We start from the raw sequence: 288,358 nt of genomic DNA on the forward strand, positions 1-288,358 counted from the left end.
CTGAATTCTCAATAAGAACCCTCTGTAGACCTCTGGAATCCTCTCCCTGTGTATCTTTTACCTCTCCAGCATTCTAATCTGCAGGATCCAGCTGCCTATGCTGCAGTGGACTCCCAGCTCTATCCCCTCAAGCAGGGAGTTTGCCAGGCTGTATCTAGGCTTCCCTTCCCCAGAACATAGAATTGAAACTCTTTCTAGGCAGTAAGATAGGGAAATTATAGAATTTACATTGTTTGTTGGCCATATTTCAGCAATCACTGTCTTTCATTGTTTGATGTCTTAAGTACTGTTGTTAAATATATATTTAGTTTTATTGGACAAGAGGATAAATCCAGTCTTCTTACTCCATCTTGGCTGGAAGCAGATGTTCACTTTGCACAGTTTTTGAGAAAGTTTTCTCTTTCCTACTGTATTAGTCAGTGTTCTCCAGAGAAATAGACCCAATAGGGTGAGTGAGTGAGTGTCTGAGTGTGTGTGCACACACGTGTGTGTGGGGGTTTGAGAGAGAGAGATTTTAAGAAATTGGCTCATGTCTCTCATTACTGTAAAGGCTGGGAGGTCCAAAATCTGCACAGTAGGATGACAGGATGGAGACGCAGGGAAAAGTTGATGTTTCAGTTCAAGTCCAAAGGAAGACTGCAAGCAGAATTCCCTCTTCCTCAAGAGAGTCAGTCTTTTTTCTAAGGGCTTCACTCGATTAGATGATGCTCACTCACGTGGGTTAATCTGCTTTAGTCAAAGTTTATTGACTTAAATATTAATCTCATCAAGGTACCTTCACACCAACATCTAGGCTAGTGTTTGACCAAATATCTGGGTACTGCATCCTAGCCAAGTTGACACATAAAATTAACCATTACACCTACTAATGAGACTATTTATTCTATATAAATTTCTTGTGTAAACTTCTATTTTCTCATGCTTAAATCTTAGCATTACTGGATAAAGAGTTAAAAGGCCTGTAAGCCTGGATCCAGCTTCATAGTAAGGTCAATATCTCTAGTTCTAGTCCTGCCCAATCCTATCTTTCTTCATCTTAATTTGTCCATTTTGTCACAAACTCAGAAAGCTTTGAGAATTAGCCCATCTCAATTATTGCATGCTATGTCCAAATATACAGAGTATTTATATGTGAATGATACAGTGGTCTTGGAGATTATCTATTCTTCTCTTATGACCCCAGCAGTTTAATATACCTCTTTTGGTGTGAGTAGAAAATTGATGGAGCAAGATCCTGGAGGCCATGACTAAATTAAAACACATTTAAAACATGCCTTAGGAATTGGAGTATCAGAATTAAATAAACTCAGAAATCCAAAGTAATAGGGGTTCTAAAGAACTCAGTGGAAGAAGTTATTGGTGTGGTGACTAAGAGTGCATGTCTCTGATTTGGTTATGAATGGGAGTAGGAAGCAGGTGATAAAGTATCACATTTTATTGGTTTATTGACCAACTGAAGAACCAGAATTGTTAAGAGCCTTGAAATCATGTCCTATATGGATGAGTAATAGAACTGAAGATCCTTATTATGTAGAAGAGAGGATGTAGAAAAGGGTTCATAATAGTTATCTTATCACAGTTGATAACAAAAAACTGTCCTGTGGAAGGAGTTGAAGTTCTCTTTTATATACTCTCATAAATAAGAAATAGGATAGTACCAACAATCTGTGAAAGTTACATGGCTGTCTTGGGCTTGAGATAAAGAAAGACTTTTCAACTATTAGGATTATACAACGATGGAGAATGCTGTCCTTTGAGGTAGAAAGTCCCCTTTTATTAGAAGTGCCTGAGTAGAGGCTAGATAACCTGTGTCAGCAGTATCAGAGTCTTTAATGCAAGAATTCTGTTGTATATTGAGATCTGGAAATTGGAAGGTAAACTGTGTGGGCTTGTGAGCAGTACGTGCATGAGCTGGGATAGAAAACACCCTGGAAGAGGCATATCTTATTCAAAGACTATGCCAGATAAATCATATTCCTTAGTTTAAAATAATTTTTAAGTACAAACTACTATAAATAAAAATGTTAACAGTCATGATTGGGTGAATTATGAATGTTTTTTTTTTTCCTTCTGTTTTTCTGTGTTGTAGCTTTTTGCCATTCTCATTCTGCATTTTTTGCCTTAGTTTTTATTGAAATATGACATAAGTATTGCAAAGTACATACAACTTAGACGTACAGTTCAAGATACATAGATCATTACATAAATTTCAGACTCTTTCCTAATGCCCATCCCCAGACATGCCCTTTCTATCAGATATAGTTTATCTTCTCTTTTGGACTTTGTTTAAAGGTAGTCATACAATATGTATTCATTTTTATCTGTATTTAATTTATTCAAAATTATGTCTACGTGGTTTATCCCTATTGTTGTGGGAGGAAGTAGTTCTTTTTAATTGTTTTATAGTACTCCACTATAAGAATCTATGATTTATCCATCCTGTTGTTGATGGGTTATGTCCAGTTTATAGCTATTATGAATAATATTGTTATGGACATACCTACACATGTATTTTGATGTACATTTGTACATATTTATGTTGTGTCTATCTATTATAGAGTAGGTCTTTCTTAACTCTGATAGCTCTTGCAAATCAGTTTTACGAAGTGGTTATGTCAGGATATCAAGATGGCAGAGTAGGAGGATGCTGAGCTTACCTCCCTACACAAACACATCAAAAATACATCTACATGTGGAGCAACTCTCACTGAAAACAGACAGGAGACTGGCAGAGTTTTATACAACCAAGTCTGTAAAGAAAGATCCACATGGAATAAGGGAAGAGAAGTGATCAGGTTGGGATCTGTGCCCCTAGGAGGGGACATATAAGAGGAGGGGGATTACACAAACCACATATTGGGCACCCCAGCCCTGAAGTGTGACACTGGAAGATGAGTCCCCTCAGCTGGTTTAAAAACCAGTGGGACTAACCAGAGGGCTGTGAGAAACCTAGACTCTGCTTGTGCTGAGCAGGCACACACTTGCTTACTACTCCTGGGAACAAGGCAGAGAAAGAAGATTGAAATTGCCCAGGACTCTGGCCAGTTTCCAGTGACCACTCCAGTGAATGCCTGGGCCCATGCCAAGCACCTGCTCTGGCACCTCTAGCTCCAGTGCAGCCCCACACTAAGGCAAAGACTATGATTGCTGAAGAGGGTGCATGATTGACAGGGAGAGCCAACTAGGACCCAGCACTGCATCTGAAGAGGGAGAGGGCAGCCATTACTGGCTTTCATAGAGGCAGCAGATGGGGATCAGGCTGGAGCTCTCTCTGGTATGCCAGGACTGTCCCAGTGTGTACACTGACATGAGCCAAGTGCCCACTCTGGCTCCTCTGGCTCCAGCACAACTCCCTCCTAGGGTGAAGGCTGTCATTGCCAAGGAGAGTGTGCAACTGTGGGGGACAGAGCTGGTTAGGACCTGACACTGCAACTGAATGGAGCAAGGGCAATCATTACCAGTGCTGGCAGAGGCAGTGGATTGGGAACTGTTTTGAGCTCCGAATTGTTTTCTGGGACCACACCAGTGCACATCCCAGCCCTCACTGGGAACCTGCTCTGGCCCCTCTTGCTCCAGTACTGCTCCCCTCTGGGGTGAAGGTATCATTGCTAGGAGTGGAGAGACCACACACTTAGAGGGAATGGAAAGAGCTTGGAACCAATCATCAGGGCTTCTGCTCTAGCACCTTGGCACCTACTCCTGGCGTCAATAGGGTGGTGACAGCCACTGAGCATGGAAGAAGCCCTGGCTCATTCCTGCTTCTGGCTCTGGCTCTGGCCCCTCCATCTCCAGCCTCACTTCCCACCAAGGTAATAGCGGCTACCTGGCAGAAGAAATGACCCATGCACACTTCAGATCAAGCTTTCCCACCAAAGTCACTGGACACACACAGACTCCATAGGGATGCTCCCACACAAGGTCATGCCTTTATGATTGGAATAGGTAACTATTTCACCCAAATTCATAGAGAGAGAGAAAGTTAAGCAAAATGAGGACACAGAGGAATTTGTTCCCAATGAAAGAACAAGAAAAGACCCCTTGAAACAAAGATAAACAATTTAATAGATAAAGAGGTCAAAGCATTAGTAATAATAATGCTAACTGTACTAGAGAAAAGAATAGATGAACACAGTGAGAATTTTAACAAGGAACTAGAAAATATTAAAAAGAATGGAAGTCAGAGCTGAGGAATACAATAACAGAAATTTTAAAAAACACACTAGAAGGAATTAACAGTGGATGAAGTGATACAGAAGAAAGCATAAGTGATCTGGAAGAAGAATGCATAAGTGATCTGGAAGATAGAATAATGGATATCACTCATGCAGAACAGCAAAAAGAAAAACAACAAAAAAATGAGACAGCTTAAGGGAATTCTGGGAAAACATCAAGCATACTAACATTCTCATTATAGGGGTCCTAGAAGGAGAAGAGAGAGAGGGGTCAAAAACGTATATGATGAAATTATGGCTGAAAATTTCCTGAACCTGAAGAAGGAAACAGATATTCAGGTATAGGAATCACAGAGAGTCCCAAACAAGATGAACCCATAGAGACCAACACCAAGATGTATCATAATTAAAATGGTAAAAGTTAAAGAGAGAATTCTAAAGCAAGAGAAAAACAAAGAGTTACATACAAGAGAGCCCCCATAAGGCTATAAGCTGATTTTTCTGTAGAAATTTTGCAGGCCAGAGGGAGTGGCATGATATATTTAAAATGTTGAAAGGGAAAACCTACAACCTCAGATACTCAGTATGATTATCATTCAGAATTGAAGGAGAGATAAAGAACTTCTCAGACAAGCAAAATCTAAGAGTTCATCAATACTAAACCAACCCTAAAAATGTTAAAATATCTTCTCTGGGTGGAAGAGAAAAGACTACAACAAGAAGAATTTATAGAAAAGGAAAAATCCCACTAGTAAAGGTAAATACATAGTAAAGGCTAGTATGAAGATTTAAAAGACAAACATTGTAAAATCAAGTATAACTAAAATAAACAGTGAAGAAATATACATGAAGATGTAAAATATGATATCAAAAACACAACATGTGGGGGAGGGGAGTAAAGTAAAAGTAGATCTTTTAGAATGTGTTTGAACTTAAATAACTTTCAGTTTAAAACGGGTAGATATAGTCAGGGGTCAACATATATATGTACCTCATGGTAATCACAAATCAAAAACCTACAATAGATACACAAAAACTAGAAAGAAAGGAACATAAGGATAGCACTAAAGAAAATCATCAAACCATAAGGGAAGAAACTAAAAGAAGAAAAACTAGGATTACAAAAAGGTAACAAAATGGTAATAACTACATTCCTATCAATAATCACTTTAAATGTCAATGGACCAAATGCCCCCAAAAGAAGACACAAGGATGATTTGGATAAAACACAAGACCCACTTATAAGCTGTTTATAAGAGACTCATGTCAGTGCTAAAGGCATACAGACTCAAAGTAAAGGGGATGAAAAAAGACATTTCATGCAAATGGAATCAACAAGAAAGCTGTGGTAGCAATACTCCTATCAGAGGAAATAATCTTTAAAACAAAGTCTATAACAAAAAAAAGAATGGAATTATATAATGATGAAGGGATCAATACAAGAAGAAGATATAACATTCATTAATATATGTACTCAATATAGGAGCACCTAAATATATAAAGCAAATATTAACAGATAAAGAGATAAATTGACCATAATACAATTACAGTAGGAGACTTTAACACCCCATTTACATCAATAGACAGAGAATCCAGACAGAAAATCAATAAGGAAACAGTAGTCTTAAGTGAAACCTTAGAACAGTTGGACTTAATAAGTAGCTACAGGACATTCCATCCAAAAACAGCAGAATATACCTTCTTTTCAAGTGTACATGGAACATTCTCCAGGATAGATCATATGCTAGGCCACAAAACAGGTCTCAACAAATTTAAGAGGATAGAAATTATATCAAGCATTTTTTCTGACCACAACAGTATGAAACTACAAATCAATTACAGGAAGAAAAATGAGAAAAACACAAACATGTGGAGACTAAACAACAAGCTATTAAAAAAAGCAATGGGTCATAGGTCAATGAAGAAATAAAGAGGAAATCAGAAAATACCTCGAGACAAATGAAATGAAAAACAGAACTTTCTGTTCTATGGGATGCAGCAAAAGCAGTTCTAAGAAGGAATTTAATGGCAGTACAGGCTTACTTCAAGAAACAAGAAAAATCTCAAATAAGCAACCTAACCTAACATCAATGTTATTGGAAAATGCAAAACAAAGCCCAAAGTCAGCAGAAGGAAGGAAATAATAAAAATCAGAGAGGAAATAATTAGAAACCAAAAAAATAAAAGAGAGAGAAAAAAATATAGAAAAGATAACTGAAAGCAAGAGCTAATTTTTTGAAAAGATAAGCAAAATTCATAAACATTTAATTAGGCTCATCAAGAAAAAAAGAACACAAATAAAATAAGAAATGAAAGGGGAGAAATTATAACCAATTTGACAGATATTAAAAATCATAAGAGAATACTACAAACAGTTATATGCCAACAAATTGGACAACCTAGAAGAAATGGATAAATTTCTGGAAACATAATCTTCCAAGACTGAATCAGGAAGAAATAGATAGTCTGAACACACTGATCACTAGTAGTGAAACTGAATTAGGAATGCCAGTAAACAAAAGCCCAGCCCTGGACAGCTTCACAGGGAAATTCTACCAAGTATATAAAGATGAGCTAATACCCATTCTTCTCAAGCTATTCCAAAAAAATTGAAGAAGGAACACTTCCCAATTCATTCTGTGAGGCTCCCACTACCCTGATACTGAACTAGAAAAAGACACTACAAAAAAGGAGAAAATTATAGACCAATATCTCTGATGAATATAGCTGCAAAAATCCTCAACAAAATATTAGCAAACCAAATTCAACAACATATAAAAAGGATCATACAGCACAATCAAGTGGAATTTATTCCAGGGATGTAAGGGTGGTTCAGTATCCACAAATCAACTAATGTGATGCACCACATTAACAAAAGTAAATATAAAAATCATATGATCATCTCAATACACGCAGAAAAAGCATTTGACAAAATTCGATATCCATTCATGATAAAAACTCTCATCAAAGTGGATATAGAGGTAACATATCTCAACATAATAGAGGCTATATATCACAAACCCAGAGCTAACATCATACTCAATGGTGAAAAGTTGAAAACTTTTCCTCTAAAATCAGGAACAAGACAAGATGCCCACTCTTCCCACTTTTGTTTAAAATAGTATTGGAAATCCTAGCCACAGCAATCAGACAAGAAAAAGAAATTTTTATCAATCCACATTGGAAAGGAAGAGGTAAAACTGTCACTCTTTGCAGATGACATGATATTCTATATAGAAAACCCTAAAGTCCTCACCAAAAAAAAAAAAAAAAAAAAACTATTAGAACTAATAAATGAACTCAACAAAGTTGCAGGACACAAGATTAATATACAGAAATCTGTTGCTTTTCTATACACTAATAATGAACTAGTGGAAGAAGAAAGCAAGAAAACAATCCCATTTAAAATAGCATCAAAGAATAAAACACCTAGGAATAAATTTAACCAAGGAGGTGAAAGACCTATACTCTGAAAACTATAAAACACTGATGAAGGAAACTGAAGATTATTCATTTAAATGGAAAGATATCCCATGTTCATAGATTGGAAGAATTAATATTGTTAAAATGTCCATACTACCAAAAGCACTCTACAGATTTAATGCAATCCCTATGAAAATACTCATGACATTTTCCACAGAACTACAACAAACAATCCTAAACCACAAAAGACCCATAAAAGCCAAAGCAAACTTGAGAAAAAAGAACACAGCTGGAGGTATCACGCTCCCTGACTTCAGACGTGTGCTAGTAAGCAAAACAGCACAAAAATAGACACATAGCTCAATGGAACAGAATAGAGAGCTATGTGAAATAAACCTACGCCTTTATGGTCAATTAATCTGTGGCAAAGGAGGCAAGAATATACAATGGAGAAAATATATTCTTTTCAATAAGTGGTGCTGGGAAAACTGGACAGCTACATATAAAAGAATGCAATTAGAACATTTTCTCACATCATATACAAAAATAAACTCAAAATGGATTAAAGACATAAATGTAAGACTGGAAACCATAAGCTCCTAGAAGAAAACATAGGCAGAACACTCTTTGACATAAATCATAGCAATATTTTTTTGGACCTATCTCCTAAGGCAAAGGAAACAAAAGCAAAAATAAACACATGAAACCCAATTAAATTTAAAAGCTTTTGCACAGCAAAGGAAACCATCAACAAAATTAAGACAGTCTACTGAATGAGAGAAAGTATTTGCAAATGATATGACCGATACAGGGTTAATATCCAAAATAAACAGCTCATACAACTCAATATCAAACAACAATAAAAGCAACAACAAACAGCCCAATTAAAAAATGGAAAAAAAAAATGGACAGAAGACCTGAATAGACATTTTACAAAGAAGACATACAGATGACCAACAGGCACATGAAAAGATACTCAACATCGCTAGTCATCAGAGAAATGCAAATCAACACCACAATAATCACTTTACACCTGTCAGAATGGCTATCATCAAAAAGACCACAAATGTTGGAGAAGATATGATGAAAAGGGAACCCTAGTACACTGCTGGTGGGAATGTAATTTTTGCAACCACCATGGAAAACAGTATGGAGGTTCCTCATGGAACTTAATACAACTACCATATGATTCAGCAATCCCACTCCTGGGCATATATCCAGAGAAAACCATAATTCTAAAATATACATGCACCCCAATGTTCATTGCAGCACTATTTACAATAGCCAAGATGTGGATGCAACCTAAATGTCCATCAACAGAGGAATGGATAAAGAAGATGTGGTATATATACGTACAATGAAATACTACTCAACAATAAAAAAAGAATGAAATTTTGCCTTTTACAACAACATGGATGGACCTGGAGGGTATTATCTTTAGTGAAGTAAGTCAGATAAAGACAAATACTATATGTTATCACTTATGTGGAATCTAAAAAATAAAACAAATGAATATAACAAAACAGAAACAGACTCACATATAAAGAAAACAAACTCGTGGTTACCAGTGGGGAGAGGGAAGAGGAGAGGGGCAAGATAGAGGTAGAGGATTAAGAGGTACAGACCACTATGTATAAAATAAATAAACTACGAGGATATATTATATAACACAGGGAATATAGCCAATATTTTATAATAACTTTAAAACAAGTATAATCTATAACAATATTGAGTCACTATGTTATATACCTGAAACATATATTATAGTAAGTCAACTAAACTTTAATTTAGAAAAAAATTGGTTATATTAATTTATATTCTTACAAGAAATTAAGAGTTTCAGTTGCTCTACATTTTTTGCCAAACTGGTAGTTTAGGTTTTTGCTTGTTTGTTTCCATTTTAGCCATTTTTCTGTGTATTTAGTGGTATCTCATTGAGGTTCTAATTTACAGTTTTCTGATGACTAATGATGACCATTATTCATGCGTTTTGGGCTATTTGGATATCCGCATTTTTGAGGTATCTGTTCTTATCTTTTGATTATATTAAGTTCACTTCTTTTTCTTATTTATCTATATACGTTCTTTATATATTCTGAATAATAGCCTTTGTCTTATTTATGTATTTCAAATATTTTCTCCCTGACCATGGCTTCCCTTTTGGCTCTCTTAATATGTCTTAAGAATAAACAAAATAATTTTCTTGAGGTACAAGTTACTTGCAATTAAATTCATCCATTTTAAGAGTTAGTTTGAAAATCTTTAGTAAATTTATTCAGTTAGATAACGATCACTGACTGCCACAATTTAGTTTTAGATTTGTTTGATTTCCAGAGCCCAGAGTTTTGGGGGACAACTTAGAATATTCTATACTTTATTTTTGTAGAGAGGATTCACTCCACAACAATTCATTGTAGCCAGAAGTACCATAGTTCAACAGTCTTATAATAAACATAAAATCTTAATTGTAATGAAATATAGATTATCAATCCACTCTTTCATGGTTAGACCTTTTTGTGTCTTAAGGGGATTTTTCTCTTATCTTCACACTGACAACCTGGTGGGGCTTTTGGAGGTAAAACTCACAAAACTGGGGTGAGGCCTTCCTTTAGGCTGAGTGCAGGGAGCTTATTCTCAAGCTAGTCCACACTCAGTCTCCAACAGTTAGTCAATCACCTTTTTAAGTGTTTTTACTAGTTACTGGTTCCAGCAGAGTCTTCTATTCCCAGTAAGCTGTGATTCTCTGTATTCTCCTTGCCCCATTTTCAGAGCAGCTATTTGCCCTTTAATTTCAATTATTTGACAGATTCAAGAAGAGTTGTTGATTTTCAGTTTGATCAGCTTTTTTCTTATTATCCGGTTGGGAGTGATGAATTCCAAGCTCTTCACATGTTGGACTAGAAACTGGAAGTCTTTATGTTTACTTTTGATATTGATTTCTAGTTTAATTCTATGGTCAGAGAATATACCATGTGTTATTCCAACCCTGTGAAAGTTGTTGACAATTGCTTTGTGGCACAGCATATGGTCTGCTTTGGTCAGCCTTCCAAATGTCACTGAAAAGAACATGTAATCTGCAGTTGCTGAAAACAGTATTCTATTAATGTCAAGGTCTGCTTGTCCCATCACTTATTGAGATAGGTATATGAAATATCCCACAATGATTATGGATTCATCTCTTTCTCCTTTTACTTATTTCAGTTTTACAAAGGCTTTGTTACAAAATATCCCCAAATTGAGTATTTTTGTAAATATCTCCCTTGAAATGAGCCCATTATCTCTCTCAGTAACCCTAGTAATTTTTGCCTTCATGTTTGATTTGATATTAATGTATACCAAGTTTATTTGGCTTAGTGTTTGCATATAACTTTTTACATACTTTTAATTTCAACACTTCTGTGTTCTTACCTTTAAGGTGTTTCCCTTCAATATAAAAAAATCATTGTTGTTTTTATTTATTCCTTTTGTTTATTTTTTATATCTGAGCTTGCAATCCTTGTCTTTCATGTAGAAAATTTCAGTCACTGTTATGTAATGTAACTACTAATATATTTGCCATTTAAATCTATTATATTTCTATGTTTTCATATTTGTCTTTTGTGCTTTGTTTCTCTTTTCTTTCTTGCCTTCTGGCTTAATCAACTTTTTTTTTTTACTATTCCATTTTCCCTTCAATTGGCTTGATAGTAATATGTTTTCTTTTTATAATTTCAGGCAGTTACCCTAGAAAGAATTTTTCTTACTATGACAAATGACAAAAATATTAAGAAACTGTACTGATGCTACAATTGTAACTCAGTAGCCATTTGCATGTGGATCAGGAATAGAAAGAATTAAAGTTCAGTAACAGTGGATTTATTAGAGCAAGGAATTGAGAGTGATACTTACAATTTTTAAATTACTGTTATAATGTTTACACACTAAGTATTCTCATCTCCCAAATGGAGATGAAATCTTCCCTACATACCTTCAAAACTTTCAGTCTTCTAGATCATTGTCAGTTACCAATCTTGCTAGGCAGTATTAAGGCTTATTAAAGTTTATGTAGTTCAAGTGGATCAATCAAATGTTAGGGAGATGTGGTATTTTATGCAATAGATTTACTACTCAACATTATGGGGCCATGTAAAACTGGAAGTGGGACTAACGGTTCTATTCTTTCCTCCCTTCATTTTAATAAGGATAGTTGAAGATTAAAAAAAAAAAACTTTTAAGAATTTTTCATCAAGGAGTAAATTCAAACAGGTTGAGTGGCTAATGGAAGGCTTGTTACTTTGAGAACAAAGACTAATACATATAGTTACCAACAATAACTGTCAGACAAGTAGTCTTTCCGCCATTTTACACAGGATTTGGTTGAAAAAAATTTAAATAATTTGTTTATGATCACACAACATGCCAGATGGAATTCAAAAGTTCAAATCTAAATCTGCCTGAAAAAGCCACTTTTTTCTACACCAATGGTTTTCAATATTTTGTGTGCTTCAGAACAACTGGGTACCCATTCCAAACAGATTCCCAGGTGGCCTCTTGGAATATGAATTTTTATGAACACACCGTGTAAATGTGACATGGCCAGGATTCATATTTAAGATCAATAGTCCATTAGCTCTAAAAACTGCCTAATCAAGAAAATCAGAAACCATATATCTTTATAATAAATTAGTATTCCTTTGTTATTTTTATCTGGCTATAAACCAGATATTCCTCAGCTACTGCAGTCCTAGAATTCTTACATGAGAGGCTATGTGATGAGGTATTCCAGAAGCATTTTATAAATGCAAAGGAGATTTGTTAAATTTTGTTGTTTTATTTTTTTGTTAGTTCCTGATCATTCTTTTTTTTAAATTTAATTTTTATTTTATATTATAGTTGACTTAAAATGTTGTATTAGTTTCAGGTATACAGCAAAGTGATTCAGTTATACATATACATATATCCATTCTTTTTCAGATTCTTTTCCCATATACGTAATTACAGATTACTGAGTAGAGTTCCCTGTGCTATACAGTAAATCCTTGATGATTATTTATTTCATATATAGTAGTGTGTATATGTTAATCCCAAACTCCTAGTTTATCCCTCCCCCCTCCCTCTTTGGTAACCATAAGCTTGTTTTTGAAGTCTCTCAGTCTATTTCTGTTTTATAAATAAGTTCATTTGTATCACTTTTTTAGATTCCACATCTAAATAATATCATATGATATTTGTCTTTCTTTGTCTGACTTACTTTACCTAGTATGATAAGCTGTAGGTCCAACCATGTTGCTGCAAATGGCATTATTTCATTCTTTTTTTATGGCTAAGTAAATGAATATTGGAGTGCATGTCTCTTTTTGAATTATGGTTTTCTCTGGATATATGCCCAAGAGTGGGATTGCTGGATCATATGGTAGTTCTATTTTTAGTTTTTTAAGAAAGCTCCACACTGTTCTCCGTAATGGTTGTACCAATTTACATTCCCAGCAACAGTGTAGGAAGGTTCCTTTTTCTCCACACCCCCTCCAGCATTTATTGTTTGTAGACATTTGATGATGGCTGTTCTGACTGGTGTGAGGTGATACCTCATTGCAGTTTTGATTTCTCTATGAGCGATGTTGAGCATTTCTTCATGTGCTTTTTGGCCATCTGTATGTCTTCTTCAGAGAAATGTCTGTTTAGATCTTCTGCCCATTATTTGACTGGGTTGTTTGTTTTTCAATATTGAGCTGCATGAGCTTTTTGTATATTTTGGAGATTAATCCTTTGTCAGTCACTTCAGTTGCAAATATTTTCTCCAATTCTGTGGGTTGTCTTTTCATTTTGTTTATGGTTTCCTCTGCTATGCAAAAGCTTTTGAGTTTAATTAGGTCCCATTTGTTTATTTTTGTCTTTATTTTCATTACTCTAGGTGGTGGATCCAAAAAGATCCTGCTGCAATTTATGTCAGAGTGTTTTGCCTATGTTTTCCTCTAAGAGTTTTTTAATATCTGGTCTTACATGTAGGTATTTAATCCATTTTGATTTTATTTTTGTGTATGGTGTTAGAGAAGGTTGTAGTTTCATTCTTTTACATGTAGCTGTCCAGTTTTCCCAGCACCACTTATTGAAGAGACTGTCTTTTTTTCATTGTATATTCTTGCCATCTTTTGTCGTAAGTTAATTCACCATAGATGTGTGGGATTATTTCTGGGATTTCTATCCTGTTCCATTGATCTGTTTTTGTGCCAGTACCATATTGTTTTGATTATTGTAGCTTTCTGGTATAGTCTGAAGTCAGTGAGCCTGATTCCTCCAGCTCCATTTTTCTTTCTCAGGATTACTTTGGCTATTAGAGGGCTTTTGTGTTTCCATACAAATTAAAATTTTTTTGTTCTAGTTCTTTGAAAAATGCCATTGGTAACTTAATAGGACTTACATTGAATCTGTAGATTGCCTTGGGTAGTATAATCATTTTGACAATATTGATTTTCCAATCCAAGAACATGGTGTATCTTTCCATCTGTTTGTGCCATCTTCAATTTCTTTCATAATCATCTCATAGTTTTCAGAGTACACGTCTTTTGCCTCCTTAGGTAGGTTTATTCCTTGGCATTTTATTCTTTTTAATGTGATGGTAAATGGGATTGTTTCCTTAATTTCTTTCTTACTTTTCATTGTTAGTTATAGAAATGCAAGAGATTTCTGTATATTAATTTTTTATCCTGCAACTTTACCAGATTCATTGATGAGCTCTAGTAGTTTTCTGGTAGCATCTTCAGGATTTTCTGTGTGTAGTATCATGCCATCTGCAGTGATTGTTTCACTTCTTTTCCAATCTGGATTCATTTTATTTCTTTTTCTTCTCTGATTGCTGTGGCTAGGACTCCCAAAACTATGCTGAATAAAAACAAACAAACAAAAAACAGGTGAGAGTGGACATTCTTGTCTTATTTCCAATCTTAGAGGAAATATTTTCAGGTTTCCACCATTGAGAATGATGTTAGCTGTGGGTTTGTCATATATGGCCTTTATTATGTTGAGGTAAGTTCCCTCTATGCCCACTTTCTGGAGAGTTTTTATCATAAATGGGTGTTGAATTTTGTCAAAAGTTTTTCTGCATCTATTGAAATGATCATATGGTTTTCATTCTTCAGTTTGTTAATGTGGTGTATCACACCGTTTGATTTGCATATACTGAAGAATCCTTGCATTCCTGGGATAAATCCCACTTGATCATGGTGTATGATCCTTTTAATGTGTTGTTGGATTCTGTTTGCTAGTATTTTGTTGAGGATTTTTGCATCTATGTTCATCACTGATATTGGCCTGTAATTTTCTTTTTTGTGCTATCTTTGGTCTGGTTTTGGTATTAGGGTGATGTTGGCCTCATAGAATGAATTTGAGAGTGTTCCTTCCTCTGCAAATTTTTGGAATAGTTTTAGAAGGCCAGGTGTTGACTCTTCTCTAAATGTTTGACAGAATTCGCCTGTGAAGCCTCCTCATCCTGGACTTTTGTTTAAGTTTTTAAATCACAGTTTCAATTTCAGTACTTGTGTTTGATCTGTTTATATTTTTTATTTCTTCCTGGTTCAGTCTTGGGAGGTTGTACCTTTCTAAGAATTTGTCCATTTCTTCTAGTTTGTCCCTTGTATTGGCATATAGTGGCTTGTAGTAGTTTCTTATGATCCTTTGTAATTCTGTGGTGTCAGTTGTAAATTCTCCTTTTTTGTTTCTAATGTTATTGATTTGAGCCCTCTCCCTTTTTTTCTTGATGAGTCTGCCTAAAGGTTTATCAATTTTATGTTTTCAAAGAACCAGCTTTTAGTTTTATTGATCTTTACTATTGTTTTCTTTGTTCCTATTTCATTAATTTCTGCTCAGATCATTATGATTTCTTTCCTTCTATTAACATTAGGTTTTGTTCTTCTTTCTCTAGTTGCTTTAGGTGTAAGGTTAGGTGGTTTGAGATTTTTCTTGTTTCCTGAGGTAAGATTGTATTGCTATAAACTTCTCTCTTAGAACTGCTTTTGTTGCATTCCATAGGTTTTGGATCACTGTGTTTTTGTTGTCCTTTATCTCTAGGTATTTTTCGATTTCCTCTTTGATTTCTTCAGTGATCCATTGGTTGTTTAATAACATATTGTTTAGCCCCCACGTTTGTGTTTTTTACAGTTTTTTTTCTTGTAGTTGATTTCTAATCTGACAGTGTTGTGGTCAGAAAAGATGCTTGATTGATCACAATTTTCTTAAATGTACTGAGGCTCACTTTGTGATCAATCCTGGAGAATGTTCCATGTGCACTTGAGAAGAATTTGTATTCTGCTGCTTTTGGAAGGAATGCTCTATAAATATCAGTTAAGTCCATCTGGTCTAATGTGTCATTTAAGGCCTGTGTTTCCTTATTGATTTTATGTCTGGATGATCTGTTCATTGATGAAAGTAGGGTGTTAGAAGTCCCTCACTGGGCTTCCCTGGTGGTGCAGTGGTTGAGAGTCTGCCTGCCAATGCAGGGCATGCGGGTTTGTGCCCCAGGCTGGGAGGATACCCCATGCCGTGGAGCGGCTGGGCCCATGAGCCATGGCCACTGAGCCTGCGTGTCCGGAGCCTGTGCTCCGCAATGGGAGAGGCCACAGCAGTGAGAGGCCCACGTAATGCAAAGAAAAAAAAAATCCCTCACTATTATTTTGTGTCAATTTCTCCTTTTATGGCTGTTAGCATTTGCCTTATATATTGAGATGTTCCTATGTTGGGTGCATATATATTTACAATCGTTATATCTTCCTCTTGGATTGATCCCTTGATCATTATGTAGTGTCCTTCTTTGTCTCTTGTAACAGTCTTTATTTAAAAAATCTATTTTGTCTGATATGAGTATTGCTACTCTAGCTTTCTTTTGATTTCCATTTGCATGGAATAGCTTTTACTATCCCCTCACTTTCAGTCTGTATGTGTCCCTAGATCTAAAGTGGGTGGGTCTCTTGTAGTAAGCATGTATACGGGTCTTGTTTTTGTATCTATTCAGCCAGTCTATGTCTTTTGGTTGGAACATTTAATCCATTTACATTTAAGGTAATTACCAATATGTATGTTCTTATTGCCATCTTGTTGTTTTGGATTTGTTTTTTAGGGTTTTTAAAATTTCCTTCCTCTTTTGTTCTCTTCTCTTATGATTTGATGACTATCTTTAGTGTTGTGTTTGGATTGCTTTTTCTTTTTTGTGTGTGTATCTATTGTAGATTTTTGGTTTGCAGTTACCATGAGGTTTTGATATAGCAGTGTGTGTGTGTGTATATACATACACACACACATATATATATATATATAAAATTGTTCTAAGTTGCTGTTCTCTTAATTTCAAATGCATTTCCAATATCCCAATATCCTGCATTTGTACTCTCCTCTTCTCACAATTGCTGGTTTTGATATCATACCTGTGTGTGGATGATTTCTTACCTGAGAGGTTATGTGTGTGGATGATTCTTACCTGACAGGCTACATGATAAGGTATTCCAGGAGCATTTTATAAATGCAGAGGAGTTTTGCTAAATTTTGAATCTCATAAAAAAAATTAACCATGGAATATAATTCATCATCCATATTAAGACACTGTTGAGAGTAAAAAGGAACACTATTAATAATATGTCAAGACAATGGGTATTAACTGGAACCATCCCAAGCAAACCAAGACATCTGAGGGAAAAGTCAAACTTTTCTTACCATGTTGTTTCATTATTATATATTTTATTATATACTCAATACCATGTTTGTAGTCCAAAACAATCAGTAGGTTTACCATTCATTGCATTTTCTTATATTGAAGAATATTATTTAAAATAATATTTGTGTGTACATTCAATCTGAAATTGGGATGTAGCAATAAAGTACTGAAAGAGAAAACCAGCTAACGCACGGAAGATCTGCATTCAAATCCCAGAATGCCACTTCATAGCTATGACCTCAAATTATTTCCCTCTTATTTGAGCCTCAGTTTCATCATCTGTAAAATAAAAAGGAGAGTATCCACGTTAAAGTTATTAGTGGATCAAATAAAGTAACCTTTGATCAAGGAAAGTGTCCCATAACAGCTGGAAAATATTATTATACACATGGACAATAAATATGAAGGAAAACATTACAAGACATATTATCTGAAGGTAGCTGCAGTGATACTACAGGATGCTTACAGATTGTTTTTGATGTAAATATTGCTACTTCCCTCACTGAATTTCTGTGCAGCACGGTGTTCTGGATCCTTCAGCAGCCACAGGCATGACAGTGACCACTGTTTATAGAAGAATAGCCACTACAGTTGTCGTTATTGTTAAATTATACTTCAAAAAGAAAAAAAATCCCATTAACTTCAGCATCTGCAGAATTGGGTATGACTTTCAAGAGCATGGTCCTACTGTACTCTCAGTGTATATCAGATATCCTGTTAAGTCTTCTGGCCCCCTCCTTGGAGCCAAGAACAGCAGTTCAGCACCAATACAGTCTAGCAGCCTGAATTTGTGGAGGAAGCATGTGACTTACTATCAGGACTCTCAAGTATTAGGACTGGCTCAGCCACTAATTAGCCACATGACCTAGGGCAAGATGGTCCTGTAAAATGAGGGAATAGATCAGAGGATCATTAAGGACCCTATAAGCTCTGACATTCTATGATTCTAAGGCATACTTGGTATTTTACAAGTCTAGATGACTGCCTTCCTTTTGTGGTTTTTTTTTTTTTTTTTTAATTTTATTTATTTATTTATTTATTTATTTTAGGATAAAAGATTTAGGTCTTTAACCCATTTTGAGTTTATTTTTGTGTGTGGTGTTACAGATTGCTCTAATTTCATACCTTTACATGTAGCTGTACAGTTTTCCCAGCACCACTTATTGAAGAGGCTGTCTTTTCTCCACTGTATATCCTTCCCTCCTTTATCAAAGATAAGGTGACCATATGTGTGTGTGTTTATCTCTGGGCTTTCTATCCTGTTCCATTGATCTATATTTCTGTTTTTGTGCCAGTACCATACTGTCTTGATTACTGTAGCCTTGTAGTAGAGTCTGAAGTCAGGGAGCCTAATTCCTCCAGCTCCATTTTTCGTTCTCAAGATTGCTTTGGCTATTCGGGGTCTTTTGTGTTTCCATACAAATTGTGAAATTTTTTGTTCTAGTTCTGTAAAAAATGCCAGTGGTAATTTGATAGGGATAGCATTGAATCTGTAGATTGCTTTGGGTAGTATAGTCATTTTCACAATGTTGATTCTTCCAATCCAAGAACATGGTATATTTCTCCACCTATTTGTATCATCTTTAATTTCTTTCATCAGTGTCTTATAGTTTTCTGCATACAAGTCTCTTGTCTCCTTAGGTAGGTTTATTCCTAGATATTTTATTCTTTTTGTTGCAATGGTAAATGGGAGTGTTTTCTTAATTTCCCTCTCAGATTTTTCATCATTAGTGTATAAGAATGCCAGAGATTTCTGTGCATTAATTTTGTATTCTGCAACTTTACCAAATTCATTGATTAGCTCTTGTAGTTTTCTGGTAGCATCCTTAGGATTCTCTATGTATAGTATCATGTCATCTGCAAACAGTGACAGCTTTACTTCTTCTTTTCCTATTTGGATTCCTTTTATTTCTTTTTCTTCTCTGATTGCTGTGGCTAGAACTTCCAAAACTAGGTTGAATAAGAGTGGTGAGAGTGGGCAACATTGTCTTGTTCCTGATCTTAGTGGAAATGGTTTCAGTTTTTCACCATTGAGCATGATGCTAGCTGTGGGTTTGTTATATATGACCTTTATTATGTTGAGGAAAGTTCCCTGTATGCCTACTTTCTGCAGGGTTTTTATCATAAATGAGTGTTGAATTTTGTCAAAAGCTTTCTCTGCATCTATTGAGATAATCATATGGTTTTTCTCCTTCACTTTGTTGATATGGTGTATCACGATTGATTTGCGTATATTGAAGAATCCTTGCATTCCTGGAATAAACCCCACTTGATCATGGTGTATGATCCTTTTAATGTGCTGTTGGATTCTGTTTGCTAATATTTTGTTGAGGATTTTTGCATCTATGTTCATCAGTGATATTGGCCTGTAGTTTTCTTTCTTTGTGACGTTTTTGTCTGGTTTTGGTATTAGGGTGATGTTGGCCTCATAGAATGAGTTTGGGAGTGTTCCTCCCTCTGCTATCTTTTGGAAGAGTTTGAGAAGGATAGGTTTTAGCTCTTCCCTAAATGTTTGATAGAATTCGCCTGTGAAGCCATCTGGTCCTGGGCTTTTGTTTGTTGGAAGATTTTGAATCACAGTTTCAATTTCAGTGCTTGTGATTGGTCTCTTCATATTTTCTTTTTCTTCCTGGTTCAGTCTCGGCAGGTTGTGCATTTCTAAGAATTTGTCCATTTCTTCCAGGTTGTCCATTTTATTGGCATACAGTTACTTGTAGTAATCTCTAATAATCTTTTGTATTTCTGCAGTGTCAGTTGTTACATCTCCTTTTTCATTTCTAATTCTATTGATTTGAGTCTTCTCCCTTTTTTTTTGATGAGTCTGGCTAAATGGCTTATCAATTTTCTTTATCTTCTCAAAGAACCAGCTTTTAGTTTTATTGATCTTTGCTATTGTTTCCTTCACTTCTTTTTCATTTATTTCTGATCTGATCTTTATGATTTCTTTCCTTCTGCTAAATTTGGAGTTTTTTTGTTCTTCTTTCTTTAATTGCTTTAAGTGCAAAGTTAGGTTGTTTATTCGAGATGTTTCCTGTTTCTTAAGGTATGATTGTATTGCTATAAACTTGCCTCTTAGAACTGCTTTTGCTGTATCCCATAGGTTTTGGCTCGTCGTGTCTCCATTGTCATTTGTTTCTAAGTACGTTTTGATTTCCTCTTTGATTTCTTCAGTGATCACTTCGTTATTAAGTAGTGTATTGTTTAGCCTCCATGTGTTTGTATTTTTTACAGATCTTTTCCTGTAATTGGTATCTAGTCTCACAGCGTTGTGGTCGGAAAAGATACTTGATACAATTTCAATTTTCTTAAATTTGCCAAGGCTAGATTTGTGACCCAATATATGATCAATCCTGGAGAATGTTCCATGAGCACTTGAGAAAAATGTGTATTCTGTTGTGTTTGGATGGAATGTCCTATAAATATCAATTAAGTCCATCTTGTGTAATGTATCATTTAAAGCTTGTGTTTCCTTATTTATTTTCATTTTGGATGATCTGTCCATTGGTGAAAGTGGGGTGTTAAAGTCCCCTACTATAATTGTGTTACTGTCAATTTCCCCTTTTAAGGCTATTAGTATTTGCCTTATGTATTGATGTGCTCCTATGTTGGGTGCATAAATATTTACAATTGTTATATTTTCTTCATGGATCGATCCCTTGATCATTATGTAGTGTCCTTCTTTGTCTCTTGTAATAGTCTTTATTTTAAAGTCTATTTTGTCTGATATGAGAATTGCTACTCCAGCTTTCTTCTGATTTCCATTTGCATGGAATATCTTTTTCCATCCCTTTATTTTCAGTCTGTATGTGTCCCTAGGTTTGAAGTGGGTCTCTTGTAGACAGCATATATATGGGTCTTGTTTTTGTATCCATTCAGCCAGTCTGTGTCTTTTGGTGGGAGCATTTAATCCATTTACATTTCAGGTAATTATCGATATGTATGTTCCTATTACCATTTACTTAATTGTTTCGGGTTGTTCTTGTAGGTCTTTTCCTTCTCTTGTGTTTCTTGCCTAGAGAAATTCCTTTAAGATTTGTTGTAGAGCTCGTTTGGTGGTGCTGAACTCTCTCAGCTTTTGCTTGTCTGTAAAGGTTTTAATTTCTCCATCAAATGTGAATGAGATCCTTGCTGGGTTGAGTAATCTTGGTTGTAGGTTTTTTTCCTTCATCACTTTAAATATGTCCTGCCACTCCCTTCTGGCTTGTAGAGTTTCTGCTGAAATATCAGATGTTAACCTTATGGGGATTCCCTTGTGTGTTATTTGTTGCTTTTCCCTTGCTGCTTTTAATATGTTTTCTTTGTATTTAATTTTTGACAGTTTGATTATTATGTGTCTTGGCGTGTTTCTCTTTAGGTTTATCCTGTATGGGACTCTCTGTGCTTCCTGGACTTGATTGACTATTTCCTTTCCCATATTAGGGAAGTTTTCAACTATAATCTCTTCAAATATTTTCTTAGTCCTTTTCTTTTTCTCTTCTTCTTCTGGGACCCCTATAATTCGAATGTTGGTGCGTTTAATGTTGTCCCAGAGGTCTCTGAGACTGTCCTCAGTTCTTTTCATTCTTTTTTCTTTCTTCTGCTCTGCAGTAGTTATTTCCACTATTTTATCTTCCAGGTCACTTATCCGTCCTTCTGCCTCAGTTATTCTGCTATTGATCCCATCTAGAGTATTTTTCATTTCATTTATTGTGTTGCTCATCATTGCTTGCTTCCTCTTTATTTCTTCTAGGTCCTTGTTAACTGTTTCTTGCAATTTGTCTATTCTAGTTCCAAGATTTTGAATCATCTTTACTATCATTATTCTGAATTCTTTTTCAGGTAGACTTCCTATTTCCTCTTCATTTGTTAGGTCTGGTGTGTTTTTATCTTGCTCCTTCATCTGTTGTGTGTTTTTCTGTCTTCTCATTTCGCTTATCTTACTGTTTGGGGTTTCCTTTTTGCACGCTGCAGGTTTGTAGTTCCCGTTGTTTTTGGTGTCTGTCCCCAGTGGCTAAGGTTGGTTCAGTGGGTTGAGTAGGTTCCCTCGTTGGGGGGACTAATGCCTCTGTTCTGGTGGATGAGGCTGGATCTTGTCTTTCTGGTGGGCAGGTCCATGTCTGGTGGTGTGTTTGGGGATGTTGGTAGCCTTATTATGATTTTAGGCAGCCTCTCTGCTAATGGATGGGGCTGTAGACCTGTCTTGCTCTTTGTTGGGGATAGGGTGTCCAGCACTGTTCGTTGCTGGTCCTTGAGTGAAGCTGGGTCTTGGTGTTGAGATGGAGATCTCTAGGAGATTTTCACCATCTGATATTACCTGGAGCTGGGAGGTCTCTTGTGGACTAGTGTCTTGAGGTTGTTTCTCCCACCTCACAGACACAGCCCTGGTGCCTGGCTGGGGCGCCAAGAGCCTTTAATCCACACCGCTCAAAATAAAAGGGAGAGGGCTTCCCTGGTGGCGCAGTGGTTGAGAATCCGCCTGCCGATGCAGGGGACACGGGTTCGTGCCCCGGTCCGGGAAGATCCCACATGTCGCGGAGCGGCTGGGCCCGTGAGCCATGGCCGCTGAGCCTGTGTGTCCGGAGCCTGTGCTCCGCAACGGGAGAGGCCACAACAGTGAGAGGCCCGCGTACCACAAAAACCAAAAAAAAAAAAGGGAGAAAAAATAGAAAAGGAAGGAAGGAAGGAGGGAGGGAGGGAAGGAAGGAAGAAAGGAAGGAAGAAATGAAGGAAGGAAGAAAGCAAGAAAGGAAGGAAGGAAGGTGGAGAGGAAGAAAGGGAGGAAGGAAGAGAGGAAGGGAGGAAGGAAAGGAGGAAAGAAGGGGGAAGGAAGGGAGAAAGGGAAGGAGGGAATAAAGGAAGAAAGAAAGGGAGAAGACAAAGTAGGATAAAGTATAGTTATTAAAATAAAAAATAATTATTAAGAAGAAAAATTTCTATTAAAAAACCCCAGAAAAACAGGTTGGTCTAACCCTAGGACAAATGGTGAAAGCAAAGCTATACAGACAAAATCTCACACAGCAGCACACACATACACACTCACAGAAAGAAAAAAAGGGGAAAATAATAGTATATCTTGCTCCCAAAGTCCACCTCCTCAACTTGGGATGATTCGTTGTCTATTCAGGTTTTCCACAGATGCAGGGCACTTCAAGTTGATTGTGGAGCTTTAATCCGCCGCTTCTGAGGCTGCTGGGAGAGACCTCCCCCTCTCCTCTCTGTTCGCACAGCTCCTGGGGTTCAGCTTTGGACTTGGTCCCGCCTCTCCATGTAGGTCGTCCGAGGGCATCTGCCCTTTGCTCAGACAGGACGATGTTAAAGGAGCAGTTGATTCGGGGGGTCCAGCTCACTCAGTCTGGGGGGAGGGAGTGGCACAGGTGCGGGGCGAGTCTGCGGCAGCAGAGGCCGATGTGACACTGCACAGGCCCAAGGCGCGCCGCGCGCTCTCCAGGGGAAGCTGTCCCTGGATCCCGGGACCCCGGCAGTGGCGGACTGCATGGGCTCCCGGGAGGGCCGGTGTGGAGAGTGACCTGTGCTCACACACAGGTCTCTTGGTGGTGGCAGCAGCAACCTTAGCATCCCACACCCGTCTCTACTGTCTGTGCCAATAGCCGTGGCTCGCGCCCGTTTCTGGAGCTCCTCTACACAGTGCTCTTAATCCCCTCACCTCACGCCCGAGGAAGCAAAGAGGCAAGAAAAAGTCTCTTGTCTCTTTGGCAGCTCCGCACCCATTTCTGGGGCTCCTTTAAGCGGCGCGCTTAATCCCCTCTCCTCGCGCCCAGGAAGCAATGAGGGAAGAAAAGGTCTCTTGCCTCTTCGGCAGCTCCAGACTTCAACCGGACTCCCTCCTGGCCAGCCGTGGTGCACTACACCTTCAGGCTCTTTTCACTCTGCCAACTCCAGACCTTTCCCTGGGATCTGACTGAAGCCCGAGCCTCAGCTCCCGGCCCCGCCCTCCCCAGTGGATGAGCAGACAAGCCTCTTGGGCTGGTGAGTGCCGGTAGGCACAGATCCTCTGCGGGAATCTCTCCACTTTGCCCTCTGCACCCTGTGGCTGAGCTGTCCTCTGAGGCTCCGGAGCTTCCCCCTCCGCCACCCGCAGTCTCTGCCCGCGAAGGGGCTTCTAGTGTGTGGGAGTCTTTCCTCCTTCACGGCTCCCTCCCACTGGTGTAGGTCCCGTCCCTATTCTTTGTCTCTGTTTATTCTTTTTTCTTTTGCCCTACCCAGGTACGTGGGGAGTTTCTTGCCTTTTGGGAGGTCTGAGGTCTTCTGCCAGCGTTCGGTGGGTGTTCTATAGGAGAAGTTCCACGTGTAGATGTATTTCTGATGTCTCTGTGAGGAGGAAGGAGATCTCCGCATCTTACTCTTCCACCATCTTTAAGCCGTCTCTGCCTTCCTTTTGGATATTTTCCCATCCTTTCTCACAACAGAAGAAAAAGTTTAAGCACAATGAATCAGAAATAGATGTTTGAAATAGAGATTTCAAGTAGCTTTAGGACACAGTTAAAGTAATATACACAGATAAAACAGTTATTCAATTAAGAAACATTTATTCTTTCCCACATGAAAGTGAAATTACAGTTGTAAACATACACTAAAAAATATTTGTTTTACAAGGTAATTTGCTATATGACCATGACCTTGAGGTGTTAGACAAGATAATTATTAAAGGCCCTTTAAGTTCTGAATTGTACAATTCTAAGACATTCTTGGCACTTTACATAGTCTAGATGACTGCCTTCATTTGGGGTATTTTCCTCCAGTTTCCAGTCTATTCTCATTAGAGAAGAAAACATTTAGCATACAATTATAGAAATAATAATTTTAAATAGAGATTTAAAGTAAATTCAAGATATATTTACACTGAAATATACAGGTAAAATAGTTGCTGAGTCAGGAAACACTTATTCACTGTATGAATTTCATTAATTTATGGAAAATAATATGAACTGAGTAACATTTTTCTTACAAGGTCACTGAATTCTTTTAATTTTGTAGCTAGAGACATGTACAACACTTATAGAATTTACACAGTACTAATTTCAGAATAGGTTTTTGACCTCTAAGAATAAGTTCTCAGTGACAAGCTTTAGATGTGCAGCTTTAGCTCAGTGGGTGTCAATTCTGTCATAAGAAGCAACTATACACAAACAGTAAGCCCCCAGCATGAGAAAGTGAAATAAGAAACTTTTAAGGCAGAAAAAAAATCTCTCCAAAGTATAAATGATTAGGGTCTGAAGAGCATGTTTACAAATGACCAAAGTTATTCAACTGAGCAAATGACTTAATTTGCACAGTAACTTTTCTTACTGCCTCCTGATTTCTAATTCTGGGGACTATTTATGCTGCATCTACTGTGCAAGACATTGAGAACAGTAAGAATCATCAGACATGGTCCCAGAGGTATACTGGTAAATGTTTAATAACCAGCTCTTGAGGGGAAAATAAGCCCTAACTTATAGCGTTTACCAATTTCTATTGTGTAAAACACTCCCACTATGGCAGATTTCAAGCTATCAACAATTTGAGTAACTGGCTCACAAAATTCCTGAAACTAATAGTTGTCTCTCATAAACCAGTATAAGCCAGCTTGAAACCACCACTGTTTGGACCCCACCCTCAAGTAGCTCATAATCTATTCATAGGTATGTATTTTAGAGAACAGAAAAGAATAGGGAAGATAGAGAAAAAAATGTAAATAAATAATATATATTTTTATAATCAATTTTAAAAGTTAAAAGGAAAACTAAAATCTGTGGAATTTTCCTACTCTTGTTTACATTTATTTTAGGAAATTAAAGTGTAGTATATTTGAGAGAAGGTAAAGGATGAGTGGAATAAGGACAAAAGAAGACATCCTAGTATACATGCAAACAGTAATCATCTTTATGTTGGAAGAAAATACCTGCTAAGGTAAGGGCAAATATAATGTAACTTTTAAAATTCTATCTTCTTTAAACCTGTTCAATTCAGTTCACAGTCCTAAAGATTTGGCCTCTCCTCTTTGGCTGCAGCTTTGATGAGTTTAGCTAGCTTATTTTGCATAATACTGAAGAGCATACTGCTTCACATCACTCACACTATCATCAGCCCAAATAAAAGGCAAAACTAAATGTTGCAGTCTGAAAATTGAACTTCCCTTGCATAGTCACCCTGTTGTATCAGATCTTGGGCAAGTGCCGGCTGGGATGATCAGGAAATTCTTCTGGTAGCAAAACGTGGAGTCTGCAGGTTGGGCATGTCCCCTGTTGCATCAACCAAGGTCTAATGCACTAAGGAGCAAAAAGATTCATGTCAGTCTCTCAGATTTAGCCTAGCAGAGGCAGCTGTTAGCCCACACATCAGTGTTGCCAACCAACATATCTTCCAGTGGATCTCAGAGCCTTATTTGGTGGATTGCCATGAAAACTGCTGCAATCATGGAACTTTGTGGTTTGCTGAGCAATATAGTTGGTAACAGGAGAACACCTTTCAGCCAGTTTATTCTATTAAGATCCTTCCCCCAAACCCCAATCTTCAGGAAGACTAGTTCTTCCTAATAAGGAGGTTGAGGAAACCTATTACATTTTTTCTCTAGTTTATTATATATTATTCTAATTTATAATCTAGAGTCATACCTAAACATACAAATGTCATAAATACCTTGTATCAAGTGCTTATGGTGTTTTGAAGTTAAAATCCCTAGATAATGGATATACTTTTCAGATTGCTCTTTCTTTGGTCATAATGGTAGTACTCTTTGGCTATGAACTATCTATTAAGTTATTTGCTTGAATACTGACTCTCCAAAAACAAATCATTTTTACATGAATGAATAATGGAGACCCAAGTCAGATGAGAGAGGATTAAGAATAGGCAATAGATACGAGGCCCATTAACTCTAGAGAGTAACCTGAATGCATTATCTGCTTTCTATTCAATGAGCAATGGCAAAGAATAAAATAAGTTTTGTGAAACATTTATTTTCTAAATGGATCTTTAGGACTTTTAAAACTTCAAATGGGAAAACCAGATGGCTAAGTATCTATCCTGGAGGTCTTTTGGGATTATCCATTCTGTGTATATCTCTTCTTATCAAAGCAGATACAAAACATAATTCTGTACCAGGTATCACATGTCTTTGAAATGATGTTTTACAGATACGGCTTGAATGAGCTGGCTATTGTTCACTTCCCTGAGAAGCCTTTCTTGTGTAAGATTATCTTTTCCTGTGTCAGATTACACCTCTGCATCAGAAGACTTGGATCATAAATTGTATATCAATAGCACTTGCACATCAACAACACCCGAAGTTAATCTATATAAATGCCAAGAATTAACAAAAGATATGCCAGCCTCACATTTTTATAACATCAAAACTCAGGCCTCAGCATCTTCAAAAGCAAATACAGGAGCCTGGACAGACTGTTAAGTCCTAAGCCGTATAACATCAGTTGGCTATCATTAGGTGTGGACAAAGGACACTATTTATAACAAGCCAAGGTGAAGTGGCACTGTTGCTAAACTGCCAACTGCCAAGTCAATCAACATTCCTTCCAGTTCTGTTCAAAGGAACTGCCACTCTGTCCCATTAAATCTCATCATTGTCCCCTTCTCCTGCTAGGTGTATTGAGATCTGAGAAAACACAATGCAATCCATGGCTAGGTATGGGAAAACATATAAATGCTTCTGTACGGTACCCAAAAGCCCAGAGTTATATCCAGTGAAATCCATGACACAGCAGTGGATGATACATGTATACAATTTCAAGGAATGCAGTATGAATTTCACTTAATTGATTAATGGCAAAATATTAAAAAGATAAGTTCACCTGAGAGTGGAATTTGTGCGCACAGGGCAAAACTGAGAGGTTTTCTGGAGAGAGATTCTCATGACAGATCACACAAGGTTCCTCTTCCTCTTCCTCATCATCCTAGGGAGAATACACATAAGGTTAAATTCAGCTCATTTCTCTCCTCTAACTTTAAATGTATTCAGAATCAAGTCTCAGTCTCACCAAATTATTGGCTCCTTCCCATGTGGCAGGACCTTGTGAACTGAGGGGCCTCCGGGCTGGTTTTGAGGGCTGGGCAGCATTAGCCTGAGGTGGAGGAGTATGGCTGGGTGAAGCACTATTACCATTTGGCACTGATTTTCCTTGACTCTGAAAATTAGAATATTATGCTTATTATTTTTTTTAGAATTGAACTAAAACAGGAAGAACTGATAAATACCATAGAATAGGCTACTGTGAGAATTAGCAAAAGGGTAAAGGTTAATCAGGTTCATGAGAAATCTTGAAATAAATGTTGGCAATATTACTTATATACTAAGAACCAGGTAAAACCAAAAATAACTCTAGATGCTCTTTCAATTAAAACAAGTCTTTGCAGAAAATTAGAAAAAATGTCTCCTTTTAGAGCCATTCAAAATAACCTAGAGTAAATTTCAAGAGGGTCAGTTTTATTCTAGAATGATCAGGTGGTGTTTCCCATGCCATTTGTCAAGCTGAATTGTTTGTTGTTAATAGATGATTTAATATGACTATAGACTTATTTCCTGATCATGTAATGGAGATAATATGGCTAACTACTACAGATAAGGGCCAGGAGATAAAGGTGTCTTTTCTTTTTTTTTTTTTTTACCTGAGATCTCTTGGGGTCAATAAATTGGGAAATCTTGTGAACAATTTCATCAAATGTCAGTCTAGATAAGGACTTCCCATGAGTATCCTTCAATTTCCGTAAGAAATCTGTAAGCTCCTTTCTGGAAGAGATCAAGGAAAGAGCACTGGTGATTTTCCTACTGCCTTGAGGATGTGCCCTCCAAAGGAGATATGAAATCCTATCATAGGATTGATAATGTAGCATACAGATGTGACCCTTTAGATTTCTGATCTAAAAAAGTGATCACAGGTCCATCTGCATTTATTTTAAACCAAAATGAAAACTCCTAATGTATTGATTAATGATACTTAATGTGTTTGTGAGTGATAAAGTTTAGTATTTATTTTCTTTCCAAAAAGAGATTTTAACTGTTTTTAAAAGCTCACTGTGTGAAAATTAAGTTTGTTATCTATTTATGTTATCTATCTATTTATGTACTGAGCTCATTATATCATATCTCTTAATGCTCTCTTACTCAAGACTAAAATATTCTCTATGACATAAATCACAGCAAGATCCTTCTTGACCCCCCTCCTAGAGAAATGGAAATAAAAACAAAAATAAACAAATGGGACCTAATGAAACTTAAAAGCTTTTACACAGCAAAGGAAACCATAAACAAGATGAAAAGACAATCCTCAGAATGGGAGAAAATATTTGCAAATGAAGCAACTGACAAAGGATTAATCTCCAAAATATACAAGCAGCTCATGCAGCTCAATATCAAAAAAACAAACAACCCAATCCAAAAATGAGTGGAAGACCTAAATGGGCATTTCTCCAAAGAAGACATTCAGATTGCCAACAAACACATGAAAAGATGCTCAACATCACTAATCATTAGAGAAATGCAAATCAAAACCACAATGAGGGGCTTCCCTGGTGGTGCAGTGGTTAAGAATCCGCCTGCCAATGCAAGGGACACAGGTTTGAGCCCTGTGGGAAAGATCCCACATGCCACAGAGCAACTAAGCCTGTGTACCACAACTACTGAACCTGTACTCTAGAGCCCACGAGCCACAACTACTGAGCCTGAGCACCACAACTACTGAAGCCCATGCTTCAGTAGCCTACTAAAGCCTACTGAAGCCTAGAGCCCGTGCTCTGCAATAAGAAAAGTCAGTGCAATGAGAAGCCCATGCACCGCAATGAAGAGTAGACCCTGCTCGCCACAACCAAAGAAAGTCCACGCACAGCAACGAAGACCCAATGCAGCCAAAAATAAATACATTAAAAAAAACACAAAAACACAATGAGGTAATACCTCACTCCAGTCAGAATGGCCATCATCAAAAAATCTAGAAACAACAAATGCTGGAGAGGGTGTGGAGAAAAGGGAACCCTCCTGCACTGCTGGTGGAAATGTAAATTGATATAGCCACTATGGAGAACAGCATGGAGGTTCCTTAAAAAACTAAAAATAGAACTACCATATGACCCAGCAAACCCACTACTGGGTATATACCTGAGAAAACCGTAATTCAAAAAGATACATGTAGCACAATGTTCACTGCAGCACTATTTACAATAGCCAAGACATGGAAGTAACCTAAATGTCCATCAACAGATGAATGGATAAAGAAGATGTGGCACATATATACAATGGAATATTACTCAGTCATAAAAAGGAACAAAATTGAGTTATTTGTAACGAGGTGGATGGACCTGGAGTTGTCATACAGAGTGAAGTAAGTTAGAAAGAGAAAAACAAAATACCGGATGCTAATGCATCTGTATGGAATTTAGAAAAACGGTACTGATGAACCTAGTGGCAGGGCAGGAACAAAGACACAGACGTAGAGAACAGACTTGAGGACACAGCGGGGGAAGGGGAAGCTGGAATGTAGTGAGAGAGTGGCATTAACATATACACACTACCAATGTAAAAGAGATAGTTAGTGGGAAGCAGCTGCATAGCACAGGGAGATCAGCTCAATGCTCTGTGATGACCTAGAAGGGTGGGATAGGGAGGGTGGGAGGGAGGCTCAAGAGGGAGGGGATATGGAGATGTGTGTGTGTGTGTGTGTGTGTGTGTGTGTGTGTGTGTGTGTGTGTGTGTGTGTGTGTGTGTGTGTGTGTGTGTGTGTGTGTGTATATATCTGATTCACTGTTGTACAGCAGCAACTAACAACATTGTAAAGCAATTATACTCTAATAAAGATGTAAAAAAAAAAAGACTAAAATATTCCTTTTTAACTATGTTACTATCAGTCGCTTTCTATCATTGTTAATGCTTCTACTTTTGTAAAATATGGAAACAGAAAACAAAGATTTAACAGAAAATGAAAGCAAAGACTGAAAGACACATTAATTATGTCATAAAGAAACCTAGGAATATTTTAACTGATATGTTCTTTTTCCATTCCCATAGCCATTGACCCAAAGCCTGCATATACATTTTTGGTAGGATAGGGTAGGATGATAAAAGTATTTTTCTTTCTCAAATGAAATGTCATGTCATCAGCCTTATAAAACTACCTTTGATTTACTATTTATTTTCTATATATATTTATAAAAACTATATTACAGTTCTATTTTCATTTTCTATTCACTATTATATTTATAAAACCATAATCTAATCCTGAAACATAATGGTACATACATTAAATAAAAGCATTCATCTTCAAATGAAAATGCTAGTGAAAACCAGAATTATTTCATTTGATACAAGATTAAAGATAAAAGACACTTCATTTCTGGAGGGGTAGAATTAAATAGCTTTCTGCTGAAGTCAGAACTGTGAAAAGCACACTAAAATAATGATTTCTTGCATTTAACTATGTCCCCTTTCTTTGTCCCCTAACAAAGAAACTATAAGAACCCTCAATAAAATTAAGGAAACAGGAAAGTAAAACCGATTATGTTTGGTCTTATATGGCATACAATTAACTTAAAATTCACTTTGGAAATAGGTTATTAAGATAATTATTGGAGCTAGTGGCATAAAATTGGGTAGGTTTACAACTGGTTGTACTTTCAGTAAATGAGCAAACCTAAATTTAAAAGTTTACTCTCTCGTGACTTTAAACTAATAATTTTAGTGAAGGGGTTTAGCATTTATACTGAAAACTGTCCCTTCTTAATAAATTTCATTTTCCCTATCAAGGCCATGGTTAGGAAATACCTGTACTTTGTGTGTGTGGGGGGTGGGGGTGTTATATTTCTCTGAAATGTTTCATTGGCATAATTATAGCTGTGGAAACTATAGAGTATGATCTGTACTCAACACTAAAAGAGACTTAAGGTACCTGGTCTGTTGTGGAAAGGCAGTTTTCAGCCTGTCTGTAATTTTCTCCCAATTCATGATGGGGGGATCACTTCCCAGACCTGCACTGGGAGGCACAGCTTCTCCCACAGGTGCTGGCACCGTCCAGGCTATGCTAGTCATCTGTAAGAAGCACAGAGTTACAACCCATCAGCTTCAATTATTAGGAAGCAAAGTTCCATGCCAACATTACATTTCCATATCTCAGAAAATGGGCAGAATGAAGAGGAATACTGACATACATGTTCCTTTTTTAGAATTTTTTTTCCTTACAGCACCATATTTCTAACTGTTTGTATATGCTTACCTTTATTTTTTAAATGGCTCATGCTAGTCTCAGTAATTGCAAACATATACAGAAATACATACAGAGTGTGCATTTCTGAAAGCAACCTAAAGTTTGTTAATAGGGGAATAAGTCAATAAATTGTAGCATATCTAATCAAGTCCTTAAAAACAGATTCGTATGTCTGAGCATGCGAGATGTCCACAGTATGTGTCTCATTTTTTAAAAAAAGTCTACAGCACAGCATTTATGGTAGAACTCATTTAGTATTAAAACATTTTAAAAATGTGTATGCACAGAAAAAGGTCTGTAAGATACAGAATAATCTGTAAACAGTGATTATTTTCTAGGATTCAACAGCAGGGTAATTTTGCTTTCTACTTTATATAGTTATTATATACTTTGTATATGCTTTATGTTTTTCTATATTATTTGCTTTTTTATAATTAACATATACTACTTTTATAATTAGAAAAATAATGAAGTTTAATTTTCAAACAACTAAATAAACATGAGAATACTACTAGAATATCTGCCCAGTGTCATAAATGTTACAAAGGTGGTATGGAAGTAGTAGCGACAACTTTGAGACATGAAACCATCAAAGTTTTCCTCATATTTTATGATGGTTCCTTCTTAGAACCATCGTTTCTAATTAATTAATATCAATAAGTGAATATTTTTGAAGTGCTTATCTGATTACTAGGATAATTATAAACATGCATCCTTTACCTAAGACTACAGATTATTTTCAAATATAAGGTTATTACTTATGAAAAATTACTAACAGCCACTGAAATTACTCACACAAAGCCTAGTAAGTCAGAGAAAGAGCAGAATATCACCAGAAATCTGGGTTTGCCTCAGTGTCAAGTTTTTTCAGAGGAATCAGGAAGTAATCTTATTAGAAGGTTGAGGTACTTTAACGTTTTCAATAAAATTTTATAGTTCCTTATAGAATGGTACAGGAGCAAACCACATGAGCAACACTGTAATATCATGGTGATAAAAAAGATGTGGTACTTAGTAAACATGTTAAGGCCTAGATACATATTTATTCATAGAGAGGCAGCCTCTACACAAATGAGTAAGTCCATTTGACTACATGTTTCAAAGGGAGGCTGTCAGAAATACATAGGTACAAAATTAACCCCAACTGACTAGAAGGTAGTTATGGGAAAGTCAAGATTAGAGAAATTTTTCATTAATTATATTAAACATCAATCATCTGAGAGAAGATTTTTCTTGTAATAAAGTTTACCTTGACCAAGATTACAACTAATAATCCTAATCATTTTAAATTTCTCTGTTGCTTCTTCAGGTTTGGATAAAGCTTATATGGCTCTTTGTAGCTAGAAAGATTTAGAACTTTATAGTATAATACATTGCAAGGTGATATTTATATTACCTGTTTATAAACAATGCCCTACTATACACACATATACGTGTGTGTGTATATAAAATTTTTCTTTAGCTTTGTGGTATAATGTTGTGACTTTGGTAGGTTGAAAAGCAAAGAAGCCAACAATCATGCTAAATATAAATTATCTGTTAAAAGTATCAACTACCCTGCATTAGTGCCTGTTATAGAAGCAAAACTATAAGAATTCTCTACTATAATGTTATATTTATCTTTGTATCTAAAAACTAAGTTATAATCACTTAATGAAATAGTTAAATAATATATATAATGCATTTAACACAGTGCCTCACATGGAACTATTCATTCAGTCATCATCATGATCATCATGATCATCACTACCACCATCACCTTCATCATTATTTATCAAGTATATGAACAAAGAGAAGACATTCATTCTGGAAGTCCACTGTAAGTGACAACAAGCTAGTTAATGTATATTGTACCAAGAAGGGATCTGTACCAGTGGGGGTCTAGGTTGACCAGTTGCAGAGATGACTCCAGAACAAACGGCAGGCATTTGAGGAACAGTGAGTACAGGTCTAAAGAAAGATTCTTTCACAATGGGCCTTCCCAAGAACTGTTGTATCTAAGATAGAAAAGATAGAAAATAAAAACAAGACCCCCACGTATTTATATATTTATATAGTCAATAATCTAAACTCATAGAGCAATGTTTTTTTCGGGGGGGGGAACTGATTTGAAATCTAGATACAAAGCATATTAGAAACAATGTTGTCATAACATTAGTTAAATATATGAATATTTGAAAAAGCAAAGGGCAGTAAAATATACTAAAGAGCACGGAGACAGAAGAAAACTGGGTTCTAGTCCTACTTTCTCTCCACCTAGCTGGGTAATCTTGGATACCAAGTTATTAATCTATAAAATAAGAGGGTTGGGTTAGGTGATCTTTAAAGTTCTCTGACAAATGGAATAATATAGGACTATGGAAAGGAGCTCCTCAATGAGTACTGTCCATGCTGATAAACAATACTGACACTCAGAAATCCTGCTAAAGAACCAAAGTTGGCCATAGAAAATATTACTTTTGCTATTATGTATTGAAGGGACCTTGTACCACCTGGTGGAGTTCTGACCTTATGTTTAGTTCCAAGGACAGTGGAAAGCTGAAGTGAGGTGGGCCAGGGGAATAAATCCTCCTACAGTGACTTGTAGACATGCCTGTGAATGTTACTGAACTTCCCAGGGGGTTGTAGGAAGCTAGCCCTTCTTAGCATCTACCAATGGGATGGATACCTTATTGGCTGGACTACAAAAGAGGACAGGTTTATGGAGCATCTACTATGTGCCAGGTCTAGCACTGGCATAAAGCAGGAATTCATCTATTTGTTGAATTTAAAAAATGAGCATAAGATAGCTCTTAAGTAACGATACTGAAACCAGCAGGGTGAAAGTTAATGGGGAACTTTATAATGGAGAGATAAGGATGACATGTGATTCTTAACATCATTAATGAGAGACACTGTGTGTCTTCTAATGTGTGTATACATCATCACCTATAAAGTACTCTTGCCAAAAATACTGAACCTGATTCTAACTAACCCTCTAGATCTAATGATCAGGTTATAGGAAATAGAAGAATATGTATAATGATATCACAAGGATGTAATCAATCAGTTACATCAATAATGTAGGAAGTTAGTTTTTTAACAGATAAATGATATGAATAAAAGGGAGGGAGTTAGGTAGCTGTTATATTTTAAAGAAAAATAATAAGCCAAATGAAAAGCATAAACCTTGTTTGGATTGTTTTTTTAAAAATTAGGGTTTTTAAAGTAATGGTAATTATAACCGCACTGGAAGTACTGTCAATCTAGTTAAGAAAAAGACATTTCTGAGACAATTGGGGAAATATAAATTTCAATATTAGACATTAAAAATTATAATTTTCTCAGGTACAAAATGGTGGTGTGATTATAGCCAATAAGAGTAAGAGTCCTGAGGCATAAATCTGAGGGTAGGGAACAAGACTAAGGACTGAGTTTTATGATCACAAAGTCCAGTAGCAGCTTCATACTAAGGAAGTCACTGAGTTCACCGTGTGGCTGACAGGGTCTTGGTGCTCCAGCCTCTGTCAGGCCTGAGCCTCTGAGGTGGGAGAGCTGAGTTCAGGACATTGGACCACCAGAGACCTCACGGCCCCATGTAATATCAATTGATGAGAGCTCTGCCAGAGATCTACATATCAACGCCAAGACCCAGCTCCACCCAACCGCCAGCAAGCTCCAGTGCTGGACGCCCTATGCCAAACAACTAACAAGACAGGAACACAACCCCACCCATTAGTAGAGACGCTGCCTAAAATCATACTAAGTTCACAGACACCCCAAAACACACCACCGGAGGTGGCCCTGACCACCAGAAAAACAAGATCCAGCCCCACCCACCAGAACACAGGCACCAGTCCCCTCCACCGGGAAGCCTACAAAAGCCACTGAATCAACCTCACCCACTGGGGCAGACACCAAAAACAAGAGGAACTACGAACCTGAAGCCTGCGAAAAGGAGACCCCAAATGCAGTAAGTTAAACAAAATGAGAAGACAGAGAAATATGCAGCAGATGAAGAAGCAGGGTAAAAACCCACTAGACCAAATAAGTGAAGAGGAAATAGGCAGTCTACCTGAAAACAAATTCAAAGTAATGATAGTAAAGATGATCCAAAATCTTGGAAATAGAATGGAGAAAATACAAGCAGCATTTAACAAGGACCTAGAAGAACTAAAGAGCAAACAAACAATGATGATCAGCACAATAAATGAAATTAAAAACTCTCTAGAAGGAATCAATAGCAGAATAACTGAGGCAGAAGAATGGATAAGTGACCTGGAAAATAAAATAGTGGAAATAACTACTGCAGAACAGAATAAAGAAAAAAGAATGAAAAGAATTGAGGACAGTCTCAGAGACCTCAGGGACAACATTAAATGCACAACTTTCGAATTATAGGGGTCCCAGAAGAAGAAGAGAAAAAGAAAGGTCTGAGAGAATATGTGAAGAGATTATAGTTGAAAACTTCCTCAACATAGGAAAGGAAATAGTCAATCAAGTCCAGGAAGTGCAGAGAGTCCCATATAGGATAAATCCAAGGAGAAACTCACCAAGGCACATGTTAATCAAACTATCAAAAATAAAATACAAAGAAAAAATATTAAAAGCAACAAGGGAAAAGCAACAAATAACATACAAGGGAATCCCCATAAGGGTAACAGCTGATCTTTCAGCAGAAAATCTGCAGGAAGGGAGTGTCAGGACATATTTAAGTGATGAACGGAAAAAACCTACAACCAAGATTACTCTACCCAGCAAGGATCTCATTCAGATTTGATGGACAAAGTAAAACCTTTACAGACAAGCAAAAGTTAAGAGAATTTAAAAAAAAATTAAGAGAATTCAGCACTACCAAACCAGCTTTACAACAAATGCTAAAGGAACTTCTCTAGGCAGGAAACACAAGAGAAGGAAAAGACCTACAAAAACAAACCCCAAACAATTAAGAAAATGGTAATAGGAACATACATATCGATAATTACCTTAAATGTAAATGGATTAAATGCTCCAACCAAAAGACACAGACTGGCTGAACAGATACAAAAACAAGACCCGTATATAGGCTGTCTACAAGAGACCCACTTCAGACCTAGGGACACATACAGACTGAAACTGAGGGGATGGAAAAAGATATTACATGCAAATGGAAATCAAAAGAAAGCTGGAATAGCAATTCTCATATCAGACAAAATAGACTTTAAAATAAAGACTATTATAAGAGACAAAGAAGGACACTACATAATGATCAAGGGATCAATCCAAGAAGAAGATATAACAGTTGTAAATATTTATGCACCCAACATAGGAGCACCTCAATACATAAGGCAAATGCTAACAGCCGTAAAAGGGGAAATCAACAGTAACACAATCATAGTAGGGGAATTTAACACCCCACTTTCACCAATGGACAGATCATCCAAAATGAAAATAAATAAGGAAACACAAGGTTTAAATGACACATTAGACAAGAAGGACTTAATTGATATTTATAAGACATTCCATCCAAAAACAACAGAATACACTTTCTTCTCAAGTGCTCATAGAACATTCTCCAGGATAGATCATATCTTAGGTCACAAATCAAGCCTTGGTAAATTTTAACTTTTATTTTTTATTTATTTATTTTTGCGGTACGCGGGCTTCTCACTGCTGTGGCCTCTCCTGTGGTGGAGCACAGGCTCCGGATGCACAGGCTCAGCAGCCATGGCTCACGGGCCCAGCCGCTCTGCGGCATGTGGGATCCTCCCGGACCGGGGCACAAACCCGCGTCCCCTGCATCGGCAGGTGGACTCTCAACCACTGTGCCACCAGGAAAGCCCGAAGCCTTGGTAAATTTTAGAAAACTGAAATCATATCAAGTATCTTTTCCGACCACAACACTATGAAACTAGATATCAATTACAGGAAAAAAAAAAAACTGTAAAAAATACAAACTCATGGAGGTTAACCAATACACTACTGAATAACCAAGAGATCACTGAAGAAATCAAAAAGGAAATCAAAAAATACCTAGAAACAAATGACAATGAAAACACGATGACCCAAAACCTATGGGATGAAGCAAGAGCAGTTCTAAGGGGGAAGTTTATAGCAATATAATCCTACCTCAAGAAACAAGAAAAATCTCAAGAATAAGAGTCCTCATCTTTTTGGAACGCATACTAAAGTATACATGGATGAGATGTAGGTTTTACTTTAAAATGTTCCAGTGGGGAGGAAGAAGGGGATGACATGGCACAAGACTGACAAAATGTTGATAATGATGTTGAAGTTGGCTCTTGGGTTCACAGAGGTTCATCATTCTGTTTTTATGTATGTTTCAAAATTTTCATAATATAGGTCCTTAAATAATGAATGATGGGTACTGAGTTAGTAGTCCTGCTCTTTTTGAGGACAACAATTACCTAACACTACTTTTAGGATTAGACAGCCAGGCTACAAAAATCAAAACATAATGAAACACATAAAAATACTGGATTAAACTGGGAACAATACCCATTATTCCAGACTTCTCAGGTTAGACTACTATATATATTTAAAACCTGGTAACCATCTTTACAATACTAGAATCTCAAAAAGACAGACTTTAGTGATCAGATCATCTAGTACAATTTCCTGATTTGTAGATAGGAAAACCGAAGTCTGGGATAGCTGAGTTTCCCAAAACCAACACAGTTCTTCACAGAGTTAGGACCTGAACCCAGACCTCTAATGTATTTCCATTGTATAATACCACCTCAATTTATTGCAAAAAGAATGGTCACATTTCTAGCATCTGTGCTCTCAAACTGTTCTACTAATTCTCAGTGGTCACTGATGCTTGTACTTTAACACAAACTGTCAGCTTTGATCAAGCACAGCAGTGACTCTGGTTAGGAAGCACAAAAGATACACATGTACCTCTCAAGTGTTAGCAAGGGATGCTTATAAATTCCATTGAGCCTAACTGCCAGTGGGTTTTTTCCCTTGACTAAACCTGGGTAGCCACATCAGCCATAAGCAAGTCTCTGAAGGGATGAGGATGTAGAGGTCAAGGTTTGATTATGTTTGTCAGTTATAGTGTCACTAGTATCAGATAGATTATGCCAGTCTGGTTCCAGAAAACTCCAAAGAACATCTCTGTTTCTAGCATCTGAGTCTCTAGAGCCATTTTATATTTAGAGTCATGGGAGAGTTTAACTACAACCTATAGGCAGTAGTTTGAACACAGGCAGAGGCAACAGGGTTCTAGAAATCCTACCAAGAATATGTGTTACTTCCCATAGAACTACAGGGAATCTAGGATTTCTGTCATCTACGTAACACATTCCTTATCAGGAGAGTTGGGTATGATGGTGTTCAAAGCCTAGAATAATAATATCCATAATATAATGCTCCTATAAAACCTGAATTAACCAAAAATATAAAAAGGCAATACTATCATTCTAAACTAAGCCCATGGTGCATATCATAATGCTTTCAGCTCTGAATTCTGCTTTTGAAACATAGTGTAACTCCACACAATTCACATAATTTTTAAGTTCTCTCATATACTCAACTATCTGTAGAAAAAACATTTTCAAAGTTCTACTATAAGCAGAAATGCTAATGTCAAAAGTGATCTACCCCTAAATATATCACACCTTTCTTCTTTTCTTACCCTCAGATCTGTTATCATAATAAAGGTTATTATCTAGTGGTTCTGTTCTAAAAGGTCTTTTGGAAAGCTGTATGAGTTTATTGGGTTAAGGTGCTATGTTTCCAAGAAGGCTAACATAAATAGTATAGCATAGAGATTAGTTTGTCTGATGAAGACCCATTTATCCCTTACAGTAAGCAGGGAAGGATCATAAATGAAAGCTGTCCTTACTGTTAAAGGTAGAACAGAAGATAAAAGTTAAGGAAAACAGAGTTTAAAGTGGAAGTGGGGGGGTGAAGTCCAGCATGCTAGGGTATTATGCTGAGATGTTTTAGTCATCTAGCAGTAACTTGAGGGCATTGGGAATTCTAGGCATTCATCAGTTTTCTCTCATAATGTAAGTGTGATCGACAGGATGAATGAGCATATATTACCTCTTTAGATATCAAACGCATTACTAAAATCCAGTGATACAACCTACCTCTTGCCTCAGCTGAGTCAGCCAACTAGTCATATCATCTGTAGATGATACAGCAGGAATGGACATAATTACAAATGATACGCACTACATGTGCCCTTTCCACTTTGAACACACAAACATAATGCATATTCAGTGTTTTAAAGCTGTTACCATTTTATCAAGATGAAGATGGTGATTTTTCAAAATGTTATACAGTTGACCCTTAAACAACACAGGTCTGAATTGTGTGAGTCCATTTATACACCAATTTTTTTCAATAAATACAATCCCTGTATTTTCATTTTACAGATCTTTAAATTAACTAAATGTGGAGAAAGTTTGCATTTGATTAGAAATCACAATATGTGGAATCAAAAACCTAGGGTTTGAGTCCTGATTCTATCCAAACTGTTTCAGCTTCCTGTTCTTGGATAGTCATTTATCAATTCCGTTGTTTGTGAGGCAGAGAGAGCAGTACCCAGATTTCTGACTGCATGGGGTGGGGGTGGGGGTTGGCACTCCCAACCCCTGCGTTGTTCAAGAGTCAACTGTATTTCTTACCAGTATCTCAGGACTGGGTGGTGGTGGAGGAAGCTGGATTGGAGGCAAGGTACTCAAGGCAAACCCTTGCTTCACCTTGTTAATTTGTTCATTATACTGTGTCTAGTAGGAGAAACAATATTTTACAGCAAAATCAACTTCAAAGAAATAGCATATGGAAGTACTTGATGTAGTTTTGAATAGTACAACATAGATGAGTGATTTCCAATTTATTATGCCAGAAATAATATAAAAATAATATTTGACATAAAAATAACTCTATATACCACTATCCATAAATGTAAATAGCTGAATTTTAGAAGTATCTATTGATTGACAAGATACAGAGACACATAATTCACAGAGCTCTGTGATAACTCCTCAGTGTTTCCATAATTTTTAGCCCCCAAATGGGAACCACTGATATAAAGTAAACAGAGTCTAAAGATCAAGAAGATGTAAATAATCTACTTGCTGATAAATATGGGGGAAAAAGCATTCATAACAAAGAGTTGAACTACTTGCAAATGTTCATTTTAAAAACTGGAGGGGAAGTTTTAGGGAAAACTTTTGAATGTCCACATTTTTTTTAATCTTAAAAGTTATACCTGTAGCTGTCTCCAGTTCCACATATACCTTTGTTTTTTCTTCTTAGATTTTGCCAAAGGTAAGACTCCTATTCTTGGAGCTTAAAAACATACTTTCAACATTTTTGGCATTGTCCCCATTTTGCTTTATATGTTATTTTGTAAACAAACCACAAGAGCTGGAAGAGAAAGCCTTCAAACATTTAGAAACTTCCAGATATAGGACACGTTCTTAGACGAAAACAATGATAGAGAACAAGGGGCATCTCTTTTGAGGCCAGAACTTTGAATAAATGCAATAAATATGCTAAGCATCATTAAACACTGAGTATGAACGAGTCTGGGAAAGAAACAGGGAAGACCACCAGGGACAAAGCTAGACAAATATCCAGTGGGTTACCTCTTTAGATTATTGTTAGCACAGTCCTAATTCTATTACATGAATAATTAAGAATTTATTATTTTGCATTAGGGAGTAACTACATAAAAAGTTAAGATTGAAAACTAATACAGATCTGCTTGATCTTCCTTTTAATTCTGTAAACATATGATTACTCAGATCAAGTTAAGACATTTATTTCTGACTGGAGCAGAGTTAGCTTTGGAATTCTAGGAAAATTAAGTGTGAGGCACAATTTTTGAGTTTACTATTTACTAGACTAAGGACCTAGAAGACCACATGTAAGAGCCTAGGATGTTATCTACAACCAACTACAATGGAAGTAATCAGTCTCAAACCTGAAAAAGGCATAAATTTTAATAACTGCAATGAAAAAACATATTCTTCCTTAAATTTCTCTAGTAATTGTTTTTAATGTTAGATGTTTTCTTTAAGTATATACCACCTACACCATTTAGTCAATTTACTCTAAATACTTCATGACTTACCCTGAGGAATGCAATCTTGTTTCTAACATCTGTCACAATGGCATTCCAACTGTCTACTGCAGCCTTTAATTGAAGTGATTTTAGGTTGCTTGTATAGAAATGGAGACACAAGAGAAAGTTCTTTCTTTTTATATGCCACTTAGATTTCCAAAAATTTCTATTATGTTCTCTAGCATGTATATAGATAAAGTAAAACAACAACAAAATTACCTCTATCATCAATTACCTCAAATGGGCAGAAAGTTGTATGAAAGGGCTTGTTATCAAATTTTTTTTAAAAGCCTAGCAAACAAAGACATTCCTTTGTATAGGAATCCTCCATTGAAGAAGGGAGGAAAAGGAGGCCACACAGGGAAACTGACCTAGCCATCCAATGCAGGAGCATTCTCAAAGATGTTGACATCCTGAAAGCAGGTTTTGGACTATCTACACATTAACCCTGACATCACAGGGCCACGGTTGGCCTATCAGGCTCTTTTGCAAATTAGAAAAAGATATTCCCTATAGAAAGGAAAGTTAGAAAGAAATACCTCTTCTGTGAGGATGAATTAGATTGTTGTCTCTATGATATGCTAAATTGCACAAACACAGCAGCTCTGCCCACCATGACCATCAAAGGACTTAAGTAAAACAGCTTTGAGGTGTTTAGGGTCTGGCATCTCAAGAAGAGAGATTTCACATGGCCTTTTAAAAGGCTCTATCTGTTAAAACATCCCCACCCCAGTATCACCTGGCACAAATGAGCATAACAAGTTATCACTGAGATCATCTCATACAAAGAAGCTTGATAATATTCTAATTTATAGAGCATCCTTTCTCCCTCTAGCAAGCAAAGATAGACTGATGACTTACAACAGTGCTTCCCTGACATGAATGCAAATCAGTGTCTCCTGGGAATCTTGTTAAACATCAGAGATTCTGATTCTTTAGAATTGAAGAATAATGATGATCATATTAAAATAATAATCATTAAAAGTAGTGATGCTTTGGTCCCAGAGATTTTAATCTAATTAATTCCTTAAGTTCAAAGGTGTACCCCATAAAATTATAAACTGAAGAATCCCATGCAGCCTGCCTAAAATTTGAAAACCACTCATTTGTAGCACAGCAGGAAACTGCCTTTAACACGGTTTTAGGTGTTAATACTGATTTTTCCCTCAATGTATTTTTCCAAAGGTATTTAAAATCAAGCTTTAAGAGAGAAAAGAATTAGAAAAAAGTTTTCCAATTAGAATCCACCTTGTTTTGTAAATATCTGGTCTTCATGCATGTCTCTGACTGAGACTTTTGATCTGTTTCATTGTGGAGGAAGGGAAAAATCTTCCATCAGCTATTACTGCACTTAGTAGACTACTCAGTGCTACAGCAAGAGCAACAAAGTAAAAGCTCAAAGTGACTAAATGACATTTGAGGTTTAAAAAAACAATGGCTTCTTCACTCTAAAGACTCTGATGTCATATATGTAAAACATATCACAGATTCCATAATGTTCAACCTTGGAGCCACCTGTGAGTACCTCAGAGACCAAGACACATTAAGGAAGAGGGAGAGGTTACCTTGCTGCCATGTGAGTCGCCCTGGCAAGCTGACTGAGGCATTCCTTTTCAGTCTGCTCTAAATGAAGCAAACCAAAATCTCTACGACACTGTAAGAAATATACCTACAGATTTTTGAGAGAAAGAGGAAGAAGTTAAAGATGTCCTTGTAAATGAACACATTCTTTCCTCAAACATTTCAAGTAAATTTAAAGTTATTTTTTTTCAATCTCTTCCAACAACACCTGAGCTTCTTTCCTGCCCATAACACATTTTAAAACTCTTTGATCAATTCTGAAATTCTAATATTTTTATTTGAAAGTTACGGTGTTGGGAAACATTTCAGAACATTAGTTTTTAAACTTGCATATGCACTGGAATCATCTCAGAAACTTAAAAAAATGATGTCTTGGTTTCAGAGATTCTAATTTATCTAACGGGTTTTTTTTCTAACGGGTTTTTTTTTTTTAATTTCTGAATATCTTTTTCTTTTTTTGTCATTGATTTTTTAAAATAAACATTTATTTATTTACTTTTGGCTGCGTTGGGTCTTCATTGCTATGCGCAGGCTTTCTCTAGTTGCTGCGAGTGGGGGCTACCTTCGTTGCAGTGCGCAGGCTTCTCATTGTGGTGGCTTTTCTTGTTGTGGAGCACAGGTTCTAGGAGTATGGGCTTCAGTAGTTGTGGCATGTGAGCTCAGTAGTTATGGCTCACGGGCTCTAGAGTGCAGGCTCAGTAGTTGTAACACATGGGCTTAGCTGCTCCGGGGCATGCACGATCTTCCTGGACCAGGGCTTGAACCCGTATCCCCTGCATTGGCAGATGGATTCTTAAACACTGCACCACCAGGGAAGCCCCGAAAAGGCGTTTTTAAAAGCTCTCAGATAACTCTATTATGCAGCAAGTGTGTTTAAGAACACTTAAAAGAAGTCCTGCTATTTGATTTTTTTTTTAATTGATGAAGGAGTAAGAAAACAATCAGACCCTACAGGACTATGCTGTCCAAATGGGCCTTGGAGGTCATCTAGGCCAATGTCTCTCCAACAGTGGGAATCCCTTCCAACTATTATTGATGCATGGTCATTTGGCCTCTTTTTTTTCCTATTGATCACTCAATATTCACTGAAAATAGCTCATTATACTCTTAGACAGCATTGTTTCTAAAATTAATAATGGAAGTAGAAAGGAACTTTCTGATTAAAAGCAGTAAAAAAACAAAGTCTACAAACTTGAACTCTTAAAGTAATCTGAGCTTTATTTTTTTTCTGGTTAAATTTAATACTCCAATACTTTACTGTCCCAGGATTTTTGGTGCAGATATCACCCCTTGATTGTCGAGCTCTGGATTCCAGAGTACTCTGCTAAAAAATAGACCTTACCATGACAAAGGTGAGAAGGTCTGTAATGCTTTTAACATCAATGAGTGCTCCAAAATTTGAATTTTATTGTACATGAAGTTTGGTTATCTATAAGTAAAAATTACATACATACATACAATCACATTTCTTTTGAGAGATCCTAGCTGCGGTGTTCTAAAATAACTTAGAAGAAACTGGATGCCTTTCTGGGGAAAGAGGTAAGTTGGTTTCCAACACTGGAATGTATGGTGTGTATGTGTTTTTGGAAGATCTATGTAGTTAAATAGCAAAGAAAGGAGATATTACGGCAGCAGTGAAATGTTATTCTTAGAAGTTTGGCTTAGTCACCTGGATTAATGAGAATTTTCTAAGATGTCTATATTTGCTATACATACTGAAGCAAAACAATTTCTTGGAGTCATTTGGGGGAAAACAACATAAGATCACCAATCTTCGAGTAAAAATATACAAAATGCCAACAAATCAAAAAAGCACAAGAGTTTGAGCTGTGTTTTTCTGGCTGGTCCTCAGATGTCTTAATTCTGTTTATTCAAAAAACAATCTTTTAAAAATTCTTTAGTATACTAGTACACAAGTAAAACTTCACTCCTCAATCCCATCTCTCTCCCTCTTTCTTTTTTTTTTACCTCAGCTGTTAAAGCTCTGCTAGTTTCTGCATTCAGTTTGTTTAAGTATGTTTTAATTGTGCTTTCCAGATTATGCTTCTCCATTTCCCACTGAGATCTGAAATATATGATAAAGAGTCAGTAACACTGCAGCAAGGACAGACTTTTCAACCTTATTCAGGAGGCAGACAGATACAAGCTATTCAATGAATAGGAAATGATTTCCTGGAAAGTATACAGCATATAAAAGCAATAGAAGACATTACTTAACTCTTACTGTTACCCTTTACTATCATGAATGTGGAAGGTTTAAAGTTGTCATTTAAACCTTGGTTCTGAAATCAAGTTGTCTGAAGATGAATCTGACCTCCACAACTTATTAAATGTGCAACCATGGGCAAGTTACTTCTCTATACCTCAGTTTCCTCACATATAAAAATGGAGAAAATTATATTACTTACCTCAAAAAGAGTTGTGAAAATTCATTCAGATAATATACATAAAGCACTTTGTGTTTGGCACATACTAAGTACTAAATAAATGTTAGCTATTATTATTAATAAATTTTACATAAAATAAAGTTTCTACAAGCCTTCTTGTGTCCTAACTATAGCAACCACAAAAGTTTTTATTATAAAGCTAAGTCACCGTATTAAAATATTTTACTGTTTATCTCAGTGCTCACATTCAGTACCTTAGAATGAAAACAATTCCCATGGCTTGAGAAGGAGAAGGAGATGATGATAAGGATATTATTTATGAAGGACATTATGGAAAATGGCTACCTCTGAGGTTTCTCTTTTTCCTATTCCATTTCAGCTTCCTACACTTGAGCCCCAGAATGCTAGAGCACACAAACCAAATTATGTTTCTAATGAAAGCAACTAATTGGACATAACATTTTTGTAATAAGGACTTTCACAAAGGCTTTCCTCAATGTTTTATTATTAGAAACAGCTGGATGCTTGAGTACCTGACAAACATTGATGAGAAGCATGATAAGACAATATGTTATTAATATCAATAAGGCCAGATTATTTTGAGGGGAAAAATTATAAAATATTCAAGGAGTCAACAAAAAGGAATTATGATGCCACTGAATACTGTGCAAAACTTGCCTACGAGAGAAAAAAATAGATAAATTGGACTTCATCAAAATCAACTGTGTTTCTAAGGACATGATCAAGAAAGTGAAAAGACAACCCACAGAATGGAAGAAAATATTCGAAAATCATGTATCTGACAAGGAACTGTATCCAGAATATACAAAAAACTCTTAAAGCTTTTAACTAAAAGAGAAACAACCCAATATTAAAAATAGTCAAAGGAAGTAAATGGACATTTCTCCAAGTAGATACTCAAATAGCCAATAAGCACATGAAAAGATACTCAACATAATTAATTATTAGGAAAATGCAAATCAAAACCAGAAAGACATACCACTTTACAAACACTACAATGGGTGAAATAAAGACAGATAAAGTAATAAGTCTTGGTGAGAATGTGGAGAATTGGAACACTCATCCATTCCTGCTGGGATTATAAAATGGTGCAGTCACTTGGAAAACAGTTTGGCAGTTCCTCCAAAAGTTAAACAGAGTTTACTGCATGTCTCAGCAATTCTACTCTTAGGTATATACCCAAGAGAATTGAAAACATATGTCCACACAAAAATTTGTAGACAAATGTTCATACCAGTCTTATTTATAACAGCCAAAAATGGACACAAACCAAATGTCCATCAACTGATGAAAAGGTAAGCAAAGTGTGGTATATCCATACAATGGAATATTATTTGTCCATAAAAAGGAATGAGTACTGATACACGCTAAAACACGATGAACCCTGAAAACATTACGTTAAGTGAAAGAAGTTAATCAAAAGAGGCCACATATTATTATATGATTCCTTTTATATGAAATGTCCAGAATAAGTAAATCCACAGAGACAAAAAACAGACTAGTGGTTCCCAGAAGCTGGGGGACAAGAGAATGGGGAGTGACTTCTAATGGACCCAGGGTTTCTTTTTAGGGTGAGAAAAATGTTCTGGAATTAGATAGTGATGATGGTTGGAAACCTCTATACATATACTACAAACCAAGGAATAGTATGCTTTAACAGGGTGAATTTTATTCTATATGAATTAGATCTCAAAACAGCATTATAAAAAATATGTGAATCAGAACAAAACTTGCCCAGTTTCATAAAGCAGTCACACCTAGTAGTACTGATTACAGTAAAGAAAAAAGAATTCATAAGCCCTAGTTCCTGACAGTAGTTTGTCGTGGCACCACAACTTTGCTGATTTAATCACTCTCAGCAGTTTTCCAGGGCCAGAGGCAAGGTGAACATTCCTGCCTATTTGCCTAGGACACTTACAGCTTTTATCTGTTGTCCCAGTGTAATTATTAATACTGCTCAGTATCATGCTGAAAAGTGCCCTAGTTTGGATGACAAATTATATGGCTACCTTAGCCAGAATATGCTGAATGGAATCCACAGTTTCAGAGAGGGTGCACTCAACCAAAGCAACAGCTGTTACCTTTTCATAGAAAGTTGCTCTTTAAGGTTCTTGATTTCATTATCTTTAGCATGGCTCTGACGCTGTAATCTAAGAAAAGAAGAAAGAACACCATAAAATGTTAGAAATTATTTATCATTAACAGTCAGAACAACCCTACTTGTAGCTGAGGAGGGACTAAGTATGTCCATTTGGGGCCATAAATCTTGAGCCTGAAAATAACTGGACTCCCCTACTTTATTCTTCTAAGATTTATCTTTCTTATGTCTGATGCCCGATTTACTGACTTTACAAAGAAAGAACTAAGTTCTAACCCTGAAAATTAGAAAGCCAAACTGAAGAGTTATATTGTATCCCCAGCTCAATGACTCAGAAAAATGACTTTAGCTCTTTGTTCTTTAGTTCACTCACTAGAAAACAGAGATGGCATCTTGTGATGTTCTAGGCCTATAGTGGGATTGAGAACTTCAAATTCCTTAAAGAGATAGTATATCAAGTCATGCAAACTATTAAGGACTTAAGTTCTGAAAGAAATCAGATCTTAAATACAGAAGCAATGAGGCTGTGTACAAATAAGAATTTTAATTAAAACTATAAATTATGGGGCTTCCCTGGTGGCGCAGTGGTTGAGAATCTATCTGCCTGCCAATGCAGGGGACATGGGTTCGAGCCCTGGTCTGGGAAGATCCCACATGCCGCGGAGCAACTAGGCCCGTGAGCCACAACTACTGAGTCTGCGCGTCTGGAGCCTGTGCTCCGCAACAAGAGAGGCTGCAACAGTGAGAGGCCCGCGCACCACGATGAAGAGTGGCCCCCACTCGCCGCAACTAGAGAAAGCCCTCGCACAGAAACGAAGACTCAACACACCCCAAAATAAATTTATTTTAAAAACCCCAAAAAACTATAAATGATAACAGGGGAGTCACTCACATGACCTAATCAACAGAAGATTGGGTAAAAATTTTGTACACATCAGAAAACATAACCCATGATTAGCTTAATAACTGACATGCAAAAAACTATTAAAGGAAATGCAAAGTAATACTTTTGGGGTTGACATATATTCACATACCATTTTTGATGTTCTTCCCTTGTGCTGCATTTTTCTTTACCACCTGTTAAGCTGTTTCAATATGAAGAGATTTATAGCAAGAGCACATTTCTCTTTAAGTCTCTGATATGTTCAGACACTTGGGATACATACGAGTTTTGGTTTATATAAACTATGGAATGATAAAGCCTTAAAACACTGACATTACATGTTGGCTGGATTGCTCACTACTAGATTTCAGAGACCACCTGCTTACGTTTAAGCTTCTTGGAAGCTGTAGAGACTTACAATGAATGTTGTATTCAACTGATAAATACAATGAAAAGAAAACAGGTCTCTTTAGATACAAAAGAGATCATGTTCTTGAGTAAAGAATAAGAAATACAAGCTTTGTTACTGTATACTCTACAGGAGTATGCAGAGAGAATTGAAAAGTAAGTTGTAAGATTTCTAAGACTGACATCTTTCTTTCCCATGTACACTTCCATTACTTCATTATTTTACCCAGCTCTAGTTTCGAGTGGGCGATAAGAACTGACAAAGCTGATGGGGAATTCAGAAGACCTAGATTCTTAAGTAACAGAGGATAAGGTAGGCATAGTTCCTATCATCCTGCTCATATATGAACCAGCTATATATGTTCAGGTAGTCATAACTAGTTAGTCCTATTTTTCTCATGAAACCATGACAGGGTGGGATTAGATTTTGTTCTCTAAAATATCTGAAGTTCTCAAGCTTACTCTGGCTGGCTATGATGTTTACTATATAAATTTTACGGACAGCAGTTTCTTAACATTTATTAAGTATTGTAATTTGTGCAAAATATGTCATTTTTGTATGTCTTCTTCTTCTTCTTTTTTTTTTTTTTTTTTTTGCGGTATGCGAGCCTCTCACTGTTGTGGCCTCTCCCGTTATGGAGCACAGGCTCCGGACATGCAGGCTCAGTGGCCATGGCTCACGGGCCCAGCCGCTCCACGGCATGTGGGATCTTCCCGGACCCGGGCACGAACCCGTGTCCCCTGCATCGGCAGGCGGACTCTCAACCACTGCGCCACCAGGGAAGCCCTGTATGCCTTCTTTATTAACACTGCAATTATCATCAACATATTGACCAAACATTTACTGTAGTATTGGCATTGAATTAGGCCAAAGAAAAAAGATGTTTTTGCTTCCAAATAAACAAGATGTTCTAAAATGAAAGAAATCAACATTTTACAATGAAAGAATATTTATATGTTTATCACATGCTCTTGGGACATGACCAGGTGAATTAAACAAAAAAAGGCTCAAAAGCTTATATGAGAATACATGCAACATTCATGCTTTCCTCTCTGGTCTGAATGCCTTCTGTCTTTTCTCCCATCTCACCCTATGTGCTACCTAGCTTAGGTACAACACTACATCTTCAATGAAGTTCTTCCTTATCTCAACATCAAAAGTACTCTTTTTACCCCACAATATCCCTATTAAATACAGCTCCATTTGACAGTTATTTATATGCACTTTTTCAAAAAGTTAAGCTTTTTCAGATAAACATAGATTCACATGCAGGTGTAAGAAATGATACAGACAGATCCCATGTACACTTTATCCACATTCCCCCAATGCAACATCTTGCAAAAGAACAGTATAATAACCCAGGATGTTGTCAGTGATACAGTTAAAGATAGTGAACAATTTTATCACCACAAGGACCCCTTATTTTGCCCTTTTATAGCCACAGCCACTTCCCTCCCTCTTCCATCTCCTCCTTAAAACCTTGGGACCACTAATCTAATCTATTTTTCATTTTTATCACTTTGTCATTTTTGAACTATTTGAAATTTTGTCATTTCAAGAATGTTACAGAAATGGAATAATATAGTATATAAGCTTTGGGGATTGTTTTTTTCACTCAGCACAATTCTCTGATGTTGACACGGTCTGTAGTGATATCACCATTTCATCCCTGAGGGTGGTAGCTTGTGTCTTCTCTTTTGTTGTCAGGTTTGCTAGAGGTTTGTCAGTTGCATGGATATTTTCAAAGAAACAGCTCTTTGTTTCATGGATTTTCTCTACTGCTTTTTCTGTTTCCAATCTTTATTATTTCCATCCTTCTGCTTGTTTTGGGTCATTCTGCTTTTCTTCTTCTGGGTTCTTGAGGTGGGAGCTTGTATTGTATTATACATTTGAGACTTCTCCCCTTTTCTAATGTGCACATTTAGTGCTATAAATCTCAGAACTGCTTTAACTGTGTCCCACAAACTTTGACATATTGTATTTTCATGTTAATTTAATTCAACGTATTTTTATTTCCCTTGAGACCTCTTCTTTGACTCATGAATTAATTAGAAGTATACTGTGTAGTTTCCATGTGTTTGCAGATTTTCCTGTTATATTTCTGTTAGTGATTTCTAGTTTGTTTCCACTGTGATCTGAGACATGCTTTTCATGATTTCAATGCTTTTAAATTTGTTGAGGTTTGTTTTATGGCCCAGAATATTGTTTATCTTGGTATATTTCCTGTGGGTATTTGAAAGCATATGTATTCTGTTATTGTCTGGTGAAGTGTTCTATAAATATCAATCAGATCCTGTTGCTTGATGGTGTTGTAGAGGTCTTCTATTTCTTCTTTCAGTTCTGCCTGATTTTGCTTCATATATTTTGAGGCTCTGTTGTTTGGTATGTACACCTTTAGGTTCTTATGTCTTTCCGGTGGACTGATCCTTTTATCATTATGTAATGTCCCTCTTTGTCTCCAGTTTTCTTTGCTCTGAAGTCCATTTTATCTGATATTGATATAGTCACTCCTTTTTTTGATTAATGTTTACATGGTATATATTTTACCATCCTTTTATTTTCAACCTACTTATGTTGTTGAAACTGAAATGTATTTCCTGTAAACAGCATATTGTTGGATCACATTTTGTTTTGTTTTTAAAATCTATTCTTCCAGTCTCTTTTAATTGATATATTTAGACCATTTATACTTAAGGTAATTATTGATATGTTAGGGCTTAAGTCTGCCATTTTATTATTTGTTTTCTGTTTGTTTCCTCTGTTTCTCTTTTCTTACTTTTTTGTAGGTTACCTGAACATTTTTTAGGATTCCATCTTAGTTTATTTATAGTGTTTTTGAGTATATCTCTTTATGCAGCTTTCTTAGTGGTTGCACTTGGTATTACAATATGAATACATAGTCTACTGGTATTGATCTTTTCTTACTTCAAGTGAAGTGTAGAAGGGCTGACTCACACTGCTTTGCTGCTGTACAGTACAGAGAGGCAGGAACTCCCTGTTGGGTGTCTCTGGCACTAGCTGGGGAAAGCAGGGGAAATGGAGTACCACCTGGCCCCAGGGTGGAGATTCAGCTCCCCATGAGAGTAGGAATAAAACCTAGTATTGACTAGTCCCACCTTGGATCACTTTGTTAAGTCTTGTTGATGCTAGGTAGAGGTAAAGGCTTAGCTCGCAGCTGGACCATATTGATGCTATCCTGGCAGAGAAACTGGAGCACGCCTTGCTTCCACTTGGTGAGGAATGGAAGATTAGCTGCCTGCTCAGTATTGCTATCCCAGCAAGGGAATCTGATTTCTGCCATCTTTTGTCAGAGTGCAGTACCTGTGTCCAAGGGGTGGTGTGGGTCTAGTGGTGTTTGGCTGGAGCAGGTGGGTAGTGCCAAAAAGGTTTCATGTTATTATATCTTCCTTTCCCTGATCCTCTGGCTAAAGGGAACAGACTTTTCTTGGCACTTTAGTGCCCCCCTACCCTGTGCTTACTGACAGTTGCATGTTGGAGGTTTCTGCAGTGCCCTGTCTAGGATACATGGGAGGCAATTTTAAAAAAATCACTGTCACATCATTCTTTCAAGTTCCAAGGTTTCTAGACAGTCTGCTTCCTTCTACCTTTCAGAGTCTTCCTATGTTTGCTGTGTTCTATCCAGGGTGTTTAAGTTGTAAGAAGGAAGACTTGCAAGTAACAGAGCTACTACATTTTGGTGGAACTGGAGGTCCCTCTGTTATATGTAATTTTAATCCTCTCATATTAATCTATACTTTCCACTAGCTCACAGTTAATGTCTGATATGTCTTGGTATCCTTTACATGTGCCTTACATAATTCTTCGCATACTGTGGGAACTTGATAAACATTTGGTGAATGTTCAGCACTGAATGTTCCTTGTGTGAAGACATATGCATTCCCTAAAGTGGTCTGTTTGTAGTCTCAAGCATACAAGGGAGTCTGGGTAAGGTATCAAAGTTGAAGAGGGATATCTCAGATAGCAAAGGAGAGAGGCAGGTCATCTGCATGGATGGCATTACTTTTCTGATCTCTGATACTATGTAACATATTTATTGGTTGGTCATTGTCTTTCAGGCTAAAAGACAAAATTTTGAATCCTGAAGTGTAGGTTCTTAAGTGATTTCAGTCAGCTTAATTTGTCCAAGCGATTTTAGGTCCACAAACCTGAAAGTGTTTGCAACTGATACCATGTTGCCAGAGCTATGGCATCCTGTTCTTCCTACAAACCCGTTCAGGTTGGATGAAATGTTATGTGGGAGAAAATTTAAGACCAAAATCTCTGCCTAATATTTCTCCAATTTAACTATTGACGTCTTGGACTCCTTACACCAAGATATTCCCTAGAATCTGTCTATTTTCCCTATTAGCAGTCTAGGAACTGCAGTGGATTTCAAATTAGAATCACGGATGACTGGTATTTTGTGGTATTACTGTTTATTAAAATAATGTGTCACAAATTATATTACTATTTCACTTCAAAATGGTTTGAGGCAGTGGTTAGTATAAACAGAATGGAGCAGGATACTCATTTTTCCCTATTAAATCAGAATTTTTAGTCTCAGGCATTTTTAATACTTGAGGTTGTAAGAGAAATGAGATTGATGGGGTGAAAGGATTCTCCAGGAATTTGATTTGTTTCCAATCTCTTGTGCTTAGAACACAAATACTCTCAGAAACCAACATTAAAAGGTATGAAAGTGAGTCAGTGATGTCTTTGAGGAATGTACTTACCATATGCTATAAAGAAACAGCCAATCATTAGTCACATTTTTACAAATTAGAGTCATGACCTGAAAGCTAATTATCATTCTCATGTAATTCTATTATCTTCACACTTATTCAGCCGATACATGAAAAGCTCGATATTTAGAGTGAGCAGTTGCTTATTTCTCAATCCAGCTGGCTAGGCAAAATATAGTGGGTTTTTAAGCAATTGCAGTCCTGTGGTTGGCAGTTCCTAATGTGCAGTCACAATGCCACCTAGTGGCTACATAGGGATTATCTTTTAAAGGATACTGTTCATTATAGAGCAAACCCAGAATTTTCTTCTATCAAGGGATTTGCACTTACTTGGACACCTTATTGATTCCAAAAGCCACTTGTTGGTTAAGAGATGAGATGATTTTATCTTTCTTTTTAATCTGAATTTGGTTTTCTTGCCACCGAAAAGTCACTGTTTTCAATTGTCTTTTGAAGTGCTGATCAATGAAAAATATTATTTCAGTTAATTCTGTTCAAGCCACCAGAAATTTAAAGAAAAAACTGGACTCTTTAAAAATATATACCATTAAATTGAACATTTGAAGTACCTCTAACTTGCCTCAGATATAATGGCAAAAATACTTACTTCACACTGAGAGTGCAATTTACAAAGCTGCCGTTGTCGAGCAAGCTTTTGCTTCTCAGTTTCTCCATATTCTGTAGTTACCTTGCTGGTTGAGCCCTATTGAGCAAATGTAATATTCATGCTTTATTTCCCTCTTTAAAAAAGCACTAATATTATAGAAATCTAAAGGAAAAACACTACATTATTATTATTTAAAGGGGATTTAAGTTGCTGTCTAACTCATACTCATGCATTATAGGTTTCAATGCAAATACCACTTCTCTGATTAGTTTAAATAAACCTACCTCTCTCCAATTATAGCATTCACTAAACAATACCACAGTTACTTGTCTACTGCTGCTACTACTGAATAATGTTATCTGTATGCTTACCATTTTAAAGCATTTTTTGTAATGCTTTTATTGTCATAAGAACCATATGAGGTAGGCACTCACTACTACTTTAGAGATGATCAAACTGAGTAACAGGCCCAAGGTCACACAGTAAGTGAAGGAACCAGAATTCTAAACTCAGGCAATCTTAACTGCTAAACTACTTAATTATTACCTTAGTAATTATCACCTTAGGTTAATGTTCAACTTCTCCACTGGATTATAAATAAACACTGTGATCACAGGGACCATGTCTTAGCATAGCTCTTGACACAAAGTAAGTGCTAAGTGTTTTTTGAATAAATGAATGAATAAACATTTTTCAAAAGCTGTGTGACATTTTCGTTCTATTTTTTGAGTTCTTATAGCTGTTGGATGAAAACCAAAGGCCCCACATTTAAACTTTAGTGTGACATCCAAAGCTTAGAATATGTCATTTCAGTTAAAATATATGTATATAATTTAATTAGAAAGGAAACAAAAAGTCATGACAATTATACTAATGTACTATCAGCCAGGGAATTGTTTGTACTAACTGTATCCTTAGATATCAACATTACTATATATTATATATTATTATACTTAAACCATGGAACAGGTTATCATATATTACCTCAGTACAGAATTCTCATGGGTAGGTTAAGCAAGTGATTTAAAAAAAAAAAGCTTTCTATATGTTTTGTCTCATTAAGTGCTCTGCTGAGCACTTGTATCATGTTCATATGCACCTTCCTATATAAGTATGTCATTCCCAGCACTGACTACCACCAGGAAAGGAACTAAAAAATTGTTTTTTAAAATATTTTTTATAGATATTTCATGGTAACAAAAAGGTTTAACTTTTTGAAAAATGAAAGTAGATTTGTTTTATAAAACTATTCTCATGAAATTTAATCCAATGGGATTATGCCAGGGTATTTTTTTCTTCCTTGTGGTATTTGAAAACCCTTTATAAGGAATGCATTTGTAATCAACTCTGCCCAATACTTAAAACTAGGAAATGGTCTGAGGACTAAAGTGAAAAGTTTCCAGTTCCAAGGGTTCTTTTTTATGTCAGCCATCCCTCTGTCCCTCCTTTCCTGTTTCTTCTTTTTCCTCAGAAACACAACATAAATCACTAGGTTAACATGCTGTTCAAAGAGTCATGGGGAAAAAATGGTTAACAATTGTTCTGGAAGAAGGAAGGCAGGGCTGTATCCTCTCAAATCAGGCTTACCTGCTCTATCATGTCCAGAATATGCAGTTCATCCAGGCTATAGAACTTGTCTTCAGTTGCTGAATCTTCTTGAACATCACTTGCATCATCTTTCATAAATCCACTGATTGAGTATAGATTTGCTTGTTCCTTCTTCAACTGCTCTTCCTTACCTATCATATTTGGGCTATAGTGGTGACATAATCAATGTGATCTTTTATAACTGTATAGTGCTTTTCATCTAAGCCATTATTTCCCAAATTAATATTGTACTGGTCTCATGAGATGCTCAGATCTGAAGGGCTCATAGTCAAAGAAAGTTTGGACAGTGCTCATACTGTGTATTCCTTTTGAAGATTCACAATGAATTTTAGCATATTTCAGATAGCACTCAACTGAGGTACCTATTCTGTTCATAGTAGTGTTTTTAAGAACTATCAGAACATGGAGTTCACTTTTCAAATTATAACTATTAACATCAGTTACTCTGAGAAACAATACTTTGGGAAATATTGACAAGCATGTCTACATCTGTTATATTATTTAATCACATCATTCTTGACAAGTAGGTTGGTTTAATCAACTTCAGTGCTTAGGTCCCATGTACATTTAAATAAAGGGCTGCAAACAGCAATATAAAGTAGATTAAAATGGAGGTTTCTTTGTAACAGGACTTTTAAAAAAACTGTAGTGATAATGAATTTCAGTAACTAGGAACCACTGAGAAAACAATGAAAATATTACATGTACAATGGCAATTAACTCATTTTTATACCTATGTCTAAAATTTAAATGCATGCCACTATCCTTTCAGTTGGCCCACTACTTAGTAGCTATGAATTTCCTTCCTAATCTCATTGAACAATAACAAGAAATAGTACATTTACTTATAGAATGATATGTATTACTTAATTTTATAAGTGAAAGAAAATTATTTTTATTTTATTATTAGAAAGAAAATAGATAACTCTAGGATGCATTAGTACTTATTTTAGGCCACTGAGACCTAGAAAAAAAAATGATATCGAACACTTGTAGAATAACTTGTAAAACACTATAAAACAGTCATTAGGTATCACTGAAATATTCTAGACTGACTCAAATATTTTGGAAAGTTCAATGAAATAAACTGCTTGTGTAGACCACAGTTCCAAAACCCAATCAGTTTTCCATATTGCTTACAAAGCTGTTAAAAAATTACATTTTTCTGACACCCCAACACTGTAAAAATATGAATTTGTATTTTTGAAAAGCTCCAAAGGATTATTCCTAAATTTTTAAAGTATGATAATAGCATTGTGATAATATAGGAAAATATTCATCTCTTATTAAAGAGATGCAAACTGAATCATGTAGAAGTAAAATTATATGATGTTTGGGACTGAAAACATTCAAACAAGAACAAAATGTTAAGGGAAGAATGAAGCAAATATGGAAAAACAGTGATAAATGTTGAATCAGGATGATAGGTATACATACTAATGTAGATATATTATTCTCTTTACTTTTGTGTGTATTTGAAAATTCTCATTTAAAAACAAAGCTCGCTGCATGATTTGATGATCATCCAGGTTTGGGTCTACGCTGTAAGTCAAAATGAGCAAAATGACTGATAATATTGTTTCATTTTTAGTAAGTTATTTTTATGGTATCTAGACATAGCATGAAAACACACACACACACACACACACACACACAAACTATCGGAGACGGCAGACAGCAGAAGCAAGAAGAACAACAATCCTACAGCCTGTGGATCAAAAACCACATTCACAGAAAGACAGACAAGGTGAAAAGGCAGAGGGCTATATACCAGATGAAGGAACAAGATAGAACACCAGAAAAGCAACTAAATGAAGCGGAGATAGGTAACTTTCCAGAAAAAGAATTAAAAATAATGATAGTGAAGATGATCCAAGACCTCAGAAAAAGAATGGAAGCAAACATCAAGAAGATGCAAGAAATATTTAATAAAGACATAGAAGAATTAAAGAACAAACAAACAGAGATGAACAATACAATAACTGAAATGAAAAATACACTAGAAGGAATCAACAGCAGAATAACTGGGGCAGAAGAATGGATAAGTGACCTGGAAGACAGAATGGTGGAATTCACTGCTGTGGAAAAGAGTAAAGAAAAAAGAGAATGAAAAGAAAGGAAGACAGCTTGAGAGACCTCTGGGACAACATTAAATGCAACGACATTCGTATTATAGAGGTCCCAGATGCAACAGAGAGAGAGAAAGGACCCGAGAAAATATTTGAAGAGATTATAGTCAAAAACTTCCCTAACATGGAAAAGGAAATAGCACCAAGTGCAGGAAGCGCATAGAGTCCCATACAGGATAAACCCAAGGAGAAACACCCCAAGACACATAGTACTCAAATTGGCAAAAATTAAAGACAAAGAAAAATTATTGAAAGTAGCAAGGGAAAAACGACAAATAACATACAAGGGAACTCCCATAAGGTTAACAGCTGATTTCTCAACAGAAACTCTCCAAGCCAGAAGGCAGCAGCATGATACATTTAAAGTGATGAAAGGGAAGAACCTACACGAAGATTACTCTAGCCAGCAAGGATCTCATTCAGATTTAACAGAGAAATCAAAAGCTTCACAGACAAGCAAAAGCTAAGAGAATTCAGCGTCACCAAACCAGCTCTACAACAAATGCTAAAGGAATTTCTCTAAGTGGGAAACACAAGAGAAGAAAAGGACCTATACAAAAAAACCCAAAACAATTAAGAAAATGGTAATAGGAACACACATATCGATAATTACCTTAAATGTAAATGGATTAAATGCTCCAACCAAAAGACACAGGCTCACTGAATGGATACAAAAACAAGACCCATATATAGGCTGTCTACAAGAGACCCACTTCAGACCTAGGGACACATACAGACTGAAAGTGAGGGGATGGAAAAAGATATTCCATGCAAACGGAAACCAAAAGAAAGGTGGAGTAGCAATAATCATATCAGATAAAATAGACTTTAAAACAAAGAATGTAATAAGAGACAAGGAAGGACACTACATAATGATCAAGGGATCAATCCAAGAAGAAGATATAACAATTATAAGTATACATGCATCCAACATAGGAGCACCTCAATACATAAAGCAACTGCTAACAGGTATAAAAGAAGAAATGGACAGTAACACAATAATAATGGGTGACTTTAACACCTCACTTACACCAATGGACAAACAGATCATCCAAACAGAAAATTAATAGGGAAACACAAGCTTTCAATGACACAATAGACCAGATAGATTTAATTGATATTTATAGGACATTCCACCCAAAAACAGCAGATTACACTTTCTTCTCAAGTGTCCATGGAACATTCTCCAGGATTGATCACATGTTGGGTCCCAAATCAAGCCACAGTAAATTTTAAAAAATTGAAATCATATGAAGCATCTTTAATGACCACAACACTATGAGATTAGAAATCAGTTACAGGGAAAAAAAATGTAAAAAACACAAACACATGGAGGTTAAACAATACATAATTAAATAACCAAGAGATCACTGAAGAAATCAAAGAGGAAATCAAAATATACCTACAGAAAATGACAATGAAAACACGATGATCCAAAACCTATAGGATGTAGCAAAAGCAGTTCTAAGAGGGAAGTTTATAGCTATACAAGCCTACCTCAAGAAATAAGAAAAATCTCAAATAAACAACCTAACCTTACACCTAAAGGAAATAGAGAAAGAAGAACAAACAAAACCCAAAGTTAGCAGAAGGAAAGAAATCATAAAGATGAGAGCAGAAACAAATGAAATAGAAACAAAGAAAACAATAGCAAAGATCAAGAAAACGAAAGGCTGGTTCTTTGAGAAGATAAACAAAATTGACAAACCATTAGCCAGACTGCTCAAGAAAAGGAGGGAGAGGACTCAAATCAATAAAATTAGAAATGAAAAAGGAGAAGTTACAACAGACACCGCAGAAATACAAAGCATCCTAAGAGACTACTACAAGCAACTCTATGCCAATAAAATGGCACACCTGGAAGAAGTGGACAAATTCTTAGAAAGGTATAACCTTCCAAGACGAAACCAGGAAGAGATAGAAAATATGAACAGACAAATCACAAGTAATGAAATTGAAACTCTGATTAAAAATCTTCCAAAAAACAAAAGTCCAGGACCAGATGGCTTCACAGGTGAATTCTATCAAACATTTAGAGAAGAGCTAACACCCATCCTTCTCAAACTCTTCCAAAACACTGCAGAGGAAGGAACATTCCCAAACTCATTCTAGTCCATCACCCTGATACCAAAACTGGACCAAGATACTACAAAAAAAGAAAATCACAGACCAATATCACTGATGAATATAGATGCAAAAATCCTCAACAAAATACTAGCAAAAAGAATCCAACAACACATTAAAAGGATCATACACCATGATCAAGTGGGATTTATCGTGGGGATGCAAGGATTCTTCAATATAAGCAAATCAATCAATATGATACACCATATTAACAAATTGAAGAAGAAAAACCATATGATCATCTCAATAGATGCAGAAAAAGCTTTTGACAAAATTCAACACCTATTTGTGATAAAAACTCTCCAGAAAGTGGGCATAGAGGGAAACTATCTCAACATAATAAAGGCCATATACAACAAACCCAGAGCAAACATCATTCTCAATGGTGAAAAACAGAAAGCATTTCCTCTAAGATCAGGAACAAGACAAGGATGTCCACTCTCACCACTATTATTCAATATAGTTTTGGAAGTCCTAGCCATGTCAATCAGAGAAGAAAAAAAAAAATAAAAGGAAAACAAATTTGAAAAGAAGTAAAACTGTCACTGTTTGCAGATGACATGATACTATACATAGAGGATCCTAAAGATGCCACCAGAAAACTACTAGAGCTAATCAATGAATTTGGTAAAGTTGCAGGATACAAAATTTATGCACAGAAATCTCTTGCACTCCTATATACTAATGATGAAAAACCTGAAAGAGAAATTAAGGAAACACTCCCATTTACCATTGCAACAAAAAGAATAAAATACCTAGAAATAAACCTACCTAGGGAGACAAAAGACCTATATGCAGAAAACTATAAGACACTAATGAACAAAATTAAAGATGATACAAACAGATGGAGAGATATACAATGTTCTTCGACTGGCTGGAAGAATCAAAATTGTGAAAATGACTATACTACCCAAAGCGATCTACAGATTCAATGCAATCCCTATCAAATTACCAATGGCATTTTTCACAGAACTAGAACAAAAAATCTTAAAAGTTGTATGGATACACAAAAGACCCTGAATAGCCAAAGCAGTCTTGAGGGAAAAAAAACAGAGCTGGAGGAATCAGGCTCCCTGGCTTCAGACTATACTACAAAGCTACAGTAATCAAGACAATATGGTACTGGCACAAAAACAGAAATATAGATATGGAATAGGATAGAAAGCCCAGAGATAAACCCATGCACCTATCGTCAACTAATCGATGACAAAGAAGACAGGGATATACAATGGAGAAAAGACAGTCTCCTCAATAGGTAGTGCTGGGAAAACTGGGCAGCTACATATAAAAGAATGAAATTAGAACACTCTCTAACACCATACACAAAAATAAACTCAAAATGGATTAAAGACCTAAATGTAAGACTGGACACTATAAAACTCTTAGAGGAAAACATAGGAAGAACACTCTTTGACATAAATCACAGAAAGATTTTTTTTGATCCACCTCCTAGAGTAATGGAAATAAAAACAAAAAGAAACCAATGGGACCTAATGAAACTTAAAAGATTTTGCACAGCAAAGGAAACTACAAACAAGACAAAAAGACAACCCTCAGAATGGGAGAAAATATTTGCAAACGAATCAACGGACAAAGGATTAATCTCCAAAATATATAAACAGCTCATGCAGCTCAATATTAAAAAAAACAACCCAGGGCCTCCCTGGTGGCGCAGTGGTTGAGAGTCCGCCTGCCAATGCAGGGCACGCGGGTTCGTGCCCCGGTCCAGGAGGATCCCACGTGCCGCGGAGCGGCTGGGCCCGTGAGCCATGGCTGCTGGGCCTGCGCGTCCGGAGCCTGTGCTCCGCAGCGGGAGAGGCCACAGCAGCAGTGAGAGGCCCGCGTACCGCAAAAAAAAAAAAAAAAAAAAAAAACAACCCAATCCAAAAATGGGCAGAAGACCTAATAGACATTTCTCCAAAGAAAACATACAGATGGCCAGGAAGCACATGAAAAGCTGCTCAACATCACTAATTATTAGAGAAATGCAAATCAAAACTACAATGAGGTATCACCTCACACCAGTTAAAATGGGAGGTATCACCTCACACCAGTTAAAATGGGCATCATCAGAAAATCTAAAAACAACAAATGCTGGAGAGGTTGTGGATAAAAGGGAACCCTCTTGCACTGTTGGTGGGAATGTAAATTGATACAGCCACTATGGAGAACAATATGGAGGTTCCTTAAAAGAAGAGAAATAGAACTACCATATATGACCCAGCAATCCCACTACTGGGCATATACCCAGATAAAACCATAATTCAAAAAGACACATGCACCCCAATGTTCATTGCAGTGCTATCTACAATAGCTAGGATATGGAAGCAACCGAAATGCCCACTGACAGATGAATTAATAAAGAAGATGTGGTACATAAATACAATGGAATATTACTCAACCATAAAAAAGGAACGAAATTGGATCATTTGTAGAGACGTGGATGGGTCGACCTAGAGACTGTCATACAGAATGAAGTAAGTCAGAAAAACAAATATCATGTATAAACGCATATATGTGGAACCTAGAAAAATGGTAGAGATGAACCGGTTTGCAGGGCAAAAATTGAGACACAGATGCAGAGAACAAACGTATGGACACCAAGTGGGGAAAGTGGCGGGGGTGTGGTGGTGGTGGGATGAATTGGGAGATTGGGATTGACACAGATACACTAACATGTATAAAATGGATAACTAATAAGAAGCTGCTGTATAAAAAAAAATATATATTGCATTAGTGGCTCAACTTGTTGACAATGAAAGTGAAAACCCATCTTGGATGATGAACTGTTAACTTACCCAGTGGATCACGTCCATTAATCAATGAGAAAATATCAACTAAAATTGATGGCTTTAAAGTTACCAAAATATGTTCTTGTTACCATTTTAAAGTTATCTTAATTATGTCCTCACAGAGAGTTTTCTAAAGTTACTAATTTTCAGTTAACAACTTTTTGGTGGGTATAGTGATCTCTTTATGGAACGTCTCCCCCACTTCCTTCCTCTACTACACTGTCATTAATCATATGGTCGTAGAATATAGCTCGCAATGTTCTTCAGACATTAAAAGGTTTCCAGTAAAGGTTCAAAATTCACCGTTAACAACTGGGTTTTTAAAAAAAATAAAAACATCTCCGGTTAATTAAATAAACCAAACCAAACCAAACTCTTTTATAAAAGGGGTCACTGGGACAAACAATAATCTGCCTTTAAGGTTAAGTTTAACTTAGTCTATATTTGGCTAACTACAATCTAGACTATATTTTAAAGGATTTTATGCTGGAACCAAATTTAGTCCTTGAAGAAAGCAGTTAGCATTGGATGACTCTTGAGTAGCCATACATTGATAGGAAAATGGCAAGAGATTCTATTCTCTCAAAATAAATGATAATTTAACTTTTTGTCACTTTCAATTAAAAAAAACCTGACAACTTATTAAGACAAAAAACCTGTCTATTCTGGTCTTAGTGAGAACACATTCTAAAGCAAGGCTGTGTCATTCTGGCAAAGCATACTTTGACAGTACTAAGACAGATATAAAACTTAAATCAACTAATACTTACACTTGTTGTTCTTTAGATTCCTTATTCTGAAAAATAACATGAAGAATTAGTATTAGGTATCAACTATGTTGATACAGCATAGAGATCTAACTGCATTTAGGTCAGCATTTCTGAAGCTTTTTGACCACAACCAAAATAAGAAATATAATTTACATTATAACTCAAATGTACTTACATATGTATTTTTATACCTAAGCATAAAACTGAAATATAAGTCCCATGAAATAAACCTTACTCATATTATGTGTATTATGGACTGCATGGTTGTGTGTCTCCAAAATTCTTAGGTTGAACCCCGAACGCCCAATGTGATGGTAACTGGAGGTATGGCCATTGGGAGGTAATTAGGTTTAGAGGACGTGGAGTCCTCATGATGGGATTAGTACCCTTATGAGAAGAGACCAGAGAGCTAGCTTGCTCGCTTGTGCATGCTTGATCACTTTCTCCAACGTGTGATGACACAGTGAAAAGGTAGCTGTCTGCAAATTAAGAAGACAGCCTTCACCAGACACTGAATCTGCTGGCACCTTGATCTTGAATTTCCCAGCCTCCAGAACCGTGAAAAATGTTGTTTTTGCCACCCAGTTTATGGTAGTTTGCTACAGCAGCCCGAACTAAGACAATGCATGATGAACTCTGAAATTTTTTAAATTCATACTATTTCTTTTTTTAAAATGATAGTTGTGATGCACCAAATTGATTTTATAATCTACCACTGAGTCATGAAATACAACTTGAAAATCACTGATTCAGATATGGGAAGTGAGTGTTGTGGCAGAGTTTGTATCTATTGCAATATCTTGGGACAGATATTAAAATTGTGTACGTAATTTTCATTTACGGAACCCGATACTAATTACAAGAGCTCGTGAAAATCTACATGTAAAGAGAAAGCAGATTGATATATTAAGAATCTTATAGGGAAAAAGTGTTAGGGAGATCATAATTGGGAGGAAATATTAAACAGCCCTATATTTTATTTTCATTAAAATAAAACTATAAAGGCAACCTATAAAGGTAATATCAATGACAGTTAACATATTAAATCAAGAGTATTACTCTTATATATCACCCTTCTATTGAGTATCAATTACTGTCATATAAATTACAGTATTAATTTCTACTACCACCTCTTGTTTACAAGAAACTTCAGGCCTCTTTCCCCACAGATTCCATGATATACTTACTAATTTGTTTTGCTTTATTGTCTGTATACTAAGAAGATTTTTGCATTTCATTGTCTGATCAATGTCCAGTGCCAATTTGATTTTACAATTTAGAATTATCAACTCCTGCCTTGGTTCTACAAAGTTGAAAAGATCTTTGATTGTTCATAATGAACGTATCTAGTATAGTTAAGTATAGGTTCCCCTGCTATCCAAAAGTAGAGCATTCGTTTGGAACCTTTCATAAACTGAAATGGCATAAAGTGAAGAAGCAATTACAGGCATACCTTAGAGGTAATGAAGGTTCGGTTCCAGACAACCCCAAAAAGGTGAATATTACAATAAAGTGAGTCACATGAATTTTTTGGTTTCCCAGTTCATATATGTTTATACTATACTGTAGGCTATTAAGTGTGCAATATAGACTTATGTCTTAAAAAATGTGTACACCTTAATTTAAAAATACTTTATTGCTAAGACATGCTAACCATCATCTAAGTCTTCAGCAAACTGTAGTCTTTTCTTTGGTAGATGGTCTTGCCTTGATGTTGATGGCTGCTGACTAATCAGGGTGATGGTTGCTGAAAGTTGCAATTTCTTAAAATACGACAACAGTGAAGTTTGTCACATTAATTGCCTCTTCCTTTTACGAATGATTTCTCTGTTTGACAGCATTTCACCCACAGTAGAACTTCTTTCAAAATTGGAGTCAATTCTCTCAAACCCTGTCCCTGCTTTACCAACTAAGTTTCTGTCATATTTTAATCCTTTGTTGTCGTTTCAACAGTTGTTACAGCACTGTCACCAGGAGTAGATTCCATCTCAAGAAACTACTTGCTTTGCTCATCTATAAGAAGCAGCTCCTCATCCATTAAAGTTTTATCATGAGATTGCAGCAATTCAGTCACATCTTCAGGCTCCACTTCTATTTCCAGTTCTCTTGCTATTTTCACTACATCTGCAATTACTTCCTCTACTGAAATCTTAAATCCTTCAGTTTCATCCATTAGGGCTGGAATCAACTTCCTCCAAACTCCTGTTAATGTTGATATTTTGACCTCTTCCCATAAATTATGAATATTTTTAATGGCATCTAGAAAGGTGAATCCTTTCCAGAATGCTTTCAATTGACTTTGCTCAAATCCATCAATGGAATCACTATCTATGGTAACTGCAGCCTCACAAAATGTATTTCTGAAATAATAAGACTAGAAAGTCCAAGTGACTCCTTCATCCACAGGCTGCAGAACGGATGCTGTGTTAGCAGGCATGAAAACAACATTAATCTCACTGTACATTTCCATCAGAGTTCCTCAGTGACCAGGTGCATTGTCAATAAGCAGTAATATTTTGAGAGAAATCTTTGTCATTTTTTTTACTTTATTATTTTTTGGAATTTATTTTATTTTTTATACAGTAGGTTCTTATTAGTTATCTATTTTATATGTATTAGTGTATATATGTCAATCCCAATCTCACAATTCATCTCACCATCACCCACCTCCCACCTTCCCCCTTCAGGTGTCCATACATTTGTTATCTACATTCGTGTCTCTATTTCTGCCTTGCAAACCGGTTCATCTGCACCACCTTTCCAGATTCTACATATATGCCCTAATATACGGTATTTGTTTTTCTCTTTCTGACTTACTTCACTCTGTATGACACTCTCTAGGTCCATCCACATCTCTACAAATGACCCAACTTCGTTCCTTTTTTATGGCTGAGTAATATTCCATTGTATATATGTACCACACCTTCTTTATCCATTCATCTGTCAATGGGCATTCAGGTTGCTTCCATGTCCTGGCTATTGTAAATAGTGCTGCAATGAACACTGGGGTGCATGTGTCTTTCTGAATTATGGTTTTCTCAGGGTATAAGCCCAGTAGTGGGATTGCTGGGCTATATGGTAATTCCATTTTTAGTTTTTTAAGGAACCTCCGTACTGTTCTCAATAGCAGCTGCATCAATTTACATTCCCACCAACAGTGCAAGAGGGTTCCCTTTTCTCCACACTCTCTCCAGCATTTGTTGTTTTTAGATTTTCTGATGATGCACATTCTAACTGGTGTGAGGTGACACCTCATTGTAGTTTTCATTTGCATTTCTCTAATAACTATTGATGTTGAGCAGCTTTTCATGTGCTTCTTGACCATCTGTAGGTCTTCTTTGGAGAAACGTCTATTTAGGTCCTCTGCCCATTTTTGGATTGTTTTTTTTTTTTCAATATTAAGCTACATGAGCTGTTTATATATTTCAGAGATTAATCCTTTGTCTGTTGATTCATTGGCAAATATTTTCTCCCATTCTGAGGGTTATCCTGTTTATGCTTTCCTTTGCTGTGCAAAAGCTTTTAAGTTTCATTAGGTCCCACTTGTTTATTGTTTTTATTTCCATTTCTCTAGGAGGTGGGTCAAAAAGGATCTTGCTGTGATTTATGTCAGAGTGTTCTGCCTATGTTTTCCTCTAAGAGTTTTATAGTGTCTGGCCTTACATTTAGGTCTTTAATCCATTTTGAGTTTATTTTTGTGTATAGTGTTAGGAAGTGTTCTAATTTCATTCTTTTACATGTAGCTGTCCAGTTTTCCCAGCACCACTTATTGAAGAGGCTGTCTTTTCTCCACTGTATATTCTTGCCTCCTTTATCAAAGATAAGGTGACCATATGTGTGTGGGTTTATCTCTGGGCTTTCTATCCTGTTCCATTGATCTACATTTCTGTTTTTGTGCCAGTACCATACTGTCTTGATTACTGTAGCTTTGTAGTATAGCCTGAAGCCAGGGAGCCTGATTCCTCCAGCTCTGTTTTTCTTTCTCAAGATTGCTTTGGCTATTCGGGGTCTTTTGTGTTTCCATACAAATTTTAAGATTTTTTTGTTCTAGTTCTGTGAAAAATGCCATTGGGAGATTGATAGGGAGTGCATTAAATCCATAGATTGCTTTGGGTAGTAGAGTCATTTTCATAATATTGATTCTTCCAATCCAAGAACATGGTGTATCTCTCCATCTGTTGGTATCATCTTTAATTTCTTTCATCAGTGTCTTATAGTTTTATGCATACAGGTCTTTTGTCTCCTAAGGTAGGTTTATTCCTAGGTATTTTATTCTTTTTGTTGCAATGGTAAATGGGAGTGTTTCCTTAATTTCTCTTTCAGATTTTTCATCATTAGCATATAGGAGTGCAAAAGATTTCTGTGCATTAATTTTGTATCCTGCTACTTTACCAAATTCATTGATTAACTCTAATAGTTTACTGGTGACATCTTTAGGATTCTCTATGTATAGTATCATGTCATCTGCAAATAGTGACAGCTTTACTTCTTCTTTTCTGATTTGGATTCCTTTTATTTCTTTTTTATCTCCGAATGCTGTGGCTAAAACTTCCAAAACTATGTTGAATAATACTGGTGCGAGTTGCAGCCTTGTCTTTTTCCTGATTTTAGTGGAAATGGTTTCACTTTTTCCCATTGAGAACTGTGGCTGTGGGTTGGCTGTGATGTTGGCTGTGAGTTTGTCATATATGACCTTTATTATGTTGAGGTAAGTTCCCTCTATGCCTACTTTCTGGAGGGTTTTTATCATAAATGGATGTTAAATTTTGCCAAAAGCTTTTTCTACATCTGTTGAGATGATCATACGGTTTTTATCCTTCAATTTATTAATATGGTGTATCAAATTGATTTGCAAATATTGAAGAATCCTTGCTTTCCTGGGATAAACCCCACTTGATTATGGTGTATGAAACTTTTAATGAGCTGCTGGACTCTGTTTACTAGTATTTTGTTGAGAATTTTTCTGTCTGTGTTCATCAGTGATATTGGCCTGTAGTTTTATTTCTTTGTGACATCTTTGTCTGGTTTCAGGGTGATAGTGGCCTCGTAGAATCAGTTTGGGAGTGTTCCTCCCTCTGCTATATTTTGGAAGAGTTTGAGAAGGATAGGTGTTAGCTCTTCTCTAAATGTTTGATAGAACTGGCCAGTGAAGCCATCTGGTCCTGGGCTTTTGCTTTTGTAAGTTTTTTAAAAATTTTTTTAATTAATTAATTTTTAATTTATTTATTTTTTTGCAGTACGCAGGCCTCTCACTGTTGTGGCCTCTCCCATTGCAGAGCACAGGCTCCGAACGCGCAGGCTCAGCGGCCATGGCTCACGGGCCCAGCCACTCCGCAGCATGTGGGATCCTCCCGGACCGGGGCACAAACCCATGTCCCCTGCATTGGCATGTGGACTCTCAACCACTGTGCCACCAGGGAATCTTACTTGTTGTAAGATTTTGAATCACAGTTTCAATTTCAGTGCTTGTGATTGGTCTGTTTATATTTTCTATTTCTTCCTGATTCAGTCTCGGAAGGTTGTGCATTTCTAAGAAGTTGTCCATTTCTTCCAGGTTGTCCATTTTGTTGGCATGTAGTTGCTTGTAGTATTCTCTCATGATGCTTTATATTTCTGCAGTGTCCATTGTTACTTCTCCTTTTTCATTTCTAATTCTGTTGATTTAAGTCTTCCTTTTTTTCTTGATGAGTCTGGCTAATGGTTTATCAATTGTGTTTATCTTCTCAAAGAAGCAGCTTTTAGTTTTATTGATCTTTGCTATCATTTCCATCATTTCTTTTTCATTTATTTCTGATCTGATCTTTATGATTTCTTTCCTTCTGCTAACTTTGGGATTTTTGGTTCTTCTTTCTCTAATTGCTTTAGGTGTAAGTTTAGGTTGTTTACTTGAGATTTTTCTTGTTTCTTGAGGTAGGACTGTATTGCTATAAACTTCCCTCTTAGAACTGCTTTTGCTTTATCCCATAGGTTTTGGGCCATCATGTTTTCATTGTCATTTGTTTCTAGGTATTTTTTAATTTCCTCTGATTTCTTCAGTGATCTCTTGGTTATTTATTAATGGATTGTTTAGCCTCCCGGTGTTTGTGCTTTTCTAAGTTTTTCTCCCTGTTTCTAATCTCATAGTGTTGTGGTCAGAAAAGATGCTTTGATGTGATTTCAATTTTCTTAAATTTACCAAGGCCTGATTTGTTACCCAAGATGTGATCTATCCTGGAGTATGTTCATGTGCACTTGTGAAGAAAGCGTAATCTGCTGTTTTTGGATGGAATGTCCTATAAATATCCATTAAATCTATCTGGTCTATTGTATCATTTAAAGATTGTGTTTCCTTGTTCTTTTTCTGTCTGGATGATCTGTCCATTGGTGTGAGGTGTTAAAGTCCCCCACTATTATTGTGTTACTGTCAATTTCCCCTTTTATAGCTGTTAGTATTTGCCTTATGTATTGAGGTGGTCCTAAGTTGGGTGCATATATATTTATAATTGTTATATCTTCTTTTTGGATTGATCCCTTGATCATTATGTAGTGTCCTTCCTTCCTTGTCTCTTGTAACATTCTTTATTTTAACGTCTATTTTATCTGATACGAGTATTGCTACTCCAGCTTTCTCTTGATTTCCATTTGCATGGAATACCGTTTTCCATCCTCTCACCTTCAATCTGTATATGTCCTAGGTCTGAACTGGGTCTCTTGTAGACAGCACATAGGCACATAGATGGGTCTTGTTTTTGTATCCATTCAGCGAGCCTGTGTCTTTCGGTTGGAGCATTTAATCCATTCACGTTTAAGGTAATTATTAATATGTATGCTCCTATTACCATTTTCTTAATTGTTTTGGGCGTTTTTGTATAGGTCCTTTTCTTCTCTAGTGTCTCCCACTTAGAGAAGTTCCTTTAGGATTTGTTGTAGAGCTGGTTTGGTGGTGCTGAATTCTCTTAGCTTTTGCTTGTCTGTGAAGCTGTTGATTTCTCTGTCAAGTCTGAATGAGATCCTTGCCAGATAGAGTAATCTTGGTTGCAGCTTCTTCCCTTTCATCAGTTTAAATATATCGTGCCACTCCCTTCTGGCTTGTAGTTTCTGCTGAGAAATCAGCTGTTAACCTTACAGGAGTTCCCTTGTATGTTATTTGTCATTTTTCCCTTGTTGCCTTTAATAATTTTTCTTTGTCTTTAATTTTTGTCAATATGATTACTATGTGTCTCGGCACATTTCTCCTTGGGTTTATCCTGCCTGGGACTTTCTGCGTTTCCTGGAGTTGGGTGGCTATTTTGTTTCCCATGTTAGGGAAGTTTTTGACTATAATCTCTTCAAATATTTTCTCAGGTCCTTTCTCTCTCTCTTCTCCTTCTGGGACCCCTATATTGCAAATGTGGATATGTTTAATGTTGTCCCAGAGGTCTCTTAGGCTGTCTTCATTTCTTTTCATTCATTTTTCTTTATTCTCTTCTGTGGCAGTGAATTCCTCCATTCTGTCTTCCAGGTCACTTATCTGTTCTTCTGCCTCATTTATTCTGCTACTGATTCGTTCTAGTGTATTTTTTCATTTCAGTTATTGTATTGTTCATGTCTGTTTGTTTGTTCTTTAATTCTTCTAGGTGTATTTTTAAAATTCTTCTATGTCTTTGTTAAACATCTCTTGCATCTTCTCAATCTTTGCATCCATTCTTTTTCCGAGTTCCTGGATCATCTTCACTATCATTATTGCGAATTCTTTTTCTGGAAGGTTGCCTATCTCCATTTCATTTAATTGTTTTTCTGGGGTTTTATCCTGTTCCTTCATCTGGCACATAGCCCTCTGCCTTTTCATTTTGTCTGTCTTTCTGTGAATGTGGTTTTCGTTCCACAGGATGCAGGATTGTAGTTCTTCTTGCTTCTGCTGTCTGCCCTCTGGTGGGTGTGGCTATCTAAGAGGCTTGTGCAAGCTTCCTGATGGGAAGGACTGCTGGTGGGTAGAGATGGGTGTTGCTGTGGTGGGCTGAGCTCAGTAAACTTTAATCTGCTTGTCTGCTGCTGGGTGGGGCTGAATTCCCTCCCTGTTGGTTGTTTGGCCTGAGGCAATGCAGCACTGGAGGCTACAGGCTCTTTGGTGGGGCTAATGGTGTACTCCAGGAGGGCTCATGCCAAGGAGTACTTTCCAGAACTTTTGCTGCCAGTGTCCTTGTCTCCATGGTGAGCTACAGCCATCCCCCACCTCTGCAGGAGTCCCTCCAACAGTAGCAGGTAGGTCTAGTTCAGCCTCCTATGGGGTCACTGCTCCTGCCCTCCGAGTCCTTATGCACACACTACTTTGTGTGTGCCCTCCAAGAGTGGAGTCTCTGCTTCCCCTAGTCCTGTCAAAATCCTGCAGTCAAATCCCACTAACCTTCAAAGTCTGATTCTTTGCGATTTCCTCCTCCCGTTGCCGAACCCCCAGGTTGGGAAGCCCGACGTGGTGCTTGGAACCTTCACTCCAGTGGGTGGACTTCTGTGGTATAATTGTTCTCCAGTTTGTGAGTCACCTACCCAGCGGTTATGGGATTTGATTTTTTTTGGGGGGGAGATTTGATTTTATCGTGATTGCGCCCTTCCTACCGTCTCATTGCAGCTTCTCCTTTGTCTTTGTATGTGGGGTATCTTTTTTTGGTGAGTTCTAGTTCTTCCTGTCGATGATTGTTCAGCAGTTAGTTGTGATTCTGGTGCTCTTGAAAGAGGGAGTGAGCACACGTGCTTGTAGTCTGTCATCTTGAACCGACATCCAGAAATTTTTCTTTCTGAGCAGTAGGTCTCAACAGTAGGCTTAATATATTTAGTAAACCATGTTGTAAACAGATGTGTTGTCATCCAGGCATTGTTGTTCCATTTTGGGAGTACAGACAGAGTTGATTTAGCATAATTCTTAAGGACCCTAGGATTTGCAGAATGGCAAATGAGCACTGGCTTCAACTTAAAATCACTAGCTGCATTATTCCCTAACAAGAGAGTCAGCCTGTGTGTTGGAGTTTTGAAGCCAGGTATTACTTCTCCTCTTTAGCTATGAAAGCCCTAGATGGCATCTTCTTCCAATAGAAGGTTGTTTTGTCTACATTGAAAAACCTGTTGTTTACTATAGTCACCTTCATTAATTATCTTAGCTAGATCTTCTGGATAATTTGCTACAGCTTCTGCAGCAGTGCTTGTTGCTTCACCTTGTACTCTGAAGTTAACGAGATGGCTTCTTTCCTTAAACCTCATGAACCAACCTCTGCTGGCTTCAAATGTTTCTTCTGCAGCTTCCTCACCTTTCTCAGCCTTTACAGAATTGAAGAGAGTTACGGCCTTGTTCTAGATTAGGCTTTGGTTGAAGGCAATGTTCTGGCTGGTTTAATCTTCTATCCAGAATACTGAAATTTTCTCATCATCAATAAGGCTGTTTCACTTCCTTACCACTCCTGTGTTCACTGGAGTAGCTCTTTAATTTACTTCAAGAACTTTTCCTTTGCATTCACAACTTGGCTAACTGTTTGGCACAAGAGACCTAGCTTTTGGCCTATTCCAGCTTTCAACATAACTTCCTCTCTAAGGTTAATCATTTCTAGCTTGTGATTAAAAGTGAGAGACCTGCAACTCTTCCTTTCATTTGAACACTTAGAGGCCTTTGTAGGCTTATTGGTCTTTTCAATATTGTTGCATCTCAGGGAATAAGAAAACCCAAGGAGAGGGAGAGAGATGAGGGAATGGCTGGTCGGTGGAGCAGTCAGAATACACACATTTATCTTTTAAGGTGGCCATCTTGTATGGGCATGGTTTGTGGCAACCCAAAATATATAAATTACAATAGTAACACCAAAGATCACTGATCACTTCAAGTGGGATTTATCCCAGGGATGCAAAGATGGTTCACTATCCACAAATCAATCAATGTGATATACCACATTAATAAACTGAAGAATAAAAATCATATGATCATCCCAATAGATGTAGAGAAAGCTTTTGAGAAAACTCAACATCCGTTTATGATAAAATTTCTCCACAAAGTAGGTACAGAGGGAATATACCTCAATAAAATAAAGGCCATATATGATAAGTCCACAGCTAACATCATACGCAATGGTGAAAAGCTGAAAGCATCAGCAACAAGACAATGATGCCCACTCTTGCTAGTTCTATTCAACACAATTTTGGAAGTCCTAGCCACAGACAAGAAAAATAATCCAAATTGGAAGGGAGGTAGTAAAACTGTTACTGTTTGCAGATGACATGATATTATACATAGAAAACCCTAAAAACACCACTAGAAAACTACTAGAGCTCATCAATGAATTCAGTAAAGTTAAAGGATACAAAATTAATATACAGAAATCTATTGCATTTCTGTACTCTAACAAAGAAATATCAGAGAGAGAAATTGAGAAAACAATCCCATTTACCATTGCATCAAAAGAATCAAAAAGAACGAAATACTTAGTAATAAATACATGGAGGTAAAAGGCCTGTACTTGGAAAACTAAAGATACTGATGAAAGAAATTGAAGATAACACAAAGTGATGGGTAGATATACCATGTTCACAGCTTGGAAGAATTAATATTGTTAAAATGACCATACTACCCAAAGCAATTCACAGATTCAATGCAATCCCTATCAAAATATCAATGGCATTTTTCACAGGACTTAAACAAATAATTCTAAAATTTGTATGAAAATTCAAAGACCCTGAATAGCCAAAGCAATCCTGAGAAAGAAAAACAGAGCTGGAGGTATCATGCTCCCTGACTTCAGACTGTACTACAAAGGTACAGTAATCAAAACAGTACGGTACTGGCACAGAAACAGACACATGGATCAAAGGAATAGAATAGAGAGTCACCCCGGAATAAACCCACACACTTATGGTCAAGTAATCTATGACAAAAGAGGCAAGAATATGCAATGGGGAAAAGACATTCTCTTCAATAAGTAATGCTGGAACAACTGAACAGCTACATGTAAAAGACTGAAATTAGAACATTTTCTCACCCCATATACAAAAATAAACTCAAAATGGATTAAAGACTTAAATTTAGGACCAGAAACTATAAAACTCCTAGAAAAACACATAGGCAGAGCACTCTTTGACAAAAATTGTAACAATATTTTTTGGGGGTCTGTCTCCTAAGGCAAAGGGAAGAAAAGCAAAAATTAACAAATGGGACCTAATTAAATTTAAAAGCTTTTGCACAGCAAAGGAAGCCATCAATAAAATGAAAAGATAACCTACTGAATGGGAGAAAATATTTGCAAATGATATGACCAAAACTGGGATAATATCCAAAACAGACAGTGCATACAACTCAATATTTCAAAGAACCCCAAAAACTCAAACAACCTGATTAAATAATGAACAGAAGACCTGAATAGACATTTTTCTTCAGAAGACATACAGATGGCCAACAGGCACATGAAAAGATGCTCAACATTGCAAATGATCAGAGAAATGCAAATCAAAACCACAATGAGGGACTTCCCTGGTGGCGCAGTGGTTAAGAATCTGTCTGCCAATGCAGTGGATATGGGTTCTATCCCTGGTCCAGGAAGATTCCCACATGTCACGGAGCAACTGAGCCCTTGAGCCACAGCTACTACTGAGCTTGTGCTCTGGATCTCACGAGCCACAACTACTGAGCCTGTGCATTCCACCTATTGAAGCCTGTGCACCTAGAGCCCGTTCCCCACAGAAGGAGGTGCCGCTGCAGTAAGAAGTCCATGCACAGCAACAAGGAGTGGCCCCCACTTGCCTCAACTGGAGAAAGCCTGTGCACAGCAATGAAGACCCAACATGGCCCAAAAAAGAAAATGAAAAAAAAAAACAAAGAAAAAAACAAACAAACAAAAGAAACCACAATGAGATATCACCTCACATGTGTCAAAATGGCTATAATCAAAAAGACCACAAATAACAAATGTCAGCAAGGATGTGGAGAAAAGGAACACTGTACACCTTTGGTAGGAATGGAAATCGGTGCAGCCACTATGGAAAACAGTATGGAGGTTCCTCAAGAAACCAAAAATACAACTACCACATGATCCAACAATTCCACTCCTGAGTGTACAGCCAAAGAAAATAAAAACACTAATTTGAAAAGATACATGCACCACAATGTTCATAGCAGCATTATTTATGATAGCCAAGATATGGAAGCAACCTAAGTGTCCATCAACAGATGAATGGGTAAAGAAAATATGGTATATATACACAATGGAATACTACTCAGCCATAAAAAAGAATGAAATTTTACCATTTGCAACAACATGGATGGACCTAGAGAGTATTATGATTAGTGAAATAAGTCAGACAGAGAAAGACAAATGCTATATGGTATCACTTATATTTGGAATCTAAAAAATAAAACAAATGAATAAATATAACAAAACAGAAACAGACTCAAAGATATAGAGGACAAACTAGTAGTTACCAATGGGGAGAGGGAAGCGGGGAGGGACATTATAGGGGTAGAGGATTAAGATGTACAAACTACTATGTATAAAATAAATAAACTAAAAGGATATATTATACAGCACAGGGAATATAGCCAATATTTTATAATAACTTTGAATGGAGTATAATCAATAAAAATTTTCAATCACTATGTTGTATACTCAAAATTAATATAATATTGTAAATCAACTATACCTAAAAAAAAAAATCACTGATCACAGATCACCATAATAAAATAATAATAATGAAAAAGTTTGAAATGTTGTGAGAATTACCAAAATGTGACACAGAAACACAAAGTGAGCAAATGCTGTCGGGAAAATGGTGCCTATAGGCTTGCTTGATGCTGGGTTGCCACAAACCTTCAATTTGTAAAAAATACAGTATCTGCAAAATGCAATAAAGCAAAGTGCAATAAAATGAGGTTAGTCTGTACCTTTTTTTTGTATAAGCAAAAATCCTCTTCAGATTTCTTTTGGTTAGCTCAAACAGATACTAACGCAGGTCTTTCATAAAAAATAAAGTGGCATAAAGTGAATTTCAAAAAGTGGGAGATACCTGTATTTTTAAAACTCCTTTTAAGCTCTTTCCAGGACAACTTCATGGCTGTCTTACATGCATCTCAGCAACTTCCCTTTAGAGGTGACATCCACTTTGAAGAGCTTGATTTACTTCCTGCCATATTTCTTTTTTCCCCAAGGCTTCAATCACAAAGCATTCTATTCTTCTACTATCTGCTTTACCTTCCTTTTCTATTCCTAACCCTCAGTCCCTCTGAGTAGGGAATGGAATTGGGAAGAAAGAACTAAGGAACTCTCAAAAGAGTTATTGACACCTCTATACATACTAGTTAGAAGAGGCAGAAGTTATCTTATTGTCCCCTCTATTTGCTACACAAATTTTACTTTTTTGTCATCTTCATCCAGAAAATCCGATAGGTATTTTTAGGACCTCAACTATTGTGAGGTAGACATGCTGAAAATAAAATAATTAAGAGAGGACATTTTCACACATAAGGACTTTATAGTCACTCTGTATAACACAAACTTCTATATGCTAGAATTTTTCATGAGGAGAACTTGATAAGAGAATTTGATTGACTCAGCTTTTTATAATTGGTTGCTTACATTATACTAGACAATTCTTTGCTTCTATAACAGTAATTGAGTATATGACTAGGACTATTGTATATTAAATAGTCATATGAAAAATTTTCAGCATTTTTTAGGTTTATACTTCAAAATTTCAATAAAAGATATAAGATACAAGACCTCTCTTCTGATGCTGAAATTTTATCTTGATAAAATTAGTTTATTTTCAAAGTATCTCAATTTTTTTAAATAAAATAAATTGGAAGTAAACTTAGGATGTTTAAAAAAAATTCCTAGTTTCTGACTTTAATAAGAAATTTTTAATATTACTAGTGTATAAATTTTAAGTAGCATTTACATTGTTTCTGCTTATGTTTATTCCCTGTTTAATTTCAATTTGACATAGAAGTCGGGCATTCCATTTAGCTAAAATTGAGAATCCAAGTATTACCATACTTTAATCTTTTGGAAGTAAGGAAGAGACAGACACACTGTAACCCTTGGAACTTAGATTTGTGGTCTAATAGCTGTAGATTTACTTGGTCAGCCTTATGCAGTATTAGACCTGGGACTTACCAATGCTTTGGCAAAAATAAAAAATAGCAGTTAAACTAATGAATCAGGTTGTGTTTTATTATATATGAATGGTCTAAAAGAAAAAAATATTCGTACTCATGCCTTTTAAAAACAAAATTTATTTTAAAAAATTAATTTTCAAAATAACTTGATAAACATGAAAATGATATTGACATTTTACTGATCAGAGTATAAAATAATCTTTATTTTGTTCTGTACCTCAGTAAGTATTTTGTAAATTTACTTTCATTGTGTAAAATTTCATTTATGACTAAAGTTTGTGTATACTTCCAAATGACTAATAACATGAACTTATCAGATTGTAGTTGGGCAAATATTCTCACTCAGTTTATAATATAATCTAGACTTTAAATATATGTTTCAAGCCAGAAAATAACATACTTTTCACAGTAAAGTTTACATAGCATAGAGGTTAGCTATATGCTTAATAAAAAAATTATCTTGAGTCCAAATCCATAGGAATGTACAACAAAATGAGTGAACCAAAATGTAAAGTATGGACTTTGGATAATTATGATACATCAATTTAGGTCCCTCAATTGTAACAAATGTACCACTCTGCTGCGGAATGTTGGCTGAAGAGGCTGTGCATGTGTGGGGGCAAAAGGTATATGGGAAATCTCTGTATCTTCCCCTCAATTTTGCTCTAAACCAGAAAAATTGCTCTAAAATAATAAAGTCTTAACTTTAAAGAATTAAGCCAATAAAAAAAGACTCCTTGACTTTCTCTTGTAATTTTTCAAGCTATTAAGAGACTTCTTGCTAAAACTGCGCTACAGATCATAACTTGTTCATTTTACAACTCTCAAATAACAGGAAGAGGCATAAAGAAGCTTCTTGGATTTGTACCATTTTTGTACATTACTGCATTGTTGGCAGAGTCTTAGACATAAAAGAGAAAATCAAGATTTCTTAGGTTTTGAAAAATGCTTCTGAACTTATCTGTAAAAATATGAAACGAAGCTGTGTTTAAAACAGAGTAGGCATTTTTAAAAATGAGAGTCGTACACAGAAATTAGTGAAATTTCCAAGTGACTAATTCAGTTTCTTTACTTATATATTTAAATGTGTAAATTATGATTTAGGGAAGTAAAGTAGGGCATACTGTAAGTTTAAATCATTTTCAGAATCTAACATACATAGACTTCTCTATAATCATATATTCAATAAGCTATGAACATTTATAAGTGATTTGTGCTACATGTCTACTTGGACTAATTTTAAGTTCTAACTAATAGTAAAACCATGTATTAAACAAAAGTGTTCATAATCAGACATTCCTCTATTATAACGCTAATATAGCCTCTTACCTTTTTATTCTTGGTCTTTTTCTTTTTCTTTGGTTTGCTCTTAACCTGATAGGTAAGAAATAAATCATTTATTTAATATGCAATTCAAACTGCACAATGGATTATTTTACAAAATGTATTTCCTCTAACCACTGGGATCTTTTATCTTCTAATATAAATCATACTTTCCTTCTAGATTCTATGGAAAATTATTTTCATCTTAATTTTAATCTCCGTCTTCTGCTTGAGAAATCACTGATGTATAAAGGAACAACATATAATGTCAATAAGTAGGCTACTGAAAAGAGCTCAGAGGTCCTCACTTACACACGTGCATGCATGACTAACAGAAGAGGAAGGCACCTTAAAAAAAATCAACATGTTCAGGTCCATTAGATGCAACATTAAGCCTAGGAAGAATTTAGTGACTACATAATATTTGTTACCACTTATCTGTAAAGAAAGACATCCTGGATGGTTTTAATTCTACCTCTGTGTAAATAGCATTGAAATATCCCTGTTTTCTCTTCCTTTCTCTCTCCTTCTATTCCCCACTATGCTTTCTTCTACTTTCTGTTAACCTCCCACATCCATGCTACCACTCAGGATGAAGAAACATGTGCCAGGCACATAATAAGTGTTCAATAAATGCTGCCAAAATATATGGCTAAGGCAGGAAAGATTATGGAAGAAAGTATTGGGAGAAGAACCATTCCAATTAAAGCTCTGTGTAAACACTATGATAAGTATAAACTAAGATTGTCTGGGAGGCTTTAAGAATAGCACATGCAGCAAACTAAAAGCCTTGATTAAGTTCTTCTAATTCAAATATTAATGAGGACTTATACTTCCTGGAGATCTTTAATAGATTCTGTTGAAGATTCACTGGGTATCGATGCCCCATCTTTAGTCATTTCTGCTAACTGTATTTCAGGGATTGATTTCACATTTATATTGTACTCCATAAGAGGTGGACTTAGTTCTTCTTCTTCATTTTGTAACTCTTCTATTTCAATACCTAAATATTAAAACCAAAACACTCAAAGTCTGGATGCATATAATTTTAGCCTCTTATCACTATTTTAAATATATTTACTCCCCCATAACACCACCCCAGAAACAGAAGACATCTTACTCGGTTCAAATACTAAATGAAAATAAAATGCCCATTTATCAATGATCAAATAACAGGTAAATATACTAGCCTGAAACCAATCAATATAAACTCAAATGCTAAGATACTTGACTGTTATCTTAAGCAGACTATAGATATAATGTAGAACTTAAGTCAATTCTAAATACTAAGTTTTTGAGTATCCTGACATTGACCTTATTAAATATTGCAACTAGTATTATTTAAGGGCATAAGTCTGAAACATAAAGAAAAGAAGGAAAAGCTAGATGTATTTTTTCCTTTTTCTTCTTTTTTATAATCAAAGGTTATTAAAGGGTATCATCCCCCAATTATGTGACTTCTTTGATACCATGATCCTTGATACTGCTCCAGAGATTCAATATCTAAACTTGTGGACTTCATTGGACTGGTCACAGATGGTCCAAACAAAACCCATTGTGTTACTTTCTTAAGTATAATTTTACTCCAAACAAAACCCATGGTGTTATTTTCTTTTTTTTTTTTTTTTTTTTTTTTTTTTTTTTTTTTTTGCGGTACATGGGCCTCTCACCGTTGTGGCCTCTCCCGTTGCGGAGCACAGGCTCCGGACGCACAGGCCCAGCGGCCATGGCTCACGGGCCCAGCCGCTCCGCGGCATGTGGGATCTTCCCGGACCGGGGCACGAACCCGTGTCCCCTGCATCCGCAGGCGGATTCTCAACCACTGCGCCACCAGGGAAGCCCCATGGTGTTATTTTCTTAAGTATAATTTTAATTGCAGAATTTGAATTCTATTTTAAAAAAAACCAACAGTACATAAATGGAAATAAAAAAAATTAGCAACTCACCACCTGGCAGAAAAGTATATAGCTTAACAATGGATAGTTAACCAGATAAAAGTTACATAAGCTAAACAGTAGCGTATATGAGCAGGTAGAGCAAGCATGTAGGCATTTTTGCCTGTTGAAGTGCCCTGTGTGTCAAAAGTTAAAATACTCTGTTATAGGGTAAACCCTAGGGCATGTGCACTAAGACAAAGGCAGAATAAAAGCTCATACTAGATTCAGCTGACCAGTAGTAATCTGACCATGTAATTTTCCGAGCTTATAACAAACAATTACAGTTTATCATACAGTTTATCTGACCAAGTAAAAATCTATAGGTGCCCCTTAGCTATCCTGGGTTGAAAGGTCACTTAGGCGTTTGGTTTTTAAACATACTTACGTTGACTGCCCGTTATTGACTGTAGAGCAATTCCTATGATACATAAAGAAAAAATTTAGATATATAATTGCAAATGTAACCAACAAATATCAGACTGAGACTAAGAAAAACCAGAAGATTTTTTACACTGCACCAATAAATATTATAACTAAAAATAACCAGCTTCACTCACGAATCCAGTTTAAACAAGGCATAATTATATTATAACATAAAGGTTATAAACCCATTTAGCGAAAGAAAGGTTTAAAAAAAAAGATAGTTCATAATAGATAATGCCTAGAATACAAGCACTTTAAGCCAAGAAGCAAATTTTTACAGTTTACAGTCTAAGGTCATGAAGTAATAGTCAATTATGAAGCAAACCTCCATTGAAAGTTTGAGCCTTTTTTTTTTAGCAAAATCCTGATGAGCAGTCTCTCTCCTTGCCCATTAATATTTATTAAGCACCTATGATATATCAGACTGTGTTAGGCTCTAGAGTTTGAATGGTGAGAAAAAAGATAACTGTCATAGAGATTTAGTGGGGACAATGGATATTAATCAAATAATCAGATACACAAATGCAAACCAAACTGTAATAACTACTAGGGAAGACATATAAGATACTAGGAAAGCCTCTATTAAAGGGACTTGAGCAATAAGCTCATCAGACTTTCAGAGTGAAACTGAAATACCTTGAATTTATTGCTCAACTCAATTTCCCAAATATTTTTATACTCATAAGTTTTTGTCATTCAAAATCTTAAGAGAGTAAATGTAAAAAAGAAAAGCCTCTAATTTATAAGCCAATTTACAAGTAAAGGGTGCTTGCCTGACTTTCTTATAGCATCAAACTCAGCATTCTCTTCTTTTATGTTCAGAGAAAGCTCTTAAAGGTTAAGTAGGAAAACACAATGGAATCCCAGAGCCTTAGCAAAAGGAGAGGGGTTGGGACCTAGCAATTATAGTTGAAGAAAATCTGGACCAGGTCAGCAATTACTAGAAACTTGGAAAGTTATACGTTTAAATAGCATCAGTGTTATCATCAGTTGCTCACCGGTAGTATGACTAATAACTTGGGACCAGGAAAATTCACCTAGAATAACACAGCAAGGGTTTTGGTGATGCTGACATGGCTTCAACTCCACTTTCCACCATGACAGCTGAGAAGCTATCCTGGTATGTGGGGAGGAGGTCTGAAGTCTTCCCCATAACAACAAATAATGTTTGGGAATGGCCACTGCTAACCTTAGACAACCTTAGACCTTGCATAAATGTTATCCGATTTTTAAAATTACCTATGACCAAACTTTTAAACAAAAGTCAAGGTTCTGATAGAAAGGAGAAACATACACTCATGGTGTCTAAAAGGGCATTCCTGAAATACTCAGGACCTGTATTTCATGGTTTTAGGCATCCTTAATTTTGTAAAGTGATAAAACTCCTCTACCTAAAAATATTCAACAATTCCTTTTTGAAAACACAAATTCCTCAACATGGCAAGAGAAATCCTCTTGAATGTATTCTGTAAACTCTCCCCTACTTTAATCTCAGTATTGCCAAACTTTTTAGTTCCTTCTACTATATTTTTATGTTTCTATACCTTCGCTCTTGTTTCCTTCTGAAACATCCTTCTCCATCTTCTTCACTTGGCTAACTTTTACATGTCATTTAAGAACTCCTTAGATATTCTATCTCCAGAAAGCCTTTTTGGCTTCTCTTAGGCTAGAATTTCCCATGGTATTCTGGAAACATCTCTAGCACTGTAATTTCTATTGGCTTCTTGATGAGGATATTCTCTCAAGAATGTGAGCTCACTGAATCTCCCACCCTTAGCACTGTACCTGGTACATAGCAGACACTCAGTGAAGGTTTACTGGCTTAAGTAAATAACTATTTTTTACCTTGTTGATAGCAGGATAACATCCTCTGAATAATTTCTGGTACTGGTATGCCTAGGTAGATGGACAGCTGATGGTAATCAAGGGAGATATTCTCAATGGGATTCTCCTTCACTTTGTCAATATCTTCTTGCTTCATCCCAAGGCGCAGAAGAATATCTGAAACTTTTTTCCAAATTGAATTGAATTGTGACTCAGTGAGACCATTCATCAAAATCTCACTAAGGAGGATATCCCTGTATTTGCACAGCCTCAGGATGTCTGCAGACTTAGAGAGATCAGAAGATGGTGGTTCCATATTCCAGCCTTTTTTGGGTGCAGGGAACACATTCAAATGTTTTATGAGAGCTAATAGGAGGTGTAAGTCAAACTGTTTGGACTGTGGCAGCTCCTTGTTTGGGGGATAAAGCAGATGCCATGCTCCACCCAAAGGGTGATTGGTCCAAAGATGGTTGTAGTAGGGTTCCAGTACATTCTTGTGTATAAGAAGCTCTTTTTTCAAAAGAGGGGGTGGCATAGCCTCATCAAATATTTGCCGAACAATGTCAGTACCAGAAACAATAATTATATGAAGCAGATGATAGAAATAATTATAGTCAAGTTTGAAGATAGGCATTTCATCTGAAAATGAATTTTGAGAAGTCAAAAGATTCCACATTAATGCTCTTTTTCTATGTGATTTCTTGCATTACATCCTAAGCTCCTGTAGGACAGGCACTATTCCAAAAGAATGAAGTACAGTACAGTGCTTTGTCACAGCCAGTGCTCAATAAGCATGCTGCTATCTGTCTAGCTGTCAAAAACTCAAAACAAAAACAGTATGTTCCAAGCAAAAGTAATCACAAAAACTAATCACTATAGAAGGCTTTCAACCATCCAGGGTTTTGTTCAAATAAATGAGCTTTGGCCACCAAATGGCATAAAAGTATTAAGCCTTTGAAAATTCTGAAGACTGTCAAGAATGGTAACTGCCAGTGTTTAGTTATACTTTACTTAGGCAATTATATTTTATCTTAATCAGCATTGTCCAGTAAAACTTTTTGTGATGAAAATATTTTAGACTTTCACTGTCCACTAGCCACTGAACAGTGGAAATGCTGCTTGTCTGACAAAGGAACTGAGCTTGAAACTTTATCTAATTTTAACGAGTTTAAATTTAAACAGCCACATATGGCTAGTGACTACTGTATTAGACAATGCAGAAGTATAGCAAGAAACATAAAGTGATTTAATGCCTTGCTTCTCAAAGTACAGTCCACTGGCCAGCAGCAGCAGCAGCAGCCACATGGGAGCCTGCTAGAAATACAGAATCTCAGGTCTCACCCCAGAGATACTGAATTGGCACTGACATTTTAACAAAATCAAAGATGATTCAAATATATATTAAAGTTTGAGACACACTGATCTTATGAACCTCTTGTTCTTATCCTTTCAAAAAATAAATTAATGATTACGTAGGTATTTCATCAATGAAATGGAATAAGGCATGAGACTGAACTATTTGAAAATTTTCTGGTTTAGTAGCACTTCCCAAAGAGGAAAGTAGACTGAGGTGAATTAGAAAGTAATAAGAACTTGGTATATGATGGTATATTTTTAAACTAATAAAATATGTGTTTATTATAACATGCAAATTTATTATTTTATCCTTCATGATTCTGTGTTTCAGAAGATTTTTAAAGTAATATTCTTGTTTGATATACTTGACATAAACTGGAGACAAGCAAGGTTACAAAGCAAATGACTCAAGGAGCTTTCTCTGGGCTGCCAAATAAGAAGCTGGCTAGGATCAGGGACATCCATTCTCCCTAACAAGAAGGAAGGCCACCAGACTACTCTTCCATGGGTCCAGGAGCCCTTAAGCTCTCCAAGTGCTGAGCAGCTGGCATTTCCTAGCACACTCCTAAAGAGCTGGCACCTAAGTTTAGACTACTTGGCCTTGAGCCCCAAATGTTCATTCTTTCCATTTCACCCTTTTAACAGGGAATGCAACAAGTGAAGAGTTGGTAGGGAACATCAGACGAAGCTCAATCTGTGTAGTCACAGCTATGCACCAAACCCAGCAAAACTCTCTATAGATGCAAGGTAATGTGATACCCATACACCTGCTGATCTTTCTGTCCATGAATTCCAGCCTACACCAAGTGATGTTTGTTAGTGTAAACCCAAGCCCAGCAAATGACAAACTCAAAGAAACACACGGTTGTTAATGGCATGATACTTTACAGAGCAAGTCAAAATTTTTAACACAGTTTTCAACAGGAGACATATGAAAGTAAAATATACCTTTTGTACCAAATTTTAAACTGATCTTCGGTCTTATATCGGTATCATCTATTTTCAGAGACATCAACTTTTTATAACTGCAAGTGGAAAAAAAAATAGGTTACAAAAGTCAGTCAAGATTTCTAGTATCAGCATGGCTAACTCAGTGAGCATTTTCTTCTCCTCCTTCTGGAAATAATTTAAAAGCAAAGGAGAAAAAGAAATAAATAAAAAACACCAACAGTAACAACCCTACATTGCCACTTTCATTAGAATTTGGAGGCAAGTAGAATTGCTAGATTTCATACAAAAAGAATCACATGACTAGCTTATTTGCAAGAAGACTATTTGGTAGTAGGAAAAAAGAAACCTTTGCACTGTAAAAAGGCAGCAAATCTGGAACTCCTTCCAGACTCTCTTCCACCACAGTATCTTCTTACCAATAACTATTCCAAGAAAACTCAACTCATTTAATGACTAGTGATTAAAAAAGAGAGAAAGAAAGAAACTTGCATAGCATCAGTACAAATAATTAGAAAAAAATTGAGGGAAAAAGTAGCAAAATTTATTAAATAGACTAAACACTAAGTAAATGGTGCTTTTTTCATCTGCTGAAACAGATGAAAAACCTTGTGGCTTGGCTTTGAAATGAACTCTCCCACAGAAAATACAAAAAAAAAAAAAAAAAAAAAAAGGGACAGAGATGTTGGTTTGGTGGTGGTTGTTGTTAACTGATTTTAACTCCAGCACCCGCATAACACTGCTAATCAGCTACTACATTGAAAACACTTTAAACTCTAACAATATAAAGTACTGGCAAAGATACTGAGTAAAAGGAATTCTCCTACACTGAAAGTGGGAGTGTAAATTGATAAAAGCACTGCGGGAAATAGTTCAGCCATACCAATAATGGAGCACATCCTACAGCTTGCATGGGCAAAGGAGCAAATTTCGCACTTCTGCCTAACTCTTAAGCACAGTCTCCAGTCCCACTTCTCTGGGAAATGTGGCTATAGATGGCCAGTCGGTACAGAGCATATACTATGGCCCACTCAGACAGGGAGCAAATTCGAGCTCTCACCCCTCTGGGAAGCATGCCCACATATACCTAGCAACCACAAAGCACATCCTACAGCCCGCCTGGGCAGGGAGTCAAGCCAGTTGCCATACCTAACTATTGAGCATAGCCTCTGGCCCTGGATAATCAGGAAGCCAGAACAGTGACCCTGAGCAGCCTCAGAGCCCAACCTAAAGTACTTTCCCATTGCAGAACCCAGCCTAACACCTAATGCAGCAGCAGAGTCCAGATACAGCCCCGCGGAATGCTACCTATGTAATCACTCAAGCAGGGAGCCCAGCCAGTAACCTGCCCAACATCAGAGGACAGCCTCTGGTCCCATTACACCAAGGAATCCAGACAGCAACTCTGACATTTTCTGCCCCACCAAAATGTGGGGTACAGCTGAAGGCCACACCTCACCCAAGAGCAGAGCACAATGAACAACCTATCTGATCGCAAAGCCCATCCTGTGGCCCTGCCCAACTTTGGGGCACAGCCTGTGGCCCTGCCTGATTGCAAAGTACAGCCTGACATCTTATCTGACCATGAAGCCTGGCCTGTGGCCCCACCTGAATGTAGAATCCAGCCACTGTTTCCATCTGCTCTGGAAGCACACCTTGAAGCCCCACCTGACCAGGAATAATTGCAGAGCATGGCTTGCAACCCTGCCCAATCACAGAATCCAACCGGTGATAGCACCCAGTCAGGGAACAAAGCCTGTGAATGTGCCCAACCAGAGGTGATTACAGAACACAGCTAGTAACCCCACCTGACCACAACATAGCCATCAGCCCAACTTGACCTGGGAGCCCACCGCCCACCTAGCAGCCCCACTTGAACATGGAACCCAGACACCAGCCCCACCCAACACCACCCCACCCCCAACCTCAGAGCACAGACTGTGGCTTCACAGAACTAGAAAACCCTATGGGAAGTTCTGTTTACCTGTAGATGCTACCAGCTGATTGGTGAAGGTCTTTCCCTGCCAAAACAAACCTGTAAAGTCTCTAAGTGGAGACCATGTACTCAAATGTGCAGATACCAATGCAAGTATACAAAGATCATGAAGAATCAGGTAATATGATGCCATCACAAGAAACTAATAAACTTCCAATAAGTGACCCTAAAGAAATGGAGATCTATAGACAGTGCAAAGAATTCAGAATAATCCTATTAAAGAAGTTCAGTGAACTACAAGAACACACAAACAACTAACTGAAATTAGGAAAACAATGCATGAACAAAATTAAGAGGTCAACAAAGAAATAGAAACCATAAAGAAAAAAAAAAAACTCTGAAGTCCTAGAGTTGAAGAATACACTGACTGAACTGAAAAATACAATAGAGAGCTTCAACAACAGACCTGATCAAGCAAAAGAAAGAATCAGTGAACTCAACGACAGATCATTTGAAATTACCCAATCAGAGGTGGAAAAAGAACAAAGAATGAAATGAGTAAAAAAAGATTACGGGATGTGGGGGACAACAATAAAAGAAACAATATACTAGTACGGTAATCCCAGAAGGAGAAAAGAAAGAGAAAGGGATGGAAAGAGTATTTAAAGAAATAATGTCCCTTTCCCAAACTTAAGGTGAGAAATGGACATCCAGATTCACAAGGCTCAAAGGACCACAAATGGGTTGAGCCTAAAAAAGACTACATCGAAATGCATTATAATTAAACTGAGAAAAGTAAAAGACACAGAGACCTTTGAAAGTAGAGAGAAAAGCAACATTGCCTTGAAATCAGTCTTGGCAATGAGTTTTTAAATTTGACATCAAAAGCACATGCAAAAATAAATAAGTGGGACTACATCAAACTAAAAAGCTTCTGCACAGTGAAAGAAACATCTGATTAGGGGTTATTATCTAAAATATGTAAGGAAGCCATACAATTCAACAGCAAATAAATAAATAATCCAATTTAAAAAGGCAAAGAACATGAAAAGACATTTTTCCAAAGAAGATATGAAATGGCCAACAGGTACAGGAAAAAGATGCTCAACATCACCAATCATCAGAAAAATGCAAATCAAAACTACAATGAGATATTACCTCACACCTGTCGATAGAGCCACTAGGGGAAACAGTATAGAAGTTCCTCAAAAAATTAAAAATAGGAGAGAGGCGAGAAGATGGCGGAAGAGTAAGACACAGAGATCACCTTCCTCCTCACAGATACATCAGAAATACATCTACACGTGGAATTTCTTCTACAGAACACCCACTGAATGCTGGCAGAAGACCTCAGACCTCCCAAAAGGCAAGAAACTCCCCACGTACCTGGGTAGGGCAAAAGAAAAAAGAATAAACAGAGACAAAGAATAGGGACGGGACCTACACCAGTGGGAGGGAGCCATGAAGGAGGAAAGATTCCCACACTAGAAGCCCCTTCGCAGGCGGAGCCTGCGGGTGGCGGAGGGGGAAGCTCCAGAGCCGTGGAGGAGAGCGCAGCAACAGGGTGCGGAGGGCAAAGCGGAGAGACTCCCGCAGAGGATCGGTGCCGACCGGCACTCAATACCCCGAGAGGCTTGTCTGCTCACCGGCCGGGGCGGGTGGGGGCCCGGAGCTGAGGCTCGGGTTTCAGTCGGATCCCAGGGAAAGGTCTGGAGTTGGCAGAGTGAAAACAGCCTGAAGGGGTTATACACCACGGCTAGCCGGGAGGGAGTCCAGGTGAAGTCTGGAGCTGCCGAAGAGGCAAGAGACCTTTTCTTCCATCTTTGCTTCCTGGTGTGCAAGAAGCTCTGGAAATGGGCGTGGAGCTGCCGAAGAGACAAGAGACTTTTTCTTGCCTCTTTGCTTCCTGGGGCACGAGGAGAGGGGATTAAGGGCACCTCGTAAAGGAGCTCCAGAAATGGGCGCGAGCTGCAGCTGTCGGCACGGACAGTAGAGATGGGTGTGAGACGCTAGGGTTGCTGCTGCTGCCACCAAGAGACCTGTGTGCGAGCACAGGTCACTCACCACACCACCCCTTCCGGAAGCCCATGCAGCCTGCCACTGCTGGGGTCCCGGGATCCAGGGACAGCTTCCCTGGGAGAACGCCCGGCACGCCTCGGGCCAGTGCAGCATCACACTGGCCTCTGCCGCCGCAGGCTCGCCCCACATCCATGCCACTCCCAACCCCCGGCCTGTGCCAGAGCCCCTGAATCAGCTGCTCCTTTAACCCCGTCCTGTCTGAACCAAGGCCAGATGCCCTCGGACGACCTACACACAGAGGTGGGGCCAAGTCCAAAGCTGAACCCCAGGAGCTGTGTGAACAAAGAGGAGAGGGGGAGGTCTCTCCCAGCAGCCTCAGAAGCAGTGGATTAAAGTTCCACAGTCAACTTGAAGTGCCCTTCATCTGTGGAAAACCTGAATAGACAACTAATCATCCCAAGTTGAGGAGGTGGACTTTGGGAGCAAGATATACTATTATTTTCCCCTTTTTTCTTTTTGTGAGTGTGTATGTGTGTGCTGCTGTGTGAGATTTTGTCTGTATAGCTTTGCTCGCACCATTTGTCCTAGTGTTAGACGGACCCTTTTTTTTTTAATAGAAATTTTTCTTCTTAATAATTATTTTTTATTTTAATAACTATATTTTATCCTACTTTATTTTGTCTTCTCCCTTTATTGCCTCCTTCCTTTCTTTCTTCCTTCCTTCCGTCCTCCCTTCCTTCCTCCCTTCCTTTCTTCCTCCCTTCCTCTCTTGCTTCCTTTCTTCCTCTCCTCCTTCGTTCCTTTCTTACTTTCTTCCTTCCTTCATTTTTTTCCTTCCTTTCTTCCTTCCTCCCTTCCTTTCTTCCTTCCTCCCTTCCTTTCTTTCATCCTTCCTTCCCTCCCTCCCTCCTTCCTTCCTTTCTTTCCTTTCTATTTTTTTTTCCCTTTTATTTTGAGCTGTGTGGATTAAAGGCTCTTGGCACTCCAGCCAGGTGTCAGGGCTGTGTCTCTGAGGTGGGAGAACCAACCTCAGGACACTGGTCCACAAGAGACCTCCCAGCTCCATGCAATATAAAACGGCGAAAATCTCCCAGAGATCTCCATCTCAACACCAAGACCCAACTTCACTCAATGACCAGCAACGAACAGTGCTGGACACCCTATGCCCAACAAAGAACAAGACAGATCTACAGCCCCATCCATTAGCAGAGAGGCTGCCTAAAATCATAAGGCTATCAATATCCCCAAACACACCACCAGATGTGGACCTGCCCACCAGAAAGACAAGATCCAGCCTCATCCACCAGAACAGAAGCAACAGTCCCCCCAACGAGGAAACCTACTCAACCCACTGAAACAACCTTAGCCACTGGGGACAGCCACCAAAAACAACAGGAACTACAAACCCGCAGCCTGCAAAAAGGAGACCCCAAACACAGTAAGATAAGCAAAATGAGAAGACAGAAAAACACACAGCAGATGAAGGAGCAAGATAAAAACACACCAGACCTAACAAATGAAGAGGAAATAGGCAGTCTACCTGAAAAAGAATTCAGAATAATGATAGTAAAGATGATTCAAAATCTTGGAAATAGAATAAATTGCAAGAAACAGTTAACAACGACCTAGAAGAAATAAAGAGGAAGCAAGCAACGATGAGCAACACAGTAAATGAAATGAAAAATACTCTAGATGGGATCAATAGCAGAATAACTAAGGCAGAAGGACAGATAAGTGACCTGGAAGATAAAATAGTGGAAATAACTACTGCAGAACAGAATAAAGAAAAAAGAATGAAAAGAACTGAGGACAGTCTCAGAGACCTCTGGGACAACATTAAATGCACCAACATTCGAATTATAGGGGTCCCAGAAGAAGAAGAGAAAAAGAAAGGGACTGAGAAAATATTTGAAGAGATTATAGTTGAAAACTTCCCTAATATAGGAAAGGAAATAGTCAATCAAGTCCAGGAAGCACAGAGAGTCCCATACAGGATAAACCCAAGGATAAACAAGCCAAGACACATAATAATCAAACTGTCAAAAATTAAATACAAAGAAAACATATTAAAAGCAGAAAGGGAAAAACAACAAATAACACACAAGGGAATCCCCATAAGGTTAACATCTGATCTTTCAGCAGAAACTCTACAAGCCAGAAGGGAGTGGCAGGACATATGTAAAGTGATGAAGGAAAAAAACCTACAACCAACATTATTCTACCCAGCAAGGATCTCATTCAGATGGAGAAATTAAAACCTTTACAGACAAGCAAAAGCTGAGAGAGTTCAGCACCACCAAACGAGCTCTACAACAAATCCTAAAGGACTTCTCTAGGCAAGAAACACAAGAGAAGGAAAAGACCTACAAGAACAACCCGAAACAATTAAGTAAATGGTAATAGGAACATACATATCAATAATTACCTTAAATGTAAATGGATTAAATGCTCCCACCAAAAGACACAGACTGGCTGAATGGATACAAAAATAAGACCCATATATATGCTGTCTGCAAGAGACTCACTTCAGACCTAGGGACACATACAGACTGAAAGTGAGGGGATGGAAAAATATATTCCATGCAAATGGAAATCAGAAGAAAGCTGGAGTAGCAATTCTCATATCAGACAAAATAGACTTTAAAATAAAAACCATTACAAGAGACAAAGATGGACACTACATAATGATCAAGGGATCGATCCATGAAGAAAATATAACAATTGTAAATATTTATGCAGCCAACATAGGAGCACCTCAATACATAAGGCAAATACTAACAGCCATAAAACGGGAAATTTATGCAGCCAACATAGGAGCACCTCAATACATAAGGCAAATACTAACAGCCATAAAACGGGAAATTGACAGTGACACAATCATAGTAGGGGAATTTAACACCCCACTTTCACCAATGGACAGATCATCCAAAATGAAAATAAATAAGGAAACACAAGCTTTAAATGATACATTACACAAGATGGACTTAATTGATATTTATAGGACATTCCATCCAAAAACAACAGAATACACATTTTTCTCAAGTGCTCATGGAACATTCTCCAACATATATCATATCTTGAGTCACAAATCTAGCCTTGGCAAATTTAAGAAAATTGAAATCGTATCAAGTATCTTTTCCGACCACAACGCTATGAGACTAGACATCAATTACAGGAAAAGATCTGTAAAAAATACAAACACATGGAGGTTAAACAATACACTACTTAATAACGAAGTGATCACTGAAGAAATCAAAGAGGAAATCAAAACGTACTTAGAAACAAATGACAATGGAGACACGACGAGCCAAAACCTATGGGATACAGCAAAAGAAGTTCTAAGAGGAAGTTTATAGTAATACAATCATACCTTAAGAAACAGGAAACATCTCGAATAAACAACCTAACTTTGAACCGAAAGCAATTAGAGAAAGAAGAACAAAAAAACTCCAAATTTAGCAGAAGGAAAGAAATCATAAAGATCAGATCAGAAATAAATGACAAAGAAATGAAGGAAACAATAGCAAAGATCAATAAAAGTAAAAGCTGGTCTTTGAGAAGATAAACAAAAATTGATAAAACATTAGCCAGACTCATCAAGAAAAAAAGGGAGAAGACTCAAATCAATAGAATTAGAAATGAAAATGGAGATGTAACAACTGATACTGCAGAAATACAGAAGATTATTAGAGATTACTACAAGCAACTCTATGCCAATAAAATGGACAACCTGGAAGAAATGGACAAATTCTTAGAAATGCACAACCTTCCGAGACTGAACCGGGAAGAAAAAGAAAATATGAACAGACCAATCACAAGCACTGAAATTGAAACTGTGATTAAAAATCTTCCAACAAACAAAAGCCCAGAACCAGATGGCTTCACAGGTGAATTCTATCAAACATTTAGAGAAGAGCTAACACCTGTCCTTCTCAAACTCTTCCAAAAGATAGCAGAGGGAGGAATATTCCCAAACTCACTCTACGAGGCCACCATCACCCTGATACCAAAACCAGACAAAGACGTTACAAAGAAAGAAAACTACAGGCCAATATCACTGAAGAACATAGATGCAAAAATCCTCAACAAAATACTAGCAAACAGAATCCAACAGCACATTAAAAGGATCATACACCATTATCAAGTGGGGTTTATTCCAGGTATGCAAGGATTCTTCAATATATGCAAATCAATCAACGTGATACACCATATCAACAAACTGAAGGAGAAAAACCATATGATCATCTCAATAGATGAAGAGAAAGCTTTTGACAAAATTCAACACCCATTTATGAGTAAAACCCTGCAGAAAGTAGGCATAGAAGGAACTTTCCTCAACATAATAAAGGCCATATATGACAAACCCACAGCCAGCATTGTTCTCAATGGTGAAAAACTGAAACCATTTCCACTAAGATCAGGAAAAAGACAAAGTTGCCCACTCTCACCACTCTTATTCAACATAGTTTTGGAAGTTCTAGCCACAGCAATCAGAGAAAACAAAGAAATAAAAGGAATCCAAATTGGAAAAGAGGAAGTAAAGCTGTCACTGTTTGCAGAGGATATGATACTATACATAGAGAATCCCAAGGATGCTACCAGAAAATTACTAGAGCTAATCAATGAATTTGGTAAAGTAGCAGGATACAAAATTAATGCACAGAAATTTTTGGCATTCTTATACACTAATGATGAAAACTCTGAAAGTGAAATTAAGAAAACACTCCCATTTACCATTGCAACAAAAAGAATAAAATATCTAGGAATAAACCTACCTAAGGAGACAAAAGACTTGTATGCAGAAAACTATAAGACACTGATGAAAGAAATTAAAGATGATACAAATAGGTGGAGAAATATACCATGTTCTTGGATTGGAAGAATCAACATTGTGAAAATGACTCTACTACCCAAAGCAATCTACAGATTCAATGCAATCCCTATCAAACTACCAATGGCATTTTTCACAGAACTAGAACAAAAAATTTCACAATTTGTATGGAAACACAATAGCCAAAGGAATAACCAAACGAATAGCCAAAGCAACCTTGAGAACAACAAATGGAACTGGAGGAATCAGGCTCCGTGACTTCAGACTATACTACAAGGCTACAGTAATCGAGAAAGTATGGTACTGGCACAAAAACAGAAATATGGATCAATGGAACAGGACAGAAAGTCCAGAGAAAAACCCACACACATATGGTCACCTTATCTTTGATAAAGGAGGGAAGGATATACAGTGAAGAAAACACAGCCTCTTCAATAAGTGGTGCTGGGAAAACTGGACAGCTACATGTAAAAGTATGAAATTAGAACACTCCCTAACACCACACACAAAAATAAAATGGGTTAAAGACCTAAATGTAAGGCCAGACACTATCAAACTCTTAGAGGAAAACATAGGCAGTACACTCTATGATATAAATCACAGCAAGATCCTTTTTGACCCATCTCCTAGAGAAATGGAAATAAAACCAAAAATAAACAAATGGGACCTAATGAAACTTAAAAGCTTTTGCACAGCAAAGGATACCATAAACAAGACCAAAAGACAAACCTCAGAATGGGAGAAAATAGTTGCAAATGAAGCAACTGACAAAGGATTAATCTCCAAAATTTATAAGCAACTCATGCAGCTCAATAACAAAAAAACAAACAACCCAATCCAAAAATTGGCAGAAGAACTAAATAGACATTTCTCCAAAGAAGATATACAGCTTGCCAACAAACACATGAAAGAATGCTCAACATCATTTATCATTAGAGAAATGCAAATCAAAACTACAATGAGATATCATCTCACACCAGTCAGACTGTCCATCATCAAAAACTCTAGAAACAATAAATGCTGGAGAGGGTGGAGAAAAGAGAACACTCTTGCAATGCTGGTGGGAATGTAAATTGATACAGCCACTATGGAGAACAGTATGGAGGTTCCTTAAAAACTACAAATAGAACTACCATACGAACCTGCAATCCCACTACTGGGCACATACCCTGAGAAAACCATAATTCAGAAAGAGTCATGTACCAAAATATTCATTGCAGCTCTATTTACGATAGCCAGGACATGGAAGCAACCTAAGTGTCCATCAACAGATGAATGGATAAAGAAGATGTGGCACATATATATAATGGAATATTACTCAGCCATAAAAATAAATGAAACTGAGTTATTTGTAATGAGGTGGATAGACCTGAGTCTGTCATACAGAGTGAAGTAAGTCAGAAGGAGAAAAACAAATGCCGTATCCTAACACATATATATGGAATCTAAGAAAAAAAACTGTCATGAAGATATTAGTGATAGGATGGGAATAAAACACAGACCTACTAGAGCATGGACTTGAGGATATGGGGAGGGGGAAGGGTAAGCTGTGACCAATTGAGAGAGTGGCAGGGACACATATACACTACCAAATGTAAATTAGATAGCTAGTGGGAAGTAGCCGCATAGCACAGGGAGATCACCTCTGTGCTTTGTGACCACCTAGAGGGGTGGGATAGGGAGGGTGGGAGGGAGGGTGATGCAAGAGGGAAGAGATATGGGAACATATGTATATGTTTAACTGATTCACTTTGTTGTAAAGGAGAAACTAACACACTATTATAAAACAGTTATACTCAAATAAAGATGTTAAAATAAAAAAACAGTATGGCTAAAAAAAAAATAATGCTACATTGTATACTTGAAAGTTGTTAAGAAAGTAGATCTTAAAAGTTCCCATCACACAAAAATCTATGTGAGGTGATGGATGTGTTAACTAAACTTATGGTGGTAACTGGTTCATATATACATATATATAAAATCATCATGTTGTACACCTTAGATCTAAACAATGTTATATGCCAGTTATAGCTCAGTAAAGCTAGAAATTAAAAGACCAGCAGCAATATGAAAAAAATAAATAGATCATGACCAATTGCTATTTATTCTTGGAAAGCAAAGATTCAACATTTGAAAATAAATTAATGTAATTCAACATATTAACAGATTAAAGAAGAAGAAAACCATATGATCATCTCAATGCATGCAGAAATCATTAGTTCACTATCCATTCGTGATAAAAATTTTCAGAGAAGTAGGATGAAAAAAGAATCTCTTCAACCTGAAAAAGGGTATCTGTAAAAATTCTACAGCTAGCAGCATACTAAATGGTGAAAAACTGAAGACTTCTTCCTAAGATCTAGAAAAGGCAAAGATGTCTGCTCTCACAAGTGTATTCAACATTGTACTAGAGGACCTAGACCATGCAATAAGTAAGGGAAAATAAACAAAAAGCATATAGATTGCTGAAAAAGAAATAAAGTTGTCTTTATGTTTAGATGACATGATCTTTTATAGAAAACCTCAAAGAATCTATAAACGATATTAAAATTAATTATCAAGTCACAGGATACAAGATCAATAGACACAAATCAATTCTGTATAACACAAATAACTAGAAATTGAAATTTTAAAATTATCATTTGCAATAACATAAAAAGACAAATATACATGGATAATCTAACAAAATATTTGTAAGACTGTACAAATAAGACTATATACACAGAAGACTACAAAACATTCCTGAGAGGCATCAAAGAAGACCCAATTAAGTGAAATTAATTATACACCATCTTCACGTATGGGAAGTTTCAATATTGTTAGGATGTAAATCATCCCCAAATTTATCTACAAATTCAATGCAATCAAAATCTCAGCAAGAAGTCTGGAGACATTTATAAGGTGTTTCTAAGATTTATCATGTAATAGCAAAGGATCTAAAATAAAAAATAGTTTTGAAAATTGAAGCGAATGCAAATTAAAACCACAATAAGATACCATTACACATCTTTTAACATGGCTGAAATGTTTAAAATTGATAATATCAAGTGCAGGAGAGAAGGCAGAGAAACTAGAATTCTCTTATTATGCTGGTGAGAATGACAAAATGTACAGCTACTTTGAAAACAGTTTGGCAGTTTCTTATAACATTAAACACATATCATATGACTCAGCAATCCTGCACCTAGGAATTTATCCAAGAGAAATAAAAGCATATATCTATATAAAGAGTAACACATGAATATTTATAGCAGCTTTATTTATAACAGCCTAAAACCAGAAACAACTCAAATGTCATCAACTGTTAAATGAATAAATAAGTTATGGTACATCTATACAAAGGAAGATTACTCAACAACAAACAAAAATGAACTACTGATATATGCAATAACAAGGATGAATCTCAAAAGCATTATGCTAAGTTAAAAAAAATCCAGGGCTTCCCTGGTGGCGCAGTGGTTGAGAGTCCGCCTGCCGATGCAGGGGACATGGGTTCGTGCCCCGGTCCGGGAAGATCCCACAATACCGCGGAGCGGCTGGGCCCGTGAGCCATGGCTGCTGAGCCTGCACGTCCGGAGCCTGTGCTCCACAATGGGAGAGGCCACAACAGTGAGAGGCCCGCCTAGCACAAAAAAAAAAAAAAAAAAAAAAAGAAAATCCAGATGCAAAAGGCTTTCCTACTAAAGGATAGTCAGAAAAAAGCAATATTAATCAGAACAGAAATCATATCAGTGGTTACCACGGTTTGGAAGTTGGAGTGGGGAATGACTATGTAAGAGATTTTAGAGAAACTTGGGATGATGGAAATACTCTTGATAATGGTAGTGGTTACTAGGCTGTATAAAAATAAAATCATTTAAAACGTATATTTTTTAAAAGTGAACTTTACTGTATATGAGCTATAACCTGAAAAACTGACCTATAAAAAAATTCAGTGTTTAGAAATGCATTTATAATTAGTACATTTATCAAGAAAGCAAGGAGATGATTACTGTGAAGGTTGGATAAGTTACCTAGGAAGAGGATGAGCTGGGGGAGAGGGGAACAGTGAGTGCTTCTGGGGTGCTGACAAAATTCTATATGGGTGGAGCCATAAGACTGTCTGCTTCATAATTCGTTTTTAAACTCTGCATTTATATTTTGTGAGCTTTTATTTATGCATATTTTAATAACAATAAAGCATTTTAATGTTAAAAAACAACCAAACTTTTTTGTCATTCATTCACAAAACCTCATGAGGTAGCTCTTCCACTTTCGGTATTAAGGTCCAATTATCAGAGGGTTTTCCCACAGAAAATAACTATAAAACTTAGGCAAATTACAAAAAGCAACTCCTTGAAGGCACAGAGAGCAGAGAAACAAACCAACTCTGCTGTAGGGGGTATATGCTTGGGGAGAAGAGGAATGTATGAAATTAAGTTCACCAATTTTAGAGCTTTGAGCCTGAGGCTAAGTATACCATGGTAGAAAACAAAGGTCTCCTTGGCTGAAGGAACCAGAAAATTGAAGCCATGGAACCATGGCTGCTGAAGAGTGTTGGGGAATCCCAGAAAGGAAAGTCAGAGAAGAGATCCCCCAATTTTTTCCGGCCATATCTCTGACTGACTGCTGAACCATATGTGTGGAACAGACTCAAAGCAGCTCAGCTAAAGGCTGAAGTTCTGAATTGAGACTGGAACCACCATCCAAGGAAAACACGTTCGCAGTTCATCTCCAAATAAGTTAATTGCCTGTCAAACAAAAGTAACATACTCATTATAGAATAATGGAAGTTAGAATCTCTACATCTGTCATGTATTTATTGGGTACCAGCTATATACCAGGCATTAGGTTATGTACTGGGAATACAGCAGTAAGCAGGTTAAAGTTCTTGCCCTCAGGGAGGCTGCAGTCAAATGGAGAAGAGAGCCTAGAAAGTGTAACAGAACTTAGTAAATGTTTTAATAAGAGAAGTGAAGGGAATATGTGATTGAAACACCTAATGCAAAGTAAAAATGACTTTCTGGAAGTTTTAACTAGGCAAAGCCAAAAGAATTGCGTATTCTAGGAAAGTCCTAGAGGTAAAACAGATGGTACGCTTAAGAACTAAAAGCTCAGTATAGTTGGTGTATATATAGTAAAAAAAAAAAAAGAATGACAAGAGATGACACTAGTGAGTACAGCAGGGACCAAGGTGACTAAAGAGCCAAGCTAACGAGCCTGAACTTAATTGAGAGCAATGAGAAGCCTCTGAAAGATTTTCAAGCAGAGAAGTGAAATATTTCCATTTTTTTTTTAGGAAAGTGATTTTGATGGCTGAACAGACTGTTCAATAGACTTGAACAGTCAGACTGAAGAAAGGTAAGACTGGAGACAAAAAGACGGGTTTAGAAGCTGTTTCAGAATTCCAAATAGGGCTTCCCTGGTGGTGCAGTGGTTGAGAGTCCGCCTGCCGATGCAGGGGACACGGGTTTGTGCCCCGGCCCGGGGAGATCCCACATGCCATGGAGCAGCTAGGCCCGTGAGCCATGGCCGCTGAGCCTGCGAATCCGAAGCCTGTGCCCCGCAACGGGAGAGGCCACAACAGTGAGGGGCCCGCATACCGCAAAAATTAAAAAAAAAAAAAGTAATAATAATAAAATGTCATTAAAAAAAGAAAAGAATTCCAAATAAAAGAGGGAGGAGATATGGGGCTATATGTATACATATAGCTGATTCACTTTGTTATACAGCAGCAACTGACAACACTGTAAAGCAATTATGCTCCGATAAAGATGTTAAAAAATTTTTTTAAATAACTTTAGCTTAGTGGAAACACAGGGACAAAAGTAAGGAGGCATGTACAATATATTTAAGAAGTTGAAATGATTGAACCTAAAAAAAGTTACAGAGCAACGGTAACTGGGAAGAAATATTGTGAGTTCAGTTGTGGGCATACTGAACTATAGATCTTTTTGAAAAATAAAAATGGAAATCTTTAGCATGCAGGTAGACAGACCTACATTTTTAAGAGTGAGATCTACAGCAGAGATAAAGATTTGGGTTTCATTAGCTCATAGGGAAAACTTAGATATCAATGTAATAACCCTGGTACATTGAAATGGTAGACAGTTTAAACAGAAGAAAAGAGAATCAATGGATTAGGATACGTTTTATATTGAAATTTCTAATTTCAATAGTAACAGTCTACACCTCTATGAATTCCCAGCTTATATTATATATTCCTCTGCAATACAGCTTTCTCATCTAAGAAACAGGATGATTCTAATTGTCAGACAAGCCTGGAGGCTTGAATGAGTTTTGAAAGCTAGGAGAAAGTTTTTATATCATAACAATCTAATTTAAATAACTTTAAGAAAAATACATTTGGTTTTCAGGAAAGAATTCTTTTCATACTTAAGGGAAAAGTATTCACATTTCTACTTTCCTGCTTTAGAATTTAAAAGTCTACAAAGTGGGGAACAAAGGGGTAAACAAATATCAGTTAAATACAATTTTTTCACACAACTGATACTGTCTTTAAGTTTAATGGAGCTCCAGAAAGTAACAGAAAACACAGAAGAAAGAAGCAACTGAAAAATACATACATGCTCAAAAAAAAGTAGAATATTTAATTTCAAGCTTACCTTGCTCCTAAATTTTCAATGGTTATATATTCATCCTTTCTCACAACTTCAAACTGCAAGTGATGAAAAAAAAATAGCCCTAAAGTAGTTCAATTTTCAAAATTCTTTAATGTTACTTCTTAGCCTTAATATTTGAAAGAAAACAATGAGAACAAAGCTATAGTGAATTTAAAAAAACAAATAAAACAGAAGAAACAAGCTATAAACAATCTTAATCAAATAACAAACTAGAGTTGGTCTTAAAAACTAGTTCTACTTTATATCACTATAGGATTTAAATGTCAAATCTAAAATACAAGAAGACCATACTAAACATTAAAAAATATATATATTCCTATTTATAATTTTGGCCTTTACTAATTAACTGTAAATTCAACAAGATATTTCATTAATTAAAAAAATAAAATGGATACCATTTAAGTGCATTTTATGTAACAGCAACTCTATGAGATGTTCTATAGATATTTTTATAGGAAGATGCTTAGAGACTAAAAAAGGGTTCAGAAAATCTAAAATTATTTTTAACCATAGGGGGAACAGAATTAGATTATCATCCTTTGTTCATGATAAAGACTTTCCTCATTGCTACAGCCATGGCCTGCTTTGTCTGTTTCTGTTTCTGTGTGTGTCTTTATTTTTAAAATTTTCTTATTCTTAAGTACCACTTAAATACTACTTTGGAGAAATCAATGCAATAAAAACATTAGAGAGCTTATGGCTAGAATACTATTACTACAATTCCCAAATCTGTTTGAAGTAAAAAACATCATTCTAGTGAAGGGAAGCAAAAAAATAAGAGAAAAATACTCACCAAAATTTTGACAATTCCAGGTACCTCACATTGCAGCATCCTTACCATGTCACCTGTACATCCTTCCTTCAAACATTTTTTCCCACTAAAACTCTAAAGTTATCAATAGAAAAAAAACAATAAGTTATCAATAGAAAAAAATAATACAAACAATAAAAATAGAAAAAACCCGCTGATGTGCAAGACTGATTATATTTAAATAAAGTTAGAAGCAGATGTTGCTAGACAGTAAAATAAAAGATGAGAATAAACATTTGAGAGTTAGCTGTTCAAAGACAGTCCATTTCTTACACCAATGGATTTCCTATTTAAAATTTGTAACTACACTTTTCTCTCTCATCATTGTTACTTCAAAATCTTCAAATAGTTATATTACAAACTAAAATGTATTTGCTGCCCCCAATAAAAGCAACTTAAAGTAAAATATACTAATTAGGTAAGTGCAAAAAGGAATACTGAATTTCTATTAGATATATGAGGATTCCAGGGAAAACGAATTTGAGTCCTTTTTCTGATTCTGACCTTGTTATTTCCTCTGGTCAAATTACTTAGTTTTCTTTTACATCTCTTTCTAAAGTTGAGCAAAATGGATTGCCCTAATAAATCAAAGAAAGTGAAAAGTATTTACACACTGCTTAAAAAATGAATAATAATGCTTTATATAATGATTTTTACAAAGTACAATGCAAGTTTATCTGTTTTACCTGTTAATCATCATAACAAACTTATAAAGTAGGTATTACTATCCTTACTATACGGCTTAGAAAAATGAATTTCAGCCTTGTGCAAAGAAAACTAATAAGTGGCTCAATCTGGACTTGAACTCAGAACTCTCAACTTCATATACAGTGCTCTTTCTATTCCACCACAATTCCTTTATAAGTGTTTTCTGCTGTTTGCACAATGTAAATACTCTAGAACCAAACATTATAGACCCAACTTATGGCCATTACTTCATTAAAGAGTAATTAATATAGAATTGGGCTTTCGATTTCTACTTTAATTTTAGTGTCAAAGAATTCAATTTAGTTATATGACTTTAGGCAAATATAAATAATACAAATATATTCTGGGTCATTTTGTTTTGTTCTATTTTTTGCTGTTTTGTTTGTTTGTTTGTTTGTTTGGCCATGCTGCATGGCTTGAGGGATCTTAGTTCCCTGACCAGGGATCTAATGCTGGCCCCAGCAGTGAAAGCGCCAAGCCCTAACCACTGGACTGTCAGGGAATTCCCAATACTACATTATAGTTTTGAAGACTATAAATTTATCACTGTTCTCTACCCTTAAAATAGAAACTATCCTTAAAATTATATAGTTGTCCTTTCTTTTTATTAAGTGATTCTATTTATGTCCTTTATGTGAATATATGTAACAATATTTCTATTCTTAAGAGTATAAACTTCTAAAGGGAAGAGAACAAATTAATAGAAATCAGTAAGCAAAGCAACTAGCAGAGTATTTCCTACAAAAACCTGTTTAATAAATGGTGATGATGAACAAATAGTGAGGAGAAAAGCATCAGAGAGAATAGGAAAAAAAAATGAAGGGAGGAAAAAAGAGGAGGAAGGATATGATCAGGAAGAAATGAAGAGGAAAGAGGGAAAACAGAGGAAAGAGTAGAGGAGGATATGCTGTAGTAAAGTTTTTAAGGAAGAACAAATATAATACCTGATCATTTTCACCTGGATATTTTAAATTCTTGAACTTTTTCCAACAAATTTTATGGAAGTAAACACAACAGCTTTTACTGCACATTAACTGAAAAAATCCCTGGAAAAGAATAAAAGCTGCTGATAAGAAATAATAATCCATATAGATATAGAAAATACCACCTTAAGTCATTTTTTAAATTATTCTATAACTAGATGAGCTTTAGATGGCATTGAAAATTTATCAACAGATCACTGGTAATCAAAGAACTATACAAGTCATTTTTATATCACTAAAGACAAAAAAATTGGCAATAATTTGAATAAGTTAATGTAATATTTTCCATATGCTGTATACAACAAAATATCAGAAACTTGGTGAGTGATCTTTGTAGATGAACATGCTGTCTGCCCCAATTCACCTCAACTTTTACATTTCTCTTTTCTTTCAGCCCCAATTCCATACCATTATTCCCCAAAACTTCTTTGTCACCAATCACCAGACCTTAGATTGCTATCTCAGTGAGAAATGGCTCCTGAGCTACTGCATTATCCCAAGGTATAGATTTCTTCTTTCCTAGTGTACCCTCCCTGGGAACCACAGTTCTGCTTCCTTTAAATAGGTACACTGCTTAGATGACAAAAATCTAAATTTTATGGCCAAGACTTCCTGCTGCTACATGCTATCCATTTGACTGGAACCCTGATGCGTCCCTGGGAAACCACAGGACCATATCACCATGTCACTGAAACCAGGAGTGACCCTGACCTGCCCCGAGCACTGCACTTCACCAGGCCTACACTTCCCAATACCCATCTTACTCTAATGAATAGGTCTTGGCTTTCTCCTCCTCCCCATCTATATCACTTTCTCTCTACATCATGCTTTTCAACTCAGATTTCCAATCTTGTAGAAGTAGTCAGATTTACACTGATACCACATCTCAGACTATCTTGTGATTTTCCACAGTCTTATTCTGTTAGATCCAGGGAGAACTAGACTTGAAGTACTTTGATTGTTGAATTTCTTCAAATCAAGGCTGGTTACATGTGTGTGTGTCCCACCCAAGGCCCATAGAAGAAATAATGATCCTTACTTAGTAACATAATTCTTGAGGCGTGACAACCTTTCTCCTTAGTAAAATGCTAATATTCTCAACCTGTAACATTTCTAACTATAAAGAATATTTTAGATAATTTCCATTATAGATTACAAGAATATTTATTATAACTTCAGAAACTTGTGAATATTACAAAAACCCTAGCAAAGCTAATTCATTCTTTTACTGACTCAAAGGATATAAATATTTCCTGATCACAATGAATCTAAGCTCTGAGACATTCAAACAACTTCTCAACTGCATTATCACTTTAATTAAACTAAGCACATTTTAAACAATATTTTGATGCATGATAGTATAATAATTTTTATCTAAGTTTAACTTTACAATCACATTTTTAAAATACTCAGTTAATTGGTAATTATAGTACCTTATAATTGGTGTTCTTTAAAATGTCAGCTTCACAAGATCGCTCACAATCTAGATAACTGCAAATAGTCTGCTTCATTATATTACCTTCAGTTGTCTTGATGAAATTGTTAAGAAGGTCCTAAATTTTAAAAATAAAAATAAATCTCATGAATCAGTAATAAAAAGACTACAACACTTATCTTACCTTAAGTTATATGTCTATTTCATATCCTTTTTTTTGAAGGTGTTGTATATATTTTAAAAAAATAGTTATAGAACCTATTTCCCTCATTCAAAGTAAACAATATATAGAAAGGCCCTAAATAAGAAATACTACACTTCTTACTGAATACAAACATGGAGAAAGGACAAAAGTCTATGTTCAAAGCTATATGTCTACTCTTCATTCTAACTCATAACACCTAGCATTTTCCTAACAAGAATTACTTGCTCTGATATAAACACAGAGAGACAACAAATCATTGGAAACCCAAGAGAGTCCTTGCTAGAACTGGCCCCCAAGACACCATGTTGGCAGTGGAACTACTGTAGTGGTGCAACAGGCTGCTCAGCCCAGAAGGGGCAGAGGCAGGGTACAGAAGTATGTTTCCAGTGTTCAGAGTTACAACTTGGAATGCAATTTCCATATTTTAAAATGCTAGTTAAAGGTTTGTGAAACATGTTATCAAGTCTAAGTTAAACAGGTCCTTAATACTGTCCCTTAGAGGGACATACCCATATATATTGAGAGTATAAGACATAAAATAAACCTCTACAGACTATTTTACAAATCAAGTCATCATTCATAACATTTGTTTAATGGCATTCAGAATTTTACGAGGAATAAAAATGTTTTGACCAAGTTGACTAGAAAATTTTAAATATCAAGAGAGAAATAAAGAAACAGCGTTCAAGGACCTATCAATATGAAAGTAGTATATCCTGTGAGGATAAGGAATAGGTCAAGTGGAGATGCTGAAAACAAAGGGATAGGACTCATAGTAGGTATATAACTACTGTGGTTTCACATATCTGACACTTAATAGTTCAATATTGATCTGTTTGAGTCTCCTACCAAAATCTGTTCCTTGTTCCTTACTCCTCATCTTCTGCCTCAGTCACCGATATTCACTCATTCAATAAATATTTACTGAGTGCCTGTTATGGGCCAGGTTGTTATGAATGTTAAGGGATGTTAAGGATACAGCAGGGAACTTAGCAGGTTAATACTTAGTCCTCATGGAACTTACATCAATTTCATCTACCACAATCTATTTAGGTTCAAGCCAGTAGTCTCGAAGTCATCCACTGTATAATTATTCCATCACCCTTTACATGCAATATATTAGCAAGTACTGTTGAGTCTTCTCCCAGAATATACTGCAATTTTTTCTAATTCTCTCTCCATTGCTACCACTCTATGTCTCACCTACATTACTGACTATAACAACTGCCTAACTGGTCTGCCTCTTCCTTGCCTACTGTGTTCAAAGCACTCTCTGCAAAAAACCAAAAGATCATTGTCAGTTCCTTGCTTTAAAACTCTTCAATGGCTTCCCAGTACCTAAAACAAAATCCAGAACCCTTACCAAGACTGACTGCAAGGTCCTGCAGAATCTGAACCCAGTACCTCTAGCCATCTCTGGTCCACCTCTTCACATTCATCTCTAGCCTCATTCCCTATAAAATTCATGATTTTACATTTTCAGTTCCTCAAATTTGCCCTTCAAGGCCTGAGGGCCTTTCCACATTCAATTCTGTTTACCTAGAATGCTCTTACCCACTCTTTACAGAGCTAGTTCCATTCTCAACCTTCTGCTTCCAACTTAAATATCACCTCCCAGATAGGCCTTTCCTAACCACTACACATAGATACACATACATATTTATGCATATATACATACAGACAAATGTGGATATATGCAGGTATACAAGTGTATATCTGTGTGTTCTCCATTTTCTCTGTCCCAGTCCCTTGTTTTTCTTTAGAACACTAACTACAATTTGTAACAATTTTATTAATATTTTTTTACTTTCTGAACTCCTCCCTTACCATAACTACAGAAACTCTTCAAAGTCCTAAATTCTATAAGTCATTTTTTACTATAATTTGATTATAACACCCCACTGTTTAAAAGTTTTGAGGGCTTTCACATGACCCTCAAGATACAGTCTGAGCTCCTTACTTGGTTTATAAAGCCTTACATGATCTAGCTAACATTACCTTTAACATTTACCTCTAAAATTCATGAAAAAGGACAGGATATTTTTTTTTTGAAAAAAAGTAACATTCATAACAACAAGAAAACTCTTGGTAGATGATAGCTGAAATAATCATTGAAATAAAAAATTCAATAGAAGGATAGAAACAAGGGTAATGTTGAAAATAATAACAATATGAAGGGACATGCCCCTGCTAGGGTGCCAGCAACTCTAGGAGTACAATCTTCCCCTCAACAGGGTGAGTTCATCTAAGGAGACACATGAGGATAGGAGCAACTGAGGCAGGGCAGGCCTCTGGTGGTACTCACCTGGAACTCCTCAGTGTCAGATAAAGGGGTACAGGCCAGCCCTCTAAGTTTTCTTAAAGAAAATGCTTGGGAAGTAGGACTTTTGGTGGGCCAACAGGCATAGGCACCGCTTATAACAGATTAAGAACATGCTGGCCTAGAGCCAGAGCACGATCATGGAAGCACTCTGCTCTACTGGACATTAAACCTTTAGCTATTGGATTTTAACTTAAGAAGTATGGAGAGAGAGGGCTGGAGGAGAGTCCAGGGTATCTGGAATGGTGGCTGGTTACCCAACTATTTTTGAAACAGCCACTATTTTCCAAGCAGTATGGAAATATTTTAACATTATAAGAACTAATATGATAGCACTAGTGTATACTGGCTGAATATTAGCTCTATGCAAAAAAGATGAAGTTAAGAAAATATCCTAGAAGGCAGAACAAAAAGACAAAGAATTAGGGACTTCCCTGGTGGGCCAGTGGTTAAGACTCCATGCTCCCAATGCAGGGGGGCCTGGTTCGATCCCTGGTCTGGGAACTACATCCCATGTGCCGCAAGTAAAGATCCCACATGCCGTGGAAGACCTGGCACAGCCAAATAAATAAATAAATATTTTAAAAAGAAAAGACAAAAAATAAAAATTAGCAAAGAAATAAGAAAACCAGAAATTCAGTCCAGAATGTCAAGTATCTGAGTAAAAGACATTTCAAAAAGAAAAGAGAAAATGAAGAAAAAATCATCAAATAAATAAGAAAGTAAAATGTCCCAGAACCAAGAAACATAAGTTCAAGAACACTAGGAATATACAGAATATCCTAAAAATTCCCAGAAAAAAAAAGGTTATAACAAAAGATTGATAATCAGAACATCAAATTTCTCAAAAGTACTACTGTTGGAAGTTAGAAGATAATAGAAACAAAATTTTAAAAATTGAAGGAAAATGATTTTCAACCTACAATTTTATGCCCAGGCAAGATATAAATAAAGTTTACAAAGGATAAATTATTTTGAGACTTGAAAGATCTCAAACAATTTATCTCCCAAGCAAGTACCCTTTTCCAGGAAGCTGCTGGATGAGTTGCACCACCAAAACAAGGGATTATACCTAGAAAGAGGAAAACTTGAGATCCAAGAAATAGAGGATCTACAAAGGAAAGGGGTGAGGGTATTCCCAGGAAGAGAGTAAAAGGAAACCCTAAGGCCAATTTAATAAAAAGTTATAACTATTAGTAGGATGGGGAAGTGAAGTGTGTTGTGTGAAGGAGATGTATAAGGAAGCTATTAAACCCTCCTCTTCCACAGTGGGAAGTCAAAAGATAATATCTAAGATGGAGAAATTTTTAAAATAGCAGTATAGCTTTTAAAAAATACAGGTAAATATCAAAGGAAAATGCCTAGAGGGTTGGAAGAAGTTACCCATGGTCAGGAACTACAATTAAAGATGATAAACCACAGTCTGTTAATTTTTAAGCATTTTAATATTACTTGACAAACTGCAGACATGTATTACTTTGCATAAAATAAAAATAAGAAAGTTTGGATAAGAAATAAAAATATTTTAAAAGGAGAAGGAAACAAAGAAAAACAACCAAGACCAGGCAGGGGCTGCTCCAGGTAAACACAGAAATTCAATATTTTTCAAAAATGTATAAAATTACTACTTTATTAGGTCAAAGTTAAAAGTCATATGATTATCCTGGCCAACACCAAAGACTGCCTGCTTATTCTACTGATTACTGAGAGAGGTACATTAAAATATTCCACAGTGACTGGGAAGTCTTCTATTTCTCCTTTTAGTTCTACCAGTTTTTGTCCCAGATATTTTGAGGCTGTATTATTAGGTATATACAAACTTTGAGTTGTTATAGCTTCCTAGAAAACTGAATTTTTTATTTTTATAAAACATTCCTCTTTATTTTGAGGAATGCATTTGGCCTTAAAGTCAGCTAAAATATAAGGATCCAGAAAGGTTTAAAGTAAAAGTTTGGAAGAAGATATGTCATTCAAATGCTAACCAAAAAAAACCGAGTGTAGCTATTTTCATATTAAATAAATAAAAAGTGACCAACATGGCTTATCAGATGAGTAAAAATTACACAAAAGGTAAAAAATATCCAGAGGGTGTGGGGAAATGGAAACTCTCATAGTCTGTCTTAAGAATATAAACTGGTTACACACTTTCTGGGAGGAAATGTGGAAATGTACACGAATAACTGTACAAGTGTCCACCTTTAGAAATTTATACTAAGGGAATGATGTGAGAAATACAATAAGATCACTTTCCATAATAGTGAAAAACTAGAATGTTTAGGATAAACTAAATCTTCAATAGCAGGGAATTGGTTAAGCAAATTAAAAGCACAGTTTAAGATGGACTATGAAAAAATTATACTATATAATAATCTACTTGCCGGGAAATTCACAATAATATATATTTTCATACTATAAATCAATGTGTATAACATCACACCAATTTACTAAAAATAAAAGGTAAAGAGTGTTTATACATGTATGTATGGAAAGATATAAATGAAAATACTAACAATGGTTTCTCCATTTGAAGAAATATATGGATGAATTTTACTTTTATCTTTGGCATTTTTACATTTTTCAAGGTTTTTGATGTAAGCATTTAGTACTTTTAAAATTTAAATCAACAGCAAAATAATGGTAAATATAGTTAGAAAAAAGAAGTTAACTATTACATTTAGCTGTAGCCATGTGAAGTACTGAACTAGTACAGCTTTTAATCTTGTTATTTAGAAATGCTAACACATCCACCTCATTTCTCTCTACTTGTTGAATCATACTAACATTCTGCACTAGATAATGGAATCAAGGTTGTTTCTCATACAAAAAGCTAATGCCCAACAAAAGAATGTGTTTGCTATAGAATGACATAGTTAACATAAACTGCAGTTTATCAAAGATGATTCTGATTAGCCACAGATGAAATGTTATTCTTAAATAATTTCTTACTTTAAAAGTTGTAGGTAAATCTTCATCTTCCATAGGATCTATGTCAAACCAATGATCATCTGTATCTCCTGTTTCTTGTAAGCTTTTATGAAATTCTAGCAGTCCTGCATTATATCTGCAAGGCATTTAAAAATAGGGTTAGGGGCTTCCCTGGTGGCGCAGTGGTTGAGAATCCGCCTGCCGATGCAGGAGACACGGGTTCGTGCCCTGGTCCGGGAAGATCCCACATGCTGTGGAGCAACTAAGCCCGTGAGCCATGGCCGCTAGGCCTGTGCGTCCGGAGCCTGTGCTCCACAACGGGAGAGGCCACAACAGTGAGAGGCCCGCATACCGCAAAAAAAAAAAAAAAAAAAAAAAAAAAAAATAGGGTTAGTTTGAACAGGACTCTGTAAGTAGACAGTTTACCAGTAAGACCACAAGAGACCCCCTTTTTTGTGTGTGTGGTAAGTAGGATGGTGATAACCTCTGGCATGATATAGAATACAAACACTAGGACTCTCACCTGTGGTAGATTGGGATGAAATACAGGTGGAAGGGGAGGAAATAGATTATGTAGTAGCTCAAGCTTGAACATTATGGGGGCCATGGTAATTAAAGGGACTGTAGAGTTGGTTGGCTTTTTTTTTACTGTCTTGGAAGCCTTGAAGAAAGAAAATGGCACAGGTCAGCCAACTATTGACTCCGGACACAATGAAAGACAGAGGCCTCTGAGGGCACCATTTAAAGAGACCCTCATCTCCTACAGACATAAAGATAATCTGTGCTGAAAATCAGGCCCAGATTTAATCACAAAGCAGAACAAACTGCAAAAGAAACCAAATACACAGCCTCAATAGGACTACTACTATCAACTAAGGATACTCCGTGAAAGTTAAAAGGCCGCTTTGGTAACGTTTCAAAAACCTTGACCAACTCTAAACATAAAGGCAGACTATGCTGAAAATGAGGCCCAGTATTTAATCACAAGAGTAGAACAACAGCAAAAACCAAAAGCAAAGCCTCAACAGAACTATTGTACTATCAGGACTCTGATAGGGAACAAGTAGACCATGCAAAAATATGATCTGAGGTACATGTCTCAAAAGATGATACTCTTCCTTCTCAAAATCCTCTCTTATATCTGCTCATTGCCTACAGACAAAAAAATCTAGGATCAAGTATAAGCAAAGCCCAAGTGGGAAAACAGAGGAAGAAAAAGCTTATTCACCATAAGCATTGAAGAACTTGACTACTATGTACTAGCAGGAACATGTCTGGGAGTGGATCTTAAGAGTGCTGAACCAATGGTCAAATATATAGCTTGATAGGGAAATATATATTGATATGGGTCAACTCTTCCATAATTCAGCATTTACTTTCCTAGCGAGGACACCCGAAGCCAGTCCTAACATGCTGCTGAGAAGGCTACTTGAAGCTTGGAAACCACAATGGCCTCTAGTAATCGAGGTGGAAATGTTGAAAATTTCTTGGCAGAGTATTAAAGAAAGCTCAGGGAGGTAAAGATGTTAGAATGGACTTACTGCATAAGACCATAGAATCCATCACTAGACAATGTTCTCTAGAAAGGCCCAGAAGACATTCCATCCATTAATGTAATAAGAAATACAGAGTGAGGGACATCAGTGTCTTTGAGCAGCTCAGTGATGGCTGTTCTCTATAGGCCAGGGATGAAAGTAAATGATGCTGCCAGATGACTGGGCTTTCTAGTGTCAATGATTTGGGAAATTGATTTCTTTCCAATGCCCATCAATAAGGAAAATAAACAGTAGTTCACATATCTGAGGAAAGGAAAGAAGTACAGATTCTCTGTCCTGTCTTAGAGCTATGTTAATTCTCTCCACAATATAGACTAAGGGGATTCTGATCATCCTGACATTCTGCAAAACATCACACTGGCCAACTACATTGATGACATCATGCTAACGAACAGGAAATGGGACATCTTCTGAACAGTAAAAACCAGGCATGCCAGAGGATAGAAGATCAACCTTACAAAGAATCAAGGAACTACATTATAAGTGATGCTTTTAGGGATTCAATGGTTGGGCCCAATTCACCCTTCAGATCCCAGCCAAACATTATTTCCTCAAGGAGACTTCTGATTCCCAGAAAGACATTGGGGTTCCAATATAATTTTTCATTATATTTTCCTTCATAGCACTTTATCACATTTCATAATTGATTATTTATATAACTGATTATTTGATTAAGGTCTATAACATTCACTATACTGTCAGTTACATGAAGACAGGAACTATCTATTTTGTAAACCATTTTATCCCCAACACCTAAAGCAGTCTCTAAAATAGGATAAATGTTTAGCAAATAAAATGAATGAATGATGCTACAAATGGCTAAGGATCTACATATGGGAAGTGAACAGATGGTCCATAAACATTCTCCTGTACAATTTCATTAAGTGTGTAATACCCAATACTTTCAGACTCAGAATTTGGACCATTTCAATGAGTTATAAGCTCATTTATAACTTAAATACCTATTCCAAGTGGTGATAACTTTAATAATACGACCATTAATTATCTATTAAGAATAGCATTTTTGTGTCCTGGGCACTGTTAATCACTTTATGAGGTGGGCACTATTACTAGTTCCAAAGATAAGGCTTAGCGACATTAAATTTCCTAGAGTCATATATTAGATAAGTGGTAGAAAATGTATTCGAACCCAGGCCTATCAGACTCCAAAGCCTATGTTCCTAATGCCTATGCTATACCACCTTTTATTGCCATGGCCTGTTAAGTTTGATACTTAATATTCTCAAGTACATTAAAGAAATTATCTATAGAATCAGTGATGGAGAAAAGAATCAGTAGAGCACAAATGTCATGATCCCTGGTATATTGTACAAACTTTATTCCCATTACATAATGCTAAAAGTTGATAGGCAAGATCTACCCATTAATTAAAATCCTTACCTCTTCTGAGCACATCGAAGTAAACCACGTCCAAAATAAACTAAAGACATAAAGTTTTCACAAATTTCATTTTCTTGGATCACCATCTTCATCACCAGAAATTTATTCTCAGCTTCTATACAATCCTGTAGCAACATAAAGCAAAGTCTGGCTGATATAAAAGTCATTTTTTTCCTTTTACAATAAACAGTTATTTCCCAAACTGGAGAAGTTAGGGCAGCTTTAATATTGATCCATTCATTTATTCATATCTCTAATACATCTCTGTATATAATCCCATAAATAATGTACTCAGTACTTTAGTTATTTACAAAAGAACTAAAGATCTTTAACCAGTGTTTCAAAGTGAATATTAAAACAACAATCTTTATATCTAAAACTGACAAATATTACTAGCCAAAATAAGGGCTCTTTTGATGACTATGGAACATAGTTCTTTATAATTCTTCCTAATTTTTCATTCTAATTAGAGCACAGATCTTCCTAGTTTTTCAAATAGGAAATAAGTGACTTTTTGACCACACATATAGTCTCTTTTGAGGAATGACCACCTTGATCATAAGCAATATAGGTTTAGAAGTAAACTACAGAATCAGTTCTAATAAATGTTTTAGTTATCATTATTAAAACAGGCACAGTAGCCCCGGTCTCCCTGGGAAAAAAAATGCTGCATGGCCTCATTTTAAAATATTCTCTAGCACATCACATTAAATAATTAGCATTATGTGAAATTATTTAAAGTGGAAATGTTTTCAGTCTGGTGCTTATAAATTCTACTTCACCTAATTAACAAGTCAGATTTATTTATTTATGAAACCAAGTAGAGAGTACAAATTTAGGAATACAAAAAATAAAAGAGATATCAAGGCTGCAATTGAGAAATCATTAAAAATAAGAAAAAGAGAATTTAAATTTGTAAGGACCCTTAGAAATCATCTACTTACCTCGTAGATTTTTACTTTTGCACTTCACTTTATTTGATAAAGAATTTGAGGTAAAACTCATATTTTACAAAGAGGGTAAGATAAAGACCAGAGAAATTAAACGACACTAAAAAATGGATTAAAATTTATTATATAAGTGAAAGAAGCTAAACAATTTTCTGTTTTATGTAAGTGATAAGTATTTCAAAGATAAATAAAATAAAGTTATAAGCTAACATTAAGTTTCCCCTACCAATATTTTTAGTTTCACAATATAGTCTCTAGCATAATTACTCCACATTTTCAATATATGACAGAAAAGTCAGAGTGGTTTCAATTTTTAGAGAATGTCAAAAATCAACACTTTAATTTGTTAAAATGAAGTCAGTGTGTGTGAAGAGATTTATAATGTGCAAATAACACATGCTACATACCTCTTTCTTTCCTCTTTCAGTGACTGCTACTCCATACAAAAATAGTAATGTCAAATAATAACCAATATTAATCTGATGTGCCTAAAAAGATAAAATATACTTTAGTTGATTATTTAGACTATGCTACTTTTTAGTGTAGAAAGCTTAATTAATATCCTAGGCCTATTTAATAACTATTAAAAATAGTTAAAATTATCATTATATTGTCAATCATCTAATAATCACTACAGAGAATTTATTTTAGATGTATTTAATAGTTTGACCCAGGAGACAGTCAATAATCTCAAAATAAAGCATTAGAGTTTGATCAAAGAAAATGAAAGCAAATGCCATCAAGATTTGTTATACTAAAACTTTCCAAAAAATTCTCTTTCTCTCATATTTTTGTATAGGAACACTTTAGATAATAACAAATACTACCATCCAGCTTAAAAAATACAATGATTTCTTAAATCAAAGTCTTTTATTGTCCACATGTGGGTTCTGTTATAACAGTATGAACATAAAGCTTATCACTTACTTAATGAAAAATTAAAATACAAATATTTCCTTCATTTGAAAATGGTCTATGCCAAATTAGAGATGGAGAATAGATTAGGGGTTAGGGACAGTGAGGAGGGTAAAGGGTGCATGTGACTATAAAGAGGTAGCATAAGAGATTTTCATGGTGATGAAATAGTTCTTTTATCCTGATTCCAGTAGCGGTTACAAACATATACACTTGCGATAAAATGGGACAGAACTATATACACCTGTGCATAAAAAACTTATCACAGCTGGCCTGAGAATGCTATCCTTAGAAAGGTCTACTTGCAAGGCTGACCCTCGGCTGGCATCTGTAAATCTGGATTTCAAGTGTTCCCACTGTTCTCTGACAGGGGTGTCTCACTGTTCCAAGACTGTTTGTGCCAACTGTGTGATTTATGCTGAACACCAGGAAGTTTCTTCTGGGAATCTGGAATTTTGATACATGTTAGGCAGAGGGGGCCAACATGACCAACCCCCATTAAAAATCTTGAGCACTCTAATGGACTTCCCTGGGCAGAAATATCACACACACACACACACACACACACACACACACACACTGCTGCATTTTTGTTGTGAAGGAGGGAAAGAAGGAATGTACTCTGTGTAACCCCTCATGGAAGGGAGAAAACATAACGAAGCCTGAAAATGGATTCCTCTAGATTCTGTCTATGTTATGTTTTGACCATTATAGTCTGGGTGTGTATCTTTACTATATAATCTCAATAAATCTCAGCATGAGTACAACTATATGCTGAGTCCCATGAGTCCTTCTGAACATGGGGGTTGGAGACCCCTGACACAACACCCACTGTACCAATGTCAACTTCCTGGTTTTGCTAATATATTGTTATATAGATGTAACTATTGAGGGAAATTGCCTGAAGGGTACACCAGGACCTCTCTGTACTTTTGTATTGTACAAAGTTGTATTTTTGCAACTTCTCTGCGTCTAAAATTATCTCAAAATAAAAAGTTAAATGTCTATGGAGAAAAATATTGTTCATTCTTTTCATAAGCTCTAAACTAACTAAAAGTATAATGGCCAACAGTATATATTTATAACTGGCTGGGGTTAGGAGTTTAGCTTCAAACTAATTTGAGTGGAAATACACATGTATGTTTATTATCAATGGGCCAAGTGAGTTTATAAACACAAACTCCCCTGTAACATCTAATTGGTTTCCATCTTAAACTTCCTATCTCTGCAGAGGCTCTGAAGCCAACACTACACGGGTTTGTATCTTGACTCCACTACTTACTACTCGATGAATTAAGCAAATTAGTTAACCTCCATGCCCTAGTTTCTAATCTGTAAAATGGGAATAATGAGATGGGTTGCTTGTGAAGACTAAATAAGCTAATCCTTACAAAGTGCTTAGAACAGTGTCTGCTTTATAGCAAACACTAATAGGTGTGAACTATTATTTTGTAACTTTTAAAAAACTAGCTTCATTAATACTACAACAAAGTCCTTGGCTCATACAATTCTAAACAAAAAGAGCATTTGAGAACAAGATAAGATGCAGAATTGTGGTAATGCTATCATTAGATGTAGAATGTAAAGAATTTAAAGATGCAAATGGTACATTTCTAACCTAAAGGCCCTGCCATTTTCTTCCTACCTTCCCCCCATTAACAGAGAGTATCCCAGGTACTGGAACTAAATGGATATAGAGATGTTACTGGCAGCTGTCCCCCACCCCCGCCCTACTGCCACTTCCTAAAAGGTGGCCTCGCCTCTCCTCCGTGGCCTTGAGGAACAGAGACATGTGGATATAGCAGTAGGCTGCTCTGATTGTGACAATTCTGATTCTGCTCACAAGTGCCACCAACAGAGGAAACTTTTCCATTCTTACTGTAAGACTCATCTTTGAAGTAATGCCTAAGTAGAGAAGGCTAAGCAATCAGCATCTGTTAATGCTGAGTTTATAGTGATTTATTTCACTGCTTAGCAACCTGGTCACTGGGAGAAACAGCAGGTCGCAGCATCCCAGAAGTTCTTGGGATTACATGTTGATGCAAACTACTTTTCTTTGTTCCCTCTTTTAATTCCATCTAGAATTCCTTTAGGGTGGTATATATACCTCTTAGAACCTGTCCTAGAATCCTAAAAAAGAATGATTTTTCCATCTCTTTGTATACTATTATAATATGGGATGTGGTGTCTTAGGCTACTTTGTTTGATGCCTGGGTAGTCCATTCTTGAAGACAACTCTAATCCATCTTCTACATGTGTGCAAAACTTAGCTTATTTTACTGATGCAAATTATTCAAAGGACTGATTTTTCCTTTTATGTCCTTACTATTGGTTCTTATTTTTGATGCAATGTTTACTTTTCCTCAGATTTTTCTCTATTTCTGAAGTATCATTTGACCTTGAACATATAAGTATGTCTTGTCAATTTTATCTCACATGATTACTCAATAATAGATGACAGAAGGTTCAATTTTTACAAATACAGAAATATCAGTAGAATTACATATAGAATGGATAAACAACAAGGTCCTACTGTATAGCACAAAGAACCATATTCAATATCCTGAGATTAACCGTAATGGAAAAGAATATAAAAAAGAACATATATATATATATATATATATATATATATATATATATATATGTATAACTGAATCACTTTGCTGTACAGCAGAAATTAGCACAAAATTGTAAATCAACTATACTTCAATTTAAAAAACAGAAATATCAGTAAAAAGAGGAGCTGATTATCAATTAGGGGGAAAGGAAGTAGTTTTTGAAGTTCATGACTCTCCATTTCTAATTGGGAAAGTCCATTTTTACTAGTTCAAGTTTCTCTATTTAAGATGAACAATGTTATGGTAGGAAAGGAAACTAGAATCGACTCATTAAAGAGAAGCAGTCATGAGAAAGCACAAGACATGTGAAAGAAATCAATCTATGTATACCTTTCTCTAGAGGTAAATGAGGAAAATACAAATTGGCCTATACCTTAAAATAAGCATACACTGACTGTTCTCTCATTGAAAAAAATGTTGTCCAAGTCCATTATTTCAAACTTTCAAAAAGAAAACACTTACAGTATAATTAGTAGCTTGAATGTTCCTAAGTGCTGCTTCCAGTTGTGTTATTAAGAAACGTAAAGTCAAAGCAGGAACAATTTCCTCCGCATTTTGGCTGTTGGCTGCAACTTCTCTCTGTGGAAAATAATTTGGTTTAAAATTTCCTTAAGTTAGAGTAAATATCAACATTTATTTTTATTATACAAATAATACATGCTCATTGTAGAAAATTTGAATAAAGATGATTTTTTAAAAAATCCACATGACCTAGATAAAACTGTTCTCATATTTGTTTGTTTTTAAGTAGTTTGACAAATCATCTTTGTAACTACTTCCTCAAGATACTAAAAAGCATTCCTATGCCTGCTGAAGGGTTGGCAATGTCCACTCCTACTTCAGAGGAAAGTCACAATCCCACTTCATTCTCATACCTTCTATTCTCTAACATAGCTAAAAATTTTCATTCCAGCCTTGAATCTCTGGTAAATTGGAATGCTGGCTTTAAAAATACCAACACCAAGGCAAACCATCTTATGCTGTCATCTAATTGGAACTAAGCTAATACATGATTTATTATGTACCATAGTTTATTTACATAGATGAAATGTAAGAAATTAACTATGTCTTATCTTTGTGTGCATTCTCCAATGCCTTGTACCCACAAATGCTTGGCTTAAATTACATTATTTGTTTAATGATGTATTATCTATGTGGGAAATTTAACCTACACTTTCTTAACTTGGTTTCCAGTATACAATACTTCCCTGTTTTTCTCCTAGCCTAACTAGATACTTTACTTCAGTCTCCATAACACTCTATTTAATGAACCTTTTCTCTATCAACACACATTCCCTAGATAAAGTAATCCACTATCATCTTTTAAAATAGCATCTACACACTGACAGTTTTTCAAATTTATATTTCGAGCTCAGAACTATCACCTGAATTCCAGACTCATGTATCCAACCATATACTCAACAATATCTCTTGAATTTGAATAGGTATAAAAACATAACACTGAAGTTCCACCTTTGCCAAACAGTTTAGGTAGTTTCAGAGAAATAGTCTCAATGAGAACTAAAAAAGCTGGATAAAATACAAAAAAACCACTTTTTTTGTTTGGAAAGCTACCAAGGCACTGAAAATCTCTGGGGCCAGCATACAATAGAGGAAGAAGGCCCAGAGACAGCAGACTGACTTTTGGAGCCACTTTTCTCCTTAAGGCAATTGGTGTATTCAGTTATGGCTGAGAGGCTGAAATGCTAGACAGAGCTTTCCACAAAGCTGCAGAGCTAGAGGGAAAAATGGAGTGTATGACCTATCAAGGAAGAGGGGCCCTGGTAAACACTTTATTCTTTTGGTTGGGACCCTGAAGAAATTTACCCTTAGAGTCAAAGTGTCTGTTTTGGTTCCAGTTGGAAGCAGACCCTAACACAAGAATTTGAATGCAAGTAGTTTATTTGAGAGGTGCAGAAAACAATGGTAGTGGAGTGGAGAAGGGCATCAGGGAAGAGAAAGCAGGCTTTAAATTAACAGGTGTGTTATTAAGCTAGTTACCCACAGTGGATGACTAGGGTTAATACAACAGAAAAACAATGAAAAATTCAAGCTTCAGTATTATCCAACTTAAGGGGAGAGAGAACTGGGATATTTATATAATAACTCCTAAGGTTTATTGACTGAGTGCTTTCTGAGGTAAGGGGGGAGTATTAATTCCTTGGGATCTCTAAACTGCCATGAAAATTACAGCCTTCTGCAGTTCCAGAAAAAAAAAGAAAAGAAAGGCCTGAAACATAGAGAGTAGATACTGAAAACTGGAAACTGTCCAGAGTATACTGAAATGAGAGTTCAAGGGGCCAAGGGGTATGGGGAGGGCACTGACAGTATCTGCTACAAAGGGTAAAACCACAAACAGACTCTTCTTCACAGAAGTAAAGCTTGGAGTCATCACAGTCCCTAGATGACTTAAGTGATCTGCAAGAAAAGCACAAATAAGCAAAAGAGGGCTTCCCTGGTGGTGCAGTGGTTGTGAGTCCACCTGCCGATGCAGGGGACGCAGGTTCGTGCCCCGGTCCGGGAAGATCCCACATGCCGCGGAGCGGCTGGGCCCGTTAGCCATGGCCGCTGAGCCTGCGCTCCGCAATGGGAGAGGCCACAACAGTGAGAGGCCCGCGTACCGCAAAAAAAAAAAAAAAAAAAAAAAAAAGCAAAAGATTCTGTCCTGTTTTCCTAGTGCTTCTCAAAAGAAGGTTGCTCTAAACCAACCCTGGCAGCCACTGCAAGTAGCAGAATTCTGTATTATCCTTTAGATGACTATGGAATTAAAAAATAATTTTATTGAGTTATAATTAACATTATATTTCAAGGTATACAACATAGTGATTTGACATTTTTCTTATGACATCATCATGAAATGATCACTGCAATAAGACCAGTTAACATCCATCATTATATGAACTTTTTATAATATTACTGACTATGTTCCCTAGGTATATATTATATCCCCTTGACTTATCTTATTTATAGCTGTAGGTTTGCACCTCTTAATCCCCTTCAGACAAAATAGATAACTATGGAATTTGTACTGATGTTTTTACGTTCATTCATGATTTTGGTTCTTTTTGCCTTCTTTTTTTTTGAACATTCTTACCAGGCATTTATCAATTTTATTGGTCTTTTCAAAAAAATCAAGATTTGGTTTAACTGACCCTTTCTAGTTTGTTTTATTATTTTATTTTTTCGACTGTTTTTAATTTGCTGTTCTTTCCTTAGCCTCTTGAATTTTATGTTTAGATGACTGATATTCAACCTTGCTTCTTTTTCTATTATATGCATTTCAAGCTATAAATAATCCTTGCAGCACAGCTTTTATCTAATAACACAAATTCTGATATGTTTTTCATTCAGGTCCAAAATTTATCTAATGTCCAGTGTGCTTTCTTCTTTGATCGCTGGTTTAACTAGATTAGACGTATATATCTTAACTTAGGAACAATGGTTTTCTAGTTTATCTATCTGTAACTAATTTCTAAATTAATTGTACAGTTGTTAGAGAACATGCTCTGCATGTTTTGATGTTTTGAAATTTGATGAGATTTGCTTTGTGAACTAGTATACAGCCAATTTTTGTAAATGTTATATGCATTTAAAAAGAATATACATTTTGTCCCTGTTACACATATATAAGTCAATTACATCAAGTTTCCTACAGCTCTACTAATTTTGTGTTCATGTTCTATTACTTATTAAGAGAGCTCTGTTAAAATCTTCCACTGGGATTGCTGATTGGTCCACCTCCCCTTAAGTATTACCAACTTTTGTTATTACACATAACATTTCTGAATGTATTCGGGTCTACTACTGGAATTTCTCTTGTATTTTCTACCCTTGTCTGTCGAGTCAAGAGAAAGTAACACAGTCTTTTAATTATTAGAGCTTCATCGTAACTTTTAAAAAAATTTATTTATTTATTTATTTATTTATTTATTTTTGGCTGCGTTGGGTCTTCATTACTGTGCACAGGCTTTCTCTAGTTGTGGTGAGTGGGGGCTACTCTTCGTTGCAGTTCATGGGCTTCTCATTGTGGTGGCTTCTCTTGAGGAGCATGGGCTCTAGGCATACAGGCTTCAGTAGTTACAGCACACGGGCTCAGCAGTCATGGCTCATGGGCTCTAGAGCACAGGCTCAGCAGTTGTGGTGCACGGGCTTAGTTGCTCCGCGGCATGTGGGATCTTCCCGGACCAGGGCTCAAACGCATGTCCCCTGCATTGGCAGGCGGATTCTTAACCACTGTACCACCAGGGAAGTCCCCATAGTAAGTTTTAACATCAAAGTAGGCAAATTCCCAGCCCTTCTCTCCCACACTTCTCTTTCATAATTTTCCTGGCTATTCTTCCCTTAATTTCCTTTAGAACTAGCTTTTAGTAACAAAAACAAACGAACAAACAAAAAACAACAACAAAAAACCTTTTGTTATTTTTATTGGAATTATATGATATTTGTAAATTTTAATTTCAGGAAAATTGACTTCTCTATCCCATTGTGTCTTCCTACATGTATTGCTTCCCATTCAGGTCTTTGTATCTTACCTTTTTTTTTTTTTTTCATATCTTACCTTCAATAGAGTTTTAGAAATTTTTATTTATTGTTTTAATATAAAGTATTGATTTCTAAACTTAATGTAAAAAAAATCAGTGTGTGGGGGTACTTGCTAAAATGCAGATTCCCAGACCTTCCCCCAGAGATTTTGATTCTTTAGGACTAGTATGGGGGTCAGATAGGCTCAGGTAAGTGGCTTAGGAAAAACTTTGAGAAACACTAGTTTATATCTTGTATATTTCTTAAGTGTTTTCTTGGGTATTTTATCTTTTCTGTTACTATTAAAAATATTTTTCTTTCATTTCTACCTTCTAACTGGTATTGTTTATATATATAAAGGCTACTGATTTCTATTTCTTATTGTGGTTTCTGGGTGATTTCCAAAAGATAAGAGGGAAATAGTGGCATTATTCCATCAATTTCAAACCAGAATTCATACTTGTGGTAAATTACCTCACTTAAGATTATAGCTGTATATAAAGTCTTTGGATATTTTTAGAGTTTTTAAAAATTTTAATCATAATAGTATTAATTTGTTTCATGGAAATAATTAATGATATATTCTTTCACAGAAAAGGTAAATGTGGCCTTTTCAGGACACCTATGGTGTTCTGTCTCCGCCCCCCAATTAATTGTCACAAAGAAGAGATCATTTTCTTTAACTTTGGGAAATTCCATTAATTTACAAACTGATACCCATCTTGTGTTGAAAGTTTCACAACTTATTATCTAGAAAAACTACTTCTAAGATGCAAATTGACAATATATTCTCTAAAATATTTATCTCATTAAAAAATATTTATCTCATTAAAAATCCATTAAAATATTTATCTCATAATTTAAAAATTATTTTTCTTTATATTTTACATTTTTGAAAAATCTGTCAGTATTTTACAAATTAGGAAAACTGAAAGCACTTTCCTCTCCCAGAGTGGCATGTTGTGAGTTATTAGAATCAGAATAAACACTAGACCTTATAGTCAACAGCTTATAAGCTACTAACCCACATTCCTATCATTATCCTTGAAAGGCTAGCATCAGCTTTATTTAATTAATAAAAGTCTAGAGTCAAAGCTGAAACCAAAGCCCTTCACAAGATATAAGATGGAGATGTCAAGACCTTAGTGGCACTGAGGAAAGGAAAGGAAAGGAAAAGGAAAAGGAAAAGGAAAAGAAAGGAAAGGAAAAGGAAAGGAAAGGAAAGGAAAGGAAAGGAAAGGAAAGGAAAGGAAACGAAAGGAAAGGAAAGGAAAGGAAAGGAAAGGAAGAAGGAAGGAAGGAAGGAAGGAAAAGGAAGGAAGGAAGGAAAAGGAAGGAAGGGAGGGAGGGAGGGAAAAAAAGAAAGAAAGAAAGAAAGAGAGAAAGAAAGAATTAAAGAAAAGAAAAGAAAAGAAAAAAGAAAAGAAAAGAAAAGAAAAGAAAAGAAAAGAGTCATTGTAAAATAATAGGAACTACATATATAAAAAGAAATACATATATTGATCTGTCCCCAGTTCCTGCCAATATTTGGTCTTTGACTCTGGTTCCAGACACAGAGCTCCTAAAACCCTTGGAATTTCCTGGATGATAGGAGTATCTTTTGTTCTAATGAGGTGACTCTCAATGGGCTTCTGGATGGAGGCTTGGTCACCAGAAAGACCAAGCCATGATTAGAAGCTTGGAAATTTCAGCACCATACCCCAAAGAGGGAAGAGAGACTGGAAACCAAATTAATAATTAATCATGCCTACATGATGAATTCTCCATAAAAATTCTAAAAGTATGGGCTTTGGAAAACTTCCAGTTTGCACATGTACATGCCAGGAGAGTGGTGTACCCCAATTCCAAAAGAAGAGAAGCTCCTGCACTTGAGACCCTTCCTTGCCCTATGTATATCTTCCTGTGATTGTTCAGCTGTATCCTTTATCAATCATATCATTTATCATGTAATAAACTGGTCAATGTGTTTCCCTAAGTTCTGTGAGCTGTTCTGGCAAATTATTGCACTCATGAGGGGTCATGGGAACCCCAATGTATAGCCAGTCAGTCAGAAATACTGGGGCAACCTAGGACTGGTGATTGGCATCTGAAGTGGGAGCAGTCTTGGACTGGGCCCTTAACTTGTGGAATCAGATGCTAACTTCAGGTAGACAGTGTCAGAATTGAATTGATTTGTAGGACACCCAGGTAATGTTGGAGAATTGACTGTTGTGGGACTAAACCCACACATCTAGTGTCAGAAGTGCTGTGAGTATGGCAGTAGTGTGAGAGTAAAGGAACACAGTGTATCATATACACAGACCTACACTTCTGCCCCAAATATCAAATTATGATCTTACCTGCATAGTTTGGAAGGAAAAATCTTCTTGTAAGAACTTCTTGATGTGAGGAACCACACCTTTTGGTAGAGTATTAATTGCATTCAGCAACTTCTTCACTTCTAATAGCAGGTTAACAGGGACAAGATCAGTAGGTATGTTCTTTTCCTGTTTGTCCTAGAAGACATTATTAAAAATTTACACAATTATACATGTTCTAATTTACTCTAATATGAAAACCAGATAAAGTATTTGTTCCTTTACATGCTATATGTAGACTCTGACAGACTACAATAAGAATAAAACATTCTCTCTGCTCTCAAGGAACTTACAACATAGCTGAAAGTTGAAGACTAAAACTCAAGAAGCTTTAATCTAAGGAAGGCCATAATAAATGAATTTAAAAGTTATAAACAAAGTATAGATTCTAAGATGGGAATAATTATATCTTTTTTTAATGGTGGTGGGATGGGAAACATGAATGATTTTAGGCTTAAATGTGAGTTAAGCCTTAAAAAATGGTTGCCCTTGAGAAAAACACAACATGTACTGAATTGGTCCATTTAAGGCATAAAAAATGCTAAGTTTAAAATATTAAATAGACTATTCTACAAAATAATATGAAAACTATATCCAACAGTGCTTTTTACATTATGTGACTAATGCTTCAGCTACTAAACACAGCAATTTGAAAATGAATAGTTATAATACTTTAAATTATAAATAAATTAGTATAATATAATGATTCTACATATAATCTCAATTCAATCAGATCCGAATAAATAGTAAAAATCTTGGGACTTCAGGAACTTATCCTACAGACTTAATAAGCTGTAGTTAATGGTTAACTGATAGCTATATAGTCAAGTCTTGCTGGATTTTCTATTAACATTAATTGTGAGGAACAAATGGGCAATAGAAATGAATAAAGATCCTGGAACAGATGGATGATGGCCTTCAAACCTTAACAAGATACCGCAGTCTTTACACCCTGCTGAAACTTTGGGAATATGAATATGTAACCACTGACCTCTGTATATGAGAACAGACAGGTTATTACTGCAGAGGCCATGTAGAGTCACTGAAAACACAAAATAGTCACTGGTGTGTGGTGACTGTGACTGCCTGGTTTCTAACAGACCTGGAACTACCCAGGAAAGTAACTAGGAACCAATAAGGTCCACAGCAGGACTACTACTCTTCCTCTTCCTCCTCCTCTCCACATCTGGTTTTGAGCCTTAAATTGAGATTCCTTCATTCCCAACAACACCCAACAAAGACATCTTACATTTTATGGTACTTCATTATATTTACATCCAAAAATGTAGGAAATGTTAACAGTTTGCTAAATCTCAGTAAAGAGTACGTAAGTGTTCATTGTACTAGTCTTACAACTTTTCTGTAGGTTTGAAATTTTTCAAAAAGTTAAAAAAAAAAAAAAAGCTTCTAAAAAATAACCAAACAAACCTTTATAAAGAATGACCATTGTTGCACTGTTGGTGGGAATGTAAATTGATACAGCCACTATGGAGAACAGTATGGAGTTTCCTTAGAAAACTAAAAATAGCACTACCATACAACCCAGCAATCCCACTACTGGGCATATACGTGACTCTAAAAGAGTCACGTACCAAAATGTTCATTGCAGCTCTATTTACAATTGCCAGGACATGGAAACAACCTAAATGTCCATCAACAGATGAATGGATAAAGAAGATGTGGCACATATATACAATGGACTATTACTCAGGCATAAAAATAAATGAAATTGAGTTATTTGTAGTGAGGTGGATGGACGTAGAGACTGTCATACAGAGTGAAGTAAGTCAGAAAGAGAAAAACAAATACTGTATGCTAACACATATATATGGAATCTAAAAGAAAAAAAAAAGATTCTGAAGACCCTAGGGGCAGGACAGGTATAAAGATGCAGACGTAGAGAATGGACTTGAGGACACCAGGAGGGGGAAGGGTAAGCTGTGACAAAGTGAGAGAGTGACATGGACACATATACACTACCAAATGTAAAATAGATAGCTAGTGGGAAGCAGCTGCATAGCACAGGGAGATCAGCTCGGTGCTTTCTGACCACCTAGAGGTGTGGGATGGGGGGATGGGAGGGAGACACAAGAGGAGGAGATATGGGGATATATGTATATGTATAGCTGATTCACTTTGTTATAAAGCAGAAACTAACACACCATTGTAAAGTAATTATACTCCAATAAAGATGTTAAAAAAAAAAAAAAGAATGACCATTGTCAATAGTGCATATATTTCAAACTAAAGGCCAATTCTGTAATCAAAAGTCATGGCAGAATCATCTAACACTAATTACCAAATTGATACACAAGTAAGATTGTGGCACGAATAAAATTTTTTTCAACAGGAAATACTATAAGCTTCATGTTTGTTAAATAATCTTATTATAAATACAATTTTAATTTTTAAGTTAGTTGTCAAAATATTTGATGCTCAATCCATTTTTGCAAAATAGATTTAGCATCTAAGCCAAATTCAGGTTAAAGTTTCCACCTCCTTTCCCTCTGTATTCCGAAATCTGTATCTAGAAATGGCTTTTCTGGATCCAATCCCCCCTGGTCCAAGTGTACATACTGCACATATTGTATTTCATCTGCAAAAGTTTTTACACTGATAACCTCATGCAGGTGAGTACTATGGTTTTTTACGTTTATCCATTTTTCTCCTCCTAAGTTACTGAATAACCTTTTTTTTTTTTTTTTTTTTTTTTTTTGCGGTACGCGGGCCTCTCACTGTTGTAGCCTCTCCCGCTGAGGAGCACAGGCTCCGGACGCGCAGGCTCAGCGGCCATGGCTCACGGGCCCAGCTGGGGCACGAACCCGTGTCCCCTGCATCGGCAATCGGGCTCTCAACAACTGCACCACCAGGGAAGCCCTGAATAACCTTTATTAACAAATGGACATCAATCATTATATAAAACTATGTGGAAAGTAAAAATTACACTAACAAGAATCTAACAAATACCTCTCATCCATCCTTCACTAAACATAAATACATGTGATATTCACAAACATGTGTCTGTATTTTTTAATCTACCATAAAGTATATTGTCACTGGCAATAAAAGCTTTATATTAGTGTATAATTCAGTTATTCATTTAGAATTGGAGGTTCTGACAGTAAAAATGATAAAAACAGGAAAAGAAATAACTTCAGAAACACCTCAATGAAATGTCTTACTAAATAAAATTCTGTGTATGCTTTATTTCTATGTGTATAGTGTTCATTTTGTTTGAATTTTGCTTTTAAAAGACAAATAAGAGATTTCTTACAATTGATTGTGGGATGTTTCTGGGAAAGTCAATTCAATTTCTGGGCAAGTCAATTCAATTATCTACTAATTTTAACTTACAGTTAGGATTGGTGTTTAGAATAACTTTGAGACACAAATATCGATTATCAAAGAAAGATTTAGTGATGACCACTAGGGTAGGAAAATTTTTAGCAGATAATTAAATTGATTAGATTTAGCATTCTATTCTCATACAGCATTAGTTAATTGACTACATTGTCTCTTACCAGTTGATCAGTTGATTTTTCTACCTTATTCTTGGTTTCCTCCTTAGCCTGTTCCTCCACAGGAAGATCCCTATTTTAAATGAAAAAGCATTATATTTAGAGCATCTCCTTACAAAGAACACAATTAAATTGTAATAGTAAAAAATCTGACATGTGAATTTTTGCCTGAAAGTTTCAGAAGTGTAAACAATATGTGCCAAAGACTAGTAATAGTGGTAGATGCCATATCTCTTTAGGAACTCAAGTTAAAGAAATTATGCCATGTCCTTACTGGATAGTGGCAGAGAGAATACAAAGCTGATGTAAAAAATTTTTCATCTTTAACAAACACACAAGAGACCAAAATAATGGGAAATAATAACTTTATAGCACTGTTTCTCAATGTAAAGAAAAAAAGGTTGAAAAGGTTGATGTTTTGATGTGTGTGTGTGTGTGTGTGTGTGTGTGTGTGTGTGTGTGTGTGTGTGTGTTTATGAAAATAATTGAGGTCTGGAAAGGATCTATCTTACAGAGATCTTTTTTTATTTTCAGTTTCCTGGCATTGCAATTGTCCAGTTTTGCAAAATGGCTTTTAAAATTGAGGCAGAATATCATATTTAGAAATTATTAACTATTTTTATAAAAAGGAATAACTTGACAAGTTTTGCTTTTGACATGGGCTTGAAATGTGAACAGATGCAGTATTATTTACTGAAATGAAAAATTTATTTATAAAATTGCTTTTGCCTATACACAGCACCATGACACAGTATTCATAATATAAGAACCATAACATAGGGCCATATAAGATTTGCATAATTTTCTTAATCCTATAGACTAGCAGAGATAAAACTGAGGTGAGAAACTTATGTCAATTGATTGACTTATTCAGAATTGTACTTTGTAAATATTATCCTATTTTACTTCATATTTATGTACTCATTTGACAGACAATCATTTATCATCTACTATGTGCTGATTTTGTCAGGGGAAACTGAGACAGATAAACAATACAGTATTGTCCACACAGTGAAAGTTTCAACAAAAGGTGATTTTTACACACAAACAATATTTCACAGTATGAGTCTCAGTGCTCTTTAAAATGTCATGGTAAAGAGAAACCTGTGAACTGTTTTTTCCTACACTTCTAAGCCCCACTCCAAAAAGGAACAAAAGGAACTGTATTATCAAGGAATGAAAAATACTGCAGCAGTATTCTGAAGCCTCTCCATGTTTAAGAGTACAAAAGGTATGCAAAATGGATACTCTACTTGCTAACTCCATTTCATGATAATTCACTCCTTAACCCAGTAGTTCTCAGTCCCAGATGCATATTAAAATCACCTGTGAAGCTCTGGAAATATCCAGATGTCCAAACTCTACTTCAGAGTTTCTTAATCAAACGTATAGAACATGAGCTTCTATATTTTCCATAGGTTCCATAACAAATTTTGATATGAAAACTTAACTCATCTGTACTGCCTCCCCAACACTGAAATTGCTCCAGTAAAAGTTGCTAATGAAATCGTATTTGCTATTACATTAACTTTGTCTTAGCTCTTCATTTTACCTAGCTTTTCTGCATTACTTAACATTATCCATCATATACTCCACCCCTCCTTGAAAACCACATCCTTCACTGCTATTGGTTCTTCTAGCCCCTCCAGCTGTCCACTTCTCAGTTTGTACCACTGGCTATCTCTCTTCCTTTCATTCACCTTATTCATCTATTATTTTAATAATATTTAATATAGAACTGCTTACATTAACACTATCAAACCATGCTCCCCATGTATTAGAACAGGAAGGTACATCAGGGGTCATATATGGCAGCTACTTTATTCTGTAGATGGGTAAATTAATGCCCAGACAGGTCATACACTAGAAAGCAGCAAAGCTAAAACTAAGTGCAAGACTAGTATTTTTCTTTTGCTATTCTGCTACTTTTACCACCTGTGTACTTTATTCTGCTGCTGGGAGAAGCTGAAATTTTGGTATAACAATATACCTGAAATATTGAATATATATACAGTATACAGTAATATTCCATTTTTAGCCCTCTTTTTTCTTAGTACATTTTCTACTTAAATCAATCTCATGTATGCCCATGAATAAACACTCTCAGATAGGATTCAGGTCCTTCTTATTGAACTACCTTACCTTCAAGTCTCTAGCCCAATACCTGACATAAAGTAGGCACTCAAATATTTATTGAATGAATAAATATAAAAACAAATAAATGAGCAAACTTCCATGAACTCATATAGCACCCCATTCTAATGATTCACAAATCTATTTCTGCAGACTTAATCATTCTTTGATGCTACAGCTACACATTTCCTTCCACCTACTCGACAATCTCCATAAGAATATCTTAGCGACAACTCAGTCTGGCTCATGTCCAAAGCTGAACTCATTATCTGTCCTCTCTTACTTTCTCAACACACATTAAACCTGTCTCCTTTTGTGATCTTCATATTAGCTAATGTTACATATTTCCTTCTGGGCATTAGAAACTTTCAAACCAACTCTACTACTCTTTTGCCCCTTTTCTCATATTTAAGTAGTCAAAGAATTCTGTTGATTCTAGTTCTATAAATTTTTCCTCTCTTGCTATTTACTATTCCTATCATACAAGCCTTCATTAACTACTTCCTGAGCTATTACAATTGTCATATCCTGTCATCCTTCCCACTATCAACAGAGGTAGTCTTCCCAAATTACAGTGTAAAATTTCATTTCTCTTCTTCAAATGTCAATGGCTCTGCACAAAATAAAGCTAAACTCCTTAGCAGGAGTCAAAATCCTCCCCAAGAATTTATCTTAAATACTTTTTCTTGCTGTTTCCTCAGCCAAATGACCTCCCATCTGCTCTGTTTCTACACCCATCAAAAGCCACCTTTATCCTTTAAAGTTCAGTTCAAATGTCACCTTGTGGAAATCCACTGAACCCCACTCAATAATTATTGTTCCTTTCTATATAGCCACAGCATTTCTACTATAACACTTATGCATGCATTTTGCCTAAAGATAAAATAACTTTTTATATATCTTCCTACTATATTATAATTATCTCTCAGTACATACATTTTGTCTTTGTCTTTATTCCCTAAGTACCATGGAGGTAAGTAAATACTTGTAAAACAACACATTGCTTATTATATGAGATAGTGAAAGGTGGCAAGGAGATCTCCAATACTAACCTGCTCTTTAGTATTATATGGGAGCGGTACAAGCAGGCTGAACTTTCCCTAATTTGAGGGGACAAATTGACATTTAGCCTAGGCCCAGTTAAACCACTCAGTAGTCTTCTGTGTTATGCTTAGGTTACCTTCTATAAAATGGGAATAATAATAGTATCCACCTCACTGAGTTGTTATGAAGTTTATATAAGTTAATGTTTGTAAAAGCATTTAAAACAATGCCTGGCAAAAGGTAAATCTATGTAAGTGCTTGTTAAATGATAAATAAAACAATACTTTGTTGAGAATGGCCCAGGTGTGGCAAACTATGGTACAACTTTCAATTCTTAGCTATTTAGCCAGGGTGTGGTCCTTAGAGAAATGTTCTAAAATTAGATTTTACCCAGTTTACATCCCCCACTAATCAAAATTGCTAAATTGTCTTGAAACATAAGGGTATCTCATTCACACTAGCTTCCCAAAGCTATGTGAAAAAGACCAATGTCATGTCTTCAAAATGCAACAGCTGCAGTTGGTTTTTTGTCAACCCATCCCTTACCTCACAAAAAATTCTTCTGGTAGAGAATCCATGCTGCACAATATTCTCTTGCAAGTCTTATTCCAAAGCTTGCAGACTGACTTTTACGACTGCTGTTTAAAGCTGTAAGGAAAGTAATACTTTTAGTGGGAAGGTAGAAGGATTCCATTCTTTCTTCCCACTATCTAAATAGTACATAATCATTAAAGAAAATTTTAAAACTGCTATAAAACAAAAATCACAGTTTCATCATCCAAACATAAATCACTGCCTATATTTTAATATACTTAATTTTTTCCAAGCATAGGTATATCTTACCAATTTGTAATCATATTGAATAGGGAATACTCTACCTTTTTCACCACTGAACACTATATCAAAAGCATCTTTCATGTTATTTTATACTCCTAGTAAACATTCTCAATGGCTACATAACAATTGGTTGACTGGGGCTTCCTTGCCCATTTCCTTACAGGTGGACATTAAGATTATTTCCCATTTTTTTCATTATAAATTAGTATTGTGATAAACTCCACTGCATATGAAGGATTTTCTATATTTATGATTAATTCCTTACAGTAAATTATCAGAAATAGAATTCCTAGGTCAAAAGACACAAATATTTTAGGCCTCTAGGTGCATATTGCTAAATGGCTTCCCAAATAGTTTGTAATAATGTATTTCTCAGAGGTATAAGAAGTTTCTCTTTAACACAATCTTGATAGCACTCATTGTTTTATTTTCTTTTAGTCTAAAAATAACATTTAGCTACTTTTCCCAAAAACTGTATGATTCTCTATCTCCATTAATAAGAGAGGTGGGATATAAAGAACTCTTGCATATTTTCTAGTTCAGATATCAATGGATGTTGTGGATATTTCCTGAAGGAAAAAAGAAAATACTGAGGCAAAATAAATGAAAACAAAAGAGGAATAGTGTATTATTAGCATATCTATTTATTTATATTCCTCTCTATTTAACTACCCTAAGACCAATTCTTCTAAAATTAGTCCCATTTGATCTCTTTTGCTGAGAGTTCAAGCCTCCAAACTCCACTGCCCTCTGTTAGGCTGACTTCCCTTTCTGATCCCACTGTACATAAGCCCAGGAAGTGTTAGAGTGAAAGTAGGTAAAACTATTGCTTGGTGCTCTGGGGCAAAGAAAGAAATGATGAGAAAATAGAAAAGAAAGTGGCAGCAATAGCATAAATAAAACAGACTTAGAGTGCCTTGCTGCCAAGCACAAGACTGGATAAAGCTATCATTTGTTGCCTCTAGACTGCTTATTTATTTCAGTAACTGGGTAGCCAGTTTCTCTAATAGCATATTAATATACACCCATAAATTAGATTGATAGAGCTTTTGGAGGCCCATTACTAAAAGGCAATTCAGGAGAGGTAATTCTTAAATCAAGAAAATATCTTCCACAAGATCATTTGTAAGTCACCTGTTAAGAATTCAGATTGTATTTACTCAAAGGAACATTGTTTTAAATGAGGCTGAGTCTCGCAAAATATCAGAAAAAGCCAACAACACATGGAGGGGAAGAAAGAACTGTAGGACCTGAACCATCCTAAGCCTTGAGGGTTGAGTATCCTATCATTAAACTTATGGGGAGGGGATAACTCAGTCCCTGGTGTAAGGGCTAAAAGAAGTCCTGAGGGGATCATCTGAAAAACAAGTATTCCTAATCATGATACTAGCTATTTTCTGTATTTGACTCACATCATTTCTCAGTTACACAGAAACGCTGGAGAAACAAGGGTAATTTTCCAACAATTCAATGTTAGCTGATACTTCTTAATCAAAACACAAGTGCAAAGATTCACACACACAGACTCACACTAAATTCCTTCATTTAAAATGGAGCTTTCTAACACCTCTTAGTTTCTTGCCCATCCCTAATAAAACAATTCTTGCTGTCAGTATGAATATAATTCACCTATTCAGAATCTAGTTCTGTACATTATTTTGTACTTAGTCTTATTTTTAAAACTCAGTATACAAAGTCATATGCCTATTAAAATTTGCATTCTCTTCAAATACTGTTGAAATATACAACCTAGAGCCCATAATGAAGCAGAGAGAGGTTGGACGAACCTTGTTATTCTTTCACACTAAATCAGATCTTTCTTTAATAAAGCTGTACAGAAAAGGACATGGCTTTGAGAATTGTAGGATTGTGATCAAACTTTTTCTTTTATGGTTTCCTTAACGTCCCTGGTTATTTTAATAAAAAGTAACAGGCATTATTTCATAGCCAGAGCATACAAACGTGTGCCTTTTCTAGACAAAACAATCCTCTCGTTTTCAGACTTTAAAAGCTCAGACATGGATAATTCCCCTTCTAATAAGATCTCCTTCAGTTAGTAGCTGTTTGCACAGACCACAGTGAGGCTGAAGAGAAAGGAGGAAAATGCTCTGGCAACAAGGCAGAGAGGATGGAAGGCCTCTGCTAGGCTATTCAGTGTTCAGCTTGAAAAAGAAAAAGATATAAAATTAATTAATCAATAAATCAGAAGGTATTTGGATCCTGAATTAAGAGTTAAGAAAGGCTAATGGTTTTCTTTTTCAGCCTGCTTTAAAATACAACCTGATGTGAATCTCTGTGATGAAAAGTTTTCCAGGAGAGGATCATCAATCCCATCATTTCCCAGAATCTGAGCTGATATGTGTGGCAAGCCCTACAGGCAACAGCGGCAGCAGTAGCACTTTACAGCCTGTTGGGAACGAAGGTGTAAGTGCCTAGCAACAGAAATGAAGTAGCCATCCTGAAACATTACCACTGTACTTCTGAAATAATCCGAAGCCCTTACCATTCTAGAAGAGGCTGAAGGAAACTTTTAAAATCAGTGTTAACATGGGAGAAATGGTGAGTCCAGCTTCCCCTGGTGTATTCATTTCAATAGACTTTCCCTGTCATCAAGAAACTTAACATTTACTCTGCCTTCCTGGAATTGAGAAACAAGCTCTTCCACAGGAACTATTCAGGTTCTGGCTGGTTGATCATAGGGCAAGTTAAAGTTCGGTGTCAATTTACAGCACACTTTTATCCATCAACCAAAATGATTTTATCTGCAGGCTGTTTTACTGGTTGAAAAAATAAGGTATTGCCATCCATTTCTTGAAACAGTAAAATACCTTTCTTACTGCTCCCTCTATCTGAACTTCCAGTTACTTTTCCTCTTACCTACTGAAATTATAATAGCTTTTTTTAAATTGTAAAGGCTTTTCTTTCCCTACTTTTAAAGCTGTGCATATTCACATCAAAGTAGGCACAGCTCTTGTTTATAATTTTTCAATCATTCCTTTAAACATTTACCTTGTAGCACTCCTGTCACCTCCCTAAACTGTAAATTATATAAGTACATTGCCTTTAAATCCACTCAAATGATCATCTTAAGTCACCTGACCAAGTTAGAGGCTCTAATTGGCCAACAAGGTTACATTGCAATGTGTGGGTGATGTTCCACGGTCCCATGAATTTGCTACCCTTGTCAGCTCTGGCACTTACAGATCACACAATGCCAGGTGGGAAAAGTGAAAAATACCAGTGTAAAAAACAGTAAAAATAAAGTTCGCTTTTCTCAATGCTACTAGCTTGAAAACAAAATAATATACTTGGTATTTTTCAGGACAGGAGTCCAATTATTGAGAACTTTCCTTATGCCAACTAAATCAGGATTTCTTGGCACTACTGACGTTTGGGCTGGATAAATCTTGGTTACGCGAAGTTACCCTATGCATTTTTAGGATGTTTAGCAACATCCCTAGCTATCCAGTAGATGACAGTAGCAACTATCTCCCATCTCTCAGCCCCACTGTGACAACCAAAAATGTCTCCAAACGCTGCCAAATGTCCTCTAGGGGGCAAAATTCCCCACAGTTGAGTACCTAACTAAATGAACAAGTTAAAATGAAAGGTTAATTAAATGAACATATAACAGATTGTTTTCAGCAATAAAAATAGGACCATCCTGTTATTAGGTATCATATATTATATAAACACAACAAATCATTTGTCTGCAAGAAAGAAAAATGACAAAGTATCTCATTTAGTTTCCAACAATGTCAGAAGTAGAGGATGCATAGAATTGGTAGTTAAGAGCACAGACATTAGAGCCAGTCTGCAAGGGTATGTAAGTCAGCTTCGACACATACTAGCCATGCAACCTTGTGTGGAATTAACATCTCAGTTTCCTCATCTGAAAAATGGGGATAAAGATGATCCATGCTTCACAGGGTTGTCATGAAGAGTAAATGTTTAAAACATGTAATTGAACAGTACCTGGCACATAGTAAGGACTATGTAAGTGTTCCTATCATCACCTTCATTTAATTTTGTTTAAATTTGTGGCGAAATTAGTTCACTTTTCTTACAATTCTCTACCTTAGAGAAAAGCTATTGTATGAAAAGGAATGGTAATAATGAGACTTAAGAATTGGGACAAAAACATTTTTCAAATATATCCCATATGGTACAAATGGCAGCTTAGTTTGCATATGTTTGGCACTTTGCATTTTTCACATCAGCACATATTCATCTGCCATATTCTTTAAACTGCATAATATGCTGTTGTTAAAAATGTGTCATTTTACCAGACCACTATTGATAAATACATCATGTCCAGTTTGTGTTTGTTTGTGGGTTTGTTTTTTTGCTATGATAAACAATGCTGCAATAAACAATCTTGAACATGCAACTTGGTAAAATTTTAAAAGCTATTTTAAAAGCTGAATTTACTATTTCAGCACTGAATTAAATGTACTCCAGAAGTTCATGGGTCTGTTAATACAGCAAACCCTGATAATGCTAGTTATCGCTTCTGCTAGATTTTACCAAAAGAATTCCAAAACACTCCTTAAAGTTGAGATGTGAGATGTTTTAGCCACATATGAGAAGTACAGTAACCAGTTCAAGGCTGAAAAAAATATGAAGAGGACATTTTCTAGGAATAACTCAAGACATTTTGATGGGAGTTCCTTAAAACCAAACTTTTAACCATTACTGATCTGACTATATCTGCTAGCCAAGCAGCAACAGCCATTCTTCGTGGCGTTAAAGGAGTAAAGCAGGTGTTCTATGGCTCTAGCACTCTCAGTCTATTTCTCACATGTTAGATAGATGCAGGTAAACAAGAAGGGCTAGGGCCATCAGGTTAAACTCAAAGAAGAACAGGTTGAGGTTGTACCATTAGTTTATCAGCTGTGTGAAGAATAGGCGAAAATATACTGATTATTTCATTTTCTAATTTTCCATTAATTTTTTCCATTTTCTATTTGTTTAGGTTCTTGGCAAAGCCTCAAAATGAACATACCTAGGCAAGGGAGGCCAAAACACTATTTTCCCACAAGGAAAAAATACATAGTTTGCTTAAGTAAACTCCAGGACTGAGAGACAATGGTTGGAAAATCTTTGCAAAAGTTATCAGAAACCAAAGATATTTTCTGCCCCCAAGTATCAGGGTACTCACTGTCCATCTCAGCTCTTGCCATTTAGCAAAGATCATTGTTAGCATTATCTGGCAGTTTATACCAGGAAGCAAGAAACTTGCAATGCATACCCAATGCCCCATATTTATAAATCTGCCAATATAGGGAACATCCTTGCCAAAATTAGCATCTTGTCTGAAGCAGGTATTCGATTATCTTCAGATCTATTCAGTCACTATTCCTTGACTTACACAAGCAAATCTACAGAATATATACATTAATTTGTTACAAATATATGGAATGTATTGTACCTACAAATATATGCACAGGTTAGAATTTACCTGAAAAAAAAAATCCAAACATTAAACTACCCATCAGTTCAGGTTATTTACAGATAGCACTGCCAAAACCATGCTGTATAAAAATGTAGCTTGGACTGTTAGAAGGACCATATGTTACCCCTAAGCAAATTCTCCAAAAGTGGAATATTTTCAGTAATTTAAAAATTTTATGGAGCTTCCCTGGTGGTGCAGTGGTTGAGAGTCCGCCTGCCAATGCAGGGGACACAGGTTCGTGCCCTGGTTGGGAAGATCCCACGTGCCGCGGAGCAGCTAGGCCCCTGAGCCATGGCCGCTGAGCCTGCGCGTCCGGAGCCTGTGCTCAGCAATGTGAGAGGCCCGCGTACCACACACACACACAAAAAATTATGTTGTCATAACAGTTGTTAGACAATAATGGGAAAAAAAGGAAACAAGACAGAATGTAAAGACATGACACATGGAGATGATAATCAAGAATGGAATGGAGAATACAATATGTACTTGACCCTCCACCCAAATCCAACTTGATTCTCTGTCAAGGTTAAAGATTTTGGAGAAGTCCCCAATTTTTTGGATCACATACTTCTAAAGCAGTAAATTCTGAAGATAAATTAATACACTGAAAATATATGAATAGCAATTCATTTATACTACTCATGCTATTGTAGCTACTACTATAAAATTTAAAAGAATGAGATTAAAATAAGCAAAAAGAAAAGTTCTAATATTTGTTCCCACACCCGAATAGTCAGTTTCACATATCTCAGGTGTGCATATTCTACTTTGTGGACAGCCCTGTCTCAGAAAATGACTTCACATTTTAATTCAGGAAACAGATATATACCCATTTCATGAACTTGATAATATCTATTTCCTAAAAGACTAGAAATTTTAAAATGAGATATGCAAAGGGCCCTGCTCTGCACAGAGGAGGCTTTCAACAAATACTAGTTATAGTTAAAAATGATTACCATACCTTAACTTAAAATAAAAGTATGTCATTTTCATCTTTACTTATCTGTAAAATTAGATTCAGAAACAATGTATAGTACCTTTTTTTTAAAAAAAGGAAAACTTCTGATTTGGGGATATGAATTAGATGTGAAAATGTGGGATAAAACATTTACCCAAATTGTCTAAACCTTGTATTCTAAATCTAGAGTTGAAGTCTGTGAAATGTACATTAAAAAAATCAGGAACTGTCTGAAAAGTAAGAAAGTTAATTTCATGGTTTGGCAAATTAGCTTAATCATAATACTTGATAGTTGGGAGAGAAAACAGGAAGAAGAATTACAAAGGGAGAATAATTTTGGTTTATTTAGGTTTTCTGGCTTTGTGATGAAGGTTAACATTTCTGAAAATTAAGAGTTGACATTAACTGTACAGACTGTTTCCTGGCTCTGTATAAAGGGTAAAATCAATTTAATATTAGTACAAATTTGAATTGTTTTAACCAAAGTGGGGACACAGTATCCAAATGACCCCATGCCTAGACCTCTGCCAATTTTCTACCACTGATTTCTGTGTGTTGAATCTTTGGAACCTGGGCCAATGAAATTTCCGTTCTGCTGTTTATGCCTATTGTATAACCTCTTAGTTTTAGATTTGGCCTCATGCCCTCACTAGCATGGAATTCCCAGAATCAGGAAAAAGTTTTTTTTTCTAAATCCCTTGCTACTTCCCCAGTGCCTAGTACCTGGAGTACTTTAAGCATGCAATATTAATTTAAAGAATGAAGCCACCCATCCTTCTGCATAGTTCAAGGCCTCTGAAGGCAGAAGTAAAGAGTGAACCTGTATGTAGATTAAGACTTGCTTCTTTATCCACCTAGAGTCTTCTTTTAGAAGTCAAAAGCAGCCCAGATGCTGCAGCTAAGATGGATCCCTACAGACAACCATGGGGTCAAGATAGGTCGCCTGTCCTCCGGCAACTACTTTTCAGTGTTTTTTGTTGGTTCTTCACATCTCTCCAATCTCTTAAATACTTAAGTACTTTGGGGTTCAGTCTTTTCTATCCTACTCAACCTATATCATTTAGTCTCCAGGCTTTAAATTTTTATCTCTGGCCTTGACCTCTCCCTTAACTACAAATAATATATTCAACAGCCCAATCAATAGCTCCCAATGTCTAGTAGACACGTTGTCATAACTGAAATTGAGCTCAAGATATCTCCCCTTCCCCACAAAACAGCTAAAGGAGAGAGCTACCCAGCCAAGTCATGCCTTGATCAGACTAACTGCACTCAACCCACAGACCAAGAGATAAATGTTCATGGTTTTAACCACTGAGTTTTGAGGTGATTTGTTGTGCAGTAAATACTGATCAATACTCCACCCTAACTAAAATTGCAATTCTCCACCCTGACTCTGGTATTTCCTATCCCCCTTCCCTGTTTTTTCCTATACTGCACTTATTACTAACGTTAATATATTTTACTTATATCTTTTCTTTTTTTGCTATATCTCCCATTAAAATAAAAGCTCTACTTCGGTAGACATTTTTGTCTATTTGATTCACTGCTATACCCCCAGAACCTAGAAATGTACATGCCACTCAAGCCAGCATTAAATATATGGTGAGTAAATGAATTAACAAGAGCTCTGTGTTCACAACTCTGATATAATTCCCTTAGTATAATATTCAGTATTCTACAAACTCTGCACATTCATCAAATATACAGTTCATGACACATACAGTTCATGATACATACAGTTCATGAATCATACGGTATGATTCATCTAATATGACTTAAACCCTGGTCATGAGACATTAAAAAATTCCATTTTACTATTTAGCATTGAAGATATGCTCTTTTTAAGTTTTTCCAGAAGAAATAAAGGAGCTTCCCAGCCCTTGAGTTGTAAGGTCCTAAGCAAATTTTGCTTAACTCCCTTAAATGTGTTTCCTGAACTATAAATTAGGAAAAATGCCTACATCAAATACAAAGGACAGGAATAAAAATGTACAAAGAAGAGGGATTTCATGCCACCCCTTGATGAAGGAATTGGATACTTAATATTTTGCCTTAATAAAATATTATGTGTTCCTACAGCATTCTATTTCTCTTGAAAAGCACTTATTCTGGTTTGCTACTTTCCCAACAGACTCTAAGATCTTTGAAAAATAACTAGCATTCAGTGAATATTTGATAAATGAATGAATATTAGCATTTTAAAAATATTTATCAGAATGATTAAAATAATTAAACTTTTTTTAACTACAATGCAGATGTTCACTTTAGCTACTGTCTTTTTAAATTTTTCTGGCATGAGTAAACTTTAATAAAAAATATAGTATGGAAATATACTAAGCCTTCAACTTTTAAAAAATTATAAAAAGAACAAATAAAAGAAAAATGTATTTATATGGATGAAATTTTTAAAGATAAAAGTAAAATTAGTGATTCTGAAGAAAAAAAATATTAATAAAACCAAAGTTCTTCTTGAAAAGTTGAATAAAATAGACAAACCCCTGGAAAGCCCCACTAAGAAAACAGATAATATTATAATGAAAATGTAAATTCAAATCTACAAAGAAGAGATTAAGCGAATTATTGTATACTGATGTAACTTTACATCAATAAATTTTCAAATTTAGAGAAACAGTTGGTATGCTAAAAATTTTTATTTCCAAATCTAACACAAGAAAAGATAGAAAAAATTATCAGATCAATAACCATATTACAAATTCAAATATTTTCTAAAGATCTACCACTAAATAAGCTATCAAGCTTGATTTTATAGGCCAGTTGTACATAATCTACAAGGATCAAATGATTCTATTTGATTCTCATTATTCTACAGCATAGAAAAAAAGATGGAAAATTTCCAATTCATTTTTCAAAAGTAACATACAATCCAAATTCCAAAAGAGAGAATAAAGAAAAATTATTTTAAATTCTCCTAAACGTAAATATAAAATCCTGAATAAAATATCTGCAGCATAGCAAATATAAGGTTTGCTACTACTTCTTGTGTGACCTTGGGCAAATTACTTCACCTTGCTCTCAGTTTTTTCCATCTGTAAAATGAAGATCGTAATAGTACCTAAAACATGACATTACAACGATTAAACAGCTAAGTTCTTAGAACAGTGCTTGGCACATGGCAAAAGCTCAATATGTGTTAGCTATTATTATCCTAAAAATAAAATCAATATAATCCACTGCATTATCATTTTAAAGGGAAAAATAAGATATATAAACATTTAATAATTTTTTTAGCAGACATTGCGGCAAATCTTTAAATAAAACTGGTATAAAGGGCAATCGCCAAAACATTTTAAAGAATATTTATCTCTTGCCAATAGCACAAATTATAGTAAGTGTTAAAATACTGGTCATTCCCATTCAATTAAGTAATAAGACTACGATGTTCAATATCATTATGATTATTCCATACTTTAAAGATTACACTAATGAAATAAAGTATGACAACAAATATTGGAAGGGATGAAATTATTTGCAGATGATATATACTTCGGAAATCTAAGAGAGGAAGCAAAACTGAATCAATAAGGAATTTTAGTCAGTAGGCTGGATAAAAGATATACCAAAATCAGTTTCTCTTTTAACAGTAGCAAAACAAATAAAAAATTTATAGGAGAAAAAGAGAACCCACTCACAGTAACAAAAATTATATAATACCCAGGAATAAATTTAATGAGAACGGTACAAGACTATATGATAAGCTATATTAAATTTCATTGAACATAAAATACAACTGAATACTTTATACTGACTACCTCAGCAGTTTCTATATCTTCTCTATCACCCAATCTGGAAACTTGGAATCCCTTCTAGTTTCATCCCTCTCCTCACTCTTCACATTTGAAATCATTCACTAAGTCCTGCCTATTTCACCTCATATATTTCTCAAATTTGTCATCTTTTTGCTATCTCCACTTCAATTATCTTGGCTATCCTTTGGAAAGATTCCAGTAAATTAAACATTCTCCCTACTTCTGGTCTTGTCCTCCTCAGAATCATAGCCTGTCTAGCTACCAGGGTAATCAATCTAAAACACAAACCTAACTAGATTAGGCCCCAGTTTAAAACCAGAGATCACCACTGAATTCAGGATGGAGTCCAAGCTCAAGGTTAATAAAGCCTTCAGTCACTTGGACCCAGCTTCATCTCATCCTCCTCCTTTCCCTGCTTTTTGGGTCTTAAAATATGGTTCTGTTTCTCATATTAGGATATGCAAGTATCTCCAACAAAAGATGCTTCTCCTTCTCACAGCTACCACAAGTGGTATATCCTACTAAATTTACATCAATTTTTGGTGAAGATTTTTTGAGAAAGACGTTATTTTACATTAAAATAAATATGGAAGAGATGAAAAATTTGTGACTGCTCAAGTTAAAACGCAAGATATCAAAGAAAGATGGCACAGCAAACAGCTTTGACCCTTTCCCTCAGGTCAAAATGGGGATAATCATTTGTCATTATTAGTGAAAAATCTGACACAGCCAAAATGCTATCACTGTATTTGCCAAGGAACTAAGATGTAACTAATACTTGCTGAGAACATAACTATGCCAGGCAACTGTTCTAAATTCTTCGTTGGTTAACTCATTTTATAATAACTTGACATGATTTTACCTCTACTACTCTCACACTTGCTTTCTACTCCAGCCATAGTGGGGTCCTTGCTGTTCCTTACACACATTCTCAGGCTCCCATTTCAAGGCCTTTGCCCTTGCTATTCTATCTAGAAATCGTTCCCCTTAGAGACCACAGGTCTTTTTCAACTCCTTGTAGTATTGATATTTCCTGCAACATTGTTTCCTCTATCCTGACCTCCCATTTCCCTTCCTTTTAACCATAACTCTAGAAGAATAATTCTCCATCTTTTTTCTCCATCTCGCTTTCTTTACTGTGCTTGTTATTTTTCTTTCCCCTGATAATTTCCCATTATCAGAAGGTAATGGTAGGATTTTTGTTCTATGCAAATAGGATTTCTACGTTATTCACTGAATCTAGTGCCTAGACCACTGCCTAGCACATTCTAGGCTCTAATTATTTACTGAAGGAGCAACTTTATGAAACAGATACTACTGTTAGTCAAATTTTACTTTATGAAGAGACTGATGCAGTGAGAATTTGCCTGTGATCCCACAGTAAAAGGTAGAGTTAGGATTTGTAAGCAGACAGCCTGGCTTCACTCTTTACCACAACTGCATGGTGCCTCTAATTTGTGTGGTGAATTCCATATGTACGATCTACTTAGTACATTTCCTTGATTAGACAGTTCCTTCCCAGCCGGTTCCCTGACTGGCAGATTTAGCGCAGTTTATACAGTCACTTGTTTACAGAATGAATAAATGCATAAATACATTAATTACCCAATGATGTACGCCTCAATTATTATTTTAAGCTTTCAGACTTAATTTTTAACTTTTTAATATAAAAATAATTCCTGCCTTTAAAAATACAGTAACGTAAAATAGACTTTCTTTGAATTGACAAAACATGATTTCTGACAAATGGTTTAATTAAAAGGACGTGTACCCTATTCTTAAAATTTTATCCAAACTGGCTTTTAAAGCTTCATTCAACATTAGCATACATTAAGCAAAAAGCTCCAGAACCAGCCTGACTCATTTCATTATATAGACATGCATAATATCATCTCTGATGAAAAACCGCGAACAGTGCCATTTCCTTAGACACCAAGATTTATAAAACAATCAACTACGCCAGATAAAAACAGCACCTTCACTTACAAAAACTGACGCTAATCAGAACACCCTCCGAAGCAACACTTGGCCCAGGAGTCACCTGGACCAGCTTTCTCAAATAAGTTTGACAACCACTATCGTAAGGGCATGACTAACTTGCCACCGAATCCGAATGGCCATAGGTTTACTGAGAAACAAACATTCCTGGGTAGAAGGGGTGGACAAATGAGCGGTTTTAAAAAGAGGCCCCTCCCAGGCCGCCTCAAAATCTAGAGCCCAAGATTCTCCTCCTCAGAGCTCCTCACCGTGTCTAGACTAGGGGGAAGCGACCATTTCTCAGGTAGAGGATGATGCACAAAGGAAAAACTGGCCATCCAGCGTGAAGGCCGAGGAAGCAAACGCAAACACAGCGCACAGATTAACAAAAACCCCCCGGCCGCCCCACCGGTCCACCGCCCCTTCACAGGTGGAGCCGCAATTGCACTTCTCGCGAGATGTCTCGTCTTCACGGGATCTCGAGCTGAAACCTCGCGGCTTTTCGGATCAGGGGTTCTGAAAGGGCATCGCCCAGCCCGCCTTACGGACTCACAAAGGGCCTCGATCCCCACCTCACTCTCCCTCCACCACCACGCCCTCCCCTCCTACCCTTCCTAGAAGGTTCCCTTCCCCAGGTTGCCCAGGGACTTCCGGAGCTCGACCGGAACCGGAAGCTTCTGGGAGCGAGTGGGTGGGGGCGGAAAATTTTTTGAAAAGCGCGGGGCAAGCTAGAGGATCGAGCTGGCGCGGTGGTGGTAACCCCGAAGCGGGACTGTGGCGGGTCCCGATGGACAACACCGCCTGCTTGAAGTCCTTGCTTCTGACCATTAGTCAGTATAAAGCAGTTAAGTCGGAAGCGAACGCCACCCAGCTTTTGCGGCACTTGGAGGTGAGGGCCTTCGGGGTGGCGGACGAGACGGACTTCCTCGTAGCCTTCGTTCACTATAGTGGTCTCAGCCTAGAAAACAAAGGACAGCTCGCTCCCTCCGCTTTTTGTATTGGTAAAGAAGGTTAATGTTTGTCAGCCTTGAATTCCCATCCTCCTCTATTCAGCCCCAAGCCCCTGCGCGTTCAGCTGACTGCAGCAACGGATGAGTTACTACTGATAGCCCTAGAAAGAAGGAGGTTGAGACAAACGGTTGGGGGATTTAGGCTGTATTTGGAGTTGGTAGAGGAAAGAGCCAGAGCTGTATCTTTTCCTTTGCTTCTTACGTTGGTTTTTCCATTGTAACAGCCTTCTCAAAATGTACAGCAATTCTCGGAGGTGGAGGTCATGGGGAGTAACGATTAAAACTTGATTTACCCCCGTCACTAGGCAGTTTAAAATCTGAACCTCTTCCTTACTGCTTTCATTTGAACTCATGTTGAACTCGGGCTTGAAAATTATTATTTAAACTTTCTCTGGATTAGGAAGCAATCTCCCTTACTAGTAATCACAGTTTTTCTTTACCAAAATTTATTGCTCAGTTTTTCAGTCCTAAAATGTAGAATTGTCGCTTTTTCTGTTAGTTCCCAGGGATTTGCATCTAGAGTGTACTTATCTTATGCTAAAAGTTACAATCACAGCTTTCTGTGGTCCTATTTGTTTTAGGCTCTTAAACGCCTGCTGTCATTTGTTATGCATTCAGGGAATTCCAACAAATAATGCCCTCAGTTTAATAGAAAGTAATTAAGCTCAATCAAAGCTTATTTTAATTCTCTGTCGCAGCTTCTGTTAACATAGAATTGAACATAATTTTTAAGTATATTATTTGTTTTATTAACCTTACGATAAAAGGCTAAATTACCAAAGGTTTGCAAAATACTACAGAGAAGGCAACAGTGAATGGCACAGCAACATCAGCCATTGTTGTGACTGTAGTGCACTAACTGTGAGTTTCCTCAAGCTTCACTGGTGCTCCTCTTCTTACCACTTCAGGAGCTTATCTCTTAACACTTTTCTTTTTTCATTCATTACCTCAACAAATCCCTACAAACCTAACAATGAAGGTGTTAGCTGTGAAATGCTAGGGCTTTGCTTCTCATTGAGGATAGAACAGTGCACTAGTGGACTCCAGAAGCAACAGAATAATCAGAGCTGTCAGTTTTATTTAAGAATCTGGAGTTAAGAAATTTAGATTCTAATCTGAAACATTACCTCTCTTTGAGAGTAAACAGTTGTGTTGTGAATCTGAACAGGGTGTTATCATGAATTGGAAGAGATTTCAAAGAAATTTGAGGCTTGGAGATTGGCTTCTTGGTATTGTGTTCCCAAAGTTTTCAAGAGGTTTACCAAAAATTCTTCTGCCATTTGAGAGATAACATACATACATTACATAAAGTTCATTAATCTTAAGTGAAGAACATGATAGTTTTTTTTTTAAACATAAGTGTACACTCAAGTAGCCACCACCTATCATATGAGACAGAACATTTCCAACACCCTATAAGTTTTTCAACCATCCCTAAAGTTTCAGAGAAGTGGATTAATATGTACGTTTGTGTCTGGCTTCTTCCTCTCAATATAATCTGTAAAATTTATTCATGTGGCCCATGTGCCAGTATTTCATTCTTTTTTATTGCTGTTTAGAATTCCATTGTACAGAAGTACCACAGTTTATATATATCCTGTTCATGAGCATCTGGGTTGTTTCCAGTTCTGGGTGGAATTATGAGTATATCTGTTATAAACATTTTTACACATTTTTTTGTGGATGTATGTATTCATTTCTCTTATATACCTCGTAGTGTAATTGTTGGGTCTCAGGGTAAGTTTATGTTCATTTCTGGTTGAAACACCAGTTTTCCACAAGTTATACTGATGTATCCTCCCACCAGCAATATGTGAATTTTGCTGTCATTCATCCGCACCACTCCTTGGTGCTCTCAGCTTTTTAAATTTTAACTCTTTTGGTTGACAGTATTAATGGTGAATGTTTTTCATGAGAGCAACCTCATGAGAGCAACATCTGAGGATACAAAGGGTGATAGATGGTTATCATGTGAACGATTATTCACTCTGCTATCCTGCTGCGCTTCTGTTGCATTGTTTTTGTCTTCTTGCAGAACGTTAACTTTGGATTTTTTTTATGATCAGCAGAGCTGAGCTGGTCTCATTCGTTTTTTTTTTTTTAATATAAATTTATTTATTTATTTATGGCTGTGTTGGGTCTTTGTTGTTGCATGCGGCTTGGGCTACTCTTCATTGCAGTGTGTGGGCTTCTCATTGCGGTGCCTTCTCTTGTTGCGGAGCACGGGCTCTAGGCACGCGGACTTCAGTAGTTGTGGCACGTGAGTGCAGTAGTTGTGGCTTGCGGGCTCTAGAGCGCAGGCTCAGTAGTTGTGGTGCACGGGCTTAGTTGCTTAGCGGCATGTGGGATCTTCCCAGACCAGGATTGAACCTGTGTCCCCTGCATTGGCAGGCGGATTCCCAACCACTGCACCACCAGGGAAGCCCTGATCTCATTCTTGATGGTGTTTCACAGCACTAATCTTATGTAATGATTATGGAGCAGGGACTCAGGAACCGTAAATTCCAGTTGTACCTCTGTCTATTATGTGTGCCTCAGTTTACTCATCTGTAAAACAATTAGTACAGGTTTATTATGAAGCTGAAAGGAATTAACATACCTAATATACCTAGGACAATAGCTAGGCCAGAGTAAGTGCTAGAGTATTAGTTATTACTGAAATAAGTCCTATTTGCATTAAAACATTCAGTGTGTATGAGTAAAGAGGAAAATATGTGAAGTTTTTTAAAATTTTACCTTATAATAAATAATTATTATATCTTAGAATACTTATGTTGTTGAAATACAGGTCCAGTCTGTAGGGAAATCAGAAGATGTCTTAATATTTTAGAGGGCTAACTGTATAAGCAGGCAAAAGGGCAATGCTCAGAAGGTTCCTTACCTCAAAATATTTACTATCAGTATCTAATTTCACTGTTGGACCTGTTTTTTCAGTCTGATAGACTTTTACTTTAATGTTAAAATACATACTCTGTGGGAACAGATATTCTGAAGATCTCTTATCAGCAAAGCTTTACAAGAAAAACTGACATCTGGGCGAGGGTATAAAAGGGATATAGAAAAGAAAGATAGAGGGATGCTAAAACAATTCTGATTATAGTCTTTTTTAAAAATAGTCTTTTAAGAATAAAAACGTTTAGAACAGATTTAATGTAATCCTAAACTAAATTATTGTTTTTTTATCTTTATAGAAAAGATTTGCTTAATAATGAATAATATTCATAAAGCATTTTGAAAGTAAGTGGCTGTCTGACAACTGTTCCCAGCCCTCATCCCAGCTTACCCTTTCGGGAGGTGGTGCTACTAGGCGGTACGTTTATAGTGTTATGAGAGAAGTAAATAGTGAAGTAACAAATAATAAAATTTTTAAATTCCTGACCTGCCTACTCAAAAAAATTGTTTTTAACTTCCTTCTTTGTGATCTCTAACTTCTGGGCTTAGGTACTGTCTGGTAGGGAGCAGAAGGAATAATCACATAGTTAATCCCGTGAATAAGCCTTTGGATTTAGCTGCTTTCCACTTTCCATTTGCCTCCCTCCAAGAAGATGGAATTCATTTATTCGGTAAATATATTGGTAGTAGAATGTTGATTTGTAGTCTATGCCTTCATGGAGTGATCAATGTAGTGGCGAGGATAAATATTGCTAAGTTGGCAAAAGCTTGCTGACTTAGCAAATAAAAGTGTAATGTACTATAGGATAGTACAACAGGCAAACCTAACCTGGTTAGTGGGAGAGGATTAGAGAAAGCTTAGTGGAGGAAACAAAATTGAGACTGGTATGATTACATTAGTTAGTGAGTGAAGGGATAGGTGATCTTCCATGCAGAGGGAACAACATGTATGAATTTTCTAAATTGGGAAAGAGTATGGCAATGGCACTTTGGAAGAACTGGATTTTTATTTGAAATGTAGAAGTGAAAATTGCCAATTCTTAACTAACACATTTTTTCTTTTTTTAATATTTTCTTTTTTAAAAAATTATTTTGTGTCCCTCATGACTTTTAAAGAGGGCTCTTTTTTGGTTTGTTTTGTTAATTTATTTTTGGCTGTGTTGGGTCTTTGTTGCTGCACACGGGCTTTCTCTAGTTGGGGTCAGCGGGGGCTACTCTTGGTTGCAGTGTGCAGGCTTCTTATTGCGGTGGCTTCTCTTGTTGCGGAGCATGGGCTCTAGGTGCACAGGCTTCGGTAGTTGTGGCACATGGGCTCAGTAGTTGTGGCTCGCGGGCTCTAGAGTGCAGGCTCAGTAGTTGTGGCACACGGGCTTAGTTGCTTCGCAGCATGCATGCGGGGTCTTGCCCGACCAGGGCTCGAACCTGTGTCCCCTGCCTTGGCAGGCGGATTCTTAACCGCTGCGCCACCAGGGAAGCCCTAACTAACACATTTTAATAACTCGTTTCTAGGTAATTTCTGGACAGAAGCTCACCCGATTGTTTACATCAAATCAGATACTACCAAGTGAATGCTTAAGTTGCCTTGTAGAGCTACTTGAAGACCCAAACATAAGTGCTTCACTGATCTTAAGTATCATCAGTTTGCTATCTCAACTAGGTAACGTATTAGTTTCTCTTTTTTATTTTTTAGAAGATGTATGAATTTAGTATTTTTTTAAAGGGCAGATTTAGTTATAGAATCTTTTGGAGAATGATTCATATTCAAAAGATTTCTTCATTGCAGGACCTCTCAGAACTATTTTGTATTGTGGATCTCTTGAAAAGGGAAAATTATATGCATCCTTTCTTAAGATTATTGGAACAAAGAATCTGAAGCATATCAAGGGTTCAGTGGTCTACGGAAAAGAATGTACTTTGGGAAATGCGGGTCTGTTTTTGAATTTGAAAAAAAATGCATGTACATAATATCAATGTGAACTACAGCACTCTGGAAAGCCATAGCTAGTGATCAAAACATCATCCTTTTTTGATAGACTACACTGAACTTAGAGCTAAGGCTAAAAATGCAAGTGTTACTTTTTCTATTTTTCCCTACCTTACCTTTAATTTTAAAATTTTCATTAAGTGGTTACTTTTTTCTTGATTTCTGTTTGGGGGTGGAGGGGAGATATTTCTCTGTGTGACTATAAAATTAATACATGCTTATAAAAAAAAACCCAGTGATACAGAAGTGGTAACATAGAGCAGCATGTCCAGTAGATGATGAAAATGTTCTATATCTGTGTTGTCCAATATAATAGCAACCATGGTTAAATTTCTGAATTGGAAGGTATTTGTAAACAAAATAGCCATATCGTATTTGATATTTTTATATAATGGTAAATTTAATGTGAAATAAATTTTAAATTATTATTTATAAAAATGATCTATCTTGTGTCATTTTATTTTAACTTACAGCTGTAGACAATGAAACCAGAGACTGTCTTCAGAATACGTACAGCCTGAATAGTGTGCTGGCAGGAGTGGTTTGTCGGAGCAGTACTTGCCACAATGATTCAGTGTTTTTGCAGGTATGCACACCCACACAGTACTTTTCACTTAATGCTCATTCTTCCTTCCTTATTTTCAGATCAAAATTGATATTATCTATTATAAACTGCTGGCTTACAGTGTACTGTATGCTGGTATAATACCGCATGATTAGGCACAGTTCTTACCATTAAAAAATTTAAAAGCTGGTTGGTCACACATGTACTACTATTTAAGAGTTTCTAAAGAAGAGAATTTTATTCACATCTAGGACTATAATTTAAGAAAAATCCAGATTATGACTATTTTGACAGGCTTATAAATACAGATGTCAGCATTTTGAGATGCAAGCTATTTATATTAAAATTGTAATTTGAGTTGGCACCTAGTCTCAATCTATTGAGGAAACATTCTACAAAAACTGAAGCTACAGATTTGTTATGATTTAGCATAGACTCAAAGCTCTTATACCCATAATATTTCTCAACCTAATATGCCATCAGTTGTAAGAAAGAAAAACATTGCAAGTTAAACTGACATGCAATTTTAAAGATAGTAAAGTAAGAAAAGTATCTATCTTAGAATTGATAGAATATGTGTTTCAACTTGCATATAAGTTTAAGATGATTAAATGAGCCAGGTTGATGACAAGATGCTATTTGAGATAGAATATATTGATATGTGTGAATCAGGAGATGAACTCTAAGGTCTCATTACTTGTGTGTGTTTAAGATCTCATCACTTGTGTGTGAAGATAGAACCTTTTTAAGATATGGAAAAGTTCTTGCTCTAAATGCCTCCTAAAATGATTACATGTTCAGAATATGCACAGGAGTTCATTCTTGTGAGCACACAAATGTGTTTTTATATGTTTATATTCACGCTATTTTCTTATTCTCAGTGCATTCAGCTTCTGCAGAGGTTAACATATAACATCAAAATTTTGCATTGTGGTGCTAATATAGATGAATTAATTACATTCCTGATTGATCATATGTGAGTATGCAACCAAACATGTAACCAAATAATCTGCTGGTTTAACTAAAACCGTGTAAAAGTTCTATTTTTCTTAAATAAGTTTTTCCAACTTTTTAAACTGAGTGAGGCTGATTCTTGTTTATTCCTCTTAGATGATTTCAAGGATCAAATGGTGTAAAGCAGCTTTACTTTTTATAACAAAAATTTATGAAATAAATTGATTGAGACAGAAAAACTTATTGAAACTGAAAATTATATTTATATTTAATCTTACTGACTGAAGAATATACTGATGAGATAGCACATGGTTACTCTGACAATTATTTCTATATTTGTATGCTGCAATTGAGTAGGATCATTTAGTTGCAAAACATGTAATAAATGATCAGTACTATTCAAAGCTTGGCAGTCTTCCCATGTTAATCAGATTTTTCTTTGCTTAGAAAAAGGAAGGAATTTAAATGTGTAAATGACTATATAATTTTGAGTAATATAGAAGGAACCTAATGTTTTTATCTTTTATTATTTTTCTTAAAACAACAGTCAGTCTTCTGAAGATGAGTTGACAATGCCTTGTCTAGGATTATTGGCAAATCTTTGTCGGCACAATCTTTCTGTTCAAACGCACATAAAGACTTTGGTAAGAAGTTTATAAAATGTTTCTCTAGTTTTGTGGTGGGCTCTATGCTTAAAGAACATATTTTTCACCTTTTTCTTAAAAAAATTTTTACAAGAATTCTCCTGTGTTATCCAGCTGACCCATCAAAGTTAACAAAGAATCATATTGACATATAAATAAATAACTTGACGTATTCCAGCCTTCATATATGTTTAATCAAGACAAGTTAAGAGTTAATAAAAATGTTAAATACTAAAAGTTTTTCTCCTCCATAGCATCCCATTATTTGTCATATTGAATAATACAAGAATTGCTAAATTATTCTGTGCTGATAGAAGGGAGACATGGTGCTTCCCTGTTGGCACAGTGGTTGAGACTCTGCCTGCCAATTCAGGGGACATGGGTTCGAGCCCTGGTCTGGGAAGATCCCACATGCTGCGGAGCAACTAAGCTCGTGCGCCACAACTACTGAGCCTGCACTCTAGCGCCCGCGAGCCACAACTACTGAAGCCCACGTGCCTAGAGCCTGTGCACCGCAACGAAGAGTAGCCCCTGCTCACAGCAACTAGAGAAGAAGCCCACGCACGGCAACGAAGACCCAGCGCAGCCAAAGATAGATGGATAGATAAATTTTATTTTTTTTATAAAGGGAGATACGCCATTGGCAGTTGCATTTACCTCAGTCTTGTATTTCCACAAAATCAATTACAGCTCTTCCAGAAAGATTTATGAGTAAGTGCCTAACATCACTACCAGTACTTGTGATAAGTGAAGGCACTCAAGTGAGGTTAACTGAGCCACTGTTAGAAATATATTAAATCAGGAAAGTTCATTGATTCTTTAAGGTGCTTTGTGAACAATTCCCTTGCTATGCAATATTCAGTATTACTTGTTTTAAATTAAATAATATCTCATTTGTTCATGTGCTGGATTTTTCTGACCTGGTCTTATTTTGTTGGTGGAGGTTATTTTGAGCCATGGAACTGTTTGAGAAAAGTAAACATTTGCTCATAAACCCATGACTACACACTGCTCTTCACTTAGATTGTACCTGTCTATACTACTGTAAGCAATATGTGAAAGTATCATCTTACTCCTTGAATGATCTCTTAAGTTGATAATAATGTTTAATAAAAGTTTACCTACTCTGTGTAAGATATTCTTTCTAAAACAAAATGTAAGACTCATAATTTTTTTATTCTAATTTATTTAAAAATTTTTTTCTTCCTCAGAATAATGTGAAATCTTTTTATCGAACTCTTATAAGCTTCCTGGCCCATAGTAGTTTAACTGTGGTTGTGTTTGCACTTTCAATATTATCCAGTTTGACATTAAACGAAGAGGTGGGGGAAAAGGTAAATTTTTTTTTTTTTCAATTTATGAAAATAATTCTGAAGTTTATATTCTCTGATACTTTAAAAGTCATTGAGACTCTTTGTTGAGTTTTAGGATGGTCAACTTAAATTTTTTTGTATAATATACTTTTCCTGATTTGTTTTTAAGCTGTTCCATGCTCGAAACATTCATCAGACTTTTCAACTAATATTTAATATTCTCATAAATGGTGATGGCACACTAACTAGGAAGTATTCAGTTGATCTACTGATGGATCTTCTTAAGAATCCTAAAATTGCTGATTATCTTATCAGGTATGACTCTCTGACAAATTTTAGGACTTTTGTTTTTAAACCAAGATGTATTTGTAATAAACAAAACTACCTTTTTAGATTTAGTAAACTTGGTCTCTACTGATTCACAATAGACTAAAATCAAGATGTTTTCATGTGCTTTATTCACATTCTTTTTGCTCTCCTGACTTGAAATGTAAAAGTATAACAAGGGTGTGTGTGTGTATGTTTCAGTCTTTGTCTTAGGTAAATAAGGTTGTGTCATTCTTCAAAATACACATATCTTGATTAATCTGTTTCAAAACCAGTTTTACATCTGAACAGTATGATTTATTTTATATAGAAATCATTTTTAATGTATCAATTTCATAATTATCACTTGATGTATATTTTTATTTTGAACCTAGGTATGAACACTTTTCTTCATGTCTTAATCAAGTGTTAGGTCTTCTTAATGGAAAGGATCCTGATTCTTCTTCAAAGGTATATAAAAACACAGCTTTTTGTTTTAAATTTTTTTAAAACTATAATGTGCAGAAAAATCTAAGTGCATAGATCTCTGAACCTTTACAAGATGAACACAGCCATATAACCAGTATCTAGAGCAAGAAACAACATTACCGATACTTTGGAACCTTCCTTGTATCTTCATTAACTGGCATAATCCCTTTGGAAAACTGTTTCACGGTGCCTGTTAAACACATGTACACCCTATGACACAGAGATTCCACTCCTAGCTATATAACCAATAGAAACATTTCACCAAAAGACATGTAGAAAATGTTAAATAGAAAATGAAAGTTTAAAACTGGTACTATTTACAGAGCGGGAAAAGATATCTACAATACATATATTGAACAAAGGACTCTTATCTAAAGTATATCATTTAAAAATTTGTACCTATAAATGAGAAAAAACACTGAACCCAATAGATAACCTGAGCAAAAAAAAAAAAACTTAAATTGGTCAATAAATATGAAATTGTTGCTCAACTTTATTATTCTTCAGGGAAATGCAAATTTAAATGGTAATGCAATACCAGTGCATACCCACCAGATGGTTAAAATTAAAAATGTGGATAATATCAAGCATAGATGAGAATGTAAAAAATGTAAAGAGAGTGTCACTGTACTCATGGGCTGAAAATTGGTACAGCCATTTATGAAAACTGGTATTATCTACTAACATAGGACATATGCAACTGTGACCCAGCAATTCCACTCTTAAATATTTACCCCAAAGAATCGAATACTTGTGTTCACCAGAAGACATGTACAAAACATAGCAGTACTGTTACCATTAGCCAAGAATTGTAAACAACCTAAATGCCATCAACAGTGGAAATAAACTGTGGTATATTTATACGTTGGAATACTATAAGCAATGAAAATGTGTGAAATGCAGCTGCATGCGAAAATATGAGTGAATCTCACTAAGATAATGCTAAGCTAAAGAAGCCAGATGTAAGAGTATACACTATAAGAGTATTTATATATAAAGTTACATGTGAGTTTTTAATATAAACTGGCAAGCCAATTGAAAAATTTATACAGAAATGCAAAGATCCAAGAATAGCTAAGGTGAAATTAATCTCTGGTGTCAAATCTCATGTGGAGTAGTGGTTGGGGCATTGTCTGGGAGGGGACACAAGGGTACTCTGGAGTTTTAGTGGAATTCTCTTTCTTGACCTAGTTGCTAGTTATACAGGTGTATTCACTTCGAGGAAAACATCTAGCTTTGCAGTAGCAATTGGTATGTTTACTTCCCTGTATGTTATACTTACAGAGAAAGTGTAAATGAGAAAGTATTTGCTTGTATGTGCAGAACGTATCTCTGGTAAGATAAATAAGAAACTGGTAATATTGTCTGTTGCTTCCAGAGAGTGTAGTTAAAGGTCAGGCTAGTACCTTTGACTTTGGAACCAAAAGAATGTATTATCTATTCAAAAACAAGTACTACAATTTATATTTAAAAGAGAATAAGTCAAAGAGTTTATCATATGTAACATAGTAAATGCTAATGGATTGAATTCTGTTAAAAGCAGACACTATCAGGTTGATTAAAACACAAATCCCAATTGTATGCCATTTACAAGAAACAGATGAAGAAAGGTAGAAAATAAGTGAGTAGGCAAAGAGGTACCAATTTTTTTTAACGATAAGTTGGTAGTAAATGAAATACGGTAGAATTTAACTTAACGGCTAGTAAACAAGTTGATGTGGGATGCTATGTAATGGAATAAGGTTCAGTTATGAAGCAAGAAAGGAATGAAGTAGAATAGGGAGGCAGGCTAAGGGGCTGATTGCCAAACTGTGTAAACAATATGGAAGTAGCCATCCTTAAGCTTTTAAAGCTATGGGATGCCACTTTTAAATATTATCCTAAAGTATGCTTTATAGCAGTTCTTAAATCTTGGCATGATAGCAGGTATTCTTAATTACTAATTTTATTTTTTCATTTTTGAAACAACATGTTTGTACTGAAAAAAATTAAGTACTGTAGAAGGTATATAAGATTAGTTAAAGTTGCCCTTTCTTCTTTGGCTCTCACAATCCTGTTATTAGAAGTAACTACCATTAACAAATTTATTTGTAACCTTCTGGAACCTAGTGACACATTTTGAAAAATAATACTTGGAAAAAATTGGAAGCAACTTTTAATTTTTATTTTATTTTATTTAAAAATGTATATCATTTCCAGCTTCATTGTTTGGTTGCTTTGTGCATTCAAGTCTAATGAAATTGACATTTAATGAAGGCTTTATATTACACAGGTTTTAGAATTACTTCTTGCGTTCTGTTCAGTGACTCAGCTGCGCCACGTGCTCACGCAGATGATATTTGAACAACCTCCATCTGGCAGCACCATTCTGGGAAGCCGTTCTAAGTGTTTAGAACCTCCTGTAGCTCTACTTCGTTGGTCAAGCCAACCTTTGGATGGATCAGAAAACTGTTCTATTTTAGCACTGGAGTTGTTCAAGGAAATATTTGAGGTACTAGAGTGATTAACAAATTGACTTTTCCACTTTTATGATTCTCAGTGAACAGTTTGTTTTGTAAAATGTTCATAATAAACTTCCAGTTGTTCATACACTTCAGGAAAGTTTCTCAATTACTAAACTCCCTACCATTCAGCTACTGAATTTCTTTTTTCTGGCAAGGTCACAAATATTAGCGAGAATTTTGTTTGTTTTTTCACTAAATAGCTTATATATACTCTTTTCAATATAATAAGTAAAGGTATTGACTAAGATTTGTATGGGTTGTTGGTGAATGACTGTGCTTCTTGCAGTAGTCACATTCTGTCTCACCATCTCAGTAGATACTGTCTACTCTCTTTATGGAATGGATATATAGAACATTGGATTAAGTCAGTCAAATAGAGTGGAGCATGCCAGGTACTTAGGATATAGACAGAAATCCTTTCTATAGAGGCCTTTACATTCTGGTAAGTTCTACTCTCTAGGTCATTTAGTATTCTGTACTATTCTTCCTGTTTTTATACCCATTCTGTCTACCCCAGTATCTTATGGTAGAATGTTTACCCTCTCATGACTGGATCCTGTGCACAAACCAAAATGTTTATGAGTGATTAAATATATTTGTTAAGGATTATGCACAAATTATTCTGTTTCATGTTGATCTTGACTGTTAACAGTTTTAGCATTTAAAAAGTGCTTTGAGATTCTTGATGGGAATTATTTGTGGTTGTAAAGTATTAAGACCAGTGTCTGTTATTTAGTTATTGTAATTACATTTAGCAAATTCGGGATATTTGTTTTCAGTACATACTTTTAATTTAGAATAATTTTTAAATCACAGATACAGTCCGCTTTAAAAAGTCTTGTTTGCATTCAATTAACCCAAAACCTTACTGTTCCATTTGAGAAAAAAGTCATCATAGCCCTCAAAACTGGATAAAAGGGTAGATTTTAAATAGGAGACACAGGTCAAAGAATTTTTGAAGTAATTACAGTTGACCCTTGAACAACATAGGTTTGAACTGCTTGGGTCCACTTATATGTGGATTTTTTTCAATAGTAAGTACTACAGTACTACACATTCCATGAGGTTGGTTGAATCTGTGGATGCAGAAGCACAGATACAGAAGGCCAGGGCCAACTAAGTTGTACTGAGACTTTCGACTGCATGGTGGGGTCAGCGTCCCTAACCCTTACGTTGTTCAAGGATCACCTGTATAAGAAATTTAAAGAGTGTTGCTGTTCAGTGATGACCGTTTATGTATTCTGTATTCCATCTCTGTTTTTATTTGTAATCATTGGTGGTGGTGAATTCTCCAGGATGTCATAGATACTGCTAACTGCTCCTCAGCTGACCGTTTTGTGACCCTTCTGCTGCCTACATTCCTTGATCAGCTTCAGTTCACAGAACAAAATCTAGATGAGGCCTTAATAAGGAAAAAATGTGAAAGGATGGTCAAGGCCATTGAAGTTTTGTTAAATATCCTTCAGTATAAACATGGAAACTACTTATTTTTTTAGAATTGTATTTACTGCATTTTTGTCTTTATAATTTTGTCACTTTTCATGCTTGAATCTGTTCAGAATTACTGAACTCAAGTTTAAACTTACAGACCTGATATTCAAGGAAGAGTCTCTTAAAAAGTTATCTAGACTTTTTTCCCCTTGTTTTTCTGTGTAAAACTTTCAAGCTAAAGAACATTTCCAGAAATGCTCTTTAAACTTGATCTGTACATTTTTATCATAATTTGAGATTAGGAGATATATTCTAAAATAACTACCCTGATACTCTCTTTTGATGCAAATTGCTGCCCCTGGATGAAGTGTGGTGCCATTCTTTGATGGAGTGTATCAGATAAGAAAGAAAGATTGGTAGTTATTATTTTAGCTTAGTTTTTTAGCTTGTGTTTTAAAAATTAACAACTCTATAAATGTTTCAATAAAGATGACATTAACACTTGGTTATAAAAAAGATAACCTTGTATTTCGGAGCAACAAGAATTTGCTCAACTTTTTCCTGCCCTAGAGCAAACTCCGCATCTCTTTAATCTCTTCTCTGAGCTGCTGCTTCTTAATTTTCCTCTTTCTTGGTGGTGATTCTCAACTCTGGCTATGTATTAGAATCATCTGGAGAACATTTAAAAATACTGACTCTTGAACATTACTTCCAGCAATTCTGATTTAATTAAAGTAATGTGAAACCCTGGGGTGGAGGAGTGTTTGTGATTGACTGTTTGAACTACCCAGGTGATTCTAACATGCAGCCAAAGTTGAAAGCCACTGCTATAAAAACGCATGATTATTTTGCTTCACCTTAGAAATACTATCTAAAATATTCAGGCCTTCTCTCATTGAATGGTACCAAACTTAACCCTTTTTAAATGATAGATATTCAGATTAACTACAGTACAGGAAAAGAAATTGAGGAATAACAAATGAGAAAATAACTTCCCTTTTTTCAACAAGTATTTATTGAACCGTTGTGACACCTGTTAATAAAAAGCTAACATCCAGTAGAAAAGCAGATCCTTCCTCTGTTTTACCTTTGAGTCAGAAACTTTTGATGTCAGTCCCATCTCTTGCCACTTGTCAGTCACTTAATGCTCTGAGCTCTAGTTTCCTAATCTGTCATTGAGGTGTAACAATAATTACACCAAATTGCAGGAACAAGAATAATTTGTATGAAATCATCCTAAAAGCTGTAAAGAGCTATAAAAATATGAGGGGGTTTTTTTGAGAATTTTTTGTTTGTGTTCCTTAACAAAACTTACCTCTGTGTGGAGATGATGCTCTAAAAATGCATATTGCAAAAATTCTGACAACTATCAAATGTACCACTCTGATAGAGCAACAATTTACATATGGCAAGATTGATCTGGGGTTTGTAACAAAGGTAGCAGATTCTGAATTGTGGTGAGTATATGAAATACAAATAGCAAAATGGTAACAAAAATCAAAAGATGTAATGATTCTCATTCCTTTTGGAGGGTCATCCTTGGGTATGTTCTGTTAAGCCAAGGTGTAACAGAGAATTAACAAAAATATTATCATGATGAATTTTTTAAAAATTCATTTAATTCATAGATAACATGCTTCTGAACAGAGGTATTAATATCTGTGATTTATTTTTCATTGTTTAGGTTTGTCTTATTTTAATTTGTTGTGATTCTCTAAGGGTCTTTTATACTTCTGAACATTTTTTTTCTAGAGTTCCTTTTTGACATTGCCTGAGTAATTATTTTTATATTCATTTAACTTTATATTTTGAAGGGGAAAAGCATGAAAAAACAGGGATCGTTTTTATTTCAAAGAAATCCATCACTGCTGAAGGTTTCTAATAACAAAGATAACTCTTCTTCTTTAGCATGTAAAGACTTATGGTTAAGTGTGGATTTTCACTGATAGTAATGAGATTATTTTATCCCTCTTCTCCCCCATGAATCAAGTCCATCTAACAAGTCTTTGTTGAGGACCTGCTAAATGCTGAATGCTGATTTGTTCCAATTTCCATAAATGTCAAAACTGTCAATAATTACATTCCTCAAGAACAAGAATTATCTTTTTACTTTTTTGTATTCCTTTTCAATTACAAGGCTGAGAAAAACGGCTTAGTAAAATGCATTCAGTAAATATTAGATATTCTTTATTGCCTAAGGTTGCCCTCTATTGTTAATATTTTAGTGACCAGGCTAAGAATTAAATGAGTCATGTTGCCAATGCTGTTAGTAATTTCAGGCAGAAAGTTGAAGTGTGTTGGTATTTGAGATTAGAAAAAGAAAGACTGTCTAAACTTAAACTGTTAATGCCAGTTTGTTCTCTTTGTATCTTGGGTTATAAGGATGTTGGTCTCTGATATTTTTTCTTAAGAAACAATGCTTAATCTTTTTGAGGTTTAAGAACAAAGGTTTTTTTTTTTTTTTTTTTTTTTTTTTTTTTTTTTTTTTATGCGGGCCTCTCACTGTTGTGGCCTCTCCCGTTGCGGAGCACAGGCTCCGGACGCGCAGGCTCAGCGGCCATGGCTCACGGGCTTAGTTGCTCCGCGGCATGTGGGATCTTCCCGGACCAGGGCACGAACCCGTGTCTCCTGCATCGGCAGGCGGATTCTCAACCACTGCGCCACCAGGGAAGCCCAAGAACAAAGGTTTTGGGTTTTTATTTTCTTTAGATGTATGGACAGCAATAAGCTCTAAGCAATTTTTGAGTTATCTAAATTAAATATGACTTATTTTTAAAGCAAACTTGCTGCTGATGTAATTTTGAAAACTCTTGATTTGATGAACAAACTTAAACAGTTGGTTCCTGGTATGGAAGTAAGCTTCTACAAAATCCTTCAGGTGAGTTTAAACTTTTCAAATATTGAAGTTGACTTATATATAAATGTTTCCTATTATATGTTTCTGTTGTAATATTCTTAATCTTTAGAAAGAAGAATAATGTTTTTCTTAGAACTGGCCATTGGAAGGAAGTTTAAAATTTGTTGTCTTACGTAACTATAATATTCTCACTACACGGTTATTTTATGTAGTTTCACAGGAATTGAACATAAGTGCTCCTGACTCTAATGTATGGGATGTTGATAATAGCGGTGCTTCCACAGCCTTTTCCTTTTTTTGTGTCATATTTCCGGTTTCTTCATTTGTTTCTATTGGCTTTGTGGTACGGGGGAGTGGTATTTGTTCTGGGGTGTTTATTTTTGTTTGGGGTTTATGAGGTAGGGTTTTAAGACAAGAGGGAGACTCCTGGAAGAAACGGACTTGATTGTGAGGGATAATAAAATTAGAGAGGTGTGCAGAAAATAGTTAACTTACAGATTTCAATAATAATAGTAGCTGAATAAGAACTCTAGATGTTTACCTTGATATCCACAAAACTTGGCTTATAACAGATATTTAACAAACGTGTGAATTAAGTTACTATAATAACACAGATGTCTCCAGTGCCTGTATAGACAGGGTAGAAGCCAAAACTGGATCCTTAGGCAGGGTCTACTTATACACTTTGAGAACACAGTGCTTAGGAGATGGGGGTTCAGATGCTGACTCCATCATTTCTTAGTCAGTGCAGACTTGAGCAAGTTACTTCGCCTCTCTGAGCTCCAGTTTTCTTGACTACAAAGTAGAAATAATGATCCTTGTTGATGGGAGGAGTTATGAAGGGTTACCATGAGGGTTTTGGAGATAAAAGCCATCTCTTATAATTCTGTGGCATTAGATTATACTTGAGTACCTATAAAACACTTAACATTCTAAAATGTTGGTAATTATAAAGGATTTATATTTTAATATTTTTCTCTGATTTTATGTCAATAAATTTTTTTTTCAGAATAGAATAGATGATTTGAGGCTTAGTACTAATGTAAAATTTACTGACATGAAGGACTTACACTTTAAAGTATAATTGTTACATTCACTAAATTAAAATTTTTTATTGAGTTAGTTTGAATTTTACTCTTATTTTTTACTTAATTTGGAAATGATTAGCCATTTGTTCTTAAAGCTAGTTTTTCTTTTATTTTATTTTTATTTATTTATTTATTTATTTTGTGGTACGCGGGCCTCTCACTGCTGCGGCCTCTCCCGTTGCGGAGCACAGGCTCCAGACCCGCAGGCTCAGCGGCCATAGCTCACGGGCCCAGCCGCTCCGTGGCATGTGGGATCTTCCCGGACCAGGGCACAAACCCGCGTACCCCGCATCGGCAGACGGACTCTCAACCACTGCGCCACCAGGGAAGCCCTAGTTTTTGTTTTAAATGGTAGCTAGAAAAATAAAACAATAACTCAAGACATCAGTCAGTTGTAGGTGATATTTAAATTACTCAAAGTATTTAAGACATGATTTTCATAGGCACAATAAAGCATTCAAAACCTTTGCCAGATTTTTTTAAGCCAAGCTTACTATTGATTGTATAGACAGTTATAACAAGGTAAAGACTAATAAGTACATTCAAGCATCAGGTAGAAACACTTTCAAATTTGCCTAGAATTATTTTATGATTTAGGTCTATTTATTCACCTTACTCTTAAAGACCTGACATTATTTATTCTTTCTGCCTTTTATTTTCTGGTTTCTGATTTACTTAGGATCCTCGCCTGATTACTCCCTTGGCTTTTGCTTTAACATCAGACAGTAGAGAACAAGTACAGTCTGGATTGGGAATATTATTGGAAGCTGCTCCACTGCCAGATTTTCCTGCATTAGTGTGAGTTATAATCATTTGCGGTGTCTCTCTTGTGGTGCTGGAATACCCTGCCATGTTTCTTAAGTAGTCCTGAATATAGATAGATTGGAAAATTCATGAATTGAAGACTTCATTGTAATAGTAATTTTTCAAGTGAAAAAAGTTTTTCAATTAAAAAAAATTTGATTCCCACAATTCAGAAGGCCAGATGTATACTCACTTAGGGAATAGCTAGATCCATCCAGGTGATTAAATGTATTATCCAGATGCTACACCTCTCTGTCTCAACACCTCTTTTTAACATAGTAGCTTCTGTACTAAGCTTACATCCTAACAGTTTAGTTTCTCCATACAAAGAGATTTTCTTTCCCAGCGGTTTGAGTGATAAGTCTAAGCATCGCTTTTATTCACCAGATCTGGGTCGTTTACCAAGGAAGGGATTCCTAAAGAAAAAAATCTGTTATTATCAGAAGGTGGGATAATGGCCAGGCAGAATTATCTACTATGTTCATCTGTTTTAAACATTAAGAGAATATTTGCAATTAGGTTTGAAAAAATTCAGATTTTCGGTGCTGTCTGTAAACTAAATGGTTGACAAAATGTCTAATAGGGTTCTACTTTTAATTTTAATAAGTTTAGGTAGTTTATATGAATGAAGTTGCAAAAGTGTTGAATGAACTGAGACAGTTGTTAAGTGGTAAGACATTCCTGTATGCCAGGGGTCAGCAAACTCCAGACAGCAGGCAGGAGCTTATTTTTATAAATAAAATCTTATTGGAACAAAGCCATACCCATTCATTTTCATACTGTCTGTATTGTCTACATCTACATTTATGCTACGACGTTAGGATTGGGTAGTTGTTACAGAGACTGTGGATCCTCAAACCTAAAATACTTAACTACCTTGTCCTTTAAGATAAAGTTTGCCAACCTCTGCTATTTCTGTTAACTGACTGAGCAAACTCATTTTTCAGAATTAATAATTTAAGTAGTCATAAGAGATGAAGAACTGTGGAAAACACGACCTAGAGACCATGTAATTGAAATTCCTTTCATTTTTATCATATTTTTTAACAACTAAATGGATAAATAGAGAGCTTCTCAAATTACAAGGTAGATATCTATGAAGCTGCTTTATTTTGTGGTAGCTTGCGTCTTCAACCGTGGTAATCTGACAGGAAGCAAAATCCCCCACGCTTCAGAGTAGACAGCTTCAGCTTCACTGAAAGGTGGAGTTTCACCCTGTGTCTCTGTATGTGCAGCCTTCCTATCATTTCAGTATGTCTTTGCCATCCCTTCCTGTCTAGTGTTGTGTAATTTTCGCTTTGGACACTATCAGATGTCCACTTATGCTGTTTTATTTATGTCCATTTATGCCTATATTTACATTATCTTAGTTTAATAAGGTGCATTTATATACTCGATGAGTAGGTAGGTAGGTGTGTAGGTTGGTTTTTTGGAGTGTGTTTGTTTTATTTAAACATTTAACAAATGTTTAAGGTGAGGGCCAGCTTATGCCAGGCCTCCTTCTAGGCATTTTGAATATTGCAGTAAATTAGGGGACCTTATGTCATGAGGTTTACAAAATGTTTCATAATGAGCATGTCACCATGGGTAGAGGAGGGCCCGAGGAAGTGGGTCTGAACTGAGATCTGATGATAAGAAGGAGCCAGTGCTATGCAGATCTAGTGGGAAGAGTGTTCTAGGTAAAGGAACAACTTGTACAAAGGCCCCGAGGCAGGAACAAGGTGGGATAAATGGCAGGGGCAGAATGGAAGTCAGGTTGGTGAGAACATACTGACTGAGAAAGGGGAAGGGCAAAGGAAAAAGTAAAGGCCAGGTGATGTTGCCCATGGTTAGAAGGATGTTCTTACCAATACCAGTAACTTTGTATTTAATTTTTACAAATAATCCACACTCAGAAACTAGTTCTAATGCCTCCAAACCAGAGGTGGAGTTGTCATTATAAAGCATTGTGAGTAGAAAAGAGTTTCCTCTGGCAAATTTAGGATATTTACCCAAATCCTGCTTCATCATAGATTCCAAGATTATTTCAGAATTATTGGAAGACCTACACTCCCCAAAAGACCCATTCTTATTGAGTCCCTAATTCTGTTCCAACTCTGCCTTTTGCTATATTTTTATACAATTATTTCTCTTTTTTCTGATTCCCGTTCAGACTTGGAGAAAGTATAGCAGCAAACAACACCTATAGACAACAGGAAACAGAACATATGCCCAGAAGAATGCCTTTGCAATCATTAAATCACAGTTTTCCAACATCAGTAAAATGTTTAACTCCTCCACTTTTGAAAGATAGAGTTACTGGATTGAACATTGAGGAATTAATAGAGAAGCTTCAGTCTGGAGTTGTGGTGAGTGATAAATAGCCATTATAAGTAGGATTCTGCCAAATAGCCATTATAAGTAGGATTCTGCCTGGAACGTACCAACTAAATATCAGCCCTTATAACATTTATCTAAACAACTTTAGATGCAGATTTGATCATTGAAACCTTATCTTTTACTATAAAAAGTGGCAGTATTCTGGAAAGTTTGGAAAGAGGAAAAAATCAGTCATAAAATTCCCACATTTTAACATGGCCATCATCTTCCCTTATTCCCCCCCTAACGAGCTCAGCCTCCCGCCACCCCGCACCACCCCCGACTTGAATGTACTTTAAATTCCCACAGGTGTATCAGATCTTACCCAGATATTCTTTTGCAATAGCCAAGTTAGTGAAATGGTTGTGACCTGCCTGATATGACATCGTTTCAATGATTTAGTCTCACACTAGGCATTTATTTTTTTATTTTGTTGAGCATTAACAATTTCTGATTTTTTAACTCTGTTAGGTAAAGGATCAGATTAATGATGTGAGAATATCTGACATAATGGATGTATATGAGATGAAACTATCCACATTAGCTGTGAGTACAAGCTTATTTTAATTATGTGTAACAGTTAAGCTTTAAGAGATGTTTTCCAGTAAATGATGAAGATTAATGATATGTTTTCTTACAGTCCAAAGAAAGCAGGCTACAAGATCTCTTGGAAGCAAAAGCTCTGGCCCTTGCACAAGCTGATAGACTGATTGCTCAATATCGCTGTCAAAGAACTCAAGCTGAGACAGAAGTGTGTACAATATAAAGACACATCTGTTTAGTAGAAAAATAAATGTAGTAAATAAAACGTACAAAATATTAGTTTTATTTTCATTACTCTGAAGTAAATTGCCCTTAGCATTTAACTAGTACTCCCTCTGTCTCAAAACTGTCTCGCCTTTAATTTTGGTTACACAATTATCTTCTGATTTTTTTTTCCTTCCCTAATGGATACTCTTTTCCTATATCCTTTTTTTCTACTCACCCCTTAAATGTTGAGTTTTCCAGGATTATGTTTTAATCCCTTTTCCCTTATTTAGGTGATTCATGGTTTCCAGTCATTACCAGAATGTTAATGCCCCCAATTTTATATGCTGAGCCCAGATCCTTTTTCTCAAGCACTAAATGTCTCCTGTGTAGCTCCATTTAAATATACATCAAATACTTCAAACTCAGCAGAACCAATACTGAACTCACCACCCTCACTTTTTAAAAATGTATTGTTTCTTATGTATTCCCTCTACTGTTCTTAAGAGTTTTCCAGACAAGAAACATGGAAATCACAGTTTACCTTCTACAATTAGTCATTCACCAAGTTCAGTTGAATTCTACCTTCTAAATACTACTTTTTTTTTTTTGCATTGTCTCTATTCTTTTTTTTTTTTTTTTTTGCAGTGTCTCTATTCTTTTTTTTTTTTTTTTTTTTTTTTTTTTTTGCAGTGTGCGGGCCTCTCACTGTTGTGGCCTCTCCCGTTGCAGAGCACAGGCTCCAGACGCGCAGGCTCAGCGGCCATGGCTCACGGGCCCAGCCGCTCGGCGGCATGTGGGATCTTCCCGGACCAGGGCATGAACCCGTGTCCCCTGCATTGGCAGGCAGACTCAACCACTGTGCCACCAGGGAAGCCCGCATTGTCTCTATTCTTACCACTGTTTGCTGCAGGTCAAATTTTTTTCATTTTTCACATGAATCACAGCAGAGCCTCTGATTAGTCTTCCTACCTTTCCTTCCTCTCAGCCACCCTCAACATACAGCCAAAGGCATCTTTCTTCTGTATTTAGATCTACCATCCCTTCTTCCTCCACAGCCATCCCTGAGGCAGTACTCTGGTTCCATTGCCCCTGTGCTGAATATCCTTCAGTGTCTCACTGTTTAGCTCAGAAGAGAGTTTAAATTCCTTAGAACTTACTGCATTCTCTGCAGTCAGACATATTAGATTGCTTTGCAGTTTCTGAAACTTGACATACTCTTCTGTTTTCTGTCCTTGCACTTGCTCTTCTGTGTCTGGAATACCTTTTCCTCTCTTTCTCTAACTTTTAATAATCCTTCAGATGTTAGTTTTAATACCTCCATTTCCCAGGAAGCTTTCTCTGGTCTTCTCCTTCCCACACTTCTGGTGATCCTCCCTCCCTGTGCTGGCTGCCCTCTTTATAGTACTTCTCACTCTGTGTGAAAATTGTATGACCGCACTTCCACCCTTGATGTTGGAGAGCAGAACTTGTCCTCTACCCCTCTAGACTGGCCTAATGATTAAATTGACAATAAGACAGATTTATTTGGTAAATCTTTTAAATTGTAGAAACAGCATATTATGTAAATGATAGTGGAAGAGTCTCTATTCCATTTTCTTTTAGGCACGGACACTTGCTAATATGTTGAGAGAAGTTGAGAGAAAAAATGAAGAGCTTAGTTTGTTGCTGAAGTCACAGCAGGTTGAATCAGAAAGAGCCCAGAGTGATATTGAGCATCTCTTTCAACATAATAGAAAGTTAGAGTCTGTGGCTGAAGAACACGAAGTACTGACAAAATCCTACATGGAACTTCTTCAGAGGTAAATTAATAAAGTAAAAGTTTCTGTGTAAGGTTAGAATCTAGAATGAACACAAGGCATTTCTCTTCTGTGTCCCTAAAATCCAATTCTGAGCATTCATATATTCTGATGATACTATTAGGTAAGTAGTTAACAAGAAACTTATGTCATAGTGCAATGATGTATTGCTTACTCAAACTCAGTATCACGGCTGGAAACAGAATACAGGTGTCTCTGTTTCTTTCCGGTTGACTCTACTTCTTTCCTTTATTCATAGAGTCATCAATCATCTGGGATGTTAGCACCTCAAGGATAAGTTTTGTCCATTTTGTTCACTGAGAAATCCCTAGGGCCTAGAACAGTGCTTGATACATGGTTAGACACTCCATAAATAACTGTTGAATGACCTTAGTTGTCACAATTTATATCAGGTTGAACCATATGAATTGGCCATTCAATGGTAATGGCCAAAGAAATGGTAATATTCAACCATTCCAAAGTGGTTGAATATTAACAGTTGTCATATAATTCAGCCTAATAGCATAGAAATTTGGGTGTTCATGTTTAACTCACCTCTTAATTTGTAGTCAGTATTTCTCTTTGATATCCTTGAATGTAGTTTACTTATATATATGACTGTATCTGCAGAATAAATTCTTATAGGTGAACTGCTGGTTTAAAGGGTGAGTGCTTTTAAATTTTTGATTGATTGCCACATTTCTCTCCAAAAGGGCTATGCCAATTTATATGCCCACCCAGTAACAAAGTATGAGATTGATCGTTTTTCCCTCCCTTGACACTTTTTATCTTTTAAGCCAGTTTTAAAACTTATGAATTATAAGGAAGACCAGGAACAGTTATGTACTTTCTACCAAACAATAAAAATAAAAACATTCTAGTTAACTTGTTTCTTGTTTTTCTTTATACTTTAAGACTGGTTAAGATTTGAAAAAATGTTCTTCTTTCTGTAATATTAATGTAGAGATGTAGAAATTTTTACCTTTGCAAGGTCCGTGTGCTTATTTTATTTGCCCATCAATAAAAATGAAGGGTGGAAAATGTATGGCATCTAGAAAATTTGTGAGGACAAGGTGATTTTTAAACAGGATATTTTCCCCCAACAACTTTTTCTGAAGTCTGATTGTTAGAGGCAGCCCCGATAAAGTGGACTATTTGTGTTAAGTCAGGGTATAAGAGAAAGTAGGCAGTGGTCCAAGAGAAAATGGGCTTTCTAGGACCTGCTTATGTTCCAGACAGTGATTGAGGGGTGGGCCCAGAAGTAAAACTCCAGCCTTGAGGGGCCAGGTGAGTAACAAATAAATGAAGTTGGCTGGGGAAGGTCATTTGTAATGGTAGGAATATCTAAAGGCATTCAAATTCAGAATTTTTAAAACTCTGTGGGACAAGTAAAACACTTTACTGGCCACATTTGGCCAGTGCCACCAGTTTGTTGGTCTTTGTAGTTAGAGGCATGAAGAGAACATTTTATGCTTAAGATAGTTAGGTCTCAAAGTATTACTTTGGAAAGGATTCTTTTATGTGGTTACCTTGCAGGTAAAAATAAGCAGGACTATAAGATGCAGAGCTATAGAGGCAAGAGAAATTTAGAATTCTCAACTACTTAATTCATTAATTTGACATTTTTACTTGAACATATATTATGCCCAAGAGGCCAGTGATGAAAGGTGCAAGTTTAATTTTTTTTAAAGACGTCATCCTTTTATAGAAGTTGTTTCAGTTTCTGGACTTAACTATAAAGATACAGGCATGTATTTTATAGCAAATTATGTAATGCAACGTTATTTATAAATGAAGCTCTTTATCCATAAATATGAAGTTAAAGCCCTACGTTTCCACTTCATAGTAATTTTTACCTCAGTCAGCCCAAAACATATCTTTATTATCTTTTAGAGTTAAACTAACTCTGTTTATGTCACACTTGTTCATGCAACATTCCTCCTCTTCCCTGCAGTATATGCAATTTGATCAGAAGAAATGGTAAGGAGGACCCTGAGTTTCCTTTCTCCATCATATGTGCTCCTCCATAAAAATATCACCTCATCTCCTTGTCTTTTCAGGAATGAAACTGCTGAGAAGAAGAACAAAGATTTACAAGTCACGTGTGATTCTCTAAATAAACAAATTGAGAGTGTGAAAAAGTTGAATGAGTCACTCAAGCAACAAAATGAAAAGTAAAATCTCTAGTTCTTCTAATTATTTTGGATTTTTCAAAAACAAAATGATTCCATGTATATAGAACATTGCTTTTTATAGGTAAAATTAATGGAATTATTGCTTATTGTAGATATAAAGTGCATATTTGGCAGAAGTTAAGGGTGATTACCATTCTTCAGAATTTCCTCTTAAAATACTTGTTGGGGAGAAAAAGGAATGATATGATTCACTGATGTTTTCTTCTGTATTGTTTTATAACTTCAGAACTATTGCCCATCTAATAGAGAAAGAAGAACAGAGGAAAGAAGTACAGGACCAACTGGTAGACAGAGAATGTAAGCTAGCAAGTAAGTAGCTTATTTAACAAATTTTCTATATTTTAACATATCTTGTGTTGGAAGAAAAAGCATGAGTGGTTTTTAGTTTGCTGTTTCATATTTTCTACTTCTCTCATTTTTTTAAACCTTAAGTCACATCTTAAACAGCTCTCCTTTTCTTGCCATAACATTTTACAAAGTAGTTTAGTTAGATTGATCAAATTGAACAAACAATACATTTTTTTGAAATCTAGGAGTTATAGGAAATGATTGCCCTTTTTAAAAATAAAAATTTTTTAAAGAATGTAACAGCAGGTGGCAGTGCTAGGTAACTTTTAGTTACTAGCTTCTTAATGGCAGTAGTTCTGAAATGATCCACAAAAACATTGTTGTTCTAACTCACTTGACTTAGAGCACAGACATCTACCTATATAATTTTTCATAGTTTTCTCTTGCCCTTTTCTAACCCTTAACTCTGAGGATTGTCCTTCCTCTCATTACTATATATTGTGTTTAGACTAGAGGAAGAGGGAAAGACATGGAGATTTGGCATTTTCTATAGAATACTGGCATAGGAGAAGAGTTTCATGGTGTTTTTTATTCATCAAGTACTGTATAAATTTTATTTCTAGCAAGATGTTCTTCTTTCTAGTTGTCTCTTTTTTGCTCTTATATAACATAATAGCTTCTAAACCTTTTCAGGGTAATGTCAGTATAGGACCTTTGAGTACAAAGCTGACCGTTTGTTTGTTTTAAGACCTGGCACAAAAAATAAAAGTACAAGAAGAAAAGATTGAAGTCTTACAAAGACAAACGGAAGATAAAGAAGAAGCCATTGGTGTCCTTAGAAAAGAATTAAATAGAACAGATCAAATAAGAAAAGAATTGAGCATTAAGGTAAGAATCTGTTGCATTCTCATTTGCAGTAAAATGAAAAAGTCTTATTTTGTGAAAAAGGTGAATATGGACAAATTAATGTTCTGTTTCTTAGTAATTTTGCTTAGAAGATAATATTAGAATCTCAAAGTGATTTGACAATTGTTTGTTATGAGGGCTCTCACAGTGTGAAAACTTGTATTTCCTAAAATTATTACACATTAATTAAATGTATACTGTGTTACAGCACTTGCTGCTTTAAAGGGGGCAAAGGATACAGAAAGGGGTTCCCAGTTCTTAATGTCACATACAGGTAGCTACCTGTATATATGTATATAGATGCATCTCTCTACTTATAGGGATGGTGATAATAATAATCGTAGTTGGTATTTGTTTAGAACTTTATAGTTTACAAAGGACTCTTTGAAATGTTTTTCTTAATCTTCCTCCCTTTAACAAATATATTAATATATAAGTATTAATAAATATTTTCATCCTACAAATGAAACAGAATCTTGAGTTAAGTTACTTGCTCAGGGTTAGTCACATAGCTAAGTGAAACAGTAGACTTATATATTCTAAGGTCATTGCTCTTTCTACATTATCATGATTGCTTGAGTGCAGTAGCCATGAATAGTGCTTTCTGGACCATCTACCACCAGGAAGATGAGAACAGACCAAGATTAAAATGACTGAACAACTACAGAGCATAAGTGACAGAAGAGGCATAAAATTTAATGCCACATTTACAGATATCCTGGTTCTGCCTTAATGTGTTTATCTTAATAGTAATTCTAAATAATAATATGTAGTATTTTCTGCAAAAGTCCAACTGCTAGCATTGACTTAAAAAGACAAATTGAACGTGTCTCCCCAATTTGTATTATATTTATCAACTATTGATCTTAAACTTACCATATAATTGTTAACTAAAATATAATACATATCGTAATGTATCTTTTGATATGGTTGTCTTACAAATAAAAACTAAGGACATCTTAAAGCATGTTTCTGTGAAGAGAAAACACGCTAAGTTGTTTGTTTTCTTCAATTTCTCTCCCCCATGCCCCTTTTTTAGGCTTCCTCCCTAGAAGTTCAGAAGGCTCAGTTAGAAAGTCGTTTGGAAGAGAAAGAGTCCCTGGTGAAACTTCAGCAAGAGGAGTTGAGCAAACACTCTCATATGATAGCAATGATCCACAGTTTAAGTGGTGGGAAAATAAATCCAGAAACTGTGAATCTCAGTATATAGATATTATGTATTTATCTACTGGGAAGGTGGGGTAGGAAACGTAATTTGTGACTCTAAAACAAGAGCAAATTATTATCTAATTATTAATTTAGTAAAGAACCTGATCTGATACACGTTTTTATTTGGTCTTAAAGTTTTACTTCTTGTTTCTGGATTTTATTGCTTAAAGCTTTCTTTGGTTTTTACTTCAGAATAGTCTTCTTAGCCTCCATTATTGTTTTTTCTAAGTGTTTTCTTTTTCCTTAGTTGCTTTCCACTCTCTTCTGCTTGTTTAATCTCATTTGTGATTAGATTTTTAAAATCAGATGTCAGTGAATTTATTTTTCCTTCTACTTTTATTGAAATATGATTGACACACAGTACTGTATGAGTGTAAGGTATACAGCATAATGATTTGACTTACATACATTATGGAATGGTGACCACAGTAGGTTTAGTGAACATCCATCATCTCATAGAAACAACATCAAAGAAATAGAAAAAAAGGTTTTTTCCCTTGTGATGAGATTCCCTTAGGATTTATTCCCTTAACAACTTTCATATATGAGGTAAAGAAAGCAGTGTTAATTATCTTTATCATGTTGTACATCTCTAGTACTTTGTCTTATAACTGGAAATGTGTACCTTTTGATCACTTTCATCTGATTCCCCCTTCATCCCCACTCAGTGAATCTAAAATAACTTTATTACTACATTGAAAATGTAGTAAGATACATGGTATAAGTTCTAAATTTTTTGAACATGCAGTGAATATTTGCAGAAATAATGTATAAAAGTTAGAAAATAGCTGATATATTGTGACTGTATTGTTTGTCACATAAAAAACTGTAGTAACTTACAGAATTATCAATATTTATGAATTTCTTACGATTACATACAGATAACTTGGATTCTACCTTTGCCACATATTCAGAAATTTATTATTTGTTGTTAATTCTGATGTGAATTTGATATATTGTCCTTCATTTACATAGTTTTTAATTAGGCTGTTTAATTTTAAAGCATGACTTAAATGTCCTTATTTATGTATCTCTTTAATACAAGGGAGGGCTTCCCTGGTGGCACAGTGGTTGAGAGTCCACCTGCCGATGCAAGGGACACGGGTTCGTGCCCCGGTCCGGGAGGATCTCACATGCCGCAGAGCGGCTGGGCCCGTGAGCCATGGCCTCTGAGCCTGTGCGTCTGGAACCTGTGCTCCGCAACGGGAGAGGCCACAGCGGTGAGAGTCCTGTGTACCGCAAAAGAAATATATATATATATATATACAAGGGAATTTTTCAGTACTCTTCATTTGAACCAAATGTTCTAAGTAGTATTTACAAAGAGTTTTTATATTAAAAATTTTGGTTGATTTTATTGCTATGCTATTACAACCATTGATTTTACTTGGTATTTTCTTCACTGTTTGTATCTGTTTGACTTAGGTAACTTAGATTTACTTCTATTTTTCAACCATAGTATATCTGAATTTATATTTAGAAAATATATCTTTATAATTCACTATTTACATTAAATAATATCAAACTAATAGTTCTGTATATTTGTATACATTTTATACAGTTATGCAAATTTTTTAAAAAGCATTGTGTTGTGTAACACATTTTAAATTGCTACTCTTTCCATAAGGGGTACATTCTGTTTCTTTTTGAAACTGCATGCATTTTCAATTTAATACAAAAAAATTTTTGAAATGGAGAGATATGACTGAAGAACAAAAGGCCCTTTAAGATAAAAACCAAAAAATTCTATAAAATAAATACATAAATGAACCAAAGAGTTCTAGGGAAAATCAAGCTAACTTTACAGTTTAGACATCTCAAGACACTGAGCCTAGCCAAGGGCTGCCCAGTTGAACTTTTTGTGGTGATGGAAATGTTCTGTATCTACACTGTCCAGTTACCATAGCCTTTAGCCACGTGTGGCTGCTGAGCACTTTAAATGTGTCTAGTGCAGTGGAATAATTGAATTTTTAATTTTATTTAATTTTAACTGTAATTGCCATCCTACTGGACAGTGCAGATCTAGCCATTCTTGCAAGTATGCATTTGTTTAAGCCACTCAGTTTGCCTATTCTTAAAGACCTATATAGGCAGACACTCCATGTTTTTCAGCCTTTCTTTAATACAGTAGTTTTAACCTGTTAATCTCTTCTCCCTGAAAAAGAAAAGCCATATTTCAGTTTTAAAGGTGAGTACTAATTGTCATCTGTCTTCACTTCTCTTTTTTCATAGTCTTTCTGTCTCTCATAGCATCTTTCATATTGTTCCTGTTGTGTTGTTTTTCTTAACCTTAGTATGTTGGCTACCGTTTTTTTTTTTTTTTTTTCTTTTTGTACCTTTTCTGTGTACCTCAGATCAGAAAAACAAGTGTGCATTTGTAAATGTGTGTAGTTTTTCTTCTTTTGTAAAAAATTTTATTTTAAGCAAGTTGGAGTCACTACCATTGTCTGAGTTTTACAAATGATTTCTATGTGTGTATTCCCATTTCTTAATGGGGAATACAAAACTAAGTAAATGCATCATTATATTAGAATTGTTCATATTCTCTAAGAATTTTGCTATAAAGAGTTTGAATCCAAGTGTACATTAACACACTTCCTTATACTGTTTACACTTGCTACTTGAACAAATAGAGTTTCCATGGCTGATTGGAGTTATATTAAATTGTCATCTGTTTAATGTCAGGGCAGAAAAAAAAATGCTCATTAAAAGTTAATGCTGTGTTTTGGGAGAAAATTGTCAGAGTAGTGCCCTTTTAGTTTTCTTTATTATATGTTGCAAAAACTAGTTGTTTATGTTAAGGATGTAGTGAGGTTCTGTCTTGAGTTAGGACTGTTAGTTAAATGAAAATGTAACTGAATTTCAACTTCTGCTTGAGGCTCATTCTTATATGTTATAGGTACCTCTAATCAAGGTAGTCACTGAAATACATAACCCTATTTTACTTTGTTTTTTTTCTTTTCTCTTTTCAAATAGTTATGAATCGTATTTACTACTTTGCTTTTGACTTGCCTACTGTTGGATAAAACACATGTCCTGTGTGTGACTTAATTCCTTTGCAGAAATCAGCATACATTTTCTATAAAGGGCCAGGTAGTAAATATTTTAGGTTTCATGAGACATACGGTCTCTCTTACAACTACTTAACTCTGCAATTGTAGCATGAAAGTAGCCGTCCACAGTACGTAAATAAATGGGCATTGCTATGTTCTGATAAAATTTTATTTACAAAAACTTTGCTATTAAATGTTATATCTTACTGATTAATTTGACCCTTTTATCATTAAGAAATGTATCACTTTATCTTTGGCAATCCTTCACATCTATTTTATTTGATATTAATATAGCCTTTTTCTGTTTTCTGTTGGCCTGGTGTATCTTTTTTTAAATCAACTTTTAACCTGTGTCTTATAAAATGCATGACTTGTAGACAGTATGTAGTCGGGTCTTGCTTTTTTACCTGTTTTGACAAGTAAGTCCTTAACTTTCACAGTCCACTTGGAGTTAATATTGTACTACTTAACATAAAATGTAGAAACCTGACCACTATATTCTCTTACCCTCATCCTTTATGCTGTGGTTGACATGTATAAGTATATACATTATTGACCCCCAAAACAATGTTGTGGTTTTGCTTTAAACAAGTATATAGAAATACGCTGGCTTTCAACATCATAATATATTTACCTATCTGCACACAAAAAGACACACAAAGTAGTGCCTTCAATGTAGCATTACTATTTTTCCTTCTGGAAATAATAAGTAACTTGTGGGAAGATACTGCAAATAATCCTGTTTCTTCCAACTTTTGCCTACTAGTTTTAGTGTCCATTGATGATTCTCACTTGAACTAGTTATTACTCAGATGGTTGCCAAGTGGTTATTTTCTTTTACTTTTTTAATAGGAGACTATTGAACGTTTTGTTAATACTATGATATACTGGGTATAACAGTCTAAATTGCATTATCTGTTACATCATTGACAAAATACAGTGCTTACAGTTTTACAATTAATAGAGTATGTACTTTTTTGTTTGCATATTCTCATAAGCCAAGAATTTTGAGGTTTGCTTTCTGTAATTTGAGAAAATAAATAATACATATGTTAAGCATATTGAATATTTTTTCAAACCATAGAGCCCTTTTGATATTATCTCCCTTCCCAAGCTCCCTAATTTGACAATTGCTCATTTAGATTGTAGGATTCTGTTTGTTTCAGTCACTTGGCCTTGGCTCTCTCAGTGATCTCCAATAGACATTAAATGCATGTTACCCGTAATGATAAATATTTTGAGTTAAGAAACTGATTGTATATTCTGAGCATTCACTGAGTTTACACTCAAGATAATAAATTTCAAAGCAATAAGATGAACACAAAAATATGACCTATGCCTTTAAAAGGTAGATGGTTTATTTTATTTTTATAATGCCGATAATGGGCCTGATAAGTACTTGAAATCGCATGCCTCTGTAATCCATAAGTTGAGAGGAAGCATTGTAAAAATTTTAAAAGCACGGGTTCTGGGCTTCCCTGGTGGCGTAGTGGTTGAGAATCCGCCTACCGATGCAGGGGACACGGGTTCATGCCCCGGTCTGGGAAGATCCCACATGCCACGGAGCGGCTGGGCCCGTGAGCCATGGCCACTGAGCCTGCGCGTCCGGAGCCTGTGCTCCGCAATGGGAGAGGCCACAACAGTGACAGGCCCGCGTACCACAAAAAAAATTTAAAAATTTTTAAAAAATTTTAAAAATTTTAAAAATAAGCATGGGTTCTTTGAGATGCACATGTCCTATCTGGTCTTCTCAGGAACCCTTATCTCTGCCGTCTTTTTAAAGGCAAATTTTTTAAAGATGGTAAAGTAATTTAGAACTTGACTTGTCAAGGATAAATAGAAATCTTAAGTGCCTTTTCTGTAAACACTAGTAAAAAGGCTTTAGCCATCCAGGTAGGTGACCTTGATTTGTTCCATCTGCAAGAAGCCCAATTTGAATCCAACCCCTTGTAACTGATGGCTTTTATGTTGTATCTGAGGGCTGAAATTTTGAATGGGAACTATGAGGCTTCTGTGTTTGTTGTGTGTTCATATGTATCTTTATGTGTGTTGTAGGTGTATGATATTGCCAAAAATGAATTCATAAGAGAGCTCTACTTAATTGGCATTAAAAAAAAATTAAGTGCTTATATAAATACTCAGAAATAAAAAACAATCTGGCCAGAATGAATTTTCAGGTTCATGTTATCTGGAAACTGATATCTGGCATTGAAGGTGGCTTAAGCTTGTTGGTTTGATTAATACAGACATGTTTCTAGAGTCATCAACGTTAAACATAATACTTCTGTTGTACCTAGGTTTATTAGAGGTCAAATAAGACCTTATTCTGTTACAAATTTGTCAACAAGAAAGGTAACTCAATGTGAAGAAACTTTTTAAAAAAGTAAGATACATGTTTTTAGTAACAGAAGTTGTGAAGGATGAAAAATACTGCAAAGAGTTATGCATGATCAGGATTTTGTACAGTGGATTGAATTTAGTTGGTAAATGGATTTTGTTAGGAATGGGCTAGAACAAGACTGGATTTGGTTTCTCCCTCCAAAGTATTCTTGAGATGCTTCTTTTGACAACAGATTATGTGAGTTTCTTTGACTTTAAGTGACTTGTATTTGCTTTTGAGCTCTTTTGTAACTTTGGTTTAAGAAATAAGTATTGTCTCACAGTGACCTATGATCTTATTTGACCAAGTGTTTTAAAACTTCTTGACAAACTTCCCAAATACCAAATTTTAATTGTTTCTTTTGATTTCCTGCTAACTTTGGGGTACTTTAGAGGGCCCCTGAGGTACGTTAAAGAGAAATATTTAACTAGGATTATTTGGTATGTTAAGTTAAATGTAATCAGTCGTAACTCTGGTTATTATAACCAAGTTTCTTTATCGATTACACTGTAATCAGAAGTTTTACCATGACTTTTAAGTCTTTTGTCATTTATAGATATTTTTGTACTCTGAAGCTGTTAAAAAAAAGTGCTTCATCCTCAAGGAGATTCATAGAACGGCTACAGAAACAGTTTTTCCACACCAAGATGATGGCTATGCTACTATATACCAACTTAAAACAAGGAGGTGTCCTGCCCCTGGGGCCCCTAGATCAGGCATCCAGAGATTTTTACTCCCTGACAGGCAGGGTTGACGCTCCTACTCAGCCTGAAAGCAGTTACAGAAGACTGGCCATCACCCTTCTGCTTCCCATAAGAATATGGGAGTAAAATCTCTGAGGGGGGAATGAAACAGGAGGGGAGGAGGCAGGGCACAACCTTTGAAAGAATGACACAGCCCAAGGACACAACATAAACTGATTAGAACCAAATGGATGCAAGAGGGCAGACAAGTAGACTTCCACTAGACCTTGAGCCTCAGTATACACTCACATCAGCAAGCTAAATGACACACCCACAGGCGCCATGACAGTTCCAGGACTGACCATAAGGATCAAAAAGTGGGCGGTGGCCCAATTCCTGGAAATCCCTGCCCCTTCCTAAAATGCAATACCCCTCCCACTCATTAGCCTATGAAATTACCCACTCCTATAAAAACAGACAACTCCATACCCTGGTGCCTTTCTCACCTGAGAGGGCCTACACTCTGGAGTGTGTTTCTAAATAAATCAACAAAAAAAAAGGGTTCCTTTGAATCTGCAATTTACTTTGAAGTCTTATAGAATCTTACTCTGCTTAGCATTTTGTAGCTAATTGACTTTCTTCCTGTCGTACAGAGAGGCCTATTTTGTTTATGCTTGTGTTTATCTAAGCATTTCAAAAATACTCTAGAGAAAACATAATTATCATCATGAAGAAGTACCTTAATTCTCAGAACCCAGCTTTTTTGCACATTGAGCCACAAATAGCCCTTCATAAAGAAACTAAATGTGAAAAGAAGTATCTTTCCTCCCAACTAAATGCACTTTTTTGTTATCTAATTCCCCAAGGACCCAGCATTCATATACTTTTTTGGGGGGGGGTTAAAAAATTTATTTTCTTGAAGTATACTTGATTTACAATGTTGTATTAGTTTCTGGTGTACAGCAAAGTGATTTAGTTATATACTTTTTCAGATTCTTTTGCATTATAGGTTATTACAAGATAGTGAATATAGTTCCCTGTGTTATACAGTAGGACCTTGTTTATCTAGTTTATATATAGTGATTTGTATCTGTTAATCCCAAGCTCCTAATTTATCCCACCCCGCCTTCCCCTTTGGTAACCGTAAGTTTTTCTATGTCTGTAAGTCTGTTACTGTTTTGTAAATAAGTCCGTTTGTATCATATTGTAGATTCCACATATTATATCATGATATTTGTCTTTCTCTTAGTATGATAATCTCTAGGCCATCCATGTTGCTGCAAATGGCATTATTTATTTACTTTTTATGGCTGAGTAGTATTTCAGTGTGTGTGTGTGTGTGTGTGTGTGTGTGTGTGTGTGTGTACCACATTTTCTTTATCCATTCATCTGTCAAAGGACATTTAGGTTGCTTGGCTATTGTAAAACATTGGGATGCATGTATCTTTTCAAATTAGAGTTTTCTCTGGATATATGTCCAGGGGGAGATTGCTAGATCATAGGGTAACTCTATTTTTAGTTCTTCAAGGAACCTCCATACTGCTCTCCATAGTGGCTGCACCAATTTACCTTCCCACCAACAGTGTAGGAGGGTTCCTTTTTCTTCACACCCTCTCCAGCATTTATTATTTGTGGACTTTTTAATGATGGCCATTCTGACCAGTGTGAGGTGATGGCTCATAGTTTTGATTTGCATTTCTCTGATAATTAGTGATGTTGAGCATCTTTTCATGTGCCTGTTAGCTATCTTTATGTCTACTTTAGAGAAATTCCCATTTAGCTCTTCTGCCTATTTTTTATTGGATTGTTTGTTTTTTTGTTATTGAGTTGTATGAGCTGTTTGTACAGTTTGGAAATTAAGCCCTTGTTTGGTCACATCATTTGCAAATATTTTCTCTCGTTCTGTGAGTTGTTTTTTTGTTTTGTTCATGGTTTCCTTTGCTGTGTAAAAGCTTATAAGTTTGACTAGGTCCCATTTGTTTATTTTCGGCTTTATTTCTTTTGCCTTGCAAGACTGAGCTAAGAAAACATTGCTACAGTTTATGTCAGAGAATGTTTTGCCTATGTTCTCTTCTAGGAGTTTTGTGGTGTCCTATCTTATATTTAAGCCTTTAAGCCATTATGAGTTTATTTTTGTGTATGGTGTGAGCGTGTGTTCTAACTTTATTGATTTACATGCAGCTGTTCAATTTTCCCAACACCACTTACTGAAGAGACTTGTCTTTCCCCCATTGTATATTCTTGCCTCCTTTGTCAAAAGATTAATTGACCATAGGTGTGTGGGTTTACTTCTGGGCTTTCTATTCTGTTGCATAGATCCATGTCTGTGTTTGTGCCAATACCACACTGTTTTGATTATTGTAACTTTGTAGTATTGTTTGAAGTCTGGGAGGGTTATGCTTCCAGCTTTATTCTTTTTCCTCAGGTTTGCTTTAGCAATTCTGGGTCTTTTGTGATTCCATATAAATTTTAGGGTTATTTGTTCTGGTTCTGTGAAAAATGTTATAGGTAGTTTGGTAGGGATTGCATTAAATCTGTAGATTGCTTTGGGTAGTTTGGCCATTTTAAAGATACTAATTCTTCCAATCCAAGAGCATGGGATATCTTTCCATTTCTTTAAATCATCTTCAGTTTCCTTTATCAATGTATAGTTCTCAGTGTATAAGTCTTTCACCTCCTTGGCCAGACTTCTTTAGTGTAAAGAAACACAACAGATTTAGGATGTTAATCTTGTATCCTATTACCTTGCTGAATATGTTTATCAGTTCTAGTTTTTGTGTGGAGTCTTTAGGATATTCTGTATATGGTATCATGTCATCTGCATATAATGACAATTTTATCTCTTCCCTTCTAATTTGGATACCACAGAGGGTTTTTTATGTAAAGTCTAGCCAGTGCTGAATGAGAGAATGACATTTTCAGAGTCAATAGAGTAGGTTGAGTTACAGTTTAATTATGTTATTAGAAACTAATTTTTCACTAAGTAGCTGAGCATTTGGCAGGGATTTAGTGAACATGATTCTGCCTCTCTGTTAACATTATCTACACTCTTATTCCAAGAGTTATATTTTACCTCACTTATCTCAAAGAGTCAAAAGATAACAACGTATTAGAATAGCCTTATTCTTTTTGCAAACTTCAAATAAAAGCTTATGATTAGCCCTTAGAAAAGACAACACTGTTCATGTTCAGTTAAGCAGGGTTTTTCTTTACCCAAAAGTAAAGACTAGTATTAACTACTACAAACTAATTTATATAAAGCTCACAGTTAATCAGCATGTTAGAGCTCTGGATTCTTAAAGAACAGTGGGCCCAGGCTTCATGTGTTTCACAAGGATATTTAAACTTTATATTGCATTTTCAGAAAAAAGACCCCATGATTCAAACACAAACTGATATGTGATTTTAAAAAACATTATTATGGGCAATTTCACTTCTGGGAATTTATCTTAAGGAAATAAGGATGTGCACTAAGATTTAGGTACAATAATATTCATTACAGCACTGTTTATTGTGGCACAAAATTAGAAGCAATCCACGTATACAGTTAGAGGAGTAAAGTACATTCATTCAATAGCATACTGTTGCCTTTCAAAAAGAAGATATTGAAATGTATAAGTACATGGAAAGAGATTCCTGTTAAGTGCAAAAAGCAGGAAACCAAACTATTTGTAAACAAGGATTCATTTATCTGCCTATCTTTAGGATATAAACATATATATCTTTAGGTGCGTATAAGTATGTATGTGTACATATACATATTATAAATGATGAAGTGGTTGCCTCTGAGTAATGAACTTGTTTTAATTTGTTTATTTACATTCTAAAATTTAACTTTTTTTTTTTTTTTTTTTTTTGGTATGCGGGCGTCTCACTGTTGTGGCCTCTCCCGTTGCGGGGCACAGGCTCCGGACGCGCAGGCCTAGCGGCCATGGCTCACGGGCTTAGTTGCTCTGCGGCATGTGGGATCTTCCCGGACCAGGGCACGAACCCGTGTCTCCTGCATTGGCAGGCGGATTCTCAACCACTGCGCCAACAGGGAAGCCCTAAATTTAACTTTTAAAACTACGTTTCAACACATGAGTTTTATAACCACATCTAAATTTAACTTTTGGCTCTATGTAAAGAAAGTTTCATCAATAAAATGAGGATAATACATACTTCATAGTATTGTTATATTTTTTAAAAAACAAAAATAAAGGGTGTGGCTTTTAGTAGTTTCTCAATAAGTGTTTATCTAAACCCTTTTGGAAGAATGGAATAGAAGCCTTTATTTCCTTTGTCCATGGTTTCTTATGTCTCTGCAAACCTATAGCCAATTATGAAAGTAAAATTAATGGTAAAGATTCTGCATTTTCAAAATAGTGCAGGGTGGTGAGGTTAGTACTAGGAGTTAAATCAATTCAAAGTATTTTTGTCTACACCTAGGAGTAACATTTTATTGACTAAAGTTAGTCTACTTGCTTTCCTACTTAATTTACTTCTACTATGAGCATTGTTAAGTAAACATTTTTCTCTTAGAATTATCTTTCATACTTTAAATCAGCCTTCTCTTTGGTGTCATAGCCTTCTCCAACTGATGAACATATTTACAAAATTTATTATGAAATTGCACATTGTTATTTTATTTCCTGGAAGAGAGTATGAGGGAAAGACACAGTTGAGAAAAGTTTGCCAAACTTTAATAACAAAACAATATGTCTAGGATTTGGATCCTGTTATATTCCTAGCTCTTTGGGTAGATTTATGGACTCTAGAAGCAAACAAGCTTTAAAAAGATACTTGGCTACTTAAGCCACATATTTGTAACAGCCTCATTGATTTTCCACTTAACATAGAGTTTGCTTATTCTCTGTTAATATTTCTATTTAGAAGTGTCATTTTCATGTTATCCTCTTTTAAAAAGTCCAAAAATGTTTAGGACCATGTATTCCAAAGTAAAGATTTATACATTTATGTTTACAGAGATAATAAAAATATATAACTTTAGTTGTAATATCAATGAAGGGTTAAAGAATATTGGAAATCTATATAGAATCAAGAGGAGAGATACTGTAACACGGTAAGAGATGTTTGAAACTGGCTGTGTAAAAATACCAAAAGAATAAACAAGGTCACCCTGAACCATTTAGTCTGAGTGGCATTTCATGCAAATACCCTTAAGGTTCGACTGCTTGAAGCCATCCATGACTTGAATTGCTGCTATCTTTGAGCTGCTGATCTGAGAGACTCGAGGTATTGATGTTGTGGATGGATCCAAGTAGTAAAATGTCTCATTTGCTATGATGCCTGCATGGGTACTTAACTTCTGATCATTCTGCTAATATTTCCAGGGGCTGTGTTTCTTTGTAAGGTTAGTTCAGTGATGATTACATATTAATCAAATGTATTTATATTCTTTTGGATCTGTTCCATTCTGTGGACAATAGTAGCACCTTAATTTTAACAACTGTGAGATTCTCTATTTGGGGAAGGGGTGGGGGATAGGAATAGATTATATAAACACATGGTGCAAAATTCAAAATTTAAGAAAAGATACATGAGCTTTTCAGTTTCAGCTTCGACATGTAAAACTTGGAAGCTATCTCTTCTACCGTCACAACAAGAAAAAACTGAACAAACTGAAAAATCAATGGTTTTTTAGATCCTTTGGAGAATTGAGGTCACAGGACTAACTACCACCTCAAAAACAGGAGAGACAAATGAATGCAGAGAATATAGATCAACCTACCTGCAGCAAAAGCATGGTGGGAACACTTAAATAATAACTTTGGTAATTGCGAGAGGCTGTGTGAACTAGCTTGAGAACCATCATGCTTTTACACTTTCTTGAGTTTAACCTCTGGGAGCCCCACCAGGTTCTCACAGTGAAGATCAGAGGAAACTTCCCCATGTTTGGCCTGGAGGAGAGGGAAAGTAACCCTTTGAAATAAGCCCAGAACATTCTCCATAACAAAGTCCTATCGGACAAGGAAAAAACTGAAGCCTTATCAGGCTTGGAGGAAGAATAATTACCTAACTCCAGTCCCTTTTAGCCTTCAAGTCTCACCTAAGGGAGAAAAAATGCTGAGAAGCACTTATAAAGGTTACAGCCCAGGGACACAGGACCACTCAATGAGAGTGGTCATCGCTACTGATCTCATTAATATGAAAAGAATAGTAAGGGAATATTATGAGCATCTATCTGTCTACAAATTTAATGAGTTAGATGAAATGGACCAATTTTGTGAAAGACACAAGCTACTAAAATTTACACAAGAAGAAATGGATACTCTGAATAGGACTGTATCTATTAAATAAATAATTACTAACCTTCCAAAACAGCATCAGGCCAAGGTGGTTTCACTGGTGAATTCTACCAAATATTCGAGAGAAATGATACAATTTTTCTACAATCTCTTCCAGAAAATAGAAGCATATTATTCTGTGAGGCCATCATTACCCTAATACCAAAACCAGACAAACATTACAAGAAGACCAATATCTCATGAACCAAAGATATAGTCATACCTTGGAGATATTGCAGATTCAGTTCCAGACCAGTGCTAATAAAGAAAAGATCTCAATAAAGTGAGTCACAAATTTTTTGGCTTCCCAGTGCATGTAAAAGTTATGTTTATACTGTAGTCTATTGTGTATGCAATGGCATATGTCTTTAAAAAAATGTACATCATTTAAAAATACAAAACAAAAAAACAATTACAATAGTAACATCAAACATCAAAACAAACATAATGATGGAAATGATTGAAATATTGTGAGAATTATCAAGATGTGATACACGAAGTGAACAAATCATGTTGGAAAATAACACTGATACACTTGCTCAATGCAGGGTTGCCACAAACCTTCAATTTGTAAAACATGCAGCATGTGGGAAGTGCAGTAAAGTGAAACACAAGAAAATAAGGTATACCTGTACAAAAATCCTCAAAAAAATTAGCAAATTGAATCCAACGTTTGAAAAGAATTATAAGCCACAACCAAGACGATTTAGTAAGTAAACTGTTACATCCATACAATGGAGTATTATTCAGCAATAGAAAGAAAGGTGCTATCATGTCATGAAAAGACATGGAGGACACTTAAGTGCATATTGCTAAGTAAAAGGAGCCAGTCTGAAAAGCCTACTTACTGTATCATTCTGTAAAAATTTAATAAACAGGAATCTCAATTAAAATAGAGTCAGGAGGCCAGAAGGGGGAGCTCTTACACCCTACAACAATAGCAGAGCCAAAGGAAAAAGAAAGACTTCCTCTTGTTTCCTGGCAACAACTCAACCAATGAAAAGCCATGGACTCTGTTTACTATAGCTCTCCGAAGTCCCTTTTCCCCTCTATAAAAGAGTTCTTCCCTTACTGTGTGGACTTGGCACTTGGCTCACTAATGTTGCAAACCCTAAATTGCAATTCTTTGTTGATCCCGAATAAACCAATTTTTGCTGGAGAAACAACTAGCAGTTTGTTTTAGAGCAGCAATTCTAACCACATGACATTCTGGAAAAGTAAAACCTAGCAACAGTAAAAACAGGGGTTGCCAGAGGTGGGGGTGAGAATAGCAGGAAGGATGGCTAAGTAGGTGGAGCTTAGGGTTTTTTTAGGGCAATGAAACTATTTTGTATGATACTGTAATAGTGGGTACATGACATTCATTTGTCAAAATCCATGGAACTGCAACACAAAGTGACCCTTAATGTAAACTGTAAACTATGGTTAATATATCAGTATTGGTGCATCAGTTGTAATAAATATATCAGACTAATGCAAGGTGTAAATAATAGGGGTCCTAAGAAGTGGGTAAGTAATAAAAGTATATTATTTTTAAATGTTCAAAAAAAAAGATACATGATGATAATTATTCCCTTGTACTCCTCTCTCTTAGCCATCTAGTTCTCCACAGAATCATTCATTAGTTACCAGTTTCTTTATATAGTCTTAAATAGAGGTACAATACATATGAACATGTATCTGCATATACATGTTTTTGGGTGGGTTACAGAAATGAAAACATTCTATACATATTGTTCTCTACCTTCCCTTTCTCACCACACAATATGCAGGAAAATGTTCCAGGGTATCAGCATGCATAGAACTTCTTGATCATTTTTGGCAATTCCATAATATTCCACTGATAGATATACCATCATTATTCAACTCATATTAACGAATACAAATTATTTTTCATCTTTTGCTATAATGAAGACCCTGCAATTAATATCTTTATATGAATGTCATTTGAAGTAGGATTACTTAGTCTAAATATATGTGCATTTCAGAATATCCCACCAGCAATGTTTGTTTCCCCACATCCTCATCATTTTATTGTAAGCAAACTGTAGCACTTATTATGGTGTTAAACTTTTCATGGCTCTTGTACATGTAAAAATTACTTTTCCTCTGTTTCCTTTTCTGTAAACTGCTTAACCCCTTTCTAGGTTTTTCTCTTGGGTCGTCCATTATTTTCTTATTGGATTGCAAACAGTCTTTAGTAAGTAAATTTTCTAATTACCTATGATAAAAGTTGCAAATATTTTTCCCAGTTAGTTGACTGACTTTTGACTTTGTTTATGGTGTATTTTTCTATGAAGATTTAAAAAAATTTTTAATCTTGTCTAATTTTTCTATTGCAGCTTGATAATGTTTTAATATTTTATAGAACTGATCTCTCCTCATTTTTTATTTAAGAATTTTCCTGAATATACTTACTTGTTCATTTATTTTTTCCGCATTATTTTAGAATCATCTTGTCTAGTTAAAAAAACTTTGACATTTGTATTTGAATAATGTTAGATTCATAGATTATTTAGAATTAACATCTCTATAATGTTAAATCAACTTTTCTTAACATGATATGCCTTTCCATGGATTCAAGTCTTTTATGACCTTAAATAATATTTTATATATATATAGTTTTTGTAGGTTGTTAAATTTTAACTTTTTGCCATCTTTGTATCTACTATATTTTCTGATTTAATATATATGTGTACACATATGTACATGAAAGCTATTGATTTCTATAAGCAGTTTCATATTTTGTACCCAAACTATTACTGAATTTACCTGAAAGAATCCAAGAGAACCACCTACAGTATGATATTAACATTTCACCATTAAGTATGATTGATTTCTTTTTTTAGAAATGCTTTATGAGATTTTAAAGCTTTCTATTTTTAGTTTAAAAGAATTTAAAATTTTTAACAAATGCTTTCTCTGCAAGGGATGTAAGTAGGATGGGCTCCTCTATTCCCACTGAAGCAGCAGAATTGGAGCTTCCTGCTCCATCAAGCTTAGGCTCTGCTAGATTTGAGTTTTTGTTTCTCAGAGTAAAATTCTTTCATCAAGGGATACAACAAATGTTCAATTTTTTTTTGCTTACATAAATTATTTTTATTATAATGTTTGGTAAAAATATATCAGTATAATCTTGGTATAAATGCCTTATGCTTATATAGCTATAAAACCAAAACATATAAACAAATTCAATATAAAGTCAAATAAGCTTCACTTGAACAATATTTGATGTGACACTTGATGTCGTTTTGCTGAAATTAAGACCCTACCTGAAATGTGAATTGGTATGATATAGATTCTTTAGAGTTCAGTGATCCATCTCACAACTCTTGACAGCCCATTAGGGAAGATGCCTGACCTTGGGGAGGGGGGACAACAAATGTTCTATTAAACTGGAGTTTGAGACCAGCACCTGGCTCTTAGAGTTTCTAATGCCAGTGAACCAACAGGAAAAGAAGGGGTTACTGTACTGGCTGAGATGAATTATCCTGCACAATGGAGGCAGGGAGGACAAGGTCTGGAACACAGGAGAGTCTCTCAGGGGCCTCTTAGAACTCCTATGTCTGTGAGAAAATTAATAGAAAACTTCATCAATTGCTAATGATTCCAGACTTTTAGGAATGACAGATTGCATCACCCCAGTAGGCAACAACGTAAGACCAGCTGACATGTTTGCTAAGAGCAAAGAGATATGGAATGGATAGTGCTAGAAGGAAGATAGAAATACCAGCAGTAACCACATGTTCAGTTATAAAAACAGGGCCTGTAGTAGTTATGAGTATTTCATCCCAACTTTGAAATGAATGTGTGTATTCTTTACGTTACTTTATTTATTTATTTATTTATTATTTTTTTGCGGTACGCAGGCCTCTCACTGTTGTGGCCTCTCCCGTTGCGGAGCACAGGCTCCGGACGCGCAGGCTCAGCAGCCATGGCTCACGGGCCCAGCCGCTCTGCGGCATGTGGGATCTTCCCAGACCGGGGCACGAACCCGTGTCCCCTGCATCGGCAGGCGGACTCTCAACCACTGTGCCACCAGGGAAGCCCAATGTGTGTATTCTTTTCTTTCCATTTCAGTTCTTTTTCTTTGCTCTCCCCCCACCTTCTCTTCCCCTGTTATCTAACCTAAGATGTGTTAATAATGGTTAACCTTATAGCCTGGTATTTAGGTTACAGGATATCAGAGGAGTAGTGTGATGCAGCCCAATGAGGAATGGACATCTCCAGTGACTGAGGTGACGTGGAATTCTATGTCCTCTGGGGAGAGGGTAAGTTTTGATTTGTACAGGGATAGATGAATCATTTTAAGTGGAAGCATAATTTTTTCTACTGTCTTTATTTGTAAGTTAAGTATGGCTGGAAGTAAATATATCAGAACCCGTTTTTAAGGTTTATGATTAGAGTGAGTCAATAGAGAAACTGCATAAGATTTGGAACACAGAGACAAAGCAGCTGCCATTACTTTCTGAAGGTTTCCATGGTTAGGTATGGTGAGAGAAAGACGCAGAGACAGCAAGAGATCCAGGTTACCTTCACACTCTCTACTCTGGATGCAACTCTTCCTCCCACCTGCCAGTCCTACTGAGCCACAGCACCCCAGGCTGACCACCATCCATGGGGGCAGCAGCTTTCTGTAGACATCACCAGCTTTCCTTCACAGTCTCCCCTGGCAGCTGCCTAGATTCTCTTTCAAGCTCCCAACTTGCTTCAGTGCTTCAGGAGGCTGGCTAGGAGCTTGTCTCTGATCCACCAGTTTCCCTTTGGAGGGGGGCCATCTTCTTCCACAATTGTTCCTCTTATTCCTACAATAACCCTTTATTCCATAATACCCATAGCAGTTCTGCTCTCCTGATGGAACCCTGACTATCACACTCATATTCCTTTCTACCTTCATAAATTACTATCTCTGATCCTCCAACAGTTACATTTGATTTTATTAGATATTATTAATGTATTCCTCATAGGTTGTAGGTTTCAGAGCTAAGCAACCCAGCCTCCCTCCTATCCCAATTGAAATTTTCCCATTCAGTCACCAGGGACAAAGCAGTAACCCTCTCCCCACTCTGAGGAGGGCTGTCCAGTGTGTACCACAACAGAGAAGTCACTGAAGAGGAGAATATACTTCACTTATGGACAGAAAGTCCCAAGAGAAAGAGAGGTGGACCTGCATTGTCTGTGTTTCTCCAGAATGATGTAGTCATAGATGTCATGCTCTCCCAAGTTTCACCAGGCAGATAAGTTACTCCTCCCAGGAAGAGCAAGTGATGATCTCTGAGGAACCCCACAAGTGTAGATTCTAATGTGGTCCAGTCTTTGGGTGTAGGGGACAGCACCTCACTGGAAACTTGGGGACCTGAGACTTGGGGTTCCACCTTGACACATGTCACTTGCCCTTGTGTCACTGCAGCTTGAAGATCCTTCTTGTAAATATTTACTATAGTTATGGCTACCTGGACTGACATTTTCTATTTATAATTCTATGGACTGACTGACTCATTACTCATGTCAACCCCTTCTTGCCTGTATGAGTTCTTTCTTAAAGAACTAGAAATTCTACCATATGGGAAAATGTAATTCTATACTTGCTTTCCCATCATCCCGTGTTGCTAGGGATTGTCCTGAATCGCTGTTCTGGCCAGTGAGCCATAGAAATCTGCAAAGTGGAGTGTTGTTCTTGAAAAGCTTCTGTTTTCCTAATAACAGGGGATAGACACAGGTATCAACAACCCTCTCTCCTTCCTGTCTTGCACATGCAAGTATCTTCTAATGCTATTTGTTGAGACAACAAAAACAACAAAGGAAACGTCATTATGCATATAAATAACCCTCACCAATTATTCTGAACTGGGAAGGGGAGGGTCTTGGCTAGAGGATACTTATGTCAGATTTGGATGCTTTCTGCCTGTCTGTCATTAATTATAAGGCTATCAAATAATAAGTTTGATCATTAATATCTTTTTCTCAACATGGTTACCTTAGTTACAAAAAAAAAAAAAAAATTAGTACCTTTTTCCTGGGCTCTCACATTGTTAGTACCTTAGCGGTTCTCAAATGTGAGTGTACATCAAGATCACCTGGAGGGTTTGTTAAAATACAGATTTCTGGGACCCATGAAGCCCATCCCCAGTTTCTGATTCAGTAGGTCTGGAATGGGTCTAAGAATTTCCATTTCTGACATGTTCCCAGGTGATGGTAATGGTACTGGTCTGGGGACCATGCTTTGAAATTTGCTCTTTTACAGTATCAATGCTGTGTTGTCTTTTTCCACACTTATTTTGGGATAATAGACCCAAGATGATGTCAGATGCTGTGAGCAGTCATATTATGTTAAATTTTGGTAAGGTAGAAGTGCTGAAGTGACTCAAATGCAAGAAGCACATTATCAAAAGTTGCCTTCTCAAAAAGAAAATAGTTTTCTTCTCACATCTCTTTAATGATTTCTTGTACAAATCTCTTTAAATTTTAGGAACCATATGTAAAAAGAATAATGAATAATCAGTATTTCTTAACACATGAATTTTTAACAAAAATTAAGTGAGAAAATTAAACCACTTTCTGGTTTGATAATAATTGAATATTTTACTTTTGGGGGGTGGGGAACTAATGGAAGACCAAATGATTTTAATTTAGTTTTGGATGTCATTGGTTTAATAGCATTTTTATCAGGCATCCTAAGGATAAACCTTTTGAAATATAATGTATTATCAAATAGACTGGTCTAATTTTCTATTTGCAAGTTAAATGAATTAATACACCTGACATTTGCTTTGTCTTCATATGCAACTGGAATTTTCTGATGTATGCATTGATGATTACTATCATTCAGCTTTCTTAAAGAACCTAGGCATCTCATTAGTATTCTCTTACTGAGCAGTGTGATCATTTGTGCAGCAGCTGGAGAAGGATCATATATTTCATGGGACTCCTTGGATTAATGGCAAGAAATGCTCTGGTAGTAACCCATGAATAAAAAACAGGAACCTTTCAAAAAGCTTTTCATATTAATGAGCTTATCATTTTCAGAGTAAGTGATTTTTTTAATGCTTATAATAAAGATCTATTTGGTTCTCTATCTAGTATCTCTCTACCACCAAATCCAGGAAGGCATGGTCTCTCTCCATCTATAGTTTCAGCCCCACCCAACAATTTGAGGTCAGTTCTGGCTTTGATCGAGAACCATTTTAAAAGCCCTGCAGGATGAAGCTCTAGCTCTAATCATATGTCTAGATTCCACTACGCAGGCTTTAATCTTTTAATTAAATCCTACATTAAAAGGAAGTTCTAATAAATGGATTCCTAACCTGCCACCTGTGTTCTGGTTTCCTATACAGAACCCTAACTCCTTCATGACTGGGGCCTTGTCTACTCTTCCAGGTCTTCCAAGAAGTACAACCTGACTCTCTCCCATAATCTGACTCCCTGCCCTATGCTGTAAGGAATCAAGTGTATCTGCCACTGGATGATCAGATCATCATAACCAACACCTGTGTAGGGCCTTACCTTTGACAAACCACTCTCATTTTTTATACATTCTCTTCTTTGATCATCAGAAATGTTCAGGTGAGCCTGGTAATAGTACTTCAGTTTAATTTAATTGCAGAGAATCTAAGGCTCAGAAGGATTAAATAAATTGCCCTGGGTCCCCGAGCTAGTAAGTAATCAACAATGATATGCAGTTGGGTTCTCTGAACATAAACTCAGTACTGTTTTGAAACCGGCAGAATGCATCTCAGGACTTGGTAGGGTGTACGTTCTTCTGTCTCGGCACAGAAAGAATTCAGCAAGAGGCAGAGTGACAGGTAAGGAAAGAGTTTATTAGTATAAGACGCTTGTGAGAGATATAAGCAGGAGGGCAAGGGAGTGCCACCCCCAGAACTTAGTGGGCTACAGTTTTATAATCAAAGGAAAAGTGGAGGGGGTAGAAGACCACCTTCCTCATTCTTGAGTAGACATCAAGCTTCCTTCATCAGCTTCTCCTTCTCCTCCATGTCGGGCAGGGGAGTTTTCTTGTCCCTACATGGTCAAACTGGGACTGTCATGGCACAGTGGAAATGAGCAAAAAGGTGGTAACATATACTAAAATATGGTAAATCATCTCAGGTTTCAGTATAATGTCACCTTTTCCTTTTGTTTTTAGTGCACGCAGAGAAGCATGTCCTAGGAATCATTAAGTTACTGACCTCACTGGGCAGGATGTGGATCTCATTTCACCATTGTTTTATTGTTTTGTGACATGTCTCATGCTTCTGTTGCACGGTTTTGTTGCTAAGCAAGCTTGCTAGGTTTTGTGGTTAAGCAAACCTGCTTTCTTGAGTGATCATTAACTTACAGGGGTTTCGCAAACTTTTTTATACGTACAATCCCCTAGTGGGATTAACTATTTAATCACCTACTTTGGCCTTTACTCTGTCCCTATCAGTTTTTCTTAACCCTCCTCATGTACCAGACTTCTGTGAAATTCTGGCCCTTACTTCTGCCTGAACTTCTTTCTCGTGCCTGCTGTTGAGACCTTCTCTAGGGTATCCTGTTCTCCAGATCAAACAGTCTTGCCCATTTTGCCTGTCCTGCTCAAAACTCATGAGAAGGAAAAAAAAGGACTCTAAAATGTTTTATTGTTTTTCTACACCTGAGTTGAATTAAAGCACAGTCACAAAAGATATATAGAGACTAGGAAGAATAAATCACCCAAAACAAAAATTTATTTCATATGTAAGTTTCCCTTCCTTTTGAGTGCTCCCCTGAAATTGCTTATTCTAAGGTGAGGGAGAAGCTCCCTATCAAATCTGAGTTATTTTTCAGTTTTCATGTCTTCGCCTCTATGGCATCTGGAATTCCTTCTCTGTGATATAGTCTTTTTATTTCTTTGGTCACATCTCAAGTCCACATCCTTGGGGAAGGAGTGTAGAAGAGTCGGGAAAAGGGGGGTGAGGACTAGGAAGCAGAATATCTAAATGCAATTCCTGACACCAGCTTGTTGATTTAGGTAAATTGCCTAACTTCTCTGGGCAGGATGGTAATGGCCAAGGGTGCTGGCATCTGGAGAGAGACTTGCTATCAGCCTAAGGCAGATCAGGCCCTGTGCAGCGTCCCACCACACCTTCCTCTCAGTAAAATGCAGGTAATATTTGCTTCCCTTACATTCCTTCCAACTGAGACTCACTTAACTTTTTTTGTAAATAAAATGCCCTGTAATTGAGAAAACTAATATTACTAGTTTGTTTTTATATCATTTTATATTTTCCAAGTGTTTTTGCATGTTTCTTTACAGTTATAAACTTGAAACTTAGAGACGTTAAGTAATTATTCCAAGGGTGCAAAATTAGAGCAGAAAGCTGAACCAAATTGCTTGTATTCTTATCCTCACTTTCCTCCACACACCCGGTTATTATTACCTTGACCCTGGATTACAATCACGTGGAGCTTTGCTCTATTCATTCCCTCCTTTATTTCTACAAGCAATAACTAGAGACCACTTCCACAAAAATACTTGTTATGGGTCTCTATTCTCCTATGCAGTGTGTCTGACTGTGCATGGTGCTTTGAGATACCAAAATCTACCTGAGTAAGGGAAGTCTTTTGCACTTAACAGATGCTTGAAAGAATTAGAGGTGGAAAAAAAGACCTGGAGAAGATAGAAATGCTGTCTGCCTGATGATCATGGGCTCCACTGCCGAATATAAAAGCTACTAGGCACATGCAGCTACTAAGCACTTGAAATGTGACTCGTCTAAACTGAGTTGTGTTATAAGGGTGAAATGCACACTAAATTAATGTGTGTATCTTCATATTAAAACAATGTAAAATTTCTCATTAATCATTTTTAGATTGTCCACATATTTTGGATATATGGATTTAAATAAAACATATTACCTGTTTAATTAATAAAATTAAATTCACCTGTTTATCTTCACCTGTTTTCATGTGACTACTAGAAAGTTTAAAATTATTCATGTGGCTTGAGTTCCATTGCTATTAGACAGCACTGCTTTTAGGCATTAATTCACCACCTTCCATTTCCTAAGTTGCTTCTTTCCTTCTCGGTGTCTTTTGTGCATAAAACTTCTTCTGCTTAAATTCATGTCTCTTCCTTCATAACTCGGCTTGTCACAAAGTTTGACCCCAATCAATTAACCAGCTTATACTTAAAACCATGTACCATTACAATATTAACCTTCATAAACCATATGAATTATTCTGTTTCTTATTTCTAAAAGGAAGACCCGGTTTTCATGAAATTTCAAAGATAATGCCTTTTTTTTTTTTTGACATTGTTCCAGGATACCTAGTATAGCTCTAAGAGTTTATCAAAATGGGCTTGAATGCTATCCTACAGACTCCTAAAGTCATCAGCCTAAGAGACAGCCCCACTGATCCTTCCCTTCAAATGGACAAACTGCCAGGCACACTAGGTGCCCTTAATAACAAAATGTAAACTAAAAAAAATAAAATAAAATAACAAACTATTCCCTACCTCTATTTTCACCTCTATTCTTTTAGGCCAAAATATCATTTCCCTGCTATATTATTACAGTTATCTCCTGCCTAAATTCTTTGCTCCTAGTCTCTCCATCAATTCCATCCTGAATCTCACTATCCATTCAATCTTCCTAAAATATTTTCATTTCATTATTTTCATGTCAAATTTTGCTGAAAAGTCTTCAATGCCTTCCGAGAGCCCAGAGCAATAATTCTCAAACTGTGCTTCACTGAAACACACGATTTGGCTCATTAGCATTAACATTTCTTGACCAGAGCAATGATTTCTTGCTCTACATATCATGTTCAATATTTCTACTAGTTTCTTGAATATATAGAATACAGTTTGGTAACTGTTTCAATGTTCTTGTCTACTAATTCTATCATCCATGTCATTTCTATGTCAGTTTTGATTGATCTTTTTGTTCTCATTTTAAGCTATATTTTCCTGCTTCTTTGAATGCCTGGTAATTTTTAACTGGATGCCAGAATTTTAGTTTATTGGGTGTTGGACATATTTGTATTCCTATAAATATTTTTGAGCTTTTTTCTGGTATGCAGTTGAGTTACTTGGAAACTGACCCTTTCAATTCAGATTTTGAAGCTTTATAGGAAGTACTAGCACAGTGCTTAGTCTTGGGCAAATTTTCCCCACTATTAAGGCAAAACTTTTTTGAATATTCTTCCTGATTTCCCATGAAGTATGAGATTTTCCACTCTGACTTGGGGAAACAGGAACTATTTCTGGTGGACTCTGACAATTCTCCTCTAGTCCTTTCGGGTAGTTCTTTCTTCACAGGAACGTACTGATCACTACTCAGCTGAGGACTTGGGGAAGATCCTCTGTAGGTACCCAGAACTCTCTCTCTGAGCAGCTCTCTCCTTTCCGATGCTCCGTTCTATGAACCCTAGCCACCTTGGTCACTTTAGACTCCCAGCTCCATCTCCTTAACTCAGGGAGATGGCTGAAAACTCCCTATGCCCTGGCCTGGCAACTCTCCAAGCAATCACCTGGGGCTGTCATGGGGCTCACCTGGTCTGTTTCATCTCTAAAGAATCATTGCCCTTCCTTGTTTTTTGAATAATAACTAGTAAACCGTTGTATCACATCTCCTGTGAATATTTTTAGTTGTTTTAGGTAAGAGGGTAAATCTACTCCATCTCTCCATCTTGCTAAATACAGAAGTTTCAGTCAAGATGCTTACATTGTAGTTAGTTTGAAAAATGTATTTGGCCCTTAAAAGAATATTTTTAAAATCTAGAGTAAAATCTAAACTCCTTAGCCAGATAGCCAGAGCCTTCCACAATCTTCCCTCAGTCTGAATTTCAAGTGTATTGTCATGTTGCAGGCAGAATGACTAAATATAGCTTGTATGTCTCCACCTCTTTATCCACAGGTTTTCCTGTGCTGTCAATGCAACACCATCTTCCTGGATACCTTCCTCTTATCTGATCCTCTATTTTGGTCTAATAATTTTAGTTACATTTACCTCATCTTACCAATACGATCATGTGCTCTTTTAAGACGGGAACTTTGTCTGACATTTTTATATTTTTCCCAAAAGCTTAGCACCAAGACTGGGCAGTGAGTGGATATTCAACATATGTTTGTAATTTATCTAAGAGAATGTTGAATAGCCTGACAGCAGGAGCCTGGAGTTTTATTCTTGCTAGTCTTAATTTGCAGCACACAAATTACTATATGACAGAATAAAAATAGGCTATGATGTAATTTCTGAGTAATCATGAGATGACATTATAAGTGTAATCAGCCTACTTTTAAAAAATCCAGACAGATGGTAAAACATTCCATGTGATTTTATTCTGTGTGCTCTGTGTCCAATCCAGCAACACACAACTTCTCACTTTCCTTTTCTCAGACACCAAGGGTCATGGTGCTGAAATTTTCCAGTATCCCAGGTCTGTTCTCTGTACCTGGTAGGATGGAGTATGTTATGTCACCTTCTCTCTTTCCACTGACACCAAAGCTGCATGAATCTAATTATTTACTGAAAATAGTTGTCTCTGGGACCCAACCAGAGACAAAGGGCCAGAAGGGTGAAGATCATGGCCTCTGGTGTCAGCCTGCCTGACTTTGAGTACTGGTTCTGCTGGATATTAACACCGTGACCTTGTGCAGTCACTCCCTCCCCAAGGCTCGATTCCTTCCCTATAAACAGGAGATGATAACAGTACCCAGAGCACAGAGTCTTATAGGAGCTTAGATCTTCCTGCCACACTCAGTGTGAGTTTAGTGCTTTTGAAATGAATTGAGATGTATGCTCAACCTCCTAAATTGGGTCATTGCTCTTTAAGGACAAAATTCCTTACTATGTTGTTTGAGTGTAGAAAGTCACAGCCATTCTCCCTGATTTTAATGTGTCTGTGAGCTCGACCTGTTTCACCACGAGGACTATTGCAAGAAGTTGAAGATCCAAAGAAATTCATTATATACCTGCCTATTAGTCTTGCCAGGATATGGACGTTCTTAATTAGTGAGAAACTGAATAAATTCTATTCCTATATGCCCCAATGTAGTTACAGTTCTTTTATAATAATATTGCCACTCACTGAATACCTTCTCTCTTCCATGTACTGTTCTGAGGACTTTATAGGTATAATTTTATTTAAAATAAAAACCTTAAGATGTAGGCATAATATGACGAGAAAACTCAGGAACTTGCTCAGTGTCACCTTGTTAGGTAAGAGTGGAGTTGGAATTCACACTCAGGCAGCCTGACTTCAGAGCCCACCACTTAACCTCTAGGCTCTTCTGATAAACCAAAACAAGATTTTGTCTATGGTGACATATTTGTCAAACCCCAAATTGGCCTGACTAGTGTAGATACTGAGAGGTTCTGAGACGTTGTCAACACAAAATAGGAATGGTGGAAATTCATTCTAGACATTACTTGGGGGTGGGATGGGTGGTGATTTTTTTTTTTTTTTTTTTTTTTTTTTTTTTGCGGTACGCGGGCCTCTCACTGTTGTGGCCTCTCCCGTTGCGGAGCACAGGCTCCGGACGCACAGGCTCAGCGGCCATGGCTCACGGGCCCAGCCGCTCCGCGGCATGTGGGATCTTCCCGGACCGGGGCATGAACCCGTGTCCCCTGCATCTGCAGGCGGACTCTCAACCACTGCGCCACCAGGGAAGCCCTGGGTGGTGATTTTTTAAATAATGAGAAGCTACCTAGAATAACATAAATTGTCTCATAAAACATAGTCTCTACAGCTGAGAGTCCTTTGCAGTGGGAGGTAATAAAGGATGTTTCCATGTAGACCTGTGCTGGGACAGGGAGCCCTGGGGGGAAGACTTTCCTCTCTTGGAGTCTGGAGGCGTACTATGTGTGGCAGTGTCTAAGTCACCAGAGCAAGGTTAAGTGAGCCTGGTCTTTAGGGTTGGTTGTGTGGGTAGATCCGAAGAGAATACAGTAGGCCCTGGTGGGTTAACACTTGCTTACTACTGCAGGAAATTCCTTTAGTCTAGCACAGTTGTTCTCAGAGTGAGGTCTCCAGACCAGCAGCATCAATAGCAACTGGAAGCCTGTTAGAAATGCAAATTATCAGGCTTCATCCTGGACCTATTGAATGAGAAACTGTGGGTGGCACACAGCAATCTGGGTTCTAATAAACCCTCTATGGTATTTTGATAGACACTAAATTTTAAGAGCCACTTCTAGCAGGATACCTTTTGGACTTCCCAATTAGAAATAAGAGTATTAAGATGTGAGAACATAGTTGAGAGCTCTTCAAGATGAATTAGTTACAGATAATGTAAATGAATTTTAACCCACTGCATGTGATCTGTTTTCAAATTCTTTCTTATCTGAGACAAGTGCATCAGATAAGTCTAGTCCTCACCTCTTTCCTCAGTCACATACATGACAAGTGTTCATAAAATCAAGGCTTAGGATTTGTGGTGTAGATCAGATGGGCTGGAGTTTATGACCAGGTGTCAGCTAGACGCTTCCATTGGAGAAAACATGTGTGAGTGATTGCAAGTAATATGTATTAATGTATGGATATTTTCAAATCTGTTCTAATTTATGTATTTTTTAAATGTCATATCAAACATTTATTATATATATCACTGATTCTCTGCATATTCTAATTTATATTTTTAAAATAAAAATCACTGGAGGGTCTTCCCTGGTAGCACAGTGGTTAAGAATCCACCTGCCAATGCAGGGGACACGGGTTCAAGCCCTGGTCCTGGAAGATCCCACATGCCACAGAGCAACTAAGCCCTTGCGCCACAACTACTAAACCTGCGCTCTAGAGCCTGCAAGCCACAACTACTGAGCCTGCGTGCTGCAACTACTGAAGCCCAGGCACGAAGAGCCCATGCTCTGCAACAAAAAAAGCCATCATAATGAGAAGCCTGCACACTGCAAAGAAGAGTAGCCCTTGCTCACCACAACTAGAGAAAACCTGCGCACAGCAACGAAGACCCAACGCAGCCAAAAATAAATAAATAAATATTATATTCTCTTTAAAAAAAGAAATATACAATTGTTCAAAAAAACCACTGGAAAACATAAGTATTACAAGTACTATTCCATTTAAAATAATTTGTAATGGGTCTTACCATAGGGCTGTGCAGTTCTGCTCTAGGGCCTGGGCTCCTGGAGGGCAGGGATCTGCCTATTTACCAGCGTTCACCTCATGACTGGCACACAGCCCCACGCTCAGCTGCCCAATAATCAGATCATGAGCTGAACTGACTGGAAATGCGTAAAAAAGTCAGAGAACATTAACCTCACAAGTGAGAGAACAGAGATAGGAAAAGGAAGCAGAACAGGGAAAATAAATTTCAGACTTGATGACTGCCATCTTCAGTTTACTGTGAGGACTAAAGAAGTATATGCCTCACAGCAACAAAATCAGGTAGCTCTGATTTGCATGATTTATAATTTTAACATGCTTGTTGGTGGCATGAATTGATTAATTAAGTGCTGCATGGGGAGTTTGTTTATTGAAGCATCACTGCCTAAGAGTCCAACTTCATTGGCCCATTTCATGTATTTGAATTCAGTTTCAATCATGAGGGAAAAAGTCATCCTGCTGAATGACAGATCCAGGAGTTTTCAGAGATAGTGGAATTGTAAATGAGCAGCTCAGCACCGGATATTTATTTCTTCTTTTTTCTTTTATTACTATTGCACATGATCAAAGAATAAAATAAAAAGACATATGTCTGCCTGTCATGTGGCCCTAATTGTAATTCCTGACCATTTCTTTAATAATTCAGATATCTTATTTCAAAATTAGAGACCTGATTTGCTTTAAAAGTTTGCATTATTTTCAATACATGGCAAACGGTGGGGAAATATAATTTGAAATTTATCTCTTAGGTTCAAAAGGCAGCCAGATAACAGACCCACATTATAACTATGGCATCTGCATTGCCTCTATCTTTACTTCTTAAAGATAAAATTTATTACAATCTTTTGCAATGTGCAATCTTATTAAAAAATAAGCTAGACATGAGAGCATCTAAACAGCAGCTACTCTTTTGAATCTAGCCACTAGCAACTCATTAAAAATCACCCAGCAGCATTAACCCTTTTAACTGGAAAATGCTTTTTCTCCCAGTGAATTCTTTCTTTGATCCTTTTTACCAGAGTCATGAAGGAAGTTTCCAGATTCTTGAGAGCATCAGGCAATTGATGAACTAGAGCAATGGATAGGGGAAAAAAAATGTATCTTTTTTATTCAGTGGTGTCTGGTCACTTTTGGTTGATAACAATTTTCCAAATAAGTGGGCATTATCTGCTATAAAATGTCTATTCCCACTTGGCTAGAGAAGACTACTGGAGAGTGGTTGTGTTGGAAGAGAGAGGTTAGGGAAAGTAAGTGAGCTCTGGAAAAATATTAGAAGTGAATTCATTAATGTATTTACTCATCATTTATCTATTTAGAGTAGTATAAAGCCTTCATAAAATATATATTTTCCTCAAAATCATTAGTCTCAAAGTCTCTTGACTAATTATTGTTTTGAAGGTCTCTTGTGGTAAGCTTTAGTCATCTTCCAAAATATTGAAACCCCCAGTTTTTAGCTGAGCAAGAGGCCACCTGAAGTAAAGACTGTTTCGTAGTCTCTCTTCACTAGTGGCCAGGGAAATGTAAGCATGCTTTGCCATTAAGTGTCATTAAGTTCTTCTTAATGTGACGTTAATATGATGTAAATGGAAATGGTGGACAATTTCTGAGAAAAATCTTTAAAGGACTTGGAGCTTTTTTCCTTCTTCTTTCTTCTGGACTGGAAATGGACGAAATGTCTGGATTGCCAACAAGATTTTGAGTCATGAGCTGACATGGGGAATGGAAGCCATGCACAATAGATCATCAAGAAAGAAGAAACTTGATCCCTTACAGTGGGGTATACATCCAAGCTCTGGATTAAGTCCTTCTTAACTTCACTTTATGACAGAAATAAAGTTCTGTCTTATTTAAGTCCTTATTTTGGAGTTTTCTGTTCCCAAATTGTCCATTTGCAAAAGGCAATTTTGTTATTGTTGTTGTTCCCCTTGGCACCTAATACTGGGACTACCAAGAAATACTGGCTAAATATAACCATTTATAATCCTCCAAAGCTAGACAAATAAATACTCTTAGTTATAAAAAGAAAAGATAAGTATACTAACTGTATCAAAATATAATACAACTCTTACCACAAACAAATTCAGGAGACAAATGATATGGTAAATTAAACAGATAATACAGATGGCAGACAAAGGACTGGGATACAAAATGTACAAAGAACAGCTGCAAATTGAAAAGAAAAACCAAACACCCCCATAGGAAAATAGGCAAAATAAATAGGCAGAATAAACAACTCAAACAAGAATCAATTCAAATGACTGATAAGCTTTTGAAAAGATGCTCAAGTTTTTAATAGGCTGGGAAATGAAGTTAAAGTTAAGATGAGATATTACTTTACACTTATTGGATTGTCAAAAATTAAAAAGAATGAGAATGCAATTACTATCAGTAATGCAGAAAAAAGTGTACTTTCATACCTGGCAGGTGAAATTGTTAAGTGTTACTGCCTTTTTGGAAAGCAATCTGACAATATCTATTAAAATTTTAAATGCATTTTCTCTGGCTTAATATTCCCTCTCCTGGGACACTTTCCCAAAGTAATAAAACTGAGTAATGACACACATACAAAGATGCCAATTACAATATTTTTCATGGTGGCAAAAAAAATCTAGAAACTTCAATAGGGGAATTGCTGAATAAATTATGGTACATCTACACCATGGAATATCATACAGCCATTAAAATGAGGAATTAGAGTTCCTGTGGTTGGTTTGACAGGTTTTCAATGACGTTACTGAGTGAGGAAAGTAAGACCTAGAGACCTATATATAATTGATCTCAATTTGTTAAACAACCAAGAGCAATGTGTGATGTGTTTGCATACCTACGTGAGCATTTCAGCATGGAGGAAAATATCAAAGGATGAATTCTAAATTGTTAAACTGGGTCATGTGTGGGGTAGGGGGGAAAGCAAGAAAGATGTGAGTGGAAGTATAAGAAAATGTAAACTCTGATACAGATTACGGCAAGAGGCCAAAGGCAAACCAAAAAAAACCACGATAGGTGTGTAATACGTTTGACTTATTTATATGTTAATTATATATGTATATGCATATAGCATATATTATATATGTGAATATATAAGGACATACACCCAATTATGACCCTAATTTACATCCAGAAATACTGACCAGCATCTTATTTTAAGATAATTTTTATTACACAAAAATACATGTTTATACTGATGAACCTAGTGGCACGGCAGGAATAAAGACGCAGATGTAGAGAATGGACTTGAGGACATGGGTGGGGGAGGGGAAGCTGGGACAAAGTGACAGAGTGGCATTGACATATATACACTACCAAATGTAAAATGGACGGCTAGTGGGAAGTAGCTACATAGCACAGGGAGGTCAACTCGATGCTTTGTGACACCTGGAGGGGTGGGATAGGGAAGATATGAGGGAGGCTCAAGAGGCAGGGGATATGGGGATATATGTATATACTTATAGCTGATTCACTTTGTTGCACAACAGAAACTAACACACCATTGTAAAGCAATTATACTCCAATAAAGATATAAAAAATGCATGTTTATTATAGATTAGAAAATATAGGGCTTCCCCGGTGGTGCAGTGGTTAAGAATCCACCTGCCAATTCAGGGGACACGGGTTTGAGCCCTGGTCCGGGAAGATCCCACATGCCGCGGAGCAACTAATCCCATGCACCACAACTACTGAGCCTGTGCTCCAGAGCCCACGAGCCACAACTCCTGAAGCCCGGGCACCTAGAGCCAGGGCTCTGCAACAAGAGAATCCACCGCAACGAGAAGCCAGTGCACCACAACGAAGACCTAATGCAGCCAAAAATAAATAAATTAAATTTTTAAAAAAGAAAATATAGAGATGCAAAATAATTTTTTAAAGAATCCATAATATGACTACACAGAGATAGCCACTATTCTTAAATGCATTGAGTAATTTTTAAATACACTATGATACTTTTGTAACTCATTCTCATTTAAATACCACACACTTCTTTAATAATTATCCTCCTCATAAACTTTTGATCTTATTTTCTAACAAACATGAAAGTATCACTTTACATCCAGACATCAAGTCCTTTGACAAATGTGTTCATCCTCAAATTGCACGGATAGAGTTAGGAGGGGAAAAATATGGGCACCCTGGAAGGGAGAGGATTTGATAGTTCTGTTTTTTTCCTTCTTTTAAATCTGCAGCAAACTCCTCTCTCCCTTCCTCCATTCACTAACATACTGTAACATCTTTTGTGATATTGACCCTTCCATCTAAGTTAAAAACAGAAAGAATAACTTGTAATAAATTGTGATTCAAAGAAACATCATGTGAATTATTTGGCTCTCAAATGGTAGTAACATCTGTTCAGTCAATGTTGCAAAACATTTTGTCTTCACAATTATTATAGTAAGATTTGAGATTTGACTTTTGGCTCTGTGTACTAGAGTGCTTGATCAACTACATTTTAAGTAGAATGACTTCTGGTCATCAATATACAGCAAATCTTCAAAAGTGCTTCTCTGTTAGGAATACATAGTTACTTTAATATTATAGTCCAGTCAATTACGTGCGGGATTTGATCATTTGAATATAGCAGCTGTTGACAAAATTTAGCTCTCACCTGTTTTATTTTTTTAAGGCACAACTTTACGAGAAGGCTTTTGTTTAAGCCATTCTCTATTTAAGCCAGAGAATGAGTAACCCTGCCTCACTCTCCTGGAATTATCATAAGATGTCAAAGGCCACATTTTTTTTTTTTAAAGGCCACATTTTAATCTCCAGAGTTATCTTGCCTATCTACCCTGTAGGTTGGACAGCTACCAAATGCCAGCTAGGCCACATCAGCAACTCCCTGATCCTGCCTTTTCTTGGGATTTTTTTTTTTTCAATAGACTGAACCAAAACACTCCCTGTCCCTCAGCATGTACACCTCCTCTTGCTCCCCACCACCTGCCCTCAGAGTCTACAGGAACATGTCTCTCCTCCTGACTATTCACAATGGAAACAACTTTATTACTCTTAATAGCCGCCTCTTATTTATTCCAAATTAGACCCCTCTGAAAATCCAGTCTGGTTAGTTTCTTCTGCTTTTGGAATTCTGAAACCTCAGAGCTCCTTGAAATGCACGTTAAACTGTTTTGTCTGCTTTATCTGGATTGATTCTTCTTTAAATGTCCAAACACAACAACATACCCGTTTTCTCAAGCCCTAAACACACGGGAAAAATGACTTCCAGTCTCCCATAGGCCAAGTAGATAGCTTCAATGTCCATTTCCTACAGACTGAAAGCCAGCCAGGGTGATTTTTCTCTTGCTCATCTCACATTGCCTGGGATTCTGTGACGTTACTGATGTCAGTGTACTCATTCTAATTAAATTGCATTCCTGTAAGAAGCAACAAGGATCATCTCAATCAGGCTGCCATATTGGCTCACTTTAGCATAACTGATTAGCTATAATTATGCAGTACTTGCTTCAGCATTTATTACTAGCCCATTTCTGCCCATAACACTGCTGTCATAGGCTTCAGCATAGGTGTCTCTCGACTCTCTTCTTTTTTCCTCAACGGAAAATGGTGAATTAATTGGTTTGGGTGAAGAGTTATGCGGAACTGGCCCAACAGTGCTGAGAACTGATTGCATGAGCTGTTTCCTATAACCTCAGAGAATTCCACATTTTTACATCGCTTCCCAAGTTATTATTATTTTTTTTTTTTTTCGGTATGCGGGCCTCTCTCTGTTGTGGCCTCTCCCATTGTGGAGCACAGGCTCCGGACGCGCAGGCCCAGCGGCCATGGCTCACGGGCCCAGCCGCTCCGCGGCATGTGGGATCCTCCCGGACCAGGGCACGAACCCGCGTCTCCTGCATCGGCAGGCGGACTCTCAACCACTGCGCCACCAGGGAAGCCCCCCAAGTTATTTTAAACATAGTTCAGAAACTCCTTTGCTCCGGGGAGACATTTTCAGGTTTTGCAAAAGACTTTCAAGTCCTGGAAAAGTGATTCAAAGCCAAGGCTTTGTCTAGCTGTTTTTGGCTTTTTAGCAATCAGCTGTTTGCTTTACCTAGCAACTGCAGCAAACGAAAATGTCCTGGCAATTGGAAGAAGAAGATAGCAATATATTTCCTTGGCTAGAAAGGACACTTTCTAGAATTACATTTTTTGAGGGAAGATATTAAAGAACATTGTCAGAATTATGAGTGAATAGTTGTATATCATAATGGTTACAAGAATAGATTTTGAAGCCCCAAATTCCAGGCTCAAATCTTGTCTCCAAAAATTACTAACTTATCACCTCTGCCTCTATTTTCTCATCTGTAAAGTGGGAATAATAAAAGTCCTACTTTTTAGTGTTGTTATATGAATTCATATATGCAAAGTACTTAGAACAGTGCTTGGAACATAGTAAATCATTAACATGTGTTCTTTCTTAGTATTGTTAGAATGGTCTAAATAAATAGTAGACAACTATTGTTAACTGTTAACTTGTCAACGTGGAAAATGTTGAGACCCTTAACTTGATTGTTCAAAATCACTGGGAGAGATAGCATTAGATCCCAAGACTCCAAAATTGATGTCACCAGAGAGGGTGTTGCTGCTTCTCTTATTAATATTGTCTAATCCTATTATGCAGCAAGCATTTAAAGAATGAGTTAGATTAGTCTGAGGATTTTGGTTATAGAAGTGGAATAGTTTTCTGGCATCCTACACCCTTGCTTCAGAGACATTTTGGGTGCCAAATACAGATCCATGGGTTCAACTTCTCAAAAACCAGTAGACAAATTTAGAAACAGTGGCAAAATTGTCTGAAGTTGTCACTATTGACCTTTAGAAGTGTATAAAGTCTGATTCAGCACTGGTCTACTCATTTCCTTTGCTCTCTTCAAGGTAGGTTTTTATCTCTCTGTTTTCCACCAGTACATTGACTGACAGGTACGAAAGACAATTTGCTATTTTTACTGATATTTTTACCTTGGGGGTTATTCATTACATGAAATGAAATATTTTAAGGAAAAAAAAACCCAATGTGTTTATTGAATGGAATCCTTCTGAGGTAAGAATTTTAACAATTTGTTTCATTTTCATTATAATCTCTTAGCAAATGTATGTCCCTTATTGCACTTATGCTGTAAACAATTTGTTGACAAGTCTTATCTCCTACTAGACTTAAAGTTTGAGAGCAGAAGCCATGTATTAATTATTCAGGTATCCCTAGTATTTTGCCAATTTTTGGCACTTACTGGGTGTTCAAAAAGTATTTGTTTAATTTAATTGAACTAGAATACATAATACTCCAGTTTTATTTTAGAGGAGTATATCTTTGAATATCGATCATGTGAAGATGTTGATTATAACTGTACTTAGTCGAAACTCATATAATTATCCCGGATTAAGAACATATCATTTAGAAAAATACAAAATCAATGAGAATAATACAAATAATACCTTTGATTTATATTATACATCACCTTTTAAAATTACTAAAATATTTAATGCATATCATTTGAGCTGAATAATAGCACCAGCAATTCTAAACTAGGTGTTAAGCTGTTATGCTGATTATGGGTCACTGACCATAAGGAATATTTTACTAGATCGTAACAATGTTCTATTCTATCTAATATTTACTCTCTGAGTGTGGTTATAACTAGTGTATTATGGGAGAATATACTTGCCTTCAACTCTGAAGCACAAAGATATAGCCCCTAATCTTAGTTTTCTTCAGCTCCTCTTCATAGATCTATCATGAGTTCTTTTTTCTAAACTCTGCTCAAAACTGTCCATACTTTCAGCCTGGCTCCCCTGTCATTGCCTGGTAAACTTGGGACAATTGTTTATTTGCTGGTATCTTTTATGCTCACCTATAAATTATGGAGCACTAAGATAGCTGATAATAAATAACTTTTAGTTCTAGAACTCCATAGAACTCCATTGTATCTTGGAATAATACAATACAGATTTCTTAACAAATACTTTTCTTTAAAAAATAAGCTACTTATTTAAACCTTTCCCTGCAAGTTCAGTTTTCTTGATATAATCAACCAGTTGACTTTTATCTTCATCATACTCCTTTTAACCATAGACCTCGATTTGCATTTCTCATCCAAAGTAGAGAATGGGGTAGTGATGCTTTTCTAACCACAGACATGATCCCTCCTAAGCTGGAGTTCAGCCACGATGCTGTACAGCATCACACTTAGGAGTGTGAACTGAGGAGTCAGACTGATGGGTCTAATTTGCTTGTTGGTTCATTCCCTAAGCGTTTATTAAGGCCCTACTCTGTGCAAATGACTGGAGTCTGCTCTGAATGGAGCAGACCTAGTCCCTGCCCTAAGATCGCTTACATTTAGTTAAGAAGCTAGACAATTAAATAATAGTAACAATATAGAATGAAGATTACCATGATAAATGTAGTAAACGGATCTAAGAACACATCTAAGAGGGACACAGCCTAGAGAACACCTTCCTGTAGAAAGGTTGCTTAATGGAGACCCAAAGGGTAAAGAGGAACTAGCCAGAGGGGGAGGGGCAGGACTGAAGGTTCCAGCCAGAAGTCAGCTCATGTGTAAATGCCCAGAGGTCAGAGACACTCTTGGTGCTCACCAGGAATACACCAGCCAGGTCAAGTCTGCAATGAGAGTAAAGGAGACAAGGTGGGGATGCTGGACAGGCCAGAGGGTGGAGGGCTCTGCAGGCCCTGTTAACATTTTGGACTTTATCTCTAGTAACAAACATGGAAAGGTTTTAAATAAGATAGTAATATGATTGTGTTTCTGTATATGGAGCCTCACTCTGGATTGGCTGCTGTCAAGAGACCAATTCAGAGAGTAAAGTCATAAGCCAAGAGAGAAATGATAATGGCCTTGATCAAGGTGCTGGCGGGGAAATAGAAAAATACGGATGGTTCTGATCGATATTTAGATAAAGAGTCAGCAGAGCTTGGCAAATGATTGGATATGAAGGTGAAGGGAGAAATAAGAATCAAGGATGACTTTCATGTATCCAGATTCCAAACCAGAGACATCACTTGCTACCTCTCCAAGTGTGCATCTTTATAAAATGTGGGTTATTTATATGTCCCTCATAGAACAGCTGTGCGATTTAAGAGTTAATATATGCAAAGCATGTAACCCAGTGCCTGGTGTACAATAAATCCTCAGAAATGGTAACTACTATTTGCACTTATAAAACGGTGTTGCTACTGAATCCACAGGTATCATTTCAGGGGCATATGAGATTCTTTCCTTTGAGTGCAAACTTTTATTTTTAAAATACAATTATAAGTGACAGAGTCATGCCTCCATGACCTGTATCACCCTGTGTATAGCTCTGTCCTAGCAGTTCTCATACGGGCTTCTAAGAGCTGATACACATCTCTGTAGCCCAGCCCCAGATAGGATGGGACCTTCTTGAGGTCGTATTGCTCTTTTAACCCACAGAGCCTAAGAGGGCATACTCAAAAATGAATGCATGACAGAATTTAATCAGAATTGTTTCCTTGGGTAAATAGCAAATAGCTGAGTACAGAGAATCAGAGTTTTGATCCAAAGTGGGGAGACAGGAAGGAGTAGGACAAGGTGGCAAGGTGGTGTTGGACAGGACAGAAGGGGCCCCAGAAGCTGGGAGAGTGTCACCAGTGGAAGGAGGGAGCTCAAGAGGCATGTCACTGATAAGCACTATGTTGGTTGGGGATGGGTCTTTGATTAGTCAATGGACACAGGGGAAGAGAACAGAAAGAGGAAGGTATCCCAGAACCAGGGAGTAGGATTAGAGACCAAAAAGTACCATTAGGATTTGTCTTTAGGAGATCATTAGAAAGAAGAGTTTCTGTGGTGTGATGGAGGCGGTGGGCTGGGGAGAGACCAGAAGGAGGGGAGCAGAGTGGCGAGTGTGCACTGGATTGCCTGGAGACATGGGGTCATAATCATCATCACCCTTTGAAACGAGTGCTCCAAAGAATCAATAATTTGTGCGATCTGCTTGATTTGTAACTCAATTCAACTCGATATTTTAACATTTCTCTCCTAAGGAGATAAACTTGCTTAAAGTCCCTGATTTTTTAGAAAGCGAATCGGCATATAAATAAATAAAATGTAGGTATTATAGCTGGTTAAGGGGGGGGGGTGGATTTATGCATAAAGACGAAGCAATTAGCAATTTTCTACTGAGTAAATCTTGCTGAGTTGAGGCACGTAACAGATTATCCCAGCAGCATGAATATTAGATCTCGGCATCACTTGTCTCCCCAGTCATGCCCCTAATTAAGAGCATCTTGCAGCATTTCCCCAGATTTGTGGTGTTCACTGGGCCTTGTAAGTAAAAGTATTTCACATACTGCCTTGAGACACATGTTCCAGCTTTTGGGGAATCATTTAAGTGCTTGATAATTCTCCCCTTCCTCTGTTGACATCTGGATAAATCCATTCTTGTTTTCAGACACTTTGTCTCCAATTTTAATAATGGGAGAAGCTTTTCAAGAGATTCTTAGTGTTTGTTTACTCAGAGGAATATTACTATTTCTTCTTACTTGCATCATGGTTTCCCAGCAGTGGAAGCCCTTGAAAGTAAACACGCATAATAACCTAACTTGATGAAGAACTCAATTGAATCTAATCAATTATGATGAAACCAACTTGAAAACTGTTGAGGTTGCTAATGTGAAAAGACTTTAACTCTTTTAACAATTTACTTAATAGGCATGATTGAATTTCTGCTTACAGTAAAAGCACTAAAATGTCAAGGTGGTGAGGATTTCAAAGGTGACAGTCTCTGTGTCTCCTCCCTCCAGAAATGTATTGTCTGGCCCTGATTGAAAGAGGTAAGATTGCCTGGTGATGGATTCACTGTGGTCATCAGTGAGAGAACTAGAGTCAACTTGACCTCCCAGGATAGAGCACTGCCCAAGTAAATGATCCTGTTGTTTCACCTGCATCCACCCAACTACAGCTGCCACTTTGTGAATTTCCATCTCCCCTCCCTACTTCCCCAAGGTATTGTCCTCTATTACAGTTATACACATTTCGGATTCACTAATCAAGTTAGCATTCAAAACCTGAACAAATGCTTGTGAATAGTAATGAGTAGTTTACATTGATTGAAATTTTACAATGCACCAGACACTGTGCTGGTGCATTTATATATAATCTTCACATCATCTTAGGAGATAAAATAAGAACCTGTATTAGTACAGAGACTGGGACATAATGTCTTTGTTAAGGATATGTTGATGGCAAAACCAGAAACTCACTTAAGACCATTTAAAGCTGAGTTTAGGGGAAAGGAATTGGGATTTATTGGAAGGTTATTGAAAGAGTTTTTGAAAGCCAAAGGCAGGAATTGAATCTAGGTCTCAAGAGGTCTGTAACCGGGAAAGCTATTTGGAACACAGGCAAGCAATCTCTCTCTCTCTTTCCTCATCCCTTTATGGCTGCTTCTCCTCATTCTTATGATTCCCTCTCTGTTGATGCTTCTGCTGATTAGCATGCATGTGGCACCACGTGACCACATCACAATGCCCAACCCCCAAGTCTGCATCACTCAGTTCAAGCAAAAGACCCAGAATGAGAGTGGCATCTAAGTCTCGAATCTGTCTTCCAGGAAAAGACACTGTGATTGTCCCTGATTGGATTGGGTACTCAGACTTGTTGTAATCAGCTGGGCCAGTGACCAGTGTCACCTTACAGACATGACAGTTTGTGGTTCCTTTTCTGTGGATGAAGGCAGGCACTTCTCAGAGAAGTGTGTGGGCTCAGTGGGCACTTCAAACCGTGTCTGCTAAAAGTGGCTAAGAACCTGAGAATTATATAATCAAGAGAACTTGGTGATCAATTGAATGTGGGCATGAGAGAGAAGGAGAAATTGGAAATGACTCACAGGGTTCATTTCCAAAGATGGGAACCCTTCCATTGAAGTGGCAGGCAGAGGATGCTGGGTGAGAGAAGTAGCCTGTGAAAGAACAGTGTGAGGAAAAGAACTCTCGTGTCAAGAAAATCATCACCCCTCCTAAGGTTTCAGCTGAGTGGTGAACTGGGAGTCACAGATGTACAAACTCACCTCTTCCCCTGGCTTCCACCGTTCCCTGAGCTCCCTCATTCTGACCTCTACTGCATGACCAGCATCATTCCTCCCCGGGTGGAGGGGGGGCATTAAGATTTTTCTCTTCAAATTTGCCTAAAGTGTAGCTATAATTCATGATGGAAGGAACTCCCTCTCTCGACCCTGTCCAACACAGTCCCAATCTATTACTCTAAGAGAGAAAAGAGAGTATTTATCCTGCCCATTACTGTAGCCCCCAAGCCTAGTGTGGGAAGTTGTAGATGGGCAATTTGTACATACTGAATGAGAGAATAAATGGACATTTTCAAAAAGCTATTGACAAAATACCTGGAGAGAGAGAGAGAACCACAGAAAATACAACCAGCATAAAAATAGCTAATTTTCAAACTAGAGATTTTATTCTTAAAATAACTAAATGCTCTAGACTTAAAAGGAGGGTAACCAAATTGTTCCAGCTTGCATGGGACTTTCCTGACTTGAGCACTGAAAGTCCCAAGTCCTGGGAGATGCTTCAGTCCCCAGACACCTGGAATGGCCAGTCACCCACGCTGGCGTCACTTCTCACATGACAGTTAACTTATCGCCTATCAAGGGCAGCTAGATTCTGACCAGCGTGAGCCTTTCCAGGCCAAGGTGAAAAGTTCACATGTCAACTCTCCCTTTCACATAAGGCCTTCCCACTCCTTGTCTTTACTAGATAACCAAGACACATTTAACTCTGGAAACTGTTATCATGTCAATGTAAATGGAAGCATGGTGGTTTATATACTTATTTACTCAATCCCTGAAAAAGTGAGTGCTAGAACAGAACTGTAATAGTGGTTTGGCTGTACAACGAACATGCATAAGTATCTAAGGCCTCTCTCTGAGACCAACTTTCTGAGAGTAATGTTGCCTAAGTACCCTGTGAATAATGGATACATGTAATCTGCACTTCGTAGTTACTTCAAAGGTACTAATGTAGGTCATCCTCTTGGCCCTAGTTACCTACCTCCAAACAGTTATACTCCTGGCAATGCAGTTTCCTCCTATCTAGGGCTGCTTTCTGCACCTTTAATTGTGCTAAGTGGTCCAGACTAGGAAAGAGATTTACACAGCTGTGTGCTCTGTATCTTGATGTGAGCTCTTTATCCTTGGATGTTATAATAAGAACTACTTTAAAAAATCTGTTATATATGAAAGTACATGCACATGCCACAAATTGAAACAGACCAGAATGGTACAGAGTGTAGGGTAACTGTCTCCTTCTCCCACCCATATCCTGTTCCCCAGAGACATACCCGTTTCTTAGGTATCTTTCCAGGAAATGTGTACACATGCACACACACACCCACACACAAACTTATGGATATCTTCCATATCAAAATACATTTCCTGAGCTCTACTGTCTATTGAGCACAAGTCACCAGGAAGTCACACGTAGTGAGAGGAGGAGGATAAGGTTTAATTCTCTCACAAATACAGACTCACAACTTGTCTCCCTGACTATGGTTTCTCCCCATTCCAATTCACCCTGAATATGCTGCCAGAGCCATTTTCCTAAAATACTGCTTCCCCTCATGTCCTTGCCCAGAGTCTACGATGTTTCCTATAGTCTGTTCCAAAGTTTCTCTGCCTAACTTTCAGAGCTTTCCTTCATCTAGCTCCACGTTAACTATTCAAATACTTATGAAGTATTATTATTACAAATCCTAAATCTGAATGCTCACCCACAGAAAGGTCAATTTTATCTTTTTCTCCTGGGCAATGTCACTCCCTTTCCCATCTCTGGGCTTTGGCTGATGTGCTTCTCATGAGTACTTTTCTTCTCTCTATCTTGAAAAATGTCCCTATGGATTATAGGGACTTGCATTGTGTAGGGAGGGAAACTGAACCTAGAGAGATTAAGTGATTTCCTACAAGTCATGTGCTTATTTTCTGGCAGAGATAAAATTAAGTCTTGTCCTGGACCATCAGTCTTTGCTTTAAACCACTCTCCTTAGATCCCAGAGGTGCTGTCATGGATGCACCCAAGTCACCACGAAGCAAAGAATAGATTAAGTGCAGTAAAATACATGATTAGGTTCACCCACGTATGAAATAGAAAGTGATTGCAGTTCATTCCAGACAGGGTAGACCATGGCGCTGTTCAGTCATGAGGTCCCAGAACTAAGCCACCTTGGAAAGAGTCCTTCTGTACCTTCTCATCTATAAAATGGGGCTAAGAAGACTTGCTGTGCAAGCTTGAGTGGTGAGGGAAAAGCCTAAGACCTTTTCTGTCCAATTGGAGAGAATGACCTCTCATATGGGATCGTGGTAGCCCAGATTTCATTTCTTCTTCTCATTTTCAAATGTAAAGTGTGCAGATTAAAGATAAAATAAGTAAAGTGTTTGGTATAGACTGAATGCTCGACGAATTTAGCCCTGATAATTTGCCCAGCAACTCAGTCCCTCCAAGACTGGAACTTGCCTTGCTTGAGCTAATGAACTCCTTACACCCTCTGACTCCGTTCACCACACAGCCTGCTTCCCTCCTTCAGCATGTGCTGCCCCAGGACAGCTTCCTAAAGGTCTGTCTGCCAGCAGTTTCATATACCATCTGCTCTAGGCACTCATCTCTGCTGCAGTACTCACCTTTTTATTCCTTTACTTTCTAATGCTGAACATTCTCCTCTTTGCCACCATGATCTGCCTACGATGTTCCGTCCACCTGGATGCACCTAGATACCCGCAAGCCCTTCCTCCACTCCTACAAGGGCCCTGGTGTCCACACCTTGACATTTCTCAGTCTGCCCCATTCCACCACCCACCAAGGTCAGAGCTCTGTGCTTTAAGGTTGCATTATGACTTTCATGGGCTGTAGGCACTTTTGTCTTTCTGGGCCCCTTCCTTCACAAAAAGTATTAAAAATTACATTTTACAACGGTATTGGTATAAAGACTGATTAATAGAATCCAGGCTGGTTTCATTATTGTATATCATTAAGATTATATTCATATTTTTCTTCTGCTTTTAAAAGAAATTAAAATAGTTTTGTGGGCCCTTAAAAACATCATGGACTCTAGGCACTGGGCCTTCTGTGACTAGTGGATAAGTTGATCCTAGATTAGATCCTAGAGTAGATTCCTTGTGTACATTTTTGTCATATACTTGAGACACGGCAGAGAGGTAGTGAAAAAGAAGACTTAACACTCATTGGTCCATCTGTGGTGAATAGTTTCTCACTTCAGTGCCTGATGTCTCTTTTCCCCTGGCTCCTTCCTACATGAGTCTTCTGCAGAGTGAACCCTGTCAGCTCACGTTTAGGCCTCAGCTTGATTTGGTGGATCACTTAAGGAGGATGGACCTGTCAGAGCTTGGCGAGGCCACGGCCTGTCTCAGAAGAAGTGAGGCTGAGCTGCTTTTTCTCCAGGCCACGGCCTTCCATGGCAAGACTTGGGGCACCTGCTAGCTTCACTTTATTTTGCTGCTTCCAGGTGGCAACTATCTGATCAGTGGAGAGAAGCCATCAGTTCTGGAGCCTAACTTATTTGCTTGGGGTGCAATCTGTCTCCATGAACCACTGGGCAGTTGAGGAGCTCAGGGCGTGGAGGGTAAAGATAGAAGTTTGCAAGGAAGAGCAGGAGGCCTGGGGGGCAACCCAGGCCCAAGCCCTGCTTACTTGGCCCTACAACAGGTTTTCTCTTCAAGGGAGTACTATTATAATACAGACAACCCAGGTATGGCCTCAGATAAAGTCTTTCTCAGAAGCCTCTTCATGTGGCTAAATAGCAGAGGAGAGCGAGGGGGCTGAAACTGAGACTTCAGCGGGGTTGGTGCACTGGTAGGAAGAATGAAGGAAAAGGCTCCAGGAAGGTGGGAGAAACAAATTGTCCTGGGCCCTCTTCAGGATTTGCTGATGCTGGAACTTTGCCCTCTGGCTGTCTTCTAGGTCAGGAGGGTCACTCAGCCAACACTAAACAGAAGATAATTGGGAGACTTGCTCCCCCTGCTGAATAATTTCTTGGCAGTTATAGGCAAGGACAAAGGTTAATGAGGATTTACCCATAAGATAAAGGCTGAGTACTACATTAAAATCTCTAAATAAATGTTACATTTCCCCCCTCTTTCTTTACATGTCTGGGCTGCATGGCCATCTTCTGAATTTTGGTTAATTGGAGACTTAGAGTCAGATTCACAGCGTGATCCAGCATCAAGCCACCTATATATCTCAATTCCAAAAAGTATTCAACAGCACAGCATAACCCCCGACTGAGAGCTGTTCTAGTACTCCGAATTAGTCAACATTAGGCTTTAATATGACCAATTATAATTCAAGCCAGTTAGGTAGCACATTCTATTTCCATCATAGACCAGTCCTGGATCAGTTCCCAGTTTCCAGTCATTGGATGTCATTACCGTGATTGGATTTTAGAGTAGCTAATTATAATCCATCAAATCAAATACAATAACAGAACTATCCCTGAGGTCAGAACTGGTCATGCAGAAGCTTATCGCAAGTAGTTAGATAATGAGGGACAAGATCCTAGTGGTACCAGGGAGAAAATCAAAATGCCAAAGCATTCGAGATAATTGGATGATACATTTAGTAGAATCAGCACTGTAAATAATTCCTGAAAATATAACAATCCACACATAATTTCCAATTTTTTTTTTTTTCGTCAAACAATCCTTCCTCATAGAAATGCACTGGCAGGACAAAGAAGAGAGTCAGCAGAAGTTTTTCATCCCCCTGGGCTAGTAAACAATGGAGCCTGCTTTTTTGAACTCAGGCCAAATGGAAGCTGTGTGATAAGAGTACTTGGCAAGTAGTTTTGGGTTCAAATTCCCTGTTCTTGATGCTTTCTGGCTAATTAGAGCAAATCACTTTACCTTACTGAGCCTCAGTTTCCTTATCTTTCAAATGGGAATATATACTTTCTCTGCCTACCTTCCTTCATGAGGATGAAAGAAGACAATAAAGGTGAAAAATAAACACAATACATTGCTATGATACCTAGAAAACTAGAATTGCTGGGTGTCAGGGAGGAAGTGTGCTTACAGAAATAGAAACAAAACACCATTTCAAGGCAAATGTAAATTATTTTTATAGAACAAGTAAACCATCTAGTTAAAATAACTACAAAACTGAATACAGTATTACTTCAATTTTGATTAATATCATAGAAAAAAGACTGGAAAAAATGCTTCAGATAGATAACAGTGGTTATCTCTGAGTTGTACCATTATGGATGATTATTTTAAAATGTTTTTCTTTACACATTTATCTACTTGTAAAGCTTTTTTGCAATAAACACGTGTTACCTTTATTTTGGAAAACATATTTAATCATCTAAAACTATGAAATCATAGAGACAAACCTCCTGAGCTTACCTATGAGAAAACTAAGGCCCAGAGAGTTGAGGCCATTGCCTTACATCTTGTTACTAGCAAAACCAGGCCTAAAATCCAGGTGGCCTGAATCAAAGCCATTGCTGTCTATGTTTCCATCCTTGCAATTATTCATGAGAATGCAAGGAATTAAAAGTTGACTGAGTTTATTTACTTCATCTTCAGAACCATCCTTCTCTGGGACTCGGTCTCCGGTAGGTAAGTGCTTCCAAAAATTCTTCTCTCCCACTGTTTCCAGAGGTGATAAAAGAAAGAGCTAATCATGAGGCAGGTGATGAACATAATTTCTGAGAGAAAAATTGGAGGGGAAAAAAGCTCAGCATATAATATAGTGGAAAAGCTCTGATTTAGGAGGTAAATGATCTAATTTCTAGTGTCATTATTCTAATGACTGTCACTAATTAGCTATGTGACAGTGGACAACTCTCTTAATCTCTCTTCCCAGGTTCTTTTTCTAAAAAAAATTAAAAAGACAAATGGGAAATCTGTGCCAGGTGGTACCCATGTTTCTTTCAAGTAAGAACACTTGGTTTAAAATGCAGTACCTTAAGCACACACAATGTATGCAAATGGATGCTTTTCAAACACAAGCTTATTTTCATAGACATAACACAAAGCCAAATTAGCTTTTGCAAAAAAACCTAAAATGATCAATACAATTAAAACCAGTATTTAAAATGCAAACAACAAGTAGAAGCAAATGCAAAATCAATCAGATAGGAATACAAAAATCCTCTTGCTCAGCAGTTTGAGTGGTGAATTGGTTGTAACCAGGGAAAGGGAAAGAGCACAGTGTAGGTGGTGATGGCAGGAAAGTAGTGAGCAATGAAATTCTTTTCAGAGACAAGTGTGATGGAAGAGGGATGCGTGCTGCCCAGCTTCACCTCCTTCTTCCACACTCAATCCTCGAGTCCTATAGTCCACCTCTGGGGAGAGCATCTAGCCAGGCTGACCATCCTGCAGCAGTGAGGCTCACTAGCTTTTGTGATTCACATGCTGGGGAGGTGGGATGGAGTTGGCACTACCTGCCAGTGCTGTGGCTGCAGTGGTGTCTCCCCTGTGCATCCCCCAACCCTGGGCTCAGATTTTCCCTCTTCCAGCCAAATGCTCTCCTTGCCCCCCTCCCCCCTGTCTACCTGAGGAGCTGTGAACTGGGGATTTCTGTGAGCTTCTGGTAAGACTCACTTTCCTTTAAGAGGCTCTTTCTTATTCATCTTCCCTAGCCATCTGCCTCAGGTGGGAGAGGAGTTGAGAAGCATCTGAGCGAGGCCAAGAGAAGCTGCCTCAGACGTTCATAAGAATTCTGGCTCGTGTCACCCAAAGCATCTTATTGGTTGATCGCTTTGTAGAGGGCTGCTTTGCTAAGGCGTGAGACATGGCGTTGAGGAGGCAGGGGGAGAGAAAAACAATATATGGGGGAAAATAATATGAATCAGTTATGCTGTATGACAGAAATAGTCCATATTCTCTCTCCTCAATTCTCCCCCCTCCAAGTCTACCGTATAATTCTCTTAGCAGGCTTTCATTCCAAAATTAAAAATAAGGTCTAAAGAAACCCTGACGGACAGACATGCCCACTAACCTAAATTTTCACTTAGTTGTAACCAGACCTTTCGGAGGGAAGATTTTTGGAGGGGGCTGGGAAGGGTATAAGCACCAGGCCAACCACCAAGCACCTGGGGCTGTGAGTGGGAGGTAAGTGTGGGGATTGGAAGGGTGGGTAAGGTTTTGGCAGGTAACTGTCTTGTAGCAAAATGTTCCCAATCTCCACTTGCTGAAGCGCTTCTTGCTCCTAAACATTCCTTATGTGGGTTTATCTTCAGGGTGAGCGTTCATGATTTTATCTAACTTTGCAACTTCCTATATTGGTGATGCCAGGTCAATAAGCAGACTTAGCGGAAATGAGACCATGTCCATCAGTACGAAAGTGTCCAATGTACATTTCCTACAGAGACTGTAGTTAAAAATCCATTTTTTTTCCCTCTGTAGGGAAGAAGAAATGCTGGATTCATGATGTGAAGAATGCTTATGTTGAGGCTGAGATTAAAGGGGGTGGAGATGATGGCAGAATAATTGTTGAGACAACAGATGGAAAGGTAAAGAAATCTTTATTTCATCCCATTGGTCACTAAGTTCTCTATTTAATTTAATAATTAGGTGTGTCCTTTCTCCAATTGTTTTGTTAAAAACCTGGGGTAGGAGATGCCACTGATACACTTTAGAAAACTCATTAATCTTTAAGAATCTCCTCCACTTAACTATCAAAGATGTAATGACGAACATTGAAGAATCAGAGTAAACCGGCTGCCAGTGGTAAAGCTCAATGAATGCACAATTTTTTCCACTTCTTCCATCGTATTTCAGGTTCCTTTTTAAAGGTGCCTCTTGGAGTAAATAATGACCTTAGGATCTGTGAAGCAAGCTATGTTTGTAGGATCAGGAAAGAGTGGGATAATCTGAATAAAAATAGAACAGTGTCAGAGGAACCAAGAAATGGGAGAATGGTCAGTAATGTCAAACGCTAGAGAAAGAGATTTAGGGCTTGGAGAGAGCCTTGAACTTCAGAATTTGGAGGTTGCCTATGACCTTTGAGAGAGAAGCTTAGGTCAAGTGTTGGGGTATAAGTTAGACTGTGAGGGGTCATAGAGAGAATGTGTAGTGAGGCTGTAACAGTCCCCAACCCCTTCTCCCTGTCAACAAGGTATTCAGAGCAACAGGGCAATATTGTACAGATAGCCTACTTTCAGTGCCTGCATCACTGACCTCAGGTGCCTGCTAGCTCCATGGCAGAGAACTGGGCCCTATTTCTGCCCTGACTTGGATGAACACTTCATTATAGATTTTACAGATGATTTCCTGCCCATATGCAATTCACCAATCTCCTTCCAATTCTGCCCTTCCCAACTCCATAATAAGCCACATCCTATAACAAACAGGTAAGATCATTATCAAGAAAGTTTGTCTTTTTCATGCCCTTGTCTTTGTATTTAGACAATTTATGATCTAAAGCACTGCCATCTGAATTGTAAAATTCTGGAGGCCACTCAAAAACTACCACTTATGGTGTCTTAATATGCCTTCCTGATGGTGTCTATACATTAAAAAAAATCACAAGTTAGGTAGATTTTATATAACTAATTAATGGAATTAAGGGCAGAACTTGGTCCTTATCAATAGGAATATACATATTTAGGCAAGGGAAAAATTCAGAATGTCTTAAATAAGGAAACTAAGGGATTCAATTATTTTCCCCCAGTCTGTGTGTTGTCTTTTCACTTTCTTGATTGTGTCCAGTTCAATTTTATTAGGCCTCCAGATGAGAAGTTTGTTCATCTGAGCACATTTTTAAAAACTGCTGTCTTTTTAACAGTATTTATGATGATTTGTGAATATAATGTGGTTACAACTATGAAAGAAATCATAGGAAGAAGAACATGAAAGCAACAAGTTAATGATGTAGAAAGAGGAGTCTAAAGGTGGGTGGTTTTGTTCTGCTTGACCTTTCACCATCTAATGGAGGTCCCATTCCCCCCAGCTGCACTCTGCATCTCCCTGACTCCAGGCTTCCTCCTCCTGATGTTAGAAGTGGCTATACTTCCAATCACCTTTGGTCTCTGTAACATTAACACAGGCAATAAAGCCACTGGGTGGAGAGTAATACTTAAAGTTGGTAATGAAAGGAGAGAAAACTAGAATCAGAGCTGAGGGGAGGTTTTTGGTGTAAGAGACCTGATTATGTTCTGTGAGAGAGAAGGAGTCCATGAAATATGGAAACTGAAAGGGACTCAAAAGAAAAGGGATTACAATTTGAACAATGTCAAAGAAGACCATGGATAGGAATGAGATCAGGAATATTGAGAGTGTGGGAGCCTCAGAAGAAGCAGCTATTACCAACTGGGATTAAATGGAGCAATAAGCTGATACCAATATGCATTAATCAAGGAAAAGGGCTATAGGAAATGAGGTTAGGAAACTTCTGAGAGTAACTCTAAGCAACTATTTGGTAGTTGCAATGCATCCATATTAATTAAGATATCAATACTTACTGAGTACCTACTATGTCCTTAGCATTGTGATGAGGGCTTTAGTAACTTTAGAAGAAGAAAACATCTAGACTACTTCTTAAGATGCTTATAATCTAGCTGGGAAATAGTTTAACACAGCCACTTATTAAAACATACACAAGAGTTAATACTATCAAGATAGTACAGGTTATGTATATGGTAAAAGACTTAAGGAAGGAAAAATAATGAGTTGGGGAAGGCTGAAGGAAGAGAATAGGTCTTAAACTAAGTCTGGAAGGATGAGTCTGCGTCCTTGATCATTCACTCCAAATTCCTTCTTCTAAACCTCTAGGATATGTTGAGACATCTAGAGAGGGACTAGATCATATGCAATATAATGTATGTTCTCTCAGGGGCAATCTCAGGAGTCTGAGAAGCCACAGGATCAGGGCACTGCAATTTAGAAAATTTTGATTCAACAAAAACACTTTTAAAAAACTTCCTGTTCGGGCAAGGAGAGAGCATGAGTTGGAGGAACACCTGTTTCTTGGGAAAAACAGGTTGGTTTAACTTCCTCTGGCTCCATCTTCTAATGAGGCATCTTTTTCTTAACTCCTTGAAAATTCTTCCCAACGCATGGCAAAAATGAATGAGCATAGAAGAAATAGGGGAATATATCTTATATTTTTCTCCTCTCTGAAGAGTCTGAGTGTCAAGGAGGACGAAATCCAGCAGATGAATTCCCCAGAGTCTGAAACGATTGAAGACATGGCAATGCTGACTCACCTCAATGAAACATCTGTGCTGCATGCCCTGAGGAGGCACTATAACCATTGGAGGATCTATGTACACGTATATGCTTCACTCCTGAAACAGAATGCTGGCATTACATTGGTGATGTCCCAGTCCTCTTTTGGGTGAAAAAGATATTGAATTTAAGCATACTCATATGAGAATAATCCTTGGGAAATGTCCACTGGGAAGGGACATTATCTTAGCGTTTCCCCGATTTTATTTGGTCAGTATTCATATCCCTTCCCACAGGTTTTCATCCTAAAGTAAAGGTATGAGGCTTGGAGCATGATAGACCCGTGTCCAAATGCCACCTCTGTTTCTTCCTAGTAGTTTTCTTCTTGAAGTCACCTTATCTGTAAAGTGGGATAATAGTGCCTGTCTCTCCATGGTAGCTTGGAGGATAAATAAAAGAATGTAAAGCATGTAGTTCAGTGCCTGTTACCAAGTTGGTGCTCAATAAATGGAATAAATTTTTTTCATCATCATTAAATTGGTGATGATTGGTTGCTCAGCTTCTTTAATTCACTCAGAATCTGTTCAGCAGGAGCTGCACTCAGCAGATTAGGCAAAGATGATGGCATTTGGGACCCATTGCTATAGCAGCCTTTCCATGCAGCCAGCTTGCTCCTGGGCACTCTGTTTTAACGGTGTGACTGTCTTTGTTTCCCTACGATGCTGTAACAAAATTACCACAAACAGGGTGGCTTAAAACAATAGAAACTTATTCTGTCACGGTTCTAGAGGCTGGAGGCCAAGATCAAATAAACTCAGCAGTTACACTCCCTCTGGAACCTCTAGGGGAGAATCATTCCTTACCTGTGCCGGTTTCCCGTGGCTTTTGGCATATTCCCTGTGGCCGCGTCACTCCAATCTTTGCCTCCATCTCCACATCACCTTTTCTGCGTGTCTCTTCTACGGTGATTAGCTTTTGGATTTAAGGCCCATCCAGATATCATCCTGAGGTCCTTACCTTAATTACATGTGCAAAGATCCTTTTTCCAAATAAGATCTCGTTCACAGGTTCTGGAGATTAAGATGTGTACATACCTTTTGGGGAGCCACAGTCCAGCCACCACGGTTTGAGTGACCCACATGAGCTATTACCCCAGTGCCGTAAGCATCAGGTTCCTAATCTTGCTGAGGCACAGATTCCCTTTGGGCCTCAAATGCCTGAGAGCTGGTTACCAAAATCAACAAGTGCCGGAAGCCGTCCAGCATTGCCAACTATTGCCTGAGCAAAGCTCGGCAAGAAGTTATGGCATGAGGAAGCAAAGCTCCTCTCCTGGTGGGCGGCGGAAAGCATCTCTTCTGATTCTAGGAAAATTCTTGCTAAAAACTGAGGGGGTTTCTGGAGGGTTTAGGCCAAGAAGATGGAAGTATTACAAAGCAAATCCCCCTCGGTACGAGACCACAGCAACCCCTGTAACCACAACAGTAGCTATACCCACTGTAAATAATTTACTTTGGAAAAAAGTCCCTTGGTCAGGCAACAAAGGAGTGTTTCAAATTGCAGCGTAGGCTTCAAACAAGCCTGCTGTCAGCATCCTCCTTGTCTTCAAAAGGGGTGTGTGTGTGTGTGTGTGTGTGTGTGTGTGTGTGTGTGTGTGTGACAAGTTAGTGGTTGACATATCTCCCAGGGGAGAGGTAATCCCAGCTCCCCTTGTTACTCTAACCTGGTTCTGTCTCTTTCTATTAGAAGTCCCTGCTGTGCAAGAATCCAAAAGCTCTCTTTCTTTTAGTTCCTTTATAAGTAAATATTAGAGCAAATGTTACCTGACATTGAAAGAGCTGACAAACCTGGAAGTATTCCGAACTTGTTTTCAGAAATCTTTTCTGATCTTCTGTCAGATATATTCGGGTCCCTCCTATGTGAGCATCAACCCTCAAAAGTGGCTTCCAGTGTAACACAGAGCAGTGGCAGCTGTCTACAAAGGGAAGAGGCGATCAGAGGCTCCCCCTCACATCTTCGCTGTGGCCAATAATGCCTTTCAGGATATGCTTCACAGTAAGTGGCTGCCCTACAAAATGAAGGGTAAAAATATCTGATCTACTTTTTCTCCATGTCACTAAGAGGCAGGTAGGCATTGTGAGTGGAGCATGGCCTTTATAGTTAACTAATCACTTGAAGCCTCCTTTTTCTTCTGGATGAAACGTGGGCAAAATAGGGCCTACCTCCTAGGGTTATGGGGACGATTAGCTCACATATCAAATTAAGTGAGATAATGCCTTGAAAGTGCTCAGACCAGTGTCTGGCCCAGAGTGAGCCCCCTGTAGATGTCAGCTTTTATTACAAAAGTACCTGCTAGAATGTCTGGCACAAAGAGGTTATTCTGTAGCTATTATTATACCAGGCTTAATAAAAGGCTTAAAATAGCAATATGTCAACCATTCGTCATTTACCATTTGTATTTGGAGCAAGGAAAGAGTGATAGAATTTGTATGATCTTATGACTGGCCTACATAGAGTCAAGAGAAAATCTATTTTACTTTGTACCATTGAAATGCTATTTTTTCTAACTGTATACAGAGCAAATCCTTCTCCTTGTGTCTGACTTCAAACTGTAACCAAGGAAATTTTGAATAAGTTCATGCCAATACATGGCAGCTCTGGTAGAAGAATGATCTGACATTTTCCTTTCTTTTGTAGATCGAAAGAATCAGTCTGTACTCTTCACGTTAAGTGTTTGCCTTGCTTTTTCTTTTTGGCCAGCAGTGAGAATTTCAATCGAAACAGACACCTACATTTCACTGGATATGAAACATAAATTCACTTTGAATTGTTGTTCTTTAGATACCGAATACATTCTAGGCAAGAGAAAGATAGAAAATTGTCATAACACTTTAGTCAGTGATTAGCCAAATATGGTGCCAGCTAGGCTGCCTCCCATTTTATTTATTTTTATTTTTTTATTTTTTTAATTTTTATTTTTTTATTTTTTTTTTTGCCGTATGCGGGCCTCTCACTGTTGTGGCCTCTCCCGCTGCGGAGCACAGGCTCCGGACGCACAGGCCCAGCGGCCATGGCTCACGGGCCCAGCCGCTCCGCGGCATGTGGGATCCTCCCGGACCGGGGCACGAACCCGTGACCCCCGCAACGGCAGGCGGACTCCCAACCACTGCGCCACCAGGGAAGCCCTGCCTCCCATTTTAGAAGATCCTTTGGAACCTGTGGTGCACATGCTGGTCTTAATCATTTTCTTGATAGAGAGAGCTCCCTGTCCAGATGATCATTTTCAAAGTTCTCTGGTCTGGCTAACTGGGCAGAAAGACTGAAAGTCCAGTGGGTATGACTACAGAATAGTTAACATGCTGTTGTGAGCAGCCAGAATGGGGCAGGCCAAGGTACATTAAGTAGTGGGAACTAAAAGATGGTGAGGCTTAGAGGGACAAGAAAAGGGAGTGAAGAAGAAGGATGGAAAGGATTTCACTGAAACCATATTGTATGTTAATTTTGATGGGAAGAGCATTGGCTGACCAGGTGAACTGTCAGCAGGGTGGCTGAGGAGAGAGGCTGGGACTCAAGAAGCAGTCAAATGCTCAAGTTCTTGCTCTTCCTATGCAGTGATGATGCCGCCTCATGTGTGGGCTGTCCATTGGCTTCAGCCATCCCCAGAAAAATAATAGGTCTCAGAATCTTAGAGCTAGAAGGGTGGTTAAAGTTCAGCCCTTTGCAGAGAGGATAGACTATTTTCTGGAGTTTCAGGCAGATAAAGACAGGCCTTGATCCTGTGATGCTTTGGGTGAGAGGCTATAAATTCACCATTGTGTTCTCTCCACATTACAAAGTTAGCTGATTATCAAAGGTAAAAGGGAAGTCTAAAGCTCAACTTCCTGGTGGAATGTTTGGTAGGTTCTCTTCCGAGGGACCTGGCCATGTGATGGTAGCCTTCATATGTGACAATCTCTTGAACAGTTGGTGGCGAGGAGACCTATCTCTAATTAGCAAAGATACACTTCAGATCTTTGTTAACAGGACCATGAGGAACAGGCTTCTTATTTTTATAAAGTCTTTGATCTTTCCCTACTTCAGCTTTTTGCTCATGATGTTTTTCTAGCCTGAGATGTCCTTTTCCTTCTCCCAACCAACTAAATGTCTGCATCTCCTTCAAGTTCCCTCTTAAGTTCCACTTTTCTATAAAACTTTCCCTCTTGCCTTAGTTTATATGGTTCAAATTATTTATTTTTCATTACATTTATAATCTGAATCAGTTAACTGTGTCATTGAATTTCCAATCATAGAGGAGAATCTGGTGCTGGAAAGACTGTGAACACCAAACATATTATCCAGTACTTTGCCACCATAGCAACAACGGGTGAATCCAGAGAAAAGCCAGTAAGTGTTTATACATCTTGGCAGAAAAGGTGGGTGGCGCTATCTGCTAATCATGGAGGCTCTGCCCCGATCACTTATGGGGAGAAAGGAGGAAACCGCACCACAGAACAATTTAAAAAATTATAGAAAAGTCTTTCCCCCCATTTTTCCTTTGCCTCTTGGGAGGATCATCAAGTACTCTGAACCAATAACCTGAAAACATTAAATTACATAATTTGTTTCAGATCTGCTTCAAGGGGCATTTACTGGCCTGATCTTTGTTGCTTGGACCCTCTGAAAATTAGCTACCTAAGATCCAAACCACCTTCCCCCAAAACTAGGGTTACCAATGCCTTGAATGGCCACTTTTGATATTTCTTAATATTGAATATCTTCTTTGTGGTATTTCTTTAGCTACTGTGAGATGTTAGAATCCCTCAAATATGTACCAATAGAAAGAACTCTGCTTCCTTTACCACTAACTTCTGGACCAAATCCCAAATGCCCAATAGATGTACCCTCAACTTCAATCACATTCTAGGTTCTGAAAACTTTACCTTCTCTCTTTCTCTAATTATTTTTATCCTTGGTAATTTTTGCTTTAGCTTACTTTGTTTAGCTCCATTAACAGGTTGATGGTAATAATCTGAGGATACCTAGACCATGAGAGTTGGTATGCAAATAAGATTAGATAATGCTGAGCAAAATTCAAAATCAATGAGTTACTGAGCTGTTGGAGCCTCTCATCTATGTCTGACATTGCTGCTTTGCCTTTTCAGTATGATCTTAGATGTTTCCTGCTGTATTTGCAAGATAATAAGTACATCAAAATAGCAATCTAGTCCAATTTCCACACCACAGAAAGTTTCTTTTCCAACCACCACATTCCTGAATTTGATTGATTTCTCTAGGTATCATTGAATTCTATTATTCACTAGATATTACTTCATTTGTGTGTACATTTTAGGTTGTTTTGTGTGCGTTTGTTTGTTTGGTCTGACCATTGAGCCCTATGATAATACATAACACAATACATAATACATAAAAGTTCTGTGAAAAATTTTGCTTATATAGCCCTTTTATTTCTTTAAAGGACAGTAGACCCATAATACATAGAAGGAATATAGTATTTGTAAATCTATAAATTCTTAAATACCACATACTATAAAATGCCCCCCATAAAATATATCTTTGAGGCTGACTGGAAAAGAACAAAGCTATGTTGCTGTTTAGGTGCTAAGTGGTCATTAGGACTCGCTCAGTGTGGGTGACCTGCTTTGGCCCATCAGCCTGAACCAATATGATTCAAATTCAAGACCAATAAAACCATTTTAAGTCACTGCTTGGTATGAACCTCTAGGTTACTTAGGAATAATAGCAAGCAAAAATGTAATTTAATAATGCCGCATCTGCTGTATTATTTCTGGATAAATTTCCAGGTGTGAGGATTGAATGGGAAGAGAGGCAGATTAGCAATAAGGGGGAATATATGGAATGAAGTTTGGACATAGGCTATGGTATTTGTTGCTGCTGTTTACTTTGGTAAAATATCAATTTTCTTTTCCTACTCAGGCCAATGCCAACCAAAAGAGAAGCATTGCAAATAAATGAACTCCCACATATAGTCTTGGGGCATCCTATATTGTCAATCTTTCATCCATCTGTTTTTGAGTTCCCATTCCAAAATAACCTTTCATCACCAAAGTTGGAAGTAGTTTTTGGCTACTGGTTACCAAAACAAGAATGAGGTTTGACCTGGGTATGGAGGGCTTGCCATATTACAGAATTCTGGGAGAAGTTTCATCAGCTGTATTTCTCTTACCTGTATCCCAAGGGACTCTACAAAATCAAACCAAACGAGTGAATCCTGTCTTGGAAGCATTTGGAAATGCCAAAACCCTGAGAAATGACAACTCCTCTCGCTTTGTAAGTAACATGATTGAGCAATATATCAGAGTCTTTAGTTTTTAGCAAATGGTAAAATTCATGCCTGAGCACACAGATCCAAAAAAATTAGAACATCAAAGAAGGTTATTGATTAATGTTCATAATATTGTTAGATTCCTCGAGGAAGTCCGCCAGCTTCATCATTAAGACAATTAAAAATACATAGAAATATGTACTTGAGAAGCTTCTGCTGTTTGGTCAATTTCAGGAAGAAAATATTTATCTTAATAGTGTCAAATTCCTTTATACTCCCAGTAGGGAACCTCATTCAGTAAATTCTAATAATGTTTTATATTTTAGTACATTTTACAGATCTGTAAATACTTTCTCCTTCATAATTTCCTATACTCCTTGTAATATGTCATTTTAGTAAGCACTTCCAAATTCCCTTACTACAATTATTGTTTCTACTCTTGCCTATGGCCCCCCTGCCCCCACATATTTTTCATTGAGGAATTTTTTAGGGGGCACGGGGAGAAAGCACTTTTTAAAGTAGCTTTTGGTAACTAGCAGTCCCATGAGAGAAGAAGGATTTGGATTTCAAACTCAAGCTTCACTAATCAGTTTTATGCCAAGAATGAGTGGCAGGGAGCCACTCTATAATTTACAAGGAAATTTTCAGAAGGCTTCCTGTTTGAGTCTCTAGGCATAATTAAATAACAGCCTCCTGCTGATTTGGCTGGTTTCTCTCCAAAGCCTTAGAGCTGCCCTGAGTACACTTACATCTGCTTGTGATGTCCGGCTGCATAGCGGGTACTAATACTGGGCAATAAAACAACTGCTAGATTTGAGATTTGTTAGAATGTGGAGGGATTTTCCGCTTAAATATGAAAGAAAGAAAGCTGAAAAAAAAAAAAAAAACAACCGAGAGGGCAAAAGGAAGGATGGAAGAGAGGGAGGGAAAAAAGGAAGATAAAGGAAAGGAAAGAGAGTAAAAGAAAAGGAAGAAAGAAAAGAACAGTAAGTAGAAAGAAATGTAAATAAGGAAAGAAAGCAACTGAAAAAGACCAAGAACAAGAAAAAATTTGGAAGGATACAAGGAAAGAAAGAAGTAGAAATGCAAAGTAAACAAAATGGATGAATGGAAAGAAGGAAGGAAAGAAGGGAGAAGGAAAGAGAAGAGGATGTTCAAAAAAATCAAGAAATGCAGGTTAAATTCTTTTGGTTAATACTCTGTACGTATACTATGCACAAAGAATGTCACCTGCCATATCAGTAAAAAAGGATGTTGCAGCCATCAAGCCATCAGCCACTGTAGTCACCCCATACCCCACCATTGTGCACCCTGAGGGGATTCAGGTTGGATAAAAGCAAGCTATTGGCCCTAGATAGTTAAGGTGAATATCAAAGGAACAATTTCAATGAGCCCGACTCTTGCATCTTCCCATACATAGAAAAGCACTAAATTCATTAACTTGAGATGTCTGATTTTCTTTAATTAGCAGTAATCTTTTGATGTTCCGACTACCTGGTTTCTGTTGTAAAAACTCCAATATATCCAGGGACCTCCCTTACCTCTGTGGAGCAGTCCCTCAGAGCTACCTGAGAGGCTATCTTCTGGGCTTAAGTCCTTAGAAAGTCCACCGAATAAACATAATTCTCAACTTTTAGGTTGTGCATTTTTTTCAGTTGACAATACACATATTTATATGTAAATGTACATATGCATAGAGGTACACATATGTGCATATATATGTGTATATATATCCATGCATATGTTTGTGTGTGTGACTCCCAGTAGCCTGCATTTTTTAAGTTAATGGCTTAATCACCTTCTATTGGCTGCTCTCCTTCTCTTGCCTGGCTGCAGTCCTGGTCTGATTCCTTCCTTGCATGGGTATACATCTACCAGTCTGCCTTCCCCTCTGTACCAACATCCTCATCCTGAGGGCTCTAGCCCCCTGGACTGCCTCCTTGGCTGCATCTTGATGCACCTAGGCTCTGTCACTTCTGGGCAGACTCTCTGCCCCACTATATCCTATCTTATGGCTTTTCATTGACAGGCCTGCCTCAGACTCCATTTTCTGCCCCCTTTTCTCTTAACTTGCTACACTCCTGCACAACTGCCTTTTCTTTTGATTTCAAAACACACCAAATGTTCCTACATTAGAGCTGTTACATTAGCTGCTTTCACCTAGAATCTAAAAGAGCCATGAACACACCTACTTTTCTAATGTGGTATCTCACAGTGCCTAGCAGGTTTTCTGGATCATAGCAGATGCTCAACGAATGCCTGTTTAATAAATGGAAGAATACGCCAAGCAGATATTATTTTTCTCACTTTTAGATAAGAACACTGAGGCCCAGAGAGATTCTATAATGCACGCAAGAATGAACAGCCAAGGAGGCGGGGATAAATTAGGAGTTTGGGGTTAATATATATGCATAACTATATATAAAATAGATAATGAGTGGGGACCTACTGTATAGCACAGGGAACTATACTCAGTGTCTTGTAGTGAGCTGTAATGGAAAAGAATCTGAAAAAAAATATATATATATATACATACACACACACATACATATATATGTATGTATAACTGAATCACTTTGCTGTATACCTGAAACTAGTACATTTAAAATCAACTGCATTTCAATAAAAAAAAAAAGAAGAAGACACAGCCAGCAATGAGCAGGTCTGAGGCTAGACTCCAGGACCACTGCTAGTCCTGATGACACTCCAGCTGCCTCTTGACATTAACTGGTGCCATCACAGACCCATGTTGCATTTTTTTAACTTTGGGGCAAGTAGTCACTTTGGGAGTGATGTGTGTAATGAAGCCATTGCAACTGCTTTGAATGTTTCAATAGGAGACTGTGTTCTGTGTCCACCCAGGGCAAGTTCATCGGGATGCACTTCTGTGCCAGAGGCAAGCTGTCATCTGCAGACATCGACATCTGTAAGTAGCCATAGCACTGTCTAATTACTTTTCTTCTACACCTACGTTTGAATCTTTACTCATGTCTCATCATGCAGATTTGCTTGAAAAATCCCGGGTTGTTTTCCAGCAGCCTGGAGAGAGGAACTACCATATATTCTATCAAATTCTGTCTGGGAAAAAAGAACTTCATGGTAAGTGTATTATTCTGGAGCTGAAGTTCATTCTAAAATAGGAGACCATAGTCAGATTAGTGGAACTGGAAAAGTGCTGTTTAATGTCTCCTAGCCTCTTTAGGACTCAGTTTGTTCATCCTAAAACTTAAGAAATTGAACCAATTATAGAACCAATGTTCTATAATTTTATATGGGTAGAGAGTAAATGGTAACACTTTTTTTCAATTTGGTAGTATTTGGAGGTGGGTAGGATGCCCAGCAGAGGTAAATGAATGTGTGCATATGCATGTGTGTGTGTGTGTGTGTGTGTGTGTGTGTGTGTGTGTAAAAAGCACTAGACAATTTTAAAGACTTAAATGATTAAAACCACTAATCATTTAAGTGAGTGCTAGAGACAAGAGGCCAGAGGTAGGAGACATCACCATGGTGTTTAGTGGTTAATGGGAATTTTATAAAGAAAGGAGGATTGGGGTTGGGATATGGAGAATGGGAAGGGGATATAACCAGAGTAATGTGTGGAGGGTACTTCTGGTAAGAGGAAGAGTGTATGTAATGTCAGGAAAAGGTAAGGCAAGATCAGGGAACAGAGAGACCAGATGAACTGGAGGAAAGGATTTTCATAGAGGAATAGTAGAGATTTTATTCTGATGGGGTCTGAACTCATGAAGTTGGGAGGGTGTTGTGTGCATGTGTGTGTGTGAGTGTGTGTGTTCCTGTGTTTTGTGGGGCGCAATGGGGTAATAGGAGGTCATGATTTGTTGAGGGCAGTGGCAGTTAGGCTGGTGTGATGGGCAGGATAGACTGGAGGCAGAAATACTGAGGGAAGTGATTGTAATAGTCCCAGGATGAGATGACAAGACAATTGTCTAAGGCACTGTCTGTGGGAATAGAGGGCAAGGAGGGGGATGGGCTCATGGAAGAATAGAAAAGTCTAGGCAATGATAAAATGTAGAAATGAGGGAAAGTGTTGAGTCAAAAATACTCCCAAGTTTGGTAATTTGACTAGGATAAAAGTAGTGCCATGAACAGAAATGGAAAAGCAACTTGTAGGGTAAGAGAATGAATTTCCTGTATTCACTCAACAAATATTTATTGTGGGGCTGCTATGTATACACTGCTTTTTAAGCATGGAGGATAGAGAAGTAAACAAGACCCACAGGTCCCTGCCCTGGTGAACTTACATTCTAGTATGAAAGACGGTAACAAACAAGTAAACAAAAAATATATATAATTCCAGAGAATGGTAGGTCTATAGAGAAAAATAAAGTGGGTGAGGAGGTGGAGTGAAATGGGGATTGGATGATGTTATTTTATTTTATTTTTTTAACATCTTTATTGGAGTATAATTGCTTTACAATGGTGTGTTAGTTTCTGCTTTATAACAAAGTGAATCAGCTATACATATACATATGTTCCCATATCTCTTCCCTCTTGCATCTCCCCGCCACCCTCACTATCCCACCCCTCTAGGTGGTCACAAAGCACCGAGCTGATCTCCCTGTGCTATGTGGCTGCTTCCCACTAGCTATCTATTTTACATTTGGTAGTGTATATATGTCCATGCCACTCTCTCACTTCATCCCAGCTTACCATTCCCCTTTCCCGTGTCCTCAAGTCCATTCTCTATGTCTACATCTTTATTCCTGTCCTGCCCCTAGGTTCTTTAGAACCATTAAAAATTTTTTTTAAGATTCCATATATATGTGTTAGCATACGGTATTTGTTTTTCTCTTTCTGACTTACTTCACTCTGTATGACAGACTCTAGGTCCATCCACCTCACTACAAATAACTCAATTTCATTTCTTTTTATGCTTGAGTAATATTCCATTGTCTATATGTGCCACATCTTTATCCATTCATCTGTCGATAGACACTTAGGTTGCTTCCATGTCCTGGCTATTGTAAATAGAGCTGTAATGAACATTGTGGTACATAACTCTTTTTGAATTATGGTTTTCTCAGGGTATATGCCCAGTAGTGGGATTGCTGGGTCATATGGTAGTTCTATTTTTAGTTTTATAAGGAACCTCCATACTGTTCTCTATAGTGGCTGTATCAATTTACATTCCCACCAACAGTGCAAGAAGGTTCCCTTTTCTCCACACCCTCTCCAGCATTTACTGTTTGTAAATTTTTTGATGATGGCCATTCGACTGGTGTGAGGTGATACTTCATTGTAGTTTTGATTTATATTTCTCTAATGATTAGTGATGTTGAGCATACTTTCATGTGTTTGTTGGCAATCTGTATATCTTCTTTGGAGAAATGTTTATTTAGGTTTTCTGTCCATTTTTGGATTGGGTTGTTTGTTTTTTTAATATTGAGCTGCATGAGTTGCTTATAAATTTTGGAGATTAATCCTTTGTCAGTTGCTTCATTTGCAAATATTTTCTCCCATTCTGAGGTTGTCTTTTCGTCTTGTTTATGTTTTCCTTTGCTATTTTATTTTATTTTATAATTATTTATTTTGGCTGCACCACACAGCTTCCAGGATCTTGGTTACCTGGCCAGGGATTGAACCCAGGCGACACGGCAGTGAAAGCCTGGAATCCTAACCACTAGGCCACCAGGGAACTCCCCAGGAGGTTATATTTTAGATAGAAGGGTCAGATAAAATCTCTCTAAGAAGGCAATGTTTTGGGACTCCCCTGGTTGTCCATGGTTAGACTTGATGTTCCTACTGCAGGGGCCTGGGTTTGATCCCTGGTCAGGGAACTAAGGAACTAAGATCCTGAAAGCTTCTTGGTGAGGGGGGTTGGGGGGAAGAAGAAGGCAATGTTTTCCCAGACACCTGCATGAGTAAGGAAACAAGTAGGTAAAGATTTCTAGGAAGAAATTTCCAGGAGGAAGTAACAGTGAGTGCAAAGGCCCTGACGCAGGAATGCATTTGGTTTATTCTTGGAATAGAACAATGGTCATCGTCGGGGGCAGAATGGAGGGGTGGAGGGGGTAATGTACGGGCAGATATGCTGGGTCAGACCAAGCAGCACCTTGCAGGTTATGATGAGAGTTTACATCTCGAGTGCTATAGAAAGTCATTGGAAGGGGAGATTGACAAGCTGATTGGATTTCAAAGGTATTGCATCTGTCACTGAGGACAACAGTACTCCCACAGGAGTGACTGTGGGATGAGATTGGAGATCCAGGTGAGCAAATTGATGGGGAAGAATCTCCCCCAGCCCATTATGCTTAGATGAAGTATGGTATAAATCCAGCAGCGTTTTGACTACATGGTCTTCAACTCCAAATTGTTCTCACCAAATGGAGAAAGCTCTACAAACTGGACAGTTATTTTTGCCATGAGTGCAGTTGGTGATAAGAAAGCAGCATCTCCTCTCTTTCCCACCTTCCCTCTACCTAACCCTGGAACAGGTTGTTTTTGGTTTTTGGTTTTGGTCTTCCTTTGACTAGCCCTGCCAAATCTAACATTCTTGATGCTCATTTCTATGCTGTGCAGGGTATCTGACACACAGGGTCCAATGTGAGTGCCAGCAGTGACTGCAAGCTTTTTTGGAGCATCTCTGTTTACCAGTAGAACCATCTGAAGACTCTAGGCTGCTACGGAAAATTCATGCTTATCATGAATTCATGTACTTTGTTCAGTCTGTGGGCTGCTGAAATTGATTAGTGTACAAAGGCTGACATCTGGTGGTGCAAGTTGGGTATTGTCAGTTCATTTGCTTATGACACCAATTGTCATTCTTTGGGGTATTTAAAAATTTTAAACTCTTTCTATTCATGGCTGCCAAAGAAGAGCTTTGGAGTGTCCTGAGGAGTGACACAAGAGGGCAGAGCTTAGCAGTATGAGGACTGTGTCCAAATTTCCAAAAATAGGAGCATTTGTGTATGACAAACGAATTGGGTGTGAAAAATGGCAGCAGAGGCTGGCCACCCACTGAAGGAGCCAAGGAAATGCAGTGATGTGTCACCCCAGAGCCAGTCCTCATTTAGCCTCTACCTGGCCTGGAAGATCTCATCTCCCCTTTCCTTTCAGTTAAGGCTGATCCTTGTTCCAGGTACAGTTAGAACCCACTTCCCCAGTCCCTTCAGTTAAGGCTCCTTGAAATCCTTTAGTTCTCAACATCATCTGTATATCTTGGTCTGGTATATATCTTCCTTTTTCTCTTCTGTTATTTGATTTTTTTCTTTATATTTATTTATCGTGCTCACTCTTGCTATTCAAGTGGTGTGTAAACTTCAGGAGGGGAGGTCAGGAAACAAGTCCTTGACTCTTAGAATCCTTGACACTTTGCCTAATGCCCTGAGAACTCACTCCATAAAGTGACAGTAATACACAGTGGTGGTTGCCAAGAGGTGCGCCTGGGGATGTCTACTGGTGTCCTGAATGCCTCTGGGGAAGGAAATGGTCAGCGTCTGGACCTCCTATGCTGGAGCATATTCAGTTTACCCTCTTTACCGATTAGGTCTCTCTTGAACTAGTCTCATATCTTTACTCACTTTCTCCCCACTGGTTATTAGGGGACATAAGATGTGTGTGTCGTTGTGCAGATTGTGTGCTTCCCAACTCCAGAGAATGCAACTCAAACCATAGACTATGTGAATGATTCTCTCTGGGGTTGAGCAATGCACAACCTCTTCAGCTGTACATGGCAGCACTGAGGAACAGGTAATGACGGGTAATGTGGCATAGAGGCACTAGCTACAGAACTTCATTTGTGAGATCCTAAACTGTTTATTTTTGGCTCAGTGTCAGCTTCACTCCTTTTCATAGTGAGCACAGTCTTGGAGAACATTCAGCCATTCAGAAAGTAAAATTTAATGTCAGGATGACATGAAGCAAAGCCTTGAATGATAAAACACTCACCCTTAATGGGTTCTCTGCATCTCCTACTGGAGAGTGGGCCCTAGAAATGAACCTGTATAACGGTTGACACCTGCACTTTTTGGAATTGTGAAGCAGTTGACTTTTACCTTTAGCATCCCCTTATCCCTTCTCTTTCTGTCCTACCCCCATCCTTCCTGACACACTCCCTGTCCCCGCCTGCCTCCTCCCATCCTCCAGGTGCCCCAGCCTGGTCAACAATCTTCCGTGTGGGCCCTTACTGGCCTAGACAGTCTCTCTGACTCTAATAATGTCTCATAAAAATGCATTTAGTTTTTTTTTTCTCATGCTCTCAAGGCCATTTCCCACGGTAGAAAGAAATTAATTAAATAAAGGAATCCCTGTTTACATGATACTCCTCTGAGATAACCTCAAGCCTCAAACCAATTAAACTTTACTGTTCCTTGAAAATAAGTTTTGATAAGGCCCAGGGAGGGGGAGATGTTTGATCTAAAGGCCTTTCAGAGCTCCTCAAACATTCATGCTTCTGGCCTCGGCATTCTCTGAAGCCACCACTTCATGCTGAGGGCAGCTGCTCCAGTGAATGGTTACCATTGCGGCAGCCACGTTTCTGGTTGTAAGGAGATGGAAGGAAAGTCTATCGGGCGTGCTGAGTGACGTCCAGGGTGAAATGCATATATAGCACTTGGGCTCACGATTCTGTCTTATTACCAGCCCCCTCCTGAATCTTGGCTCTTTCCTCCACCTGGTCCTCTAGTCCTTGGGCATGTGGCGTTCTTGCCCCCTGCTCTGTCTCCTTCTGTGTTTGTCCAACGTTGAGCTTGCACAGAAGTAAGATCTTCCTTCTGTCTATGACAAAGGAGGAAATGGAATCCCGTCATGTTTACTCATACAGGTTTCAGTAGTGGGTGGCGTAGTCTAACAGAAACACTAGAGACTGTGTTCTAAATTCATTTTATTATTAATTTGACCCTGGGCAAGTAGTGAGCCTTTCTAGCCTTCCATTTTCCTGTATTTAACATGCAGAAAATAATGTCAGATATAGTATATTTGATCATCATGACCAGGATGAAAATGATCAAAAATGACATAATAAACATGAGAGTAAAATGAAAATTCTATAAAAGGTTGATCTAGAATGATCTAACAGGTAATTTGTGGCAAAGCAATCTTGGAAAGTAGATTTTTTTTTAACAAGTCGGCCACTGAAACATGCCCCACCCCCTAAAGACACACAGCAGTGTTTCCTGCACTGTTTAGGTGTGTGGTTCCTCTAGCCTCCTCGAGAGAAAGGACTATTTTAGTTTTGTATCCTTACGTCCTCCCAAAGCATATACCTATGGTAGAGAAAAAAGATTAAACAAATGCTTTGATTTGAAAGAAGTGGAGATGATGTCTGTATCTGAGCTGTGAAGGAGGTGAAGGGACAGGACATTGTTGCACCCAGATGTCTGGCCTGGGTGTGGTGGTGACGTTCACTGACATAAGGAACCACAGAAGAGGAATAGCTTCAGGGAAGATAAGGAAAACATCATCGATCTGGATGTGGTAATGTTGGGTTTAAGCTACCTATGGCCATCCACATTGAAATGTCCAATGGGAAGTTGGAGACTAGGTCTGGAGCTCAGAAAATAAATGTAGATTTGAGAGTCATCAGTAAAGTCATGAATGAACCTTGAGAAAGAATATATAGAGAGATTATTGACAGTATACAGTCGGGACAGTATTTGATACCCCTGCTGACTCCCTCTTCCTTGAAAATCCCCCCCCCTTGGCTTCTGGTAGACCACCCTCCCTTGTTTCTCTCCTAAATCTCTGGGCATAGCTTTGCAGGTTTCTCTCTTTCATCCAGTCCATGACTTCAGTGCCCTGGGGCTCAGTCCTTGGCTCTATCTTATGGTGATAGATCATCTAGACTGACCGCTTTAAAGATCATTTCTATCTGATGACTTGCAAAGTTGGATCATGAGTCTAGACTTTTCTTTAGTATTTCAGACTGATAGCTAACTGACTCTTTTATGTCTCCACTTGGATGTTGAATAGGCATCTCAAACTTCACATCCCTATAGCCTATTTCCTGAATACCACCCCGCAAGACCTGCTCCTACCACAGTGTTTCCCAGGTTGGCTGAAGGCATCTCCATCCTTCCACTTGCCTGGGCACAAACCCTTAGAGTTTATCCTTGATCAGCCTTTCTCCCACATTATTCTCATTTGTTCCATCAGTAAACCCTGTTGATTCTACTTTCAAAATCCAAGCTCTGGCTACTTTTCACCATGTCTGTTGTTATTCTCCCAGTCAAGTACCATCATCTCCCTCCTGAATTAACCCTTTCCTGGTATCCCTGCTCCCACCCTCTCCCTCTGTCTTTAACCAGCAGCCATAGTAAACTAAAAAAAAAAAAAAAAAAAAAATCAGATCATGTCATTCCTCTGCACAAAAACCTGTAATGGCTTCATATCTCACATAGAGCAGAAATGCCCAAATCCTCAACATAGCCTGTGAGGCACTCTTGATGCCTCTTTGACCTCATGATCTACCCATTCTTTGACCAACTGTAGCAACTCAAAATCCCAGGCAACCTTCCACCCCAGGGCCTTTGCATTGGCTTTTTTCTTTCTGGAATATTCTTTCCCTACTTATTCATGATTCTCTCCCATAACTCAAACTTGACCTTGTGGAGGCCTTTCCTGATCACCCTATTAAAAACTGCAACCCTGCATTTCCAACACATTTTACTCCCTTTGCCTGCTTTTATATATCTCCATAGCAATTACTATCTAACATGTCATATATTTTACTCATTTTTATTTTTTTTTTACTTCTGTCTCCTCCTGTTGGAATATAAGCTTTATGAGGGCAGGAATGGGATTTTTTTTTCACTGATGTATCCCTAAAACTTACAATAATGCCTGGCATATTATTGGATCTCAAACAAATATTTGTTGATATAAAGTGAAACATAAGGAAGAATATAAGGAGATTCCTGAGAAGTAGTAACATTTCAGGGACATTTGAATCACCATTGAAGTAAATACTTTAAAAAATTATTATGAATTATATTTCTATTTAAGTTATATATTATACTTGCATTCAGCCTGATTTCTTTTGGGCTAGTCCAATTACTTTAATCAAATAGCTTTATCAAAGTATTATTGACCTAAGTGTAAGCATTGACATGTGTATCTATGAGGTGAAACCATCACCACAATCAAAATAATGTACGTATCCATTCAAAAGTTTTCTCGTTACCTCTTGTAATCCCTCCCTCCTGCCCATTCTCACTCCCTCAAGCCCTCCTCTTCTAACCCAGTCCCTAGACAACCACTAATATGTTTTCTGTCACTAATATGCTTTCTGCAATCTATAGATTAGATTGCATTTCTAGAATTTTATAAGATGGAATCATGCAGTATACACTCTTCTTTTTCTGGCTTATTTCACTCAGCATAATTATTTTGAGATCCTTCCATGTTGTAGCACATATTCATAGTTCATTTGTTTGTTTACTAAGTAATAATAATCCATTGTGTGGATAGACAATGTTTTGTTAATTATTGATGAACATCTGGGTTGTTTCCAAATAGAGCTGCTATGAACATTCACGTAACCCAATTTCTCTGTTTCTGATATTTGGGGTTCAGGATAATAGAGCCTCACTTCATTGAGTGCTAAACAAAACTCAGATTGGTTCAAAAAACTTCACTGGGGGCGAGTGTCAGGCTTTAAGAGGTTAATGTGATTTGGCCACGTCGGTTGCAGATGTGCTGCTGACAGCTTGCCTTGGCTTCAGCTTGCATTATGCTTCCTGACTAAGTGAATCATGTCAGGAGTCTTAGACATATCAGAGGTGCAGCACTGAACACAGTAGCTGATTTACGGATCCCTTGAAAGACAGACTCAGCCTCCTAATAGGGAGGACGTGATGTGACAGGATTACACTGCTAATGTTCCCTGGGTGCTGACCCCAGGGTCGGCCTGCTTCCTAGCTTTTGAAGCTCAGGCCTGTTATAATTTACAAACCACTTTTTGTCCTCTGGCCCTCAACCATGTATCTAGGCCAAATTCCTGTTTTCAAAGTTTTGCCAACATGCATTATCTGGTTTTTTGCATACAAATTCAAGCTGCTGCAATTGAATCTGCTTTCAGATTTGGCCTGCCTAGTCTCCTCTTGGGAGACATTAACACATGACTGACAAGTTAATAGAGGGCAGAAATTGATTGCAGAGGTTTGGCTGTAGACTATGGATTTTATTTTGGCTTGTTTACAAGTATGCTGTAAGCCGTTAAGAGTAAACTGTGAATACTGGTCACTTATTTTCTAAAGCCTTGTGGATTTCTTTAAGCTGTTTAACTGATGGTTTTCCCACTGCAGATATGCTCCTGGTGTCTGAAAATCTCTCTGACTTTCACTTTTGCTCTCATGGAGCAGTTGCTCTGGAGAGCTCAGATGATGCTGAAGAATTGCTGGCCACAGATGTAAGCCTTGTTAGTTATCAAAGTCTGGTAATGACAATGAGAAAGGAAAGAAAGCGTCTTAGATCTCCTCTCTTCCAAAGGGTCCTGGAGAAGTGACCTTCTTTCCCCTGGGGGTGGAGAGCGGAAGGAGCCCCTCCAGGATGGTTTCTGTCCAAAGTTTTATACTTATTTATTTTGTCAATACAGTGACTTCGGTACATATGGAAAAGTAGGAAGATACTTCAACTCAGTGACAACCACTGTTTTTAGTCTTTAATTTTTTCTATTTGGGATTGTTGTTACATAGTTGTTTTGGTGGGTTTTTATAAATCAAAGATTATAATCATACTGCATATGCTATGTGATATATAGTTTGCTTTTTTGATAATTCTTTTTTTTTTTTTTTTTTTTTTTTTTTTTTTTTTTGCGGTATGCGGGCCTCTCACTGCCGTGGCCTCTCCCATTGCGGAGCACAGGCTACGGACGCGCAGGCCCAGTAGCCATGGCTCACGGGCCCAGCCGCTCCGTGGCATGTGGGATTCTCCCGGACCGGGGCACGAACCCGTGTCCCCCGCATCGGCAGGCGGGCTCTCAACCACTGCGCCACCAGGGAAGCCCAATAATTCTTAAGCATTTTAGTGTTATTACAAACTTCATAAACATTTAAATAGATACTTAATATTTTATCAGACATTAATTCTATAGTTTATTTAATCATTCTCCTACTGTTAGACTGAAGGTTGTGGTTTTCTTTTTTTTTCCTACTGTGGTGAATGTCTTTGTAGGTGAGTGCTTTTTCTATATATCAGTCACCTTATGCTAGATTCCTAAAAGTGAAATTACTAGGTAGGATTATGAATTTTTTATAGTCTCTTGATACATATTCTAAATTAACCACTAGAAAGCTTGTACCGATTTCCATCCTCCTGGAGTGTGTGAGAACACACTTCTTACCATGTGCAGTGGCTTCCTAGGATGCTGTTCTTTGGTGACATGGTTTTTCTTTTCTTAAATACTTCCTTTTGCCAGTCTTTAAAATGTATCTGGAATAAAGTTGGGAGAACATATGGGATCCCAGAAATAAGCAACCTATCAGATATGGTGTTACTTTCTTCCATAACCATGAAAGGCAAAATAATTTAGCTCATATAGCCAGTTAATGATAGATTATTGGAAAGGAGAGGAGGGGGCAGGGCAGCAGAGGAAAGTTCTAAAACTACTGGAAATTAAACAAATCAAGTCATAAGGCTTCCTAATTCTCTTTTAAAGGGATAAGCAGACCGCGGGTGACCAAGCACCAACAGGGCCAATTTGCATTGCTTTGCACAGAGCTGTCACACTTCACTTTGGGGCCGCGGTGATCTGTCTCCTGGCAGCCCACAGCCCACTGAGTGGAGGGAGGTGTGACACACAGCGGGGGTGAGGTGCTTACTGCAGCCATTAGGCAAATGAAGACTTGGCCATCTGCTTCTCTTTTTACAGCAAGCCATGGACATTTTGGGCTTTCTTCCTGCTGAGAAGTACGGATCCTATAAACTCACTGGAGCCATCCTGCACTTCTGAAACATGAAATTTAAACAGAAACCCAGAGAAGAGCAAGTAGAGCAGATGGCACAGAAAGTAAGGATTACTTTAAAGACATGGCATGTATGCTCTTCAAATCCGTGACCCCAGGCCTGCTCCCCTTTTCCTTGCAGTTAACCTCACCTCTTAGTTTTTGGAAAATGTTGAAATTAATCAGCAATCTCTCTCAATTGCTGTTTCCCCAAATTATTCTCTCAGCCACCATTCTGAATTAGAATCCTTGTATCTCAGGATAAGACACATTCCTTAATTAATTATTGATGATGCCAGTAAATTTGCTAAACTTGGGTGACATAGGATTGACTAAGACGTAGCCTGCCTTCAGCATATAGACTATTGAGAAAAACAGAAAAAGGAACAAATTACCATGAAATGTATGAAGTGACATAATAAAGGTGTGAACAAAGATCTGTAGAATTCCAAAGCAGGAGTTTCCACTGGGCTGAAAAAAAATGGCTTATTTTCCTTTTGTGTTTTATTCATATTCTGAAAATCTATAGTCATGCCTGCTTACCAAAAAGATCTATAATGAGTTATCTGTCTAGAATGATCATCAAAATAGAAAATCACAATTATGAAAAGAAGGAATCATAGTCATAATTATTTCATTTAATATTAAAATTCCTGGCAATTGCAACAAAAAGGAAAAAACATTCATTCAAATCTTTCAACAAATAATTTTAAAAATTTTATATTTTTAATTGTGGTAAAATACACACAACATAAAATTTTACCCATTTTAATTGTACATATTAGTGGCATTAAGTACTTTCACATTGTTGTGCAACCATCACCACTATTCATCTCCAGAACTTTCTCATCATCCCAAACTGAAACTTTATACCCATAAAACAATAATTTCCTATTACCCCCTACCCCTAACCCCTGGAAAATTTTAGTCTATTTTCTGTCTCTATGAATTTGACTATTCTGGGTACCTCATATAAGTGCATTCATATAATATACATTGTCCTTTTGTGTCTGGTCTATTTCACTTAGCATGATGTCTTCAAGACATGTTGTAGTAAGTGTCACAATTTCATTCCTTTCTGAGGCTGCATAACATTCCATCGTATGTATATTCTACTTTTTGTTTATCCATTCATCTCTTTATAAACACTTGAGTTACTTCCACTTTTCACTAATGTGAACATTAGTGTTCAAATATCTGTTTGAGTCTGTGCTTTCACTTATTTTGCGTATATACCTAGACGTGGAATTGCTGGATTAAATGGAAATTCTATGTTTAATTTTTTAAGGAACTACCATATTGTTTTCCATGGTAGCTGCACCATTTTCCATTCTCACCAGCAATGCACAAGTGTTCCAATTTTTCTACATCCTCACCAATACTTGCTGTTTTCTGTGGGTATTTTTGTTCTTGTTTTTTTTTGATAAGAGCCATCTAATGGGTATAAGGTGGTGGTGTCTCATTGTGGTTTATTTTTCTTTAAATAGATCTTTATAGGAGTATAATTTATAGGAGTATAATTGCTTCACAATACTGTGTTAGTTTCTGTTGTACACCAAGGTGAATCAGACATATGCATACATATGTCCCCATATCCCCTCCCTCTTGAGCTTCCCTCCCATCCTCCCTATCCCACCCCTCTAGGTCATCGCAAAGCACCAAGCTGATCTCCCTGTGCTATGCTGCTTCTTCCCACTAACTAACTATTTTACATTCGGTAGTGTATATATGTCGATGCTACTCTCACTTCACCCCAGATTCCCCCTACTACCTGTGTCCTCAAGTCCATTCTCTATGTCTACATCTTTATTCCTGCCTGCAACTAGGTTCATCAGTACTTTTCTTTTTAAGATTCCATATATATGTGTTAGCATACGGTATTTGTTTTTCTCTTTCTGACTTACTTCACTCTGTATGACAGACTCTAGGTCCATCCACCTCACTATAAATAACTCAATTTCATTTCTTTTTATGCTTGAGTAATATTCCATTGTCTATATGTGCCACATCTTCTTTATCCATTCATCTGTCGATGGGCATTTAGGTTGCTTCCATGTCCTGACTATTGTAAATAGAGCTGTAATGAACATTGTGGTACATGACTGTTTTTGAATTATGGTTTTCTCAGGGTATATGCCCAGTAGTGGGATTGCTGGGTCATATGGTAGTTCTACTTTTAGTTTTTTAAGGAACCTCCACACTGTTCTCCATAGTGGCTATATCAATTTACATTCCCACCAACAGTATAAGAGGGTTCCCTTTTCATCATACCCTTTCCAGCATTTACTGTTTCTAGATTTTTTGATAATGGCCATTCTGACCAGTATGAGGTGATACCTCATTGTAGTTTTGATTTGCATTTCTCAAATAATTAGTGATGTTGAGCATCTTTTCATGTGCCTCTTGTCCATCTGTATGTCTTCCTTAGTGAAATGTCTATTTAGGTCTTCCACCCATTTTTTTAATTGGATTGTTTGGTGTTTTTTTTTTTTTTGATATTGAGCTCCATGAGCTGTTTGTATATTTTTGAGATTAATCCTTTGTCTGTTGTTTCATTTGCAAATATTTTCTCCCATTCTGAGGGTTGTATTTTTGTCTTGTTTATGGTTTCCCTTGCTGTGCAAAAGCTTTTAAGTTTAATTAACTCCCACTTGTTTATTTTTGCTTTTATTTCCGTTACTCTAGGAGGTGGGTCAAAAACGATTTTGCTGTAGTTTATATCAAAGAGTGTTTTCCCTATATTTTCCTCTAAGAGTTTTATAGTGTCTGGTCTTACATCTAGGTATTTAATCCATTTGGAGTTTATTTTTGTGTATGGTCTTATGTAGTGTTCTAAGTTCATTCTTTTACATGTAGCTGTCCAGTTTTCGGAGCACCACTTATTGAAGAGGCTGTCTTTTCTCCATTTGTTCTTGACTCCTTTGTTGTAAATTAGGTGACCATGTGTGTGTGGGTTTATCTCTGGGCATTCTATCCTGTACCATTGATCTATATTTCTGTCTTTGTGCCAGTGCTATACTGTCTTGATTACTGTAGCTTTGTGGTATAGTTCGAAGTCAGGGAGCCTGATTCCTCCAACTCCGTTTTTCTTTCTCAAGATTTCTTTGGCTATTTGGGGTCTTTTGTGTTTCCATACGAACTGTAAAATTTTTTGTTCTAATTCTGTGAAGAATGCCATTGGTAGTTTGATAGGGATTGCATTGAATCTGTAGATTGCTTTGGGTAGTATAGTCATTTTCACAATGTTGATTCTTGCAATCTAAGAACATGGTATATCTCTCCATCTGTTTATGTCACCTTTGATTTCTTTTATCAGTGTTTTATAGTTTTCTGCATACAGGTCTTTTGTCTCCTTAGGCAGCTTTATTCCTAGGTATTTTATTCTTTTTACTGCGATGGTAAATGGGATTATTTCCTTAATTTCTCTTCCTGATTTTTCATTGTTGGTGTATAGGAATGCCAGAGATTTCTGTGCATTAATTTGTATCCTGCAACCTTACCAAATTCACTGATTAGTTCTAGTAGGTTTCTGGTGGCATCTTCAGGATTTTCTATGTATAGTATTATGTCATCTGCAAACAGTGACAGTTTTACTTCTTTTCCAATTTATATTCTTTTTATTTCTTTTTCTTCTCTGATTGCCGTGGCTAGGACTTCTAAAACTATGTTAAGTAAGAGTGGCGAGAGTGGACATCCTTGTCTTGTTCCTGATCTTAGTGGAAATGCTTTCAGTTTTTCACCATTGAGTATGATGCTTGCTGTGGGTTTGACATATATGACCTTTATTATGTTGAGGTAGGTTCCCTCTATGCCCACTTTCTGGAGAGTTTTTATCATAAATGGGTGTTGAATTTTGTCAAAAACTTTTTCTCCATCTGTTGAGAAGATCATATGGTTTTTATTCCTTAATTTGTTAATGTGGTGTATCACATTGATTTGCATATATTGAAGAATCCTTGTATCTCTGGGATAAATCCCACTTGATCATGGTGTATGATGCTTTTAATGTGCTGTTGGATTCTGTTTGCTAGTACTCTGTTCAGGATTTTTGCATCTATGTTCATCAGTGATATTGGTCTAAAATTTTCTTATTTTGTGATATCTTATTCTGGTTTTGGTATCAGGGTGATGGTGGCTTCATAGAATGAATTTGGGAGTGTTTCTCCTTCTGCAATTGTTTGGAAGAGTTTGAGAAAGATCGGTGTTAGCTCTTCTCTAAATGTTTGATAGAATTCACCTGTGAAGTGAATTCTATCTATTTGGTCCTGGACTTTTGTTTGTTGAAAGATTTTTAATTATGGTTTCTATTTCATTACTTGTGATATGTCTGTTTATATTTTCTAATTCTTCCTGCTTCAGTCTTGGAAATTTGTACCTTTTGAAGAATTTGTCCATTTCTTCATGGTTGTCCATTTTATTGGCATATAGTTGTTTGTAGTAGCCTCTCACAATCCTTTGTATTTCTGCAGTGTCAGTTGTGATTTCTCCTTTTCATTTCTAATTTTATTGATTTGCATCCTCTCCCTTTTTTTCTTGATGAGTCTGGCTAAGGGTTTATCAACTTTGTTTGTCTTCTCAGAGAATCATATTTTAGTTTTCTTGATCTTTGCTATTGTTTTCTTCATTTCTATTTCATTTATTTCTTCTCTGATCTTTATGATTTCTTTCCTACTACTGACTTTGGGTTTTCTTTTTTCTTCTTTCTCTAGTTGTTTTAAGTGTAGAGTTAGATTGTTTATTTGAGATTTTTCTTGTTTCTTGAGGTGAGATTGAATTGCTATAAACTTCCCTCTTAGAACTGCTTTTGCTGCATCCCATAGGTTTGGGATCATCTTTTCACTGTCATTTGTTCCTGTGTATTTTTTTATTTCTTCTTTGATTTCTTCAGTGATCTCTTGGTTATTTAGTAGTGCACTGTTTAGCCTCCATGTATTTGTGTTTTGTACATTTTTTTTCCTGTAATTGATTTCCAGTCTCATAGCATTGTTGTCAGAAAAGATGCTTCATACGATTTCAGTTTTATTAAATTTTCTTAGGCTTGATTTGTGACCTATGATGTGATCTATCCTGGAGAATGTTCCATGTGCACTTGAGAAGACCGTGTATCCTGCCACTTTTGGGTGGAATGTTCTATAGATACCAGTTAAATCTATCTGGTCTATTGTGTCATTTAAAGCTTGTGTTTCCTTATTTATTTTCATTTTGGATGATCTGTCCATTGGTGAAAGTGAGGTGTTAAAGTCTCCTACTATTATTATGTTACTGTCAATTTCACCTTTCATGGTTGTTAGCATTTGCCTTATGTATTGAGGTGCTCCTATGTTGGGTGCATAAACATTTATAATTGTTATATCTTCTTCTTGGATTGATCCCTTGATCATAATGTAGTGTCCTTCCTTAACTCTTGTAAAAGTCTTTATTTTAAAGTCTATTTTATCTGATATGAGTATTGCTACTCCAGCTTTCTTTTGATTTCCATTTGCATGGAATATATTTTTCCATCCCTTCATTTTCAGTCTGTATGTGTCCCTACATCTGAAGTGGGTCTCTTGTAGACAGCATATATATGGGTCTTATTTTTGTATCCATTCAGCCAGTCTGGTTCTTTTGGTTGGTGCATTTAATCCATTTACATTCAAGGTTATTATCGATATGTATGTTCCTATTACCATTTTCTTAATTGTTTTTGTGAGTCTTTTTCTTCTCTTGTGTTTCCCGCCTAGAGAAGTTTCTTTAGCATTTATTGTAAAGCTGGCTTGATGGTGCTGAATTCTCTTAGCTTTTGCTTGTCTGAAAAGCTTTGATTTCTCTGTCAAATCTGAATGAGATCCTTGCTGGGTAAAATAATCTTGTTTGTAGGTTTTTCTCTTTAACACTTTAAGTATATCTTGCTACTCCCTTCTGGTCTGCAGAGTTTCTGCTGAAAAATCAGCTGATAACCTTATGGGAATTCCTTTGTATGTTATTTTTTGTTTTTCCCTTGTTGCTTTTAATACTTTTTCTTTGAATTTAATTTTTGTTAGTTTGATTAATATGTGTCTTGGTGTGTTTCCTCCTAGGGTTTATCCTGTATGGGACTCTCTGTGCTTCCTGGACTTAGATGACTCTTTCCGTTCCCATGTTAGGGAAGTTTTGGGCTATAATCTCCTCAAATATTTTCTCAGACCCTTTCTTTTTCTTTTCTTCTTCTGGGACCCCTATAATTCGAATGTTGGTGCATTTTATGTTGTTCCAGAGGTCTCTGAGATTGTCTTCAATTCTTTTTTCTTTCTTCTGCTCCTCGGCAGTTATTTCCAGCATTTTGTCTCAAGCTCACTTATTCTTTCTTCTGCCTCCGTTATTCTGTTATTGATTCCTTCTAACGTATTTTTCATTTCATTTATTGTGTTGTTCATCTCTGTTTGTTTGTTCTTTAGTTCTTCTAGATCTTTGTTAAGGATTTCTTGTATTTTCTCATTCTGTGCCTCCATTCTATTTCTGAGATTCTGGATCACCTTTATTATCATTACTCTGAATTCTTTTTCAGGTAGATTGCCTATTTCCTGTTCATTTATTTGGTCTTGTAGGTTTTTACTTTGCTCCTTCATCTGTGACATATTTTTTTGCCATCTCATTTTTTTTTTTTTTTTTTTTTTTTTTTTTTTTTTTTTTTTTTTTTTATGAGTGGGATTGTGTTCCTGTCTCACTTGTTGTTTGGCCTTAGGCTTCCAACACTGGAGTTTGTAGGCTGTTTGGTAGAGCTGGGTCCTGGTGCTGAAATGAGGACCTCTGTGAGACCTCATTGTGATGAATATTCCCTGGGGTCTCAGGTTCTCTGTTAGTTCACTGGTTCAGACTCGGATCTCCCACCATAGGAGCTTCAGCCCAAACCCCTACTCACAAACCAAGATCTTGCAAGCCAAATGGGGTGGCAAAAAAAAAAGAGAGAGAGAGAGCAAGTACAACAACAAAGTAAAAAACAAAATTAGACTAGAAAACTAACAGATATATTAGAAAGAATATAAAAATTAAAATATAGATAAATCAACAACTGGAAGGTACAACATACTGCAATAGTAAAAAAAGAGGAGGAGGGAAAAGAAAAAAAGGGGGGGAGAAGGCCTTAGCTATAGAAGGTGGGGCCTAAGCAAGGGTGAGGTTTGGGCAGTGGGTGGAGTGTATGCTTAGGACCCACAGGGCTGGAAAATGCCCTGGGGTCTGTGGGGGCATTGGGGCTTAGGCTTAACAGAACAGAAGGGGCCCAGGCGTGCCTCCCACCCCCATGTCAGAGGGCAGGGACCTCACCTGGGAGCCCAGCAGGCTTCCTGGTTTCAAGTGGGTGAGACAAATGCCCTCTGCTCCTCTCCCACTCCTCCCGGAGGGCCCCTCTCACCTGCCTCTCCTGATCTCCTGACCTCCCTCCCATGTCCCCAGGACCAATGCAGCCAGGGGGTTGGGGTGTGCCCTGGAGGGCAGGGGACCAATCTGGGAGACCAGCAGGCCTGAGTAGCCAGGGAAATCACCTCCTCTTCTGCTCCTCCTGGAGGGCCTCTCCCACCTGCCTCTCCTGATCTCCCCAGCCTCAGGGTCACTGATCCTGTCTGGCCTCCACTTCTTCTTGCCCCTTCAGTACCCCCACATCCTACTAGTTCACTTGGGGGTTCCTCCTGTCTCATTGGGCATCAGGGTCCCCCACCAGCAGCCAGCAGGTGCTCTAGTTATGGGGAGACATGCTCAATGTGGTTTTGAATTGCATTTCCTTGATGATTAGTGATGTTGAGTATCTTCATGTATTTATTGGACATTTGTATATCTTCTTTGCAGAAATATCTATTCAATTCCTTTGCCCATTTTTTGGTTGCATTGTTTGTTTTTTTTATTGTTTAACAAATAATTTTGAGGGGCAGTCTGGGTGGGGGACTATTCCTGGTGCTAGAGATATACCTATGAACAAGATATAATCCCTGTCTTGATTGTCTAGTGTGGGAGATAGACAATATATACATAAATGGACAAATATGCATGAAGTCAGAAAGAAAAAATTAAAGCAGAATAAAAGAATAAAAAATAATAGGAGTTAGGGGGTTATCGTTGATAGGATGGTCAGAAAATCCTCTCAGAGAAGAGGACACTTGAGCTCAGAGGAAAATACAGTAAGGAAATGTGCCCTGAATATTTTGTAAACATCTTCTATATTAATATATTAATATATGCTTTCATGGCATCTTGCTGCCTTATTTTGCTGTTTTTGTCCTTGTTCAATTTTTTGCTTTTCCAACTCTTTGAAACAAAGTTTTTAAAATTATTTTTATTACAAAAGCAAGGCATAGTTATTAATTAGAAAATACAGGTAAGCAAATGAAGCAAAGCATCTCATACAATCTCCATGGTGGTTCCTTCTCAGGTTCTTTACTGGAGGATCCTCATCTTCCTTACTTCTAACTGCTATAGGGCTGCTGAGCTCAATGCTTGAAACTTTTCTCTGCTCATTTCTTAGCTGATCATCTCAAACTCAGCATGTACAGAACTGAACTCTTCATCTCTTCCTGCTCCTTCATTTCTCAGTCTTCTTAATAAATGTCAACTGGATTCTCCTGACTCAAATCTTAGAGTCGTCCTGAACTCCTCTCTTTCTTGTTGTCTCTACCTTTAAATATGTGTAAAACTCACAACTACCCACAATCACAATGTTCACTGCCACCGCTTAGCGCCTGAGCCACCATTTCTCACCAGACTGTTGTGATAACCTCCTTATTCATCTCCCTGTCTCCACCCTCATCCCATCACTGTAGTTCTACATATTGCAGCCAGCGGTGATCCTTTCATAGTATAAACTAGCCCTTGTTTCCTCCTCAGCACTAGATTCATGTGTGGCTTCCATCTTACTCAAATCCTCAATCCTCATCATAACCTCCTTCTGTTACCTCTCTATACCTCTCTCTAATCCCATCTCCATATTATGCTTGATGATATGAAATTTATATTTGGTCTTTGTCCCAATATCTGGCACAGAGCTCTTAATTTGGAATTTCTTGAGTGATGAGAGCCATAAAGGTGTTTTTTATGTTAACAAGGTGACTTTTGGACTGTACCTATGGATAGGGTCTTGTCACCACAAGAACTAACCCTGTGATTAGAGAGTTGGAACTTTCAATCCCACGCCTGTCAGGGCAGAAGAGCGGGGCTAGAGATTGAGTTCAATCACCAGTGGCCAATAATTCAATCGACCATGCCTATGTAATGAAGCCTAAAAAATAAAATCTTAAAAGGACAGTGTTCAGAGATCTTCTTGGTTGCTGAGTCCGTGGAGATCTGGGGAAACTGGCATCCTTGGAGAAGGCATGGAAGCTCTGTACCCTTTACTCATACCTTGCCCTAATGCATCTTTCCCATTTGGCTATTCCCGAATTATATTCTTTGACAATAAATCATTGATCTAATAAGTAAAGTGTCTTTCTGAGTTCTATGAGCCTCTAGCAAATTAACTGAACCCAAGGAGGGTATTGTTGGAACCTCCGATCTGTATCTGGTCAGTCAGTAGCCTAAGTGACAACCTGGACTCACAATTGGCATCTGAATTGGGGGAAGCACTCTTGTAGGACTGAACTCTTAACCTGTGGAATCTGATGCTATCTCCAGGTAGTTGGTGTAAGAATTGAGACATCCAGCCGGTGCCACAGAACTGCCTAGTGTGGACCCACGCACCTCAGTGGAATCAGGTGCAGAACCCCCACCTACCCTTTCCCCATTCTCTCACTCCCCTCACTCAGCCTACGGGTCTCTTGCCTCTTTTGGGATCATTCAAGCTCTCCTGCTGCAGGACATTTTCACTCCTCCTTCTATCTGGAAGTCTTCCTAGGTATCCTCATGGCTGACTCCCTCACTTTATCAAGGTGCCTTCTTGGATGTTATGTTATCAGAAAACCCTTCCATGACTGCCCCCACTTCCTTCTCATCATTCTCTGTCTCCTAACCCTGAATATTTTTGTTTGTGTCATTCATACAGCTGTTTTTTATTGGGTGTCCTACTCCCCAGTCTCCATCAGATGTAAGCTCCATAGGAGCAGGGGCCTAATTTGTTATGCACTGCTGTATTTCTAGGTTTTAATACAGTGCCTGGCACTGTATCATAGTAGCCCTTACCATAGTATTAAATAATTATTTGTTAAATGAATCCTACCCACTCAGGGACATAGGACATACCCTTTGTCTTTTTCTAGTTGAGTGACTTTCTCACTATGCTCACCAATATTAGCAGTTACATTTTCCTCCTGCCAGTTAGCCAGATTTTATTTTACATTTAAGTATTAATAAAGTTAACATTTTTGTAGGTTATTACCTATTTGTATTGTTTCTTTTTTGAATTTTTATTTCCATTCTCAGCCCATTTTAAAAATTGAGGTACAGGATTTTTCTTATTGATTTCTAAGGGCTCTTAATATTGATTTATTAAGCACTGGTAATTTTCCTCCCAGTCATTTAAGAAGGAATTGAAGGAGCTGGACAGATGGAGAAGAGGATGGAAAGACGGAAGGGACCCAAACCTAAGGGGACATCCTTGCCTTTACCTCCTTCTTGAGTCCCAACCCCATATTTCTAACTTTCTACTGCATATTCTCCTGCTACCCTAAACCCTGCATGGCTAAAACTCATCGCGTCCCCCAAGTGATGTCTTCCTGTTGACTTTTCTATTCATATTCACAGTACTGCTCTTCTCTCTGCTTCTCAGGTTAGAAACCTCTTGATCATGTTTCTCAGTTTCTCTTTTTCCCTTTCCCGTTCCTAGTTTAGACTTTCAGCACTTTTGCACTCCAGTGTCCCACAGTGGGTTCACTTCCTCTGTAATCTCCTCATTTTCGTCTGTTTTGCATGCTTCCACATTAATCGTTCTGAAGCCTGACTCTTATTATGCCATTTCTCTGCTAACAGCCCTTTAACATATCCCCATTATTTAATTAATACATTACAGTGGCATCAGATGTCTCCTGCGACCACAAATCACCCACATTTCTGTTTATCTCACTTCCTAACTTGTTGGTCCTATCCACCATCTTTGACCATCGCTGCACTGCCTGCCTCTGGGCCTTTAAGTCATGCTGTTCCCTGTCTCAGAAATGCTTGTTCTCCCATACTTGCCCATCAAAACCCTTCTCATCCTTCAAGGCTCAGATGAAATGCTGTTTCTTTCTTGAAGTCTTCCCTGGTCATGCAGTCCAGAAGGGATCTCTTTCTCTTTCAAACTTTCATGATACTCATGATTTGGCTCTTATAGGCAGTTGTTTTATTGACTTGCTGTTTTTGCCTGTGTTTTATTTACTCTCACGGATTATAAACTCCTTGACAGCAAGGATTTTTGTCTTGTTTATCTATCTTCTTACTATAGCATCTAGCACCAGGCCTTGCACATAGCAAGTGCTCAGAAACTCAGTTCAGTAAATTAAGGAAGTTTGAACATCTCAGAAACCATATTATAACCCTACATAAAAGACTAATTGAAGATCATTTTCAAAACCCTTTTTCACATTAGCCTGACTGTGGTTTGACAAAACTGGATTTTGTTATTTTATATCTGGTTATTTATAGATCAGATAGAACTGGGATAGAATTGTCACGCTGGAAAGGATTGCCTCTTATTTTTCTCTACCTCCTTAACTGTTTTCAGGTGCAGTCAGACTTTGTTCTCTCCACCTTCTAAATGTACTTACCAAACCTGTCTACCCTTCTCTAGAGAGTAGTTCTCAAACTTGGTTGCACATCAGAATCACCTGGGGAGCTTGTTAATTCCTGAAGCTCAGGCCTCACCCAGACCAAAGGAAACCAATCTCTGAGGGAGGAGGCAAGCATAAGGATTTGTTTTTGTAACTTGCCAGGTGACCCCAATGTACAGACAAGGTTGAGGACCCTCTGAGAAGGACTGTTCTCAGACCCTCATGTGTATCAGAATCACCCGGCAAACATGCTAAAAAATGGGCCCAGACCCTAACCTTCTTCAGTGAGCTAGTCCTTTTTTCCTTTATGAGCTCTCCAGGCTATTCTAATCCACACTACCATTTGAGAACCCCCTCTAGCTAAACCTCTCCCAGGTAATATCATAAAACCTAAGTTAAAATTCATGGTTTTATTCACAAGGTCCTAGAAAATGATGTCTATTGATGGGAATTTCATAAAGCCTCTTTGGGGAACACATCAGGTTACATGTTGAAAATATGTTTACAGATGATGCTGTCTTCATGATGGCATCTCCTAAATGTCAGAAGAACATTTATTCATAGATTTAACTTTTAATGCAAATGAAGTTTTTTGGGTTTTTTTTTTGGAATATGATGACAACTATTATTTTCTACCAAAAAAATAAAAAGGAGAACGTGAGATGTCTAATGTACATCTGTGGGATAAATCCACTACTCCTCTGTCTGCATATCCTTGACTGTCTCTGGAGTAGGTGAGAAATAATTCTGTAATGTTGAAGCCTATTTCTTTTTTTCTTTCTTTTTTTTTTTTTTTTTGCCCTACGCGGGCCTCTCACTGTTGTGGCCTCTCCCGTTGCCGAGCACAGGCTCCGGACGCGTAGGCTCAGCGGCCATGGTTCACGGGCCCAGCCGCTCCGCGGCATGTGGGATCCTCCCGGGCCGGGGCACGAACCCGTGTCCCCTGCATCGGCAGGAGGACTCGCAACCACTGCGCCACCAGGGAAGCACTGAAGGCTATTTCTGTTAGAGCTTAAGGTGGGATACTGTACAGAGAATTTTGGTTTCCTTTGTTCACAGATAAAAATAGACTCAAAGAACTGTCATTAACAGTGGAAAAAGGTTGTATGAGATTGAGACTACTGTTACCTATATTGTCCATCTCAATGCTTCCAATGCATAGAAAATCGAACTCCTGTCTTTTTTTTCCTGGACAGATATTGTGGAATTGTTCGTTTTTCACATTGTTGGTTACTATTCATCTCTGCTCAGATTCATCAGGCACGTTGCATTTCTCCCTTCCTTTGAAATATTTTCATTTTGGGTTAGATGCTCTCTAAAGTCTCTTCTGGTTCAAAAAGTGTATGATTCTGACCCATTGGCTTCTCAACTTGAAATAATTAGGCTTTTGTCTCCAAACATGGCACTCCTAGCAGGAATAACTCAGCATAGGATGAGCGTGTCTGCTTTACTTTTGATTTTTCCATTTATTTTCCCAAAAGGGCTTTGCATTTTGAAAGTTTTCATAGCAACTGAGTACCTAGACCATTATCATTGATATGGAGTAGGTGTAGAGCTTCTAGAAATGTATGTATAGTATACGTTGATTTTAGTTAACAAGTAAATCAAACATTTCAAGCTTTTCAAGCCTTTGTGAAAATTTTAAAGGCTGACAGAAAGGAAATGGATATTGTTAGTACTAATGACATACAGCTATCAAAATGTGTTTTGTTTTTGCTTTATTCTCTATTTGTGGTTACTGCTCAGGAAATTTTGTACTTCTTAGTGAGGTAAGGAAAGACTGCATCTTCTTCTATATTAAGACATTAATTTTATGGAGTTACTACATCAGATATACTAGCATATCTCAGGATTCATTTAAAATGGAAGACAGCAGACAGGTTCAGTTGAGTAAAATATTCCTTTTGTCTGATAACTGAAAAAAATCTGCAATTTAAAATGTGTTTATAACTTTTTGCCTGTGGCATACTTTTGTGTTATTGTCATTTTTTAACACCTGGTGTGATACATGTCTATTTACTTTTCCTTCTGATAACACTTATTCTTCTTCACTTCTTTCCTTAGAAGATAGAAGTGCTGTTTTATAAAAGTACAATTGTGTGGGTTGTAAGTATTCTTGTTAGGCAGCAGAGGGCACTATGGGGCAGAGATTCCACAGGAAAAGGAAAGGTTTCTGAAAGGTACTGGGCAAGTGTTCTGGCTTCTGTTGATTGGCAGCTGTCTTGAATTATCCAATAACATGGTCCAAGTTCCAGTTTCATTGAAAGGATCTACAAATGTGTATGTAGAAGGGGAAAATAGGCAAATAATGAAATGAGGTTTTTCATGTCCTTCAGATAAATAGTTCGTTTCAGAAGAGGGCCAGTATCAAGAAAAAGATTCTTTTTAAAAATTGAGTTATAATTCCCGTATTATAAAATTTATCCTTTTAAAATGCACAGTTCAGTGAGTTTAAGCATATTCACAATGTTGTGTGACCATCATGCCTATTTAATTCCAGAACATTTCATTACTCCAAAAAGAAATCCTGTACCCTAAAGTAGCTACTCCCCATTCCTTTTTCTCCTAGCCCCGGGCAACTACAAATCTACTTTCTGTCTCTATGGACTTGCCTATTCTGGACAGTTCATCTAAATAAAATCATACAATATATACATACGATATATATGACCTTAGGGTCAGGCTTCTTTCCCTTACTATAAAGTTTTCAAGCCTCATCCATGTTGTAGCATGCATCAATACTTCATTCCATTTTATGACTAAAAAAGTTCCATTGTATTAATATACCACAGTTTGTTTATCCAGTCATCAGCTGATGGACATTTGTGTTTTTTTCATGTTTTGGCCATAATGAATAACGCTACTGAGAACATTTGTGTACAACTATTTTGTGTGGACATACTTTTTATTTCTCTTGGGTGTATACCTAAGAGTGGTATTTGTGGGTCTTATAGTAACTATGTTTAACTTTTGAGTAGCTGCCAAATGGTTTTCTATAGCAGCTGTACCATTTTATATTCCAGTAGCGTATGAAGGTTCCAATTTCTCCACTTCTTCACCAAAACTCGTTATTGTCTGTCTTTTTTATTATAGCTATTCTAGTGGGTGTGAAGTGGCAGTTCATTGTGGTTTTGATTTGCATTTCCAAGAAATAGAGGCTTTTAAACATTTAGGATTCATGCATTTATTTGAAAACTACAATCTACCTTGCTATATCATTCTAAACAAACCATCCTTCCATCTTCTGGGTAGTCTACTGGGCTATAGTGGAATGAATTTTAATAGTGTTTTCCTTCCTCTCTCCCCCTCCCCACTTTCCTCCTTCTCTTTTTCTCTCTCCCTCCCTCCTTCCCTTCTTTTCCTTCCTTTCTTCTGACCAGATGCTGACAAAGCTGCTTTCCTCATGGGCGTTAACTCCTCTGAGCTGGTGAAGGGCTTGATACATCCTAGAATCAAAGTTGGTAATGAATATGTTACTAGAGGTCAAATTTAGAACAGGTAAGGTGTTTCCAGAGCATTACGATTCTATGATCTTGTAGGAATTGTACACATATAGTATTTGTGTATTTTTCAACTTCTGATGATGTCTGCAACCAAGAACTTCTATAAAAAAGTGACTTTGATAAGTATTCCAAATGTTTTCATCTGTGATGCACACCACAGTAAATGCTCTTGTGTTGTCTTTCTAGTCTGAAATATACCATTTGGACAGTTTTCCCTTAGGTAACAAGTATCTTTGCAGATGCAGACCAGTCCTTTACTTGTTGTGATCAACATCTTTGTTATCCAGCTAAGAAGTTTTTAAAGCTATTGGTTTCTGACATGAATGAAATTGGCAAATTGACATCTATCACCTATTTGGAATATTGACTTTTTAGGCAATCAGACACGTTCATTAAGAGTTTCAGAACATATGCTGAAGTTAGCATTTGAAGAGAGGGGAAAGATGAGAATAGAAATGAGAGATGGAAGGTCGTATAGGTTTTATTCAGTATTCAGGAGAATGTTTTAACTATAGAATAACAGTGCTCTGAGGACTGCTGATCCTGAGGCTTTGCAACAAACAGTCCCAGAGCTGCCAGGTAATGAGATCATCTAAGTATGCTATTGCATTTCAAAATAATAATTTACATCTGTTATGTGTTAGTCAGTATGAGATAGGCCATGCTACAGTAATACACACACAGTAAAATCTCAGTGACAATAAAGTAGGCATTTATTTCTTACTCATACCAAGTCCAATACAGATTGGACCACCTTCTTCAATTTTGTACTTAGGCCATCTGGAATGCAAGGCCTCCCATGTTGCTGCACAGGGGAAAACATGATTTGTGAAGAAAATACACTCACTTTAAATGCTTGGGACTAGAAGTGATATCACCTTTACTAATATTCTATTGGTGAGAATTAGTCAAATTCTCTCCTTAGCTACAGAGGGGCTGAGAAATGTAGTCTTTCTGGAAAGAAGAAGTGGTTTTATCACATATAATATGTATAAAGCATTCATATTATCTCCTTCTATTCCTACAACAATACTCAGAGGTAAGTAGGGCAGGTATACTTAACTTATGTTTTTTCCAGTTGAGGAAACCAAGGCTTAGGGAACATAAATAACATAACATAAATGACATTCCAAAGGACACACAGCTAGTATTCAGGTGACACTTAGACTGTCTTACTCTGTATACATCTTAAATATGAAAATGAGATAGACAAATGTGCAAATTTGTGACAGAAGACAGTTATTTTGACTACAATAAACTCTCTTTCTTTTGGTTTATTAAGCATCTGGTGTGACTATGTTTTTAAAACAGTTCAACAACTAATCAAAATCAATTTCCTAGTTCAGCTTACTCTATAAATCAATAATTCTTCCTCTACCGTAATACCAATTCTATGGGAATAATTTGCTAACATTTTTGTCCTCTGTGATAATCAGAGTTCCTTGAGGCCATGGACTGTGTCTAATTCATCTTAGTACCTCAGCATCTCCACAGTGCCCTGCAAGCAGTAGGTGCTCCGTAAATGGTTAGGTTTTTTTTTTCTTTTGCATCTTTATTGGAGTATAATTGCTTTACAATGGTGTGTTAGTTTCTGCTGTATAAAAAAGTGAATCAGCTATATGTATACATATATCTCCATATTCCCTCCCTCTTGCACCTCCCTCACACCCTCTCTATCCCACCCTTCTAGGTGGTCACAAAGCACTGAGCTGATCTCCCTGTGCTATGCAGCTGCTTCCCACTAGCTATCTATTTTACATTTGGTAGTGTGTATATATGTCAATGCTACCTATCACTTCATCCCAGCTTCCCCTTCCAACCCCTGTGTCCTCAAGTCCATTTTCTGTGTCTGTGTATTTATTCCTGTCCTGCCCCTAGGTTCATCAGAACCATTTTTTTTTTTAGGTTCCATATATATGTGTTCACATACGGTATTTGTTTTTCTCTTTCTGACTTACTTCACTCTGTATGACAGATTCTATGTCCATCCACCTCACTACATATAACACAGTTTTGTTTTTTTATGGCTGAGTAATATTCCATTGTATATATGTACCACATCTTCTTTATCCATTCATCTGTCAATAGACACTTAGGTTGCTTCCATGCCCTGGCTATTGTAAATAGTGCTGCAATGAACATTGTGGTTTTCTCAGGGTACACGCCTAGTAGTGGGATTGCTGGGTTGTATGGTAGTTCTAGTTTTTTAAGGAAACTCCACACTGTTCTGCATAGTGGCTGTATCAATTTACATTCCCACCAACAGTGCAAGAAGGTTCTCTTTTCTCCACACCCTCTCCAGCATTTATTGTTTGTAGATTTTTTGATGATGGCCATTCAGACTGGTGTGAGGTGATACCTCATTGTAGTTTTTTTTTTTTTTTTTTTTTGTGGTACGCGGGCCTCTCACTGCTGTGGCCTCTCCCATTGCAGAGCACAGGCTCCGGACGTGCAGGCTCAGTGGCCATGGCTCACGGGCCCAGCCGCTCCACGGCATGCGGGATCCTCCCAGACTGGGGCACGAACCTGTGTCCCCTGCATTGGTAGGCGGACTCCCAACCACTGCGCCACCACGGAAGCCCCTCATTGTAGTTTTGATTTGCATTTCTCTAATGATTACTGATGTTGAGCATCCTTTCATGTGTTTCTTGGCAATCTGTATATCTTTTTTGAGAAATGTCTATTTAGCTTTTCTGCCCAGTTTTGGATTAACTTGTTTGTTTTTTTGTTATTAAGCTGTATGAGCTGCTTGTATATTTTGGAGATTAATCGTTTGTCAGTTGCTTCATTTGCAAATATTTTCTCCCATTCTGAGGGTGGTCTTTTTGTCTTGTTTAAGGTTTCCTTTGCTGTGCAAAAGCTTTTGAGTTTCATTAGGTCCCATTTGTTTATTTTTGTTTTTATTCCATTTCTCTAGGAGATGGGTCAAAAAGGATATTGCTGTGATTTATGTCATAGAGTGGTCTGCTCTGTTTTCCTCTAAGAGTTTTATAGTGTCTGGCATTACATTTAGGTCTTTAATCCATTTTGAGTTTATTTTTGTATTTGGTGTTAGGGAGTGTTCTAACTTCATTCTTTTACATGTACATGTAGCTGTCCAGTTTTCCCAGCACCACTTATTGAAGAGGATATCTTTTTTCCATTGTATATTCTTCCATCCTTTATCAAAGGTAAGGTGACCATATGTGTGTGAGTTTATCTCTGGGCTTTCTATTCTGTTCCATTGGTCTATATTTCTGTTTTTGTGCCAGTACCATACTGTTTTGATTACTGTAGCTTTGTAGTAGAGTCTGAAGTCATGGAGCCTATTCTTCCAGTTCCACTTTTCTTTCTCAAGATTGCTTTGGCTATTCGCAACATTTGTGTTTCCATACAAATTGTAAAATTTTTTGTTTTAGTTCTGTGAAAAATGCCATTGTAGTTTGATAGGGATTGCATTGAATATGTAGACTGCTTTGGGTAGTATAGTCATTTTCACAGTGTTGATTCTTCCAATCCAGCAACATGGTATATCTCTCCATTTGTTTGTATTGTCTTTGATTTCTTTCATCAGTGCCTTATAGTTTTCTGCATACAGGTTTTTTGCCTCCTTAGGCAGGTTTATTCCTAAGTATTTTATTCTTTTCTGTTGCAATGGTAAACGGGAATGTTTCCTTAATTTCTCTTTCAGATTTTTCATTGTTAGTGTATAGATATGTGAGAGATTTCTGTGATTAATTTTGTATCCTGCTATTTTACCAAATTCATTGATTAGCTCTAGTAGTTTTAAGGTAGCATCTTTAGGATCCTTTATGTATAGTATCATGTCATCTGCAAACAGTGATAGTTTTACTTCTTTTCCAGTTTGGATTCCTTTTATTTATTTTTCTACTCTGATTGCTGTGGCTAAAACTTCCAAAACTATGTTGAATAATAGTGGTGAGAGTTGGTACCCTTGTCTTGTTCCTGATCTTAGTGGAAATGGTTTCCATTTTTCACCATCAAAAATGATGTTGGCTGTGCTTTTGTCATATATGGCATTTATTATGTTGAGGTAGTTTCCCTCTTTGCCCACTTTCTGCAGAGCTTTTATTATAAATTGGTGTTGAAATTTGTTGGAAGCTTTTTCTGCATCTATTGAGATTATCACATGGTTTTTATCCTCTAATTTGTTAATATGGTGTATCACATTGATTCATTTGCATATAGTGAAGATTTCTTGGTTTCCTGGATAAACCCCACTTGATCATGGTGTATGATCCTTTTAATGTGCTGTTGGATTCTGTTTGCTAGTATTTTGTTGAGGATTTTTGCATCTATGTTCATCAGTGATATTGGCCTGTAGTTTTCCTTTTTGTGATGTCTTTGGTTTTGTTATCAACGAGATGGTGGCATTGTAGAATGAGTTTGGGGTTTGTTCCTCCCTCTGCTATATTTTGGAAGAGTTTGAGAAGGATAGGTGTTAACTCTTCTCTAAATGTTTGATAGAATTCGTCTGTGAAGCCATCTGGCCCTGGGCTTTTGTTTGTTAGAAGATTTTTAATCACAGTTACAATTTTAGTGCTTGTGGTTGGGCTGTATATGTTTTCTATTTCTTTCTGGTTCAGTCTCAGAAAGTTGTGCTTTTCTAAGAATTTGTCCATTTCTTCCAGGTTGTCTATTTTATTGACATATAGTTGCTCATAGTAATATCTCATGATCCTTTGTATTTCTGTAGTAACAGTTTTTACTTCTCATTTTTCATTTCTATTTCTGTTGATTTGAGTCTTCTCCCTTTTTTTCTTGATGAGTCTGGCTAATGTTTTATCAATTTTGTTTACCTTTTCAAAGAACCAGCTTTTAGTTTTATTGATCTTTGCTATTGTTTCCTTCATATCTTTTTCATTTATTTCTGATTTGGTCTTTATGATTTATTTCCTTCTGCTAACTTTGGGATTTTTTTGTTCTTCTTTGTCTAATTGCTTTCGGTGTAAGGTTAGGTTGTTTATTTGGGATGTTTCTTGTTTCTTGAGATAGGATTGTATTGCTATAAAGTTCCCTTTTAGAATTGCTGTTGCTGCATCCCATTGTTTTTGGGTCATTGTGTTTTCATTGTCATTTGTTTCTAGGTATCTTTTGATTTCCTCTTTGGTTTCTTCAGTCATCTCTTGGTTATTTAGTAGTATGTTGTTTAGCCTCCATGTGTTTGTATTTTTTACAGATTTTTTCCTGTAATTGATATCTAGTCTCATAGCGTTGTGGTCAGAAAAGATACTTGATATGATTTCAATTTTCTTAACTTTACCAAGGCTTGATTTTTGACCCAATATATGATCTATCCTGTAGAATATTCCATGTGCACTTGAGAAGAAAATGTATTCTGTTGTTTTTGGATGGAATGTCCTATAAATATCAATTAAGTCCATCTAGTCTAATGTGTCATTTGAAGCTTGTGTTTCCTTATTTATTTTCATTTTGGATGATCTGTCTATTGATGAAAGTGGGGTGTTGAAGTACCCTACTATTATTGTGTTACTGTCAATTTTCCCTCTTATGGCTGTTAGCATTTGCCTTGTATATTGAGGTGCTCCTTTGTTGGGTGCATAAATATTTACATTTGTTTTATCTTCTTGGATTGATCCCTGCATAATTATGTGGTGTTCTTCTTTGTCTCTTGTTATAGTCTTTATTTTAACGTCTATTTTGTCTGATATGAGAACTGCTACTCCAGCTTTCTTTTGATTTCCATTTGCATGGAATATCTTTTTCCATCCCCTCACTTTCAGTCTGTATGTGTCCCTAGGTCTGAAGTGGGTCCCTTGTAGACAGCATATATATGGGCCTTGTTTTTGTATCCTTTCAGCCAGTCTGTTTCTTTTGGTTGGAGAATTTAATCCATTTACATTTAAAGTAATTATTGACATGTATGTTCCTATTACCATTTTCTCATTTGTTTTGGGTTTGTTTTGTAGGTCTTTTTCTTCTTGTTTTTCCCCACCTAGAGAAGTTCCTTTAGCATTTGCTTTAAAGCTGGTTTGGTGGTGCTGAGTTCTCTTAGCTTTTGCTTGTCTGTAAAGGTTTTAATTTCTCTGTCAAATCTAAATGAGATCCTTGCTGGGTAGAGTAATCTTGGTTGTAGATTTTTCCCTTTCATCACTTTAAATATGTCTTGACACTCCCTTCTGGCTTGCAGAGTTTCTGCTGAAAGATCAGCTGTTAACCTTTGGGGATTCCCTTGTATGTTATTTGTTGCTTTTCCCTTCCTGCTTTTAATATTTTTTCTTTGTATTTAATTTTTGATAGTTTAATTAATAAGTGTCTTGGCATGTTTCTCCTTGAATTTATCCTGTATGTATTCTCTGTGCTCCCTGGACTTGATTGACTATTTCCTTTCCCATGTTAGGGACGTTTTCAACTATAATCTCTTCAAATATTTTCTCAGACCCTTTCTTTTTCTCTTCCTCTTCTGGGACCCCATAATTCAAAAGTTGGTACATTTAATATTGTCCCAGAAGTCTCTGAGACTGTTGTCAATTCTTTTCATTCTTTTCTCTTTATCTGCTCTGTGGCCGTTATTTCCAGTATTCTATCTTCCAGGTCGTCCATTCTTCTGCCTCAGTTATTCTACTGTTGTTTCCTTGTAGAGTATTTTTAACTTCATTTATTGTGTTGTTCATCATTGTTTGTTTGCTCTTTAGTTCTTCTAGGTCCTTGTTAAACATTTCTTCTTTTTTCTCCATTCTATTTCCAAGATTTTGGATCAACTTTACTATCACTGCTGTGAATCCTTTTTCAGGTAGACTGCCTATTTCTTCTTCATTTGTTTGGTCTGGTGGGTTTTTACCTTGCTTCTGCATCTGACGCATATTTCTCTGTCTTTTCATTTTGTTTAACTTACTATGTTTGTGGTCTCCTTTTTGCAGGCTGCAGGTTCGTAGTTACTCTTATTTCTCATCTGCCCCCAGTGCGTGAGGTTGTTTCAGTGGGTTGTATAAGTTTACTGGTGGGGGGCACTGGTTCCTGTTTTCTTTTAGGTGGGGCTGGATCTTGTCCCTCTGGTGGGCAGGGCCGCATCTCGTGCTGTGTTTTGGGGTGTCTTTGAACTTAGTATGACTTTAGGCAACCTGTGTGCTAATGAGTGGAGCTGTGTTCCTCTCTTACTAGTTGTTTGGCATGAGGTTTCCAGCATTAGAGCTTGTTGGACATTGGGTGGAGCTTGGTCTTAATGTTGAGATGGAGATCTCTGGGAGAGCTCTCACGAATTTATAGTACGTGCAGCTGGAAGGACCCTGAAGCTCTCTGGCAGGCCAATGTCCTGGACTCAACTCTTCCAACTTGGAGGCTCAGGCCCAACACCCGGCCGGAGCACCATGACCCTGCCAACTGCATGGCGTGGAATAAAACGAAAAAATAAAAAAGAACAGACAGAACCCCAAAACAAATGGTAAAGCAAAACTAAGAGAAACCAAACCAGTAAACAAACCCACCAATGAAAACAAGCACTAAAAACTAAGCTAAGATAAACATAAAACCAAAAACAAATCAAATGAAGGAAGAAAACCCCAAGGCTACAGTTGCTCCCAAATTCCATCACCTCAGTTTTGGGACATTTGTTGTCTATTCAGGTACTCCACAGATGTAGGGTTTATCAAGCTGATTGCAGGATTTAATCTGCTGCTCTTGAGGCTGCACAGAGAACTTTCCCTTTCTCTACTTTGTTTGCACAGCTCCTGGGCTTCAGCTTTGGTTTTGGCCCCACCTCTGTGTGTAGGCCACTCTCAGGCATCTCTTCCCCACCCAGAGAGGAGGGTGTTAAAGCAGTGGCTGATTAGGGCTCTCTTACTCCCTCAGGCTGGTTAGAGGGAGGGGTATGGTAGTCATAATTGGAATGCGGGGCATGCCTGCAGTGGCAGAGGCCAGCGTGATGTTGCAACAGCCTGAGGTGCACCGTGTGTCCTCCCAGGGAAGGTGGCCATAGATCATGGGACCCTGGCAGTTGTGGGCTGAGCAGGCTTCTGGAGGGGTGTGGGTAGTGACCTGTGCTTGCACACAGTATTCTTGGTGGCAGTGGTGGCAGTAATAGAGGTCTGTGCCTGCCTCTGGGGTCCAAGATGTTAGCCATGGCTCATGCCTGTCTCTGGAGCTCACTTAGGTGGTGCTCTGCCATCTGTGGGCACATGGAGCAGGAAGCCTCTCTCCTTGCACTCCCCAAAATAATGGTCTCTCGACTCTCCATCAGGTCCAGACTTTTTCTCGGACTCCCTCCTGGCTAGCTGTAATGCACTAGCCCCCTTCAGGCTGTCTTCATGCAGCCAACTCCAGTCCTCTCCCTAGGGTCTGACCTCTGAAGCCCAAGCCTCAGCTCCCAGCCCTCACCTGCCCCAGCGGGTGAGCAGACAACCATCTCAGTCTGGTGAGTGCTGGTTGGCACTGGTCCTCTGTGTGGGAATCTCTCTGCTTTGCCCTCTGCACCCCTGTTGCTGTGCTCTCCTCTGTGGCTCCAAAGCTTCCCACCCCCATCCACACCAGTGAAGGGACTTCCTAGTGTATGGAAACCTTTCCTCCTTTACAGCTCCCTCCCAGAGGTGCAGGTCCTGTCCCTCTCCTTTGTCTCTGTTTTTTCTTTTTTCTTTTGCCCTACCCAGGTATGTGGGGATTTTCTTGCAATTTGAGAAGTCTGAGGTCTTCTGCCAGCATTCAGTAGGTGTTCTGTAGGGGTTGTTCCACATGTAGATGTATTTCTGATGTGTTTGTGGGGAGGAAGGTGATCTCCATGTCTTATTCCTCTGCTATCTTCAAGGTCCGCCTATGTTTCTTTTTTGCAGAGGTCTATGTTAACCATTCTGTACTTCCTATGTATTCTAGACAGCTCTGGCTTGATATTTCACCAAGTTGAAAATGGCTTCTGGTTTGGGAACTTGACACACCATTGAGATCAAGTTGAAATAGTTTTCCAGCATTACATCCCTGTATAGACTTTTCTGAGCAAAGTCCAACAGTTGCCAATCCTTCCTGCTGAAGTCTACAGTTACATCCTTGAAAGACACTGACCCTTCCCTGACTGTTCTTCACGGACATCAGAGACACCTCTTCACTCGGCCCCTGGAAGCTCCCTGTGCTCTCGAGCCCCTCACCCACGCTCTTTCAAGACAGTGGCCATTTAATCACAGCCATAAATGTTAAAATAAACAAAATATTGAGCTGACGTTGAACCATACTCAGCAGGACAAGAAGCTAAGCTATTTCTTGGTAGTGAGGTTAGAAGTGTTTGGCAGCTTCTTGCCTTTTAAGAGATTCACCACCACATGCCTGCATGATATGCTATGATTATAGAAGAGGACTTGCTCTGTGTAAAACTAATGAGCCCATAGGAGGACTGAAATCAAACCTTCATCTCTTTAATATTGTGTTCTCAGGGACTGAGTTACTACCCCGGCCTGTACTATAATGGAATCAGTGAAGCAAGCTAATATATTATTATTCAACAGTAAAAGAAAAGAAACCCTCATCCTCCATCCTCTCCCTCCCTCCCCCACTCTCCCTCTTGCTCATGCACTCTCTCTATTTCTCTCTCTCTCTTCTTCCATTTCCTGGAGACAGAGTAAGAAAGCACACTGTAAGGCTTTTCTTTTCTTTGGAATTTTACTGACTTTCTAGAGACAATTGTCTTGGCTAAGAATAGAGATGTATGTGCCGTTGATGACAATTGCAAAAGATGGCAAAAATTCTTGCAGTGTTAACACGCTCTACAAAATTTAGTTCTAGCTCTAATGCTAACTAACTCTTGGACTTTGGTCAAATACTCCATCTCTCTGAGCACCCCATGAAGAAGTTAAATTCTTCTGTGTGTCTTAGTGTGGGGTGATTGGCATCTAAAGGGGATAATTCTTCATGTATGAGTGTGTCTACACATTGTAGGAGGTTTTGCATTCCTGCTCCAAGGTGCTAAATACCAGTAATACTCTCAGTCACTATGACAATGGAAAAATGCCCACCCTGTTTCCAAATGCCCCCCTCCCTTAGGGGGAGGTACCATCCCAAGTTGAGAGGCACTATACATGATTATAGTGATTATTATATTGATTATATTGATTATATATACATAATATATATGTAATACATATTATATATATTATATATCTATATTATTATATTGATAATATTATATTATTATATTGATTATCAGGAAGTAAGATTCTTCAGGCCTAGTATTTTATGATTCCAGGAGAGTTCTAACTGTGCTGATCAGAAATAAGTTATTTTACTTTAAAAAGATTAATAATGATCAAAATATTAAAAAGATTAATAATGATCAATAATGATCAAACAATAATAATAATCAGTAGCCATTGAATGCTCAGTATGGGTGCTATGCTATGTGCTTTGTATGGATAGCTTATTTAATCTAACAGCAAGCCTGCAAAATTGATCTTATTTACAATTCCATTTTATAGTTAAAGACAGTGAACCTTAGAACGATTAACTGCTCAAGGCAACATGGGTAATAAATACTGGATTGAGGGTGAGGAAGTGATAAAAGTGGAAAAGGGATGGGAAAGGGGGAACTAACATTTATTGGATGCTAAGTGTCAAATGTTGTGCTATGTATATTTACATCCACTGTCTCATTGAACCTCTCCCAACATCTATGAGACAAGAATATTTTAATATTGTTATTTTACAGATGAGACAGTGAGGGATCAAGGTGGTTAAAGATATAGCTATTTGACTCCATTTCTTTTCAGTTTTTTTTTCTTCTATCATATACTCTCAACTCCCAAGTAATCAAAGTCTTCTGTGAGGCTATTCTAAAAAGAGCTCAGACATAGGTCCATTTAGTCCCTGAAAAGTGGGCATGTAGATTTTCCTGACTCTGTCGTCCTTCATTGGACAGAAAGTGATGAAAATAATTAATTGGTGAGCAGTATATTAGATTATCAGTTTTATTAATTGATTCAGTACACACCATACCATCCATTTCTTCCTCTGCTACAATTTCAGGCTTTCTTCCTGTTTCTTTGCTACTCGCCACCCATGGCCAGTTTCTCTCCCAGTCCCACTTCTCAAGTATTTAGGGAATTAAAAGGGAGTGAGCAAGTTAGTCATGTTCTTTTTAACTTTCAACGTGACTGCTATAGACAGAGAGTGATTTCCTCGGTGCTCTGGAGGATAAAAATCATTCCTGGTGCTTTATTTGTGCGGGTGTGCTCTTGATGCCAATAATAAAAATCTGTGATGCAATTCGGCTTATGGATTACTGTGGAAATGACTCAAGATAACTGATCAGGGAGTGAGTGACTCATAACTAAATCACTACCAGACACAAACTGGCTCCTGCTGTGTTCACTCTCCTGGGCAGCTAAAGGATGGATGAAATAGGCCTATTTTAAATGTTAAGTCGTTGGAGCACATTCTGCTTCCAGGCTTGGAGACTGTCCAGCTGAAAGTCACTCCTACTTGGAGTGTATCAGAAACCTGCTACTACAGCAGTGCCTTTGCATCACAGCAACAGGATCTGCATCTGTACAGCAGCATCAGGCACAAAGGTTGGAGCTCTCCCTAGTAGGTTATGAGACAGCTTTTGCATCACACCTCCAGGGAGGGGAAATGCAGCCTGAGTTTTCCAGTAAGAGAATCTGAGTCAGAATGATGCACTAAATTGCCATTCTCCCTGCACAGAGTTGAGAACGGCCCTGGGAATTAATATAATAAAGAAGGTGGAAGCTGAGGCTGGAAAATCTTCAAGAGCATAATTCAGGTGAAGAGACTGCAGCCCGGAGAGGTTAGGTCACTTGCCAAAGGTTATACAATTTATTAGCAACAGCAGCAGCAGGACGAGGGCTGGGGATTCAAGATTCCTAACCTACTCTACCAGTATTCTTCAAACTTTATGGTGCATAGGAGTCAGAGGGAATTGTGTTAGAGCAAAAATTCTGGTTTATAGGTCTGGGATGGGGGGAGACCCTCAAGATGGCAGAGGATTAAGAAGTGGAGATCACCTTCCTCTTCAAAATTACATCAGAAATACATCTACATGTGGAACAACTCCTATTGAATGCTGGCAGAAGACATCAGACTTTCCAAAAGCCATGTGGCTGAAAGGGTCTTGGTGGCCCAGCTGGGTGTCAGGCCTGTGCCTCTGAGGTGGGAGAGCTGAGTTCAGGACATTGGTCCACCAGAGACCTCCCAGCTCCATGTAATATCAAACAGTGAAAGCTGTCCCAGAGATCTCCATCTCAACACTAAGACCTAGCTCCACTCAACAATCAGCAAGCTACAATGCTGGACACCCTATGCAAAACAACTAGAAAGACAGGAACACAACCCCACCCATTAGGAGAGAGGCTGCCTAAAATCATAATAAGGTCACAGACACCCCAAAACACACAGCCAGACATGGTGCTGACCACCAGAAAGACAAAATCTAGCCTCATCCACCAGAAGAAAGGCACTAGTCCCCTCAACCAGGAAGCCTACACAACCCACTGAACAAACCTTAGTCACTAGGGTCAGACACCAAAAACAACGGGAACTATGAAAACTGCAGCCTGTGAAAAGGAGACTGCAAACACAGTAAGTTAAGCAAAATGAGAAGACAGAGAAACACACAGCAGATGAAGGAGCAAGGAATAAACCCACCAGACCAAGCAAATGAAGAGGAAATAGGCAGTCTACCTGAAAAAGAATTCAGAGTAGTGATAGTAAAGATGATCCAAAATCGTGGAAATAGAATGGAGAAAAACAAGAAATGTTTAACAAGGACCTAGAAGAACTAAAGAGCAAACAAGCAATGATGAACATTATTGAATAAATGAAGTTCAAAATTCTCTAGAAAGAATAAATAGCAGAATAAATGAGGCAGAAGAATGGATAAGTGACCTGGAAGATAAAATAATGGAAATAACTACTGCAGAGCAGAATAAAGAAAAGAGAATGAAAAGAATTGAGGACAGTCTTAGAGACTGCTGGGACAACATTAAACACACCAACATTTGAATTATAGGGGTCCCAGAAGAAGAAGAGAAAAAGAAAGGGACTGAGAAAATGTTTGAAGAGGTTAGAGTTGAAAACTTCCCTAATATGGGAAAGGAAATAGTCAGTCAAGTCCAGGAAGTACAGACAGTCTCATACAGGAGAAATCCAAGGAGAAACATGTCAAGACACACATTAATCAAACTAATGAAAATTAAATACAAAGAAAAAATATTAAAAGCAGCAAGGGAAAAGCAACAAATAACATGCAAGGGAATCCCCAGATTTCAGATTTGTGAAATTAGCAAACTACAGATTCAATGCAATCCCTGTCAAACTACCAATGGCATTTTTCACAGAACTATACATACAAAAAAATTTCACAGTTTGTATGGAAACACAAAAGACCCTGAATAGTCAAAGCAATCTTGAGAAAGAAAAACAGAGCTGGAGGGATCCGGTTCCCTGACTTCAGACACTACTACAAAGCTACAGTAGTCAAGATAGTATGGTACTGGCACAAAAACAGAAATATAGATCAATGGAACAGAAGAGAAAGCCCAGAGATAAACCCAAGCACATATGGTCACCTTATTTTTGATAAAGGAGGCAAGAATATACAATAGAGAAAAGACAGCCTCTTCAATAAATGGTGCTGGGAAAACTGGACAGCTACATGTAAAAGAATGAAATTAGAACACTTCTTAACACCATACACAAAAATAAACTCAAAATGCATTAAAGACCTAAATGTAAGGCCAGACACTATAAAACTCTTCAGGGAAAACATAGGCAGAACACTCTATGACATAAATCACAGCAAAATCCTTTTTGAACCATCTCCTAGAGAAATGGAAATAAAAACAGAAATAAACAAATGGGACTGAATGAAACAAAAGCTTTTGCACAGCAAAGGAAAGCATAAACAAGACCAAAACAGAACCCTCAGAATGGGAGAAAATATTTGCAAATGAAGCAACCGACAAAGGACTAATCTCCAAAATATATAAGCAGCTACTGTGGCTCAGTATCAAAAAACAAGCAACCCAATCCAAAAATGGGCAGAAGACCTAAATAGACATTTCTCCAAAGAAGATATACAGATTGCCAACAAACACATGAAAGTATGCTCAACATCACTAATCATTAGAGAAAGGCAAATCAAAACTGCAATGGGATATCACCTTACACCAGTCAGAATGGCCATCATCAAAATATCTGCAAACAATAAATGCTGGACAGGGTGTGGAGAAAAGGGAACCCTCTTGCACTGTTGGTGAGAATGTAAATTGATACAGCCACTATGGAGAACAGAATGGAGGTTCCTTAAAAAACTAAAAATAGAACTACCATATGACCCAGCAATCCCACTACTGGGCATATACCCTGAGAAAACCATAATTCAAAAAGAGTCATGTACCACAATGTTCATTGCAACTCTATTTACAATAGCCAGGACATGGAAGCAACCTAAGTGTCCATCAACAGATGAATGGATAAAGAAGATGTGGCACATATATACAATGGAATATTACTCAGCCATAAAAAGAAACAAAATTGCATTATTTGTAGTGAGGTGGATGGATGTAGAGTCTATCATACAGAGTAAATTAAGTCAGAAAGAGAAAAACAAGCATATATATGGAATCTAAAAAAAAAAAATATTCTGAAGACCCTAGGGGCAGGACAGGAATAAAGATGCAGATGTAGAGAATGGACTTGAGGACACAGGGAGGGGGAAGGGTAAGTTGGGATGAAGTGAGAGTGGCTTGGACTTATATATACTACCAAATGTAAAATAGATAGGAAGCCGCTTCATAGCACAGGGAGATCAGCTTGGTGCTTTGTAACCACCTAGAGGGGTGGGATGGGGGTGGGAGGGAGATGCAAGAGGGAGGAGAATTGGGGATATATGTATATGTATAGCTGATTTACTTTGTTATAAAGCAGAAACTAACACACCATTGTAAAGCAGTTATACTCCATAAAGGTGTTAAATAAATAAATAAAAAGGAAAAATAACGTAGGTCTGGGATGAGATGCCAAGTGTTGGCATCTTTAACAATCTCTCAGGGGATGCTGATGCTGTAGGTCTTAGGACCACACTTTGAACAGCAAGGCTTTAGACCATGTTGCCACACTACTCCAGGATATTTGGTCCTTTAGTGATAGGAACATGAATCTCTCATGGGAGTGTTGGGTAGGGAGACCCCAGGCTAGCTCAACTCCGTTCCCCATCTCTCTTCCGCTTTTCACATCTCTCCCACCCTTCTTGCTTTCCTCCCTTCCTTGCTTCTTTCTTCCTTTCCTCTTATATTCAACATAAAGCTAGAACCACAGAATGTGGATAAATATGCTGGTTTTACTAGAAGGTGGTTGCTGATAGAGAATGCCCAGGATCAAAATGAGCACTGCTGTCAGACGAAGGAATACCTTCAACGTGATTTCCAGGTGACCTATGACGTTGGTGCCTTGTCTAAGTCAATCTATGAGAGGATGTTTAAGTGGCTGGTGGCATGTATGAACAGGGCCCTCAATACCAAGCAGTCAAGGCAGTTTTTCATTGGCATTCTTTTTTTTTTTAAACCTGTTTTTATTTTGTATTTTCTTTTTTAAAAAAACATCTTTATTGGAGTATAATTGCTTTAAAATGGTGTGTTAGTTTCTGTTTTATAACAAAGTGAATCAGCTATACATATACATATATCCCCACATCTCCTCCCTCTTACAGCTCCCTCCCACTCTCTCTATCCCACCCGTCTAAGTGGTCACAAAGCACCAAGCTGATCTCCCTGTCCTATGCGGCTGCTTCCAACTCGCTGTTGGTTTTACATTTGGTAGTGTATATATGTCCATGCCACTCTCTCACTTTGTTTCAGCTTACCCTTCCCCCTCCTAATGTCCTCAAGTCCATTCTCTAGTAGGTCTGTGTCTTTATTCCCATCCTTCCCCTAGGTTCTTGATGATCATTTTTTTTTTTTTTAGATTCCATATATATATATATATGTTTTTCTCTTTCTGACTTAATTCACTCTGTATGACAGACTCAAGGTCCATCCACTTCACTACAAATAACTCAATTTCATTTCTTTTTATGGCTGAGTAATATTCCATTGTATATATGTTCACATCTTCTTTATCCATTGATCTGTCAATGGACACTTAGGTTGCTTCCATGTCATGCCTATTGTAAATATAGCTGCAATGAACATTGTGGTACATGACTCTTTTGGAATTATGGCTTTCTCAGGGTATATGCCCAGTAGTGAGATTGCTGGGTCGTATGGTAGTTCTACTTTTAGTTTTCTAAGGCACCTCCATACTGTTCTCCATATTGGCTGTATCAATTTACATTCTCACCAACAGTGTAGGAGGGTTCTCTTTTCTCCACACACTCTCCAGCATTAATTGTTTGCAGATTTTATGATGATGGCCATTCTGACTGGTGTGAGGTGATATCTCATGGTAGTTTTGATTTACCTTTCTCTAATGATTAGTGATGTTGAGCATACTTTCATGTGTTTGTTGGCAATCTGTATATCTTCTTTGGACATATGTCTATTTACGTCTTCTGCCCATTTTTGGATTGGGTTGTTTGATATTGAGCCACATGAGCTGCGTGTAAATTTTGGAGATTAATCCTTTACCAGTTTCTTAATTTGCAAATATTTTCTCCCATTCTGAGGGTGGTCTTTTTGTCTTGTTTATGGTTTTCTTTGCTGTGCAATAGCTTTTGAGTTTCATTAGGTCCCATTTGTTTATTTTTGTTTTTATTTCCATGTCTCTAGGATGTGGGTAAAAAAGGATCTTGCTGCGATTTATGACATAGAACATTTTACCTATGTTTTCCTGTAAGAGTTTTATAGTGTCTGGACTACATTTAGGCCTTTAATCCATTTTGAGTTTATTTTTGTGTATGGTGTTAGGGAGTGTTCTAATTTCATTCTTTTACATGTAACTGTCCAGTTTTCCCAGAACCACTTATTGAAGAGGCTGTCTTTTCTCTATTGTATATTCTTGCCTCCTTTATCAAAAATAAGGTGACCATATATGTGTGGGTTTATCTCTTGACTTCCTGTCCTATTCCATTGATCTATATTTCTGTTTTTGTGCCAGTACCATACTGTCTTGACTACTGTAGCTTTGTAGTAGTGTCTGAAGTCCAGAAGCCTGATTCCTCCAGCTCCGTTTTTGTTTCTCAAGATTGCTTTGGCTATTCAGGATCTTTTGTGTTTCCACACAAATTGTGAACGTTTTTGTTGTAGTTCTGTGAAAAATGCCAGTGGTAGTTTGATAGGGATTGCATTGAATCTGTAGATTGCTATGGATAGTATAGTCATTTTCACAGTGTTGATTCTTCCAATCTAAGAACATGGTATATCTCTCCATCTGTTTGTATTAGCTTTAATTTCTTTCTTCAGTGTCTTATAGTTTTCTGCATATAGGTCTTTTGTCTCCTCAGGCAGCTTTATTCCTAGGTATTTTATTCTTTTTGTTGCAATGGTAAATGGGACTGTTTCCTTAAGTTCTCTTTCAGATTTTTCATCATTAATGTATAAGAATGCAAGAGATTTTCTGTGCATTAATTTTGTATCCTGATACTTTACCAAATTCATTGATTAGCTCTAGCAGTTTTGTAGCATCTTTAGGATTCTGTATATACAGTGTCATGTCATCTGCAAACACTGAAAGCTTTACTTCTTCTTTTCTGATTTGGATTCCTTTTATTTCTTTTTCTTCTCTGATTGCTGTGGTTAAAACTTCAAAAACAATGTTGAATAATAGTGGTGAGAATGGACAACCTTGTCTTGTTGCTGATCTTAGAGGAAATGGTTTCAGTTTTTCACCATTGAGAACGATGTTGACTGTGGGTTTTTCATATATGGCCTTTATTATGTTGAGGTAAGTTAAGTTCCCTCTTTGCCTACTTTCTGGAGGATTTTTATCATAAATGGGTGTTGAAGTTTGTGGAAGGCTTTTTCTGCATCTATTGAGATGATCATATGGTTTTTATTCTTCAATTTTTTAATGTGGTTTATTACATTGATTGATTTGCATATATTGAAGAATCCTTGCATTCCTGGGATAAACCCCACTTGATCATGGTGTATGATCCTTTTAATGTGCTGTTGGATTCTGTTTGCTAGTATTTTGTTGAGGATTTTTGCATCTATGTTCTTCAGTGATATTGGCCTGCAGTTTTCTTTGTGACATCTTTGTCTGATTTTGTTATCAGGGTGATGGTGGCCTTGTAGAATGAGTTTGGGGTTTATTCCTCCTTCTGCTATATTTTGGATGAGTTTGTGAAGAGTACGTGTTAGTTTTTCTCTAAGTGTTTGGTAGAATTTGCCTGTGAAGCCATCTGATCCTGGGCTTTTATCTGTTGGAAGATTTTTAATCATAGTCTCAATTTCAGTCCTTGTGTTTGGTCTGTTTATATTTTCTATTTCTTCCTTGTTTAGTCTTGGAAGATTGTGCTTTTCTAAGAATTTGTCCATTTCTTTTAGGTTGTCCATTTTATTGGCATATAGTTGCTTGTAGTAATGTCTCACGATCCTTTGTATTTCTGCAGTTTCACTTGTTACATCTCCTTTTTCATTTCTAATTCTAGTGATTTGAGCCTTCTCCCTTTTTTTCTTGAGGAATCTGACCAATGGTTTATCAATTTTGTTTATCTTCACAAAGAACCAGTTTTTAGTTTTACTGATCTTTGCCATTCTTTCACTCATTTCTCTTTCATTTATTTCTGATCTGATCTTTATGATTTCCTTCCTTCTGCCAACTTTGGCGTTTTTTGGTTCCTCTTTCTCTAATTCCTTTGAGTGTAAGTTTAGGTTCTTTATTTGAGATTCCTCCTGTTTCTTAAGGTAGGAGTGCATTGCCATAAACTTCCCTCTTAGAATTGCCTTTGTTGCATCCCACAGGTTTTGGATTGTTTTGGTTTCATTGTCATTTGTTTTTAGGTATTTTTTGATTTCCTCTTTGATTTCTTCAGTGATCTCTTGGTTATTAATTAGTGTATTGTTTAGCCTCCATGTCTTTGTATTTTTTACCAATTTTTTCCTGTAATTGATATCTGGTTTCATAGTGTTGTGGTCGGAAAAGATACTTGATATGATTTCGATTTTCTTAAATTTACCAAGGCTTGATTTCTGACCCAAGATATGAGCTATCCTGGAGAATGCTCCATGAGCACTTGAGAAGAAAGTGTATTCTGTTGTTTTTGGATGGAACATCCTATAAATATCAATTAAGCCCATCTTGTTTAATGCATAATTTAAAGCTTCTGTTTGCTTATTTATTTTCTTTTTGGTTGATCTGTCCATTGGTGAAAGTGGGATGTTAAAGTCCCCTACTATGATTGTGTTACTGTCATTTCCCCTTTTTTGGCTGTTAGCATTTGCCTTATGTATTGTGGTGCTCCTTTGTTGGGTTAATAAATATTTACAATTGTTATATCTTCTTCTCCAATTGGTCCCTTGATCATTATTTACTGTTCTTCTTTGTCTCTTGTAATAGTCTTTGTGTTAAAGTCTATTTTGTCTTATATGAGAATTGCTACTCCAGCTTTCTTTTGATTTCAATTTGCATGGAATATCTTTTTCCATCCCCTCACTTTTAGTCTGTATGTGTCCCTAGGACTGAAGTGGGTCTCTTGTAGACAGCCTATATATGGGTCTTGTTTTTGTATCCATTCAGCCAGTCTATGTCTTTTGGTTGGAGAATTTAATCCATTTACATTTAAGGTAATTATCGATATGTATGTTCCTATTCCCATTTTCTTAATTGTTTTGGGTTTGTTATTGTAGGTCTTTTCCTTCTCTTGTATTTCCTGCCTAGAGAAGTTCTTTTAGAATTTGTTGTAAAACTGGTTTGGTGGTGCTGAATTCTCTTAGCTTTTGCTTGTCTGTAAAGGTTTTAATTTCTCCGTCAAATCTGAATGAGATCCTTGCTGGGTAGAGTAATCTTGGTTGTAGTTTTTTCCCTTTCATCACTTTAAATATGTCCTGGCCCTCCCTTCTGACCTGCAGAGTTTCTGCTCTAAGATCAGCTGTTAACCTTATGGGGATTCCCTGTATGGCATTTGTTGTTTTTCCCTTGCTGCTTTTAATATTTTTTCTTTGTATTTAATTTTTGATAGTTTGATTAATATGTGTCTTGGTGTGTTTCTCCTTGGATTTATTCTGTATGGGACATTCTGCGCTTCCTGGACTTGATAAATTATTTCCTTTCCCATGTTAGGGAAGCTTTCAACTATAATCTTCAAACATTTTCTCAGTCCCTTTCTTTTTCTCTTCTTCTTCTGGGACCCCTATAATTCGAATATTGGTGCGTTTTATGTTGTCCCAGAGGTCTCTGAGACTGTCCTCTATTCTGTTCATTCTTTTTTCTTCATTCTGCTCTGCAGCAGTTATTTCCACTATTTTGTCTTCCAGGTCACTTATCCATTCTTCTGACTCAGTTATTCTGCTATTGCTTTCTTCTAGATAATTTTTAATTTCATTTATTGTGTTGTTCATCATTGTTTGTTTGCTCTTTAGTTCTTCTAGGTCCTTGTTAAACATTTCTTGTATTTTCTCCATTCTATTTCCAAGATTTTGGATTATCTCCACTATCATTACTCTGAATTCTTTTTCAGGTAGACTGCATATTTCCTCTTCATTTGTTCTGTCTGGTGGGTTTTTACCTTGCTCCTTCATCTGCTGTGTGTTTCTCTGTCTTCTCATTTTGCTTCACTTACTGTGTTTGGGGTCTACTTTTCACAGGCTGCAGGTTTGTAGTTCCTGTTGTTTTTGGTGTCTGCCCCCAGTGGCTAAGGTTGGTTCAGTGGGTTGTGTAGGCTTCCTGGTGGAGGGGTCTAGTGCCTCTGTTTTGGTAGATGAGACTGGATCTTGTCTTTCTGGTGGCAGGCCTGCATCCAGTGGTGTGTTTTGGGGTGTCTGTGACCTTATTATGGTTTTAGGCACCCTCTCTGCTAAAGGGTGGGGTTGTGTTCCTGTCTTGCTAGTTGTTTTTCATAGGATGTCCAGCACTGTAGCTTGCTGATTGTTGAGTGGAGCTGGGTCTTGACGTTGAGAATGAGATCTGTGGGAGATTTTCGCCGTTTGATATTACATGGAGCTGGGAGGTCTCTGATGGACCAATGTCCTGAACTTGGCTCTCCCACCTCAGAGGCACAGACCTGACACCTGGCCAGAGCACCAAGATGCTGTCATCCACACAGCTCAGAATAAAAGGGAGAAAACAGAAAGAAAGAATGAGGAAAATAAATAAAATAAAACAAAGTTACTAAAATCAAAAATAATTATTAAAAATAAAAAAATTTTTAAAGTAATAAAAAAGAAGAAAGAAGAGAGCAACCAAAGCAAAAAACAAATCCACCAATTACAAGTGCTAAAATCTATACTAAAAAAAAAAAAAGAAAAAAAAGAAAAATTTGATGGACAGCACCCTAGGACAAATGGTAAAAGCAAAGCTATACAGACAAAATCACACACAGAAGCATACACATACACACTCACAAAAAGAGAAAAAGGGAAAAAAAGATATATATATCGTCGCTCCCAAAGTCCACTTCCTCAATTTGGGATGATTCGTTGTCTATTCATGTATTCCACAGATGCAGGGTGCATCAAGTTGATTGTGGAGATTTAATCAGCTGCTCCTGAGGCTGCTGAGAGAGACCTCCCCCTCTCCTCTTTGTTTGCACAGCTCCTGGGGTTCAGCTTTGGATTGGCCCCGCCTCTGCGTGTAGGTCGCCTGAGGGTGTCTGCTCTTTGCTCAGACAGGACGGGGTTAAAGGAGCAGTTGATTAGGGGACTCTGGCTCACTCATGCTGGGGGGAGGGAGGGGTACGGAATGTGGGGCGAGCGTGCGGCAGGAGAGGCCAGCATGAAGTTGCACCAGCCTGAGGCACGCCGTGCGTTCTCCTGGGGAAGTTGTCCCTGGATCCCGGAACCCTGGCAGTGGGGGGCTGCACAGGCTCCCGGGAGGGGAGGTGTGGAGAGTGACCTGTGCTCACACGCAGGCCTCTTGGTGGCTGCAGCAGCGGCCTTAGCGTCTCATGCCCGTCTCTGGGATCTGCGCTGATAGCCGCGCTTAATCTCCAGTCCTTGTGCACCAGGAAAGAAAGAGGGAAGAAAAAGTCTCTTGCCTCTTCGGCAACTCCAGACTTTTTCCCGGACTCCCTCCCGGCTAGCCGTGGTGCAGTAATCCCCTCCAGGCTGTGTTCACGCCGCCAGTCCTCTCCCTGTGATCCGACCAAAGCCTGAGCCTCAGCTCCCAGCCCCCGCCCATCCTGGCGGGTGAGCAGACAAGCCTCTTGGGCTGGTGAGTGCCGGTCGGCACCGATCCTCTGAGAGAATCTCTCCGCTTTGCCCTCCACACCCTGTTGCTGAGCTCTCCTCCACGGCTCCGAAGAGTCCCCCTCCACCACCCGCAGTCTCCGCCCGCGAAGGGGCTTCTACTGTGTGGAAACCTTTCCTCCTTCACAGCTCCCTCCCACTGGTGCAGGTCCCATCCCTATTCTTTTGTCTCTGTTTTCCCTTTTTTCTTTTGCCCTACCCAGGTACGTGGGGAGTTTCTTGCCTTTTAGGAGGTCTGAGATCTTCTGCCAGCGTTCAGTAGGTGTTCTGTAGGAGTTGTTCCACGTGTAGATGTATTTCTGATGTATTTGTGGGGAGGAAGGTGATCTCCAAGTCTTACTCATTTGCCATCTTGAAGCTAATCTTCATTGGCATTCTTGACATCACTGGTTTTGAGATGCTTAATGTAAGTGTATTTGGTAAGAATAAAGTCAATGTATATTTACAAGGAGATTAGACTATGGGAACTAAATTTCAGAAAATTTAGTCAAAGTGTGATGAGATTCATTCTGTGCAAACCTGAAGAGTTACTTTGGTTAGAAAAAGCTATTATTAATAGTAACAAATAACAATAACTATTATTATAATTAATAGTGCTAAGAAATTAATTCAGCCTTAAATAGAAGTAAATAGACATCTTTTATGATTTTGAATTGTAGTTTCATTAAGTGTTATTTGACTGTCATAATCTAGTTTGCAGGTATAGATGAAGGAGGTAAGAATTTAATTGTGCTATTTTTACTTATTGGGTCTATTTGCCAACATATGATAGTGGTTATGGTTTTCTCTTTACCTTTTTCCAAGTGGACCTCAATTTTATTTCATTTTTTTTATTGAGGTATATTTGACAATTAAAAAATGTATATATTTAAGTAGCACAACTTAATGATTTGGTGCACATATACACTGTGAAATAATCACCACAATCAAGTTAATTAACCATCACCTTCAATAATAACCATTTTCTCAATTTTATTTTTATCTCTTCTTCCTACCTAATCACAGCCTTGAAGTATAACAGCCTTGAAGAAATTTGCATTAATTTTACCAGTGAAAATTTACAACAGTTCTTCAGTCAGCACATGCTTGTTTTGGAGCAAGAGGAAAATAGGAGAGAAGGCATTGACTGGGTGTCCATTGAGTTTGGCCTGGACTTGCAAGCCTGCGAAGATCTCATTGAGAAGGTGATGCATGTTTTTCTTCTCATCCATCTTTGCTTAAGGAGATTTGTCCCTGCCTGCCATGTTGATCCATGTCAGGACCCAGGCTCTGTGAAGGGGATGGGAAATAGGGCAGGAGAGCTCTGCACATTTTCTCTTAATGTTTTTTTTGTGCAGTACCATGGCATCCTAACTAAACTCTCACATCAGTTACCTATTCCATCATCTCTAACTCACACTGTCGCTACACATTTGCTACTTACGCATGACCTCCACTGTTAATGGGTGAGGAAGCTTGTCGAGATGAAAAAGCGTCCTGTTCTTGACTGGAAAAACACAGAGCTGAAAAGATGAACCCTGTAGGGCCTGGCTGATTAACGTAAGGTGAATGAGTAGACCCAGAGCAGCTTAACGAAATTTGGCAAATTAGCATGCAAACAAACCATTGCCATAAATCCTCAAGGCTGCTACCTTGAAGGATGTAGTTTGTTCATTTAATTGGACAAGTACCAGTTAGTTTAAGTAATTTATGACAATACTTCATGGCTTATTAGTAAATTAGCTGCAGTGTATGGTTTCTGAATTTGATGATGTTCCTCTACTCTGAACTCTTTCCATGTGTTCTGGAAAAAATAAACCAGATTTTCTGGGGAAATTCAGTATGGTTTTTCCTGTGGCTTTGTCCAAGGGAGCAAGCATGGTGGGGTGTGAGCAGCTACATGCCCTTGTGTCTTGCTATAGCCATGGATTGAAGTGAATTCTGGACACAGGTCTGGGCAGCTATGCTATGCTGTCACATCTGATTCTCAGCAACCCTGTCAGGAAGGGGCAAGGATGACCGACCTTTCACTGTCCTTTGTGGGGTCCAGATTGTATCAATCACTGTCCCACCCATTTTATATGTTAGACTTAAATGAAACGAAATCTTCCTTGATAATAGCCATTATTCCTAACATGAGTGGACATCATATTGATTTTTCTTGTTTTATAACCAGTGAACTTCCTGGGCGGAGGACAGGCTGATTAAAAAAATAATGATAATGAACCAGCTTGTGAGCTGATTAAAAATAATGATAATAATGACCCAACCATGATCTGGTAAATGTTTGGTAGCATTATTAAAGCTACGGTTTCCTAATTAGAAATGAAACAATAGAACTGGAGCTCCTTCTAGGGGCAAATTTAACTTTAGGCAATTGTCACCTATAATATCCACTTACTCTGATTATGACAAGATACTGTGTTCAGGCAGGAAGGTGGGATGCAGACATTATTCAGATCCTAATAGCCCTGTGAATGCTACTGATTTGTAGTTGATCTGAAGCCTGTTATCTTATTTATGACAAGGTTATTCTAACTAAGACACTAGCAACCTAGATGTAATTTCCTGTTGTACTTTCTACTGATATGATAAAATGAGGAAAAAAAAAAACTGAGCAGATGATAGAAGGAAAAGATAAGTCTTTGGCTTCCTGTGAATGATTTCAAAGGTGTTCAGGTCAGGCAAATGCAGAACACCAAAATGTTTCTTGAAATGATTCTATATTTTGAAAAGATCATTGTGTTTGCTCAGGTACGTGAAGGAAATTTGTAGTAAATATTAACGATCAAACTCACTCCTTGAAACAGAAGGCATCATAGGAAGTTTTCAAAGGAACTAAAATACATCAACACATATAATATGTCTTACAGAATGCATCTGTGTGTGTGTATATCAGGAAAAGAGAGATTTCATACATGTAAGTTTTGTGTTTTTACATGTACAAAAAAGTTTATCTCAAACTAAAAAGAAGTATTTTCATACCAACTTTGTTAATTTGGTCTTCAAACATACAGTAATCTTCTTCTATACATATGCAGTGAACAGATCTATTACAGGATTAGCTCATACTTATCTGATTACTTGAAATATTCTAGTTTGTTTAGAACTTGAGCATCAATAATTTACATATCAAAGTATTAACATTGATTACATTTATGGTTTTACATTAGGTATTGGTAAAGAGATTTTTTAAATTGTTTTTAAAAACAAATACATCCAAAATTATATATTTAAAAACTGTTGCCCCTTCAATGAGTAACCTTGAGAGGCTACATCCTTCTTCCAATAATTCAGTCCTTTTGGAAAAAGTCCCTCATGGGATGGGGATTGGGATAAATTGTTAGATTGTTACTATCTTTGAGAGAAAATTAACTTCAACACTGATCATCTTAACTGTTTTCGAGTCCAAACTGTATTACCAACTTGGTCACATTTTTCACCGTATGTCTGACTTGACCCAAATAACTTGTGATTGTTTCTATACAATGATCCATGGTCAGACAACAGGATGTTTCCACATGCCAATAGTCAAAGGTGTCAGATATCCTATAGAAGTTTCTAAAATATTTAAATCCTGGAAGCATCCTGGCAATGACTCTTGTTGTCTCCCAAGTAGAGTTCTTTGGATATGCTAATTCTGGTGTTTTTATTATAAAGTGAATCACATTAACATCTAGTTAGTTATCCCTTGTATGCACGTGAATATTTTCTTTAAACATATAACATTGTGTTTTTTGGCTCACAACTCTTACTTTCTGCCTAACTATTGCCCACAGCAAAGCAGCCCAGGTCCCAAAGCTCGAACCTGTATGTCTTAGTATTTGCCTATCAATTAATTCCTTAGCAGAAATTTGCTGAGGACCTAGATTTTAGTCACCTCAGGACCTACTCTGCTAAGGGTTGTGAGAAATACAAACCAGAGACATCGTCTTGGCATTCAAGGTACTGAGGATATAATTGGAAAGATGTCTTAAGACCAAGACTAGTTTTCAAAGTTTAACAAGTAAATGTATTTAGCAACTACTTGTTTTGATCACTTCCTCCTCACCCCAGTGGTGAGAGAGGGATTCCTATCCTAGGGTCATGGGAATGGCTGAACATATGACACCTGACACTGGACAGAGGAGATTGATAGCAGCTTATAAGTCACATATACTCACAGCCTGGGGGAGGAGGACACTGCCTGCCATGTGAGGTCACATGGCAGTTGCACTTGGGAGCAGAATGAAAAAGCAAGAGCCAGGGAGCCAGGCTTTGTAGTAATAATAGGGTGAGGTGACACTGATTCCCACAGGAGGATGTGATTGGCTTGTTTGAATATGGGCTGGCAGGTAACTGAAATCCCTTGCTCAAGAATAAGCAGGCTTGGGACTTCCCTGGTGGCACAGTGGTTAAGAATCCACCTGCCAATGCAGGGGACACAGGTTGGAGCCCTGGTCCGGGAAGATCCCACATGCCACAGAGCAACTAAGCCCGTGCACCACAACTACTGAGCCTGCGCTCTAGAGCCCATGAGACACAGCTACTGAAGCCCACACGCCTAGAGCCCATGCTCCGCAACAAGAGAAGCCACCGCAACGAGAAGCCGGTGCACCACAGCAAAGAGTTGCCCCCTCTCGCTGCAACTAGTGAAAGCCCGCGTGCAGCAACAAAGACTCAATGCAGCCAAAAATAAATAAAATTAAGAAAACAAAAAAAGAATAAGCAGGCTCTGTGCCTGTTCCCATGATAAAGAATGTTGCATGGCTGGAGGACCTAACCCACTGTAGAACATGGGGAGGGGAACCCCTGATCAGGTCATTTGAGGCTCTCCTGGTGTTCCCCTGATGTCAAAGCCAACAAAATATTGGACCTTAATTTTAGGCCTAATACTACATTACTATTTACAAAACTTTGAATTAAATGCTGTAGAAAACTTAAGCATTTGTTAAAAATAGTACTTGCCCTTAGGATGTATGCAGTCAAATAGGAGTTGTGTAAGTCTAATAAATGTAAAAAATATGTGTCAGGATAAATGCAGTAAAGGCACAGACAAAGGCCCACAGAGCTCAGAAGAGCAGAGGTCACCTCTGCCTGCAGGAATCAAGGAAGGCCTGGTGGGAAGGGGGGTAAAATTTCAGCTGGGTCTGAAGAAATGGGTATGATTTCAGCAGGTGAAAAGAGGAAGATAGTGAGCATGTGAAGCAACAGGCAAGAGCAAAGCCTTAGAGACAGGAAAGCAATGGACACATTTCAAAACCTGCTTAGAGCTTGGAGTATACAGACGGAAGCATCTAGAAGTAAAAAAGGAGGGTCAGGCTGTGAAGGGATCTTAAGGAATTTTGACATTTTTTAGGCAATGGGGAGCCCGAGAAGTTTCCACATTGGGCAATGGGGCAGTCAAACGTGCTTGGGTTTAATCTGGTTGGTTTATGTATGGGGTCTGGGATGGGAGGAAAGCTAGAGTTAGGGCAATTAAGAAGCTATTACAGCAGGTGAGAAATATAGGCCCTGAATCAGGACAGCAGACATGGAAATAATAAGAAAGTGACAGATGTAAAAAGAGAGGAAGGCAGAATTGATAAGATTTGAAGAAGGAGAGATTACAGCATTAATGTTCAGAGTCAGGGCAACTGACTTAGACCAAATACTGTGCACTAGAAGACAATTGATGCTACGGGACAGAACATAATTACTTTTCTTCCTGACCTATTTGGAAATTAATTTGCTAGAGGACCTCATATTTATTAGGAGTTTTATACTTCCTAAGCATTGGAGAAATAGAGAAGACCCTGAAGAAATAGCGTTTTTGCCCTCCTCAGTGGTTTAATTGTTATGTTTTGAGTTGTGACATCTACTTGCTTTGCATAAAACATCCATTCATCCCCAAGCAGAAGATGGCTTCATTGGTGTCCCAGGGACACAATGATCCTCATGTATGGAAGGTGGCTCTGCTGGAGACGGGGGCTGCTGTTCCCTGTGAAGCTTTGCCACATCCCTCTTGTTAACAGGCACCATCCCAGGAGATGCTTACATTTTTAAATGATTCATTCTCGTGTTCACTGAAGGTTGACTATTTCTGTGGTAGGAAAATATGCAATACCAGATGGAGTCCACACCTCTAAGACCCTGTACTGGTGACTCAACTGTAGTTTTATCAGCTTCTCCTTCCTCCTCCTTGTTCTCCTCCACATTTCTCACTTTGCCAAGAACTCGCAAGGTCAGTGCCTCCAGGAGCAAGACTTTGCATATTTACTCACTGCATCATTCCCCACCTGGATGCTTGGGAGGAAAGAAGATGTGCCAGAGCCCTTCAGTACAAGAGTTATTGATGGAATGTCATTCAATACAAATCTATAAAGTACAGGTTCTAAGTCTATGAGACTAGACAAAAGAGGTAGAAAACCATAGTCTGTATATTAGAATGATAGACTCAGGTGGATAAAAAACATGTTCTTCAAGAATGTAATAATCCATATTAGACCCATTCATATGCTCCAGTGGCATAATTTCCAACACAGGATTCTAAACCACAAACAAATTTTCTTTTCATATATCACCCAGCCAGAGCCTTGACTCAGAGTTGGTGTGTTCCTTCTCCATGAAAATATTCAAGCATAAGCTAACCTACTTTTTAGAGGGAAATTGTAAATGGAATTCAAGGAGCTTTTCGGTGGGTTGGGCCAGACCTATAATGTCTCTCCCAAACCTGAGCATTTGTGGTTCTTAGGTACAAAGGATTGGTAGAGAATCATGAAATCTATGTTGTTGGACCAAGGGGTCATGGTTCTATCTTGGAACTCTCATGACATTTTCTGTTTGCTTTGTAGTCTGCATATTATGTGCATGTCTTGTCTTCTCAGTTAGATGCTCTGCAGCCAGAGCCCATGTCTGATTCTTCTGTTATAACCCAAGTGTTTGGTACAGTGATTTGTTCATAGAAGGCATTTCAAAAATGTTTGTGGAGTCGATAAATGAACATACAAATCCACAAATAGATTTGCAAATATAGGAATCCTTCATCTTTCCCACCCCCATACCTGTTTTTCCCCATGTGTATATACCCTATATTGGTTAATGGCAGCATCCACTACCCATCTGCTCAAACCAAAACCTGGTCATCCTACCTCTTTCTACTACACCCCACGTTCTATCCATCAGCAAGCTGTGACTCAGCTCTACTTTCCACCAGCATCGCGTTTCAGTGACCTCTCACAGTCTCCAACACTATCAATCATCTAGATCAGTGATCAGCAAACTATGGCCCTGTGGGCAAAAGTCAGCCTGTAGCCTATTTTTGTAAATAAAGTTGGAATGCAACATTATCACATCCGTTTTATTTACATATTGTCAAT

The 288,358-nt window shown here is 37.2% G+C and overlaps 2 protein-coding genes across 10 annotated transcripts; one reads left to right on the top strand and one right to left on the bottom strand.

Annotated features, from left to right (window-relative positions):
* Positions 1-24,785: 24,785 nt before the first annotated feature.
* On the bottom strand, positions 24,786-146,048 carry DZIP3 (DAZ interacting zinc finger protein 3). Of its 8 annotated transcripts, XM_067034696.1 has the most exons (33): positions 145,661-145,778; positions 135,515-135,641; positions 132,944-133,045; positions 129,224-129,293; positions 125,685-125,840; positions 119,287-119,403; positions 115,699-115,779; positions 114,342-114,466; positions 111,406-111,520; positions 105,933-106,052; positions 104,461-104,562; positions 102,791-102,883; positions 101,980-102,032; positions 86,589-86,665; positions 84,306-84,923; positions 82,423-82,455; positions 80,934-81,103; positions 80,107-80,151; positions 64,677-64,702; positions 56,841-57,006; positions 55,254-55,349; positions 54,977-55,104; positions 48,596-48,664; positions 46,075-46,171; positions 44,091-44,194; positions 42,535-42,622; positions 41,081-41,182; positions 34,331-34,456; positions 32,145-32,284; positions 28,876-28,996; positions 28,248-28,394; positions 28,062-28,163; positions 24,786-26,522 (listed from the first exon to the last, which is right to left on the bottom strand). In XM_067034696.1, the coding sequence occupies exons 3-33, from the start codon at positions 132,973-132,975 to the stop codon at positions 26,412-26,414; spliced, it is 3,630 nt and encodes a 1,209-aa protein (XP_066890797.1). In that variant the 5' UTR covers positions 132,976-133,045; positions 135,515-135,641; positions 145,661-145,778; the 3' UTR covers positions 24,786-26,411. The 8 variants fall into 8 exon arrangements, 7 of the variants coding, with proteins under 7 accessions (XP_066890797.1, XP_066890796.1, XP_058919603.1 ...); XM_067034695.1 differs by lacking the exons at positions 135,515-135,641; positions 145,661-145,778 and adding an exon at positions 146,001-146,048; XM_059063620.2 differs by lacking the exon at positions 135,515-135,641 and having other exon boundaries at positions 145,661-146,043.
* CIP2A (cellular inhibitor of PP2A) lies at positions 146,019-177,164 on the top strand. 2 transcript variants are annotated; one of them, XM_059063627.2, is made up of 21 exons: positions 146,019-146,280; positions 150,803-150,950; positions 151,751-151,863; positions 152,724-152,818; positions 153,344-153,440; positions 154,652-154,774; positions 154,923-155,068; positions 155,455-155,530; positions 157,821-158,039; positions 159,348-159,507; positions 160,799-160,940; positions 162,262-162,361; positions 164,108-164,226; positions 166,385-166,580; positions 167,062-167,136; positions 167,231-167,341; positions 168,943-169,139; positions 171,197-171,310; positions 171,558-171,640; positions 172,368-172,507; positions 173,565-177,164. In XM_059063627.2, the coding sequence occupies exons 1-21, from the start codon at positions 146,179-146,181 to the stop codon at positions 173,733-173,735; spliced, it is 2,727 nt and encodes a 908-aa protein (XP_058919610.1). In that variant the 5' UTR covers positions 146,019-146,178; the 3' UTR covers positions 173,736-177,164. The 2 variants fall into 2 exon arrangements, with proteins under 2 accessions (XP_058919610.1, XP_066890801.1); XM_067034700.1 differs by lacking the exons at positions 146,019-146,280; positions 152,724-152,818 and having other exon boundaries at positions 173,565-175,465.
* The last annotated feature ends 111,194 nt before the right edge of the window (positions 177,165-288,358 follow it).

The sequence above is a fragment of the Kogia breviceps genome, chromosome 5, assembly GCF_026419965.1.
Source record: "Kogia breviceps isolate mKogBre1 chromosome 5, mKogBre1 haplotype 1, whole genome shotgun sequence".
Lineage (NCBI taxonomy): Eukaryota > Metazoa > Chordata > Mammalia > Artiodactyla > Physeteridae > Kogia > Kogia breviceps.

What these genes read in the sequence shown, in the direction of transcription:
- DZIP3 (XM_067034695.1), bottom strand. Translation starts at nt 132,975, where the DNA reads ATGGATTCTCTACCAGAAGAATTTTTTGTGAG. An exon ending in CTGAAAGAGGAAAGAAAGAG is followed by an intron (nt 114,467 to 115,698) that starts GTATGTAGCATG and finishes ATGTTGCTACAG; the next exon opens with GATTGTATAGAAGCTGAGAA. An exon ending in TTTAAAATTTGGTACAAAAG is followed by an intron (nt 84,924 to 86,588) that starts GTATATTTTACT and finishes ATTCATTTTCAG; the next exon opens with ATGAAATGCCTATCTTCAAA.
- CIP2A (XM_059063627.2), top strand. Translation starts at nt 146,179, where the DNA reads ATGGACAACACCGCCTGCTTGAAGTCCTTGCTTCTGACCATTAGTCAG. An exon ending in AGCTTTTGCGGCACTTGGAG is followed by an intron (nt 146,281 to 150,802) that starts GTGAGGGCCTTC and finishes ACTCGTTTCTAG; the next exon opens with GTAATTTCTGGACAGAAGCT. An exon ending in CCAGATTTTCCTGCATTAGT is followed by an intron (nt 164,227 to 166,384) that starts GTGAGTTATAAT and finishes ATTCCCGTTCAG; the next exon opens with ACTTGGAGAAAGTATAGCAG.